Source organism: Halichoeres trimaculatus, unplaced genomic scaffold, assembly GCF_033239565.1.
Source record: "Halichoeres trimaculatus isolate MK-OKI-2021-1 unplaced genomic scaffold, fHalTri1.1 fHalTri1_scaffold_2, whole genome shotgun sequence".
Taxonomy (NCBI): domain Eukaryota; kingdom Metazoa; phylum Chordata; class Actinopteri; order Labriformes; family Labridae; genus Halichoeres; species Halichoeres trimaculatus.
This window is the reverse complement of record NW_027437180.1, coordinates 25,489,131-25,732,095: the sequence shown is the minus strand read 5'-3', so window position 1 is coordinate 25,732,095 and position 242,965 is coordinate 25,489,131. Positions and strand designations below refer to the sequence as shown.

At 39.4% G+C, this 242,965-nt stretch overlaps 2 protein-coding genes and 1 long non-coding RNA gene across 5 annotated transcripts; 2 read left to right on the top strand and 1 right to left on the bottom strand.

Annotated features, from left to right (window-relative positions):
- The first annotated feature begins 12,075 nt into the window (after positions 1–12,075).
- Positions 12,076–14,584, top strand: lsm6 (LSM6 homolog, U6 small nuclear RNA and mRNA degradation associated). Of its 2 annotated transcripts, none has more exons than XM_074684384.1 (4): positions 12,076–12,158; positions 12,586–12,691; positions 12,785–12,898; positions 14,394–14,584. In XM_074684384.1, exons 2-4 carry the CDS (start codon positions 12,598–12,600, stop codon positions 14,426–14,428), a joined length of 243 nt encoding a protein of 80 aa, XP_074540485.1. In that variant the 5' UTR covers positions 12,076–12,158; positions 12,586–12,597; the 3' UTR covers positions 14,429–14,584. The 2 variants fall into 2 exon arrangements, with proteins under 2 accessions (XP_074540485.1, XP_074540477.1); XM_074684376.1 differs by lacking the exon at positions 12,076–12,158 and adding an exon at positions 12,189–12,261.
- A 10,847-nt stretch (positions 14,585–25,431) lies between these two features.
- On the bottom strand, positions 25,432–236,024 carry LOC141811346 (uncharacterized). Of its 2 annotated transcripts, none has more exons than XR_012600168.1 (4): positions 235,857–236,024; positions 234,938–235,024; positions 106,075–106,185; positions 25,432–25,882 (listed from the first exon to the last, which is right to left on the bottom strand). It is a non-coding gene; the product is annotated as an uncharacterized LOC141811346 (long non-coding RNA). The 2 variants fall into 2 exon arrangements; XR_012600170.1 differs by lacking the exon at positions 25,432–25,882 and adding an exon at positions 103,066–103,398.
- On the top strand, positions 171,057–174,543 carry pou4f2 (POU class 4 homeobox 2). Its single transcript, XM_074692934.1, has 2 exons — positions 171,057–171,867; positions 172,178–174,543. The coding sequence occupies exons 1-2, from the start codon at positions 171,652–171,654 to the stop codon at positions 173,105–173,107; spliced, it is 1,146 nt and encodes a 381-aa protein (XP_074549035.1). The 5' UTR covers positions 171,057–171,651; the 3' UTR covers positions 173,108–174,543.
- Positions 236,025–242,965: the final 6,941 nt, after the last annotated feature.

The window sequence follows — 242,965 nt, the reverse complement described above, 5'->3', positions numbered from 1 at the left end:
TCATCAAAGTTGAGAGAGCAGAACTGGCCAGAGCTGAATCCTCCTCCCTCTCAGCTGGGTGTTGGGGCTTTTTCACAGCGCAGGCTGTCCCCCACTCCCTGCTGTTGGACTCCTCCAGGCTGCGTTCTGTTGGCCTGCCGCGTTCTTTCACACCTCAGCCGCGTGTGAGGAGAGCTGTGTCTTCATCCCTCCATCCTTCCATCCTCTAGTCCTCCTCCTGCCATGCCTTCCACCCACCCCCAGCGGAGGCGCAGGAGGCTCGTTACCGTGGCAATTAGTGAAAAGCCCAAATTAGCCCTCTTGGCTGTCCACAGGTGACAAAGACATTTTGCATTTCTGCTAATTAGGAAACAGAACAACATGATTAAATGGGGCCTATCAGGAGGAGAGTGGACAAACATGCTCCACAAATAGAAAAGAATTTTATGTTATTGCATCTCCTGCATGAAATGATTAAGACATCCCATTAAGATTTTTAATTTGAGGTGAGAATCATGCTGGGCTGTGATACTAAATATTACAATATTTTTTATTACAGTTTTAATAGACTTGTGTGTGTGTGTATTTGCACCTGCACATGCAGATGGCCAGTTTATTGACATGTGTGTTGATTTGCTGCTGAAAGGAAAAGATGAAATTCTTCTTTTCTATTGTCTCATGCATTTCTACACTTTGTGTATATTTTAGTGGACAGCACTGCATATGCATATGCCGAGACCTTTTTGCATGATGTTTCAAACTACCTCAGGGGAAAGTACTTCATTCAAGTATCCAGATAACTGCAAAAGCTCTACTAGGAGAAGATTCAACTTAGTCGGATAGTTAAGTTTTAAGTTTTGTATGCATATGAAAAAAGTACATTCAAAAGCATTCTGAGACACTGTCTGGTTCAGATCTGGTACTATGTCTATAAAAGGCTGCACGGAACCAGCAATGATCAACATGTATCACAGATAGATGTTTCTTTTTCTGGGGTTTCTAGATATCTAAATAATTCTAACTTGTATTAGAATACACTTTTCTCATTCAGTGTTGGATCTTTCTCTGTGTTACCGCTCTTTGCATATAACTCTACATTAGTGCTTATTAATAATAGGAAACTCCCTGTTATCTCAAACTTAATTTCACAGGCCAACTTATTGCAGTCATAAATCAGTGTAAAAAGTGCAAACTTCTGCCTCCAGTGCCATCACTAAACATTTCCATTCATAGAAAATGAGCTTAACCAGGTTAATAATGTTTATCCTGGTGCTGTTTTTCTTCCCAGTCGAGTGGTTGGTCACCACAGGGAGGTCACAGCCTGTTCTCTGACCCTGAATGCCACGCAACTGAGGTAATGCTGCACGCAGGATAGTCTGCTGATAGTATCCATGGCAACACTGACATGACCTCACTCTGGGTTGAACCTAAAGGTCACTCCTCATTGCTCTGGCTATATTACCAGCGATTGCTCTCAGATTTCACACACCATACACTGTACACACACACTAATGTGAAAAGATTCCCACTGAATAGCCTGTAAATACCACCACAATAAGAGCTGTGCATTTGTGACTGCTGCGAAGCAAAGATGTGGAGGTCAATTAGAATTGTTCTGTGTCTCTTCACAATAACTGTAGCGGGTTCCCTGCTTTGAAAACAGCTCATATTGTCAGTCGACATTATTACTACTTATTAAAACGGTTCCCCGTAGTGGCACAACAGTTAGAGGGGGCTAAATGAGTTTCAGGTGCTGCAGAGGAGCAGACTGCAGAGAAACAAGCTAACTTGCTTATGTGCCTTAGGGGCAAAAAGCGAACATCCTCCACTTTCTTCTCCCTTTTCAGTCTCCTTTTCTCTGCTATCCTCTCAGGTGTTGTCCTGTGCGGGCAAAGCTGGTTGGGCTAACGTTAGGCTCGGCCAGTCAGATGTTGCCCTGGGGTAAACAGAAACATCTGTCCCCTGCCCAGCCGTGACTGTCGCTGAGTGATAAATCCTGGGGTGGCTTGTGCCAGCGCTGTCCGGCGCGCCACCTGTCCCCCCCCACCCCCCACTCCCTCCCTCCCTCCCCCCCACACAATATCCCCAACCCAACCCAACCCAACCCACACACACTCACACACACTTACACTTACACACACACACACACACACACACACACACACACACACACACACACACACACACACACACACACACACACACACACACACACACACACACACACACACACATACACGCACACTTCACCCTATTTGCACCCATCCGCCTTCATCCTGACAGTGTGACAGAAGCAGGTGGTTCACTCCCTCTCTGCCCTCTGGCCTTCTATGCTCTCGTCCTCGGTTGGCACATTTATGCAGGGAACGAGAAGAGTTGTCGCCTCCAGCAAATACCAATGGAGAGATCCATGTTTTCTAGGTATTCAGCTGTAGTCTTGGAAAACTCAAAAGCCGAGATTGTTCGTTTCAGTTATACGCTATGTTGATACAATGAGTTGCCAAGAGGTCACCTAAGTGCTTGGTGAAAGAAAACAGAAGTCAGGCAGTATTGGAAATGTTGGAAGACTAACTTGAATAAGTGATTCTTTAAGGTTTGTGATGCAATGGCCACCTTAACCTTCCTGTAAATTCAACAGTTGCAGAGGAACATGCACTTACACTTTATTCACACTGTCTTCTGTCCTGCTACCACTTCCTCTTTCTGATCTACTGCTTTTAATAGTGTGACAGAGGCAGGTGGCCAACTTCCTGCCCTTTGACCTTAAACAGTTTCCCTTCAGTAAGGAGACAGTGCAAACACACACGCACACATACACACACACATAGAGGAGGAGCTTAGGTTGCCCTGGGTGAACTAGGGCAGAGGTCTTGCAGAAAGGCCCTGGAGGGAAGTGAAGGTCCTTCGACTCAGGGACAAGAGTTATTTTAGCGGTATCACAAGCGACAGGCTGGATGATCAAAACAGCAGCGCCAACAATACACATCAGAAAGAAAGAGAGATTAGTGCACTACATCACAAAGCCTTGTAAAACTGAAATATGGCTGAAAAAGTAGGAAGGATAAGTGAGCTGATTTGTGACACACCTCTGGCAGCCATACTCCTGAAAACAATGTACTTTTTAATCTTTTCAAGCTGTTTTCATACAGCACATTTCATTTTTCACATTAAAAGTCATAAAGTAAAAAGACAGTAACAATGTCTGCCACCTGCCTCTAAATCACCTTTTTATTCCACAGACGGTGAGCAAAAATAATTACAAAAAGTGCTACGAACAGCCATTCATTTGTCCACCTCTCTGCCCTTGGCTACTTGGCTATCTTTTTCATGTACAATATGTCTGAATTTATCTCACAAAAGGCCAGCGATAACTCCCTTTCACCATTTAAAATAATATCAGATGAAAGAGCACTTCAAAATTCAAACGTGTGTCCTTTTTGTGAGCCCTACTTTAGGCTCGTGCACGCCAGTGTGAGTGATTTGCATGTTTGTTTTATGCCTCTATGTGTGTGTAAGAGGACCCCTGCTGATTAATGTCACTTCATATTGTAATGCAGCGTGCTGAACATGTTCTGATATCTGTAATGTGTCACCAGTCTCAGCTTGATTTTATTGCCATGCTCTAATAGGATATTGCCACGATCACAATTTGGATTAACTCCCATATCGCTGCTGTTAAACCAAGTGAGGTTTTGTATGTGTGTGTGTATGATTTGGTAGAGAAGAAGGGATGTCTATCAGGGCGGGATGCTCTGGTCTATTAATTTCACATTCAGCACCTCCTTCATAATGTTTGTCACCACCGTAGTTTTCATTATGAGTACTCACAGCTGCTGTTTTTCCTTTTATTGATGCTGTGTTTTGGGAGGAAACATCTTTGACCCAGTGTAAAACAAAAAAAGGCTGAATTTGCTACAACAGAAAGCCAGCAAGTGCCTTCTTTCATGATTGGCTTGCCTCTTAAGCACACACACACACACATACACACAAAGAACACTCACACACCCAGGTATTAAAAACCTGAGTAAAGGGGTCTGGCACGCTTTAATACGAACATTTTGTTGTCAGCAGGGAGCAGGGAACTCTATGCAGAGAAGGCTGCCCTTGCTCTGTGAGTCCTTTGTCTCCCTTCATCCCCAAGCTCCACCTCTCCCTCTGCAAGCTGTCCAATGGGAGCGCCTTCAGGTATTGACCTTATCGGGTGGAGGTCAAAGCCAGGTCAGGGATCTGTTGCTAGGCTACCATCAGATAAGTGGAGGGTGTGCAGCAGTGGGTAGCTCTGTCATTCAGGGCTTGTCATGTAATCTTGTTCATTTGCAGACAATTGTCTGGACGTCAGAAAGGCTATCTGGCCCATACTGTTGTAATGAAACACATTAAAATATTAAAACCGGCCATGCTGAGCACTGGCAGCTCCTCTTGGCACAGGCCTTTTTTTTACAGTCATGCCAACTGTCATGCAGTAACATGAGCCCCTTAAATACGCTTGTGTGGTTGACATCATCGTAATTTCAGAGCTGTAGAGGATGTACTAATTTGGGCTTTATACATTTTTGGGGGTTTTACTTATTTTTTTATGTTCTATTAAATAAATTGTGTTTTATATGAACACACTACAATGATTTGATTCTACAATTTGAGCGATTACTGTGATATACCCGCAGAATAATAATATCATTATCATATTTAATGAGACAAGAACTCTTTCTTGTGAAAGGAAATGCCGCAATGAGCCCTAATATACATTAAGATCTATAATAAAAGGAGTAAAATCTTGCGGAAAAAAAAGTTAGAATAGATTTTTTATGTGTGAGTTAAAACTTGACCTTGTCAAATGGAAAAACGACTCTTTTTCCATAACCATTAATTTATATTTGAATTTATTTATTCCTTTTCACAAAAAATAATAGACAAAAAGTGTATCAATAACTTGTCTTTACATCCAAAATTTTTCTTTAATTTAAGTCTTTAATAAAATCTGTGACAACTTGATTTCTGTGAGAAATATTACCCTGGACTGAAAACTTGGTATCTTCAAAAAGAAAAACAATTCTGCTCTTACATCCATCTGTCTGAGGACATAAATGTATGACTGCACAGATATTGTGCTTATTAAAATAACTGAATTCATTTTATACTCATGACTCATTTCGGGGTACAGTTGGGGCAGCATCTTGTTGTTTTCTGACCTACAACTTATAAACAGAGTATACTAAGTGCTACAGTGATCTACTTGAATGGGAGAAGGAGGGGGTAGAGAAAGAGGAAGGGAGGGGGGAGAAAAAGAAAAAGAGAGAGATAGTTGTTGCATCTTCACACAAACATGGTCTGTTCTCCCACTCTGCCATTCCACCACCTGGACTGAGCTGTGCGGGAGACTGCGCCACACAGTGATGAACGACACCAAACAGGACAATTTCTGTTCACACTGCGGGTCATGTGGAGCAAGATGGCTTGACACAGCATCTGTGTCATATCACAGGTTCCTCTTCCTCGACACCTGCATTTTGTCAATGTCACCCACTCAGCCAGTCAGGTTAAGCACCGCGACTGGAAGGAAGTTGGCCTTCAGAGGCCGAGCGAGGGGCAAGACCTCAGACAGTTAGACATAAAGAGACCTAGATAAGGCACGTGGCAATTTGTCCATGCCAGTCCTTGTACTGTACTGTAACTCCAACATGGGATCTCGTCTGTTAGATTGGCGCATTGTGAAAAGAGGTTCTCAGTGTCTGGGCACTTGCCAGCTGACATTCCACGGAGACAAATTGAGAGAGAGGCTCCGGCAGATTTATCGGGCCATTGGCTCGCCTCAGGAATTCTCTTGTAACATGGCACTCCTGTGAAAGGGATAAAGAAATTAGTGTAAAACAGCCCCCTCCTCTCCCCCAACACCCCCTTCTCCCACAGCACCCGTTTCGATATCACACACACACTTTCTTATTTTATATAAATGTGGAAGAACACAAGATGGATGGATCTGAGCTTCTCATTTCTATGAATATTCACGAGGGTGGGCAAGAGAGCGGTGCTGTATTCTGGCTGTTGAGTCACAGGTCCTCAGTGGCAGGAAGCACTGCTGGTCAAATGACACAGAGAGAGAGAAAGATAGAAAGAGGGAGAGACATAGTGGAGGGAGAGGGAGAGAGAGATGCGTGTGTGTGTGGGATTTGAAAGGAACTGCTCCTGGCTGTCTTGGATATTTATGCCTTTCTAAAGCAATGAGGTGTTTGGAGAAAGGAGCCAGATATGTTCTTAATGCTACAGTTAGAACAGGAAACATCCTTTAGCACCAGCATGTCTGTGTGTGAGACCACGTCTGCACCTCTGACCTGTTGACCAATAAAGAAGTTTGATCGACTTGACTTGTCTAGTCTTCAAATGTCAAAGAACAAGATCACACAAATGCTCTGTATAGCCATCTTTTAAAATATTTATACAACCATACATTATAGGCTTCATAAAATAATAAGGATTAATTATTAATTACTGGTATAAGCTGTTGGAAAATGCTCTTCCTGGTTTTGCATGCAATAGTGGCCTAATGCCATCCCCCATATCATCTGTCAGCATCTAGAGGTTATCTGCCAAGCTGATGAACAGAGAGATTGGCTATGAAACACAAGGTGTGACAGTATGGCAATATGTTATAGTATGCAGGCAGAGCTCATCAGGAAAGAGAGGACGAGCGGCTTTGTTCCAAATGTCACGATGCATATTTATGGGCGCACTGGAGTGGCTCCTTGTATAAGCACCATTCACCATCTATCAAGCCAAACCACTACAGTGTCTCTCTGACAACTTGCTAGGATAGTGTTGTGTGACAAAGTGATCAAACTGGGCGATCTGCTCATGGCTCCAGCCAAATTTTTCTTGTGAAATTGACTGTCATTTCGACAGTCAAGACAATAAGCCATGCTGAGTTTAACAAAGTGTAATTATTAGTAAGTGTGGGCACAGCTCTTTTTTATGACAGGATGCTTCCAGGCAAAGTTAATCACACAAGCTTGTCATATTGTTGAAAAAAAGTGTATTCTAATGTTCTAAAATGCTCTTTTTTTCCTCCTTTTATATGACGAAAGGGGAGTGGATGTGGGGATTTAAAATGTGTCCTCTCGTTGCTTTCAATTGAGATATTGAGGGAAAGTGAGTGAGGATAAGGTGACATGGGAGGGCGTCAGACAGAAAGACAGATAGACAGACAGATACAAGCAGAGCCCTCAGCATAAGCTCCACTGAGCTCCCTTTCCCCCTAAGGAGGATCTCAGGAGAGTTGTGAACTGTGCCTGGGCCATATAGCACAGGATGGGCAGTCTGACTGTCTGTCTGCTGTGTCTCTCCTTTGGGAAAGAACATGGCTCCAGGGCTGCAGCTGATTCGAGACGAACCGAAGACTATACCCTGGGGGACGCCAACCAGGGAGAATTGGTTCTCTGAACTCTCTTTTTAGGCTTTTGCGAGCGGTGGAGCTTGCTGGCTAGCAAGTAGAGAGAAACGGAACAAGGGGAAGGCTTTCATCTTGACTGTGAGCAGCTCAGTGGATTTCCTCCAAATTACAGGGAGTGATTACATCCCACCTTGAATGCCTCACGTCACCCCCTTCCCTCAGCATGGGGCCCCCAGGCAGCCAACCGCTGTCAACTGTCAGTGCTCACAGCTGAGTCATTAAGTTGAAGCTGAGCGATGTGTCATTGCCACGGAAATAATAAGAGGCAAAACCCAAAGCACAGGGACACTCTTTGCATATTGTGGGTAATTTACCACTTGGTACACGTTTTCATTTTTTGTAGTGACAGACTAAAAGGAGGGACTCAGAACTCTTCAAGGGGCTCTATAATGGATAGTTTGAAGGTCCAACCACCTGTTTTTGGGAGCTCTCCTGCAGGAATAGGAGGGTCACGTCAGATTTCAAACAGGTAAGCCATTTAAAACAGCCCTCAGTGTTAAAGGCAACAGATCCAAGCACAAAGCCATGAAGCTAAGCTTTCCAGGCCCTTTTTGATGGAAGAAAGACTTTCCATCTTTTCCAAGCTATTACTTCCACACAGTCAGGGATTACATAGAAGCAAGACGAGGGACACTCTGTCTACCAATCTGTTTTTTATTTGAAAACTCCCCCAAGCTTTTCCATTATCTTCTCCATATCAAGCTTGACCTACAGAAAAAACCTGGTCTCTCAAGGGTCAATGCAGTCTAGACTTTTTCCTTGTCCTGCACAGCCAACCCCCACCTCTGCCCTCTATCCTGCATATTGCTTTAGGACACAAGAGAGACAAGTGCACCCCTCCTCATTCCCACTCACCTCAAGCAACTTCCTGCACTGGTCCAGTCCCCCTATTTCCCACTTACAATAGCATCTCCCGTCACCGTAATCTTTCTATTTCACTGTCCCGCCCCTTGGGGTTAAAGGGTCTGGAGATGGAGAGGGGTTTTGTCTCTCAATCGACAGCACTGCTGTTGTGCTTTCTGGCTGACCACTCTTACACTGAACGGTCAAGGGATTTTGAAGCAATGTCACACATTTATGTCAGACATTGATGTTTTAGATGTTTCTGAGGTTTAAGAAATTTGGCCTTGATTGCTATAAACTAAACTAAAGCTAATATCAATACTATTACAACTGCTGTTATGATTATCACAGCTCAATCTACAGAGCTGATAATAACCATCTTGGTTATCATGATATGTATGTGTTCATAAAGAGAGGCTTCCTTTTTTGTCGCCTCATATGTAAGGCTTCAACAAGCTGCAAGCATAACAGACTGACAAAAACGGTCAACTTTGTAACTATTACGTTAGAGCCATAAACCTACAAATATGAGTAAAACATATAAGTTTCTTGTAGCTCTGCTTTTGGTACCCACCAGCTCTCAGTGAAAATTCCCCTGGCTATTTGACTTAGTTTGAATTGGGAATTACAACCAAAGAAAAAACAGGAAAACCAAAAGTGAAATTTTAATGACTTGCATGGAAATTATCTTCACTGTAGATATGTGGAATAATAACATTTTAAGACAGATTTATTGCCTCAAGCAACTAAACAACAAAAAGAATAATACAGCACAAAATAAAGGTTAATATGACTGGATGCGAGAAGCTTTTAGTCTTGAAGATGTAGACTGGTTTTATCAGGAAATATTTTTGTAGACGAGAAAATCAGTCCAATGACTAGTGCCCCTTAGATAATTTAATTTAATTTATTAACTGTTCTTAACACAATTATGAGAGCTAAAATAAAAACAAAGGACAATTCTGACATATTTGCTATAACAGTGAAATGGTGTGAAAGTGTTGGCATTTCAAACGTGTACCCCTACAGACCTTAATTCTAAGTAATGTAAAGGCTGCGGGTAATGTGCCCACCATTAGCATGTAATGCGTGGTGGAGACAGAATGTGGCGTTTATTTGAGACCCATTAACCCCCATTTTATCTGTATTATTAGCCATCACAGGTGAGTTTTCAACAGGTTAGGAGCAAAGCACAGTTAACTCAGGGACCCTGGATTCTGTGATGTGATCAAGATTTCTCAGTTTAAACTCTCCTTGACCGTGCTGCAAAAAAAACAAAAAAAACATCTGCATTAAATGAAGTTGTCGCCTTGGCTATAACTTATTTTATTGTTCTTATTGTTTAAAAAAAACCTTCCACAACTCAGGAAAAACAGACACTCTCTTTTTGCAGTATTGCATCTTTAATATGAAGCAATTAAATTAGAGGTAGTCACTTTTGGTGCATTCAGGGACAGATCTGCATAATTAGGGTGCCACATTTTAAATAGCAAAAAGCTACTTTCTATTAAGACTAAGGCCATGCATTATGATAACAAAGGACAAGTACTAAGTGTAAGTATGCAGAGGTCACATTTGAAGGCAACAGAAATAAACTGTGGGTTTTTTTCTTTCCAAAATTTCCTTCAAAGGAAGCAACAATGAAGGGAACAGGGTACCGGGGAAAAAAAATATCTTCATTGAATATTCATTAACCGGTGCCTAGGTGTATACATGGCTCTTAACCACTCTTGTTTATGACTTAAGGACTTGTAGTACTGACCTTAGTTTAACACAGCAGCAGATACCAAATTAACCTCTAGCCTCCACAGGGCTAGCCATGCCCTGCTAACAAGCAACCTGTCTAGACACACAAGAAGTACTTTATGATTCCACCTCTCACAATAGCCCACCCTCTCTCTCTCTCTGCGTGTCTACCTCTCTCTTTCTCCCTCTCAACCCCTCTGTCTCTGTTAACACGTACTGGCACATCCTCCCTCCCTCTATCCTCTTCTATCTCTCACCTCTCCATTTCATCCCTATTTCCCTCCTACACCATTTTTCATGTACCTCCCAAGCTGTGCGGTGTTTGGGTCATGCACCCAGCAACCAGAGTTTTATCAGATGGAAGACTTTCTCTTATTCTTCACAACCTTGCCTGGCCATAGCAAAAAAACATAAATAAAATGAAATGAAATAAAATAAAATATGATTAAAAAGGTCTGAAACCTCTTGGAACTTAATTTCAATAATGCTCTGAGTTTTTTTAAGTAATGGTAATGGTTTTCACAAAGATCATGTGTAATTTTTTTTGTAGATTTTCATAATCTCTAATCATATGATGAGAATTCCTATTTTTGAAGGAATCTAAATGAGTAAAGGACCCAAAAGTGTTGAATGGTATTCCTCTATGAGTTAAAGTAGAAAATTTAAGCGAAATAAATGAAAGTAAAGAAACAGAAGCATTTAGTGACATCTATAATGCAACATAGCCCACCCTTCCTGTTGGTTAATCAAAAGTGGCATTTGAGGACAAGAAGCTTTTAAGCTTTTAACATCAAAAAAGTTTATCAACACAAATGGTTTCGTGCACAGTTTGTCCCGTTAGTGCCACATTCTGGATTAATAAAAATAAAACATTTTATTTCAAGTGATAGACTCATTTAGTACTTGCTGATATTATATTTCATGTCTTTAAGATTTGCTCTGCCTATTTGCAAGTACTACCCACTTTACACTGAAATGAATACACTTGATATTGCAAGGAGTTTGCCCCCCCAAAAAACAAACAAACAAACAAACAAACAACAACAAAAAACATTAGGTATACCAAACAGTCTGTATTTCCTGTTCCCTGATTTTGAAGAGAAAAAAATGTAGGTTGAATTATAACATCTGTGAATATTAAATCATTTCAATCTATCAATCACTTCAAATTCATTAAACCCAAAAGAAAAAATTTAATAGCTTGCAAAAATGTGTTATATGGTATTACAGTGATGTAACATATCATACAGGACCATCAATTTGCTTTTCAAAGGGCCAAAAATCGATATCATTGGCAAGGTAAATTAATTTATAATACAATATTCATATAAAGAGCAACTTATCAGGCTTCACTGAGTGAAAAACTTAATAGTGACATCAATAACATATAGAATATAAACATACATAGAAATATGTCATGAAAGAAACAAGCATTAAAACAGTGAATATAAAATAATAATAAGAATAAGACCAGGGTAAAAAAAAAAAAAAAAATTAACCCCCCCTTTAGAAAAAAATAAAATAAAAATAAATCCCAATTTTTATTATTAAAATGAGCTCAAATGTGATAAAACCACAGTCTAAACAGTATTTGGCATCCACCGGAGTTATGTTTTAGTCCGGACTTAAGGGTGATGAAAGCTGGGGCTTGTCTGACACTTTTTTGGGAGCTTATTCCATGTCTGTGCCGCACAATAACATAAAGCTGCTACTCCATGCTTTTTGCTGACTTCTGGAGCAGTCAGTAGGCCAGCCCCAGTTCTAAGGGTCCTAGGTGTTCCTATGTCACTCGCATGTCAGACATGTGTTTTGGTGCTGAGCTACATAAAGATTTAAAAATTGTTTTCCTTTGACAGGTATAAGGATTTTAAACTAGAGTAATGTAGTCATACTTCTAAGTACAGCCTAGTCCGACCTAAATATTTCTCTAGTTTTGCATATCACGCTTATACAACATTTTTCATTGAGCACACGTAGGGGTCTCTGCCACCTTTTGTTTCATTCCTTTTAGTGGGTTTAAAGCACCCATACAGTATACCAATGTCAGCGCTATTCATATTTTTGTCCTCACTGAGATGCCGTACACGCCTCCCTTCTCATTGGTCGATGTACACCCCTGCTCAATCGTTTTGAAGACGTTTTCTGGGTAAGTAACAAGCTATCAAACGTGATACAAAAAAAAAATCTGTCTTTGAGGCAAAGACCTCTGCATGCGCGTCGTGGTTTGCTTCATAATCAGAATTATATCAGTATGTATTTACGAACAAAACACCGAACACCGAGTGCATCAACAAGCATTGAAGAGCTATCAGTTAGCCGGTTAGCTACACTGATGTGCTAACTCTTGTGCTAGTTACACATAGCATACAGTTAGCGCCATGAGCTTATTACTGTGTTGTTGTTTGGTGAAACGGTAATTGAACTAAGCTTCACTCACTATAATGAGAACCAGACCAGAAGACAGAACAAATATCAATCATATTATTGGTTTGAAAGAAAGTTGTTAGCATTTATGTCGCTTGCCCAAGTGATATGCGACCGAACCGCTGACTGTTTATCTCCACATCTGCCAGAAACAAAACAAGATGAGTCTAAGAAAGCAGACACCGAGTGACTTTCTGAAGCAGATAATCGGAAGGCCAGTGGTCGTCAAACTGAACTCAGGCGTCGATTACCGAGGTGAAGCATTCATCATTTCAACTTTTGAATTATTACCTACCTCTTTTGAACATAGATAAATCTCAAACGTACTGCGTGTGTGTCTGTCTTTAGGTGTCCTGGCCTGCCTGGATGGTTACATGAACATCGCCATAGAGCAGACTGAAGAGTATGTCAATGGCCAGCTGAAAAACAAGTACGGAGATGCGTTTCTTCGAGGAAACAATGGTAAGGTTTTACATACGACTACACCATAGTGCCTCAGTAAAGGTAGTAATGTGGAAACATAACCAAAAACATAACCCTGTTTTTTTTTGTTTCAGTATACCATATACCATATATTGTAGTATTGTTTTCCATCCGAGAGGTGATTAAATATACCAATAAGAGGCCATAGAATTAGATTACAGAACGCATGGAAAAGTATTATATTTCCCTTTGAAAAGATTGTTGTACACCACAAAACTAAAGTGGCTTGCTATAGTAAGAGTTGGCCGCTGTTCTGTTTGGTCTGCAAAATGTCAGAGTAGGTATGAAATTAAGTAATAGAAGCTTTTTCATCTGACGTACACACACAAACAAGACTATCTCTTTGGATTATATCAATCAATCACCAATCTCAATTTTCTAGCTGATCACTGATCTCTAAAAAGCCTGACCTGCTGATACCAATTTGGGCCAATACCAATTTTTTTTTTTTCATAACTGACAGCATATACCTTCAATGTTCCAATCTTATTTTATTGAAAACATTGAACAATACCTGTGAAACAATAAAATCTTTATGTTTTAACTTAAACAACCAATAAAGTGTCCTGAGTTCTAGGTCTCAGACCAAAAGCAACAATGGCTGGTTGTCAGACCTGCCCAGAGGTGTATAAGATCAGTTTCATATGTAAGGATGGGCCGGAAAGGAAATGGGCACCAATCAGCCGATGGATCGATCAGTGCATGTCTTAACCTAGCAGTCTTCATAATGTATGTAGGAACACAACTTCAGCTATTTGTCTTGATTTTCCTCATGTCAGTCATGCTTTATATTTACTGTGTGAGTCATGGTGGGTACTGGAGTTGTCAGACAAAAAAAGGCCAACAGGCAAAGATGGGATTATTTTAGGCAGAAGAATCAAAATAATAAAAGTAGATTTAAATAAAAATAAAACCTGATCTGGTTTACTGCTTGTTCTGCACAGCCCGTAGCTTTCTGTCTCTACTCTGAGTGATCTGTGTTGAGTAGTTCTAGGATGAGATATGGCACTGTTCTTTTTATGTCTGTTGTTTTTCTTATTTTTGGGATTTCAAGGGTAGCTAACGGCAAACATCAAAATTCCACTTGAAAGCAACCTCTACTCATAAGCCAATTATTAGTATCATGTGAATGCACCATAGCTGAAGTCTTTCACTTATTTGTTAGATACTTGGACAATGCTTTGTGCTGTCTGAGTTATGAAGGATAATCTGTTTTATATTCCCATTCCTTCTCTGTCTTATTTGTATGCTTTTTCATACCAAATTCCTAAAATGTTTTATGGCTTGCTTGTTATGTCTTCTTGATAATCTTCTTCTTCTCGATAATTTATTTAAACTCAAAGGATCATGATCAAAACACAAGAAAATGGGGAATAAGTTGTGCCAAAATTATAAATAAATATCATAGGTGTCGTGTTGCCAAGTTAAATCACAAAGTTTGATTGGTCTTTCTTTTTTCCCCCTCTGTCCACAGTTCTGTACATCAGCACCCAGAAGAGGAAAGTGTGATGAATATTTGATGTTGTCTTTTCCTTTCTTTTACAACACTTGGTGTGTCATTAGACAGCTGCCTCTTTATTTGATATTGTATGGCCTCAGCTTCAGAGGAACATTTGTTTTTTTTGTAAAAATGGATCACATTAATAAATTCTGAGTTTTGATTTATTGAGATTTTGTCAATGTATTTACACACTTTGGAGCATATATTTATCATAAGAGACACTGTTCTTGGTGGCTATACTGAGGTAAAGATGTTTTTGTAGAAACAGTGGGAATTCAGCAGGCCTAATTGTCATTCTTATGAGGATGTGTGTAGCTAATATTTTACTATCTCATGATTTAATTCTTAAATTAAACAGGCTTCTCCACTGCCAGTAGGATCGTGGATATGGAGAGATGGGCATTTTTTCAGATAAATCATTCACTTAAAGTTTATCCCTGGAGCAAACAAAAAGCACGCAAATCTACCACTGCTTTACCACAAGGCTTTAAAAGGATTAGAACACATTCTGTAATTTTTCAGCACTAATATGCTAATTTTGTAATTGATCTTGATACAACTTGCCTGCAGACACCTATTACCAAATGGCCGGTGTACAAGGTACTCATCATCCTGCATTTACTTTATAGTACAAATAATATGATGAACGGCTGCTTGTGAACTCTTAACAAAATTGCTCATATAATGGTTCACATTGAAAAATGAAACAGAGGTTTCTTTGTATAGCTTGACTTTTCAGCTTGTTTAATTTTAATCTGGACACGAAAAATGTATGTATTTGTATTCCTGCAGCTCCATACGATGACAAACTTTGATAACTTTCTACTGATTGGAGTGTTTGCTTCAATCCATTAAGGTACCCACATCAGGACTCTGCCATCATCCAATGTAGTTAATCATTGAATATATTTTATGTGTGCATGATGGAGTACCCATGCATACAAAACTAACTTTTCCCTTGTTTTAATTCTGTATTATGCTTCAATCCAATATGTCTCAGTGCAAGAAAATCCTTCACTTACTGGCCATTTAAATATCCATTACTGAATGAGACAAAAAGAGAGTGGCTGCAGGACTAATCTATAAATGGTGCCACCTGCAGGCTACGTCAGGCTGCATTAACATGTAAACAGATCTGTCACATTGACTCCCACTGCCCTCTGCAGCAGACTTCCATGTTTTGTGCTTTTAAATGTCTCAGACTGTGCTGCTCTGCGTCTTTCATCTGTGACTGCTCATGGACGCTCTTTGTTCATAATTCAGGTTTGGATTGGTTGATTTCTGTTTTTTTTTCTATTGGTCTGTGCAGTTCGAAATGAATGCAGCAGCAGCATATGCAGAGATTTGTAAGTTTATTCCATTTCAGTGTGTCCTGTGGTGATTTAGCAAATGAGTTCAAAAGTGGCATCACCTCATTACGCTAAGATAAGAGCGCTATAAATATATGATTCATTAGGCTCTTAATGAGAATGCTGTGTGTGGACGCAGTGAGGGGAATTCTTTTTTCCTTGCAAGGGTGGATTTTGTGAGAGCCTTGTTTTCCAACCTGTACATGCGCACTCTGGCCCCTGGAAGGAGACAAAAGGCTGCCAAGGTCAGGCCCGACTTGAGAGTGAAGGACGCATTATTGATCAAACTCTGCCGAGCTGCAGCTGTGTAGAGGGAATGTTGGGGGGGATTGAGCTGCAACACAGACACATACACACACATAGGCAGACATAGGCTGTGAGTGATGTGTACACAGAAACACATTGTACACAGTGGAACACACAAAGAATCATTATAGCACCTAGTGAGGGTTAGTGCGGGCAAATATTTACCTACTGGAATCATAACTGAGCTGCTGACTGTGTGGCCTCGCAGGGATCCCAATTAATACCTTTCACACAAATGACCCAGTGGCAGATATCATGCTATTGAGCCATACCCTATTATCAGATTCACAGTAAGGAGAGCCAGTCATTTTGAACTTTGCATGACCATGTCATCATTGATTTCAGCCTCCAAACTCCTCCCTAACCTTTGTTTTTTATTTTGTAACACTGAATTTGTGTGCACTGAAGAATGAAAAAATATCTGTTTCATATTCTCACAGTTTGTTTAATGGCGCCCAGTTTGTTTAAGGCACTGGTCTTTCCTCCTCCCCCATTATCAAAGCAGATTGGCTTGAGGGGCTGGTGGAGGATGCTGCAGTGGCTCAGCGTTGACGTACGGACCTGAGTGATGGAGGGGAGAGGACAAAGGAGGATAGAATAGGTGACAGCCTTGTTATGTTGGAGGAAAAAAGCAACACAGGAGACTCAAGTCTTACAGCACCACCAGCTGCCAGAGCTACCAAACTACAGTGGAGTTACAGAAGGGAAGGAGAAGGAAGGAGGGAGGGAGTAAGGGAGGGAAAGTGGAGTATGACTTTGACCCTGACTGATCACTGCAGCATGACTGTCTAGCCTTTTCACAAGGGATCAAAGGATGACAAGGACAACCTGAAAATCTGTGTTTTTTCCCCCCTATGTTTGGCTGTACCATATTCTCATTTGGACAAGGACAAATTTCTGTCTTCTTCTATGCAAATCTATTCACTGTGAATCTTTTTTTTTTCTTTTTGCATGTGAAAGGTTTTGCCAGGGTTGACGGAGTCTGCTGCACACTGGAAAATTTATGTATTTTTTCCTCCTCTTTCTCCTCTTGTTAGACAAATTCTTTAGCATCAAGGTTAATCTCCACATTATAAATAAGTACATTGTGAGTGCATGGGCAAGATAGCATGTGGTAAGTTTAAAGAGGAAAAAGAAATATCAGTATGGTCTTCAGTGCAACAAAAAACTGCCTTAAATTTTGGTCTAGAATCACCTTTGTATTCTTTTTCTTAACCTTCACCTCTTAAAGGGATCTGAAAAGTAATTCATAGATCACATTTCATGAGTTCACATTGGCCTTTAATTTTCCTCTTCATGATGGATCATTCATTAGTGCCAAGGTTACATACCATGTGATAAACATGTGTCTCTTGCACACCAGGTTTTCTGCTCTGAATTTAGCAAAACTGCCAGAAAGGTCCATATTCAACATTTAACTATTGCTCATATCCACACCTCTTTAACTCTGGTAAAAAAAAATAAAAATAAAAAAAGCACTAATGGCAAAACAAAGTTTCTTGAGGTAACATTCATGATATTTGCTATTCCTCTTGTTGAAATGAATTCAGCAGCATCAAGGTTATTCCCCACATTATAAAAAGTGTGTACATGGGAGATGAAGAAAGCTGGTGGATGCACAGAGGGAAGAAATATCAGTCTTAACTGCAACATTGAATTACCTTAAAACCAACCAAAAGTTTCAACATTTATCTCAAAAGTCATGTTGAAGAAACACAGAAAGTAAAACATATTTTGCTTCACAAGTCTGCATCACATAAGTTACATTCACGTACAGTTACAGTCTTACTGTTGGTCAGATTCAGGAGAAAAAAATCTGGATGTTGCAAAACAAATTTCCTATTAACCAAACAATAAAGTATTATCTTATCGCTCTTATAATATGAGTCTGAAGTGACAATTCCGAAAAGGACTTAAACAGAGCAGCTCATTTTTTGTGTTAACTTACAGCTTAAAACATCATCACTGTATCGCCCTGATATCCTGCTCTGGTTTGCTACTTTGTTGAGAAACCAGGCAAAGGGAAAGTCATGAAGCTAAGCTGTGGCATGTCAGGTCAACTTTATAGGTGGTTTAGTTTATTCTGAGAAAGTCTGTGGAAATACACATGCAAGCAAAATAGCTCATGTTTCACATCTGTGAAAAGTACAAATTAAATAAAGGCTTTCAGGTGGCAAAAGAAAGATGAAAATTTCTTGATTTTGTGTTCACCGACAACAGAATTGTTGTTATGGTTGTACTCTCTTAAAATTAGAGCCCTGCCATCAGATATTGATTGACTAGCTCCTTTGTTGGCTTGTTTTGGTTTAACAACAAAGTGGCAGAGTTGACTGGTACCCCTCGCGGATAATGTCCTTACAACTGTCAAGTTCTTCATACAGCTCCACCTCAAAAAATGCCCTCAAACTTTCTCTTTCACTGAAACTTAATAACACAAGAAGGTTGTGAGCATTTTTTGGTTTTGTTCATTTCTGTTTTCTTTCTTGCAAAACTCCTGTAAATGTACAAATGTTTTGTGTAAACATGGACAAAATTATGTGACGTATGCACAGAGGAGAAATGGTCAGAAAAGGCCCAAAATGCAACACAAACCACCACAATGAGCAGCCTCTAAACTTATCATTCGGCTTCATTCTTAACTCTGACCTGATTTACAAAAAGCTGAACAAAGACATGAATCTCATATAACATCACACTGCCTGTTTGTATTTCTTTGAGTCCTCCCTCCTCACTGTGTATTGAGATCTGTGCTGTCCTGTGTGAACTTGACCAGCCTTAACCCCTGCCTGATAGGCTGTCATGTGTTTAGGATGTAAATGATGGTAGTGACCTCCCACACTGTCTCAGCTCTCACATTCCTCCAGCTGGGTCAGAGGTTTTGTTAAGTTCGTGCAGCATAAACAAACACCTTAGAAACAGCATAACAATGGCAGACTAATGCTGAAAACAGCTGCTACTGATTAATAAACCAAACACTGTCCCTTTGTCTGTTAACCTGCAACAAGTTGAAGATATTTCTCTCAAAATACTCCAGCATGAAGGATCTGTTTCTTGTTTTTGATAGAGACTGTTCCCTGCTCCACTTCCACATCTCTCAGTAACCCAAATCCAAGTTCAAGTTTGATGTTTCTTTTGATCCTAATTGAGTGTGAGGGCCTGTGCTGGCCTGTGCTGCTCTGCAACCCCTAGGCTCTTTTTTTAGCCCCGAGGACAGTCAACCTTGGCCAAAAATGTGACCCCTGACCTTCTTATCTGGAAGAAGCTATTCCCAGTGTGGACAGGGGCTTCTGTGATTTATCCTTGGCTCCAAATAGCAGCACGATGCAGATGGTGAGGTTAAGGGGAGCATAACTAGGTACCCTTTAGGAAGCCAGAGAGCAACACTGTTGAGTTTCTGTGTTGCACGCTGCAGACTTTCAGGCAAGAGAAGTCTCACAGTGACACGCTCCAATGTAAGTCCTTGAACACTGAACCCCAAAAGGCTGTCAAACTGTCCCCCTGTAAGCAGGATCTATTTTGGAAACACTCGCTTGAAATCCCTAACTAGACGGTAATCGTGATGTATTATTATAGACCATGACCTGACCCTCTAATATGAGCTCATGGGATGTGAATATTAAACATACTACCACTGTATTCCTCCGCCGAGAAAAGATGTTTCTGTCAGTTCATACCTGTTACAGCAATACATCAAAAAGATATGTAAATAGTATTTATACCTTATATCTCATATCAGTTTTCCAGAAGATCATTCATGTAAAGCCACACTGTTTGCAGAGTTCTCTGTCAAAGGATACTACTGGAAAGTTGACAGGCAAGATAGACTGTTGTAGAAAAAAAACAAATCATGCCTGGATCAGAAGTGTCACAAGGACCACGGCCTCTGTACTCGAGCTGGGATGCCCTCAAATGTCAGTCAACTATTGGTTCTGTGATTTCACAACTTCTTGCAAGGCCAAACTTTAAAATCAATATGGGTAAAACTTTATCCAAATGTTAAGAACAAAACAAAACGAGGCAAGACAAAACAACAACTCCAGAACAATAGGAAAGAGGTGCCAGTAGGATGTGGTCCCTGTGAAACTTCACTCTATGAAGATTTCAATACTTGACAAACACACTGAGGGGATTACATCATGTTTTAACTCTATAAAAGAAAAAATCACACTGAAGACAGCTTTGGAGCTTAATGCTAAAATACTTTTATATGGTTGGTGTAAGATATAAAACCTTCTTTGTTAAAGAAAAAAGTCTTCAGCATGGAGAGAGCTGCTTTCATCTTGAAAAGATGAAGTACCCCAATTTCATGAAACCACCGTCAGTATCCTGACAATTATCAACATCTACAGATCTTTATATTTCTATCTATACAAGTTCAAGGTAACTCTTCAGCAGCCTAAAATTTAACATCATAGAACCCTATTTTAATGGCACTCATGGGACTTAATCCCACAAAATGTGTATTTAAGAATGAGGTCATCAGTGCTTGTGAGCGATAATTAGTGCATATGAGGTAAACAGCCCATGTCAAAGAGCCATTTTCAATCCCCTTCTTGCTTCAGAATGGCTATTACTTGTCCTGTTTGTCAGCCAAGTCTCACTACTATGCACATGAGATTTGCATGAAATACAAACTAACCCTGCACTCAGGCAATTAGCCTCCATTACACTGCCGTTCCAATTGGCAATTTGTCTGCCATGCAAGGTAATCCGGAGTGTTTCTGGCAGGCACCCAAAATGGTAATAATTGTATTGCAAAAGTCCTTTGTTGTTGTTTCCTCTCAGACTAACGGCCACAGGCGGCTGGTGTCTCGCTGGATGAAATGTGGAGGAAGTGGAAATGTTTGCATGGCAGTCAGGAGTCAAGACATCAACCTTTGGCCTCAAGTACGACAGTTTAGAAGCTTTAAGGCTGCAGTTTGAAAAGATGTGGATTACATTACCAAAGCAGAGTAAATAGTTTAAGTTGGAGCACTTATCTGGTCCTGATTGCCCTGTAGAAATGACAGAGGCAAAAACATGAAATGCTCAAATTTTGAAATAACTGTATCTTGACAGTGGATATAAAAATCAGACTTCAGATCAAATCACGTGATTATGTGAATGTCTAATACAGAGCCTTGGCCACTCAAATGTCCCATTTCATGCAAAAATCACTTTATCTAGTCTTTTAGTGAAATTTGTGGGTCTTTGGCTTTCCTCCCAGTCCACAAAATCTGATATTTCATGACAAAACCTGTAATTAGTAGTGCTTGTGAACGTAAAATCATGACCTAAAACGAGCTGAATTTGGGGATTTCTTGACGTCAGTGATTCCCTTTTTTGAGCAATCAGGAGCAAGTCTGACCTGATTGGTCCACCACAGCAGATACCCACGAACCCCCTCCCTGCCCACCCCTCTTCCCGCTGCTGGAGAGATTTCTCTCCAGCAGCGGGGAGGAATATGCCAAAGTTGAAGAGCCATCACTGCTTTGTTTTTGGCTGTAAACAGCCACATAGTTCCATGCACAAGCTTCCCATCTTGGAGGAAGACAAGATTAAGTGGCTAGAGTTCATTTATCAGGGATATGTGCCAGCTACACTCAGCAAAACTGTGTATGTGTGTGCTTGTCACTTCACGGCCGGCTGCTTTTCCAACTTTGGACAGTACAACAGAGGGCTAGAGAATAGACTGGTCCTGAATCCAGGCGCATTACCAACCATCCACCAACAAACCTTGGACCCTGGAAATGTGAGTATTTTAAATGCTGTGTGCTGTGGAGCAGAGCTTTTCCTCAGTGTCCCCCCTGTCTCTGTGTTAGCTTCAGGATGCTAACTTTAGCTGCAGTTAGCCTGTGTTACAGTAAACAAGCTTTGCTGTTTTCTAAATATTGTGCACTCGGGGCGTGTGGCGCCACTCTCAGTGACGTGGAAGAGAGTGGCGGTATTAGCGGTAGCTCATTTACATATGAAGGTCACGCCCACTAAATCAGACTGTTCTGAACAGAGGAGCTATGAGAGCCTGGAAACAATGCTGCTGTGCTTGATTTATTGGTCTTTTGGACCAAAACATGTTAGTACCATTTCATGACGACATCAATGATCCATATTAAACTGCAGAAAAGGAGCATAAAATGGGACCTTTAGAACTCTTGATAATTTTTGTAAACTTTTACCCTCTCTTGCTGCTCAGATCCACACGCTACAGCAGTCACCTTTCATATATATAAATATATATATATATAAGTCTACATTGTTAGCAGCTAACTGATGAACCCAATAAATCAGCTATATATATATATATATATATATATATATATATATATATATATATATATATATATATATATATATATATATATTTAAGTCTACATTGTTAGCAGCTAACTGATGAACCCAATAAATCAGCTAAAAAAGTCATTTCAAGTAGCTGATTAAAATCAAATTTGTCTAAAAGGAAGCTGAATTTGGCTAGAAATAAAGGTCCACATTACTGCCAGCGAATGCCAAAACAGCCAATCCTAAAGCCGTGTGTTAGCTGCGGTTACTCTTATAGCATGTTTGAGAATTTTGGAGGTTTGGAGAGTGTGTTTTTCAAAAGTGTACAACAATATTCAACATGACAACACCTTTGCTATATGTTCTACTGAATTCTGTGTTAAGTTTTTTACACCTTTTTTTAATACCAAGAAAAAGATCCAATACTTGTGAAGGTTAGGGTGTGGTATTGTTTTGATTAAGAACACCATTTCATATTTCTTGTAGTATTTGTTCTGTGAAGCTTTGAAGGTTGTTAGGAGGTTTGACACGTGGTATACCTGTGTGTGTATGTGTGTGTGTGTGTGTGTGTGTGTGTGTGTGTGTGTGTGTGTGTGTGTGTGTGTGTGTGTGTGTGTGTATGTGAGTGTGTGTGTTTGTTTTCACTTTTTCGTGTCCACAGTTACAGAGAGAAGTTCAGCAGTTTGACTCGCTGCACTCTGAGTGCTCGTGATATTGCTCAAGGGTAAAGCCAGGCAGAAGAGTTATGACTTCAGCCCATCTCCGGCCATCAGGGAGGTCAGAAGGAGGCTACAGTCACACAGAATATCACACACACACACACGCGCGCGCGTGCGCGCACACACACACACACACACACACACACACACACACACACACACACACACACACACACACACACACACACACACACACACACACACACACACACACACACACACACACACACACACACATCTAGAAACCCACTCTAAGCTGCCTAATCTATCACAAACACACACATGCACCAACACACACACTTTGATTCTGGACTGGGGCCAGTTTCAGAGTCAGGTCACTGTCATAAACACAATTACAGCCTTTTAGTCTTGGTTCTGAGCTAGGTCTCTCTTCTGCGTGTGTGTGTGTGTGTGTGTGTGTGTGTGTGTGTGTGTGTGTGTGTGTGTGTGTGTGTGTGTGTGTGTGTGTGTGTGTGTGAGACAGAGACAGAGGACGTATGCGAACACTTGCGTCACAACATATTATGAGGCAGACGAGGGAGAGCACCTTTCACATCACGATATGATTTCCAGTACGGCATGGCACGGGGAACAAGAGGCCATTAAATTCAATGTGACACTCCCCAGGTTAGCCACTGATGCTTTTTACGTGGGTGTGTCACTTTGAGAGTTTTTAACGACCTGCATGGAGAGTGGAGAGGAGATACTCACCAGCTCTCTCTGTCTACTTCTGGCAGGGGGTGCTGGATAGACTGAGAGAGCAGGTTTTAAATGGAAATCACATAAGATGGTCAAATCTGGAAGATGTGGTGGATTATAAGGGGCACTGCTCTTAGCTGTGCACACCACATGCAGCTTTATATGTTATTACTTTTTTTGACCCAACTTATTTAGATTAAAGCACCCATGTTCATATAAACAGGCAGACAAAAGTGCTGCAAAAAGTACATACAAATGTGAAAAAAAGAGACAGTCATGAATTAAAATTAGTGGGAAACTGATGAAAAAAAAGTCACACAAGACACAGCTATGCTACTCATGATCCTTTCAGAAAAGCATGTGTAAAGATAAATATGTCGGTGATGGGCTTATATTTGGGTGTTCCATGATGTGATTTCTACATTTTGAGACATATCTTAGTGCACTGTGCCCTCTTGTGGCCATTTTTGGGAATGACCCCTCTCCACGGCCAGCCACTCAGCCCTTCTTGTTCCTTATTTTAATTGACCTGGATTTGTTCCTTTGCTTTGCTGTAATGAAAAAGCACGAGGTGCCTCGAGACTGAAAATCCTGTCAGCTTCGCCCTGCAGCAATTCCCACACCCCGAAACTGGGTCCCTTTTACAAGATGTACTGTTTGAAGCCGAGCAGAAATAAAAAATTTAAAAGACCTGGGTGCTTCAATGCCTCATGATGAATAATTAAGAAATATGCAATTCTAGATAATGGAGAGGGGAATTTTAATCCGTTTGGATGTAAATTCACAGAAGAAACGCTTTGGCTTATATTTGTGTGGGGATTGTACATGACTTTGCCTAGTATCCTTATTTCTCTGTGTAAAGAGATGTTAAATATTCATCCAGTGTTTCACTCTCAGTTTCTCTTTATGATAAACACAGAAGATGAGCGGCAGCTCCCTTTTAAAAAATAGAAACCCATACAAATGGGACATGTGCTCATTTGGGTCCTGCACTAAAATAAAATGAAGAGAGACACTGCTCCCAGTCAGATGCATTTATATATTAATGCTGTCTACTATGGTTTCTCTTATTATCAGTACAAGAAATCAATACCCAGCACCATGAACAAGGCAACTGAATTAAAATATGATGGATTAAACATTAAAAAAAGATTAAATTTGTTTCTAAAAGAGATAAAAATCAAACCTGGTAATTAATAGATGGGGAAAGGATTAAACTGAACCAGAGTCCTTCAACAAATTCATAAAATACACTATAAATATACAAAGCACTGCATTAATGTGTGATTACACTACCGTCTCTGCAGCAAAAAGATATGGAAGCTTCCTTTTTAGACAACTAAAGTCTTACAATCCACTTAGATAAAGCTTTTATTTTTGTTAACCTTACTACAAAAGTGAAAGATCCTAACAGAATAACCAGTCACACCTCCGTCTGATTGTGTTAAACCAGAAGACATAAAACCATATGAGGCCATGAATTCTCCCTCACTTTTTTCCTTTGTTGTCATTACAGAGACTATGTTACAACTCACTCCCTGAACAGCTATGAATCATGGGGCATGGGCCTATTTGATTTCACTCCTGATGACTCATCACAGGTTTAACTCTCCACATTAAAGCAAAGTGACAACTTTACAGCCGCCATATTGGAAGAAAAGCACCTACAACAGAGAGCTCTCTGTCTTCATAACTCATCTCCTGTGATGGCAGAGAGCTTGACTGAATCATCTCTGTGCCACGCCTGGCAAGACTCAAGTTGTGTGAGTGTGTGTGTGTTGTATTTATTGTGTGCCTTGAATAAATGTGCGTCCTAATTAAGCATCAGCAGCTTCTTGGACCGGGGGGCTTCACAGCCATTAAATCAGGACAATGCTTTTTGTGTCACCAATCCTTGTGTAGGTTGGCCCTCCTTCTCTCCTTCAGCGTCTCTCTCCTTCTTTCTTTTCTTATCTCCGAGCCCTCCTCCTTACCCTCCTCTCTGGCAGTCTCACAACTGCCATCCAGTCCAAGACTCCAAAGATAAATGATGGCTTCCCAAATGTACGGTCAAGGCCAGGCTGGTTGGCAGGACCTGGAGTTGCAGTGGTGACTTCTTGTCTGTGTGCTCTCTGCTGGTGAAAAGTCTGAACTACAACGACACAAACAGAGAAGGAGCAGATTGTTGAACATAATGCAGAGCAGTGAAACACACACAGTGTTGAGAGGTTGAGTTTTCTATTACATTAGTTAGAGTTGGAAGCATAATGAATTCAATTTTTCCATGAAAAAGGTAGAAGTGCAACATAATCATTTTTTTCACATCTTTCCTACATCAAGTTCCTGTAAAAATTTGGGGGTTTGCCTTTATTTTGGCACTTTCTTTGGTCAACGTGATAACTCTTACATCTCATCTAAACTTTCCCACAAATGTGTAAGCCGTCTTTCCTGACAAAATTCTCATTCTGCTTTCTTTTAAAAGTCTGATGTGACACTATTTCAACAACTTTCTGTGGGAAAAGTATTAAAATGTTTTCTCATCAGAGTGGTATTAATGTGATTCCTTCTGGAGGTTGAAAAAGTAAAAATTCTCAAACGTTTTGGGATATTCTTGTTTGTTCTTTAGTTCATATCAACGAGACAGCCTTGTGTTTTTTCCACTCTGTGTTCTAGCCAGAAAAAATTGACCACAGGAGCTTTAAACTAGAAATGAGTATTTAACCCTCTGATGCATGTCTGTAACTTCAGAAAAATAAATAAATAAATAAATAAATAAATAAATGAATAAATAAATAATAATAACTATTATATTTATATGGGAAAATATCTTTTTTTTTTAACTCTAAGAAGAAAAAAAAATGACACAGGCTGATATGCAGTTTCATCACAGAAACTGCATTTTGGACGAAATGCTAAATTAAGTCCATAGCTTTTAACTGCAATGATCAGTATGTGCAACAGGGTTAAAATGACATTACTTGGTTGCCATACATACCTGTTTTTTATATTTATCCTTTCCAACTTACTAACTAACTACTTACTTACTAACTAACATCTGCTTGACCGTTCGCAGATGGCCAAGCATATGTCACCTTTTTGACTTTTGTGATTGCATTTCTTGGAAAACAAGATTTTATGCAATCATTAAGTTTGCATGAGTTGTTGGAAGTGTTTTACCCTTAAAACATCAGCATCAGAAAATACTCTGAGTTTCTGAGCAGAAATTTCAACTTTGAGGGGCATCTGAGAATTTCTGATATCTAGGATTAAAGTAAACATCAGAAACATCATAAACCTTGAAGGTAAGGAGACAGAGCTGTATGGCAACATTTTTACAAAATGTGTGACCCAGGGTCATTACATATTCTTTGATCATAATTTCAATGTAAAACATGTTAAACAAATTATTTTTTGAAAATAAACATACAACTTTGGGTGTGATAGTAAAGGCTTTTGAAATTCCAAGTCTTACTGCTTGTGGTGCTTTTAAAGATCATGAAAAATACCTCTACACCAAAGTTATAATAGTTTTGGATTTGTCATTATAGTTTAGTTTTGACATTTTTTTTCCCATTACAGTTTAGTTTTAATTAGTTTTAGAGCGGGCATTCTAGTTGTTATTTTGTTTTGATTTTTGCAACAAGGCTTAGTTTTAGTTTAGTTTGACTTTTTTCATACCTTATTTGCCAGGTGCAGGATTGAAAAAGGTCAGAGTAAATATTTTGAAATACTGTTTATTTTCCAGTCCAACATAGTGCTCACTGCTCAGTCAAAGCTGATATTGAACTGTTGGCTGCTGCCTTAAACACAAGAAAATAATATAAACTTAATATAAAAAATACAAACGTAAATTATGTAAAAAATGTTAACATTAATTACATAAAAATAATATAAACATAAATTATATAAAACATTATAATATGAGTTTTAACAATTAGAAACTTGGACTCTGTAACAATAAAGGCAGACCTGAAATACAATTAAAGGCAGACTCACATGCAATTAAACAATTACAGATGCTCTGATTCATTGCTCCACTATATTTCGTCACAGCACAGAGCACAGCCAGTCAGTGCAGTAAACAAGAACGTCCCAGTACGTCGCTATGATGGTGCCGTACGGCGCTGACAACTGCCGAAAACTGTCGTAAAATTGGTTGGGAAAATGTGTCGGATTAATTTAAATCCTAAAGGCTTTTAATAATGTCAAAAACTGAGGACATTTTGTCTATAATTTTGGTTAGTTTCAGTTAGTTTTGTGAACACAAGATACAGTTTTGGTTTACTTATTGTTTTTGTTTTCTTGTCTAGTTTTTATTAGTTTGAGTTAACTGCAATGTATTTTAAATTTTGGTTTTCGTTTTTAGTTTCGTTTTAGTTAACTATTATAACCTTGCTCTACACTATAACAAACTCCTTACACTCAATACAAATGTAACTTATTCGTTATGATTTTGTTGCATTTTGTATGTGATGAACTGCCACCTCCATTTTTACTTCAAATAATATTCAATAATGATAACAATAACAATAATTAATTTTTGGGCTATTGTGTCCACTTTGGTTTGCAGCTTAAACAGATTATCGACTTGTCGTTGACATGGAGATACATTGTGTTTGATATATTTATATTTTTTTTTTTATCCCTTGTGTGCACTTTGTGTCTACATGCTGCACACTGTATGATCCCAGCAATTCAAAAAGAGAACACTGTCCTCATATGAACCTTGTCTGTTGGACCTGAGAAGCTGCTGTTCCTCCAGCGCAGCTTCAATTAATACCTCCATGAAAGCAAACCTGTCTCCTCTCTTCATCCAGAGCGTGACTGGTTGAAAGGAAGGTGGAGGTGAGGGCAGGGAGAAGCCAAAGTGGGTCAGTGTGAAGTATTCCTCATACAGACATGACCTCAGGCTCAGTCACTCCAGGGAAGAAGTGAGGTCAGCAGAGAGAGGGGGGGGTGAACTATTTATCCACACACACACACACACACACACACACACACACACACACACTGACCAAAGACAGGAGCTCAAGGTTCAACTCCAGTCATTGATTTGCTCACTGACAGAAAACGCATCATTTTTGTAATATTTCTTTGTTCCATTTGTTCAGACTCTCTGTGAAATATTAAACACACGTTTTATCATTTAATGTGTTATAGCATGGTCAGAATAAAGCAAAGTTTCTCCTGTGATATTTTGGCAAATCATAATGAAAATCTACACACAACTTGTATAATCCAGATTGACACAGAGTGCAACCCAAGTACATATGTCAATCACAAGTGAATTTTACTGTGGTTAAAAGGAAGGACATTAAAACAAAGGAAAAGAGTAAGAGGTTACACAGTTGAGGAGCTTTTTGTAGTTTTTCATAGCTTGACATCACTGATGGAGCAAGATATCCCGTCAGTATCCCGTTTTAGTATTTGCTGCGACTTCTTGAATGAACATAAAACAGAGTTATGGTGGATAAACTTTGAAGATAAACATATCTAAAGATTAGAAGTTCAAAATTCATGTCTTATGTGTCCTAGTTTTGCAAAAATAAATTCAAATTCTAAAATATTTTCTTCTGACATGTTTATTAAAATGAAGAATTAAAGGTGTTGTGCGTACATGTAGAAATTTTAGGTGAAATCCAATGGACAGATTCTGGATTAAAACCCTCCGTTGCTCGCCCCTTCAGCCAGTGAATGGATGGTTACCAAGAAACTCAAATGATAAGTATGATCCTCCATTTGTCAAGTTTTTATCATTAGTACAAATTGTGTAACACAAGACAACCTCCATTCTTTGTCTTACAACTTACACTGCCTCTCTTTTGTATGTAAGATGTATATTAGTATTTTTTTTTCTTTTTTCCTTTGTTTTTTAATAATTCATTTTTAATGTTTTTTTTTTTTTACAGAACTAAGAAAGATTAACAAAAACTATCAAAAAGAGAACACAGACAGAAAAATACATATGTATATATACACTGAACCCAAATAAATCTCACATTTTAAAATAAAGTCTCATACAAAAAAGAAGAAAAATAAATGAATACAGTACAAAGAGAAAAAAAGTAAAATAAACGTACTCACTGCATGTTTGATCATCACATCACATCAGTAGTTTTTCTGTACTGTACTATTGTTGAAACAAGGCAAAATAGCCACCTCTGTGGAAGGTGACCAGTTTCTTTTGTAGGAATAAAAAAACGTATTCTTAGATTGCAAAAATCAAATCTAAGTTTAGAATCAGGTGGAGATAGATCATTTAAACACACTCACATGAGTTATTTTTCGTTTCTCCAAGTCTGTTCTGCTAAATGCCACACACTGTACTTTGAATACAAGAATATACTAATATACAGTTTCAGTAAATTTATCAGTCTTTACATTCCTTAAAAGATGTAACATAAGGTGAGCTGTGAATGGATTTTAAAGAATAATTGATTAATAATTTCAATTTAATCAAGGTTTATTGAAGCATACGCAGTGTGTGAAAGATCTGTTTTTTGTTTTCTAAACTGATGGAATTGAATTTTTTTGTATAAAGAAAAAGCAAACAAGCAAATGAAATGACATTACGACACAAGGATGGGTCTAGTTATTTATTTTTGACATTCTTAATTAAACAGCTCATTATTAAACTGAGGAAGTTGCCATCAGAGTGTGGCTGGTTTGACCCTGTTTAAAGAGTCTACAGTCCTTTAGGCTCAAGTTTGATTCCAGCCTGCGGCTCTTTTTTAGCACACTAACTTCACCTTCAAGACTATCTCCTCACTCATTGTCAAAAAAAAAAAGACTTTAAATTGTTTGTTAGTTGAAGCTTTAAGTCATGAAATCACTGTTAAATATCCAAACCTAACCAGCTCTGTTTCTTTAAGACAGAAAAACAAGCTCAATTTACAGAGACATAAAAAGAGATGTACTGAATTACAGGGACACTTTACAATATAATAAAACTCATGTAGATAGCATGTGGATGAAACTAAAATGAAATTCAAAGAATTTTAACAGACAATTAACTTTCTTATCTTTAAGTATAGGCATACTTAAATACACATGTGTAGGCACACAGACTTTCACCTCACAGCCCTTTTGTATAGTATATGAGCAGATGAAGTCCCTCAGAGGCAAGTCCGCTGGTCCGCTATTAATTTTACATCCTCTGAGGAGCCCATATATATCTTTTATCCATTTAATTAGTTCTGCTGTCTCTAAGTTGGTCAGATCTATTTTACCCACGACGATAAAGGCCAGTCCAGTCAGTCACTGAATTCATCAAATATATGCATTACATCTCAGAGGACTGCTCAGCCTGTAATACATATTCAATGTGTGAGTAATTGTTGTCAAAGGCAGAGGCACTGACTACAGTTCAGAGAACAGAGAGACATTTAACTCACTGTACAGGCCCTTATTGACTTTGGCATCAAACATTATGAATAATGTCTCAGTCTACTTAAATACAAATAAATGTTCACAGACACAGACCAGTGCTAACAGCCAGAGGCGTGTTTTTTTTTTTTTTTACTCCGATACTTTCTGCAAAAACAATTCAGGACATGTGTTGCCTGTGAAATGCAATCAAACATCGCAATGGATGATTTATTCATTTAAACAAAATTTATACAAGTTTTATAGCTGTTTCCCTTGTACTGTTTTTGTGTGATGCCCCTGATAATGAGAGAATTGTGCCGAGTACATGGATAGCCACTAGGGGTCAGGCTGACACTGAACATTCAGCGCCTGCTGTGTGCGCAGGCATGCTGAAGTCTTTGGTCAGGGTGAAATTTGGACAGGTTGTACTAATTTTCAGTTAGCACAAACAAAAAAAGCGTTCAGAAAATGTATGAATGTATGAAATAAATGTAACCACTTCAAAAACCTATTCATGTGCACATTCTATAATCTGTTGAAACTAACGTTTAAAACAAAAAGTTGAAACAATTCAGAAACAATTTGTAAGAATAAATTTGAAACTGCAAAATGTGAAAAAAGGTCAATAATGTTACGATAAGAAATGTTTGAGCTTAATATTTATATTTATGTTCAATATTTAAACTTTTTAGCTCTTTTTATTTTTTAATTAAATCCTTGGGGTCAGTTAAAGTTCGGCTGTTGCACAAATATTTGAAACACCAGGTTGATCATTACCTACCAACAGATCTTATCCTACATACAATCTGCTTTCACTTAAAGTGTTGTCATTAACTTCAAGTATTTACAGTCATCTATATGAGAAGCTGCTCAAAGTTCTAACGTATGCATCCTATATCACACCCTCTCCCAGTTTTAACTAAAAAGATCAAATGTTAAGCAAATATTTGAAAAAAAAAAAAACATCCTATAATGCCACTCATACAAATAAAGATGTTTGATTTATATTTTTTGATGGATGAAACTTGCAGGAAATTACACTGGATTTTTAAAAACTTCATAATAACAGAGGTTATGAACTTAACCACCAGAACAGAACATAGAATTAATTTCTTTACTATAAACTCTTGATATTTAATTCCAGTTGAAATCTCAACACAATCCCCACAGAAAAATGGTCACCTTGATTTTTTTTCTTATATTTTTTAAACAATTATTGTTATTTTCTAAGATTCACACATGCTTTTCCTCTATTTTTTATTATTTTGGTTGAGTTTGCTAAAGTATCATCTCTAGGTCCAGCGCAGAGTTGTAGCACTACAAAAATTCCTCTCATGTTAAACTACAGAAATTGAATGCGTATGCATTTCTTTAAAAAAAAGAAGAAAAAGAAGCACACTTCCAGCATTGACAACCTGAGTTTGCTCAGTGCAGATATCTCAGAAAGCTGAAAAACTTTCAGCAGAATCTTGTATTTATAACTCTAATTCATTTATTCATCATTTCTCATCTTGTGATCAGTATGTTAAGTTGAAAGTGGGAAGGTCACAGTCATTAAGGATTTATGCCTTTATCTTAAATCTTTCATTATTTGCACTATATGTTTTATTAATTGATCAACTAATTAAGAAAAGCACCTTTAGAATGTAGTCCCAACTCCTGTTATTAAAACAACCTTACAGCAACTGGTTATTTTCTATATATTAACACATACCGTATATTCAGTGTAATGATAGGTGAAATGTAAAACATGAGGTGTAGTTTTCACGGAGAAAACAAACTATTGAAGAAGAAGACATTAAAGTTTGTTCCACACGGTTAGGGACAGCCAAATTTCAGCCACTTCAAATATGGCTTCAAGGCACAATTTAAAAAAACACAGCTGACAAAGTGTTGGACAGTTGAAAATATGTAAAACCATAAAACAACACAATAAAATATGGAGCCCAAAATATGAGACAAATGGACAACAGCTCTTCAAAGCAGACTACAAAAACAAACAAATACTGGGATTGAAAACACAGCATGAATTTCTTCATTGTTCGTCTTCTTTCTTCACACTCCATCATGTTCACAAACATCATCTGTAGCTGTATCAGTGTTTCCTGTCTGTGGGTTGAAATGTGTGTTGTGTATCACAGTTTGCTACAAAACAACAGAGTGGGAGCAGCTCCAACATGGTGGACTCTTTAACAAGCTGTCAGGGGCCATAACATTGTTCTCCTGCAACACTTAACACAGCACAGCCGGCCTGAACAGGAAGTGACACCCTCAGAGCACGGCCTGCAACACACACACACACACACACACACACACACACACACACACACACACACACACACACACACACACACACACACACACACACACACACACACAAGTGTCTGTGCAGACTTCTCACTCCTGGCCCCCACAAAAGCTAATAGGCGTCGGTGTTGTTGCTTAATGGAAGCTCAGAGAGAGTTCTGCTGCAGAGGTAGATCGGACCCTCTGGGCAAAAACACATTAACCTATTTGGAGGGCGTGAATTCTAGATGGTGTTATTAGCACACAGTCTGAGCACCTTGAGTTGCAGCCACTCTAATACTCAGTGTGAGTTCGTGTTCGTGAGGAGGGAGAGGAGGAGAGAAAAAGTCTTGTTTCAGTCGACCGTCTTTGAGGGAGGTGAAGGTTTCTGCACTCATCAATCTCTGCGGCGTGAATCGGCAGGTTAGAGGGAGAAAAGCTGGTTTGTAAGAGTGTTTGGCTACAGCACAACAAGTCAGGGTGTGGAAAAGTGAGAAAGAAAAACACAGGCGTAAAGAAAGTTAGCTAAGTTTCCAAGTGACCTTGAAAACAAGTAACTTGTGTTGTAAACCACTAAAAACAACAATTTACCTATAAGTATAAGTGAAATTTCCATCACACTTTTTACATGGGAAAGACAATTAAAACACTTGAAAAATGTTGTTGCTTTTTTTTTCAGAGTGAATTTTAAGACAGGAATCACTGTAATGTGCTTTCAGAACATTTGTCTTATTTTGAAAGGGTACAGTTTTTAATTGTTGTTAAAAACAGAATTCATTTTAGAGCTCTTGTAAGTTGTTGACAGTACAATCACTTATATTTATGTGTTATTTATTTATTTATTATTATTATTATTATTATTATTATTATTATTGTTATTATTGTTATTATTATATTTTTAAAAAGGAGTTGTTTGGACAATGACAACGTTTTTTTCTCCCTTGTTTTGGAGGGAGCTTAAATATTGAAAATGTTTCCATTTGCTTTTTAAAACTGATTTTGTAGAAATATCAACAAGATTGATTGTCCTGTACATTTTGAAAGCACCAACAACTGTTATTTCACAAATCATATTTGAGTTCTTTAAAAATTAACAAAGGGGGGGGCCGATTCAGATGACCCCCCTCAAGTTGTCTTGACCATAGGTCAAGATTTTTATGCACTTTAAAACAATTTAAAAAAGCTTTACTATCACTGGTATAGCTACATCCTTTATTTAGCACTAAGGGCTTTGAATAAAATAGACCAATTACGCTTAAACCATCCACCAATTCCATCCAATTAGCCAATTAGGGCTAATTACAGTTTTAGCTTTGGCACAAGGGTTTTCATAATTAACCATTCATCAAATCTCCACCCTCTTTCTCTCTCCATGAGACACCCAGGCAGCAGCTTCACTAGACTCTTGAGTCCACCTTCCCCCAGGGGAGTGATGCAGTAACTAAGCTTTAGTTTACATCTGATTCCCCTGATTACCTTGTTAGTGTAAATAGATTTTTATCTGACCTCTCAAGGCCAAATATTTTATTTAAATATCACAAAAGAACTATTTTACCTTCATCAGGAGCAGAATGTACGAAAGAATCTGGCCATCTTCTTCTGCACAATGTGATTCCTTCAGGTGACCTCAGGGGCAGCAGGCCTTCTAACCTGTCCTGTTACTCACCAACACACACACAATCTCACCTCTATTGTACCACTGCATTATCCACTTTTAGTCCGATTCTCCAGTTTGACAGTGTAAGTGAATTTCGTAAGTTGTGCATTATTAAAGGGGCAGAAATTATTTATCTAATATTCATTATTTATATTTATACAAGGAGCCTGTCCGCAGGGAGCAGGTCTCATTTTCAGCCTCATATTTTGTAAACAGGCAGTCACAGAAGCGACAGTTCCTCTGATTTAAAGAGACAGGCCTGCTTATAGAGAATGATGGCTTCCTTGAATTCAAATGGAAAGGTGATCAATTTTTAATACTTTTTTTTCTACATGCCGCATTTGCATTTTGTCGTTTTCAGGTTCTTGCTGCTGCTCTGACTTTCAAATGGACAATGAGGGCAGACAGGTGAGCCTAAAGTGGAAAAAAAAGGAAGGGAAAAGAAAAAAAGAGAGAAAAGCCATCTGTGGAGCAGCTGCTCTCAAGCTGGACAACAGCAGCTAAGGCAGGAAAAGGATTTATGCATATTTATTTTAGGGAATGAATAGAGAGATCCCCCTTTTACCTTCAGGGAAAAGTGACCGAATTCAGGTTTTTGTTATTTGGGAATTAAATAGAAATATTTCTAGAAGGGAAGCATTATTATGCACAGTGAATGATTTAAAAGTCATTAAAGCCAGCATGAAGATACTACATTCATTATTCAGGGGTCATAGTGTCTTGACTTTTACTTTAAAAATAAAGTCTTTGTTAAGCTACAGGCCACTTTCAGATGCTCTCAAAGTGTCCGCAAACATTGGAAAAAAAAACAAACTACAAAGCATACAAGTAAAGTTCTCAACTTGCTGGAGGCCAGTGCATTTAAAAAAAGCAGCGCTCACTTGGCTAGATTGTATCATTCAGTATGCATCTCTCCATGTTAACACCATAGAGAAGACAGACAGACAGAAGGGATGGCGAGGCTAGACAACCCAGTGCGTGTTTGTTAGCCCGAGTGTGCGTTAGCCGCACCTCCACGTCTGAGCGGCTTTAAGTATGAACAAAATCGCTTTTCAAAGGGAATAATGTAGAACAACATCATGTCAACTTTAAGATATATTTATATATTTCTTAAGGCTGGCATTAATTTTAAAGCAGTGATTTAAAAGTTGAGAGGAAAAAAAGACGGGATGCTGCATGCGCTCGAACTGAGACGAAACAAGAGACACAGGGAGCAGTTATGCAAATGAGCGAAATAAATGTCAAAATGGCGGTGAAGAATTGATGAGGACAGAGAGCGCTTGTCTTGGGTTGCGAGGGAAGTGCATGACTGAGAGGACAAGTGACGTTCATTTTCAAAGGAAAGTTTCACGCCGCTATCATGGCAGCCATTGTGACTTGCAGATAAATTTTAATGCCCCACTTTGACGACTCTGTGTCACTCTCCCTCTTTCCTTTCCCTTCCTTCGTTTTATTTTATTTTTTTTGAGTACCCATTGCTTTCTCCACTCCCCGTCTTGCTGCAATGACATCCGAGCAGACACATGTGGACCCAGAAAAGCCTGGTGCACATGGAAAAGAAAGATGGGGGGAAAAGTCTCCATAAAAGATTCATCACAAATGTCTCTAATCCACTACTGCATTGTCAAGGAGATGTTATAAAGCACACATTGTAAATGGATTCTTCCCTCACTGACTTAAGTCATTTCTGCAGAGGGATAGGGGGGAGTGGAGCTGGGGCGACAGGGGGCATCCTTATGTGGCACCAGACAAGTACATAGTGTGAGCAGATGAGCAGCACTCTCTGGGACTGCATTACTACCTATCCCCAGTGCTGTGCTGCCTGCCTGCCTGCGAGCACGGGCTCTAATGTACAAGCCGGCCACATTCCCCTTGTCAAGGCCTTGACGTGTACGTCAAAAATTACCCAACCCAAAGTGACAGCCCCCTTTTCTTCCCATCTCTGCAGCCCAGCCTGCTCTCCAACCTGCTGGATGAGTGCTTTGAAAGCTGCCAATGACACTTTATTTATTCCTCACCGCAGGCAACGTGAGGTAAAACAATATGGATGGCAGTGTGGAAGCTCATAATATTAGCTTTAGCTGTGGGCACTCGGCCATAAATACGGCCCTGCCTGCGTCACAGAGAAGATGATTGGAGCCACAAGAAGAATGAAGATTTTGAGAAAAGGTCCGGTAAAAAAAGGGGGGGGGGGTGTCACTACCTTTTATTTCATCTCTTATCAAATCACCCTTCAGCTGCTCTGTCCTCGCAGTGCAAAGTGACATGAGTCTCGCATGCTTTTAGTGGCACTTTGAAAAATAAGACCTCAGTGAAGCAAAAATAATCACTCTTTTCAACACTTCACTTCATCGGGCACTGTCTTCACTCCTGCATTTCAGAGCCCCTTCAATCACATATGATGATACGAAGTATTACTTATTTATCTTCAGTGGGAGAGTTGAAGAGGTTAGAAAAAAGGAGGTGGTAGTACAAGCAATTGGGGAGAGCGGTCTCACCAAAAACACACGTGCACACACACACACACACAAAAAAAGAAAATCAAAATTTTACTGGTTTTTTACCCCCTAGATTTTATCTCTCCTACTATTTGAATTTTATATTTGTAAAAACCTCTGTGACCTTATCTGGATGATATCCATTAATGTGTGGACACCCCAACACACAAATAGCACCACATTTATACACACATCACACAAGAGGAAGACAAAGAGAGAGTTAACATATTTCTTTTGTGACAGATCCTTTTTTGATTTGTAATATGGTTTAAAAGCAGAACCTGAGAGACTTGTGGACGTATGTTTCAAACACTAACATGCACGCTATGACACACACACTCAGATTACATGCCCTCTTCCTCCTCCCTTAAGCCATGTTCATTAGAAAAGAACAGCGTAGATCAAGGACAGAGGTATGGATACCTCAACCAGATCTGGAGAAAAAACTACACTCCGCCGTTTCGTCGATCAATAACCTTTGAAGCTGGTTTATGTTTTGCTCTCCTCGTCCCCAGACTAACATGCCAGTCCTATATCTCTATTACACAAGTAGAGAGAGCGTGAGAGAGGTAAAACAACACAACAAACACTGAACTAATATGTGCTTTGAAAGAGTAAACAAGGCAAAAATTACTAGAAGTTATTGCTTTTAGGATTGTCAGCTCTTAAGCTTGTCTATGATACATTTAGCCTTATAGATAAAATTTCTTTCAAAAAAAAGTATAAAAATGCAAATATTGGGAAGTAACGTGAAAGCAGTCTAAACACTGAAAAGCCTTTGTGCTTTATTTTTTTTATTTTTCAGTATCGTTAAGTAGTAAAAACCTATTTACGGCCTGGTTCAAAAAACGCCTTTGGTCTGAAAACTCGAATTTACTGGCCGAACATACTTTAAGGGGGTGGTTTATTTATCTATCTATATTTTTTTTAACCATGGTTTAGAAGCTATCAGAATCACAAGTTTGTCCAATCAGAGGTGCAGATCAAATCACATGACTTATGGGTACCCTATAGGTGTTAGAAAAGAAATTCAAAGCCTGTGTCATATCCAATACGGCCCCTGCCAACAATTGGCTTCAGAGCTGCATCAGGAACAGACTGATGACACAGCAGTGGGGATGGGTACCGAATTAGGTACTTTTATAGGTACCGACCAAATTCTGTCAAAAGTACCGGGTATCGATTCATGTAAAACCAATAGGTACCATGTTTAGGTACCTAAATGCATCCTTGTGACTGTGAGGGAGTGGAAGAGTAGGCGGTTTTCCATGCTGGACAAGAACACAGCATTGGAAGGTTATATATTGAAGAATAAATTTGTTAAATTGATTTTATTTATATTCCATTATTAAACAAATTAATATTTTTTACCACATAAGCACAAAAAAGTACCAAAATTTGGTACCGTTGAGTACCAGTACCGATTGCCAGGTACCGGGCATCGGTACCGTATCGTTTCAAATGTGAAAGGTACCCATCCCTACACAGCAGAGACTACATCCATATTTTGTTCAGTCTAAATATGTAACACAACGTGATGTGTAACTTAATGTAGCATAACTTTAAGCAGTGTAACTAGAATTGTGTATTTAATCTAAGCGTAACTTAGCGTAACTTAGCAAAACTCAATGTAATGTAAGCTGAGTTAACTAAACTTAACAAAACTTCAAGTAACATTACTTAATGTAACTTAACGTAATGTTATTTACAGCAGTGTTATTTAAAGTAGCATAATTTAAAGTGATGTAATCACAGTGTGTTGCATCACATTTGATCTTGTTGTGGGTGTATCGCATCATATTATTCAAAATATATAGTATTATACTTAACAATATTGTTTCCTACTGGTTTGTGTTATGTACTGTACCCTTTCCTATAGTATAGTATAGTATAGTATAGTATGGTATAGTATAGTATAGTATAGTATAGTATAGTATAGTATAGTATAGTATAGTATAGTATAGTATAGTATAGTATGTCAGATCTTATTACAAAGTGTTGTGTGTTGTTGCAGTGTATGTGTTTCAGCTGATCTACATGTATATGTTGAATGTCCATGTCCAAGGTCATTTTAATTCACAACAACGTTCTAAATATGGAGAACTATTTATTAAGCACAAACTTGAGACACTAATGAAACTGAACAGCATCTTAAGTTCATCCTAAATATCTTAATCTGTAACTACTTTTAATCAATCTGCATACTAATGGCCATATTTTCACTCAAGTTTGTTTTGTGGGAACTTTCATAAAGTTTGTAAAATGTACCATATTCATAAGCAGTGGTACTCTGAGTTGAATTTAAAGTCAAAGCAAAGCAAAGAATGAGTATCATCCCTCTCCCTCTTTCAGCTCTCTTGAATCCACTTCAGCACACAGACAACACTCACATCTGAGCCAGGTCACTTAGGACCTCTGCTTCATCACTTTAACTAAGTTACACAATCCTCCGCTCCGCCGTCTTTTCCAACCCTCCTCTCATCTCGGCCTCCTGCACTCACATCTGTGTGCATCTGTGTCCCCACCTGCTGTGCAATTAAAGAGAGATGAGCAGTGCTGTTAGTTTATAAAAAAAAGGAGTGAGAAAACATAATGTAGTTTGTGTGTCACCATCAATTTACTGCATGCTGAAAGTTTAAAAGAGACAATGAATAATTCGAGAGGAGTGCAAAGGGGAAGAAGAAGGGCGGCAGTGTTAAAAGAAATAGACTGAACAACAGGAGAAAAAAAGGGGGGGGAGTGGGGGGAAGGTAGAGAAAATGACATTGTTATTCATCTGACTCTTTGTCACAAGTTGAGAGTGAAAGATGCAGAACTTCAAGTGCACAGGCTCCTGTGGGTGAGATAGTGCAGTTCAAACAAAGTAAACAACTGTTTTACTCTGATGCACACTTTAGTCTTGCTGGAGGCTAAGTTGCCTTCCTGCTGCAGATGCTATTGTGGCACACTTTGCCGGCAGGGGAGAACGAGAAAAAATTGTTGCAAAGATCTCACAGTATTCTCACCAAGCGTGGCACACAGAGGAGACGCCTTGTTGTTATTTACATAAAACAAGCAGGTTGTTCTTTCATGTTGCAGGGCGCTGCTAGAGAAGATAAAGATTGTGAACACAGCATGACAAAGTGGAGATGCTGTGTGCTCATAAAGAGTGAACTTTTACTGTTTAATGATGTGCATTCATGAAGAAAAGAGGTTTCTGGCAAAAGTTTAGCCCTTTTCCCTCAACTTTTAGATGGTTAATAGGGTAAGTGGTCACTGATATCTCAAAGGAAATAGTTTCTAATTGATTTTAAAGTTAAGTTTATATTATTTAAAATGATCAAAGAGCACTGATCTTCTTAAATATTTGTAGTGCTCTGAATAGATTGTTGAAACTATTTTTTTCATCCACAATTAAAAATTGCAGATAACTCTTTTCTCTGTTTTCATTTGTACTTTTGAATTTAAAAGGATTTATTACACTTTGTGAACTCAAGACATAAATTTGCTGTAACACAAAAAAGTACAAATATTGAGCCCCAATGGATGGAATAAAATAAAATAAAATAAAACATTTCTAAGGTGATCAACTTCTTTGAAAAATACAAGCTACACCTCAACAGGGGTTCAGCCTGTGTCTGATACCCTCTCAGAAAAATAAAGAAAAACAGAATTGTCAAAAAAGCACACAAATATAAAAGATAATGAATAAAAATAAGGGCTGAAAAAAGCCCAAAATGCCCCAGGTGAGCTGCTGCTGTTAAGTGAAACGATGAGGCTTTAATGTTTTACCTGGTCCAGGGGAAAAATCCCCCTCATGAACAGGAATCAAAGCTCCTGTTACAACCAGAAGATTACGCAGAAAACATGTGAGAGTCTGTGCAGCATGCTGCTTGTTTATCTGAATCAAATCATCAAGTCTAAAGTCTGGAGGCGTAACCATTTATCCCTCGCTCAAATGTGGGATTTGAGCTTTACTTAAAGAAGAAAAATAGAAAACATGCCTTCAGCCTTTTTTACTGTAGCAGTTTAGGAAAAGAGAGGCTGGATGTGTGGTACATGAAGATTGCAAAGAACTGTGATAGTGGCTGAGAGAAAGAGAGTAAACATGTCAATGGCTGCTTGTCAACATCAAGCTAACAGGACCAAATCACAGATGTCCAAACACCTGTGAAAGTTTTGTGATTTCATTTTGATTTTGGCGCCCCCTGTGGACAAAGAGGCCCCTCTTAATCCTTACTGATCTTGTCTTGCGCATGTGCAAGAGGAGTGCTCAATGGGAAAATTTCCCCTTTTAACACTCAAATGTATCATTTAGAGAGAATCTTTGGGGCAAAACATTTCCATAAAGTCAGTTTTTGGAGTATGTTGCTACTTACTCTGTGTGATGCCTAGCCTGTGCAGCAGTTTTAGATCACAGAATGGAAAAATCAGTCTGTTCAGTTATGGTCTGGGTTGCTTTTCAGAGTCATATAGAGGAGCCGTGTTTTAGTTTAGTTCATATCGCCAAGCTTCTAAAAACTCCTGCAGGAGCTTGAAATAAAAAAAAAAAGGATACAGTGCCACGTCTTTGTGTCCACGTGATTCTGTATCACAACTTTTTATTAATTGCTAAAACATCTCCTGGATTGTCAAAAAGATCATTATGCATTGACAAAAGAAATCAAAAGGACAGTCATATAGAATTAAGCAGGAAGTTGCACACTATTTGTTTTCAATAAAGTAGCCACACACTGTTCTTTGTACAGCAAACAAGAATGTTTCTTTGTCCAGAAAAAATGTTTTTAAAAGACAAATTTGTTAATGAATCCAGGAGAGATGTTTGATAGAACAGGCTGCATATTGTATGTGTATAAGGTAGTAATGAATCACACAGAAAAATAAATATATTTGTATTTTACAGCTGTTTTCAGTACCTGATTTTGATTGTTGATTACAAAGAGCAGTGTTTCTTAAACCAAGGACCACTTATTCCCCCAGAAAACTCTTGTGGACCACCATGAGCTAAATATCCCCAGAACAACAACCCAGAGAACAAACTCATATGCTATTAACTCGAATCATACATGTTACAACTTGCAAGGTGCAACAAATGATTATTTTGAAAAGGGATTGTATGCCAAGTATTTTTATGATTAAACTTATATTGTTTTATATTCATTTCTTTAATTCCCTTTATTCAGAACAAGTTTTTTTTTCAAAATGAAAGAGACTAGAGTAAAAAAGTGCACTCATTTCCTCATAGTTTGGTGTTTTGTTGGTTGTTTTCTTTTAGAATGAGGGAGAAATCTGAGTATAACTACATTACTGATACATTATTCCAAAATACTTAGAATTTCTAGTATTTAAATACTTACGTTCTTATATTAAATTCAATTACTCAATGCTTTTATGAACCCATTTGTGTAGATTTTATCAATTTGGGTGGTAGCCGAACAACTAGCACCACCACCCCCCTATTTTTCAATCTGCCATGACATCCTGGCTCTCATAAATTACATGGATTTTTGTTGGGTAAGAAAAAAACAACAATGCAGGTTATTAATTTAATTCAGTATCCTCATAATATCTGTCTTCAAACAAGTTTATAAAGTATGCATATAAAATAAATGTCAATCACTGTAAACATTATTTTTTGGATAATGTATAAAACCCATGGAGCTCTAGCTTTTTTTCTCTATTCTGCAACAACTGCGCCACACCTGATCGAATGATCCCTCTTACTAACAGACAAATGTTGCTACACACCAAACCTGTTCAATGCTTTCTGCTCAAATGCACACTCTAAATAAGAAATGGGGAAAAATGAACCCATTTCCCCTTTTGTTACTTTTAAATGCAAATTGTCTCCTTCATTAAAATGTGTGGTTAAGTTTCATTAGCAGCAGATATTGATTCTCAGGCAGCGCCGGTCTGATAGGCCCTATAGGCAAGTGAAGGTACAAAGGTTTGTCTAAATGCTCGCTGGTTCTTTGTGGCTCGGGGTGTGTTGCAGTTCTGGCTCTGAGAGCTATAGAACATCTGGAGAGGTAACATTTACATAAGCTTCTCTTTGTACATGGGAACCTTCATTAACATCACGCTGCTTTGAACTCAGGATGAGATGGTAACGCAGACGAAAGAGGAGTTAAGGAGAGGGGTGTTGGGTTGGATTGTTGCTGCTATATGATGTTTTCTCTGGTGGTGTTTCCTGTTTTTGCAAAATATTTCAAGAGCTGGAGCTTCTGGGTAATCCCACAAGAACATAAACACAAGAAGACAGCCAAAGATTTCTAGAAATTCAGTCTCAACATCAGGTTTTAAAGACTCAAAAAATACATCTTTAATGTTCAAATATGCCAGAAAAAAAGGCTTTAATGTGAATGAAGATCTGTTTTTACTGATTGACTGGCTGAACTAGTGGCTACAAGTGATGACTTACTGAGAAACTTTGCTTTATGATAATAAGTGAGGTTTGAAAAGGTTTAAAGGAAATAAATATTGATGGAATAGTTTTGATAGTATTCAAAGTAACTTTGTACCTCAAAAGTCAAGCTGCACTACACTTTGTAAACTGTCTGAACTATGTCTCAAATATGCAGACATAAGTTAAACTTAGTGAATTTCATCAAATTCAATACTTGCCAACTCTTAACTGACCAAACTGAGAGACATTTAGAGCTTGTGATCAACAGTTTTATGACTCAAAATAAAATTTGATGGTAAGTTCTACTTATTAAACATTGAAAGATCAAATTTAAATAAAAAAACAACTTCCTTTTTCTTTTTTTGCCCTGTTTTGATCTCCACCAATTTGGCTATAAAGTTCTAAAGTACGGTTAAGATGATGTTAAGGTAATGCTTAGCAGTAGTGTTGAACAAAAAAACTCATATGGTTTGATGGAGGGGTCACACAAAACAACATTCAGTGCTCACAGCCTTCACTCTTGCCCTCCTCCCTCCACTTCCTTCCCTCTCTTTCAATTCTCCACCTCCTCTCCTCCTTGTGATACCCAGGTTTCCACCATAGACTCTCTGTTAATTCAATCTTATTATTTCTCCAAACATGGTCACACTGTGAGGCTCCCCCCAATCGCTTGCTGGCCTAACCCCCTGATCTCGGGCAAATGGGGGCCCGGCTGTGTGCCGCTCCTCTCAGTATACGGAGCACACAAAGGGCCATGACCCAAATTGCAGGGGGATTTAGGCCCTAATCTGTCTTTACTCTGCAGAAAAATGGATGGCTTGGGAAGAGACCGGACAAAAAGAAGAGGAAGGAGAAGCGGAGGGTGAGGGGAGGGGGTTTATGCGAGGGTAGGTATAGAAGCATTAGGAGCATACCCCCAGTTGAGAAAACATCTGCTTTTTATCATCTGGGGGATCGCATTGTCCAGAGCCATGGTTTTGTGTATGTGTGTGTGTAAGTTGTGGTCTGTACTCAGGGACTAACATGTCCTGCTTTACATTTTTAAAAAGTAACACACAAGGGCGTCTCCTACAATCACACAGAGTGTAAATTATTGAAATTATCCCTGATGTTGGTGGTCCAACATGATACACACAGACATGATGTAGGTCTACCTACCCACCCCCTCAACACTCATGTAAACAACTGTAATTCTCTGCAAAGCAAGACCAAGTACATGTAATTTATTTATTGTTTATTTTTTCTGTTCCCAACAGGCAGCTGGAGGTGAAAGATGGTGTTGTGTTTACCCCTTTGTGAGCATACACACTCAGGCCCTGAGTGTTCACACACACTCATACACTCAAGCACTATTGTCAGAGTTATGACTGCTCTCTGTTACAGTTTGTACTAACTCCTTCATAAAGTGAGAATGTAGCTGTTGAATAAGAACATTTAACAGTGGTTTTAGTTTCCCCAAGCTTACAAAGTAGTTTTTTAAAGGGTAATTCTGGTGTTTAAAACTACTTTTATTTTGAAGTATAAGACTCCACAAAGTCCCGATTTTGCATTGGGGATTTTAATAAATATCATTGAGAAGCTTTTTGCACCTGGATCCATGAGTTGAAAGGAAAAGCGCCAATCTTTGAAAATGTGAGAACAATTGGTCCTTCAGCATCTGTGTGTGATGCACTGGTCTTTACCACCATGTAAACTCATAGTTGGTCATATAACAGTGCTTGTGGTGTCACGGTACAGAGGCAGAAAAGAGCACAGCACCTTCTCACAAGGGTTGGTTTCTCAGGAGGAACCAGATGAAATCATTATTGGTGTCCCTCATGTTTTACTGAAATTGAACAAGTACTGTGGGGAAAACAAGTATTGAACGTGTCAGTTTTTTTCTCATCAAATTTATTTCCAGAGATGCAATTCAAACAAAATTTCTACCAGACATTGATATTAACTCAAATAATCCACACATGAAAAGAAATCACAACGTTCAGGTCCACAAATAATGATCATGTGGAATTAAGTACGATAACACAGGAAAAAAGTATTGAAAACGCTAAATGAGATTCATCTAATTCTTAGTGGAGAAGCCCCAAGTCTTGCGGGCTGAGCATCCATAGAGGCCATGGTGGTTGAGTGCATCGCAGATTGTTTTCTCTGTAACAATTGTACCTGCTACCTCCAAGTCTTTCTGGAGCACTTTCAGGGTGGTCCTTGGCTCGTTGAGTACTCTTCTGACTATCTTTTTGACTCCCTGGTCAGAAATCTTGCAAGGAGCTCCTGTGCGTGGCCTGTTGGTGGTAAGGTGGCGCTTCTAGCCCTTAATGGTCCCAACGGTGCTGACTCGAATATTCAGGTGCTTTGATACAAGTATGTAACCAGTTCCATTCTGATGCAGAGCAACAATCAGGTTGCAAATGTCTTCAGAGAGCTATTTGCCTTTACCCATCATGGTGTGTTGTATTTAACTGCTTGTTGAAAAAAATGACCTTTTTTTATTGGACCATCAATTTGCTCTAGCCCAGCTGATGTTGATTTGCACTAATTGGAAGTTTAAGTAATAATTACTGACAGATTTCAGGTGGTATGGTGCATGTCCTTGCCAAGTCTACAGCCTTTCCGTGGTGTGTTTGATACTTTTTTCCTTTGTTTTTGCACTTAATTCCACATAATCATTAAGTCATGATTTTTTTTCATGAGTGGATTATTTGAGTTAAAACCAATGTCTGGTAGAAATTCTGTTTGAATTGCAGCTTTCGAAATAAATGTAATGAGAGAAAAGTTGATGCATTCAATGCTTATTTTTCCCATTGTATTTCTGCCTGTTTATCTGTCTAGGAAGCTAAATGGAAGTCAGTGGCCCAGCTTTACAAGATCAAATGTTGAATTTGAATCAAAATATTTCTGTAGGTCTGTGTCACTCTATCACGCTCTTCCAGTGTTTCTGGCGAGGGGGTGGCTGGATAGTGTGTGCATGAGGAAAATGAACAGTCATCTTTCAGTGTTGACTGTCCTGGTTTATACCTCTACAACATGCATGAAAACCTAATACAAAGAGAACCCTCAGTCAGATTGAATAATGTCCGTTCACACATGTAGCCCAAACATAAAATTCCACGAGTATATGTGACAGGGAAGGGAAAGCAGAAGGTGAATTAGACTTTTAAATTGTTTTTGCACTTATTTTATGCACAAAATAAGAGCATTTCTATGCATTTTATAGTGAACGAGGCCCAATGTAAATTAGTGTATTTTTTGGAACTTTGGTCACTGAGTCTTTTTTCTCCCCAGCTGTTCCTGTTCACTGTTTAGGCTTCCTTGGCCTCTGTTGTGCTTTCAAGAAGAAATAATTCTGTGATCTCACTTTTCTGTTCAGCTGCTTAACAGTAGTGGTTTTGTTTCTTGTTCTTGGAGCTTTGTTTTGTTTAGTAAGTCAACTTGACTCTGTTAAATATTATTTTCTTATCCCTATCCCCTTGTTAATCATACATTACATTAGTGGTTATTCTTTTGGGATACCTTTGAGACCCCCAGGTCTGCAATTGTGTCCCATTTCCCGCCCTCTTGATGCAAATGTATGAGCCTTTGAAAAAAGCTACAGGAAACAAATTAATCTGCTCTATAGATGAAGGTGAAAGTAAGATACATGAGTGTGTTTGTTCTGTAAATACTCAACATTAGACGCTACACTGTCCCACCCACACAGAGGAGTTGTCCTTAACCAGCCCCGGAGTCCAGGATTATGAAGAACAACCATCTGATTTCTTCCTCCTCCTCTTCCTGATCCGACCCCCTGCCTCTCTCCAAAAGCCTCCCATCTCATCTCAGCCCCTCACTTTCCACCAGCCTCCTCTCGCTCGTATGATTAAGGGTCAAGCGTGCCACCTCGTCTCCAGGCCATCATTAAAAGGGCGACAGAGAAGAGAAAGAAGGAGAGAAAGACACCCTGGCACACAGGGCTAATGAAAGCCATGAATCACAGTGTGGTCTTTAAAGAACATATTAGTGGCATCATTAACTCTGCACAAAGGCCAGAGCTGGGGTGAACAGACAGGTCGCTCCACCCGCCCCGACCGCCCTGCCTTTCATATCCCCTAGAGCCGCCTCTCATTAGGGAGGCACCCATACGGTCACATACGGTACGACTCTCAGTCCTTAACCATAACAGATTTAAGAGAGATCTAAGGTGCAACATTAAATAACTGGCAGGATTATGTAGTGACAACTGCCTCAGTGTATTTCCAAAGACCCATAGGCCTAAATATTCAGCATGCCAACCGTGAGAACACCTATTTGTTTGTCAACTACATCTTTGAAGACTTGTGTTGTTGCATTCCAGCTGCTGTCATGAAAGAGCCAGAGGTGACTTATTTGAACAAGCAGATATAGTAACACAAGGTTAACTAAGGTTGGCTAACACTACATCTTGGCCACTGAGTTTCACTCAGAATAAAACTAAGTTTGTGGGGGATAAGCCTGAGGGTTTTCCTTTTTTTTTTTCAAGTTACATTTCATGTCAAAATCTTTTGCTGGTGGCAGAAGCTGTTTTATGAGGTGCCTTTCAGTATTAACGAACACCATTCATATACATTCACATGCCACTGGCTGTACCATCAGAAGCAGGTACAGGTTCAGTGGCTTGTCTAAGAACATTCACACATGGGATTGAAGCCACTGCTGCCTGTAAGATCCCTAAAAACCACAACGACACAGACACAGCCAAAAGAGAAGAGGCAATGGCTGGAATTAGCCAAATTGGCACCTAGCTAAAAGAGTAAATCTGGACGAAAAACAACTGTACACCTTTTTATGCATAACTTAAAGGCTTAATTTAAACACTTTTGTCATACGCAAATGAACCCCAGTGCAATTGATTTTCTTAAAAGCGTTAAGATTTTCCTAGTGTTATTTTTCTCTGCAGCTTTAATACAGAGCCAAATGGATAATGATTCGTTTTCAAGCCAGCCACAAGTGGCCATTCAAGGAACTGCACAATAAGATAGTTTTGTGCCCTCTGTTTATTTCTTGGCCTCTCAGTTTTCCACTCTGTATGTTTAATCCACTATTAGTCAAACCTTGAACAAAGGGGGTTTTCACTCATGAATCAGTGGCAAACTGTAATCCCAGAGTGCACTGCAACAAACTCCAAAAACAAAAGCTCCCACTTCAGTGCGAGCAAACAGCAGACATGTTTTTGATGGACACGCTCCTCTTAACCTGCCACTTCCTGTTTGAACAAAAACAACTCTCCCTGCAGACACCCTGCAGCAGGGGCCTGTGGGTACTCCTCACGGGCAGTGACCTTTTCACACAGCCTCGGGACAAAGTGGGTCTCCAAGCTCACCCTGGAGCAACTCTCACTACCACCACCACCTCCTCCTACACCTCCACTTTCCCTCCTCATGCCCCCATTCAGATACCCCGGACCTGATGGTGTTGTTGGAAGAATATGGAGCCCCTCCATCTAGTACCCCTCCATCAGAGGTGTGTCTGCAGCCTCCGTGCTCAGGGAGTCGGCCCAGGCCTCATTAGGAGCTCCATGATGAAATGAGCTGAAAGGCCCCAGACTGAAGCAGCAGCAGGCAGCAATCACAGCAGCCCGAACAGGCTAGGCTCATCTCACAGCCCCACAGGCGTTAAATCATGGATAACCTTCTTGTTTCTCTCGCTATCTAACTATCCACACCCTGAACTTGCTCTCTGTCTCACTCAAAACTATGTACTCCTTGCCTTTTCTCTCTGTTACTTCTACAATGCTCCCTATCCCCCCTCCACCACCAACCTCCCTATCTCTTACCCCTCCATCTGTCTGCCCGGATAGGACTTCACTCTATTTCTGCTGCTCACAGTCAACACTGTACTTTACTGCACTCAAAAGGGATATTAAAGTTTAAAAAATAAAATCATTATACTGTCAGTCACCTCTCATCTCCAACTTTTTCTATCTCAGATTGTTTTTCCAGCCTTTTCATCATACGCAGTAATTTTAAGTCTCTTTTTTTTTCTTGACTTCACTATATTGCCTCTTTGACTCTTTTCACACTTCCTGTTGAAGACAGTTCTTCTGATAAAAATTGCATTATTTGAAAAAAAGCTCTATATTATTAAAGATGCAGACCTTGAATGAGTGCACTGGTGCTGGTTTGTTCTTGCCATGATATTGGCACCGTCCCAGGCATAAACACTTGTTTACTCCTTTAGGACCAACAGCTGAGAGGCCCTGTCAGTTAAGCTCCATGCTTGGTCTTTTTCTTGGGTACAGAAGTCTTCAACACCCTGTTCTGGAAAAAAGAGAAAAAAATGGAAGTGACACATAACTCTGGCCCTTATCCACTGGGATGCTGTTACAGCATTGTAATGAAGCTTCGCCGTCACTCTGTCTTTGTGCTTATACACTGAACTCTGAAACAGTGTCGCTTGAAGTCCCAGTGTGTGATTTTTACATTGCATTACAGAGTAGTAGGAGCACAAGAGGTTCTGTACGTAAAAAAAAACCATACACAAGCTTCACACAACCAATTAATTCATCCAACCACCATCCAATCAATCAACAAACCTACCAACCAACCAACCAAAAATTCAATTTACCATAAAAATTATTGATTAACGATGATCAATCAAACCTCCAACCAACCAATCAATTAATTTATCATAAACCAACCAACCAACCAACAGTTACCCAAACCACCAACCAACTACCCAACTATCACAAAACTGCCAAGCATTCATTTTTACTAACCAATGGATTCATCAAACCACTAACCAACCAAACAAAAACCAAATATCTAACCAAGCAATTTTCATCAATGCAACAATAAATCAAAACAAATGTTACCTTTACAAAAGTAGTATTTCTGGATGGCATTCTGGTGATCATTGAGGTAAAATTCCAACTTTGGCTCACTAAACATGACAAGCCTGTGAAAACCTCGTCCTTCACAAGGTGTTTCGATTTTCAAAGTTAGGAAATGATGTGATAAGACACTGCTTTGTTTCTGCCTCTGGTGTGTTTTTTATTTGGAAACAGATATGTGTGTGCTTTTTTTCTTATCGAGTCAATATCAGTGAAACAGGCTGAAAAACTTTGAATGTTATGGACAGCAGCAGAGTCTTACTATTTTGCTGTTCCTGTTCAGGTATAAATGGATAAAGAAGTTTTGCTTTGTAAATCCTGACTTTGATCATTGAATAGAGTCTCGTTCATGCCAATGAGAGACTTTTTGCCTCCATTTTGGTGCACCCTGACAAAGTTGTACCACTCTTCTCTTTGCTGATATCGTCCTTGTTTAAGATAAAACAACAACATCAAAGTTAAGTGTATCATACACTTTAGGTTCGGTACACAACTATATGCTGTGCTACTTTTAAAAACCTAAACCCGCTTTGAAACTGTGACCCTGACACCCTCTTCAACTTTGCACAAGTGACTAATACCTGTAGGTGAAGCATGGTCTGCTCTGCATGCAACACTGAAAAAAAAAACAAAGCACTCACTCTGGGAACCTGACTGTATGAGCTACTATCAGAGAGCAGAGGAACATTTAAAAGAACTAAGGAGGGCAGTGAGGACAGCAGCAACATTGTCCACAGAGCTGATGGTAAAATCGTAAAATTTCACCAGGCTCATTCTTAGCAGAAAGCAACGAGGCAGAGGAGTGGAAAGTACGGGGCAGGTGATACAGAGCATTATGCTGCCATTCTTGAATATATGTTTGAATAATTGAAAGCCACTTAGTCCCATTTGAATGGCTGAGTGTTGTGGATCAACTACACCTATGGAGGGACGGGGTCACCATGGCTAGCAGGGACAGGCATTTATGCTACGCCTTCTAATATATTCATGAAATGTGAGCGTATGAGTTTCTCTGAAGGCCTCACGTATGTCACAACACACACACAGCCATGGATAATTAAGGATTGTCGCAATGTGTTATTTCTGCAGGCTAAACATCCCCCTCCCCTGCCCTTATCCCCACACCTTGTATTAAAAGCATAATCCTATGATAAAGCTAGTTTAGGGAAACCTAATGTTATATTAAAGCAGAGTTAATCAATGCAGGGGGAGCCTTCTTATCATATATTATTATGCACTACAGAAGGCTTTAATGTGCAAAAAAGACCCTTTTTGTTGGCCAAGAGTAGACATTATATTACTACAGGTTAATAAAACTTTTGGTTTCTTAATTTTTCATACCGGTTAGTGCAAAGGTAAATATTTAATGAGGTCTTTATGCTCCAGATATTCCAACAAAAAGGTTAATAAGCTCTAAGATGGAGGATAGGGTATATTATCGCTGGCCTGTCCTACAGAGAGACGAGGAGTGGTGAAGCAGTAATAAAAGAGCCAAAGACGGAAGAGGGAGCAGAGAAGAACGACACTTGAACTGTGTCATGAAGTGAGTCATTTTTATTGGAATAACTATTAGTCTTAACGTCTCGTCTGGGGGTATACATTTTGATAATTCTAAATGTCAGGCTGCAAAATTTGGAGATTTTTTTTTCCAGTAGAAATAAATAGATAAAACAAAATTTACTTGAAAAAAAAACACAGTTTCACCCTTCAGAATCCAGCGTGACATGATCTACCTTCATTTTGTCTCTGAACAGCAGATGGAGACCAGTAAAAGATGGGAAAACAGACCCTCTCTGTACAAATTAGATGTCTTCATCATTACTTTGTGGAGAAATTACAAAAAAGATATCGAAGAAACAGGGTAGCTGTGGATAGAGATGGGTACCGAATAAGTACCGACCAAATTCTGTCAAAAGTACCGGTTCACATAAAATCAAAAGGGACCATGGTAGGTACCTAAATGCATCCATGTGACTGTGAGGGAGTGGAAGAGTAGGTGATTTTCCATGCTCGACATAAACACAGCATTGCAAGGCTATATATTGAGGAATAGATATGTTAAATTGAAAAGAATTTCATTTTATTATTAAACAAATTGATATTTTTTACCACATCAACACACAAAAGTACCAAAAATTGGTACCGTTGAGTACCAATACCGATAGCCAGGTACCGGTAATCTGTACCATATGGTCTCAAATGTGAAAGGTACCCATCCCTAGCTGTGGAACAACCCATGTATAACGGCAAAAAAACAAGCTCCCTGCAGGGTGTAGCCCTCAGCAGACCATTAAAAACGTGAGTATTTGTCAATATATTCAGAAGTTTTCTTTGAAAAGCAGCTAAGGTACCTCTTACTTATGCTTGAAAAGTGCCTTGATGATGTACGAATTAAACATCATCCTTCAGTCTTTCAGTTGATTTTAGCCTGTAAATATGATTTGGCTTTAGTGAAATGAAAACCTTTCTGCTTTGCCCATTCTAAGTGTTACATACATATGATTATACGCTGGTTTGTCTTGCAAATGTTATACTCCATTTCCACCAAGCTAGTTCTGCTATATACCACTAAATTCCACACAGTGTCTTCGAAACTCAAATATGATGTATGTAAGTAAAACATGGCAGCACCAAAAAGGGATGACGTGAAAAAGCAGCTGTCAACGGCCGCTGTCGTGAGTTGTAAGTTCTGCATTTAGTCTCTACTTCACTAACACACAGGCAACTTATAAGATAAGATCTTCATATGGATATCAGCCTAGAGCTGGGAAACCCAAATGTCACTTTGATTAAACTCATCCTCCACCATTCTGGCGCGTTGAGAGCCCTGTCCCATCCAGAGCATATAGCTCTTTCCTTAATTAACACATACACTGCGGTGTGTTGCAATATCAAATGAATATTTCAGTGCCTTCTTCGTTTTATGGCCGCTACCATTTGAATAGGCCTTAATAGAGTGACAAGACATTCCCAGCGACCACTGTCCCATGAAAAATGCACAAGCCACTTAAAACCAATGGCCAGTCACAAGGAGACACTTGGCCCCTCAAGACAAACCATGACTTCTCTGCTGATGAGGGGAACGCAGGCATATTTTCAGCGCCTGCTGTGGAAACTAATGTCCTCCCATGCACACACATCTGTTCAGAAGATTGGATGAAATGGTTAGATAGTGAAACATTAGCTTCTTTTAAATCTCATGCCTGGTGAGCATTCTTCAAATGTAACGCAGGAGTTAATTATTAAAGTCCCCTATCCGCCTTCGTATTAATTGTCGAGGCCATTTGATAGTCTTCAAGCCCCCAAAAAAAGAAAGAAAGAAAAAGCCTTCGACTCTATGTTGCTTGAACAGATTTGGACAGAAAATATAGCTGATAATGTTTTCCTGAAGCCAAGAAGGACTGCAGTTACAGACATGTTATCATGCTGGTCATGTTCTTTACACTAGCTGAGCTGTAATTATACTGACACAACACTGATCCATACTTTTGTTTTCTTTGTGTGAACCTTTACTTCAAAGGTCAGACGAAGTTTGATCTCAAAATGACAAGTTCATTCAAATTCATCAACGGATTGTAATTTTATTTTATTTACAGCTGCTCTGGTTCGACTCATGTCATTAGAGTTGTATGTTTCTTTTGCTGAACCTGTGATCTTAAGACTTAACATAATTTCAAAAAGGCAGTAAAAGTGATTCAGTAGTTATTCCAAGTTTGGGCAATTTTAGTTTCTATATGATTAGAGAGTGCATTCAGAATTTTAAAATCAAAACTTTCCCCTCTCTTTGACCTGTTCTACGTCTGTACCTAATTACTATATCAGACGTGTGCATCTGAAGACAGTATCTCCTTTTGCTTTCCTCCTTCATCTCTGTGTCTTTGGTTAGCCAGCATTAGCCAGAAGTGATTTGGAGATGTCAGTAAACACAACTATGTTTACAGAGGTGTAATGTCATCAAGGGGTGCAGTGAATCCAGTCATCCCAGCTGTGCAAACTGCTGAAATATTAAAGCAAGCCAACGTCTAACAATATCTGGAGATGTCTGCAGAGAAAAATATCTGGACAGATCAAGTATTAATTCGGATTTTGTCATATTTGTTTTCCCTTTTGTCCCTTGCAACAAAATTTTTAAGCTGAAACCTGTTATAAGTGAAATACTTTCACTAATCAAAACGGTACCTTAAGGTAAAGTAAAGGCCTTTTTAGGATCAAATATAGTATAAATAAGAGCAAAAAAAAAAACCCTTCCATGAATGAATGGTGGCTTGAATGAAGATCATAACTAAGTGAAAAATCTGATGCTCACAGCTTGACTTGAGTTGATTCACTGGTAGATCTGCACTGCTGCATCTCTCTGAGAGAGCCGAGGCGAAACATTTCCTGCACCATTAACCTCAACTTTCTGAGGAAGTGCATCAAAGAGAAACTTCTGGAAGCATAAACAGAAAGGCATCATTAGAGCAGCAAATAAATTTTCTGAATTCAAGGGTAGAAATCTGACAGCCACATTAGGAAAGGAATTTAGTCAAATGACAAATGTGCAAAAACTAAAAACATCAGTTTTCCTATTTGACTTTTTTTTTTTAGCAGATAATTATTATTATTATCATCATAAATTGTTACCATAGTTTACATCAACAGGAAAACTGAATCAGGCTATGAATGGGTCCATTGTGAATGGCACAGAAAGTCTAAAAAGATGGATGGCATTACCATTCCCTAATAGTGAGGCCAGAACTGTTCCTGGAGCTCCCCTTACAGACTGGCTGCAGTTCTGGTCATAAAGCCTGCCCCAATTCATGTGACCAGGTGGGACCATAGACTGTTTCTAGAGTAGACAGCGTGGCTCCGCCATTTATCATTGTAGGTTTTTAAGCCAAAATACCCCCGTCACAGGCGCAGTCATTGGCAGCAGTTGCAGCCAGAGTTTGCGCAGACTGTGAGGGATTGTGGGAGAATCTGAGTGGAGCTGGGTGACAAAAATAATTACTATTTTTTTTTCTTTCGGGAGTCTAATCACTTCTTGACTCTACCTCTCGACATATTTTATAATCCCCCCCAAAAAATACACAAGAACGGTAGCTGTCAATCATTGTTAAACGTTATGTAAAGCCTCGTTTTTAACCTCTTATAACTACTGAAAACAAAACTTTTCTGAAAAAAGAGGACTTGAATACAAGACAACCAAATGTTATTTTCAAATCACCACAACAATCGTGAGAAACACCTCTACGGGCTGTATCAATTTTTTAAAGTTTGACCACAGCCCACCTGGAATAGCTGGAAAGTAGTATTTCTTAAACTATACTGCAGCCAGCCACCAGGGGGAGCAGTTTTTGTGGAGACCTCACTTCGAGTTTTTTTTTTTTTTTAGTCTATGGGTGGGACATGCGCCAGACCTTAAAGTTAAACATTTAGGTTACTCAGCCCCTTTCTCAAACTTGTACTCGTTATATGGAATCATTTCTTTTTTTATTTGTTGTCTGATTCTGTAAAAAATAAGTTATTATGAGTTTTTGATTTTATTTGTCCTAACCTGAGTTTCTGCACTGTACTCTTTGACACCTTGTCTTATTTTTCTGTTGCCAAAAACATATTAATATTAATATTAATATTAATATTAGTAATATATTGGATTTATTAATTTGAATAATATATCAAATTTATTAAGACTACATTTGTACAAATATCAATTGATGAACATTGTTCTTTTCAAATAAATAAAATTAAAAAATGTTATTTTGTCTTATCTGCTTCAAATGGACACACAAGGCTGTTGCACTGTGCTCATTTAAGGGATCCTTACTCTTTTATCAGTAAAGACATGTGGCTTTTGGTCAGTGGGATAACAACTCTCATCTACAAAAAGCTGATCTCTACTGAGGCCCAGGCACCAAATGGGCTACATGTCATGTGGGCTTGATGGCTTCATTGTTGTAAAGGAGTTAAAAGAGTTGGAGATCATCATCTATCTTAATCTAAGTCAGTGGAATATGCACTGAAAGAGTTAAAAGCAGAAAAGAATGGTGAAAAAAATGTAACTCATCCTTTAAATTGTGTTCAGGTGTGAAAATATTCAAAAATTACTATGAAAAAAAATTGTACAAAGTAAGCAAATGCTATGTGAGCAGTGTCATGGATATTTAATATGACAACATGCTTTATTTCATGGTTGTGTGAGTCAGTGCTAAAAGAATTGTTCAGAAAACCTCTGACAAAGAGATTTAAAGCACAAAACATTTCTCGGAGAATATCTGATGATCCTGATTGAGGGATTTTGGGAGGAACAGAGGCAGAGATGAAAAGAATTATGAATGACAGCACGAGACAGGCGAAGAACAGGACCCCACACGATGGGGGGCCTGAGAGGCCGTCTGCAGCGCTGCCTGATTGACACACAATCGCAGCGCTACTGCCAGGGCCCCTCCTAGAGTTAGGAAAAATAGAGCACTGCATACACCCACTGTGAGCAGACAAATACACCTGTTCAGACACACAAAATGACAGGTAAGAATACACAGGAAGACAGAAACACACACAGGCAAACAGGGAGGAAGAAAAGTAAGGTTTGTGAGAGCTTTTTCTGAATGAGAGACAGGTGAGGTTTTTATGTTTTGCAGCAGGAACGAGGGGTGAGAGGTAACAGATAGCTTAAATGCATGAAAGGAAAAATAACCATTCACAGCAGAAGATTAAAGTACACGCTGGTTTATAATTAGCTAGTTAGCCCAAAGCGTGGAATCACTAGTACATCTTTGCCACTGGTGATAGAGTGTGTGTGTCACAGGGTCGACTGGGGGAACAATTGAGCAACCTGTCACCCATAATTCACACATAAACTACATAGTGAGGCTATGCAGAGACTGCACATGCTCACAGCAGCTGCAACAAGAAGTGATAAAGAAACATCATTTGTGGACCCAAAACTGAATCAAGTCTATTCCTCTGGGCCTCACTTATACTTTTTTTTGTTGTCTTAAGAAGAAAACACAAAAAAATTAAAAGAAACTCTACTTTAAGTATGTTGAGTCTCACCTGCCTAATTCTTGTTATAAGAGAAAATTTAGCTCCAAAAACAATTCACAGTTATCATTAAATTGTATTTTAACAGTAGTGCATGTACATCATATCCCTGTCTAAAATGCCCCTGATGTTGTTAATGTTTATATTTATGTGGACCCATGTTTTCTTTTTTTATTGTACATCATCTATTCAACTAATAAAACTCGTTTCTTGCTCTGATTGGCTCATCATGTTACAACCAGGTTAAATACGAGAGTTGACATCCATTAAGCCAGTCGCTTGACTGAGTGTGACACGGAGACATTAAACCGTTGCAAGTCTTGGGCTTGTAGTAAAACAGCATTTTCAAACATAAATTAATAAGCGATGCAGTATATCCTGTTTAAATGATGTACTCATTTTATAGATTTATATGAAAAAAAAAAGATTTTGTCCATTTTTTCTTGATGATTGTACTAGAGTAAATCACACAACTCATCCTGCAGTTTGTAACAGTCAAGGCTGTTTTAAGTGAGACTGCAGGCTTCATGTTTGTTTGCATTTAAAGAACTTTTGAAAAGAAAATGGAGAAACTAATTTACAGACACTGATAACTGAAAATTGTGGCCCTGAAAAACCCTGTCTGATTAGTTCCTAATCCATTTTTATTTATTTTTTTGACAAAGCTGATATCTGCTCCTTTAGAAGTGTGACTGGTGAGAAAAAGGTGACATTGATGAGGGTGGAGGTATTTTCTAAGGCTGAGCCTTTCAAACTGAGAGCAGAGTGATTACAGCTATGAAAAATAGCTGTCAACAAGGGTGCTTTTCTCAAGACACAAAGTGCTGAAAGAAGTCCATAACTGCACTGGTTTCCTGATTATTCACAGGCAGTGCCAGCACTAAAGAAAAGCACTAGAGGACAAAGTCCTGAATGTTTACTGGTAAACATGAATCTTTATAGATTGGTTAAGTATGGTGCTGCTTTTGTACTCTAAAATAACTAAAACACCATCTGAAGTCAACAGGTTGCATCATTTTCAGTCAGGAAATAAAAACAGTTGGACAACAGGCCTCAACATGGTGACAGGAGCCCTCCCTCCCACATCTTGTTTTACCACTGTCAGGGGAGCATCCTAATGTAATCATCCTATCCAGAGCTGATGATGAGCACAGCCTCTGTCTTTTCATTTAGATCAGGTCAGCTGTTCACACACTCACACACACCGACGCCCATTAAGGCTCCCAAAGGTCCACAACGCCTCCCTCTAATGGAGGAGTCGACAAACAATCTGTGAGCACGCTGGGCTCAGAAAACACTAACGGAAATACAAGAAAGCGATGGGAGTGAGAAGAGGGAGAGAAGGGGGGAGAGAGGGGAGATAGAAAGACAACAACTGACATCTCAGGGAATTTCACAGGGATGGCTAATCCAATGTGATCAGCGGAAGATTTTAATATTTAAATAGCCAGCAACGCACCAGAAGTTTCTAATTAAATTATAACTCATGCTTGAAAAGCAAAAGTGCATGTGTTGTGGGAGCTTAAATTATTCAGCCCGCCCTATATCTCATCTTTCTGTTAACCCGGAGACAAATGGCACTTGCTAGGGCTTTTAGACGGGGGGCTGGCACTGTCAGAAACATGAACAACATCAGCTTGTAAAGGGCCTCACCCATCGGGGCCCAAATCCAAACCGACTGGCCTCACTACTGAACAACGTCTCTAACCTAGGAATTAATTTGGTTAATTAATTCATTATTAATTAGCTTAAAGGCCACACAACATAGGCACGTTGTAAAAAGATGACAAGAAAAAGCCTCCTCCTAATGAACTGCGGATGTTAATGAGGCACCAGACAACTCTGTTCTGGCTGCTCTCACTACATCATCCTACCTGCGTGCTCTTATTTCAAGTTTCCTGCACAAAAAAGTATCAGAAAAGAGTTTATTAATTAATACACTCTTGAAGGATATATGAGACGCTCACAATATCCATGAGAAGCGTAAAATATTTAGGGTGCTAACATTCATATTAATGGAAAAATTACACATACATCTCAGAAATTAAATTAGAATTCGACCCAACATTGATGGCCGAGTCATGTCAAGCATATAAATGTACTTATGGCTCGAGGTTAGAATATCTTTTTTCATTCTTTTTTTTTTTTTTTCATCCACCAGGTATCTTCGCTTTTGGCTACTCAGCCCTCGCGGCATAATTTGGAAGAAAAGAATTACATTTTTGATGGGAACTAATTAGACCCAGCCTTTTTACCTGAAATTCTTCCAGACTGTTGCGTGTTCCTGAGTTGGGGTGGTGATGATGATGATGGTGATGATGATGATGATGATAGTGGTGGTGGTGAGGGTATAACTTATTGAGGGGCACCAACTGTTCTAACTTCTGCTCAGGAACAGAGGGAGCACACAGGGCTGTTTTCAGCAGAGCTTGTACTTTGTAAAGAAGAACACAAGAGACTCTTAGAAACAAACTCTAAAGAGGCAGAAAAGTCAATCCTTCCACAAAGGCCTACCTCTTCTTTTGACAAAAACTAAACCCTGGTGTCATAGTCTTCTGCTCTGCCCTGCGAGGAAGAGTCAGTGTTCACTTACACACACATGAGACAACCAGAGAATCTCAACACACATTTTTCAGAGAATAACAGCCCCTGCTGAGCTTCCTGCATTTGATGGCGAGTACACCTCAGACATTTTGCTGAGTACTCTCTTTTTTCTGCTTTACCTGCCCCTTTTTTTTTTTTTTCCCTTTATTGCCATGTCAGTGCACACAAACAGATGCAAAAAGGGTGTTCAAGTGGTGAAGATAGGATTGTGGGTGATGCAGGCACCATCATGATCTGAGATGATGAACTATATTAAAAAAAAAAAAAAGTCTGGCTGCTCCTATCTTTTTTCCTGTTGCTGGCAGTGGTACAGAAGGCGCAGAGGATCTCAGGTAAGAGCCAGATGGAAACATGAGAAACATGTCGGCTTCCATACAGTGTGACACAACAGAGACCGAACAAACTACCACCACAAATTTGTGTCTTGTCCTCAATGAGAGCAGAAATGGAGGGTTGATTTTCAGATATAACATAGTTTGTTTTTACACATAAATGACTTTTTCTAACGTTAAAGATATGACTACATCACTCTCTGGAGCAGTGAATTAGTAAGGATGCATCCAACAGTGCTCCAACTCAGACATTATGTTATGGGGACTTCAGGGGAAGAAGGGGAAACATTTCCATCAAATTAGATCACATTTCATCTGCAATTTAATATAAGACTTTTCTCTAATTCAGAATGAAGTCAAACAACAAGTGTTAAAAGCAGAATGAGCAGCAATATTAACTGATGCATCAGTGTTGTGGTGGAATTTTCATATTGCTTTGTGTCGCTCCTTAGTTAAAGGTCCCATATTATGCTCCTTTTCTGCAGATTAATATGGATCATTGATGTCTTCATGAAATGGTAGTAACATGTTTTGGTCCAAAAAGCCAATAAATCAAGCACAGCAGCATTGTTTCCAGGCTCTCATAGCCCCTCTGTTCAGAACGGTCTGATTTAGTGGGTGTGGCCTTCATATGTAAATGAGCCACCGCTGATACCGCCCTGCTCTTCTGCGTCATTGAGAGTGGCGCCACGAGCTCGGAGTGCACAATATTTAGAAAACAGCAAAGCTCATTTACCATAACATTGCAGGCTAAAACAACAGGCTAACCGCAGCTAAAGTTAGCATCCTGAAGCTAACACAGAGCCAGGGGGGGACACTGAGGAAAAGCTCTTACATCTGCTCCACAGCACACAGCATTTGAAATACTCACATTTCCAGGGTCCGAGGTTTGTTGGTGGATGGTTGGTAATGCGCCTGAATTCAGGACCAGTCTATTCGCTAGCCCTCTGTCCAAAGTTGGAAAAGCAGTCGACCATGAAGTAACCAGCACACACATGCACAGTTTTACTGAGTGTAGCTGGCACATTTCCTTGATAGATAAACTCTAGACACTTAGTCTTGTCTTCTTCCGAGATGAGAAGCTTGTGCATGGAACCATATGGCCGTTTACTGCCAAAAACCAGCCACATTCTTCTCTCCAGCAGTGGGGAGAGGAGTGGACAGGGAGTGGGTTTGGGGTATCTGCTCCGGTGGACCAATCAGGTCAGACTTGCTCCTGATTGGTCAAAAAAAGGGAATCACTGTCGTCGGCAAATCCCCAAAATCCAAACAGCTCGTTTTAGGTCAGGATTTTACATTCACAAGAACTACTAAGAACAGGTTTTGTCATTAAATATCACATTTTGTGGGCTGGGAGAAAAGCCAAAGACACACAAATTTCACTATAAGACTTAATAAAGTGATTTTTGCATAATATGGGACCTTTGATTCTGTAAATTGCCTCCATATGGTGTCAAAAAGTCACACACCTGTTTTTGGCCTCAAAGTTATCTGTTCATAGAGACAGTGTGTCTCTAGTCTGAGATGGATCCGATTCACTTGTTTCTGTCTCTTTGAACAGTGTATCACATATTGAGATCCTAAGCTAAGCTGAAAACAACAGCTCATAGATAGACACAACAATCCCAACCTCAGGACTGATTAATGCTGAGCACACAGTCTGGTCCGTAAGAATTGACTCTGCATTACACTGAGCACCCATTGTGTACTGTCTGTCACTTCTCCTCGATCAAGCTAAATAAACTATTTCAACTTAAGCCATCTGAGTCTCCTGAGTCTTCTTCATTAAGTGGTCAGAATTCCTAAAATTTCCTCAACATGCATCTTGTGCAACCATTTGTATAAGTCACAATCCTATGAAAAGGTAAAAAAGGTCTTGTTGCTTTGTCAACACAACACATCACTTTGCTCTCATACATTATATTTATTCTACCTCCTTTCACTGTTAAACTGGCTTCAGTTTGTGCTGCTTGAAGGGATTAAATATTTTGTTTCAACTGTTTGCAGGCCTTTGAAAAACCCTGTGACGTCAGATGCAGACTGGCTGTTGAAAGGAGGAGGGTTGGGGTTTGGGGTCGAGAGCTTAACTTGGGGATGCTTATTCTACAACTTGGCAAGATCTTGAGAATGCGGAAAAAAGGCGCCTCTGTTCTTTTCGTGCAAGCAGTTCACACAGCCTTTGGCCTCACCCTATTCTCCAGTCCCAATTCCTGACTGATGTGAGCCAGTTGAGACGTATAACTCAGATACAAACGGCAAGAAAGTTTGCCCTGGGGCACTTGTTTGGTCTCTGACACACACGCACACACACTCAGACACACACGCTTTATGTATTTGTATGCATGACTTTATGAACAGCCCCTTTGTGATTGCTGCTAAGTTTGTAATTGTTCTGATCATAAAGAAATACCTTTCAAGAAGCTTCTGTTTCAGACCCCGAAAGCCTGATTAAAGAATGCATGATACTTCAGTGACAAGACTGTATTATTAATTCATTGCAAACAGTGGAATTTGGGTGTGTTACTTTGAAAAATGTTCAAAACTGGCGGCCTGTAATAAAAGCACTGAGAGAAATTCCAACTCATTAAGATTTAATCGCCAAATTCTCTTTCATATGAAATACCCAATATAGGCTGTCAGAATCAATCAGGTGTCCAGAAAAAGGGAGATGACATGCCAAAAGGATGGGGAATATGTCGATTGTGGCACTCACTGTTTCTTCTGGCTGTCACAGTGCCAGAGCTGCCTGAGAGCCGACTCTGTGAGGAAACTGTGGCTCCGCGGTGCAGCTCTCAAACACTCAGGGAGATGTGGAAGAAGAAGAAGGAGAAGAAGAAAAAGGCTTCTGTTGCAGAACCTTTGCCTGACAGGAGCCAGCACTGGAGGTTGTGTCATCTTTAGTGTGGGAGAGGTGTTCAAAGCCAAGGCTGCTGGGTAATGGGGTTCTTTTGGGGGATCTAGAGGAACTCTTCACTCATAATTTTATAATTGGCCTGCTGTCCTGGGGATCGGCGCCAGTGCTCTTACTCCTACACCTTCAACTTAACTCTTTGAAGGCCTGAGGTCGGCTCTGGTGTAAAGACTGGCTGTAGGGATGAAGAACGAGCACCAGGGATGAGGATGAGCCAGGTTTTGTATGATGCTTTTTGAGGCAGATAAGTAAGATGCAAGCGAGAGAACAAAGCATAGCTCAGAGAACAAAGTTTAAAGTTTACAATGAAGTTTGACTATCACCTTGATAAAATGTTAATGAAAAGAACATCAATTAGAGGATGGAGAGACTTTGCACTTAAGAGCAATTTGGCCCATCCAACAAGAGATTATAAAACCCAGGAGGGTGTCTGCTTTGAAGTGATGCTCCGGGATGGAACAAGTTGGGTCCTATCACAAGGTTTAGGGCAGAAATTACCCCTACAGCAGTGTTTTTGTGCAGCAGAAGCGCAGGGCCCACACACCAAACACCCCTCCCTGCTTGTCTGCCGCTTTACTTTGCACTCAGACAGGTCCATGTTTTACTTGACCAAAAACACAAATAAACGGACTCCCACCGAAAAAATCTGATATCGGTCTGCATTCAGGCTTTATTTAGAGAATTTTCAGTGTGTTACTTTCACACAAAAACACAGCTAAATAAGGATCTAGTTCTCATCGTGTCTCTTCGTCCTGGCAGACTACCTGCATTTGTTTATATCTGGCACGCCATGCACGCAGACTGATACACTTAGCGGCAAGTACCTCGTAGCCAGCTGTGGCTCTGCAGCGGAGGTAGTGCCAACACGATGAGAACTAGAGCCTTATTTAGCAAAGTACCAAAAATTGGTACCGATGAATACCGATACGGACTGCCAGGTACCAGACATTGGTACCAAATCGTTTTAAATGTGAAAGGTACCCAACCTTAATGAGAATACTGAACCTCAACAACATTAGAACATAAAAACTTTTTCAGACGTACCAAAGGGTAAAAAAAGTGCCTCATAAGCCTGTTCACTGTATATTTGGATAGGGTAGTGTAGTAACTTTTTCTGGTGCTTCGGGCCTCATGCAGGGCTCGTCGGGATGGGCCCCTAATTTCTTTGCCTAAACACTTCATCACTAAATTTTCTAACACCTTGATATTAGACTATTGAGCAAGAAGTCGATGAGTCCAATCAGCCAAGAAGTTCAGTCAGCTTGAATCCAAAAAACTTTATTCAAAAAAAGCCATCTTGAATAAGGTGAGGTCCCTAAGTCTGCAGTGAATCAACCAACTCCATCCTCCTAGGCCTCTACCAGCCTAAAAGCCCTACCCTCAAAGACCTCAGAAAAATCTGCAGTAAAACCTCTACAGACCCTGAGAAAAAATCTTAAGGAAAAAAAACTCCTGAGGACCTCTAACAGACTCTAAGAAAAAAAACTTTCAAGACCTCTTGAGAGACTGGAGCAGCTTCTTTTATATTCTGGTGTTGGGCTTTCCAGATGATCTGGAAGACATTCCTTTCCTCAGTACAACATAGTGATTGGCTGTTCTTTTCTGAGCTAAAAAAGCTGTCCTTCTTGGGTCCACATTTGGAAGATGTGTAGAAGGTTGTCAGTTTGGAGTCCATCATAGAGACTCCTGTTGCATCCTGAATTGGAGTAGGCTCAGGTTCAGTGTCCTCAGATGTTTCCATGTTATTTCGGTTATAGCTGGCCTTGGACCTGCATATCAGCCGACACTATAGGAAGGAGACTGGTGGGACATAATGATGTCTTCATTTGTCAGTCAGAAAGAAGAAATCTTTAAATGTGAAAATGTTATACAGAATCCAGAGATCTTTTAAGGTCTTACTGATATAAATAGGAACATTACAATGTTCATCAAGCTCATCCATTGGGCAGTGTCCAGATTCATCCCCGCACTCTTGAAGACAATGAAAGCAATATATGTCACCTAACATTTCATTGTTTATGTTTCTGTTTATTCAAACCCTAAAGCTGAGGGGGCAGGAGGGACAACTGCCAGCTAAGTTTAAACTGCCACTCATTCCTCAGTATAAGTAAGATGCTGTACATTTCTTGAGTTTTTTGGATTGTCCCTTAAAAAATGATACAACAGCAGTTGATGGCAAACGCTTGCAAAACATGATGTATATATTTTTTTAATATACACAGTATTTATCTATACATAAATGCAAGAAATAAAAGGGGAAGCAGGGAAGCATGAGTAATCTGTGTGATGCCTTCAGCAAATGTGATGATTGAATTCAAGCTACTTTCTGTATCTGTCCCTACAGTGTTGTCACCTCCTATGATTTCATGTTTTGACTTCATTGCCTTCATGTCACTCTGACGGACACGTCAGCATCTCTGGAGGACTCAGTAAGTACTGAGTCTGTGATGCTATCAAAATGGAAAACTGAGATACAAGTTGGAGGGTCCAGAGGGACAAAGGAAGAAATCTTGCCTCACTAGCGTGGTGCCAATTTCTGTCCCCCTGTCCAACTGCAGCTGTGTTTCTGCTTAACGATACAATTCTGTGTCAATCTAGACAGATTGTTTCCCATGTTGAGCATAACTGAAAGTCTAAACCAAATAGCAAAACAGCTCTACATACAAGATGTAAATATCAAAATGACAAAGTTCTGGAAGTCAATTACCTTTAACTAGTTCTTCTGATTCATGATGGTTCGTGATGTACAGAAGAGGTCTATGAACAAAACCCATGACCCTAACCTTAACCCTAGCAGTAACCTTAACCCCAGCTATAACCCTTATCCTTAACCCTATCTGTCACCCTTCCAGTCAAATCCACCAAAAGCCAACTCACACCCCAGACACACCCTCGCCACAACACATATTTTGGACACCCAGAGTGCAATGGCAATCCAAAAACTGGAACAAGCTAACTCAGTCTGGACAAAGATTAGTCCAACACAACAGTAACAGAGTCTATGTCATTACTCAAGACAATACACAATATCACCAGCAGACTCACACAACACCTCTGCAGTGTTGAACTGAGAAAACAAACAACCACATTGTTCATGCTCTTCCAAACCCGCCCAGCAACCCATCTCACTTTTTCCTGCTTGGAGGCCATTGGTTGCTGGTCACTTGGACAACAAACCCAAACTCCACCATCCTGAACTCAATCCCAACACAAACCTAAACCCCTAAACCTAACCTTAACATCAACCTTACTATGACTCAACTCCACTCAACTTTATTTATAGAGTACTTTAAAACAACCACAGCTGAAACAGAGTGTTGTACATAAAAAGTACTGCAGGAATAAATAAGTAAATAAAACAAATAAATCAATAAAACAAAGGTGCAAGTAGTAAGATAATTGTTATAAAAACAATTTTAAAAAAAATCAGACAATTGATAAAAACTAAAACAAACCATAAAACACTAAAACATGAGCAGAGTCTCAAGCCGGGCTTAAAGCCAAATAATAAAAAACTTACTCAGACGTAACCCCCCCAACCAAGACCCTCATACCAAAGGAGCCCTAACCACCCCCATCCTGACCTAGACTTGACCAAAGACTTGATATACTGAATTTTAATTATCCAAATAATATATAACACATTTTTAATGTTCTATATACACCTCAAACAGTCAGTGGAGTCCTGTGAAAAAGCACTGATGATATGAAAAGCTTTAACCTCTGCTGTGACAGTCACCTCTAAGCATTAAAATCCATGCTTCTCAGTTCAATCCGTTCACTTCAGTTAGTTCATTATTTCAGAAATCACACATCTGAGAAATATCAAGACTGTTCTATGAATAATAATAATAATGTTTTGCTGAATTCATAGACAACTCACTGTGTGCTGGTTAAGACCAGAAAACAGTGGAATAAACAGCACCACAGTGCAACATTTTGAGCCGTTTGTTTCAGTGTTGATTCTGGCATCATTGTTGGCATTACAACTTCATAAAGTACTGCCAAACACGTTTCAATCCTTGCTGCCCCGTCTTCAACTAATCTCTTTTTTTTCCAGTTTAATCAAGGAAAATTAAAAGAAAGATTTGTACAGATGTTTTCACTGTTTATTCAGCTGTGGCATAAAAAGCTTATGTACCCTAGAGCAGACAATAAAGCCAGTGTGATAGGTGCTTTGTAAACTCACTTTGTGAACAAACAATTCTCCCTCAGGAATCAATAAAGCATCACATTATCATTATTATTTAACTGGAGCTTAGACAGATTGGAAACATGGTTGTTACACAGACTGTACTCTTGTTGCTCTGCCTCAGTACTTACCTGCTTGACCTGAGTGAGAACTTCAGCAGCCGGATCATACAGTACAGAGGCTATAGGTTAGCAGACCCTAGAGCTATGTAAGGGTGCTATTACACTGTATGGGCTGTTGATCTCTAATGGCTGTGTGCTGGCTGTAATAGTGCTTGCAGAGAAAGGGAAAGAGAAAATAAGAGGAGGTAATCTCAGAAAATGCTGACCTCTGAGCCACAAAAAGTAGGAAAGAAGTGTTAACGGCTCTTTGGCACTACTCCATGCTTTTCTCTATGACCTTTGACCCTTTCTCTCTGTAGACTGCAGAGAGCAAACCTCCTCTAATCCACCTCCTGTAGTTACTGCAGCCTTTTCACTTTCCTTATTTCAGGGTCAAATGAAACCAAAGAAAATTCTCTCTCAGACACGCTCTCTGTTTTGCTCTGACCAGAGGCGTAATTTCTGGCTCTGTAATTTTGTGTGCACATGTGCATGAGTCTCTGCTTGACACACAGCCTGGAGAAAGTGCTGAAACGTTAGAGGAGAGACAAAAAAGATGAGTTTAATTTCAAATTTTGTCAAGCTAGAGGGAAATATAGGTACCTTTAAGCAAGATAATGAGGTGCCACAGTTTTTTAACATTAAATCTGATTATGATATCCAGACATTGAAATTGTGGTCCAAAATGATCAAATCTGTACTTTTCTTTTTTCCCTTTCACAACATTACAGAACTTTAATCCAACAAAATGAAAAACATAATGGTTTGATTAAAAGCAGAAAATATAACAAGTATCACAATCATTTTACAAAAAAACAACTATTTGAAGAATTATGTTCCCTTCCAAAGTTAAAGTCACCAGTATTAGCAGGGACACCTTTTTCTTAGAGTAGAGCAAAATTCGGTGTATGTGATCACTGCAATTCAAGAGCTGAGCTGCATCCTGTTGACCCACACAACAAATACACCAGTATCAATTTGAGTGAAGATGTTTCACCAAGGAGATGATGCTCAAAAAGTTAGCAGTCTACAGGTCCCACTTCAAACATGTTTTCTTTAAAGGTTTTCACAGGATTGATACTCTGTTGGACTCACAGATGGTTCAGTTTAAACGTTGAAAGTAATGTGTAATTTGTGCATACAGGTGCAGTCAACAAGACTGGCCTCAGCGAGCAAATGCATCATAAAAGACTAGGAAGCTTTTTCTGGAGTGTGCAAATTATCAAAGACCCGTAGATAAATATGTGGCAAATCACTGCAGGAAATATAGATCCATGCGCATGGGACCTATATGAAACAGGGAAAACAACCAAACTTGAAGTTCCGGGGAATTAAAAAGTTGTCACTTTATACAAGCAGGGAGTCGCTGGGCAGCAGAGAGTAATCAAGACCACCTCAGAATAACACCACATAGTATTGATGCTAATTGGAATTATTATTACATGCACTCTGTACTATTAATACGAGCGGTATTACACAAAATGAATAAATAAATGAATAAATAACATCAGATTTTACAGCATAAACACTCCGAAACTGACTCCTACTCATAAGTTGTGGTTTAGGGACACAGTGTACAGTACAGTGTTGCATTTATTTGAATAATGAATCTAAAAGCCACGATCAAAAATCATTCATTTCATTGCATTCATTTGATTCAAAAATTAAGATGTAAGATGTGCTTATTATTGCTAATATGGACTTCAAGTAATGACATTTTAAATGGGATTTCTAACATGTAACGTTACGTAAAATGTAATCAATCACAATAAACTTCTGAAACCTTTCAATTAATTCATTTGAAAGCCCATTAATTCCCCATGAGGTCAAAGAACTTTGTGGCATGTTGGTTTGATTGAAAAGACTCTCACAATGAAAACAATGTCAACATCTGTTCAGTAGTGAGCAGGACTGTAAACTTCATATAGTGAAATAAGATGGTGCCAGAAAGAGCTACACAGTTACACTGAAACTGCACTTTTGAAAACTTTTTTGGGAAGTTGTTCCACAAAATGGCAGCTTAGCCCTTTTCCCTTTTGGGAGACACCCATAACAGAGCGCGCCTTTCATACCATTGACATTATATTCAATATTTCATTGTTTACATTCTTATACTGTAAGTGCATAATGTTGCATAAACTACTATTTCTGATGAGTTTTCAGCTACAACTGTCCAGTGCAGTGCTGTAAAATATCTATATCTATATGTATAATATCTATATATGAACAAATAAATAATAGTACACCATTGGGACATTACATATTTTCTTGGTGACAGCCTCCAGTTGAGAAATTCCAACAGAGCAGGCCTACTTTGTAGTAATTTAAAGAAATACATCTCAGTTTAAAATAGAAAAAAAAAAGAAGAAAAAAAAATCAGAAAGAAATGTAAGTCATGGCAAACTGATAATGTAATAATAAATAAATAAATAAATAAAGTGGGTGTAAATTCTTTGGTAGTTGTATGAAATAACCTTTTTTCAGCTAAAAGTATCAAGAGGCTAGATGTCTTAAGAGGACAAATGACAGATGTCAGCTCAAAAGTTGGTGTTAGCTTGTCACCAATATGTCACGACCCTCCCCCTCCCTCCTCCGCCTCCATCACACCCCTCCAGCCATTAACACAGTCGGGGCCTGGACAGGGGAATAAACCTGCATTAGTACAGACAAGTCGGCTGGTGTTATATTGATGGTTGTCACTACCATTGGATGTTTGGACCATGACAGGACAGTCACACAGGAGCATTTTCAGAGCCATGGAATCACCTGATACACTGCTGCTGCTACTATTCTGTTTCAGACTTTTCTTTTAATTCATCCAAACCACATTATTAAGAAAAAACAAAGCAATCTTTGTACATCACAAAAAATGAATCCGGACCACGCACAAACCCATTGACACACATACATGCACTCCAGTGCCCTCACTGATCTCCTGATTAAGACTGACTCAATGCTTGCACACCTCATCAACCCTCAGCGACAACTCCCCAGAGAAAACAGGCCTCATTATGCCAGAGAAAAAAAAACAATGACACCCAGTCTTAGCCGTGACTCTTTTGCTAATGGACGTGCTGCGCGGAGTGGAAGGAGGCATCTGTGGGTAAAGGCTTGTAGCAGCGAGCATGAAACCTGATGTGAGAGCGTGCCTCGTGGGCAAGTATTATTCCAACTGTATATCATTAGCAGGGTGCGTTTTCTAATTAGCAATAGGGCAGAATAATGAATACAGCTCCATTAATCAAAAGGTAATATATGTAAAAGTACTGTTTTATGGCCTTAGGGGAAGAGTGTGAAAAGGTAGGAGAGAAAACACAAAAATGAGATGGAATGTGAAAACAGCGATCACTGCCCTGCTGAAGAGAACATTGCTTTTCATATTCATTTACACACATCCTTTTATTCAATTTATGCTGCTTGCTCTTTGGAAGCCCAAACAGAGAGGATTGGAAGTGGGGAGAGTCAAATGAAGAAGGAAATTTGAGTCAGCACAAGTCCCTCTGCTCTGTTCAAATTATAGCACATATTTTAAATAAAATTATAATTCAGGAGGTGGAGTGTAGGTAGTATGGGTTGGCTGGTTGTTTTGGCCTGTTCAGAAGTTGTCAAGCCATCTTGAGAAAGAAAAAAGATTCAGACTGAACTGGAAGGCAATCTGCTATCAGTGTTATCAGCTTGTGACATGAAATGTGTAAAATATTTGGTCTTTGCAAGTCAAATACATCAAGAAAAGTCAGGCCTTAAGCTTACCAATAAACTGTTTTCAAACAGTTTCGTTAGAGTAACCCCATTCAGAGTGATTAAAAAAAAATCACTGAACTAACATTGACAATACTTCTGAGCTGCAATGAAGAAAAAGACAGACAGGACATGTATTTAACGGTAAAGTTGTCTGTTTTCTTTCCTCAGAAAGTTAAATTTACTCTTGTTTCGTTGGAGTACTAATTCACATTGGATGTGTATGTCTAAATAAGGAAGAATTAGATAAAAGTTACTGGCTTAGGATACACAGATAATATTTGTTGAGCTTTTTTTTGTTGTTGTTTTGGTCATTTCATAGTGTTTAACCAAAAAAAGGGACCTTTGTAATTTCAGTTCAAGGAAAAATATGGCATCAAAATCTGTTTATTAGTCTAATGTGCTTGTGTGAGATTAAAAGAGAGTGTAAATAATAGAAATAAATAAATTTTAGACTCTTACAGTAAAAAACTGCACACTGATTTTATTCGTGCAAAGGAGCACAAAGAAGAGATTGTGAAGGAGCTCTGTAGATGAGTGTGATAAATTTAGGGATGAAGAGAGACACACACATAGAGAAATTGGGGGACAGGGATAAAAGAGGGGAAAAAAGACACAGAGAGAAAAAATAGAGGGGTAAGAGATAATCTTGGTGCCTCCTCCAGAAATGTTTGAGAGAGCATTTAAGCAAGCTGATATTTTTGCTGCCACAACACTCCCGGGCTACTTTGCGCTGAATCTCCATCTCAAGCCTTTTTTCATACATTTTCACCTCACAATCCAAAGTGAGCAAAGCCATCTCCCTGTGACAGCAGCCGGGGCTTTTAAATGCGTCCTAAGATATAAATAAACTTTGCTGAGCGGAAGCTGCAAATGCATTTATCCACGCGCCACAAAAAATAAAGATGAATCCTGAAGTCTCTCAGAGAGGAGAAAATAGAAATGTCATTAAATTCCTCTGAAATATAGATCATTTTTTCACAGGAAGATACACTTGGCACGCTGGCAGTCAACTTTATTCATCTCAGCTGTGGCGTGAAATAAATTTGGTGAATTTCATGCATGGATGAAGATTTAGACACTAAGATTTAAGCACGTAGATTTTCATCAAATATAAAATAAACAGTAATCTGCTGAATTTTTTTGACACATTTCAAATAAAACCACTTGTGACTTTAAAATGAAAGATTAAATGTGTGTTTAAGTTTTTCCTCATGGCTAGTGTAAATGGAAAGGATCTAAAAGTAAATAAATCAAATCTATCTTGCCCAAAGTTAATGTTACTGGGGAAAAAATGGACTAAAAGTAAAATAATTTTTACAAAGAAAAAACTCAAATAGAGATATTAGAATTTGTTGAAGAAATAAAATGCTGCAAATATTTGAACTTTTCCCATGTTTGGAGGCATGATTGAATAAAGGAGTTTCCAATTTAAGAAAGCACAGAAAAAGAGCAAGAAAGAATAAAAGGAGTTTGTTTCTGACGTGCAGAAGACTCTGTATGATTTGACATGTTGTCTCAACCATGATTTGTTGCCCCTCCCCAGAGAGCAGAGTTAAAAGACTCGGAGTGACTCGAGGAAGACGTACACTTTAATCACGTTAGCGAAGTTTCATGAAAATTTCAGCTCAAGATGCCAACAACTGCTTTCCATTATTAATCACTGTTGTCACCACAGAGAGGATCCCGGCAACATGATACACTCGACTTCTGAAGTTACTTACTTTTGACTAACACAGGTATTACTGTCACGCACACACATGGGCTACACATTTCCTTGCACACAAACAGAGAAAGGCACAGAACACACATGCACAAATACACAATCAATTAAAGGAAAGAAATGGGAAAATGTTTTAAAAAGGTTGGAATTATGGCGGTAAATTGGTCTGGTGAGAAAGTGATGAAGACAGAATAAAAGAGATCATCTGAGACTTCACTTCTACATCATGCTTCTCCCTGCACTTAAAAGCCCTGCATGTCTATTTTCCCATTCTATCTTATCACTTAGCTCCTAACGAGGCTAATCATGTGAGCAATATCAAAGTAGCACTTTTGTCATGTTGCATTAGAGGCCCTCCCCCTCTACCTGCTTACACACCTCTGATCAGTGATTGTTTGCTCAGATACCAAGTGAAAGACAACTATTTATGTATAAAAGAGAGCGCAGCCTGTCGTCTACTTGGCAGTCGATCATTCTTAACCACCTGCATCTCTTCTTTTCTTCTTTCTTTTTTCTTTTAACTTGGCTCAGGCTGTCGTTCACTCCTCTCTTCATGTGGACTGGGTTATCCGATCAGACTGTGAAACACGCCAGCCAAGAGATGTCTGACAGTGCCAATTAGAGAGGACAGAACTGTGAGGCCCACTCTACATGCATTACAGCAAATAAGTCCTTTGTGTACATGGAATTGTGGGGAAAAAAATAGGTGGACGAGCTTAGGTGGCTATTTTGACAACAAATGAGCATAGGCACTGGGAATGCTAAACACAAACAGATTTTATTTTCCACTTTGCATGGAGAGTTTCCCTTTGGACACCTAAAAGAAATAAGACAAAACGTAAAACGAAAAGAAAAAACCTCTTCATGACCGACAATTCCCCTTTAAAAGAGTAATCTGTAGGTCAAACGCGGTAACACATTTCGCTCACAAAGCTCTTGTACAAGTGTTTTCAGAAAAAGTAAGAAAAAAAAATGTTGTTTGACTCTGCAAGTCTCTCAAGTTTAAAGAGTTTTCAATCAGAGTGAAGTTTTCTTCTAAGTCTCTGCAGTAATGTTTTAACCTCATGATGAAGGTTCATCAGTACACAAATAGACCCTCATTTAGGAACAAAGCACCACGCTTCATCACCACCAGATGGCGCTTTAGCCCTTTAGATCTCATGTACTTCTCATGCAAAACACACACACACACAAACACACAAACACACACACACACACACACACACACACACACACACACACACACACACACACACACACACACACACACACACACACACACACACACACACACACACACGGCCTGTATGAATGAGTAGTTAGGCCCCATGTAAACAGGCTGCCTCCAGAATAACATTAGATTTATAGATGAGACGCTCTGGCATGATGCTACTGGACCTCCCATTCATTTATTTATTAGGATGTCTGTAGTCTCTAATGAATGCGTATTACAATTATTAGTATTCTGTCAAATATTTAGCACTATAGTTTATTTATTGGGCTTGGTGCAGACTTTGCTGCATAATTATGTTTGGTGTGGAATTATGTACACTTCTGCTTTAATGCCGTCTGTGCAGACACATTAACAAATTATATTCTTAGTCCAAATCAAAATTTAAACGTCTTCCTTGATGATGAATATTACAGTGCAGCTAATTTTTTTATTATTTGGAGAGGGTGAAATTAATGAGTTGTCTAAAAGTGGTTGTGGAACTGGAAAAGATCCTTTTTTGTTCACATAATTTCCTTAAAAATAAAACAGGACATCATCTAACTCACCTTTCTCTCCGACAGCACGTTAGACTACAGTGAACTGAGCACAAAGTATGCAGAAGCAAGCCAGGTTCAAGGGAACAATATAAGATCGATATGCACGCGCTTCTCTGCCTCTCCGAGGTGTGCGGGGCCTGCATGCCCAGCGGTGCTGCTCTTCTAACACACGAGGCTTCATTACCACACCGCAACAGTGGGGTCTCTTATCAGATACAATAAGACAGAGAGGGAATGAAATGAGACAACAAGGAGAAACACAGGGGAAGGCCACGATCACACATAGAATACAGCGTTTCATCTTGATCAGAATAATGTCTGAACAGCTGGCCTCACATGGAGACAGACAAAAAGAAATTAAAAAACAACACACATGCGAGTAAGACATGCAGACAAAGAAAAGGCTGTGGAAATTGTTGAAGAAAGTGGCTTGAAAAAGAGATAAGATGGGTGGAATTGTTGTGTAAGAGCCTGTCTGATTACACTTTGTGCTTCAGCATTGCAACACTGACTGACTCACTGAAGGACTGATGGTCTGTGGGAAAGACCTGCTTCAGCCCTTCACGCTCCCCTGCTCATCGCTCAGCCACCCAGGGAGCCGTGTCCTTCATGGGACCTCCACCTCACACTGCCCTGATCGCGCCTTGCTACCTTTTCTGCCTCTCCACTCCTCCACCTCTGCGTCTGCGCCGGGTAAAACGGGACAGGCCTTGCTAATTGGTGATCAGGGGATGGGTGGCGCACTGGGGCAGGCTCTTGGTGATTGCAAGAGGGACAGCAAAGATTGGGCTGAATGTGAGGGGAGCTGAATTTGAATGATAAATCAGAAAGAAAGAGTGGAACACAACACACTCATGCATGATTCCAGCAGCAGACTTAAAATTATATTAATTCAAATGTTAAGAGGATGTTTCTACAAGCTGGGTTTTGACATTGATTGATGTACGCAAGCTAATACTGCTGCGGTCTTTCAGAATACCTGATCAAAAGTATGAACACTCTATCTGAACCCCCCTGAATCTCCTCAGGCGTTTAGTTTGCTCTCGCCCATTCTGCAGGTAGAATAAACATTTGAATAGCGTCGGACAGCAGAGAAATGAAAACCCTCCTGTGTCCATGCTTCAAATGAACAAACAGCTGTGTTGCTGCTGGAGCTGAACAGAGGCATCGAGCCGTGTGGCCGGCCCCCCTGCCCTTTCCCTGTTGCCTCGGCTGGCTGTAAACAGACTGAGAGGCAGGGAGGTCGAGGCACGCTGCCTGGGAGCCCAGGCTCCACCGAGGCACGCTAATTACAACAATAATGGAGGCTGATCGCAGGTCCTCGCAGGCCATGTCTCCCTGTAAACCACCTCTATGTGGACTTACTACCAATGTTGCTTTTTCCTGTTGTTTGAGATTAGCACGTAGCTGCTCTCCGTACCCCACTGGAGGGGGGATGCCTGGGCTGGTAAGTGCATGTTAAAAAGGGCCCCCAGCTTCAGCTTAGGCAGTAGGCTGTGGCCTAGCATAGTTAGGCATAATGAGCAGGCGTTAGCGTAAACACGCATTAATGCTGTGGGGAAACAGGCAGGGTCAGGTCAGGGAAGTGATGTTAGCAGTAGGGTGGCTAGCACACCAGACCTGGGATCCTGATTAGTGCTCATAAATGATGCAGCCAGTGAGGCTGGATGGACGACGGGATTGGCTGCAGTGGGGTGAAGCTGCATAACGATGACAGAAAAGCTGTGTGAGGTCGCAGTAAGTCAGCCTCTGCTGGTAAAGATTATGATTGAACTCAGACCATAACAGCGCTTGATCATTTTCTGTCTTTTTCTGGTGGTATCAACCGAACGCACACACCTCTTCACTCAGATGTCATATGCTGCCACAGAGACATCATTAACCCTTTATTGACAGGGATGTGCAGAGTAATATGACGGACACTGCTGCAGGCTACAACCAGCAGGGCTTCATGCTCAGCTATGTGTCAGTTTGAGAGGCAGAGTTCAGAGGTCAAATCCATTACAGAGGATTGAGAGGGAGTTTCTGTTTGAGGGATGTGTCATATGTTGCCATGGGAACGTGGGGTACGAACTCTGACCTCTGTGAACTAAAGCTGAGACCAATGGAAAGAGAGTGAGACCTGGGGTAACACGCAAGTCCATTAAACTGCAGAATCAATCAGGATGCAAGGAGAAGAGGCGAGCTTGTGCTGATGGAGCAGGGGTGGCTTTTTACTGAACAGGAATTAAGTGAGTAATTAAATAAAATACACAATCACACAAAATAAAGTCATTTTAATTATTTCTAAGAAGCCATGAGTCCCTATCATCTGGTTTTCTCACTCCGGTTGTTTTGTCCCCATATGACCACTTTCTTACCAATGCAGTCACAACAGACAGTGCAGGTTCTGGTTCTGGTTCTGGTTCTGCTGGCAGTTCAAGCTCTTTTTTATTGATAGTGATGCCAGATGTGTCATCTGATGTAACTTTTTCTATGATTTGAGTTACAAAAAGAAATAAAAACCATTCATAATGAAACCTAATCTCCTCCAAGCTCAGTTTTAAGTTCTGGCACAGAGTTCATATTTGTGTAAGAAGAATTCAGGTTGTAAGCTACATAGAAATGTTTTGACTCTTTAAAATCCAGCTGTTTTATAAAACATATGATTTTTCAAAAATGGTTCACTTCTCATTTTTACATCTGTAATCAGTAATTTCTTTAATACTATATCTGAATTCTTCATCCTATGTTGTAAAAGTAAAAGGCTTAATGAACCTGAAAAGGCCAATTTTAGGTTTTTCTTCTTTTCTTTTTTTCACTTCAGAGGTGATCAGAGGTGTGTATGCAGGGTGAGGATCAACTGTTTATTTGCTGTTATGCACACATGAAGATAAAATATCCTTAAAAAACTCTAATCTTGCTAAAAACTGCAGGGGCCTGTTTTCTGCCTCATAAAACATCTCAAACCTGATAATTCCAAACACTAATAATTTTGCATGATTTCAAATCAACATTTTTTTTTTTTTTTTTTTTTTTAAAGGGAAAAAAAAGATATGATACATTTTTCAATAAATAATGAATGCATTACAAGGTTAAATAGGGACTGGTCAGGATTAAAAACTATATGAATAAGGTAGGTCTCATTTTATTTAAAAAAAAATCCAAAGAGCATTCTATCCCAAAATCCAGAGGATGTAAGCTCCACAGTTCTGGGGATCAGAAAACTCTTTTGTGGGACACATGAGGAACATTTAAGAAAGGTCAGCAATCGGAACCTTGAGCTACATTGGTCTTGTATCGACAATCAGAACTCTGCATGAGCTGCTGTTCTTGAGTCACTTTCTTTTTTTCTCAACACAGTAGCACCCAGCTCATTAAAAACAGCCTCTCTACCTTTATGATAGTTGATCTATTTCACTGGCTACTGAATTCAAACACAGGCACACCTCATTCAACTTCTGGAGGGTTATTGCCTGACAAGTTACTGAAAATACAGTTAAAGTTGAGCTGCTTTGGTTTTACATCCAGGCATATGGGCAACATGGGATCATCTCTATGACTCCACATTTCCATTTCATGGACATTTTCAAAATTAAGTCTTGTTTTCCTACGTTTCCAACTCAGTTTAAGCCTTATCCTTCCACAAGATTTTTCGAGTGACCTTTATAGTGAATAAATGGATGAATGGATGAATCATTCTATTTCAATCAGCAGCAGAAATCATCAAAATCACAAGTGTTAGAAGCAAGGTTATAATAGTTAACTAAAACAAAACTAAAAACAAAAACTAAAATTTAAAATAAATTGCAGTTAACTCAAACTAATAAAAACTAGACAAGAAAACAAAAACAATAAGTAAACTAAAGCTGTATCTTGTGTTCACAAAACTAACTAAAACTTACTAAAATTAAAATCAAAATGTCCTTTGTAATGGTTTCTGACAATATTAATTAACTTTAGGATTTAGATTAATTCATTTTCCCAACCAATTTTATGACAGTTTTAGGCAGTTGTCAGTGCCGTACAGCACCATCACAGCGACGTACTGGGACGTGCTTGTTTACTGCACTGACTGGCTGTGCGCTGTGCTGCGACAAAACGTAGTGGAGCAATAAATCAGAGCATCTGTAATAGTTTAATTGCTTGTGAGTCTGACTTTAACTGTATTTCAGGTCTGCCTTTATTGTTACAGAGTCCAAGTTTCTAATTGTTAAAGCTCATATTGTATTGTTTCATATCATTTAAGTTTGTATTATTTTTATGTAATTTATGCTAACATTATTTTGATATAATTTATGTTTATATTTTTTTATATAAAGTTAATATTAGTTTCTTGTGTTTAAGGCAGCAGCCAACAGTTCAGTATCAGCTTTGACTGAGCAGTGAGCACTATGTTGGACTTGAAAATAAACAGTATTACAAAATATTTACGTTGACCTCTTTGAATCTTACACCTGACAAATAAGGTATGAAAAAACTAAAACTAAAATGAAACTAAACTAAAACTAAGCCTTGTTGCAAAAATCAAAACAAAAAAAACAACTAGAATGCCCGCTCTAAAACTAATCAAAACTAAACTATAATGAGAAAAAAAAATGTCAAAACTAACTAAAACTAAATTATAATGACACATCCAAAACTATTATAGCTGTGGTTAGAAGACAAAAATAAAACAGGGTGATCGAAAAGGGTAGCAGAGCTTATAGATGCCAAATCCTTGACTTTATTTCCATAAATCGACAAACAGAAGCAGATTTAGAAAAATTTCATCAATGTGTGAACATATATCCAGCACAACAACCAACAGAAATGAAAGGCTGATGAAGACAAAACACTTGGCAGCTGGATCTGAAAATTGGGCTAACTGAATCAGGGTTATCAATTATTGATTTCTATTTTTTTTCTAAATTAAAATGTTTTATATTTCATTGTATTTTTTAAAAGTGACAATGGACAAGATCACAGTCTAAAAATATGGATGTTTCACCTAAATAAAAAAAATGTATGTGGAAGTTGCAAGAACTGTTGTAAAGAATAAACAATGTTCACTTCATTTAGAGAAATGAAGAGGAAATGACAGGAAAATTTGTAGTCATATCGTCATCTTTCTTGGGGCTGTAGTATCAGCGTCTCTGCACTCTTACAGGTAATGGATTGCATCATGCACAAAACCAAACAGAGCAGGGGTCTGGAAAAACAAGGTGTGCTCAAATGAACCTTCACTAAAACAGGAAAAAGGCAGTAAGGTGAGACCAAACAAAAGCCCCAGGACTTAGTTATCTGATCAATGAGTCCCCAGGAATCAACGAAACTAATAGCTAGCCCACTGTGTGTCTATGTATGGTCAAGGTTCTCATGTGTGCAGGAAGTGTATAAAAGTGAATCGATGTAATGCTTGAAAAAAAAGCATAAAACTAAAACCAAATCAAGGATTAGCAGTCAAAAGCATACGTCGAAGCTCAGCTGGGAAACACAAGGTCGGTGTACTTTTAGGGTTGCAACAACCATATAACACACACACACACACACACACACACACACACACACACACACACACACACACACACACACACACACACACACACACACACACACATACACATGCACAAGTTACACATGCAGACACACACTCACACCTGCACATACACCCTTCCCTCTCCACACACAATGATGGCTCAGAGTCAAGTCCAGACGAGGGCATGCATCTGAAACCAGGAGTGAATCCATATTACATGTGTAGTGTGCTGTCTGTCTGGGTCCGGGTCATCAATTATGAATAGAAATATACAGCCTCCACAAGCAGGGCCCCAGTGTCTCAGCACTTGTAAAGGATTTCTTAAAAGGGGGACAGACACACAGGTTTGTCATTCAGATGCATGCCCGGGACTTAAGAGACAGACACACTGAAGGTTTCCTGTTCTCTTACACTTCCTGCCTGGGGAACTTTTGCTGCTTTCATTTAAGCCAGTCCCTGTTGCGCTGATCTTAAGTGAGGCATCAGATAGCTTGAACTGTAAAACATGAACAGCAACAGTACTGAGAGTTAAGCCTGCCATACATAATAATGTCATGAAAAAGCGCTGCATGGTTAGACCTCAATCCTGACTGGTTGCAGTGTTTTGTTTTGTTTTCGCACTGTGACAAGAATAACCAAGACCATTTACTACTGACAGACTGAACTTGCAGCTTCTGGGCTGAAATTGGCTTCTTAACTATCCCAATCTGGCTCTTTGGTAGCTTAGCACTGGCATACTGTTTGATTTCCTATCTACACTTAAGAGGTTTAACTAATAGGATTCAAGAAGGCAGTCAGAAAATAAAGAACGTGATTACTGAGTTGATTTAAACCATTTAAAAACCACTTGTTGCTGTGAAAAGGTCAGAGGGCTTTCTTAGTGAGCTTACAAAATGTTTCCCTCTAGATATGCCTGATTGTGTCCACAATTTAGAATTGGATTATCAGCACCAATATGGGTTATTTCTACAATGCTATATCTTAGCTTCTCTCTCCGGTGGGACAGGACTGTATTGATTTACAGCACATCAAAGTCTCTATGACAACACCACGCCAGCTGACAAAGTTTAGTAGTGAGAAGAGAGATTTGTATTTTTCTCTGCTGAAAACAACAAAAAACCTGTAGCTGGTAGTAAAAGGACAAAAGAGCTGAAGGCAAGGCAAGGCAAGTTTATTTCTATAGTACATTTCAGCAATGCAATTCAAAGTGCTTTACAGGCAGAACAAATTATAGAAAACAATCAAAATTCAATTAAAAATGAGATTAATTAAAAAGATACAGTAAAACAAACAACAACAAAAAAACAAAAGATTAAAATAGATTTCAAAACAGATTTGAAAAACAGATTTTAAGATAAAAAGAAAGAAGAGAGCTAAAGGGAAGAGTGAAAGGGCACAAGGTAATTGCTAAAACACAAGCTAAGGGCTAAGACCCAGATTAAGCTGTTTGTGACAATGTTCATTTCCAACCCACATGCAGCAGTTATTCTGCAGTGGTCTGTTCAAACTTGAGTGTCTTTCAATAAAATGAAAAGTGAGATTGTGTTAGCTCTGCTTGGTAGATGAGTTCTGATGGTGCATAATGAGCATTCACTGACATTACACATTACAGAAACACCTCAGAGCAGGGCTGTCAGTGCGGCCAAATATATAGCAGGCTACCAAAATACGGTACAAACGTACGTTTACTTATTGTCACGTTTCAAACCATAGCACTACGTAACTGTTAAATATATTACCTTGTCATGTGATATCTGATAAAAAGGTGTCTTGAACAGAGAAAAGTTGTGTTAAATAGAGGATCTGATCTCCATTTATTTTTCAAAACAAACACACACCTTGTTCAGAGTTACTTCATCACACCAGTCTGCATGCGACTCCAGACCAAAGGTGTCGCTCTGATCCACTTGTAACAGTCCTCACAGTCCCTGTAAGTACATCCTGTTCCTCATTGTTTTCTTTATTTCTTTTTTTTCTTTTGAGGAGTGGGAGTTGGGTGACTAGTTTGATTAGCTGTGATTATGAGTGCCCCACAGTACTGTAAAACCACATGATGCCAGTATCTGCTTAAAGGTCCCATATTATGCAAAAATCACTTAATGAAGTCTTTTAGTGAAATTTGTGGGTCTTTGGCTTTCCTCCCAGCCCACAAAATGTCATATTTAATGACAAAACCTGTACTTAGTTGTTCTTATGAATGTAAAATCCTGACCTAAAACGAGCTGTTTGGATTTTGGGGATTTGCCGTCGTCAGCGATTCCCTTTTTTGACCAATCAGGAGCAAGTCTGACCTGATTGGTCCACCACAGCAGATACCCCCGAACCCCCTCCCCGCTCACCCCTCTTCCCGCCGCTGGAGAGATTTCTCTCCAGCAGCGGGGAGGAATATGCCAAAGTTGAAGAGCCATCACTGCTTTGTTTTTGGCTGTAAACAGCCACATTGTTCCATGCACAAGCTTCCCATCTCAGAAGAAGACAAGTCTAAGTGGCTAGAGTTCATTTGTCAAGGAAATGTGCCAGCTACACTCAGTAAAACTGTGCATGTGTGTGCTGGTCACTTCACGGCCGACTGCTTTTCCAACTTTTGACAGTACAACAGAGGGCTAGCAAATAGACTGGTCCTGAATCCAGGCGCGTTACCAACCATCCACCAACAAACCTCTGACCCTGGAAATGAGAGTATTTTAAATGCTGTGTGCTGTGGAGCAGATGAAAGAGCTTTTCCTCAGTGTCCCCCCTGTCTCTGTGTTAGCTTCAGGATGCTAACTTTAGCCGTGGATAGCCTGTTGTTTTAGCCTGTAATGTCACGGTAAACAAGCTTTGCTGTTTTCTAAACATTGTGCACTCAGAGCTCTTGCCGCCGCTCTCAGTGACGGGGAAGAGCGGGGCAGTATCAGCGGTGGCTCATTTACATATGAAGGTCACGCCCACTAAATCAGACCGTTCTGAACAGACGGGCTATGAGAGCCTGGAAACAATGCTGCTGTACTTGATTTATTGGCTTTTTGGATCAAAACATGTTACTACCATTTCATGAAGACATCAATGATCCATATTAAAATGCAGAAAAGGAGCATAATATGGGACCTGTAAAGACTGGGGGACAACTGCTCCAGACTTGGCCTTAAATATGCTGATTTGTTGAAAAATCTCATCTTGCTTTCTTTATGGTTAAATGAATCACTCAGTGTAAATTAGGGATCTTTCGGATTGACAAAGCTCCTAAGTGAAAAACATCTGAACAGCATTTTGAAATGCTAAAGAAAATATCAAGTTTTTCGTGTTTGACCTTGTAGTGGTTTTAGAGCCGACTAGTGAGGGTGAATGCACATCCGTGATGTAAATGTTTCGCTGAGAAAAATCTGTGAAAGGCTGTCTCTCAGGAATTTTGGTTTGACATCTACCCCAACTGGAGTGGTTACAGGCATCAAAAGTTGAACATTATACAACATCAATACTGATACTGATGGTTTTGTTTGCTGTTGTTGGTCACAGAGAAGCATTAAGTCCATTTCACGATCACATTAAAGCTCCTCAAAAGACCTCTAATAAAGCTTGAAACAATGAATATCATTGGTCAACCCTAAAACTGAGAAATGGGAAACCATGTTTAGAAAAATAATGAATAAATAAATAAATAAATAAATAAATAAATAAACAAAAGTGAATCATTCTTTGGTGCACCAGTCAATCCTGAGACCATCGATCCTTAAGCAAAACCAAACACAGTGGAAGGGCCCTGCATAGTTTTCTTCTACTTTGTTGTATGTAGACTCTATACAACACCAAAGTATTAACTTTTAATCACAGAACTAGTTTTTAGTGACTGGAAAGCTGCATACTCATACTTTTGGATTTTTATCTTCACAGGTTATTTGTTGGAAACCAAATATCAAGAGAATGTCTCCTGTACTCTATTAGAAATTTGCCCCCAATTCAAAAGTAATCAAATAAACCTGATCTAATACGGATGCTGTCCTATGATAAAACCCTGTTTCATTTGCTCGTGCTGCTTTCATTCTACTCAGATATACAACAAATACAGATAACAACAAAAACAACACAAATCTGCGTCCTATCTGATGTCTGCATCTTGTTTCTCCAGAGAAGAAGTCATTAATCACAACTAAACAACCCCAAATCTTCTAAGAATTAAACAAAACATCCCACCTTTGTGTGTGTTTATGTATAAACATAACAGACTTGGCTCTAACGCTCAGAGATGGAATTACAGAGCACATGTAGCTGGCAAAACAAATTTGCAATTCTCCTTGTCTATTCCCAAACCCCCTGTGTACTGCACATGCCCTCTAGAGACAGAACAAACAGCGGTTAAGATGTTTAAAAGGCTTTGCTTTCTTAGATACCTGTGCAGCTGAATACCAATAGACTGTTCTTACATTGAGGGGGTGTGGTGACAAGCTGCTACATTCAGAGCTAGCAGGGAAGCACTAACTCCTCTGCTTTCCTCAAGGGCAAAAATGTGCTTAATGCCTGCTCGTGATCGTATGTGAAGGTGTGTGTTTTTTGCATGTGTTCAGTTTTGTGTCAGCCTGTTTGGTCTGCTAGCTGATGGTAAACACAGAGGCCCCACAAGTGTGTGTGTGTGCTGTAGTCCCCTTCCACTGGTGGTACATATCCCACTGATTTCTAAAAGGTCACTGTCATTATTGTTGCTTAGCAACCTAGTATGAAGGAGCCATAGGTGCACACTGTACAGTAATTGTGGATGTGTGGTGAGATGAAGGAGATCATGGGAAACAGATGAACATATGATGAGCTAGATGGATGGCATGGCATTGATATATCATGTTAAACGCAGCCTTAGAAGTGTCGTACCATGTTTTTATTGGTTAAGAGAGGATTTCTCATTTTGACACGAGAGTACTAGTAGCTTCAATATTACACATCTTTATGCCAGTTACAAAGAAAATATAATGAAAAGGGAGTGGAAAATGCTTTTAGTCGATGGATGAGATCTTAGAGTTAAGTCATTAACATAACACACCCATCACACGAGCTGGGAGACGGCATTAAAATGTCTTAGGTGGAGGCTTTCTGAAGAAAATATAACATCTGGAAATTCAGGTGTCACTACTTTTATGATAAAGGACTTCTAGTGAGACCTGCTTTTCCAATGATCACTTTTATTTATAGTTAATACCATTGTATATGATTTGTCTGCTAAACAATTAAACTGTGTCACCCTCGACAGTTGTCACAAGAACTTTTTGTCAGTTGAACTGATAAAATTTGTTTTTTCATTATAGGTAGCCAAAAATGCCTGTCAAAAACAGAACACGAAAAAACAAGGCAACTTGTGTATGGTCAGTTATTTCTATGTTGTACCATTGCTTCTTGGCAACAAATCTTGATGACGATCAATGATCCTGATGTTGTTTGACAGTATTTTAATCTAGAAAACTGAGATGAAGGCCCCCTTTACATGGTAACATGGTAGATCGCGGTAATCGTAATAAAGGTAGTGTTGTACTGCTGTCCTGCTGTATCCGCTTGCGCAAAGCGGAGTGTGACGTCGGCATTTCCACTGAAAACACAGGCTTACTGTTTACATGGCAACAGTGTCAGCAGCATTTCAGAAAATTTCCACTTAGGAGGCCGTTTTCAAAAATTTGAGTTTTCGGTCGGCTAAAATGCTGTTTTCATGTAAACGCAAGGCCGAAATGCGTGAATAGGCCTACTTGTGCATTTCACTCTAAAACCATTGTTGTATTAACAACCCCGAAGTTGTATGTAGGCTGTAGCTTATTAACATGACCATTCGGCTGGAGCAATCCATAACCAGCCAGGACAGGTAGTCATGAAGCTGCTAGGATGACTAAAGAATGGTTCTGCTAGCTCTGCTAACGTTAGCCACCATCAGCTGATGAATTAGGCAGTTTTTGCCTGCAGATTGAGATTCTGTATAACCGTGTTTGAGTCTGCTCATTTTGACTGTCTTCTGAGGGATGTCTTCTGAGGGACTTTGTGCTTAGTGTGTTAAAACATTTCAGGTATTTGTCACCTTAGAACAACCCTGATAGTCAAAGGAGCAACTTGGCAAATGTACAGATAAATGCTAATGTATCATTATGGTATATTTGGACGACAGATAGACACAAGAACAATTTTGTCATCAAAATCTGGCCTTGTGCTTCTTACAACAAGGATATTCAATCACACTGACAAGAGCCTTGAATACATTAAAAAGAGCTCACAGCTGACAGATTTTATGGACGGAACTTGCAGAGAACAAAAAAAGATATTATCTGCAAAATTGTGTTCTTATTTTACTTGTAGTCTGGTTATCAGTACTGAATTTGATTGAGAAGACAAAGCTTTGCACACATTTCCTGTGCAGGAATACAATACACATGTAGACATGTGTACTCTGGGAGTTCTGGGATCCCATGTAAAATAATACTAGGTGTCTTCTTCCTCTTTCTTGAGGAATGTGATAAAATCAAATCCTTAGAAACTAACCGTTGTGACGACCGAAATATTTCCATGGACCTTTGCAGCATCTTCCTTTTCATCATTTCTCGCCACCTTTAAGGAACTTAAGTGCTCAGTATTATGAGAAACTACTCATCAGGTGTTATCGTATGTGCACTGTCCTGGAAGCCTTGAGTATATTGCGCTGAGGATGTGAGTTCTCACTGGGTCGTTTTGCATCTTATACGATTCTGTCCACATGTCAGTTGTTTAGAGTTACTCTCCAATGACAAAGCCAGTGTAAGGTATATACAGAGCCCAGCACAGAGGCACAGTGATCTCTGAGTCATGTCCCATTTGTGGAGCTTGATGGATTTCCCTCTTGCTCTGCTCCCTCAGCTCAGTGGGGAGAAGGCAGGGCTGATAAGGTGATTTATCTGCACCTTTCCACCTCCTGTAATGGATGGCACATCCACCTTTCCCTGAAACTTCATCATCTCACAGCTGCACCCCCTCGCTCACGTAGAGGTGTGAGAGAGAAATGAAACAGACATGCTGCACATGAAAAAAAAACAAAAAACATAAAAACAGACAAACTGCACAGTGACTTCTTTACTGCACATTCTCATTAAGGTTAGGAGAGTGCAGTCACATGACACTTAAAGCTCTGAAGACACTACATCAGACAACAATGCCAAACAAAAACAAAACACGCGATAGATCTCATTGCTACTGGAGCTTTGATTGATTCCTTAATTCTTTCATGTGGCCTCGGCCCTTTGGGGTCCTGCTCTGTGTTTTCCTGGCTACAAGGGCAGGAAAAATGACAGGAGCATGTAACAAATCATGGATATGAAGTACAGAGAAAGATTTCAGGGGTGGGCAATTCATTTTTATGAGGGAAACCTGAATTGTGTCAGAGAGCCGCACCAACAGTAGCGTGAACTTAGTTCTGCTCAATAGTCACTATTTTCCCATTATAAAATACATTTATTTATATACTTTGGCTAGCAGCTACTGGTAACCAGAAGAATAATGATATTTTGTAAAAATGTGAAATTGTGGAGTAGGTTATATAGCAAAATACTCTTCTAGAAGTTATACACTGTTAAAACAAAAAATCATTGCATCAGTGTTTCATTTTAATTTTAAATAATCATTCTCCACAAATGCCGAAGCACTTTATACAAAACAATAAGACTTTGAATGTCTTTAACTTCAATTGACTTCTTCAAGTGAGAAAAATCTTGTCTATCTTGGGCTCAAACAAGTGCAATGGAATCACTGAATTTCTGAGGTGGCTACGCCAAGGACAGCTGAGAGGTGATCATCAGCGACTGAGGAAATGTATTTGGATTTGTTGAATGTCATCACTTGCAGGGCTTGATTACTTTGTGTGGACCAGACAGGGATACCCCAAGGGCCAGATGTGGTCCAGGAGACGCAACTTGCCAAGGTCTGAGTCAGTTGCAGCCACTGAATTACCACTGGAAGTTTTGCCATTCTTTGAATCTTAACTACAGTTTATGCAGCCCATACAATGGCTGTCAAAATTATATTATCTAAGCCACAGAAATAAGATGGTTTTTCAGTTTGTTTCACAACTTACTCTGCTAAAACTACTTAATGGAGTGTTTTCTGATGTGCAACATGAGTTGAGTAAAATCTATATAACTTGTGGCCCGTGGACTTGAAAGCAAGGTTGCTCAAATGCCTCACCAACAGATCATAAGTTCTGCACTTCCAGCTGAGCTTTGAAGCAATGGCGAACCAAAACAGCACCACATTCATACATTATTGACCTCTGTTGTGAAGAAGGGGCTCCAAAACAGCTTTATGTTGTGAATGATAACAGGTGGGGAACCAAAAGGTGGTTTAAATCTGGTCTGATTGTTTATCTGACCACATTCATGGTTGAAAATTATAGTGGTTTACAGGCTAAAACAAAGGTTAAAAAATAGGGACCATTTTTTTAAATAGTTTTCTACAGTATTTAACCTACAACGTCTCTTTTTTCCTTTTTATTGATTTTTTTTTTTACAAAGCTTTGGAAAACACTGATGTGAGAAAAGCTGAGAGTTGGAAACACACTTAAGGAGACTTTATCACAGGCTGCGTTGAGAAGTTTTTATAAATTCAAGACTGCATCAAGTTATACATTTTCTTACAACTGTAGTGTAGTAATGTAAAGTTACAAACAACTTTAAAACATAGAGTTGGTGAACCCATTGGTTAAATTCTAATATGAATATTGTTTGAACAGCTGAAACTGCTTGATAAAGTTTACCAGAGGATGGTCATGATTCCAGAGGGAAGCCTGTTGAATTCTAGTTTCTCGCATCAAACTGATGTTTGCTGAGCATCACTTCATCCACTCTGAAGATTAAAGGATTTTCTTCTCCCAAAAAATATGAACATGTCTTAAGTGTTTGAACAAATTACCTATTCATTAAGGTTTGCCTATGAAGTCAGTCTCACTGCTTCACCAGTTGCAAAAACACATTTACCTTGTTTAATGTGGGCTGTCAGAGCTGTAAATGTTGAAAATTAAATCTGCCTTTCCTGAGGTTTTTCCTTGAACCACTTTGTCGTCAGTCTAGAGGAAGTGTGGTATCTCTACAGGGACAAAAACTAAGGATTCCCCGCTGATATCCAAACTTCAGAAGCCATTTGGAAGAATTAGAAAACTTTTTTAACTGTACAACAGCTTGGAGGATTTTTATTTTTTTTAATAATTGAAACATTATTGCAACAGTTATTAAACCATTATTATTGTTCACACTTTGCTTTTGAATAATTCTGAAGTTTATAAATGAACCCACACTTTGGAAAAGACACAAGGTGACTATATTTTGCTTTAGTTACTCTGTTTAAAGCATCATAAAAGTAATAACACAGACGTGTTTTAATAAAAGCACACATGTTGTCATACTTGATACCTTGATACACCAGCAAAGGTAAACTATTAATCTAATTTGATTTAGTTTTTCAGTAAACCCCCTTTTTTGCCTTGACCTATCCTTTGTATTTCTTTTTACCTGACAATCTGAAACTCTTTAATCTGTTACATCTTGTCACACTGCTCAGTCCAGCAAAAGTATAATTCTGCATCTTTGTTCTCTCTGAAAACAGCACCTCGGATCTCATTAAACATAATTACAATTTTTACAGCACCAAGAGGATACCAATTAACCTCTGTGGTCAGTGTTATAAACAAGGCAGCGCGCCACTGGTTTGAGCTTCACTGCCTCGGGCCGCTGGCTGACTCACCTGTGTTTAAACAGCAGCTAGAAAAGGATGCGTAGGGCTGAGGAGGAGGAGGGAGACAATCAATAGCAGATCAAAGTGTTTTAGTTTACCCTGGGCTGCCGAGAGAAAGAGAGAAAGAGGCGTTGTAATCAGCAAAGACACTGTTTACTCGCCGAGACTTCCCAAGGTTGGATGTAGGGTAGGTCTCCAGGCGCTGGGTTAGCTAGATTTGGTATTTTATTAACCAGAGATCCAAAATTAAAGAGGGAAATAGACCAGAATGACGTAAAACAACACACTGGTTTATGCTTTACGCTCATGAAAATTGGTTTTCACATGCAGTTTTTAAGTAAAAAGAAAAAAAAAAGAAAAAAAAAACAACAACCTGTCAATAATAAAACAAAACCACAAATCCATAGTTATGCTAGCAGCTTTGTCTTCTTGGGGTTAAGTATAGCAGAGCTTTGAGCTCAGTGCTGTCATCACTGTGTGACAGCTCACCATCACACTGTAAACATGTTGAAATGTTGGACACTTCCCTCTCAAACTCAGAAGTCAAGTCTTGAGGGGTTGCTATATGTAGCTTTAAGGCTGATGTCTGAATGGATGGGGATGGTAAGTAATGCTGACTAATGATTTAATGCTATTAATAAGTAGTAGGTGAAATTGCACTGTAGTTGTGTATGTGATGTACTGCACGTCAAAACAATCCAAGCAAAGGGAGAAAACAACCTGTTTCAGAGCGTCTCCTAACAATCCACCTTTGAGTATCCCTGACAAAACAACAAGCAACAGGTGTCAAAACACCCTGAGACTGGTGTCTCAGAAAACCAGGTTCAGTTTGGATGACCAACCTTAGTCTTAGCAGCGCATAAGCCTTTAGAGTCATAAATCTTGAGAAAGCTGAGCGCAGAATAGGATTTCTGAGTTTTTTTTTAAGTAATTGTTTTATTCAACTTAATTTACTTTCATTTCATTTTTAGAAATGAAATTTCACTTTGTTAAATTAAAAGTTTAGGGAAAAGACAACTGACCAGTGCTCAAGCTGAAATAATAATCATAATACAACAAATTCAACTATCCATTTATGTGTAGTTTTGTTTTACATCAGCAGCATGTGATTAGGTGATCTGGGTCGTTTGTCTTTGAAAATGGCAGAAGCAAAAGTTGGCCATCAGAACGTCTCCTTTCAGCGATTCACAACCGTTGAGTGGACGCCAGGCTGGGTGACATTGACCCATGACACCACCCTCCCTCCTCTGCCACATCCTTTCAAGCTGTAAAAAGCATGTCTGAAACAGGGGAGGGGGTGGGGGCAGCAGAGGAGTGAAATGGGAGGGAGGAAGATGAGGGAGGGAGGATGGGTGTTATGCTGAGAGTCCATGGGAGGGTCCACATTGCTAGGATTTGGGGATAAATAGATTTCTGATCCTGTGAGTTTAAAAATAAAAGAAGTGAAGCTATTAAGCCATCTTCAGTCTGCGTCTTTTATTTTTGGTTGTCCTCTGTCATTTTTAACTTCTGTCCTCTCTGGGTCAGTGGGGTTTCACCGGCCCCTCTTTTTCTCTGTACAGTGCAGAAGTGACCACACGTGTCACAGGCCTACCAGACAGGGGAAACCAGCAGTGATTTAGCAAACAAGCACTCAATCAATGGTGCAGTGAAGCGTGTAACACATGCCAGTCAAAACCTATTACGTTCAAACAGCCCTCTTCAACTTCCACTCCACTGGTCCGACCCTCAGGCTGCTAGCCAAAGACAGACTGGCCAGAGGACAGCTACTGTGTTAGGAAGTCAAATGCTTAAAAAGACACAGGAAGCCATTTTCCAAATAGTGGCTTATTAGTGACAATTCCTTATTAAATCAGATAAATCTGTGTAAGCTATAAGGCTGTTTACATTGATATAAAGGAGGAAATGGGGAAAACATAGTAAAATACAGGTTTGAAAAGATATTTAAACAGTCTTTCTATGTAACAACTTCATGAATGCACATCATTTTTTTTTTAATCTTTGGGATACTATTATTCATTTTAATGTCATTACCCAACTCCATGAAAAAAATAATCATTCAATCTAAAATCCTTAAAAAAGTGCTGAATAGTTCTCAACAACAAAGTCAGTGGCTGGATCCTTCATGTTAAATATCTTAAGCCATCTGTGAAAAGGAGCTCTGGCATATTTCACCTCTGCCTGCAAACAATGTGGCCAAAAAGTATCTTTAGCACAAACAATGAACAGTAGGAAAACATGTTCATGTTACCTTGATTTTATTTTAGGGGCACTATACTGCCTATTTCTCAGGGTCCAGCTCACCCTATTATTCTAATCAGCACAAACACCTGCTCACCATACATTATCCCTAACCTATTACTTGTTTTTCTTTATAGTACGACTCTTGTTTCAAATACTTGATCCTGATTGGTCAAACTACATTACAATGTCTATTAATGGTGTATGGCAGAAGCAAGACTGAGGACAACCTGATCGCACATATGATATCGTGTTTTGGCACAACTGATCTCTGCTTGATGACACAGAGGCAAAAACACTAGTGTCCATGAGCATTCTTAAAGCAAACAGCATATCTAAATGTAAGATCCTGTTATGTAATCCAGGCAACAGAAGCAGAGCTGGTGAGTGTACCTCTAAATTGCTCCTGATAGCAACACAGCAACTGGAAAGATCAGGGGTAGTGATACTAGGGTGTGTGTTGAAAGTTGTGACTTTTGCCTTAATCATCTGTTACGCCTGAAATACACTGGATACATCTGCAGTGCAACTCCGTTGCGCTGCGTCTTGACTGTGTTTGCCAACTCACACTGGCTGTATGTTCAGTCCAACAAGGTGCATGACTAACAGACAGCTGGAGTCACGAGACCAAGAAATTCCAGCGCTTCCCACTCCAAGAGACAGACCAGCCATGCAGACGTACTGCAACAGAACAGGTCCAGTGTAGATTGACAGATTGATTTGGATGAAACACAGATGCATCTGGTGTATTTAAGTCGTAAAGTTGTAGTAACTGAGATAAAGAAGAGCTAAATGAAGACAAAAGGCACACTCAAATCACCCTGAAGACATCTTGCTCACCTTGTCCAACTATAACTTTAATGGAAATATTAAGTGTATCTTAGAAATAAGCAGGGTAGTGTTTTACCATGATTTGACCATAAATTAAACAATTCAATGAAATCGGAAGAACTTTCTTGAGCCACACAGTAAATCTTTTTCAAACTTATAAAATCATCTTTGAATAAATATTATTTGCCAGCTTGTTTGTTAGTTTGGTTGGTTGGTTACTGGGTGAAAAAAAAACAAAAAACAAAAACAAGGTAATGTAGATGAAGCTGGTGGATATGCACATCCCGACAGGACCAAGACACAAAATTTTATCTCTAAATTTTATAACCTACCAAAGGCTGCAAATATCTTCCAACACACAAGTATGCAGACGGATAAACAGCAAAAGCTGGCACATCACTGGGGTTATCAAGTGACACCTGCCTTTATATGAGTCAGGCCCACAACACCTCAAGGAGGCTCAACAGGTAGCTTTGATGTCCCAGAGCCAACTCTCCCCATGTCAGCTTCCACCATCCATCATATCCACAAACAGAGCCCCACAACATAAACTGCCATGTTCAGTGGACCCAGGCTCCATGTATACAAGCTCCAGGAAGTGACATCACCATCACTATCTGCTCTACCACGTGGCATCCCCATACTGGGGAAACCTCTACTTACCTTCACTGTTTCTGCAGACAATTCAAAGCCTTTACCTTTCTGACTGAAACTAACTGAAAGACTGCACTCTTACATCCTACAGTTCATTGGTTGTCTTCTACTTCAAAGTCCTGCTGCAATGTCACTCAAAGCCTGATTATGTCCCCCTATGGAGGGATTATTTGTTTATCAACATCGGCGGAGTTAACCATCCAAAAACACATTTTTTAACCTAATGTCATCACTTTGACGGACGACAAAATGCTCCCAGGTTTATGGAATAGCAGTGAGTGGACAGAAGAGATCAACAAGTGAACAGATATTAGGTGGACAGACGTCTTTAGCAGAGAAACCCAGCTTGTACCCAGAGAGGAAACACAACTCTCACTCAATGCTCATGGCTGCATTATCTGTGGACACTTATCATACTGTGACATACCAGGATGTAAACATGGTTTTACTATGTGTACCTAATTTTACTTTGGTCATAAATCTGTTTCTGTTAATCATAATTTATGGGTTCACTAATTATTTACTGTCCATATTGAGTCCATGTTTGGTCCGAACCCCAGCCCGAAACCAACTTTTTCATTAAATAAGCAAAGTCAAATCTGTATTTTGAGTATGAGCAGTTATTAGTGCTTGTTTGCAGTCAAACCCGGTTAATTGAGGTTGGATAAAGAATACACATTTAATTACACACACGCAGACATCGCTGGTGTATCAGTGTAAAGTGCGACCCTGTTGAGTGGTGACTCTGCTGTGAATTACGGCTGCCGTCGGCTGAAAGTCACCAGTTAGCATGGTCAATATTAACGGCGAACCACCGGCTGCGCTGTAACGGTCGAAACTTGACAGAAGTTGCCTATGTTGTGTAGTATTGTTTATGACAGCTGTCCACAGAAAAAAGCGTACATTTTGATGCTTCTAACAGGTTAAATAAAGTGTTTAAAAAACGCTAACTCGTCTGAATGAATGGAGCTAAATGCTGCTTCTGCGGTCGAGATGCGTGCGCATCTTTATGATGACAAAGACTGATAATCCCTCTATATATCAGCCTTGCAAGTCTTCGCAATTTCAGTGTTCATATTAATGACTCTCAAAAAGACCACAAAGTTCTAAACATTGCACCTTATTTTGACTGTTGCTACAGATTGACCCTACAGGGTCGCCCTTGTGTTCCCTGTTAAAGTGTACAGGTTTTTAAAGTTAATTTAGAATACTGAAGTTTTAAGCTGTGACCCCTTTAAGAGAAATGCCACATATGTCACATATGTAAGTGACAACTCATCACTCTGTTGATCCTTGAGTCTGATACCAGTGCCCCACATTTATTAAGACACCAATGAGGAATTAATTTACAACATATCATAGTGAGTTCCAGCTGAAGTCTCTCAGTAATGGAGAGCTAGCACCATGCTAACAGCAGCAGAAAACTATAATGATGGTCTTTGCCCCCTGGTCTCTTTCTGTGCTCCGGTCACAGTGGCTTTTTGGCTGTCAGAGCACAGAGTGAGGATCCAGGCAGCACCTAGTGATTTACTCACATGCAAGACACACAGACAGACACAGAGTAGCACACACACACACAGGACCGGGTGCATACACGCACACACACGAGAGGCAGGCTGTGAGCGAGCTGGGTTTTTGTGTAGCAGCACATGCGAATGAGGCTAAAAGAAGTGAAATGAAGCCTTTGAGTCAAAGAGGAGCTCGGGGCGTGCTGCAGGCACAGAGCTCAGTCAGAGAGGGAGCTTGGCAGGCAAATGCGCCTTCTGTTGACAGCTTCCACTGAACATCTAATGGCGAGAGATGGGGGCCCACAACCGCTTTCTTCCATGCCATTGGTTTCTCATTTTATCGCGTTTAGTAGGGCGCCTCTCAGCGCATTTGCAAATATGTCAAGTCACCATTCATATTTTACAGTTATTAGCATTGTCTCTAGATTTTTTTTTGTTTTGTTTGAGCGATGTTGTTTTTCTTCTTTTTCTTTCTAAGGAAAGTTCTTTGTTTGAGCTCTTTTTCTGTGCAGACTTAGAGAACAGGGCTCAGCACTGATGCCTCGGAGACTGGGTAGTTTTTTTTTTTCTGGAGAGGGGGTTTATGTATTCTTTATGATGTGATATACAGCCCGGGAGAGGGAACATTGGGTAAGAACATACCAATGCCAGGCTACGTTCACAGCATGATATGAGGATGAAAATGATATGAGAATATCTGAGTGCTTGCTCTCTTTCTGTCAATACCTGAGGCTGCCATTGTAACTCATTGGACTAGCAAGGTTTAAAAGGTGGTATTGCAGTTTAATATTAGCCTCTTTAAACAAAAAACAAAAAAACACAGCTACTCAAACAAAGAAAAAAAAGATAGAATGTCCAGTGATCAGTATTGTTTTCAATAGCTTTTTCAAGGTGATAGCTGGATCCTCACTCTGTGCTCTGACAGCCACTCCTCCCATCTACTTATGACCAATACTGATCCCTGTGAGGGCCACAGATCTACATAAAGAAGATGACAGGTAATTAAGTTGCCAATTTCAAAAAATATTTAGCTGGTAATGACATATTTTTAAGAATATGTTAAAAGAGACTTAATGCTTTTTCAAGCTAAAAATAAATCTCCATTGATATCTCTACAAAAATCATAGTGAAATGGCCACACACCGTAGGTTTGACACCCATACTTTTTCAAATCTGTGGTCAACCAGACAGCATTCAAAATACTTCACCCACTGATTTTGGAATGTTGGAAGTTAAACTCTTCACCCATTGATATTAGGTCTGAACTTTATTTTTTTTCTATGAATAATATGTTCACTTTAAACAATCATATCTTTTATATAGTAATATATGTATCATACTCAGCTATTGTGAATCTGAAGACTTACAAAGAAGGCCCCTGGATCTCAGCTCTTGTCCTCTGTCTCACAACCTTTAGAGGAAAGGCCACATCTCCATTTATTTTCCAATTAATACCCCCTCTCTTTTCTGTACATACATACATCACCCTGATGTGGCCACTGCTTTGAATGCACTGAAGGGAACGAAGCAAGAAAGTACTTTTCTTAATGCTTGAAAATGATAAACATGTTGTTCCTGGGCTATCTAATTTGCTGTGATGGCATTAATCAGTGTTGCACGGCGGGCGATGGCAAAGCGGAAAGGACAAAATGAAGCAGGACATTAGTCAATGAGAAGAATGATGCATTAGCTGCTCACTCATAAAGTCATTGAGAGGAGAAATTAGTGAAAGGACTTATTGTTCAAATGAGTCCCTATGTAAGTATCCATCCATTCTAAATGAGGAGCAAAGACACAGGGTTTCACTGGTTGTGTTAACTTGTGACAAACTCCAGCTAAATAACAAGGGACAGAACAAAGTTGCCCTTTAACTTTTTGTCCATATTGAGTTGATTGTAATTATTTTTAATGCTCTGAATTGCAATATGTCCTTCATTCAGCTGTGAGTAGAAATCATCTTTATACTATAAAAGGTCTATGAGTCATCCATTAACCTGCAAAATCTTTTCTTATGCAGTCCAAACAATGGAAAGTAAATAAATAAATAAGAAAAGAAAAGAATAAGAGGCGTCATCTTTATAGAGCAATACAGTATTTTACTGTTGTCTATAGCTTCTCAGGACAGAGGACCAAGTTTCAATTGATTGATTTCAAGCAAAGATGGCTCACGAAACATTCACAAGAATGGCTCCTGCCTACCTGGGGTCCCTCATCCAGGTCTACACCCCTTCTTGCCCACTTTGCTCTGCTTGTGAAAGATGCTCTAAATCTCTAGCCAGAATCTTCTCCTCTGCTTTGCCCCAAATGGTGGAATGAACTATCTAAGTCTGTATGTTCCACAGAGTCCCTTTGTACTTCGAAGAGATTTCTGAAGACTCATCTGTTCAGGGAACACTTAAGCACCTAAGCTGACCCTTCTCCTCGTTGTCTTCAGGAGTTGAACGAGTTGCACGGTCTCAGACCCAGCTCTTCCTGAATATTTAGCACTGATCATTAAATGTTGTTAAAGTGATTAACTGTGGTTAGTGTTATGGACACATTATTCTACATGGGGAAAAAACAAACAAAATTTGCTTGCATTTAATGGCAGCACCTGCAGCAAAAGCACTTGTAGCACTTTGTTGCACCAACTAAGGTCTTTCCTTCCGTCTAAATTCTTGCTTGTGTTGTACATTGCTTTGGACAAAAGGGTCTACCAAATGAAACTGTAGAACTGTAGAAAGATGTTAAAAAAAAGTTAGACCTTTTTGTGCACACAGAAGCTTATCTTAGACTGATCAGCTTCAAGACAAAAAAGCCTGGACTTCAAGAGGCCTCCCCATGATGTCGTAGTCGCTGCCCTCATCCCAGTTCTTGCTCCCGTGTTAAGGCGATAAAACATTGTCTAAACATGGCACGTTTACAAACTTACGGTCTCAGCTCACAATTCATGATGAAATACAATTTTTTTACATATTGAAAAGTAAATGTGAGGAAATAATGAAACCAAAAATGAAAGCGTTGTAGTGGAGTTTGAAGTGAAGAATGAAGTTATTTTGCTTTGTTGGAGAAATAAATCTCAAAAAATCTTATCTAAAAGTAGTACGAAGTATTTTCAAAGCAAGATCGGTCTTTACTTTTAACCAATGAAACATAAGAGCCCCTTTTGTGAACTGTAGGAACTCACTGTGTAAGATGGCACACCCAGATTGAAAAGAGTATATTTCTGCATCTACAAGGTCTATTTGAATCATCCTGATGTCATGATAAAGGAAACACTTGTGAAATTTGTTCAGAGGTGACAGTATTGGTATTTATGTCCCTGGCTCAGTTATAACTCAGGTATTTTTGTTATGTATATTGTGGAGTGACCTCAAACAAATAACAACAAAGCTTAGTGTTTGTATCCAAAGTTTTTGACTAAGTTTCAAAGAAGAGAGGAGAAGACATTACCTGAAAAATTAGATGAAAGGAGAGTAGCAAGTGGGCCAGATTGCTGCAGCAAGCAGAAACATCTGCACTGAAAATATGAAGCTTATGTAGAAGTGCTAAAGACTGCAGTTCTCTGAGAGTCCACTTGAGGAAACACAAAAAAAATGATTTCTACAGCAAAATGAACATGTTTACAACTTAGTTCAGTGCATACTTTGGGTCTGAATAGCTTATTTCTCCATCAGCACACACTGTTCGAGGGATGAAGTTATGCCCATGTAAGGACATGGCATCCTGACTTAGCCAAAGTTAGTTCAGTATTTCCAATATGGCACCTGCTGATGGGCATCAAGACTCTGTTTGAGAGTTAAACTGATGACTGACATCACAGAGACTGCCACAACAAGAAACAGCAGTTATTCAAGGCCAACTTGCTAAAAACAAAATAGAGAAATTATTTCATCATTTTTAAAATTTAGGACACTGAGATCGTGTGATTTGCTTTAATGTTGTATTTAATTTCTTGAGTAAAGTTAAAGTTGTATTTAATTTCTCTTTTTAAAACTAGAAAAAACGTTAATTCATAGCTGGGGTATATACCTCACAATCTTTATTGTTGTATCTTATTGTAACTATAGTCTGTATGTATTTATTTCATTTTTTTTATTTTTGTATTTCTCTACTGACTTCATTAATTTCTGTTGTCAACACAAAAGTTTTCCAGTTTTGGATCAATAAAGTAATTCTATTCTACACCATTCTATTTTATAACTTAAGCCGCTGAATGTTTAACGTCCCAGTCAGGGGACAAGAGGAAAATAAGTATTCATGGATATTTTTGGAGTCAAAGCTTAAATACCTATAAAATCTAATACCTCATAAAACCATAATTAAGACTTTTAAGAATTTTTAAGGGCCTTAATTTTCCCCAAATTGATTTGTCAACTCTTAATTCCTTTTAAGACCCTGTGGACACCCTGTAATACTTTTGCAGGCATTACATGTCACTCATTTGTCTATTTTTACCATATGTAATATAGAACTAATGCAAAGTCAATTACTTACAGTGTTGGATAACCTAGAGGAGCCTGAGTAAAAAGAAGACGACGGTGGGGTCAGTCTGGCTCCTTGAAGGGCATAAAGAGAAGTGTAGTGTATGTAGACTGATGTAAAACTGGGCAGGAGCATGGTGATTCAGAGATTGTGTGAAGTAATTCTTTTTCCCTAAATGATGTATGCATGGAGAATCGATGTTATCGGCGTTATCTTCTGAGGTTTTTAAACTGAATGGAATAACTTTGATGAATACCAGATGTACAGTACCTTTACTTGCCGTCTGATGTTTACCTTAAAAATAAGGATGATAATTAACAGCAATTCCTGTATCCGAATACTCTTATTATCTAATGAACGAATGTTCAAATGCTGGCAGATTATTTCTTTTTTTTTTCCAACCGTAAATACCGTAAAAATAGGGTCCATTGGACACAGACCTCCGGGACTATATTTAAAGTCTTTACATACATCTTTTTCACTCTCGTAGATGTTGTTCTTCATGGCAGTGGCTTGTACTCCAGCTCCACAAACGCCATCAGCTTTCCGAAGCCTTCACCTTCCACAAAACTTGGTGGGAGCATAGCTCCAGTAACCATTTTGGTTATTAACAGGTTAATCTTATCTGCTACACTGGTTTTGTCACAATGTCATGCTAACAAGGCTAGCAATTGATGGTTCTGCATTTGTTATGCTTTTACCTTCGATGTAATAACATGTTCCTAGAGAGTTGCTGTAGCCACCATAAAACAGTTGTTATTGCTGAAATTTGACTCAGTGGCTGGAGGAGATATAAGTTTGTATCCTGTCAATAATTTTCCTACCTAGTATCTTCAGTGAGACAAAGACAATGTGGGTCACACGTGTAACGCAAAAGTGTCATGTGGCCAAAAGCAGTGCTTGCACAGGTGTGCGAATAACAAAATGTTACTGAAATTATGGAGTCAATGTATTCAAGTTCTCCATTACTGGTACCCATCTCTAGTTAACAATCTGATAAAGCAAGTACTGGCACTTTTCTTTTACTTTAACAGAGTTGTTTGGGGAAGAGAGTTATAGGAGGCATGCAAAGACACAGGAGGAAAAACAGCAGACATAAAGGAAGTAGTCAAGAGGTAAACAGAGGAAGTGACAGACTAGAGGACGGACAGAGCAGTTGGAGGGGGAGTGAGAAAGGTCCTGAAGCTGAAAGGGAGAGGAGTACGGGGGACGGAGCTAGACCTCTAACAAGTGATTATACCAAACCCCCCTCCTCCCTTCTCCCCTCTCTCTCTACCCCTCAGGGCATGGGGACAAGAGAGCAGCAGGCTGGCAGTGTCTGCATGTGTGTGTGCATGCATGTGTGTGTGCATATTTATATGTGTTTGTGTGTGTGTGCACCCTGCCTGTTTCAGCATATTGTGCCCTCAAACACAAAAAGATGATTAGTGGGATTTTCTGTGGGCTGAACAGCATGCCTTTAAGACTGCGACAGCTGGTAAAGGATGTTGGAGATGAAATGGTCCTGGGGTCTCCTTGCAGCCATTCCACTTGAAGAAAAGACGGAAAATAAAAACCGTTTCTGGCCAACAAACAGCGGCTCTGTTCAGTCTGTGTGTTACATATTCCAATGAAGTCAGCTCACCCAGGTAGCTGAGTGCATCGCTGTGATGGACAGGTTTGGAATAAATATAAACAGATCTCTGTTTCCTTTACTTCCCTCTTCAGAAACACACATATTACAGAACACACTACACACACATGCTGAGGTGTCCCTTTAGCCCAGAGGTTAAGTAAACATATTGATCTTAATCAAACTAAACACTTAAAAGTCGTGCTGATATTAAAACAAGGGGCGAATCTCTGCACTCCCTCAAAGCTCATATAAATCTAACCAACAATATCTATTTATTCCTTTATGCAATATGCCTTTAATAAACATAGTGTCAGAGGGAAACCAAATCATCTGCGCCTGAGAGCATGTAAGAAAATCAATTAAAATGAAGTCACAGAGCCGGCCGCCCAATTGTCTGTGGCAGTTATTTGATATAATATGGTTAATACTACTGGCTGGGTAAATTAACACAATTTTGCCGTAGTAGACCAGGAGTGTGTGTGAGGCCTCAGAGTGGGTGTGTGGGGGAGGTTTAAGGGAAGGCACTGAGCTCCCAGGGGACCTCTGGGAGTAAGAGTAACACTTGAAGTGAACAATAGCAGGGGCTGACCAGAGAGGACCTCAGATGCTCACTGATTCACCAGGATGTAATTACAGCTCAGGCTCTTTTTCTGTTGTTTAAGACGCTGGCAACAATTCTCACATGACTTCACCAAAATGGCAACACTTAAACTGTGAAAGGGGAGGTAGCTCCTGGCTATTTCTCTGGAAGCGACTGGTCAGACCCACAACCAATCAGAGTAATGGGGCTTAGTGCGGCCGTTATTGCTGTTGATGACGGTTTTCATAAAAATACATCATCCAGTTCATTTAAAATCACTGCAACAACAAATTAAATGGACTGTCCTGCAGCCAAAACTGCTCTCTGCCCTGGATGTTCACAGAGATGCTGAAGCAGCGCTCCTGTGTTATCTTTTAGAGCCCGCCCCATTTTAATATCAAGAGCTATGATTGGTCCAGTGCGCCTGAAGCTGGTGGGAAATTGTAAAGAAAGACAGCAGCTCCCAAAATGAATATGAGGTCAATTAAATGTTAATTGATTTGTTTGTTTGTTTGTTTTTAAATCAAGCTCAGTTGGAAATCTGACTTTTCTTAAATTAACTACTTTAAACAATTAACAACCAAATGTCTCAATTTATTTTATTCTACAGTTGTAAAAGCAATATAAGTTGCTGATTGTTATTGATAAACGAATAAAGTATACCAATGAAATATACAAATAAATCTGCGTTGATACAGAAATTCAAAACACTTCTGGCATTTAAAACAGAGTGTTAAGCAAAGTGTTCATTCCTAATATGTATAAAACTTTTCCTTTTACATCCTCCTTCTTAGTTGCTCTTTTTTTACTTTTCTTCTCTATTTCATTTTTTAAAATTTACTCACAATGACTCTCCATCTTTTTCTCACCCCCTCTGTCTGAGACCTGAACCACACCACTGGCCATTGTTGGTGGTGCACTGTACTGTGATGCATGGGTTTCAGTGGATCGTTTGTTCGGTGTCGCAGAGCGATTGATTCTGGTGGTGGTGGAGGGGTGAAGAGCGATGAGGGGGGTGGGCAGAGGGACGGTGGCCAGGCCCCCCACAGCCTGCTGGGAGAGGGAGCTGAAGTCAGGCGCTGAGCTGGAGGGCAGCACTGAGGGTCACAATACATTGTTCTCCCCTCTCAGCCCGTCTGTAACCTGTCACACTCTAGTAATGGATGGTGAAAGAAAGACCGTGGAGGGTAGAGGGGGAGAGGGTAAGGAAAAAAGAACAGGTTGACGTACTTTTGGATTCTTTTCTTTGACTGTGACAAATGAAGGATCAATCAGGCCTTGAGACATAGGAAACAAGATGCTAGCAGGGCATCTGGTTTCAGGAAATAAGAAACATAGAGCAGAATTAGATCTTCAATACTGTCTCTTTTTGTGGCGTTGGTATTGACTTTTTAGTCTTGTTGGTCACATTTTTGATAAAACTGTTCTAAATTCAGTTTGAAATAGTTTATTCCATTACAACCAATCCTGGGTACTTTTAGCTCCCAGTAAACGTTTCTGGAAGAAAGGTTTTATCCTGTATTTGTTCAAATCAACACCTAGAGACAAGAGAGTAGCTTGGGATGAACAATCTCACTGTATATAACGCTCTTTTGTTTAAGTCCTGACTACTAGACCAATCTTCCTAGAGACTTTAAGGTTATATTTTTCTTAAATAACGAGGGAAAAGGCTCCAATAATGAGGTGGTGCTCCAATTCAAACTCTGCCAACAACCTTATGGGTGCTGTTGCAAGTATTTTTTTAAACATCCCAACCAAGTGTACATGTATAAATGTTTCTTCCAACTCTATTCATGGTGAAATCACAATAAAATCCCAACTATTTTATTTTTGAATTGGTGCCTCTGAAATGTGTCAATTTTTAGAGCGTGTCACAAAGTCTGAGCTGGTTCAGAATGATAAAAAAAAAAAACAGATTAGAAAAAAATGGTTGAACTTCGGATTTGATTCTGAACGGCACATTTCACATAGCTCAGCTGACAAGCCAAAATGGAATTAAAGTATTACTAAAGCACTTTGTGTCTGAGCTGCCACCTATAAGCGAAGCAAACAGGTGCAGCTTCTTCAAATGATATCCATCAACAGACAACTTAGCCAACCTAGGTGGATGCTCAGGGCTCATGTTTCTGAATTGGACACACTTCATTGTTGCTACAGAGAATCATAGCATTTCACATTTTACACATTTTAAAAGACACTGGACAGAAATGCTTCTTGTGATGGATTTAAATAAATATTTTGAAACAAAATAATGGAATTGTGTGTGCGTGATATTTGTGTGATCGTTCCTAAATAAGTACTCAATAAAATATTGGCCTGTATTATAACAAAAATACCAGTCTATATGATAAAATACAATAAGGTATAAAATCTTATAATTTGCCAGTGTTGGGATCAGTACTGATCAATTCTTGGGTGATGAGATTGATACTTAAGTTTCAGTTTCTTTTCTCTACATGTGCTCCTCTCAATCGTTCATGTGCTCATAGATAGATAGAGAGATAGATAGATAGAGAGATAGATAGATAGATAAATAGATAGATAGATAGATAGATAGATAGATAGATAGATAGATAGATAGATAGATAGATAGATAGATAGATAGATAGATAGACCTTTGTCTCTTCTGCAGTAAAAACAGAAATTTGTCTTTGACACGGCTCCAAGTACAAATTTTAAACACACTTACAAACATGATAAATCTCACTTTGAAAATTGAAAAAAGGATTGATTTTCATTTTATGTAAATTGGTTTACATAAGACCACGTTTTTTTGTGGCTCTTTGTAGTACCACAGTAATTTTTGTGGCTATTGGTCCCTGACTTGTTGGCCATCCCTGAGCTAGGATTAAAGACATGAGGAGCCAGACAGCCTATATGATTTTACTGTGATACAGAGCTGACAAATCCTGACCATTAGAAATATCAACATTACCTTTTAAGGTATGACAAGTAAATAATGAATAGAAAAAAAGTGTTTTTATTGACTTTTCTAAGGGCACAGACCCACTGAAAGCAAAATTACATGCTAGAAACTTTGCCTCTTATGTTGTGCGCTAGAAATGCTTGATTCACAGCTCAAAGCATGTTGGGATATAAGAGGTTTCCCCCTTTGTTTTGTGGTAATTATCAGTACTGGAGAAATGTTCTTTACAAGTACGACTAAAATAACCCCAAGAAGAAAAGCCTCCTCAGTTTACACCAACAAGTGACCAGCAATGGTTGGAAGGGATGAGCTGAGCTGAATTAGTTTGGAGAATCAGGTTTGCAGTGAAAAATGGAAACTGCAAGGTGACTTAAGCTGACATCATTGGCAGACAAAAAGAAATTTACTTAAAAAGAGTGGACTGGACGAGTAAAAAGCGCAGGTTGTAAAACAACAGAAGTTCAGGTCTTTTTTTTCTGCAGATCAAAAGGTGATGAAGGCTGAACAACCACTGACAGATCTGTAACTCCTGAGAATTTCCCCGACACAACATGTCTCATCAGCCGCCCCAAAATGAAGACACTGAACAGGACACCAGATGACAGAAGCTCCCTGGGTATGCTTGTATGCATAAGTGTGTGACTTTGTGTACCTCACTGTGTGTTTGTGTGTGTAGGGTAACTTTGGCACTCTGGGCCTTGAAGCTGTGGCACATCGCCGAGCCAGTGTTTCACGTCAACATCAAGGAAAAAACGGTGTGTTGGACATGCTAATGATAGCAGATCAGTACGGCTATTGTGTGCCTGCATTCTCCTGTGAGCCGCTGAACAAAAAAAGCAAATCCCTACAGTGCAGACATTTCAGAGATAGACAATACCTGTCAGACTGTGTGACATGACTTACCAAGATTCATCACATGGCTTTGTGTGTAAATATTAAGTCCAGCTCCCTCTTCCCTGCCCCTCTCTCAGGATTTCCTCACATGGCATTGGAAGTATTCTGATTTCTGTCCATCTGAAAGGGGAGGCACAACACAAAGGCAATGAGGCTTAATTAAGACACTTTAGTGAGCGATCACAGTGGGCAGATGGCTTTCTGTAGTGGATCCAAGCTCAACCACAGGACACTGTGAAGTTGAAAAGAAGTGCCAAAGGGGGCACTGTAAGTGGGCTTTCCCTGCTTACCAGCCAAGCAGTCAAAGGGTTTAGGGGGGAGAAAATATACAGCTGAGAAGGGTGAAGGAGGAGACAATCTGCCTTCTCAAATATGTTCTTGAATTTTGGTTATAAGATGTTTTTAATCTATAAAATGCTACTCTATCTAGGATCAAAATGGAAACAGAAAAAAAACAGAGGAAATAGCTGAATAACTTTTAAAATACTGTATAACTTAAAACTAATTTCAAAGACTTGCCCAAATTATGACAAACTACTACCTTTGTTTCAAGCTTAAGGTAACAAAGGTATACTGTAAGATTTTAAATTCTGCTCTATGTTTGCCTCTTAAGTTAGTATTATGAGGCAGTTTGGGAACTATCAGTGTATCATTTGTTCATTTCTATATCCGTTTTAGAATCCAAAATTGGAAAACAACTAACAGCCTCTTTTTCGCTGTTTTGATTTTGTTTTGAAATTAAAAATAGAATTGGAGACAATGAAATTATCATGGGATTTTTGTTCTATTCGTTTTTGGTTTGTACCATTTTCAATGTGTTGTGACCCGATAGTTGTTGACTTTTTTTTTTCTCAGGAAGGTCAGTCAGTCTCTACTGGGCGATTCCATTGATGGGTGAATTGAGTGGCACGATAGCGAACGTGTTACAGTTGTTATTAGTTAACGTTTTTGTCTACGATGTCGGACGTGTATGTGCTTTTTAAAGAGGGAAAGCGTGTCACACTTTGGAGGCATCAGTAACATGACGTTGCCGCCTGAGGTTGTGTTGGATGCAGAAACGTCTGACAGTCATTGCAGAGCATCTCCAGACACCCATGTCCTGCAACGTCTCTGAAATGTCTGTGTGGGTCTTACCAGCTTCGAACAACTGCTTATTAACGTCAGCGTATTGTTCTAGTGCGGCCTTAGTGGTCTATTTATGTCACTCACTGTATATCCCCTTCTCTATCCCTGTGAACAGGTTTCAAGATCTATGGTTAAAGACTGGCCTCCCTGAGAAAAAAAGTCAACAACTTCCGGGTCACAACACATCAAATATGATACAAACCAAAATCAAATAGATCAAAAATCCCATGATAATTTCAGTCTCTCATACTCGATTTTTAATTTCAAAACAAAATCAAAACAGCGAAAAATAGGCCTTTATTTGTTTTCCGATTTTTAATTTGAAAATGGATATGGAATGAACGAATGATACGGAACAGATCCTTGATTTGACAAAATAAGACTTTCACAATAGAAAGTCAATGTTCAGACTGTCTGGGGTCAAGAGGGTCAAGGGAAAGTAAGTGCAAGAATGTTATTAGTAATAAAAGAGTTTGTCAATATTTAAAAAAGGAACACATGACCTATTTAATGCATTTTTGTCCTCATCTTGACACAGTGGGTTGTTCATTTAAAGCAGACATCCTTGTAGACAGGCTTAGCACTCACGATAGCTTGTCGTCACTGCTCTTTCTCTCTGCCCTGAAAGACACGGTGGCGTGTCTCAATTCTAGCCCAGCATGTTTGTCAATCCTCAGCTGGCCCGGCTCCAGCAGCACACAGATCAGAGGATTATGTAAGCTGGAGGGGCCTTGAGCTAAGTGTGCTGCTGAGAGCTACTCAGAGGTGTGATTTGACAATCTACGTGCCAAACCATCGCCCAGCCCTCTGTGCATGCAAGAGATGTTAGTGATCACATATCCAGAGGGGCAGAGCGAGCAGAGAGAAAGCAAACCTTGTTTTGTTCTGTTTACGCTCAGTGCTCTTCTTCTGTTTCTCCTCCTGTGTTGCTGTTTCATTTATGTGAGCTGAAGGGAGGAGGGATGAATGACAGGTGCATAGAAACAAGGTGTGATTTATCTTTCAGGAAACTGAGCTGAGACTGTTAAGGACAATTTTTAATGGCCTTGTGGTGGAGAAAACTGTTGAAAGAAGACCAAATAATAAGTGCAGGAATCAAATCAAAGAGAGGTTTGAGTTAGTTGAGTAAAAATGTTATACCATAGCTCTGTTTCACTACCATGTTTTTTACTTTACAAGAAGTCCAAACCATCACCACGAACCAGAATGATGAAACTGATCTATTTATTGAAGCGTGAATATAAGATACACAACACTATATGAACATGAACAGATGATGAAAGGTGCATAAAAACTCAAACTTTGTTCAAAAAAAAGGCCAAGGTGGATGCAGAATGTCAGGGACAAGGTTTTAGAATAAACTGAGTTTGTAATGTAAGTTAACATGGCCTCTTTACACTTACAGTGTGAAATTCAGCCGTCATTTGCTCCTAGTTATGACTTATTTTGTTTAGTCTTTGAACTGTCAGGTTTGGAGCTGTGTGCACTGACGTCAGGATCATGTTCTATGTGTAACTGGAGTGTGGTCAATAAAGTGAAGAGTTTTTTTTAAAGCAGATATTCTTGACTTGATTCTCTGAGTTTTGAACTTTTCGTGTCTTCAATTAAAGTTTAGAAAATTTTGATACCTGCTTCTCTTAATAATCCCCTAGCTGTGTGAAATACTGTAGTCTGTTGGTCAAAACCCAAAGTTGTAAATCCAAATGCTAGGGACAACCAGATTACACATCATACAAAAAATGGAGTAGTTTTGTTTGTTTGGTAAATTTCACCTTGTCTTGTTTGCATGGAGCGAATGAAATCACAAAATGAAGTAAAAATAACTGTGAGAAGTTATGACTTGTTCATCTATTTATGTTTACAGGTATCTCAATGGCAAAAATGAAATAATAGAGTTTAATAAGGACAGAAATGCCCACATACCAGTGGTGTGCGCTCAGGGGAGGCAGGGGAGGCAGTGACCCCCCTAGGCTAACAAGAAAAATATATACTTTTTAAAATGTTTTTTTTAATATTTTTTTTTCAGTTGTTCGTATACAATTTGTCATAATTAAAAAACAAAAAAAGGAAATAGCTGATTTGTCAATATGAGGGAGGCTAACAGAGGAGACGGACAACATTTCGCGCTGGCTTCATGCTTGTACTGTGCGTCGGAGGCAGAGACTCAGAGAAAGAGAGAGACCGTTTACTGGAAATCACAACGTTTTGCAGGTTCGGGCATGCGTACTAAGGTCTCACGCTGGATTAACGTGGGCATCGATGAGGCACAGCGCTTCTCTGCCTCCACCACACACACCATGCATGCACTCTTTTAAAGGAGAACCACAGAGTCAAAAGGGACAATGTTTTTTTTTAATCCTCTTTGGATCAATAATATTATCACCACATCTACATTTCTTTTCTGAACTTGTTTTCAGTTTCACCTTATGGCTGGGTAATGTGATAATATTTAGTTAGCAGGTGGTTATGTTGTCTCTTTAAGCTCAAGAAGCTGAAATGAGCATTTTTCTTCACAATATTTTAGATATGATATGACAGTCAAAACAACACATTTCACATAAAACTAATACTGTACATAACTGTTTCGCCCTATAGAAAAGCTAGGAAAAGCTTAAAAAAGGACAACACAGAAACAAAGTTTTTATCTGAAAAGTGATGACAGATTTTCTTGTGACAATGTCTAAATAAATACATTTCAAGATGAGAAAGTGTGACTCTATATCAGAAAGTTAAGCAGATCTTCATTTTCAGTTTCTATCACAGTTTTCACAAGACCTGTAGCTGTGTGACATTAGGTAAGATCATTCTGTTTTACACTAGTGTCAGTGGGTGAGGTCCTGAATGATGAATACTTCACATTATCCAGGACAAACCATACAGGTGGTATTAAACATCTGCATATATATGTATAAATATATATATATATATATATATATATATATATATATATATATATATATATATATATATATATATATATATAAATATATATATATATATATATACACACACACACACACTCACTCACACACACACACACACACAATGCTTAGGCATTGTTTGTTGAGAACGGTTGTTGTGGCTTAAACTCTCCCTTGAAGTTTGTTGTTGTTGTTGTTGTTGTTTTCGCCCCCTGAGCTGCGGATGAATGGATGAACACGGGGATCAGCAGCCCTGCCAGCATGGTGCCCGATCCTTTGAAACAGCCAAGGTAAACGTATGCAGCGTGCTATTTTCATCCCTGTGTGGCTGTCAACCTAAATATGCCTCTCGAACTGGTCATTTTTATCACTTGCCAAAACTGCCAACCAGTGATGAACTTTTAAGCTAGTTTTTAAATTTCATTTCCCTGGAGTCAAACCGTGCAGGAGTCAGCCAGAATTTGCAATGAATTGCCCAGGGGCAAATATGCTTTGTTTTTTACCCCCGCACCCACTTCCATGGAAAAGAAACAAATAAACTGGAAAAGAATGAGGGAAGAATCAGCCTACAGACATCAAAACACACACACACACACACACACACACACACACACACACACACACACACACACACACACACACACACACACACACACACACACACACACAGCATTATCGTCATTCTTCCCTGAAAAAACTCTTTGTGTCCATCTGTTGGTCTAAATATATTGTTATTAGTAAGCTTCATCAGATTATTCACACTGCATACCCAACGCTCCTCACATAGCGACATATGAAGCCAAATCTGCCTCGCTTGAAGCTGACGCTTTGTCTTGGTGGAGCCAAGTTGCACAAGAGAAGTGCAGTACACCAGGTAGATTTGCAACATTGATGTCACAGCTCAACTACTAACAAAAACATGCATTGGACCCACTGACAAAACATCTATGGGTGGGTACAGTTCACTGCTACAGGACAGATTCTTGTGTTAATTTGGAGTAGACATGAATGGCTTGAGAAAGTTCAAGAAGTTCTCTTCTCTTTCATGGTTTGTTACGATTCTACTTAGCACTCTGTTATCACTCTACTAATTCAGTAAAGAAGGTGACAAAAACCTATATCTGTTTACAGAGCTGTCAATCAATCATACGCACAAGATGAAATTATAAGACCAGTTGAAAAATTGCACAAATTTACGTTTTGTACCTTTAGATCCTTAAAAGGTTCTCAGTAGAGCTTTGATTCGCAAAAAGAAGACATGAGAGTGGGACAAAACAAGTAAGACAGCAATTTATTGAAAACAACAATTAAAGTGAAATAGGCAGTTCATCAGCAGATCAAAAGTTTAAGACCATAGCTCAAACCCCCAACCCAAAAATAGAAATAAAAGTTTCAAAAAAGGACTCAGTAATGAGTTGCACTACTGCTCTGGTTTATCACTTAATTTTTTTTATAGTATGCTTGATGTGAGTGTTTCTAGGAGGCTATAGGGAATGTTGCTTCAAGTGGTGAGGGGGGCTTCATGGAGGGCCTCCACTGTCTAGAACTGGTGTCCATTTTTGTAAACTTCCCTCTCCACCCATCCCCAAATGTTCTCAGTGTGATTTAGATCAGGGTAACACACAGGATGGCCCCAAAGAGTGAGGTTACTCCTCTGGAGGAAGTTCATTTTTTTCTTTTCAAGGTTCAATTCTGGGTCTACCACTTGACAGTTTTGTTCCATAAACCCCAGGGTCTTTTAAGAAATTAAAAATGGCTGTCAGAGATAGCATGCTGCGAGAGGCCTTATGCAGCTTATGCAGTTTAACAATTGACCACGTTCAAACAGAGAAAGCTTTTTTGCCTTTGCCATCAAGAGGTCATAACAGAAAATGAGACAAAATCCACTCTTCTCCACAGATTTTGTTGTTTTCATTAAATTGCTTACTCAATTTTATTTATTTAGTCAATTTTATTTTTTGTCTCACTCCAGTTTCTTCTTTTTTGCTTTTTTCAAACTCTATTTAAAACCTTCTTCACATCCAACAGTGCAAAATTCAAATTCTTGCAATTTTTTCAACTGGTCTTAAAGTTCTGATCAGGTTTATATTGGAAAAAAAATCATATTCTAACCAATAAAATTAAACCCTCAGAAAAATAAACCCTCTCTTAGCATGATCAGGTTTTTATATTTAATCTGTTGGTGTGACGAAGGCAAGGTTTGACCTGTCTATCTATCTATCTATCTATCTATCTATCTATCTATCTATCTATCTATCTATCTATCTATCTATCTATCTATCTATGAGGAAAGAAGAGTGTAGCAGCAGTAATGGCGAGGCAGCACTTGTTAGAGAGGTAATATCAGGGTATAAATAAATCCTCTGTATCACAGATGGGGGAAGAAAGAGAGTGAGCATAAAGAGAGCCATCCATCAGTCTCCCGGGGGAGCAGGACAAATTAAAGCCCATAAAAGGGCCTCATTACTGGGGGCAGCTCTCCTGTCTCAGCCTCCCTCATCCTTCCACATCACCTCTCAAGCTCTCCCATTCTCTCTCTTTCTCCTTCTATTTCTTTCTCTCTGTGCACACACACACACACACACACACACACACACACACACACACACACACACACACACACACACACACAAAACACCATAACTACCAGCACCATCACTATCAGGGGGAAATTATACACATAAAACACGAAGGAATCCAGTGCTGCTGCTAATATGTCCATATGACAATGTCCACGGGCACTCACTGATTCATTCCACGCCATTGTGGTGAGCACACATACACACACATTCTTTGTATATCGTATTTTAATTGATTGTTATAGCAGGTGATGAAATCACTTTACGACTGTTTTTGTGCTCTGGTTAAAGCACCTTTTGATCATTCGGACTTATGAGGCCTTAAACATTTGCATTTTAATTATTTTTACTTAGTGCTGTGGAAAGGTGCGAAACACAGAGCACTCAAACCCTTATGGCCACAGGAAGACTAAATGAAAGGCTAATTTTACCATATATTGCACTTGTAAAAAAAAAAGTCTTACTCTGGTCTAAGCCTGGTTGATGAGACCATAATGCTGCTGTAAGCAAGTAAAGAGCTTGTTACTTTCAGGTAATGGTCAAATAGAAGACCAGGGTTTTTTCTATCTGTTCAGGGGATTCCCACTTATCACAGATGCTAAAATAAAATTTGTAAAATTAAATAAATAAATATATATATATATATATATATATATATATATATATATATATATATATATATATATATATATATATATATATATATATATATATATATATATATATATATATATATATATCATTCATTCATTCATTTTCCATACCGCTTATCGTGTTCAGGGTCGCGGGTGGAAGATGCCTTTCCCAGCTGTCATTGGGCGAGAGGTACTCCCTGGACTGGTCGCCACTCAATTACAGGGCTGACACAGAGACAAACAACCATTCACACACACACACACACTCACACCTAGGGACAATTTAGAGTGACCAATTAACCTGATGAGCATGTTTTTGGACTGTGGGAGGAAGCCGGAGTACCGGGAGTGAACCCACACATGCACAGGGAGAACATACAAACTACACCCAGAAAGGCCCACCGGCTGAGGTGGGGGATTTGAACCGAAACCTCTGGCGCTGACATCAGGTTCAAGTAAATGTAAGGATATGATTTCTGTCCACATGTCGATGTTCGTCAACCCCTAGTTCTTTGATAGCTTTAACACATCAATGTCGAGTCCAACTGTCCATCATTTAATGTCATATTCCACATTTTAACCAGTCTCGTTGTGTTTACTGCTGCACTCCACAATGCTAAGTGGGGTTTGTTTTGCCACTCAGTCTGAATGAAGTGGGCGTGTCCCAGAGGGGAAGTGATGTAAAAGCATACCCTCTATTGAAAACCCACATTAGCTAGAATGAAAATCTTTTGTGGAAAAAAAAAATCTTTGAAGAGGAGAAAATAAAAATCTTGTATTTTTTGCAAGCCAAATCAATAATACTGTAGTGTTTATGTAGAAAATTACCTTATCTTTATGAAAACGGTACTTCAATACTTTTTGGTTGAAGTCATCATTAGTGTAGCTAAAGTGTGTTCAAACAACTGACACTGAATTCCTTTTCGGTACAAGTTGCTCGTGTTGTGCTGTCAGCTCAGTGTTTGAATTTTCCTCCACGACGCTGTTGTTTCGAGACCTCCCGAATCCAACCACAGTCCAATTGCAATCGCATTATCGAACATGTGTCGATCGAGCTAGGCTCAGTCTGATCTCATGCTGACTAAGCTCATAGTCCGATTTCTTAAGCTGCATGTAAACGTACCGGGTGTAGCGGACTGGGTGGGACAGTGTCATGTGGCCACTTCTTCTTCTGCTGGTTTTCTGGCAACCTTCAAGCTATGCCACACCTGGCTGCCTGTTGTGTAACTACACAACCACTAGTGTATTTTAAGGGGATGTTATTTTAGTCGAGAAAATAACAAGGGGAGACGACCGAAATAACCAACACAACATTTTTACATCAATCGGAAGCTCTGTTTCCACTGTCCTTTCCTCTCCATTCACTGGCATACTTGGGAAGTTTTTACCTAAAACCACTAACATTCTTTGACCAAAATAAGCTGCCACAATTTTTTAATACCATAAAACACCCTACCTGACAACCTTTAGTAAACGGACTTCTACACACACAAGGCCTTCTTCTACTCTGTCTGACAACCCAAAGCACTTTCACACAGCTAGTCACATTCTTCCATCCACACGCTGATTGAAAAAAGCTGCATTCACATTCACACACAATTTGAGGCTCAGTGTTTTGCCCAAGGACACTTCCATATATGACTGCAAGGCTGGAATCGAACAACCAACCTTTCGATTGCAAGAACGACTGCACCACTGAGCCACAGCCACCACAGACAACCTTTGACATAACTTTGAAGCCACTGACTGTTCCAACTGAACAGGTGAAAGGAAAATTAACATCTAAGTGTATGAATATGTAGCCTAAATCTTAACTCAGACTGAGAAATTCATATGTGTATTATCAGGATTTTGTTTCTGAGATAATTTTAGGTAATGAGTCAGTAGATTTTACCTTCACTGTGCAAGTTTGTAATCTTATCTCGTGCGGCTCTTGTCTGTATTCTTCAATTTCTTGGAGACCAAGCCACAGGAATATGGAAAAGCCAAGGCATGTATGATTTTTTCATTTGCATGGCTGAAAACCTTTCCACGGACTTTCGAACCCAAACAGCCCTCCTTCACACAGACACAAGAACGAGGATGAGGAAGAAAAGAGCAACCTGTAATGAAAGCCATAAGCAGGGAGGCTGAGGAAAGTAGCTCAGGGACCCTTAGTACAACCAAAGCCCCACCGGCTTTCCTCTACTCCCAAACACCACCACTACCACCCCCTTGTTTTCTCCCTGAGAAATTAGCCTACAGACTAAGTACAGAGTTATGTGGGGCTTCTTATTTCATTACAGGCTGCGTGTAAATAAAAGAAATTTGCCATCAATACGGGGGAAAGAGTGTGCTGAATCCCATGAAATCTCTGACATGAATTATTGACGGTGTGATGGGACTGGGGGAATGATGCGCGAGTTGAAGCCTGAGAGCAAGCATGGCAGGGATAGGCTTTAATATATCTGTTTTTTCTCTGTCTGTGTGACGTCTGACAACCCCATCAACACCTCCTCAAAAACTGGCAAGCTAATGCTGACCTCTGCAGCCACAACTGTACACACGTAGACACAGCTAAATCACCTCAGGTTGAGTAAACAGCTATCGGGTAACTTTTAGGGCCAATTTAAAACTAAGTAAAAAGCTCTGTGCTTGTTTACTCTGAGAAACCTTGTCACATTACACTTTGACATCTTGTATTACGGCAGTGTGAAATGAGAAGTGTTGATGGGATCTAAATCAGAGAGAGCTAGATGAGATGGTACAACTCTTGAGGGGATTCATTTCAGCATCCACCCGCGGAGACGCTAGAAAGAGGTCTGTGTAACATCTCACTTTATTTTCCTCAACGCAATGTGAGGCCCTACTTTCTACTTTTGTCTTTCAGCTCAAATTCACACACAAACTGCATACTCAATGATTATTTGCATTAAATTATTAATATGCCAATGGTAACTGTGCTGGGCTTTGGAGTCGGTACAACCAGCGCATATTCTTTCAAGATGAACATGGCAAGAAGAAACTTCAGAGCTGGTAGCCCTCATTTAAATCAAGTAAGAAAAGAAGACACTATTGATTCCACGCGCTCCCCTCGCACATTGGTTCGGCTTGCCTTCCAAAACATTATTTTTTTGCAAAGGGGGGGTCCCCAAAGAACTCAAAACAAAGAGGACCGAGTTGTTTGAGGGTAATACTCTTGTGCACAGCGTGAGGAATGCACTAACAAGAAGGAGCAGACTAGAAAAAAAAATGTTGCAAACTTCATCCGTAGTGTTGAAGCGTCTACCTATGTGGCCGCACAATCAGGGACCAAATAAAAACAATTCAAACAATGACAGGTTAGCCACATTTCAGAAACTAGCTAAGAATATGCAGACCACCAAAAATATAAGAGCAAACTTCAGGTAGAGTTTAAAAAAATCCACACATCTACATGGCAGTATTTGTGCTTAAAACCCTTTATATTCCAACACTTTTCAAAGACAATCCTTCTTTACCTTCACAGTAATGTAAAGCTTGAAGGTATCGCACCAGACAAAGCGGAGAGGAGAAGCTTGGCTCACCATCAATTGAGAGGGAAAAAGACACAAAGTGCAGAGTCTAATTGATGGTGCTGCTGTGACTGCTGCCCTTCACAGAACAAGAGCTTATTATTCACCCGCTGATGATTTGACGCAGTTTGATCTACACATACCCCATCGCAGGGCGCTTCTGCATCTGGGTTTGTTTACGGATTGATTGATCAAAGGGCCTTCGCATGTCTCTGTCTTTGTTTCATGCACACGTACAGAGGGACAGTTTGGCTTTTATTGAGCGCGCTGTGAAAGTTGTAATTTTTGAGTCCATTTGATAAACACACAGTAAATTTATAAAAAAACATGACCTCGACTTACAGCGCCCTTCAGTATCTAAAGAGGAGAACGAAAGCTTACACTGCGGACTGAGGAGTCCTGAAGGCTCCACATGATGCGTTCATCGATAAGAAAAAATCCTATTTAGAGGCCATGAGTGTGTGAGGCAACACACACAAAACTTCATGTACAGAAAAGGCCATCATGTTATGTCAGAAACAGTTTTTAACCATGGATCTATTGTACCATAAAGCTCCATCTTACAAACTTAGTAAATAGATTTGATCTGAATGAAAAGTCAGACGGCGGAAACACAAAAGATCAGAGGATCAGACAGGTTATAAACAAGCCAACAGCTCTGATTATCACTTCAAACAGGCAGTTTGGTAATTATTTTAACATTCATTCATTATCTCTCAGAAATAAGTCTGACTAACTTTGAAGTCTCCTTTTAACCTGTGTGATTATCAGACTGATCATGTTTTTGCCAAGCTGAATTTTCAGTTTTCTCCTCTTCTTTTTTTTTTTATCCCGTCAATTAACTTGGTAAGATCTGCGTTATCATAGAAAAGAAGAATGATGGCCAAGAATACAAAAGCAATAATGAAGATGCAATGAAAGGAAACTATCCTTTGAACAAACAGAACATACGTGAAAGGAAACCATTGCATAACTGCCATACACGTGTGAACTTATTCAAAAAACATTCTGAGTGAACGAGTTGAGTTGAACAGGTTTATTAGGGGTCAGCCCTTTGTTCCCAAAGCCTTGTGTTCCCACATTTCTAGGACATTTTCAAAGTTTGGTCTTGTGTTCCTGCATCTAAAGGGCTGGAAAGTGAGTCCAAACATCCCAGGAGCACCCCCAGTCTGTTCTAACCCTTTCCAGAGATGTTGATGCACTGGAAACTATGGGTTGCATCCAGTTGCTGTGCCCCATCCAACTGATCTGACCAGAAGCTGGATTGATGCCTCTGTGCTACTTGGTGTAATTTCTTTATTTAAAAGGACATTGTGCTCTTACATTAAATTTTTACCATAAACAAAGTGATAGGTGCACCAAAATCAGCTAAAAGCTATGTTCCACCTGAAGTCCATCACAACTAGATAATAGGTTGGATGTAACTGGCTGCTACATTGGGAGAAAGGGGACCAAAATCTGATACAAATGGATGAAAAAGGAAATGTGGGAAGAAAGGACTGAAGGAACATAGGGTTGTGGAAACATAGGGCCTGGCAATCAACAAGGGTACTCAATCGGTATCAATTATCGGTACTTTTGTGCACGTTAATGGGGTAATGAATATTAATTTGTTAACTAAAAAATCTCAGAATTTTTCAATTTAACATATTTTATTCTTCAACATATAACCTTGCAATGCTGTGTTCATTTTCAGGGTGGAATATTGCCTACTCTTCCACTCCTTCAAAGTCAAAAGGTACCCAAACATGGCACCTTTTGACTTCAGGTGAATTGGTACTTGGTACTACAAATGGCATTCAGTCAGTACCTATAAAAGTACCTAACTCAGTGCCCATCCCTAGGACTGTGGGAACATAGGCCATATCTGCCTCTACATTTTTATAACCCATGCATCAATGTTTTGAACAAGCCTTTAATTGGCTTTTTTCCCATCTTCAAAAAAGACCTTGAGACTTAGTTCAAGTTTGATGATAACAGTTTCTTGAACCACTCAGTACCGGTCACTGTTAGCCATAACCCTGCCAGAAAACAACTTTGCTCTTTATTTTACTCTCAGATAAGTGTGTCCCACAACTGTCACAGAAAATAACACAAGGACGTTGGCTGTTGTACCCATCATCATGGGTAATGCACACAATAACTCACCTTAACAGTAATACAATCCCCAGTATCTAACACGAACAACCTAACCAGTTCATTCCAGTATCAACCTGAAAAACTCAGAAAAAATTACAAATCGAGAAGTTAAGCGGGAGAAGAGGTAAAAAGGAATTTGGGAGTGTTGCCAGGTATGACATAAGCATGCTCCTGGTAGTTAGACACAGAGTCACTCATGAGGAAAAAGGTTTGAACTGTGGTTTACGCAGGCTTAGATGGAGTGCTATTTATTTCCTTTGTGTATAATCTGTAGAATGAATGCTCTGTTCCATCATTTTTGTAGTATGCTTCGCTTATTTTTTTTGTTTTGGAACACAAAAACAAAGCTGACTAAAAAAACTACTTCCATAGCATCAATTATGGTTGAAAAAGTTGTTTAAAGTAACTTAAATCATTTTTATGGTTATGAACAGTTACCTTTGAGATGTGTCTCACCCCTGTAACGACTGGGCAGATCTTATCTATCTGTTTACTGTGAATGTATCAGACCTTTAAACTTAGGCTTTGTAGTTTTGTAGTAGTATTCATAACTCATCACAGTAGATGGCAGTAATACATAGACTGTAAAAAAAATGGACGTCATCTTGCTCAGCCCGAAGTGAGGTCGCCACAAAAACTGCTCCCCCTTATGGCTGGTTGCAGTATAGGAAAAAAAAATCTGTCTCTCCTGCCATTCCAGATGGGCTGTGGTCAAACTTTAAAAATTTAATACACCTCACAGAAATGTTTCTCACGTCCGATTGTTGTGGTGGCTTGAAGATATCATTTGGCTGCCTTGTATTCAAGTCCTCTTTTTCCTAAAAAGTTTTGTTTTCAGTAGTTATACAAGGTTAAAAACAAGGCCTAATGTAAAATAACGATTGACAGCTGCCGTTCTCATCTATTTTTTTCATGGATTGTAAAATATGTCAGGAGGTAGAGTCAAGAATATATTAGACTCTCGAAAGAAAAAAAAATTATTACTTTTGTCACCCGGCTCCACTCAGATTCTCCCAGAATCCCTCACAGTCTCTACTGCGCAGACTCTGGCTGCACAACTGCTTCAATGGCAGCATCTGTGACGGGGGTATTTTGGCTTCAAAACTGTACAATGGTAAATGGCGGAGCCACACTGTCCACTCTATATGCAGTCTATGCAGTAATACAGTGCAACCTGCAATAAACAGAAAAAAAGAAAATATTAACGTCATGCATTGTTGGAAACACGAAAAGAGGTAGAGTTATCGGTTGTTGTACTGAGAATTTTTAGATAATCAGTAAGGCATCCAGGTATTTTTGGCATTGTGCAGGTTTTGTTTTTTTTCACATACTTCTAGTATAGTGAGCAGTTTCAAAAAACAGCTGAGGACTCACTAGCCACGACTTAATACTACTTAATCATTAAATCGTTATTCATGTAACCAATTCACAAGTCTTCAAGAACTATTTCACTTATAGCAAATTATGTCCTTTTTATGTGCTTTCAATATTTTCGGGCAATGATGGAGGCCCTTAGGAAATAACCTATTTCAGGGGGTGGCTTCACAAATAATGCTTATTTATAGAATCAGTACACTAGGAAATTGTCTTTGCAAAATTAGAAACATGTAGAATATAAACAGAAGAATACTGAAAAAACGCAACAAGTTTATCCTTCACCACATACAGAAAAAACACACAGAATCAAGCATGCATCAAGACTGTCAATCACAGCCACCCCTTAACACACACACACACACACACACACACACACACACACACACACACACACACACACACACACACACACACACACACACACACACACACACACACACACACACACACAGGATACATTTATAGTCTGGTACAGCATAAATACTGCATGTACAGTATGTTTAAAACACATATAGTTTACTGAAGATCACAACCTCTCAGCTGCTTCCTGCTGGCAGAGCTTTGGGGAACTGCAGTGGCATGATTTGTACAAGTGGCACTTCATAAAGCATTTACCAGTCAACATTTGTGTGAACTGTGTATTCACAGGGAGAAACGCTTGATAGACGGGAGAGGGTTAAGAAGATGATGAAGGAGCAGAGGGCAAAGGATCATGGCTTGGCTGCTGACAGCTGTGTGTTTGTGTGTGTCTGTAGTGCTTTTATTCATACATACAGCATGGATTTGGTGGGTTTTGGTTGCAGCTGTGTGAGTGTGCATCAGTGTGTGTGTAGTATGTGGTCCAGGTCATTAGAGGCAGCTTGCTGTGCCCTGATTTGTGCACTCACAGTATGTGAACGCAGCAAGGGATCGATTAGCACTTTGTGTGGCATTTCACACAGGTCTCATCTCTCTGCCTTCATTTCCTTCTGCCACTGGATCTAATCTACAATATATATGGTGTGTGAATGTGTGTGTGTTTGTGTGTCCTAGGAGAGAGGGAGAGAGAGGAAGGGAAGCAGTGACCTTTTTTGTGCAAGACTACAAACCAGTTAAGGTACAACAGAAAGGGTCTATGTGTATGTGTGAGTGGTTGGAGTGTCAATTATATGAAATATTTTTGTTGCAAACTGATCTCAAAATTGCACCTATTTTTTTCTTTTTTTTTTCTCGGATGGGGGGGGGGGGGGGGTATTAATTATGTACCATTTTTTAAACAAAAGAGTTTGATGATGTCAGGGAGCCCTCTGATGCACTCTCCCTCTAGGATATAAAAAATATCCACAGTATGGTCAGAAGTGTTGTTTTTGATTTTGTCAAAACCCAATAGTCCCAATCAAACTTGAGCCAATAATTTAAATTTTAAGTTCTAGCCAATACCAGATGTTTTACCAAATTTTAACCAAAACTTGGTGTGCCCAACAAAAAGTAGACAAAAATTCAATACACCTTTGTAAATTTGAGCCAATACCTACCTGCCCTACTTAAACTAAGCCTTTTTTATCTGAACCAACGCCTCATGCATCCAATCAAATTTAAGTCGGTAATTCAAAACTATACCTGTGGTGCACTAACAAATTTATATTAATGCCTGATATTCCCTCCAAGTTTAAATCAGAATTTGACATGCCCAACCAAGTATAAGCTAAACCTGACCAAAGCTTTTGTGATCAAATGTTTTCTTTATTTAATGCAAATCTTAGTCAGAAATTACAACCACTAGAAATAGTGACAGTTAGCCCGGGGAAACAAAACAAAAAACCCATCCCTTCCCACCCAACCAGGTCCAACAAAAACTAACAGACAGGTACAAAAATCAAAACCAGAGCAAAAATTGATACACTGTTAGAGCAGCGAAGAAGACACATTTCTGTATAGTCCTTAGCAGAAGCTGGAATACATCGTCCAACAGTAGCACTGATGGGGAGGGGATTACCCAACCAAAGCTAAGGTAACACCTGTTACATCCTACCAAATCTGAGCCAATAATTTAAGTCAGTACCTGCCACACTAAACCAAGTCTTATCTATGTTTGCCTTACCAAATCTAAATCAGCACCCGATGTCTCCACCAAATTGAGCCGATTACCCCACTTACCACCTAATGTAAGGATGTTTAGGAGACCCTGAAAAAGCAATATAGAGTTTTCCAGGGACCATTCTGACACTGGTTGTTAGTATTTCGTGAGGCAAATGGCTGATATGTGAAATCAACTTGGTTGTGTGGCTGTCTCAGAGCAGGAAGGTTTCTGGTTCAGTTTCCCTAGTTAGCAAGTGCTTTTCTGTGCAAAGTTTGCATGTTTCCCCCGTGCATGTGTGGGTAATCTCCAGATATTCCAGCTTCCTCTAATGGTCCAATTGCTGTGAGGGTGTGAGTGTGTAAATCAATGGTTGTCTATCTTGTGCCAGATAGGGTGATGGACTGGCGCTTCATCCAGGGTGTACGCTAGAATTTTGAACATTACAAGCTCCAACACAAGACTTTAATTAAATGCCTTTAGCAGATGTTGGATCAAACTAAATCACTACAACATTATATACAGGAGATAACAGTAAACCAGTACAGTTGCGTAACACATCTGTGTGATGTCTGGCAAATCAGGTAGTGTTGCTAGCTGGATATTAAGTAAGACAGAGAGTTGATTGAAAAAGACCCACCGACATAGGTCTGTTTTTCAGGACATTAACCTCGCCTTTAAAGTTCAGGTAATAAACTCTAAGGTTTTTTTTAGTTGTTGTTGTTTTTATCTCTAATGGAAATTTGGTTTAGTTTTTGTAAAAAGAACAGCTTCCAAATGCACACTTCACTCACTGCACTTATTATCCCCCCTATAAACGAGTGGAGAACAAGATTTCCGCCTCATTAGCTCCTTTTCAAATGACAAATAGAAAGCACAATGTCAGAGCAGTGTTTAACAGGGACAATAGCTTGTAGACACAAGCTATAAAGAGAACAGCACGGTGAAGTGGCTACTTCATGCGGAGAGAGGAAATCAAGAGCATCTGCCTCTCAACTCAAGGATTCAATGCTCTATTTACATACACACATCCAAAGTGAGTGGTCCTTAACACTGCAAGGTGCTGGAGAGGCTGCTGGAAGCACCAAGGGCTGGAAAGCTGAAATCAGCATCACACGCACAAAAAGAAAAATCTGGCTGAAACTACACAAGAAACAGAACATGTCTTTTAATGAAGCAACCGTGGTCCTCGGTCATAATTTTCAAAGAAGCAGCCAAGATTAAAGTCAAAGGAGCGTCCCAATGGCTTCAAGTCTGCACTGCTTTGAAAAATACCCCCAGTGTACAAAGCAGCCCCCCCACCCCTCCCTGCAACCTCTCTCTTTCCCACTCTTCTTGCTCTGTGTTTCTCTTTCTTTTCTCCTCTTTTCAAACAACTGGAGCTGCACTTTAGCCACCAATTCTCGCCCCTGATCCCATCATTAAAAAGGCTCAGGCAGAACAAGGGCTTTTTTCACGTGTGTGCGTGTGTGTATGTGTGTAAGGCAGAGAGAGACAGACAGAGACAGGCTGACAGACCTGGGCCTGCCGAGCGACGCGGCGCTCACTCTTTAAGTGCAACAGACACCTCCTCTCCGACTACAGAACTAACAGTGTGCCACGCGCACGCACAATAGGATGAATAATTGATCGGCCTGGGGCTTCACGTGTTAAGAACAGAGGAGGCGTGCCAGTAGCGTTTTCACTTCAAATTTGTATTGTCTTTAGTCTCCGCCAGCCATCTACATTTCTAACACCTGCCTCAGTCAGATGTGCGCCGGTGCACTAGCCCCGGAACTATCTTTCATCTCGCACACACAGTTACTGGAAGAAGAGGAAAAAACACACACTTTCAAGAGATCATTATCTAGTAGGGAAACCAGGACACAAGTTCGATAGCTTCCCCTCACTTCCTCCCGCCTCCACCGGCAGCAACCTTTGTTAGATCGTTTCAACACCTGCAACGTTTTTCAAAACAGAAAAGAGGCTTCTCGCTTGCAAAGGCTTTTGCACCTTTTCTGCAAAAAAAGTGGAAGGTTTATTTCAAGCCTAAACATCATATTAGACATGCAAGTAAAATAACCTCCTGCTCAAAATAAACACATCAGAAAAAGGTCCAAAATGCCTCAACTGTTAGCCCACGGTCAAGTCTAAACTTACTGGAAGTGACATGTTTTTTTTTTCCTTGAGAATGCGACTTTTTTGGCGCATTATGTACAACAAAAATAATACAATGATGATGAATCCTTCTGAGATCACAAGGGGCTAATCATGAACATGTCTGTGTAAATGAATGTTAATCTTCATATTTTCTGTTAGAAATGAGTTAAAAAAACATCAATGTTGTGTAGCCGCACAGGCGTCTCTTTGCTTGGTCGATGTAGAAGACGTTTTTTCTTACAGGAACATTTTTTGTGAGTCTTTGTGCACATAACAGATTCAGTATTTTTTATCTGGCTTTTATTATCAGAAAAAGATGATGTTACTTGGTGACACAGTTTGCTGGATGAAAGACTGGGGAGACCTTGGAAGAAAAGACTAGTTTGTCTAAAGTCTCCAGAGGTTAAGTCATACATAAAACAGATGTGAGGATTTGAAGCAAGATAATAATTAAAGGTACAAACATGCCGTATAAACATCTTTTACAAAGATCTACAACAAACGAGCATCCTGTGTAGCCTCTCAGCTCACTGTCTGCTGTTATTGTTAAGAACTTTAAAGTCTGAAAGAAAAGCAACAACACAAGCCTGTGCTTTATAATTCATGCTTCCACAACATTTTTATCTTGCTGAAAAAACGAATCCCTGGCTATGTAATGAGTCAATTATTTGGTCTATGGATACATATGGATATTTAAAAGTCTCAATTTACCACATCTAACTAACAACAAGCATTTTTTTCAAGTAGGAAATCTATTGTCCTCTCTAACTCTTTTCAAGAAATTGCCAGTCTGCAGTTTTCTTTTCTCATAGTTTCTTCCTCATGATGCCTATCAGTCTCTGCGAAATACATTTACATTTTCATTTTGATTTGTTTTAATGGTTCACGTAAATAAAAACACTTCTTTTTCATTAACTTAGATGTTAAACATCAGGATCAAGCTTCAATGTACTGTTGACTAAAATTCTAATATTAACAGTGCTATTGAAAAGTAAAGCTACAAGACACAAACCAACAAATTCTAATTCAAAAAACACAAAGCTACGAATCTATAATGACGGATAAAAGCATTGGGCCTCATTTACCATCATTTCTTTAGAGAAAGTTCTTTAAAACTTATTAACACAGCTTGTAAAGAAGTTCTGACATTCACCAAAGTTTTCTTATCCTGTATCATCTCTGTGTTTGTACATGGTATTTCAGTCCCTTGTCCTCATATGGGCAGTAAATGAAACATTAAATTCAAGCTTTACACTTTGACCTAAAATTCATCAGTTGAAACACAGTTGCAAACAATTCTACTCTACAGCTTCAGGAGCCTGACTTATCTATCAACTTTTCTAAAAATAAAACTAAGAAAAATCTGTAGATGGGGATGTCAGTAAATGGGACTCACTATCTCTAATTTTTACAAGATGATAAGATCAGAGTTTAGGAATCCCTTTTTCTCTTTGTCCTCAGGGGCAGAATGGATCAGAGGGTCTAAGACCCAGCTATTAGGGAACATTTAGCACTGATTATTGAAATTTAAAGGTTGAACTATATTGTTGCAGGGATTAATTGTGGTTATGGACATATTATTCTACATAGGAAAAACAAATCTTCTTGCACTTAATGGCAGCACTTTAAAAGGTAGCACTTTTTAAGGTAGCACTTTAAAAGGTAGCACTTTTTAAGGTAGCACTTTTAAAGGTAGCACTTTTAATGGCAGCACTTTAAAAGGTAGCACTTTGTTGCGTTTACTACGGTTTTACCATCTGTCAAAGTTCTTGCTTGTGCTGTACGTCATTTTGGACAAAAGCCTTTGCTCGATGAAACTGTAGAACCGTAGGAATCATACTACTTCTTTGCAAGAGTTAGATGAGACAACTTAGCTTATTTTAGCCTTCGGACTAAAACATCCTCTAAACAACTCCTTGACTGTCTTTAAATTTAATAATATCCACCTGACAGCACCTTATTTGTTTGATCTTCTTGAAGTTTTCTTTTTTTTTTTCTGGCTTTTCATGCGTTTATTTGGAGAGGACATGATAGCTGATGAATGCAGGAAACGGGGCGGTATTGGGGAGTAACGTGGGAAAGAAGACACAGGTTGGGGTGGCTCATGGGGTTCACAATGTAAACGTCTAGGCCATACCAACGACTAACCTGGAGGCTTCTTTGAAGCTCACATTTCAACACGTGATCATTTTATTGTTTAAGGCTACAAAGATACAAGGTATGAACACAAAAAGTTGTTCTTTATTAGCCGTAGGCAGTGACTTCCTGGAGGGATGAAAGATGTGTGAGTGATATCAAGTTTCTCATCTAAGTTTCAGTGAGAAAGTGAGTGGGGGTACTCTCAAAAGTCTAACTATTCCTTAACCTTAAGGTACACTGAAGAAGTTCTTTTAGAAAGTGTCTAACAAGTTCCATCACTGCCTTGACTCGCCTGCCAAGCTGTTCATAACTATGTAATGTCCTCATGCATTATAAAGACCTGGCCACGATTGAGCACGGCACAGTCAAAAACAACAAGTGATCAAAGATCCTGAAGTTGACTGAAGAGAAATCGAGATGGCTTGACCTTAAACATATTTGGGCTCCCTGTTGGACCTCAGAACTGGTAAACAGTCGTGTAATATTAAACACACAGGACGTCAAAGGGCTCTTATGTTTGCTCCTCTCTGCTGTGGATTGGGATGTTTTGCCCAGGGTCGGCGTCCCAACATTATGACATCACCCAGGACCCAAGCAGGAGACTATCAAAGGCACGGAAGCCGTGTATCATATTCATCAATGGAAAATATTCATATGCATATAGACCCTTGCCACCCTGGAAGAGAAGCATCGGCTTTTTAAAGTCAGCAATCCACTGGCAACACATGAAAAGTTACAAAACATCAAATAAGGCGCTGGGAAATGAAAATTAAAAATACAAAAACGCTGGGGTGAAGAGGAAGATGTGTTAAAAAGGAGAGGAAATAGTTTAAAAGAATAATGATTGAGCAGCGCCTGATTAATCAGCGATAGCGTTCTCGGGTAACTGTCCGACATTACTTTTGATTTAGCGTGCTGGGTGATCAATAGAAAGAGCTCGGGGGGGTGTTTCTAATTAAGGTAATTCTTGGTGCAGCTCATAAGGGTGAATTACAAATTGCCTTGCACATGTAGATACACATCATGTGCAACTCATCAATTAAGTTTAGCTTCAGGTTCTGTGCTTCCTGCGTCACAAACTAAAGTTGCGGGAGCTGCATCTGACAGTCTGTCCTTTTAACACTAAGTTTTGCTTCTTAAACTGTATTTGACATGGCATTATGTGATGTGTTGATATGTAATCATTCCACTGTTTTTGCTGGTCTATAGAACAGGTCTCTGCTGCCAAAGGTTTGGTTGGTAATGTTGGATCTCAATTTTAGAAAGAAGGGGGAAAAAAACCCTAATATAAATACATAAACTCTCTTGGTAAAGTTTCTTCGGCACTTTTGGTTATGACTTGTGTGATTAACATACTTAAGTATGTTTCATTGGCCTTTAGCTTTAAATTCCGTAAGGGTGTTTCTACAAAACTATTACATAATACATTTTACGGCAAGGCTGGTATGGAAAATGTACAGAGCAACTTGCACTGCAAAAAGGTGCATTTCAGGGGGATATTTTTTTCTTTTACTGTTGGCTGACCTTATTTCATGAAAGCCGGTCTTTTTTTACTCAGGTTAACTTGTTCACTGTGACTTCTTGAACTTCAGGTTAGCTCTGAATGACATAAAAATCCCAACGTAAGCACTTATCTAACAATTAGGCATCTTTTTCATGGCCATTTTGCATTGCAGCTAGGATAAACATTCTTGTAATATACAGAAGCTCTATCAGTCTCATAGACACACACTGACGGGCGGTGTGTTTGTGTATTAGTGTGTAAGGTGTCAAGAGTCCTGTACTTCAGGTGAGGGAGATTACTCGTGAAAAGTGAAAAGCCTGTTTTTTTTTATTGGCAGCTCTTCCAAAAACAAGAAGCAATGGAAACAGCAGATGTTGAACCTACAAAGGATCAAAGAGGATTGACAGCAGGAGGATAATTCTCCAACCAGGAAACAAAACCTTATGATTTCACCGGTGAAGAGAGGGCAATACCCATTTTCCCATCTTTCCCAGCCCCTCTACCAGTACCAGAAAATACATGTCTGGCTGTTCACTTCAAAGAAAACCAAACCTGTTTATCAAATTTCAATTTTATCTATTTATTTGTATTTACTTTATTTAATACTGGGCTCATCTTGGGCACATAAAATCCATTTTTCTTTGATTTCATGTTCAGGGTGAAAGCTCAAATGTTAGAAAGACGTAGGACTGCATTCAACAAGGGATGTGTCACTTCAGTATTAATTGCAACTAAATTTGAATTATTCATTGCTATTTTTAATTTTAGCTAAGAAGTGGCTAAATGCTAGCATTAGCAGACATAATATGTTGTTCACTTGTACAAATATAGTCAGTCAAAATAAAAAAGAAGCGATTAATTGTCAGGCTACACACAAGACAAATTAGTGGTGTAAATTGAGCAAATGGGGCAATCCAAACCCAAGAATGGCACAACACTACTCTACTTGTTTATTAGCTTATTTGCTGAAGTTGGACAATTTTACCTTCAGTAAATCTTTCATGCTGCATTGGCCTATTGGCGAAAAAAAAATGATTTTATCTGTGTGGCTTCCCCAAACTATGTGACACTATCTTCTTTATGGGAGCAGGAATGAAAAAAGAGCTAATCTCGAGGAAGTAAAGGTAAGAGGTTGGGTTATCTGATAGATACTGTAAACCTTTGTCTGTCACTGAGTCCAGTTGTCTGTTACTAAAATGTTAGCACTGACTCAGTTCGCATAATTAGCATCACCATGCTATGTTTTCAGGCTTAACATTGTCTGATGACAACACACTGGAGAGGAATCCCTCCCCTTTTACATGTCTTTGGGTACTTACAAATGTAGTAAGATATTCGTGCAACTTAAGTGAATAAATTATTTTACTTATGTCTAGTGTAAACATAACAGCCTACAGATCCTACATGGCCAGGTTATGTACAGTGTTGCTCATAAAGAACTTTTTTAACTTGTCCCATGAAGATATAAACTGCTAATCCATCTTACATACTCTTAACCAAAGTACTGAAAATGTTGCGCAATGTACTTTCTTTTATTGTAAAGGATGAGAATTCCCAGAAAGTCATGATGCAAGCATACGATTTCTAAATGTTGAGTAAAATAAAGAAGAAAAAGTCTGGAGCCATGATAAAAAATATATATCTGAATTCATGTGAGCAAGCAGGCTGGTTTGTTTGAAGCTTGCTTGGTATTGTTAGAGTGAGAAAAAAAGCTGCATTCAACATCTGCAGTAAACCTCCGTTCACCACAGCAGCAGCAGGGTTGCACTAATTCAAAGCAGTCCTGTTTGTCCACTGCCACTCCATAACAAAATCATGCAGATGAATAACTGCAAATCTTGCTGTTTGGTGCATAATCAAGGGGTGTCTTGTGTTACCAAAGGCCTCCAAGCCACTATTAAACCTGAAGACCTTTCTGTGATAGGGCTGAGATACAGAGCCAAGCATCAAAAAACAAGATTCTCAAACACAGAGGTAGGTTAAGTGGCAGGAAACAGCAGAGAGCGACAGTCACATCAGTGCCGTGCTGCTGTGCCGCATGCTTATGCCAGCAGAAACCGCTTAAATACACCCCCATGGATATGCAATTTCTCTATGAAGAGTCTGACAACAAAGGGGCCAGCACATCATTTTTGATGAGACTGGATCCTCTATGCCTGCATGTGTGTGTGTGTGTGTGTGTGTGTGTGTGTGTGTGTGTGTGTGTGTGTGTGTGTGTGTGTGTCTACCTATTTGTGTGAACAGATAGGCAGGTTTCTACCTCTATGTCCTACTTAGAGCTTTGGTTATGTTTAATCAAAGAGGTCAAGTAAAATGATTGTTAAATAGCTGCTTTAGTGTCATAAAAACTCACAAATTGCTCCTTTTTTTCTTTCTTTTTTTTACATATTTCAAAAAAAATGGAGGGAAAAAGAATCCCATGAGTTATAGCAGTTTTCAGCTGACACTAAAAATGGCTTTCTTCATGCTTTAACAACTAATTATTTCACCTCAAACCAAATCTGAGATTATTTAATGACACTTCTTTTAGAAAGCAGGTCTGCCTATAACAGATGGCAACTATGATTCGAATGAGGATCATTGATGAACAACTATCTTCCAAGGAAGTGAAATACACATAGTAGAACAGTCATTCCCAAAGTCTGGGTCCTGACCCATAGGTGGGTCGCCAGAGATTTATTTTTGGGTCGCCAGATTCATTTCCAGAATGTTTACATGAAATTCATGCTTTCCCTAACTAGAAGAAGTCTCCCCCTCAACGATTTGTTTACTGATGATTGGCTCCTCCCACTGTCATATCTGTATGTATTTTGCTTCTTATGTCTTTCACAACCACATAAAAATAGAATAGAATAGAATAGAATAGAATAGAATAGAAGTTTCTGTCTTGTCTGTCATGACTGACAGAAACTTGACTCTAACAGGCTCATTAAAACAAATACAAATTGGAGTTCTCACAAAATTGGCGACAAAATACAGAGACAGACTGGATGCTTAGCTCAATACGTGAGTTGTTCTCTCATCTCGTACACATGGCTGGGATTCAATTCTGAAAAGCAAGCAGGCTAACCCGTCACAATAAAAATGCATTTTCAGAGTGTAAACCTAACAAAGTTGTAATGCATTCCTCAAATTTGTCTCTTAGGCCTTTTAGCTGGTACCATAGAAGTATGATGAGGCAGAAACATGATTAAAGAACCTTTGTTTATTTTTGCACACTTATCCTGTCAGTGGATTTACTGATCGGACATATTTTGGATTTTTTGGATTGGGTCGCCGTGGCTTATTCCTCCAAAAAAGTGGGTCACCTGAACAAAAGTTTGGGAAACACTGTAGTAGAACATATAAATGTATGTAACCATCCCTGATCCTGGAAAGAGGAGCAGGATCCTGTTCTGTACTCCAGGCAATGACAGCACAGCTGGTAAGTGGACCAATTAAACTAATGTTGTAATGGATGTATAAGTAAGTGGTGTTTAAACCAGTAAAATGAAAAATGATCTTAAAAACAGTACTCTGCGTGAACTTGTTGATGTCTTTAGTTGGTGACAGGGGGTCCTGCTCACATGGTTCTAATTTGAATTATCACCTCCTATACACAATCTCTTACATGCAAGATACTTTGCGTACACTCCTGCTAAACACATTCACAAATCATCTGGCATGCACACTATGACTACTTTTAAGTTAACAAGTGCTAAACTGTTCAAGGTTTTAAGCTTTACTTGTTCCCAGTAAGAGCTAAACAGATAATATATAACCTTGGAAATCATAGTCTGACAACAAGAGGGGATGTATTCGTCTTGGAAGGAACACAAACACTTGGTCGATTACCACCCCCTAGAGTAGCACCTACTCATCTCCTTCGAGTGGGCCTGATGGTAAAGCCCCGCTTCCACCAAGTGGTTCAGTTCAGTTTTTCTCGGCACGGCATGCATTTTATGGTGTTTCCACTGACCAATCCCAGGACAGACCCTCAAATAACGGAGACGAGCCATCCCACTTTTTGGCACTCTTCCATAGTGGTGCCAGACTAAACCGATCCCATCTCAGAAGGTTGAGCTACAACACTGCAGACCATTGATTGGTCGAAAGAAATGTCACTCACCGTGCGACAGCAGCTGCACTTCTCCTGGTAGCACATAGTCTTCTCTGAAACAAAGCTTTATTGCTCTTTTTATCAAAGAGCCACATGCCAATTACAAAAAGGACGAATTTCTGGATGTCGTCCATCGTTGCTCTTTGTTTAGTGTGTCACATTTTTCTTCTTAGTTGGATTTATTGGCGGGTACACTGTGTCGCACTGCTGCCACGCTGTTACTGATACGGCTGTCGGCATCCAGCTTACACACCGCCTACCACGAGGAGGCACGGTTAGCTGTGGAAACGCAAAGAGGACCAAGCTTGACCGAGCCAACCCAAACCAAACCATACTGATCTAAACTGGACTGCTTGGTGGAAATGGGGCTTTAGACAGCAGCTTTGCTCTGGTTTACTACCAGCAGGAGACCAACCCCCCCTTCCACAAAAAGCATATTGACTGGTGAATTATTAAAAACTAACCTGCTTTAAGTTTGCTGAAATTATAACAGTATGATGGAGAATTTTTAACAGTCAAATTCAAACATTTTCAGGTGTGACTGATGTTACCTAAAGGCAACATGATGAAGGATGAGGATGACGACAGCCATGACAATTAAAAACAAAGTCATATTACAAAATCTCTTCATCAGTCAAATGGAAGCAAGAAGAAAAATGAATGAAATGAAATCAAGTATATCAGCGGACTGTTGTTACTTTCTTCAGAGAGATTAACTGAACTCTGTCAGGTCAACAGGTTCAGCAGGCAGGTTGCACCCACATTTCATAAAGTTAAGTGTTAATATCATTCTCCTTGCAGTTTTTCTCCCTTTTTTTTACATAAGACATTTTTTCCACACCATCAAACCCAAATGATTCCATAAAAATCTCTCTGTGCTTCTCTTCTCTGAACTTTATTTCCACATTTATGCTACACTTTCACTTTTTTCCACTTTAATTTTGCAGCTCACTCACCCTCCAAAGCCCTGGTAAAATAGCTCTCCTTATGACTTAAGCAGAATTGACAATTAGCCTGCTAGCTGGAGCAGAGGTCTCTGCAGAGGGTCCCTGATGGTACTGTACGCCAGATGAAGAGATTGAACCACCACCATCAATGGCTGCCTGTCGGAGATTGGCTGCTGTAATTGGTACCCGCTCTGTAACACTCACATTCCATCACACTTTATTAACGCCCGTCACCCAGTCAAAAGCTAATCTTTTATTCTGTTTTCCAATTATTGTAAAGTGGCGCGCTTTAAGTGAGGAGGAGGAGATAATGAAATTAACTTCCTAACTTAGAGCAATTCTCCATGGCACAATGATCAGATATTCTCTTGGTCTGGGAAATGTATGCTAATTTTATGCATCTATCATTAGTTATTACCATTGCAGCAACATAAAACAGAGTTTTCTCGAACAATTAGACTTAAAATGGTGCATTTTAATCAGTCAGGGGAGGCGTGTGTGCATATTAAAGCTGCTGTAATTGAAAAGTCTGAACTTTTGACACTTTGTGAAGCGAGTGTTTGACAGCAGTGACAGTTTGTTTACATCCTGCTGCGTCTGTACTCACTTTAAAAAATCTTTCGTAACACCTGAGAGCATCCTCAGGGAAAACTGCAGGGCTTTTTTTTTTTTTTTTTTTCTCTGCTTGTCTACTGTTGATATTTCAACATTATTCTGTTTTGTAATGGGAATGTTATTTGACACTTTAAGTGTTTTGTTTATTTGATTTCTTTCTTTTTGTTTCTGGGATCAGGAAAAGGACAATTAAGTTTTTTTTTTCTAAGCCAGCAACTAATGCTAGAGCCTTATATCTGTCAAAAAATTGATTATGTATACTGATAAAAACAGTCAATAACAATAAGAGATAACCTGATTAGAGCTAACCAAGCAGCATGATCAGACCAGTTAAATAGGCAGGGTTTTTACATGATGCATTTTAGGACTTAGTGCCAAAACAAATCTGTTTCCTTGTATTTTGGTTATTTATGTTGCCAAATTGCACGTTAATGGACAATATAAACTTGGTGCATGTTTTCCTCGTCTTGTACCAGAAATGTTAAATTCCCATAATTAAGCTGAGAGAGGATAACATGCTCAATTAGTTTCCTGACAGATGACTAACATGCTCTAAGTACTACAAAGCAAAAGATTATTCTTTTTTAGGTTTTACAAAATAGAAAACTGAGAGTTTTTTTGTCTGTTTCAGAGCAAATTAATTTGGCCTTTTCTTAGCTAATGAATCTAACACTCAATAAGCAACCCCCTCCCTTTTGCTTCTCTGCCCACAGCTCCAAAGCCCCCAGACGAGCTCCCATCCCCACCCGCCTCATCAGTCACCCTGGGCAGTCTCTCCCCAAACGGGACCCCCTGATGCCCAGTAATGGCTGTTTGATGACCCTCATAAAAGGAGTCAATGTATTGACAGAGCCCTTTGAGGACAGACCTAATTTGTATGGGGATCAATTCAGCCAATTCATAAGAAAAGAACCAGTGCAGAGAGATTGTGTGTGTGCTTGTGTGTATGTGTGTGTGTGACTATCTGTGCGTGTGTGTAAGGGGATCAAGACACAACGTTACACCTGTGACCTCACAGTGCAGACTGTGTGCTGGCGTTGACACACACAATTTGTTTTAATGATAGTCTGTCGTGTTGTTATTAAATAATTGAATCCCTCTCAGATCGGATTACCATGTAAAGGACTGAACATTACATTATGCGTGTGACTGCTGTCTGTCATGAGCTGGGCCTTGTGTCATCAATTTTTATGAGTGGGCTGCATGCATATATGGGTGATCTATTTGAGGATGTGATCATGCTCCAAAACAAAGGTAAAGCCTTTTTTTGTTATAAGCTGAATACATAAAAACAGACAACAGCTGCATTGGATTAAACTGGTGGAAAATATTTTGTGCTTTTGTCGTTATGAGGGAAAGAGGAAGGCCTCACCAGAATAGAGCAGCTTTAATTTAAAAAAAAAAAAAAAAAAAAAAGTTAAAATCTTGATCTTAATGCTGTTCTTTAAGTCAAATTTTTGTTATAACCCCACAACAGTCAATATTAATTCATTTTCTGGAGTCAAAGAGAGCTCTGAACTTTAAGAGTCAAGAGTGCTAATCAGGTGTATCTGCAAGGTGATCCTCCAGATATCGCTCTCAGAATAATCAGTGTCTGGGTGAAGCCCTGCTGCCCTGGCCTCTGCTTACCTAATGAGACCCCATGCCCGGGATTTCTCAGCGTGCGTCGACTCGCCAGACCACTCCCGCTCCACCCAGGAAAGGAAAGAAGAAGATGAGGGAGGGAGGAGGGGGAGGTCCCCCCGTCTCCTCCCTCCTTTCGCATATCATTTGTATGTGCAGAATCAGGAAGGATATCCACAGAGAGGTAGTCAGAAGGGAGGAAAGGGAACAAAAAGAAAAAAGGAAAGGAAGAAAGTAAGCTGGGAGGGGAGGTGTGTGCTCCCTGACCATGAGTACCTCCACAATCAGGTTGCCTTTTTCTCTCTTCATCTTCTTGAAAAGTGAAAGAAATGATAAATGCCACCGAAGAGTTCCTGTCTTCAGAGGAGCGATGAGGGTGGGGGTGGCAGGCAGGTGGCAGGTGAAGTAATAACAAGACTTACAAAAAAAAAAAAAAAGAGTAAAATAAAAAATATCCATGAGGAACGAAACGGGTGGAGGGATTGAGGGGAGATGGAGATTTTTTTTTTTTTTTGAACGTAATCCAACGGCAGGTCCTGATGGTGAGAGGAGTGGAGAGCCCCAGTGTCTGCAGCTCCAAAAGAGGATGTGATGAGACTGCATGCCTAATGAAGCAGCGCTCCTCTCTGACTCCACAGAGAGCCCAGCCTTTTCTTATTCCCATTCATCATTAATTCAGCAACGTTGATAATTTCATTAGTTTTTTTTTCCCGCGCATTTTCCAGGGCCTTTATCAATAAATGATGGGCAACGGACCAGGGGCTGCCCCTGCTTAGCTAAACACACTTTCTCTCTCTTTCTCTCTTCATTTCTGCTTTTTTTTCCTTTTCCTGTATAGTAGAAAGTATGAATTAGCACTGTTTAAAAAGCAACTAAAGTCAAAAAGCCTATGACAACAACTCTTGTCTTCAGTGAGAGGCTTGTCACTGGTGTCACAGCTTTTCTTTTTTGAATCTTAAAGCATTTTATGACAGCTGGCAAAGTTCTGGTGGCAACAATAACTCAATGCTGCTAAGTGACTCCTGTAATCCTGTGAAAGGAGGTGTTGGTACATTAGCTTCACTGATAGAAAAGTTGTGACGCCTATACTGATAGTAATACCAGTTTTTGGAGGGTTAGAAAATCAACTGTTATTGTCCAAGAGCTTTAAAAAACATTTAGTGGGAACAGGGTTTGAATTACACAGTGGCCTTTTACCACATGCACCACTACTTTTCAATTCACATGTATGCACATATTTTATTACTCATATGTGGCCAATAACAGGTTTACAGAGAAAAAATTCCACTATAACTACAGCAATTGCTTAATACTGTAGTAAAAATTTCATATAGGCACCATAGCAGCAATCCAAAAAGTGTCAGGGAATTTTCTGTTGAATCACGAGTTGCTAAAATTCACAGTAGTTTCGAATCACAGTGTGATGAATCCGATCCTTTAACAAGGCGCAGCATGAGCACAAGATCTCTGCAAAGTTTCTTCTGCAGATAGAAAAGTTGTTTTGTCTTAAGTACTGTAAGTTTTAAAGCAATAAAAATACAACAGGACATCCCTCTGCAACTTATTGAACTGTATCATGTCAACTGTTCAGATCTGGCTCCCAAATCTCTTATTTGCCCCTCATTTAAGTTTTTACAGAAATAAAGCAGGAGGAAAGACTTAAAAAGCTGGTCAAGTCCCCCACAAAAGTATGAGGTAAGTTAATTCACCAGTGCAAATGTAGCCTCCGCTCAGGTACAGCAGCGTACTGTAACGTCACACACAACAAACAGCGCTATCCGTGGTACTGAAACAAGCTCCGATATTAAGCGAGACTCATTAAAAATCAATTCCATCTCAGTTTGGAAACAGACACATTACAAATCAGAAAATTTTCAGAGCTCCTCCTGAATGTGTCAGGTGACGCTTTCAGCAGAGCTTCCCTTAGCTCCCCCATATTTTGAACCCTGGTTGGGAATTCTGACCAGGCAGGCTGAATCTGAACCTGACATTGGTTTTAAAGTTCATCTACATTAGAAGTGAGCTTGTCAGCTCTTTGGACCAAAATACGTCGAATATGACCAAGTAAAACAATACGTCTTAAACATGTACAAAAAAAAACACATTACATGCCATGAGATAATACCAGCATGGTTGAATTACCTTACAGAAGTGTACATGTTTGATCCCCTGTCATAAATGCTAAATGTGAAATGAAAAATATGGCATTTTGCAGTAGACAGGCAAGAAAAGGGTGGAGAGTGTACAGGCGAGAATGATGGTACTGTTTTTCGACCTTGTAAAAGTTACATCAGTTGATTTAGATTTGAATCGATCTGACTCAAACCCTGGATTTAAAACAACTCCAAAAAAATATACCAGAAACCAAACTTGATATTCACACTTTCTGTTTTTTTACACACCTTGCTCAAACTACTGACCTGTGGATGATAAAAAAATAAAAAGTAAGAAAATAAAAAAACATGTCTGCTGTACCCTTCGTTTTTGGGGTGTCCTTTCTGGTTATGTGCAGCATGTATTTACATTAACTCCTCTTCCATAGTATCTTAATCCTGTGATTTGATGTCTCATATGAAACAAAAAGGAACATAAAAAGGGAGACAGTGCGTTGAGGGACCAATCATCCAGGGATCTGACATATGGCATAAGCAGTGACACAGGGGGCATTTCAGGTAAATAAACCAGAATCTGGCACACTACAGTAGAGTCTGTCTTTGGCACCGTCAATGTGACACAGGGAGCTTGGCCAGGGTATTCATGTATGCACACACACTCAAAACACAGGCACACACACCGAGAGCTAGATTGGGAGCTCTGAGGGGGCTGGATCCAGGGATTACTCTAACCACATTTATTTATTAACTCTCAATTAAGTGTGGGTGTCCCAGGGCTTAGAGTGGCTTAGTGAGCAAGTGGGATCCCGAGCACATTTTGATGACAGTCAGGGCCCCTGGTCTCAGTTCACTCCATTTTGCTGATTAAATATAAGCTTTTCATCTGTGGATACAATGCTATTAATTAAATCATTAGATGAGTGATTCACTTATGAGCAAAGGGAGCAGTGAAAAGAGACACTTGCATAAGTTGCTCGCTGCAATAACTACTGAAATATTCATTAATATAAGAAAAAAAAAAGATTGCCTAAATTCATTGACAAGGATTACATGTGTAGAGACCCTCTCCCTTCCTTCATTGGGCCCACCCCCACACATTTACTTTCTGATCACTTTATAAAGGGATTAACACACACACACACACACACACACACACACACACACACACACACACACACACACACACACACACACACACACACACACACACACACACACACACATATATAAAAGGTGTGCATTGCCTCAGACACACACTGACACACAAGTTACAACAGGCCTATTAAGAGTGCTGCATTTTAAACAGTTCTTTAATGAAATATGACCACAGAGTTGTAAAAGCTCGCTCAAGGGGGAACTAAGATCACTGTAAATGAAGAGAGTGAAAACAGAGCTGTGTTTTGCATTTCCCTGATGAATTACAAAGCAAATACGACACAAAGTGTCCAAATTGTAGTGCACTCTCAGCTGATTACGAGTCCATTCAAGCACAAACACTTTGCAGAGGAGATTTTGATCCAGTGGAAGACTCTGACTCAAAATGCTCAAACATCACTACGATAAAGCTGCAGAGTGGGCAGTGACATGCAGTAAAGGGGACGCAGATTGGACTTGAACTGGGACTGCTGGAGGGCTACAGCCTCTCTCATGAGGGGTTAGCAACCTGACTGCTAAGCCACACCAACTTATCCTCCTTCTTCTTTCTCTTCCTCTACTTACAGGTGAATGTGGAGTTGTCTTAGGAGAACTACTGTAATCACAACACCTAAGTTTTAACTTCATTATTTTTAGAAGACAAAGACACTGAGTCTCATTGACTTTTTCTGAAATATTCATATAATATAAAGGATTTAGGTAAATGGTCTGTGTCATGTTTTGAAATGACATAGTAATCCAAGGTGCCTTTACTTTTACCTGCAGACAACACTGACCTCCTGTTAAAAATACAGTTTGGTTACATTTCAATTCCCAGTTCTTATGCATAAACTGACGTATGGGGACAGATCATTGTTGTAGCTGGAATAGAAAGTCAATTTTGATTTTTAAGTTCAACAAAATTGTAGTCTCTTTGATAAAAGTCCCATGCTACTTTCTTCCATCTCTGACCTCCTGTCCTAGACTTTGTTGCATTTTATGTGTCACATGTTTCTATTAGTATATTCACTAGGGTATTCACTGTGAATACACCCTAAGTTGCAGCCTTTGAGGACACCTGTAATTGAAAAACAATGGTAAAAAGTCACCCCTCCACAAAAGTGTTGAATTCATGTCTATAAATGCACAATTGATTTTTTGTTTGTTTTTTGACTCATTACCCCCACCAAGGGAGTAATGTTTTTGGGAGGAGTTTTCTGTTTATTTGTCTGTGAACAACATAACTCAAAAAGTAACAAACAGATCTTGATGAAATTTTCAGGAAATGTTCATAATGAGATAAGGTAGAAGGGATTACATTTTGGGGGTGATCTGGATCACCGTCTGGATCCAGGATTTTTTAAAGAATTCTTTATCATTGTGAGATAGGGCCGTTTTCACCACATGTGTTTATAACTCCATAATAAATGGTTGGATTGATTTGCAAGACAATACAAGACAAGGTCACCATAATTTCTGACTAATACAGAAGTATGATCCAGATCCTGGCAGTATTCTGGATCCTAAGATCCAGAATACGAAATATGTACTGGGTCATCATCATTTTCAACATTGTCAGGTAACAAATTATCGTACAAACCTGCCACTGACACCAAATTGTAGCAGACAGTCTGATGAAAGGGAGTATAACATTAAAGTAGGATTAAAGTGTTGAATGACAACCACAATATGCTTGGTGGATGTCTGCCCTCTCTGAGTGCTTTTCTAGTTTTAACTTCTTCCTGTGCGACTGGTTTTGTCATTGAAGAACAAAAGGGGTTTCCCATTCATCTTCCTGGGTTTAAAATATGTTTTAAAGATAGCTGAGACAAGTCATCTTGACAAAGTACACAACTTATTAAATGAGAGTATGGATGATCTGAGTAAATTTACTCTGAAACAAGTGAAAGCTGCTCATTAAAAATATTGACAGGTCTGCTGTCCTTTTATTTTGCTATCTTTCCTATTTAATCTCAAATCCCTTGAGTAACTTACCCAGGGTGAAACCAAAAAAATAACAGAAAGGTATTTGTGTGTGATAGGGAGAAGGTTTTGTGGGAGGCAGCTGTGGAGACTGATAGCCACAGACAGCTACAACACCCTGTGAGGTGTAATATGAAACAAAGCTGCAGGTTCTTCTTTAACTGTAAGACACCTCTTTCACCTCTCACTGACATAAGAGCACAGGAGTTGGGAGAGGAGTTGGCTTTGATAGATGGACAGGCAGAGTGAAAGAGATATGGAAAAATTGGGTGAAGGAAAGAGATAAAGAATTAAAGAGTGCGCAGGAGAAAAGCTTGTCTTTCAGGAGCTGATGTTCTGGGAGGCCTGTCGGGGAAGGTGAGGGCTGTCGAGCAGATTGAGGCAGACTGAATGAGCAGGTGGAGTGCAGAGAGGTAGAGTGGGTCAAATCTTCAATACTGCCACCCAGGAAGCTAAAGGCCAGACAACCAGCATGGCAGGGATAACAGCTGTGTGCAAGTGTGATGGCTGGACTGCTGTAAACATCCTGGTGATACTATGTGCCTCCAAAGGATGGCAAATAAAAGACTTTTAGGTTATCTCACACATGAAGAAAACCCAAACAAGACAAGATAGATGGAGATGGTATCTAGTCTAATTCTGAATTTATCTGAGCCTTGTAACAGATCTTTTTCATGAGGCTCTCGAACTCACAAGAATGATCATCCACCTTGCTGCATCACTAGTTGTTTCCAACAATATGTGCAACTTTTCATTTTTTCTTGTCTCAGGGTTTGAAGGCAAACTTGACTATTTTGTTTCTGCAGATGATTATTACATTCAATGCGTTTGAAGCAGGTAGTTTACATTCATACCAGCAGCACTCTTTAGCGGTTGACTGATTCATAGCCATAGGTTTAGCATTTTGGCCATGGCCATCTTTGGTCTCTGTTGTAATGACCTATAAGTGGCTAAATACATTAAAGGAAATCGATAGCGAAGCTCGTTTACCACAACATTACAGGCTATAACAACAGGCTAACTGCAGCTAAAGTTAGCATCCTGAAGCTAACACAGAGACAGGGGGGACACAGAGGAAAAGCTCTTACATCTGCTCCACAGCACTCAGCATTTAAAATACTGACATTTCCAGGGTCCGAGGTTTGTTGGTGGAGTAATGGGAAGCTTGTGCATGGAACTATGTGGCTGTTTACAGCCAAAAACAGAGCAGTGATGGCCCTTCAACTTCAGCATTCTCCAGAAGGGAGTGGGCAGGGAGGAGGTTCGGGGGTATCTTCTCTGGTGGACCAATCAGGTCAGACTTGCTCCTGATTGGTCAAAAAAGGGAATCGCTGACGTAGGCAAATCCCCAAAATCTAAACAGCTCGTTTTAGGTCAGGATTCTACATTCACAAGCGCTACTAAGTACAGGTTTTGTCATTGAATATCACATTTTGTGAGCTGGGAAGAAAACAAAGACCCACAAATTTTACTAAAAGACTTAATAAAGTGATTTTTGCACAATATGGGACCTTTAAATATGGTAAAGCACATTACCCATGGCTTAGCATGATTAAGATCATGATTTACTGAAAGTGACCATCATGTTGAATTGAATGAGACCTGCAAGTCACGACTGAGACCATGGACCCAGGTTTCTTCTTGGTTTTGATCTGGACAGTCCAGGTTTGACTTTCTGGACTTGACCTGTAGCTGCAGGGCAAACTCAAAGCAAGATCCAGTATCTGAAGCTCTATTTTTGCATTCACACTTTGCTACACTAATGAGTTTTTACACTGAACCCAGCAGTTTTGTAACAACATAGTTCAAGTGTGTTATTTCACATAGCTGCACAGTTTTGGGGAAGCACAAGAGGCACAATGCATGTGAATAAAACAGCATTAGCTTGCTGTATAAACACAGTCAGACACACACACTGTTCCATCCAGATGGCTCCTTTGTTCACAGAGACAATTTCACCTCTGTTCCTACCTCTGTTGCTGACTTAGAAGTGGAACTATTCCACTTTTATGCCTGTGTTTAACACTAACAATGACGCACAACTGTCCCGTTTTGAAAAGCCATGCAGTGCAAAAAGGGGCTTTAGGTGGGGAAAATATTCAACTGTAAAATATATCTCATCATATCATACAGGATATCAGTGTTCTCAGATTTATATATCTGTAGATACCTTTAGACATGCGGGAGCAAATACTTTTTTCTCTTGTTATTGGGTTAATAAAGGTTTCAAAAGGTCAAGCTTTTGAAGTACAACTCTGGAGACTAGAATAAATCAATCTTCTAACTGGACAAAACCAAAACAAATGGTGCGAATATCACAGCCAATGAATGCAGTGTAGACCAAGGAACAAATAGCACTTATTGATCACACCCTTTTTTGTGTGAGAATACAAATTTTGTAACAACATTACAGCTGGAACTAATGTCTGGTTTATAACTGTGAGGAAACCAATGGCTGGGGACAAAAGCAGATGAGAAGGATGCTCCTCCTGCATAGATAGAGTTGTGTGGTTTGAGCATCTGCCAGTTCACCACCCATAGGGGAGTGTCGGTGGGCTCTTCAAACACCCTGCGTGGGTCCTCCTCCTTTTGATGCACCTAGAGAGGGAGAGGACGGGGGGAACAGTAGACACTCCTCCACACACGCTGCTGAGCTCCACTGGAGCAGATGAGGGGCAAAAATGTGGGAAATAAAAAGGAAGAGGGGAAATGCTGTGGTTATAGAAATGTAAAGACTCAGCTGAGTGTATAGGGGCAAAAAAGAAAGAAAGAAAAGTGAAAGGGGGCATTAAAGCTTGTTATACCCCCTAAGAGGAAGAAAATACAGGTCAAATGAATCAAGAACTGTCATGGATCTTGAGTATTTGATCCCTTGATCCCTCTGGTCTTGAAAAGTGAGGTCAAGAGCTGGGCTGATTTGGCTGAAAGGTGGGGGCATTGTAGCTGTGTGCTAGGGGCTAAAGGCCTGTCATCTCCAAAATGGCAACCACCAGTTTAATGATACCTCCTCCAAAATGAATGGGTGGCATCACTGAGACAATGTCTACATTTTGTACAGTCTGTTCAGATTACTCAAGAACTCAACCCATGATTGGCTTTACATTTATGCAGCACTCATTTAGGCTTTTATCTTTCCACTTCTATGTTTCCATGATGACTTTTCTCTTAAACTTCCTGTATAGAGTTTACTCATGTAAAAAAGAACTGGCTCATTGAACATTTGCAGCCAAAATAACATTGAAGAGGTGAAGTGGGACACCTTTCCTAGTAGGAAGCTGTGGCATTTGGGTTGCAAGCCATGATCTCCCCATGGGAGAGGTTCAGGTTAACAGTTGTCCCCGATTGCTGTCGTAGAGCTGGGCTGAGCTCATTTATCTATTTTTACTGAACCATTTTTGTTATTGTTTTATATACAAAGTGTAGATACAAAGAAATGCAAAACAGAATATCATTCACAGCTGCTGTGCAGCTTTTAGTAATGACAAGTTGTAAGTAAGTCGACAAAGTTGTTGAAGTTGTGTGATTTTGAGATCACTTGGAAATTGGTTTCACTTTGGTTCAGTATTGGAACATACTTATATAAAGCATTGGGCTTTATATTATCATCTGCAAGGTCTAGCGCCCTTCTTACCCACTAAACTAAATAGCATCAAAATTCTACAATCTTTTGGTGCTTTATTCAAGCTATAAAAACTGCAACTAAGAGCAAGGGGCACACACATGGTCCGTCCCACAAATACACACAGACCTGATGCAGGATTGGAGGTAAAGCATCACAGGAAGGGAGCATTCAGGGGGGAGTGAGTACCTTTTATAACTCCGAATTTTTCTGGCTGCTGAGAACACACTCAGCAGTTTCAGATCTAGGAGGTGTCTTCTGGAAAGGTTTATGGAAAAACCTGCACTCCAACTGTGTGTGTGTTCATGTTTGGGATGGGTGTGTCAGAAAGGGTGGTGGCTGTTGGTCTCTTTTTGTAATTCAGCAGCTCCAAATAATGTCCCTACACACATTTTTTGGACGATTGGGAGATGAAAACAGACTCCTCAAATGGTAACTTTTTGGGTAATTAAAATGATGCTTGGAAAAAATAAAAATAAAAACAAAAAAAGACAGAAAATCATAAATAAATGAACACATGATGCTTTTGTGTGGTTTTGGGCGAGCATCTGGTATCAAGCACACCCACACCTTGCAGATAAAAGCCATGACAGAAAAATCATAGCAGCAATCAGTTAAACCCTGTAAAAGAGGAGAAGCTGTTCCTTGCTGTCTCCATTGGCTGCAGTTTGACTGACAGCTGTAGGTGAGAGGTACACTTTGGAGACCAGCAGTCAAATGGACAGTGGAAGTCTCCCCCGTGCTGATGAACAGATAAAAACATCTTACGCCGTGTGATCTTCAAAAACATGGGATTGAGGAGCAGTCATGTTGGAACGGTTCAAAAGTGGTTTTGAATTATTGAAGAGATCAGGTCCTACAATGACTTGAGGATCAACCATTTAGCTTCATTATCTGATTTAAAGAGATGTGACTTAAAAATGGCTGCTCATCTAAAAACAATGTCCAGTAAGAGTGATTCCTAGATGAAACAAGAGTGTTGTGAGAGTAAAAAAATAATAATATAATAATAAACCTGATACCACAGAAAATCTACCAGGATCATCTTTAGACCCATCAAAAATCAGGACTTTGCTGGGAGTCTGGCCTGAAATGATGTTGTACTCCTCTCTCACTAAGCCCAAACATTTTTATTGAGCAGAATTTATCTTGTGTTAACACTGAGGCTCCTGTAAGGAGTTTTTAAACTGTTATGGAACTGACTTAATTTCATACAGACCTGCATAAGCAAACGAGGCCATCAGCATAAAGATGGACTTGATGCCCTGTACATGGGGGTGTCATTGTCTTCAGGGAATGCCAAGTCAGCAACAAAAAAGATAGATGATAAAAAAATGAAGGCAGTTATTCACAGAAGCTTTAGACTCATTGAAAAAATGCCGGATGTGAAAATGTCATAAAGCATATCAACAAAACTCTCAAAAAAAGAGGACATACTAATGTACATGAATACTCGATTTTTAATAAACGTCTGTATCTTAATTCACAAATCACACCCACCAACACCCAATAATACCAGACTAATACACAGGCACAGAGCTGAAGCAGCCCAGCTAACTGGAGCTACACCAACATTAGAGCTGAGGGCATTATGAGGGATGGATACTGGGAGGCAGACATGAATCACATGTCTGGGAATTATGTCCACAACATTTAATATAGTACGAGTGTATTTCTGCTCACAGCCGTGTGGTCCCAGCAAGGCCTGGATGGGGGAAAACAAATCAGTAATGGACCCACAATTGAATCAGGTGTCTGGTCCTCTTAAGGAAATTAAGTTGTCGCCAGAGCGGGGCCACTTAATGAGAGGCAGGCCCGTGGACAGTGACGAATGGAGGGTGACACCGGCGAGAGTGTGAGGCCGCCACAATATCTGCATTTGGACTGGTGATGATTTTTCATCCATGAGCCCCCCACCATTCTGTTTCTTCCTCTCCATCTCTCTCTCAAACACACACACATACATGCATGCATACATACAGACACTCCTTCTGCCCTCCCATTTCTAGAGCTTCATTGGGGACACATTTGCTCCCTGTGTGATAGTACCCATTTATTTGCACATATATTCATGGAAATGATGACAGCTAATAAAGAGGCTTATCTTCTTCCATGTGTTTTTACTTCATGGTGTATCCTGATGGAGGCCATTATGTGATTTTGATAGATGTCTCTATATTCTCAGTCACTGGCAGCTAAATGTACACAGCATGCCCCCCAGTATGAATTTAGAGACATACAACACTATTAAGTTGCAGGGGAACCCCATTTTAATAGAGAAATACTGTAATGTTTATTTTTATTGCATGATTTGATTTGGTCCTTTGTTATACATGCCCCAATGAATGCACCAAGGATCCTATCTCCTCAACCTTTATGCATTAATTATGCATAGACAATTATGACTCAGTAATAATCGCACTTCTACTATGTGTTATATGAAACTGTCATAGTTAGTTATACCATCATTAAACTTCTCTGTAGTCTTAAGGTTTGGTCTTGGTCAAAGAGACTTTGTTTATCATGCTCTAAAATTAAAAGTGGGCTGAATCCAGTGAATGAAGAATTATTTAAATCTTTTCTATATGGCCCTTAAACAGTTCACTTCTACTTTAAAAACATACAATAACTTCTGTGTTGATTACTTGTTGATCTACACCTGCTTACCCTATCTCCAAAATAGTTTTTTTTTTTTTGAGAAAAGCAAAGGTTGATGTATGCAAACCAGTTGATTTTAAAACTACATTTCATCTAAAGTTAAATCACCCGTTAATTCCTAAAGTAGCTTTAGCAACAACAATATGGCCTGTCAGTGTTTGTTTTGTTTTTGGAGGCAGCCTCCAGTGGATACTCAAGGAACTACAGTTTCTTCCACCATGGTTTTACATTTCATCATTGGAGGTTTCCACTTGTTACAATGAAACTCAACAGTTAAGCTGCAGAGTCAGTTGTGCTCACATAGTCAAAGTCATAAGCCTCTGGTTTCAGTTTGAGATGAGCAAAAGGGCCACAGAGGTATCTGCAGTATTATTTTGTTTCTGATGTTACATAAAGTGTGTTGTTTGATCCTAAATGTAGGAAAGTTGAAGAACTTACTTTTGGACAGATATTTTGGAAAATATGCAGACAAGAGTAACGTTTTTTAAACTGCAAGATATAATTCAACAAATATTCCTTGGCTTCCCACTCCTACACAATAGAATCCAATAAATAGAAGCTCATAAGATTCAAAACTTGAGGGGGTTTACAGTCTGAGACACAGTTTTAACTGGTCACCACTGCCATTTTTCTTTTACTTTTAAAATAATAAATGCAAACCTTTGTGCAACATGTAAGTGAAAGGCTCAGCAGTCTGTCGCCTAAATGGATTACCCTGACATCGGAGATATTGCCACTAAACATGGAGACATGTAAATTTCTGCTGTGGCAAAATGGCCTTGAAAGGTGGTGTCATTCCTATTCCCATGGGTTGCTCCATCAATGTCTTCAAAGTGTTGTTAAATGGATGTGAAAAGGAGCATCTCCATATGTTTGATTCTTCTACACTCGAATGTCAATGATCAAGTGCTCATTTGTTTCTGACGTTATCAAGAAGTTGTCATTATGATCCTCTCTGATGATCTGCTTTGGGAGAGGGTTTTGAGTATCAAGATGCATTTTCTTTTGAGTTTGACCTCCCATATTAATCTCCAACAGGGACAACACCCATAGAAGCATCTACAATGCTAATTCAGTAACACCGCCCACGTGAAACACGTACTTGACACTGAGGCTCTCCATGTTGAGTAATTCTCTTTGATAACTGACCCGACATGTTCTGCTGTAAGCATAATGACGATACATGGAAACAGCTGTAGTGTGTCGACGATCAATGTTTGTCCTTTCAACCCAGTAATTGAGAGGCCAGAGAATGTCTGAGCAGTCAAGGATACTGCTGCAAGATGGCCACAGGAGTGAGTGGTCACTCTTGTATGCCTTTTAAAGTTACACTCCATCCATCCAGACTTGGACCTGGATTTAGCTGTGTGCACAGAGGCAGCGTTTCTACGAGCAAAAAAAAAAAAAAAAAATCATTGTGGACTGGTAAAATTCTAGGATTCGAAGAGGCTTCAAAACCCCTCCCCTCTCACCCCATCTCTCCCAGCTGACTGCGTATGAATAATTGACCCCGCAGTCTGGGCCCCAGCTCATTACTGGAAGGAAGTGTCGGCCTGGTTTGTGATGCTATGAGGGAAGGGTTCGAGCGCCCACCATCCACATTCCTAGCTTGGTTTTCCACTCTACCTCTGACCACACACGAGTCCTTCATCTTTAATGGCCTGTGCCGTGATCGGACATCCAGTCTCTCCAACCTTCCAGCCTTGCCCACTTCATCAAGCAGGTGAAGGGGGTTTGTAGTAACACATTTGCTGCCAGAGAAGAGATTTTCAAGAATTCTTGAGAATTCTCTTGTGAATTTAAGGAGTTTTGGGCAGAATTATCAAAGGGTACAGGGGTAGATGGGGGAGTGAACACTGACATCCAGGAAAGTTCTGTGAGAAAGTTTTCAGGTACACACTAAAACTAGAAGAAAACTATTCATGGGCTTAAGGTGAGTGCTCTACCTGCATGGAGTCCTGAATATTTTGAAATAGAAGTTGGTGAAGTCAACCAAAGAAAGTGCAGAGGGGCAAAGAAGTGCATTGGCAAAACTGAAAATGCTTAGAAAACTCAGCACACTACAAAAAATTTACTGGTTTCTATAAATACCTAATCCCATGTTGGACAAAGGAAAAACAAAGCCTGTGTTGAAGTGCCGTCCACTGGACAGAAAGGTTCTTGTGATAGGGGCTAATGTTGGTACCAGGTATCAGAGAGTTTGTCAGTTAATGCGTCTGTCCGATATAAAAACCAATCAGCTAAAACACACTGGTTACTTCTGATTTATCATTTAGTTTGTAACATTAGCTTCAGCTGGTTTAACAGCAACAATCTGTCTTATTTTACCTATATGAATGTATATAATATGTGATATACACACTGCTTGCAACTATTTAGGGATTTACTTAATTCTCAAGTGGCAAAGAATATGATTTGAATAGAAAACTATATCAGATGATCATTATCTCTGGGTGTGGAAATTCTAAAATTTCACCTTATTGTGCAGTGAATCTGACCCACTGGTATTCCAGAGACACCCAGATGAGGCCATAAGCCACTGAGTACTGGCGAGGGAAACAATAGCTGATGAGACGCCCCCCAAATACATCAATCAGACAAGTCGTCAGCTCAGGTCCCTGCAGAGAGATCCATGGGAAGCCAAAGTGGAGCCACACAAAACACAGAGCCTGCAAATGAGAAGCCACTGTATGGATCCCTGCTCGATGAGCAGAAAAACTAGACAGCAAGAAGGGATGGATGAGGAATATGTGGTGGTCGCTTCTGCAAGGACAGTTATGCAGAGTGTCGGCACTTGTGTCCCTTGAGCTATTACAATTCTGGAGAGTAAAAAACAAAAAACATCTTCACCAATTTAAAGTGGAGGACAATTATTTTTTTCATGGTATGACTTGTGACTGAACAGCAGTGTCAGACCTTTTTTTTAAGAGAGTAAAAGTTTAAAATCTATTCATTCTACTCCTAATTGCCATCAACTTTAAAAACATTTCAGACTTATAATATTTTTCTTGCAAGCAATTGAAATATGAAAAGGAGACAAGAAATGAGTAGGTTTGTTACCTGTATGTATCTGCAATGGTCAGTGCACTCCAAGTCCTGCCATCACAGGGGATTTTCAAATTTGCACAAACTACAGCTACTTTGAAAATAGAGTATATTTGGATGTAAGCTAAAAGTTACAATTCTAAAATTGTGTAATAATGAAATCAATTTCCATGTTACTTTGGGCCTCTGTCATGGACTCTTAGGCCCCATTTACACAACAATGTTTCATCTGAAAACGCTTAAACGCAGTGAAAACGCAATAAAAAAAAATCTGTGTTTACACGGAAACGCATAGAGACTGAAAACGCTGTAGTAAGCATGCCAGGCCTATGGTCGGCGCTATAACTGTCTTGTCCAGAAGCCGCTTTTGGGAGATCTCCACTCCACTCCACGAAGTAGAGTTGAGCTGGTCATCTGGTGTATTGGGGAATACTAAGTTCAAAAGTGGAGCAACAGATGCACATTTTGTTGAAAGACGGTCAGCAGATACAAACCCTTGGAATTACCCCAACTTTTATCCCCCTTTCAGTGCCCTTGGCTGACCCTACATTAGTGAAGCAAACAAACCATATCTGTTTTACTCCCAAGAAGGTGTCAAGAAAGCACAGAGAGTCCATGTAATGAAGCTGTGGAAATAACTTGTTTAAAGTGTAGCTGTAAAAGTGAAGCAAACGCAGCTACCATTAATCTTGTCTTTGGTTAGCACGAGACCTTGTTTTCTACTGGCTGGGAGTGCTTCTTTGGGTTGCTGCCAAAACAAGGGTGCAAAGCAAAGCAGTACACAGACACAGTCAAGGTGTGGGGGGATATGCAGAGAAAATGTGTGCAAAAAATTGTGTTAATACAACCAGAGTGAACCTGACCACAAGCAGAGAACTGCAGCATTTAGTCAGTTTTGCACTGATACTAAAGATCACACTGTTGATTATATAAACTGTAGACAAAACCTTGCATTTCCAGGAGGTTTCAGCACATCATTTTGCAAGTATCCGCTCCCCCTTATAGTGGTTACAATTATTAAACTGTCTTAATGACCACTTTCCCTTGTGGCTGAGGATTGGCAGATCCTGGAAATGACCAGTCCCAGAGGGATGAATACAATATTTTTCTATGTAGATGAAGGTGATAAATGGCTTTACATTAATCACCATTTCCTTCCATAGGTACAATTTAAACTGACCTAAGCTATAGCAATACAATGGCATTGACATAAAACAGGAATCAGACACAGAATCCAGAACAATATGACAAAACTCTGTAGCGAGGGCTCATGTTATTTAGACAGTTATATAGAGTTGAAGGTTTTAGGGTTTCCAATAAACTACGGTGTTATCTATCAGTTATCTATCTACATATGTTCACATTTAGCTTGTTTAATATTAAGTCAACAGCATGTCTCTAATACTGGGTGTGGACAAACTTACAACTATGCAAACAAACAACATCAACCCACAGCTTAAATATAACTGAATACATTTCCAGGCATCACACCCAAGACTCTGAGCACGCGCACTGCAAAATGTGTGAGTGGCACAAGTTTGAGTCCGCAGAAACAAAGGAGAAGAGAGAGGTGTCTTACCCACAACGTAGATAAAGGAGATTATCAGAGCTGTTCCTGGTTGTAGAATTCAGCGGGAGAATATAGCAGAGCTGTCATTGTGTTTTTCAGAGAGGAGGAAGAGAGATTGTTTGAACTGGGAGTAAACGCTGCGAAAATGGTGGAGCTGGCATATTTACACCCAGGGCCTGCACAGGGGGATTATACACAACGTTTTTATGTCACCCATTTGACAGCATCATCTCATGGCGGGTTTTTGAAGGCTCCCGCTCATTAGCCAGGCCGGGGCTGCATTTAACACAGCTTTGAGTTTATAAAGACAATGGCTGCCAAACCTCAGGGCCTTTAACAAACCACAAAGGAGAGGGTAACAATCAAAGTGCCCCTGCCCTGTCTTGCCAAACTTGACTGAGAAGTCACCAGATCCCAAAATGACATAACCATGACATCGGGAGAGCCCAGAGTGGATCTAAATGGATGTAAGTGAAAAGTGAAGTCAACTTAATTGTGCCTCAGAGGGTTTGTATCTGGAGTAAAGGCTGATACAGACTGAATGCTACTTAAAAAACTCATCTTTGGTTCCTCAGATGGTTTGTGGCATTCATTTATGCCCCCTGGTCAAGAAACTGTGTCACACTCAGACTACTGTGGGGATACTAAATGTAGAAAATAATAATGGCAGACCCAATTTAAACTAAAAGACATGAAAAGTCTGCACTTCTGTTTGGTAAAACCATGCCATGTAGAGATTTATTTAAATTCAAGCCCAAGTATTCCTGAGGATATCACAAAAAAAAAAAATCAAAATATGAAGTGCAGTGAAGATGAGACATTAAAAGTGTAAGTAAAGACAGACTATTAACTATGATTTTCTCAACTTATTGATTGGTAGGTGTGAAAAGGGGTGTAAAAGGCCTTCAACTTGTTTTGATCCCACTTACTTAGGGTCTAATACTGTAATCCGTGTAAATTATGGGCGTAGTGTGCATGGCGATATAGAGTTTTGAGGTGGGCCCTAAACCTCTTTCTGGGGTCTGCCTGTCAGTGAAGTCGGCCATGACCTTACACAGGCAAAACTGGTTAGTCAAACAACTTTAAAAATAACGTTTTCAGTTCACCCCTATGCAGTGTGTGCAGAGAAATGGCTATTAAAACCCAAACTGTTTTGACCCAGGTTGTAAACAAGTTTATTTGCCGTAAAAATCAACTTTGTTTTGCCTGATGTGTACTTCGTTTTTGTTGTTCCTGGAGCCAGCCTCAAGCAAATTCTTAGAGAACTGTAGTTTTGACACTTTGGAGGTAGTTTCTTGGGTTTAAATGATCTGTACACTATAAAAATCTGTTATCAACATTGTACACAGTATAACAAGTTTTTTGAGTGACAGTTGTGCAATTATACTATATTTACTTTTATATATGCTTTTAGGATGAAACATTTCAGGATATAATCTGATGATCAGTTGGTAATAGTACAGTATATAAACTTATAAAAAATGTTTTCAATGATTGGTTTCATGTTAAGTTCTTTCCTGGTGGATATGATTTATCTTCAAGTTGTATCGGTCAATGTACCTTTAAACCAGGGGTGGCCAACCTGCGGCTCACTAGCCACATGCGGCTCTTTGCCCTTCGGTGAGCGGCTCTTTGATCCATGTACAATAAATATATATTATATACATTGCTATGAGTAGTTGTGTGCCATCAATCTAAAATGTTGATATGATGATGCCAATGTTGTGATCAGTATTGATCAATACTTGGGTGATGGGATTGATACTTAAATTTCAGTTTCTTTTCTCTACATCGCTAATGTGCTCATAGCTATCTAGATAGATGGATGGAACTTTATGTCTTCTGCAGTAAAAACAGAAACTTGTCTTTGACACGGCTCCAAGAACACATTTAAACACATTTACAAACACAATTAAATGTCGCTTTAAAAATGTCCTTTCGTTTATGTGTGAAAGGAAGTGTGTGTGTGGTGTGGCTCTTTGTAGTACCACGGTAGTTTTTGTGGCTCTTGGTCTCCGACTTGTTGGCCACCCCAGCTTTAAACAGTCTTTTTTCAGAGGGTTAAATGTAAAATGGGTACTTTATTGCAAAAATGGTTAAAGTAAATTCTCATACACAGACCTTGATGTAAGAAAAGCCAAAAAATGAGTCAAGCTGCTCTTTTTGATAACCTGTAAGAAAATCAGGTACAAACACAGCTTTGAACGGCTTCTCCGTTTATTCTTTGTCTTCCTTTGCCTTCTCCTCAAAAGCAGCACAACAACCTGCTTGTGTTACAACCTCCCTTGCTCTGACGTTTAGTCACACAGCAAAGTATTTACCCACCAATTACCCACAGATACCCTTCCTCTCGTTACAGCGGGGGCCCCATAAAAGAGAAAAAACAATAACAACAGTGAAGGCTCCTCTATAGAGAGGAAACACATTACACTCAGGCAGACATGAGAAAGAGGGGTGTGGGAAAAAAGGTGGGTTGATGGAGAGGAAATTGAACTTGATTAAAAAGCATACAAAACAAACACAAACACTTGGCACACTTTGTGAATGGGCTCATCGCACAAAGCTAATACGAAGCTCTATACTCGAGCACTCCTGAGGAGGCGGGATGAAAAAGACAAGTGTTTAAAAGGAGAGATCTTCCTCTGTTTGGGCTGACATATTTACACAATTATGTGCAGGATCCAAAGCAGCGGAAGCAGCATTTCTGCTTCTGACAAGTCACAAGAAGTTTGGGTTTTTTTTTCTTTTCCTTCTAAACTCACTTTTTACCTTGGTGTCTAGTTGATTAAATGAGAGTGTGTGACACAGATCTGCAAGGTAATGTTATCTGGCAGAAGAGCGCGTCATTTTTCCTGATGGAGTTATAAAGACTTAACCAAGTGTTCATCAACAAAAAAATTAGACTGTTTCATTTTAAACGCCCACACCAAAACAGGGGTGACATTTCTGACATGCTTGAGTATGTCTGACTGGATGTTTTTACACAAAATTACAGCTCACATAATTGTTTTCAGTACAATGTGGGCAACAAGCATGGATTAAAAAAAATCTTAACTCACAGTCTCATATTGGTTACAACAGGATGATTAAAAACTCTCCATGGCTTCTTTAGATGAAGCTTTGATGTTTACAAGTGCATCTGACACCAGTTCTTAAGGATGAAATCCATTAAATAACAGTTGAGTTGTACCGCAGCATCAGCAAGTATGCCAGTATATGATAAATCTAAGTGACAGTTAAAGTTTTTGAACATGGAGTTTCAAAAATCGACTTGTTTTGATTAAATCAACAAAAAGCAAAGAGTTTGGTTCATTTAATGAGTTGATTGTTTATCAAAACTGGCAAAATGTTTTTTTTTCTTTTTTTTTTTTTTTGCTAACAATATAATGACTTTTGATTTTTACAGGGGTATCTCAGTCTGTTGACAAATGCACAGAAGTGACCTATTTAAATTGTTAAGAAAAGCTATCCTGCTGTAGACTGCTAAACTAAAGGATCTTTGTGAGGTCCTGACCAGCTTTATCCGTCCTAATCACAATCTTTTTGATTTTATAACATTAAGTATTTGTCAATACCGAGTCAAAATTCAATTCTTGCTTTACGGTGCAGAAACAGCTGACAATCCTGCAGTCCAGGAAACGTATTTTCCAGAATGCCAACTGTCACCGCTTCCCGCTCCAGTTAGCTACAGAGGCTTTTACAAAAGATCTTTATAGTTCTCTCATCTCTTGACAAATTATCACAAAAATAGTCCTCCTAACAGAACTGTTAACAAGTAAAACAATTTGTCGATTCAGTGAAACGAGTTATTTATTGATAACCATCGTAAACATATTTGTATAACGTAGAAAAGATATTCGAAGTCTAACTGAATTCATCACACCAACATTTCTCCAACAAGATGGTCAGCTTAAAATGCACTGATCAGTTAAAAAATGCCTGAACCGAAGAGATTCAGTTCAAGTCCTTCTAGCTTCATTCATGCGTGACATAAGTATCATTGCCTTTTCAGCCCATCCCTATTCTCCATGCTCTGACTCCAAAAATGTAATCAGCGTGACATGACAGTGCACACCACCGGGGTATTTTGGCATCACCTTTGTTCATAGAAGGAGTCTGATGCACATTGTCAATCTAAACAATTGTATCAATAATCGTCATCTAGAAGGAAAAATGGCATCAGAACACCTTTATATAAAGCATAATAATATACCTGAGTTGTAATGCTATGGGCAATTATATTCAAGGACCACACAGCCCTTATACATATTCACTCTCTTCACTGAAATCCATAGGAATTGCTAAGTCATCTCCCATGTCTCGAAGGCATTGGCATACAATGGCACTTTTATCATATGCTTATCAGTGTTGGCCCCCTCTCTCTTATAGAGCTCGATCTTTTGGCCCCTCAATCAGGGAGCATATTACTCCTCTGTCAGAGCAAAGCACTTCCTAACGACAGGGAAGGCCAGCTGGGACTGAGGAGAGGGCAGGAGGCACACGCATTAACATAATAATCCAACCACGCTCCCATAGGCCCCTAGGCCAGACAGCATATTAGGTAGCCCCCCTCTCATGAAGGTCCTCGCAGAGAAATAAAGCTGCTTTATGGTGAGTCTGTCAACCTGTGGGGAAGGTGAGGCTTTACCTGCACTAATTGTTGACTGAGAAAAAAAAAAATGGTATTCTCATAGCCCCTCATGGGTAAATAAGAGATCTTGTTACCAGCTCTGCATGTTGTATAATGTGAGGTATAACTTAACCTACTTCTGAATATCTCACTTGGATTAAAGAGAATAAGTAACACTGTTTCTTTCTCCGCTCCCTTTGTTGCCCTCTGCATCACATTGCAACACAGCATAACCCAGTAGCCTGACACATATTTCTGAGTGTAGGAAGCATCTCCTCGTCTCCTCATGTGTACTGAAGTGAAATTCAGGGAGACGCAGGCTTTGAGGACAAGAGAGAGACCAAGAGAGGGGGAGAGAAAAAGGGGTTGGCTGTTGGGTTCCGCACAGCCTTTCCCTGTGGCATTAGCTGGGGAGCGTTAGCAGCGTGCACTGAGGCCTGTGATCCTTTGGACTAGGGGTCCCATGGTACCTTGTGTGGCCTGCACATTTCTAACCACAGGAGACGCTCGCTATCATTGTGTCAAAGCCATCGTAATAAAGCCGAGCAGCTATAACATGCTGCTTACGCCTGGAGACACAACAGAAAAGCAATACCCAACCAACAAGAGAAACTATGTAATAAAAAGACTTAAGTTCAGCTGTTTGGAGAAACTTGCACTTTTACCAAAGCAAAACTCAGAGTCACATTAAGTCTGGGAAATATGAGGGAAATATGAAATATGGGATAGATTTGATGCATACAGCAAATGGGATATGTCATGTAGGAAAAATGATTAAAAAAACACATCAGCTGTACTTCCTGGTACACAACTGTGTTAAAAACTTAATTTTGATTGGTTAAGTCAGTCATTTCAAGGCCTGCAGTTTCACTTTGAGAGGCAACTGGTAAAAACAGACTGTCTGTAGGGATTCATCTGTGATCCCACACTCTGGAGAACTCTGATATCAATGTGCAGAAAGAGGTCTGGTCTGACCATCAACGGAGGGAAAAAAAGAAAAATTTAAAAACGAAGGAGAAGTATGAGAGAGTCTGAGGCAGGCGTTAAATTATAAACCAAATGTAATTCTTAGAAGGACGCTACAACGTTTGGAGACTGAAGATTGATCAAAACGTGATCAGACCCTGAAGGACAATCAAGATTCTGGGTTCACAAACATGAGCAAATTCTTGTGTGGGTTGGCTTCATTTGAAAGAGTTAATATCAAATATGATGACACTAAGTAATATAAAACAAGTGGGATCAAAATAACACATGGTATTTGTATCACATCTTTGTGTGAAATCATTGATGACTAGGTGATAGTAAATGACAGCAAACTGGTGCTACAATAATGTCAGTAAGTGGTCACTGTATCCTAAGCACCAGCTAATAGATCAGATGTTATGCATGATGGAAGTACACAGAACCTATTTTTAACATCTGCTTTGTGTGTGTTTTGATTATAAAGTGAAACCAATGAAATTATGGTGTAGTGCACGGCAGCTGACTGCTACAGATAGGTAAAGAAGTTCACATAGAGAAGAGAGCCAGCAAGTTTAGTTTTAAGAAGCCTGCAGCAAAGAGCTGTGCAGAGCCGTTTCATTGAGAGGCCTGTCTGTCAGAGCACCTCTTATGTGAATGTCCCTCTGACTGCTACTGTAGACCTGTCACTCGCTAGTTGGGGTCCTCTCACTCTGCAGTTCACAAACAGTAATACCGCTGTGGAGAGACACAGGAGTGAAGAGGAAAGGGATCCCCTCAAATCATTTTGATCAAGGTAGCAGTGAGGTAGACCTCCACTACCCCCCCCCCCCCCCCCCCCCCCCTCCCAGACGAGGAGACAGCTCTCTAATTGGTGGAAAGGGCAGCCTGTCCGTGGCCGTATGCACTCTCAGATCTCTCCTAGGACAGCCGCAGCAATGTGCCAATTACTGCCAATTGTTGGCCTGTGGTTGAGATGTGGACAGTGGTCCACGCGGAATAGGAGTGGAGGCCTGGCAAATGCGACCGCTGATGCTAATATCACATGACAGCAAGTTTAATAGTATGCTGTTTGTGCACAAACTTTCATGAACAAACAATCGCAATCTTTTAAAGAACTTTTTGTTTGATTTAGTCTTGGGATTAAAGCTAGCGAGAGGAGATAGTAGCAGGTAAAGGAAGTGACTGAAGTTATATCACACAAATAAGACATTCAAGAATAAAGCTGATGATTTTTTTGGTCTTCAAAGACCTTCAAAGGTGCAACCCAGACAAGGACAAAGCAATTTACACCATACAAACCAGAAATGCATTTGTTTACATTTTTCGCATAAAAGGTCAACAACAAGCAGTATGCTGGGGTGACGAGTTCAGGACAATCAAGACTGCCAAAAAAAGACTAAGAGGGGGCACCAACATTGGCTCATAACAAAATGACCTCACAGTAGCGTCAAACAAAACAAAAAAATGCATTTACATAAAATGTCAACACATGCAGTAACGTTCAGTTTAGTCTGATTTTACCATCACCTGACTTAGCCTGTACATTATGTGGACCAAATATAGCTCATGTTTGGACAGACCAGAGGGCTATTATGGGGGTCCTTTTGGCGGAAGTTGAACATATATTTCATCATCCATTATCCATTAGCTGCTCATCATGGTATAGGTCAGACCTAGAGCACAACCTCTCCGAGCAGTCACACAGAAGCGGAGAATAAAAGGTCTTTAAAACTCTGCTCACCCACAGCTCATAACAAGGGAGCCGGAAAGCGCAGCGGAGAGGAGGGAAAACAGTCATAATTCTTGTTCAACTAAAAATCACTATAATGCTCTTTAATTGTGTAGGCAAAAATCTTTTCAAAAGAGCATGGTAATTTTACCCTGTTAAATTATTCAGCGCACATTAATAACAGTCGGGGCAGCACTGGTTGAGAGTGGCTGATTTAGGAGTGATGAGCTGCCGGAGCTGGAAGACAGGAATCTCAGCAAGGCGGTTTTGAGGCTCGTTTTAAAGTTGCAATTTTAAGTAAACTGCATAAAATACCCTAACCTGGAGAAACCCTGAAAGGGAGTCCAACTGGATGCTGGTACAATAATTTCTCAGAGTCCTGATATGGAAAGTAAGATTTACGTGGACTGATTTAATAATTGTTGCTCTTCTTTCTTTTTTTTTCCTTTTTATGGTTTATCTGTTGGCATATTTAGGCATATTCAATCTGCCAGATTAAGGTTTAGCACAACATATCACCAAGGAAAGGCTCACAGGTAGGTGTTTTTTCTGAAACCTTAGATATTGATCAGGAAGAAACAAAGCATTTTAAAAAGAGACTGTCAAGAATCACACACCTCAATTAAAAAATAAATCAATTTTTAAAAAAAAAGTGTCCCAATAAGGCTCAACAGGAAATGATGTTTTGTTCGTGTTCATCTGAGCACTTCAGCTATGAGAGGCGCAGTAGAATAACAGATTAAAGGAGAAAAGGTCACATGGAGATGTTATGAAGGGCAGTGTTCTCTATGGGCTTTAAGGGATTCCAGCCAGCAGATAGCACATTCAAGAGAAAGATGCTAATGAGAATTTGCATGAGCCATGCACCAGCAAAGGTAATATACATAATTGGGGGAAGGGGTGGTGGGATATGAGGGGGGGATTCTCCATCAAATGCGGACATGAAGCAACACTTTCTGCACTAAATAATTAATACAACACAGTGCACACACACACTGCATGGGATGCATTTCATCCATCTACTGAACAATGACTTTTAAGTGCACTAGAACACAGTGAGCCTGGCAAAATATGCACAAATGTGTGCAAGATGAAATACACTCCTTACCCCTGCAAAGATGTTAAAAAAAAGGCAACAAACGCCTTCCCTAGGCAGAGAGAGCTTAACTATTCTTCTCAGTTCAAAGTCAGGGGTCTACTCTAAATATTTGTGTATTAAACATAACACACAAGATGGAATAAATGGAGGACTCGAAAAAGAGAGTGCAGGGCCTGCAGGAGAAAACAACATGGAACTGCAATGCTTCTTAATGTCAGCCTGACTAACACAAACAACCACAGTGAAAAACAAGCCAGAGCTTCAAATCTTGTAGAAAGTATAAATCAGTGTGAGTCAGATACTTTCTGGCTATAGCTCTTCAAGCGGCTGGGAATGCAGCTGGTTTGGACTGAAAAGTATCACCACTTTGATTTAAAGACACACTGTACAAAAAGATGAACAAAGAGTTGAAAGACGGACGACAATCACACCTAAGTTGATGCATTTCAGTTACAGCTTTCGAGGTATGCATCAAGGGCCAGTCCAAGGCCCCATGCAGCATGATTAAATCTGAATCCGCTGACTCTTACACTGTTTGTTTGTTTATTGAGGCAAGTCAGGGGGTGTTCTAAGCCTCAGAACTGCTTTAAAAGCTGATCTGGCTCCCTTAGACAGTGCTGCATCCGACTTCCTGTTGTCGACTCGCAGTTGCCGCGGAAAAATTGCTGCTGCAGCCTTAGACAACCTACAGCACTTTGTATGCCGAAAGAAAAGAGTTAATTAGAAATACAAATTCTCCCAGATTGTTATTAATGGGAACTGTAGAGTAAGCAACACATATTTTGTGCCCATAAGTAATTCTCAGGTATCTTTGATCTGTGGCCCACAGCGGATGCTGCTGCGTGCCGCTGTCTGGCTTCTGGGACTCTGCCAGCGCCAGACATCTGGCTACTTTGTTATCATTGGCTGATCTGCTCCCAGGAGGCCACTCTTGTGACACCAGGCAGAGAGTGTCCTGGCAAGGAAAATTATCAGCACATTTTGAGTGGATTAGAGTTCCAAAGTGGTCTTCAAATCTCTACAGGGGTCTGGTGAGCTGCGCTCCACTGGGGGTTCCTCAGGGCTCTGTTTTGACAACACTGTTGATTTGAAAGGCAGCAAGGGTACGACTCCCACTGTTGCATCACAGGTTTCAGGCAGCATCTTAGGAAGTGGAAAAAAAGACCCCCAATTATGATCTGTCAGATGTAGACAGGGGGAAAATGCACCAAAGGCTTCCTCTGATTAGTGTGGGGAAGCTGGAGTAGCAGCAAATGTTTCTACTTGAGTGCTGTGAGTCATCTGTACTCCAGTGTCATATCTGGCAAAAATGTACTAAGTCTGCATTTGATTTTTACTGACTAATGCAGTTTTGCTGCTCCCCAAATTCTGCAGCTATGAAATTTTCAGTCACGTATATAACACCTTTGCCTTGAGCTCTTTTCTCTTTTTACTCAAATATGGCTCCGTCTCAAAGGTTGTGTCTGACAATCCGTTGCACAAAACACTTGTTTAGAGGTCAAAGAAAAGAATGCTGCATAAGCACAGACTTAGAGGAGTTAAAAAAAAGCCATGATGTGACAATCTGAACCTTATTCACAGGATTGATTGAGGTATCGTGTCTTCTCCTTTTTTTCTCTTGGCGTTTCCATTTGTGAATACAAAGCTGCGGTGACCCATAAATATTACATGGTGTGGAGATGCAAAGCAGGAATTAATGACTGGGGTGTGTGTGAGAGTGTGTGTCTGTGTGAGGGAGCGTGTGTATGGCAGGTCCCTGTGGGATTCTGCTTAGACAGGCGGGTATGGTGAGGGTGTGGTCTCTCTCTCTAACCCTCTATACTCTCTGTGTCTCTCTGACACACACACACACACACACACACACACACAAAGTATAGAATCCTCATCTACTGGGCTGCGAGAATTTGGCCTGTGTGCTAACTTGCCTGTCAGTAGCTTTGTACTAAGCGGTGTGGCATCAATTGCACTTAAGTCACTCATTAGGACACTTGCAGTTGTCCTGCTCAGAAAAATGTTCCCACGAGTAACTAGTTACTGACATATCCTCTCTGTTCCTGAATGAACAGTTAGCATAAAAATCATATAAACTTAATACTGATCATGGTAAATAATCTTAAAATGTAACTCTTGTAACTGTTAGAGTTATATCTGAATTGTTATCTATTTTGTATCTCCTCCAGTTTAGAGCTAGATTAGCCAACTAGCCAATAACTTGTGTAGCAAATAGACAAAAAATGTTTAAAAAAAAAAAACAGTTAAAAAAACGTTAAAGAATCTTCAGCTTTATCAGGACAGTCAGCATTAACCTGATCATCATCAATCAGGATGCGATTGAGGTCAGAAATAAATACACGCTATGTTGGTCCCTTTCAACTCTGCAGAATATTCTTGCTGCAGCTGTGAGGCAAAATAAAAACACCTCTGCTCTTTTGAACGGCATAACTCAATTCCTAGAAAGCTTAGTTGTAAAGTAAACACGACATGCATTTTGTATCAAAGACAATCAAAATATCACCAAAAAGATTTCAAGTTTAAGTAGTGACCTACGAGCTAAGCATACAGGTGCAGTAAATCAACAGCTAACCACAGCACAAAAGCATTACAGAACATTATCTTTGAGAGCATGAACTGCCACAGACTTGTGGACGAAACTAAATACATAGAGGTTGACAGAACTAGTTAAATGGGTGGGAACCATAGACTGTAAAAAAAAACTTGACGACCGCTTGCTCGGCTCGAAGTGAGGTCTCCACAAAAAAACTGCTCCCCCTGGTGGTTGGTTGCAGTATAGGTTAAAAAAATCTGGCTTTCCAGTCATTCCAGATGGGCTGTGGTCAATCTTTAAAAAATGAATACTCCTCGAAGAAATGTTTCTCATGTCCAAATGTTGAGGTGATTTGAAGATATCATTCTTGTATTCAAGTCTTATATTTTTCTGAAAAGTTTTGTTTTCATTAGTTAGTTATACAATCATTAGTTATACAAGGTTAAAAACGAGGCTTTACGTACTGTTTAATGATGATTGACAGCTGCTGTTCTTGTGTATTTTTTTCGGGGATCATAAAATATGTAGGGAAGTAGAGTCAGGAAGTGATTAGACTCTCGAAAGGAAAAAATATATATATATTATTTTTGTCACCGAGCTCCACTAAGATTCTCCCAGAATCCCTCATCCTCTCTACTGCGCAGACTTGGGCTGCAATTGCAACCAATGGCTGGGCCTGTGATGGGGGTATTTTGGCTTCAAAACCGTACAAAGATAAATAGTGGAGCCACACTGTCCACTCTATATACAGTCTATGGTGGGGACCAACTGCAGGTAAGTCAGCACTGAGAGACTGAAAAGACGTTGCTTTTAAAAAACAGAAATAGACACTGTACAAGACAAAAAACGCACTATTAAACTGTCTCCTGCCACAATGCTGTAGCAATGCAGCTTTTATTAATCAACAAATCTACTCAGGATCAGTGGGTACACTTCATATACAAATTTTAGTAAGGCAACATTGTCTTCATGGTCAGTAACATTGTTGATGTAGTTAAAAACTATTGGGTAATGCCAAACGACTGAATCATAAACATTAAAAACAAAATTATGCAATTATGATTGGGGGAAAATGAATAAAAGGCTTTTTAAAAGTGCTAAATTTTAACATTTACTATGCAACCAAGAAATGTGGTTTCAGTTTGCTAGTTGTGAAGATTAGCTTTTTTGTGCCGATGTGTTTTTGTCTCTTTATGTCACACAAAAACAAGTTTTTTATTTTTTTTACTGATTTATGGGTGAAGTAAGGAATCATCTTTTTGAAAACTTGATGTATAGTTTCATTTAAGAATAAACTGGGACAATCTTAGTTGTAGTTCAGCTTTTTTTTCTGCAATGCCCAACTGTTTCAACAATATCCATTCATCAAAAGGGCCATGGAGGGTCTGCTATTCAACACAAAGCTGTTACCCAAGTTATGACTGCTTACTGTATTTCACACAGCGTCATAAAGCACAGGTAACATGTGACAGGGCACTCTGAGGTAATGACAAAGTAGCTATTTGAGCAAACAAGAAAGAGATAGAGGAGAAGAAAAGGCACGGAGAAAGAGAAAGGGAAGAAGGAGTGAGGCAGAGAGGCTGAGATCAGCTTTTCCTCTCTGCTTAGCATGATGAATCAGTTGAGGAGGGGCCACTTGACACCTGTCACCTAACCAGCCAGGCACAATTACCTCCATGGGGAGGACGGGGGACTTGCTGGGGAGTTGTGCATAGCTCCCAGTGAAATAGACGAGCGTTTGAAGATCATTAGTGTTACAGGCCCTGTCTTCGTGGCCCTGTCCAACCTCCTGAATGGCTTGCTTTGATCACCAAGCTGCGTTTTTGTCAATAGTATGGGTACACCGCATAAATTATAAAGTTATACACACAAAGTCAGCAGGTAAAACGCCACAGTCAATTTCTGTTTCGGACACAGATGGGGCAGCTGATTGTAGGTAATGAGCGTCATTGCTCTGTAGCCAATGAGAGCTGCGACAGAGACTTGTGTTGCTATCATGTTCAGTCCAATGGCAGAGTAGAATGCCCATGCATTTAAAAAAAAAAAAAAAAAAAAAAAACTCCAATGTGAAACTCCAAAGAGGAACTTTGCTTTTGTGTACATTTTTGATTCTATCATGATTTTGAATTTAATATTTTTATAATATAAGACTTGTTTGTGTTGACTTCATGTTTATGGTTTGATGGTTTAAGAATAGAATAGAATAGAATAGAATAGAATAGAATAGAATAGAATTCCCGGGGGGGGGGGGGGGTATTTTGTCACAGCAGCTCACAGAAAAGTGCAATAAATGCAAATTTGAAGGAAAATAGAAAAGTAGAAAATATAGAAAGTATTTCTATTTACATATTTACATTAAGAAAAAAGCAGGTGAATATGACAAACTTTAACAATCATAGGCAGTCTATGAGATGAGCACACTGGCTATGCTTTTACTATCTACAGTGAAATTAGGTGACACTTTTTAAAAGCATATGTGAACTTAAAATGTACTTGGCTAAACTAGAAATAAAAATTTTGAAAAACATTACATAACTGAACAAGCAAAAAAGTCTTTGCAGGAAAACTTCTCAAACCATTGGTGAAGGACAGTTCAAGTGTAACTGTATGGAAGATTTCAGATACGTCACACGCATACTGTAAAGGCAGAGTGCCCTGCTCAGTATTGTGTTTGTCAGCGCACTGCTGTGCTTTGAGAGAAGAAAAATGATCATTATAGCTGATGAGGCGAGGGCTCCGAACGATGACAGTGTGACAGCAGCGAGCTTTTTAATTTGTCGGATCAGATTGTGACATGCTCCATCACAGGATGGAGGAAATCTTTTCATTTGTGCAGTAGAGAGAGGGGGAAAGGAGGTCAATTAGCATCAACCATTAGACAACCCAGTGACAAGCAATATATTACTGCGTGGGACAGTCAAACTAATGAGAGAGGCAGAAGAAGTGTTCACTCAGGTTGGACAGAATTCTGCAATCATCCTGCTTACATTAATCACTTGTATAGCATATGACATACATACATCCTTTAAAGTCATATTCAGTGAGGTGCAGCTTCTCGTATTCATCGTATTCTCGTATTCACCATCCTGTTTCTTGCCAAAGGTGCGTGTGTCATGTCAAACATACTGTATAGAGCCATGTGCATCAGTGGTTCACCAACTGTATATTTTGCTCTAATTCATGCTTCAATTCAAACTGTTTTTATTTATTTAATTGTCATTCAAGCTTAACCTGAAGGTGCTCAATGTGATAGTAAATGGCCACAATGATTTTAAGATCAAAAAGGCTTCCACCAATAAGATCCTAGCCAAAAGCAGCATGAGAGGAAGGATCTCATTTTATCAGAAGAGACAATCTCAGACTGAGTTTTTTTTCCCTTTTTCTTTTTCTGGGCAGCCTTTATTTGACTGGCTGTCAGGTATAACGTGCCGCTCTAGATATTGATCTGAAGTACCTTAAGGTATGTGACATCATTATAAGGCTTGACCTTATCATTTGCTGCCCTGCGGCCAATAGGCAGGACTGGGCCAGAATCCAAACCTCCTCCCCCAAAGGTGAGTACCTGGTGGGTTGTAGGGAAATTGGTGGAGGTGTTATTTGTTTTTCTGACCTCATGGCACACCTCACTCGCAGGGTCTCTGATCAGCCATGGCCTGAGGTTGGTCTCACAACTGGACCAGGTTAGCTGGCTGCTCTAGTTAGCAAGGACAAATTGACACAACCTATACTGTCATATTAATTCTGATACACTATTGTACAGGAGGTTGAAGCACATTCAAATCTAACATTGTAAATTTCTAACTTTTTTTTTTTTGTTAATTCAAGACAGGTGCAACTTGTTTTCATTTATATTTTCATTTATTTATTCTATGATGGTGTGGTCAAAGTTATGTAAAGTTGCGTGTTAGCCCTCCAGAGCTGTTACTGTTAAAACTGCAGCATAGCTCTTTGTGTGCTACAGAATTGTGTGGCATGCAATTGCGTTTGCCTTTTTATTTTGACATATTATTTGCAGAACATTTATTTGAATTTTGTGTAACTTTTTGTTGCATCAGCGTTGTTTTCTACCCTGTTTAGCTAAAAGTTGGCTTAAATAGAAAGATATTTTGTCTTCTTTTACAAAAGCAGGAACTTTACTGTTTTGGTTCCAGATATCCTGACATCCAAAGAAGAAGCAGATGTTTTTTAAGAAATTACCTCAGTTAAACCGTTAAAAGATGAATCCAACAAGTTACCATAAGGACAGTAGTGTACTTAGCCCCAGAGTAACTTAGATGCAATTCTCAAGTTGGTGGAGAACAAATCAGAGCTCAGTAACTACTCCATTGTTCAGTTGGTGGAGTCAGAAATCAGAAACCGTTGCTTTAACTGCCAATGTAAAAACACGCTACTGCAAGCCACATTGCGATAATACTTAATCCAATCACTTCTTTGTTTACATCTTTGTACGCTACCCCCTAGTGGCCAAAAGAACATTAATACAGATCATCATTATGGTTTTTACCCCGCTCATATTTGAACGGCATTAACAATTCAATATTATGGAAGGTATTAAGATGCATCATTCATCCATCTACAGCCCTGGCCTTCATATCAGTTCTTCTTCTTCTCTCTTTTATTCTTTATTTTCAAGGCTGTGCAGAGAAGTCGGTATATATTATGGAATTTTAAACAGTCACCATATTTCTGAGCATTTATGGCATTTTAGAGGTGATAATATCAAACTTTTGGTTTAGTTTAAGAATTATGTGTTTGTTGATAATCCAGTTTCCCAAAGCCCTTTATTCTCATTGTTAAGTACTTTGATTCCTATCAGAAAAGAGGCCTTGTCTATGGCAGATCCACATCAGCACATATGACTAAATAAGAATATTTTGAAAAATGCTGATGCTATTTTTTGGCCACAAGTCGAAATGAGAACAAAAATGTTTTCACAGCTTGTACACCAGTTGAGTTCCATTTCAAGTGCAGTTTTTGAAACCTCTTTCATTATCTCAAGTTGTGATGCACTTGTTCCCTGTGAGAGCTCCAGTACAGTGTGTGACATTTAGTAAATCCTGAAGGCTTCTACCTTTTGTTGTATGCATTTAAACAACACATTAAAGCCAGAATGTTCCTCCTGGAACCTGTCACATTTCCCAGGTAAAGCAGATGAATAAATAAAGCAGCGCTGTTAGTGGCTGAACCCCCTCCCACCCCCCCTTCCCTTCTTTGTGTGATTTGCTGTTGCCTTGAGATAGATCCTGATCTCTTTGTAGACCCTCTCCCAACAAGCATTGACCTTCTGCTCTGACATGTAAAGAGCTCCACGAGATCAGAAAGGGGAGGGGGAAGCTGTGAATGAAGGCATCAGCACTGCGAGCAGCTAAGAGACTTCATCCACTTCACTTCCACACTCCTCTCCCTCTCCTCTGCCTCTCAGTGCAGCTTTCTCTCTCTGTGTTCAGTGGAAAGCGAGGATACCTTGTTGGCGGCACAAAGGAGCGGTTCTGTAATAAAAACAGCTGTCTCTGGTGGTCTCGGTGTAATTGGGATTGTTAACGTGGAGAGCTCCTGAGGGAGACTGAGAGGAGTATGTCTTTGTGTAAAGCACACAGGCACCTCTGCAGCACGCCTTGATTCGGATGGAAGTAAGAGAGTGAGGAGGAAAAAAGCAAACAAGTCACCTGAGTTATATCAAGCCCTGCTGCATGTGCGCTCTCTATTTTACCTGGGCTTTACTTTTGTTTTTAGGCAGTGCCGGTTTATTTATATGTAGTGCACCTCCTTGAAGCAAGGCGAGCCTTTTCTTTTCACAATACTACTGAGGGTTTGTGTTTTTAAAGGTAAGGCACCTTCCAGCGTTACGACAAGCCTTTGTGTGATATCAACATTCTCTTAAATTACTGTACCAGTGTGATGACACAAATTGAAGCCAGAAATGTGCAGAGCTGTGGGGGGAATGTGGCAAGGTAAAAGAAAAAATATTTAAGAATGTGAGATCAAATAGTGTAAGATATGGAGATAAATCCCTCTCATTTAAAGTCCTTTATAAATGTAAATTATCTGTTTAGAACGTACCAAAATGTCTTTTTTGCCATCTGTGTATTTGATTCCCCCCTAAAAAAACTTTTCACAAATTATTATTTTTTTGTTATAAATCAAGAAAAAAAATCATTTAATTTGAATTTAAGGTACAATCAAAACACTTCCAATCAGATACAATCACTGCATTTTATCAGCAGTCTCTAAAAGATATAAAAGTGCACGATTCTCTCCAAAAACTCCTGGATTGCCACTTGATCCTGATTCTATCTGCCATGTCAGGCCCTTCAAAGGTAATTCTGTTAATCACTCTGACTTACTGTCCTCCCCCAAACTTTGAGTGAGCTGTTGGCATGAAGCCTCAGGTATGTGAACACACACAGGAAAAGTGCTGAAAATGTACTTCAAAGTCAATTGCTTAGGAGCAGCTCCAGCTGATTTATTTGACTTAAGATATACTTTTTTTGTGTGTTTCATTGTGGATGAAAATTTCATACACCAATTTAGAGGTGGTGAAATATAAATGATTTCTTTAAAGTTTCATCATAAATCAGTCTGTCGGTATATGTGAGCAGACACTGATTGCTCCTTGATGTCTCCTGAGCCTGATCCCTTGTCTCCTGGTGTCTGCAGGAGGTGGCTGCAGCAGCGCCTGTTTTTCCCGCTGGGGAGGAAACCTTTTTTTCTGCAGCTACATGGCTGAAATGCAATGTAAAAATTAAAAAAAAAAGAAACACCAAAAGGCATGGGGACATAAAAACGGCAATTTGCATCAACAGTTTGAAAGATAAGGTTTTTCAAAATGGATCTAACACCGCTCACCAAGACACGGAGTGCGCATTGGAGCGCGTGAGCCGCGACGTTGACGCTGCAGCATCGGAAGGCTCGATTTCAGAGCTCTCAGACTTTTATTGCAGCGTTGCACACTTACAGGCTGTGGCCACATACAGAGACATGTATCATGTAATTATGTGAAGCCCATAATTAGGAAGAGATCACATACAATAATCTCTAGTGAAACGTGCAATTTAATGCGATGTATATTATTAACTCATTAGAGGTGATCAAGGGGTCAGCGGTGCGCCAGAAGTGCTACAAGATGTCACACCTTCTCGCCCGCGCGCGCACTTACGCGTGTGTGTGTGTGTGTGTGTGTGTGTGTGTGTATGTGTGTGTGTGTGTGTGTGTGTGTGTGTTAAAAGTGGGGGTGGATTCAAAATATTACAGACATAGATAAAAAGAACAAGTGTTATTGTTTTCCATATGGGCTAACCTCCATGAGACTTGCATAATAACAATGATCTTCCCCTATAGACGTGACCGTATTAAATGATCAAATTAGACACCACTTGTTAATTTCAAGACGATTAAATGTTTTAATCACGTTAAAGAATATGTGGCTTAATAAGAAAAGAGATAAAACAATAGCCTGTTATGACAAGTATAAGTACAATAAAACGGTTGTGATTTGGATAAATAATTTTATCTGTTTCTTTTCGTCACTTATTATGTAACTGTAGCGGCTCTGTAAATTGTAAAACAACAGTCATGAAATAATGCAAAATTATGCAAAATAGACGGAAATTATCTCCATGAGTTAAGTCATTTGTTGTTGGTATTTTTGAAAGAAACATTTTTTTTTTTTACAAAATAAAAATAAACACTTACTCTAGTATAAAACACATTTTATTATTCTTATATAATGACCACACATAAGAATAAGGGCAGTTGTCAATTAAAGGTTTTATTCCGTTTATTTCATTTAATTGTATTATACGTAATGTGTTTTGTTTTGGTTCTAAAGCTTTAAAAAACTGTTACTGGATTCACGGTTACAATCTGTTTGAATTTTGACCTAAAACGTAGAAGGGAGCTGTCCATGGTATTTACAATTAACGAAATTTAGATTGCGAAAGAAACTAAAACGTGACAACAATTGGGTATTTTTTTAGGTGCAATAAATAGAAATTCTGTAAAGTCGCTGAAGTCAATAAGACACACTGGTTGTAACGAGGTGTTGGAGGTAAGCAGCAGAGTGATTTGAAATGAATGCTTTGTCGCACACTGCCCATGCGCAGAGTCCCCAGCGGCAGCAGCGGCGGCGGTGAGGGTGGTGGTGTTGGTGGGGCTAATGAAGAATAATAAATCATGAAAGGGTTTTTCAGGTACAGCTGGAATGTGTGTGTGTGTGTGTGTGTGTGTGTGTGTGTGTGTGTGTGTGTGTGTGTGTGTGTGTGTGTGTGTGTGTGTGTGTGTGTGAGTGAGAGAGAAAGAGAGAGATGTAGAAGAGAGACAAGAGAGAAGGTGTGTGTGTGTGTGTGTGTGTGTGTGTGTGTGTGTGTGTGTGTGTGTGTGTGTGTGTGTGTGTGTGTGTGTGTGTGTGTGTGTGTGTGTGAAGAGAGAGAGAGAGGGAGAGAGGGAGAGAAAGAGAGGCGGAGAGAGACTCAGTCTGCCCTTCGCCTCAGAGCAGAGGCAGTTCGGGTCCCCGCAGCATTCAACGTAGTCGAGGAGGTACAGTACAGAGACTGTCACCGCCATTACTGCTCACTTAAGCTCTTTTCGAGACGGAAACTTTTTCAATAAAACCCAAACAGGTCAACGAAAGCGGCAACAGTTTGTAAACTTGAAGTCTTTTGGAAATCCTGAGAGACAAGAAGAAACTTTTTTATATTTTTCTGGCGTCGTTTTTTGAGGAGTTTTGAAAAAAAATATCCAAGGCAGAAAACAATATTGATAAAAACAAGGTGGAGACGGTTGAAGAAGAAAAAAAGAAAGTTTTTTTTTAATCGCGCCACAAGTCCAACAAGGAAAAAAATACCTGCTGCGTTCAGTTGCATGGCTACTCTCATTTGCCAAAAAAGCTCGTCTAGTTATAATAAATAGATGTGGTAACTTCAGTGTTGGACCGTCTTCAGCCCTCCACTTTTACTCGGCAGTGACTTGAGATTCCTGCGAAGCAATTGGGCTTCAACTCCGTACCGAGGAGGCGGAGTCTTAACTTATTAAAAGGAACTTGCCGAGGCTCGGACGCCCGCAAATATGATGATGATGTCTCTGAACAGCAAGCAGCCTTTCGCCATGGCTCACACCAGCTTGCCCGAACCCAAGTACTCGTTGCACTCGTCCTCGTCCTCCACCTTGACTTCCAATGCACCCTCGTCCTCTTGCTCGTCCTCCCGACACAGCAGCACCATCATCAGCAGCAGCGGCAGCAGCTCGGAGGCGATGCGCAGAGCCTGTCTCCCAACCCCACCGGTACGTATTCTGCATAATCACTGCTTAAAGGCACATTTTGACAGCCCACTTTTTTTGCTTGATGTTTTTTTCATGTCTGCACAGCAAATCACCCAACACCTCCATATTTTTTTCCTCTGCTCAACTTATGTATTCAGCCGGCTTTGCCTCTTGTATTAATTTTTATGACCTGGGATGTTGCATGTGTCTTGTTTTGTGTGCTCCCCTTTTTAGGATTTCTTTTTTTCACATTCTGGAAATGTTTTAAACCGAGGAGTGGAGGGAGAATTCCCTGCTGACAGTTATGTGTGCATTCTATTTGCAATTGCAGAGCAATATATTCGGAGGCTTGGATGAGAGTCTGTTGGCCCGGGCTGAAGCTCTCGCGGCGGTGGATATAGTCTCGCAGACCAAGAGCCACCACCACCCTCCACATCACAGCCCCTTCAAGCCGGACGCCACCTACCACACCATGAACACTCTACCTTGCACCTCGTCTTCCTCCTCTTCCTCGGTGCCTATTTCTCATCCCTCCGCCCTGGCTGGTCACCACCATCACCACCACCACCACCATCACCACCAGCCCCACCAGGCGCTGGAAGGAGACCTGCTGGACCACATCACTCCGGGACTGGCGCTGGGAGCCATGGCGGGGCCGGATGGCTCGGTGGTTTCCACGCCTGCGCACCCTGCCCACATGGCGGGCATGAACCACATGCACCAGGCGGCCATCAACATGGCTCATGCCCACGGGCTACCAACGCACATGGGCATGAGCGACGTGGACGCCGATCCAAGGGACTTGGAAGCGTTCGCGGAACGGTTTAAGCAGAGACGGATCAAACTCGGGGTTACCCAGGCGGATGTAGGGTCAGCTTTAGCCAGCCTGAAGATTCCTGGGGTGGGCTCCCTCAGCCAGAGCACCATCTGCCGATTCGAGTCCCTCACGCTCTCCCACAACAACATGATCGCTTTGAAGCCCATCCTGCAAGCGTGGCTGGAGGAAGCGGAGAAATCACACAGGGAGAAACTTAACAAACCCGAGTTGTTCAACGGCGCGGAGAAGAAACGGAAGCGCACATCGATAGCCGCGCCGGAGAAGAGATCACTGGAGGCCTATTTCGCCATCCAGCCGCGTCCCTCCTCGGAGAAAATCGCAGCGATCGCAGAGAAGCTGGACCTGAAAAAGAACGTGGTGCGGGTCTGGTTTTGCAACCAGCGACAGAAACAGAAACGGATGAAATACTCAGCATGCGTCTAAGAATCGCCTTAAACCCCCCACCCACTACAAAAGACTTGGGAACTGTTTAGGGACGATTTGTATCATATTTCCTATCCTACACCTTTTTTTCAATCATCGATGACTGTGTGCTTTCGAAAAATTCCTAAAATTGAACTAATGACTGACGACTAAAAGAGCCCACAGTCGCGTCTTTTACTTGCTGAGAGGGGGAGAAGTGGAGGAAAGTTGAAGCATCGTTTGAAGAGCAAGTAAGAACATTGTTTCCACACTTCCTATGCTTCTGCTTTTAATGACTTACAGGACTCTTCTGCTTTAATTTTTACTTCAGATTAATTTCCAATGAGGACTACTTTAGTTTGCGTAGGCAGAAACACCCCCAATGAAAGAGTCGTTTCCACACAGCACAGCGGGGCTTAGTTGAACTCAAAGCACTTGGTTTGGTGACTCTTGTTGTTGATATTTCTGGCTTATAGGATAAGCCACCGTTTTCCCTCCAAGCTGGTGACGATGCAGTCTGACATTTATTCAGGGTCCATGAGGGGGATTAAAGGGACAACACACAAGCTAATTATTAGATTACTGCCAAATAGCCCTGTGTAAATGAATTATCTACTTGTCACACACTTCATTTTGTGTTTAAATGTGTAATTAATTCCACTTATTTTGTTACCATGTGTAAACAAAGTCAGGGATCTATTTTTAAGATACCCAGGATTTGGGGCTAAGGTAAAGGGTTTCTTTGTTTTTATGATTATTATAATAATAATAATGATGATGGTGGTGAATTTTAGGCCTCAGTATGTGGAGATAAAGAAATAGTGCGTTATTTGTAAGACTTAACAGATTTTCGCCATTGAAAAATATGATTTCTCGCCGGCTGCAATAAGTTGACACTCCAGCGTGGGCCGGTATCTTATGAACTATTTATTGAGTGAGGTCATGTTTACTTCATTACATATTTATCGGGATTCCCCCTCCCTCCTCGTTTTGCCTGAGAAAATCAAATTCTGACAGCAAGTAAAGCGTGTTGTTCAGCTTTTAAAGGGAAACGACTGTGAAATTTTACGGTCACAAATTTTCATTTTTAACATTTGAGATGGTACAATCGAGATATATATGAGATAGTATTCTCTTTTTTAAAATTATTTTCTGTATGTTTTCTGCTATTTATTTGTATAAATATACGCGCATCATTATGACGTCGTTGCTTGTTAAAAAATCACCTTGTTTAAGTAAAATGATTTTTTCTTGAAGAGAAAACAAAACAGCTTCATGGAAGTATACGTGTACAATGTAAATATTTCATTGAACCAGTCGATGCACATAAATATATTCGTACAGGTTTTTGCTGTATTGCTGTTTTAGCTGAGGTAACTTATTTCTGTAATGTATGTTTGCTTTTGGGTTTCCCTGGTTAAATTATTCTATTAATTTATGACATCCATGTAATTTTAATTTATTTAATTATTGAACTGCAATATGTGTTTCATTAAAGAAAAAACTTTAACATTTAATCGGAGCTTTTTTCCATGACTACACTGTGTAATGTGCCTCATCCAGACTTATTAATATTCTTTTATTTATTCATCTGTTTATTTATTGATGAGGAGGATGGGAACGCTTTAGCTGTGGGCTGCACAGCTTTTAACAGATGTGTTGTGGATACTGAAAGCTTATTTGACTACCAATTCTGCCAATATTCTTTAACAGACACGACTTTGTGGCTACCTAAAGGTGTCAGGTTTAATATTTGGGCCCTGACATAGAGCCTATGAGCAAAACACCAACCCTAAATCCAATTTAAACACTACGCCGTTTCACCCTCTTTCTGGTTAATCTAAGAGATAGATAATCAAAATGATCAAATGTAATTAGAGTATCTTTTTTTGTCTTCTTCCTTCAGGCCTCCCTATAAAGCAGGCCACACAGGAGAAGTCTTTCTTTCTTTTATTCCATCAATGTTAAAGACACACGTGCTCCTCTACCGCCTTGCTGCCAGCTTATGCAGCTCACTGTTGCCTTACCTGAGAGCAAATGCTAATATTCTATTAGAGTCTAATCAGAGGGTCTATGGAGAGCTGGATGGGTCCCTGGAGCGCAGACTTGCCAGATGTCAGCCCGCCAGAAAAACAGCTCGCCTGCCAACGTGCCCGTCTCTATTTAAATACACACTCTAACGTGCTGAGCTTGTGCGTGCATGCGGGCACACAAGCTCGAGCTTTGATGCAAAACCTTTGGTAAGGAGTTAGATATGAGGAGAGGAGGGTAGGGGAAAAATAGAGGAGTATTTTGAGTGTCATGTCCAGAGCAGAGTTGTTGTTTTGAGGGCTTCAGGGCTGACTGGCTGGCTGGCTGAGCGCTGAGTTAGCGTTTCAGCACCATGGACAGATACCTGAGAGGCTGCAGGAGCCCAGCATTTGCATTTCTGAAAGCTGTCCTCCACCTTTACACTGATTATTTACAGCACCTGGAATACATTTGCATGGGATTATTTTAAGATAAATGAAAGAATGAATAAGGCAGAGGAAAAGAAAAATACAATTATATATCTTTTTTAAGTAGTTTAAGAGTACATTTTAAGCTATGCAAAACAGCGTGTTACCTTAAAAATTATAACATGTACATGCATGCCGACTATGCATAACTTGCCCTACGACGGGTAAAATGCTTTTAAAAAATTCACATTTGTGTTTATTAATTTTGAAGGTGTTGATTACAATTTAAAATTCAAAAAAATTTCAATTTTTAATTAATATATTGAAATAAGTTCTAATAAATTGTTTCCAAACTAAAACTCAAACCCTCAATGACACTGATCCACAAACCAAACAGCGCTGTCCTCCTCGTGACAAATTAAGAGTATCAAAACGAGCGTTATTAATGAGACAGCAATGATGGTTCATCAATTAAAAGATGCTCCTGGTGAGTGCTTCTAATTTCCCCTAAATGAGCCATTCACTTAATACGTTAATAAGAGCGAATTATTAAATTACACATCGAATTATGAAAAGCAGATAATTATGAAGAGCGAGTTAAGCAGTCATTAGCTATCCCTGTTAATTACCGCTGGTCAGGGAGGGCTGCGCGTGAGGGTCTCATCGGGAATTGAAATTAACTTTATGCAGCGAGCCTCGCTGCTGCTCGACAAGCGCGCGAGCCCTGCACAGACAGACTTTATAGAAAGACAGGTCATCTACTCATCTGCTGCTGCTTTATTTCACATATTTGGCCAAAATCGATCTGATTCTGGGATAGCGAATCAATGAGGCCCTTGCACCATAAAAACAGCACACATACACACAGAGAGATACACACATGGAGCATAAGGCCTCAGCAGCACAATATAAAAATCGAAGGTCCCTTTTCATATAATAAATACGTGAAGCAAACACTTTACCTTAAAGCCAAAGACACACGGGCTCACATTATGCTCCATACATTGAAGCATCCATATGACGACACGGGAGATATTTTACAAAACGAAAAGGGCAGCACTGTTTCCTTTTGTTATAATTACGCCCTCTGTTTTATTTTTCTCTCTCCCCTGAACATTTCCCCCTCTTTCACAGGGATGCCGATGAAATTTTAATGAGGCCAGGGACTGTCGGAGCTCCCCCTGGGGACCTGAGAGTAGAATATTTTAACTGTACATTTACGCCAAGTGTCTGCCTTCAAAGACGCGACTGCTCTCGAATTAGACGAGCCATAAAGTGAGCGCGCGACACACACCATATAAGCCTTTATTTATCATCTGTTGGGCTCTCTCTGCACCGTCAAAACACTGTGCAACACCCTGTCAGATCACATGGCTGCTACTTGGATGTTAAGCGGCAATCGCCATTTGATATTGTCGCCAATCAGTTGTTGTTGATGCAATATTAATCAGCCATCAATAGTCGTTAGTTTGTTAAGTGTTTTCCAGAAACTAATCGATGGGGCAGCAGTGGATGGCGAGGAGGATTTTGGTGGGATACTTTTTGATGCAGGATGGCATGCAAAGAAGGGAGAGCCATACTATATCTGCCAGTGAAATAGCTTTCTCTCTCTCTCCCTCTCTTCGCGCGCTCTAACATAATCGCACGCGCACACACGTACCAGCCACGCGCATACTCATAAAACGCACGAGCTGACGCCAATACAGCCAATACAGCACTTTCCGACAACGAAATATAATCCAAATGTTCGCTTTGTGCGGTTATTATGAACTACATCATATCAATTACAATTCATGGTCACTTCTCAGCAGTTTAACACTAAACAGATAAAAGAAAAAAAAACATGGTGTAGGTTCAACTAAAACCACATTATGTTTTTAGAAACAGGCCTTCAATTTGAAATGTAAATGCGCAAACCTGAGGTACGTTCCAGTCATGCGTAGAAAGAACTCAGCTGTATCAAAAATTTATAAGACGGATGTATTAAGACCTATTGCTTTGATTTTGGAAGTTTGTGCGTTTTCTTTTCAATACAAGAAATAAAAATACATTTTTCTTTGGCAATTTTATGTAGGTTAGACATGAAAAAGGGAAGTAAGAGAATGGAGAAATGGTAAATAAAAATTTTGCCATTTCAAAACAAAACAAAAATAAAAATCCCCCAGATAAAAACTAAATAAATACTAGTTCTTTTATTTACAGATATTAGGACCTATAAAAGCCTTCATCACTCAAATAGCTCAGGGGCGTGTTTTAAGGGTGGGTGCTGAGGGGCCACACTCACCCATGGCATGTGGCCAAAACCTAAGTAATGATTTTGGATGTATAACCAAAATTCGGTCTTATCCCCTTGTGATTTCTTCACCATCCTTTCCTTTTTAAAATCATTTTTTAATGTAATCATATATTTACTTTCTATAAGATCTTTCATTAATTCTGGGTTTTGTGGACATTTCACTTTTGTCTGTGCAGTTGGCGTCATTACGAGAATTTGTGGATTTTATTTTTCAACATGAATCTATATGAATATTCAAATGCTTTTGCTGGAGGGGAAAACCGTCTGCACTCCACTAGACTCTTGCAGTACTTCCAACATGCAGAGCATCACAAAAAGAGAGCCTGCTTTCAGTTTATTTGATGATTTCATATCCTGTATCAAAATCTACAAGTAAAAAAATTCAAAATTAAGTCCAGAACCAAGTGAGCTGCCACCAAATTCTGAATACTTTGCAATACATTTTTTGGAAGCAAAGGGTGTAAGACCAAAATAGAACCTGTGTTAACTGGCTACACTAGTGTCTGTATGGACAAAAGAAAGAAATGTCTTTCAAGGAAGAAATAACTGCCCTGTGAATATAAAAACTGAAGTAAGACGAGGTCTCTACCTTCTCACATGAATGGACGAGAAGGTCAGATGAGTTCATGATAACATCTTTCCATAATTAATTTTCCGCCTTTTCCCAAACTTTTTGCTTCTTCTAAGGTTAATTATGTAGAAAAGCTACACAAGGGTGGTTATAAATGGACTACATTTGGAGAACTGAATTCTTACTGTCATAAAAGGGCATACAGTCACTTTACAAGTTATACGTTTGTGATCAGTCAACAATTAAGCTTTTTTTTAAATTCCACATCACAAATCACTTGAATACAGGAAATAAAATGGATTTAGATGGTATGGAGTTATTTGGACCCATTTTCACAAGTGTAAACTCCCAAACACAATAGTGTAGCAAAAAAGCTTTAGTATATTTTGATATTTGTGTTAACGTGTTAACATATTGTGCGTCAGTACTTAAAAAAAAAAAAAAAGAAAAAAGAAAGAAAAAACAAAATGGGTTGAGCTTGAAATCCCAGTGTCCCTTTGACGGGACTCACATTTTATCAGTAAGATTTAATATCAGGTCTAAAGAAAACAGGGTGTTGATTTGCATCAGGTCCATGCATCAGCGCTGATTTATAATCACCAGGAACCTTTGACATCAGATTGGCAGATCTTAATCTGTGGATTCCTCTTAACGTGTGAATACACAAGCTATTAACTTAATGTGTTCATCATTTAATGCAGTACTCTCAATTCTATATTATGTCTTCATGTGTAAATTGATGGCATCAAAGTGCCTTCAGCCATCAAATATTTAACAACAGGGGGTGGAGGTACACTTTTATGAACAGCTAGGTCTCCCTTTTCACCTGATCCTCTTTTTTAAGCAAACGTTGAGCTTTAAACTCACTCATCTTGGAGGCTGTTTTGGTGTTCCGAATGAGTAAGCTGTAGACCAGCTAGAGATTGGACCTTAATGAGAAGGTGGTAGAGCTGTCTGCTGGATGTGTGTTCATTGGGCTTTGACAGCCAGGCTCTGTTGCAGATCTATTAATCATACCCACAAGGAGTGCTAGTCTCTCACTCCCTCTCTCACTCACTCTCTCAGTTTTCAGTTTATACAGAACAGAATCATTTACATAAAGTCCTTAAGGCAAATAACTGTTGGGGGCTCTAATTTATATCTGATCGAAAATTAGCCGTCATTATGCGCGCCATTAGCTGCGTCTTTAATGTGCTTCTAAGCACCATTTGTCAAGCAGCTTGTTAATATCCTTCAAGTCTTTAAAGTTGAGAGCTCATTAAAGACTGCTGGGCCTGCTCTTGATGCCATTTCATAAAATTCTGAGGGAGGGGACAGGGCATTTTAAAGTTTTTGTATGTTAACATAGTCCAAAATATTAAGAGATATTGTACTGTGTGTGCACCATTCTTGCTTTTGTAGAACCTGGAGGATCAAGGCACAATTTTGTTGTGGAAAATAGATTCTGTTCCAATCAAAATGCTACACACATGGGGAAAAAAATCCAATATCAAAAGTCTGATTCTACATTTGCTTATAATCATGCCGACAACATCCATGTAACTGATTATCTTCAGAATGTATTTTGTTTATGAAAGACCTGTACGGAAAAAGCATTTGTTCTGAAATGAATGCGTCTCATAGGCAAAAAATTGACCCCTTCTTGTACGCCCTGTATACTGAAAAGCCCATATAGTTGCTTTACCCACAGCCCATAACAGGAGACCCTCACAGGCCCAATCTTTTCCTATGGGTAATGGGAGTTATGCTCCTTTATTATTGGTTAAAACTCCAGTGTCCTTAGTCTTTTTTCCCCTCCTGCGGTATAACAGATTCCTTCGGGCTAAAGCAATAAAGAGAGTAATTAGAATGCTAAAGACAGATGTAAATAAAGGGAATGAGACAGTGGTGAGGGATGAGGCGTCGAGGTCACACACTCTCATCAAAAACCCAGTTGGTAGCAAATGACACAACGTTCAGTGCCAGAGGCCCGGGGCTACGACTGCAAACCAGAGGACATAATGGACTAAATTATGGCTTCAATGTCTATGCATTGGAAAGCACCAATAAGGGCACACACACACTTACACACATATGCCCAGTTTCAAACACCAAACGCAGATCTGCTGTACGTTGGATTTTATCTATGCAAAGCATTATGTAATGTACATTCACTGAACAGCAAATAATATCAAAATATGCGCCTGATTGCCTTAAAAATAACAATAATCTTTGGTAATCCCATGTGGGAATGGATTTGTATAATTTTGCACAGCACAAGTTTTAAGAATACAAGTGTTGTTGTTTTTATTAAAGACCTAATTTAATTCTGGCATGGTCTGTTGCTTTCAAAAATTTAAAGCTACTGTGAGTCTTTTCCAGAGTACCAGCATTGGTTATACTGTGTTTCATAATCAGCTTCTCATAGGAGCTTTAATATTTTCATTTATAAATATTCTAATAAAATTATCTCAATAAAAATGTGCAAAATGTAGTTTTCATTATTGTTAGACTATGTAGAGGTGTTTCAGAGTGTGTGGGGGCGGCACCCAGCAAACATGCAACTCTAAAAGCTATACACTGGAGATTACATGCATGAAGATGGGGTTGGGCTAATTAAAATATTTGCATTATTAAAAATACATCAAGTACTTGATGGCCATGATATTTAACAACTGAAGACATCTAAGTCAATTTTAGCATTGAAATGTTTGTACAAGGCTACATGAGGATTCCTACAATTACAGGTTTAAGCGCCAGGTCAGCAATGATAAAAATGGTTAATTATTAATCATGTCATCTGTTGATTTTTAGAATCCACCACCAGAATAAAATTTTATTGTGTACAGAGATGTGAAAAATGAAAATTGCATCCTCAAAAAAAATTTTGGAAAGATGATTACAAAAGAGAAAAAAGGAGATAAAAGTGTTAACGTTATCACAGTAAATCTACCAAAAGAAAGTTTTAGTGATTGGTGTGAGCTCAGAGAGTTTATAAGAACAGAGGCTGAGCCTATAGAGGACAAAACTCACAGCCACTCCTGTTAAAATGTTTTACACACTTTAGATGGAGCCTTGTTAATGAGCCTCTCTATAAGTTTTCCTGGCTTAACACACATGCATACACACACACAGACACGGTGCTTTATGCTCTTTCATATCTCTTTTATGTCCCTCAGTTTGTGAGAGCCACAAATCACTACACAACTGCACATTATGCAAAGAAGCATACTGTACATGGGAGTAAGGTGGTGTAGAATATCAATGTCACAGATTTATAGTGGATGGTTGGAATTGGTAAAAACCTTTCTACCTTGTTTATAGTTTTAGTTGTGTTTGAGGAGTCAATTAACACTCATAGGCTGATATATTGTTGTTCAAAACTGCACGTTTTTAGCAGCAGATGGTCGAGTGGATATTAAAAATCGGAAGAAGATGCTCATCAGTATATCAGTATATTGGTACATAATAACTACATGGTTCTTCTCAGCTATAACAGGATTACTGTGCTAAATTTATGAAGAATTTAAATGAGTAAAAGTTACTCTAATAAGGCTATAAGAGTTCTTCTCAATGACATGACATGACCCGAGATATGAATGAATTTCTCCTACAGTTTGGCTGAAAGGGTCTTGGATAGTGATAATCTATGAAACTATGATCAACTGGAGAAACAGCTCATTTTAAAGTGACTATTTTCATTCAGGCACAAAAAACAAGGATAAGAATCTTTACAACACACATGTGAAAAATGCTTTTTAGATTAAACAGAAAGTCTTCTACCAAATATAATTGTAACAAATACTCCCAATGAAGAGCAGTAACACAGTCTAAATGACTGGTTACTATGTATAACACTGTCTACTGAAATCACATAGTATTTCATTCACTGAGGTCTGACTGAAAACCCACAATCTCTGTAGGTGTCACATTTATGACTTTGCACTATCATTTGTGTGTACTAAAACTGTAATTGCAGGATTTCTGACAGCACTTGAAGGCAGCTTTTAATGGCCTTTCTGCTGAAACTGATTGTAAGCTGTCAATCATGCTGGAAATGAGCCATCACACACATTTCAGACAGACATGGGAATGTAGGGATAGCTGCAAAACACAGGCACAGACTGTGTTCAGAAATGATTGTTGCACAAATGGAGAGATTCATTAGCAGAATTAAAATTTAACAAAAAAAGTAAAAAAAAAAATATTTATTTGAAATACATTAAAATATCTTCAAGATTGGCCATCATGTTTGCAGGTATTATGTCATCTGGAGATTTCTGGCATTTATATTACTAATGACAAAAGTTACACGATCTTGCCACGAAAAAAACTTTATTGGAAGTAATGTCTCTGCATAGCAAGTTGGTGCCATCCATTATATTAGATTACACTGTGCTGTTGAAATGTGTGCGGCTAAGGTGCCTTTGCGAAAGGTTGATTACGTTGGATATATTTCACCTGCCGCTCTGGGCTATTATTGCTTGAGATACCGACTATAGTAAGAACCCTGATGGAGCGATCCTAAATGGTCAACGTCCCTGGTAAAACCATATAAAGTGATTCAATGCGAGCATAAAGAAATGTTAATGATCGTCAAAGACCTTTGTGTTGGATGGCTTTCCTTCCAGTTACTCTCTCCTCCACGCTCTCCGCTGTCCTTTTTATTTCTTTCTCACTTTCTGTGAGCAATGAAAAAGAGGGCATGTGCAGATTATGATTTTTTTCAAGAACCATTTGAGGAAAATAATATCTTGATATTGACTAAAAGAACAAAATTCCAAGCTAAACTGCAGCCCTGTTGCTGAAACCCCCTGAAATACATTGTGTACTACACCCATACTGCTAATGTTGACAGTGCGCTGTGCCGTGGAGATGCCTGTGTATCTCAGTGGCTGTGCTGTGAAATGTGGCACTCAGACATAGTTTCTGACCTCTATATAGCAGTGTGAAAGGACCTCAACAGCTGTAAACAACACTGCAATCAGCGTCCCATCTGCTCCCATGTCCCACTTGTGTGGATGCCTTTTTGCCATTTCTTTCACCCTCTGCCAAGTGGCTGCCTCAGGACATCTAACCCAGAGAAAAGAGCTCATTTACCCAAGAAGGAAAGAAGCAGAGTAGATTTCCGAGTGGGTTTGCTGACAGGAAAACTTGGGTGTGGAAAAATTTCCCAAATAAAATATGCTAAATAAGCAGTATTACAAAAAATAAAAATAAAAATAACATCATTTTTGTGACAGACTCATAAAAAGAAAACCTGTGAGTGAACAGTAAGGTCTGTTATTTTCTGTTCAAGCAGCTAGAAGCTTTGAAAGAAGCATTTGGTGTTGATTAACCTCTATTCACCCCTGTTCAGGATAATGATGCTTACACTGGGGGTTTACATGAAGAGGTGCTTGAGATTCATCCACTCCAAAGGTAAGGGGTGTGACACCCATTTTTGTATAAAGACCACTCAGTGGATCTGTGTGTGCACCGTGACACTCATCATTTTCTGGACTGCACATATTGACTGCAATTAGGAATGCAACTGTGTTTTAGAGAATATTAATTCAGTTTAAAAGGACTGTCTGACTTCAAGTTTATTTTGATTTAGAGATTTTTCTTAAAAAAAAAAAAAAAAAAAAATCATCAACTTTTGTTTCACAGCCGGGGGGGGGGGGGGGGGGGGGTGTTCAGCCCAGATAGTAAAACTATTTAAAAAAAAAAATTGTTTCAAATTTATATAACATTATGCAAAAAGATGTTTTCATGTTGTTTTTTCCCAAGAGTCAGCAGATTGATTTAGAAAACACACAAACATGTACACAAAGCAAAGGCAGTCTAATTTTCCACCATTTAGCTAAAAATGGTTACACTGTAGTTAGGTTGTAGTTTTATCTAGAAAGTGGAGAAAAAAGTTGCATAAAGGCTGTGACTAGTTAAACTAAGAGCCACAGTAAAGCGACCAGTAGGCATGTTGCCTTGAACTACAAGGAGGACCAAAGACTGGTGGTGCTAGCTGTGCTAATGTTAGCCACACTCAGCAAATCAATTTGACATTGTTTACATGTAAACTTTGTAATCTATGTTGAATAAAGTCATTTCAACTTTGACTGATTTGTGTGTGTTTTCTTACCCATTACTATAGCCACTGAGTCTGAATTTCAGTCCCCGCCCTAACGACCAGGGTATTAATCACTTGGGGCATATCCTTTGAGTTAAGCATTGGGTGGACTTAACCAAGTAACCAAGAAAATGACACTCAGGTTAAAATAAATGATGGACAGCCCATTCCTGATTAGGAATCTAAGGTAGTGCAGCCACACCACACCGTGTGGGTTGTGCACCTATAATTTATAATTATCAGGATAATCACTGCCCTTTTCAGCACGATGTAGAGATGTCATTGTGCCTCAATCAGCCCACGTTTTCTCTGTTCCTCGAATAATTGCTTAGTTTTACTATAATGAAAGTGTAACATCTTTACAAGCTCTCTTTTTCAGGGGCGGGCTGAGGCAAACTTTGTATTCTGTATGCATAATCCATGTATAAATATGCTTCACACCAGAGCCCTGTGTTATGTGATCCGAGTTGGGGTCAGAGCCACTTGTATTCCTGTGGGTGGGATTGTGGAATTGCAGGAGATTTGATTGGAGCATTATCCCTACATGAGGGCCCTCCAGAACTCCTATCTGTTGTTCCCCCTACTCATTTACTTTATCAGTGCACTGCTGTAATATACATAATTCAAACAACCGGGGAATGTCTTTGGGCTCCGAACCACCTGCTGGCTTTTATTAGCTAATTAATGGTGATTTATCAGAGCTGCTAATTTGAGTGGGGCCTCTTGCCTTCAGGAGTCTCAGAGCACCGCATGAATTCTGATGGTAATTATGCTTATTTGATGGGCAGTTTGCTAAAACAAAAAGTTCTGTCTTTTCTGCCCCACAGGGATGGAATTTCTGTTCTTACGAAAGACGACCTTGTGTGATTTTTCTCCCCTGTCTCATTAAGGTCTCACACACAGTTCATTTTAATACTTAAATCCAAAACAGCTTTTTTACCTTTTTACCTGTAGATGTGTCCTTGGGAAGGTCTTTTATGATGTCCTCATGTTTCAAGTATATTTACTGTTCAAGGACTAGATATTTACCTAAGGTTTGAGACTGGTATTTGGAGAGCCTTTGAGGAGAATACTAATATCAATATATCAAATTTACTCTTGCTTATGGGCTTAAACAACACAAATACATCAATGATTCAACTCAAATCTGTACATTTACATTCTTGTCCCATTTTTTTATTAAGAATCTCCCAAGATTTAAGCTACCACTGTCTTAAAGTTTAAAGATAAATGAATAAAAGGGGGCTTCAATTATTAAAATGTGTGAAATGATGTGGACTTGGAGGGATTTTCTGAAAAAAGACACTTTTATTTCTTCATGTAGCTGACAGGTGATTGACAGTAAGCAAAGAATAACTGTACAGGCAATAAAATTCAAAAAAAAAAAAAAAAAAAAGGTTTTAGCAGTGAGCTGCCAAGATGGTAATTGTCAGATTTGTTGTTCATGACAAGCAAATACCAAAAACTGGTCTCTCTAAAATCTCCTTGTAGCACTGGGATAACCCTTCTCGAAGCTCAAATTTACCTCAGCCCACATATATTGGTGGTTATCAACATTTCAACTAAAATGTTCTTTTGAGTTGTCAGGTCCAGAAGCACAACCTTCATAAAGACAGAAATGTTTAAAGAAAGATGTTGAGCTTCAGAAATATTTTGATGAGATCACTTTTGAAAGAGGAGTTGAGTTCCCTTTCACTGATGGTTTGCAGGCCCCCAGAGAAGAATCTGATTGGAGCTGAGGATGTACAAAATGCTACAGCAATGGAGAGTGAAAGCCCAAGAGGCCTACCCACCAAGCAAAATACTCTTTGATTACTTTACAAGTGTTCGGTGCAGCCAATAAGATAAGGGCATGTCACATTGTTAATATTAAGAGCCAAGTTATGGTTTCCTAATAGCGACATATATCTTTCAGGGTTAAGCCTCATGCTGCTCAGCGAGAACTTGCCACAAAAACTGACCCCACCTGGTGACTCGCTGCAGTGCAGGTCAAAAACTTTGTCTCCCCCATTCATTCTAATGGAACTGTGGTCAAACTTCTCAAAAAAATAAATTCACCTCAAAGAAATGTCTTTCACATCTGTATGCTGTGGTGATACAAAGCCGTTATTGGGCTGCACTGTGTTAAAGTCCCTTTTTTTCTGAAAACTCCACAAAGATTCTCTACTGTGCAGACTCTGCTGGCCCCCCAGACAGGGGTATTTTGGCTTCAAAACCATGCAATGGTAAAAGGTGGAGCCACACTGTCTGTTGTGTAGTGTATGCTCAGAACCTGCTGCATTGGCATAATTTTGCATCACAGGTGATGCTGTGAATTTAAGGGGATGCTCAGGACTCAAAGGAGTCTCCTGTCCATACAAAAGCACCCACCACAGCTATACTGATGTCTTGTTACAACTGTTTACAAAACACAGCTGAGCCCTTATTTGTGTTTATATAGAGGTAAACCATCATGTTTAAAAATGTTAAAAATCTATTTTTTCTTCTATTAGAGTTCAGAGAGCGTCCATCCTACCCTAGTTCCTGCAGGAGTCCCAGGTCAGGCTAATGGGTAGGCCAGTCAACTGTGGTAGTATAATGGTAAGTGTACCATTACGTAGCCGTTTTGGCAGCGTAGGCTGGTGTAAAGTCTGGTAAAGGGAATCAGCATGGTCACAAAGCTCTTGATAGAAGGCTGCACTGAGTCTTGACTTCAGAAAATATGGTGGACCAGCAGATAATATGGCACACCAAATCATCTGACTGTGGAAAGTTTACACTGGACTTTAGGTAACTTTGATTCTCCCTACACTCCTGAGAACAAGAGACTCTAAAAGGGCATTGAGCTCCAAATGAAGTACGCAATTTGCTGTGAATTTACTTCTGTGAAGATTCTTCTGTCCTCCCTGGCTCAGGTTTGTCTTGATATCAGCTGTAGTGCATTTGCTAAAGATATGCGTGATGGTTCTTGATGCACTGATACCAGTTTCAGCCTTATCCTTATGAAGTCTACTATTGAGTTCTTGATTTGACTTGACAGTCCTATCAAGGCTGTGTGGTCTTTGTGCACCTTTTTCTACCACACTTTCCCATTCATATCCTTTGATACACAGCACTCAGCAAACAGCCAGGTGTCAACGATCATCTCCTCGATAACTGTTAAGTAAGAAGTCAGTCTCATCCACGATTGTGGTTCTGTGTATTGAGGAAGACTTCGAGGTGTATAGTTTGTATACTATTTGAAATGTTTACTCAAGCTCAAAATAAAATAATGCAATATTTGCAATGTTTTCTTGAAAACCTGACGGGACTAGGGTAGGCTTAATTTTTCTCATGCTCATTTTAAAAACATCCTTATACATCGATCACATTCTTGTCTCTTACATACTTTTTTTTCTTTTTTACTTAAAAGAATGCATCATTTCACCTTCCTCTGTTCAAAACATTTGACAGGAGCTGTCATATCAACAAAGATCCAGTATGGTATCAGATGGCTGATTGATGTTTTCTGCCCTCTGCATGCATATCCTTGGGGAAATGCTGTAGACTCGCTCTCTTCCAAAGCAGGTTAAATCCCAAAAGGCACATAGAAATATACAAGTATGAAATAGTACGTCAAGTCATTTGGCATGTCAGAAATTAGAATGTAAAAGAAGGGGGAAAAAACTAGGGTTGAGATATGTGGTAGAAAAAAAAAAACATTTTCCTGATCTTTTTATCCCAATTCAAATAAATTCAAAACAGCAGGTAAATGGTAATATCACACAAGCAAGCAATGCTGCCTCCAGCAACATTCACCATTAAAAGAGTGTGCCATGCAAGGTGCTGCAGCTCCCTGCAAAAAACCAGAAGGTGTTTGCTCAGTGGGATTTGAACAAGAATTCTAAAAACACACTTTAATGTTGAACTCATACAACAACCTCTGAGCAGGTGTTTTCAGAACAGAGCATGCTAAAGGAACCCTTTTATGTGTCTGTCATGGAATCAAGGGTATCATTTGTACATGTGTTGGTTTTATTACATCAAAGCATAATTACAAACTGACAGCCAAATTGAAAAATGAACAGTGGTGGATGTTGAGCGTAAAGACCAGATAACTCCCCGTTGATCAAATTCATCCGACAGAGCTTGGAGAATCAATGAAGATGCCAGTCAAGATCTCTACATCAAAGCTGAAATGTGTCTGTGTAATTCCAGCAGTGACCCAGAGAGGTCACAGTGTGCGTGTTTGTGTGCAGTTTCTGTTTGTGTGCATACAATGGACCTCTGGTAGAGACAGGCCACCTCACTCCCTCTGGGGACAGAACCTTCAGTATAAAAATACACTATTCACAGGGACCTCAGCAATTGTACCAGGAGAAAAGGACCAATCCTTTCCCCTCTATAACAACACACACAGCCATACACACACTCAAAACTCAGTCTTGGTTTGATGGGGGGAGAATGGAAATAAGCGCCCATGAATGCTATCATTTCATTTCTCTACTCCAAATGCTCCAGGGATCTCTGGGAAGGAGTAGGAGCAATAAGTTCACTTTGCTGAATTAATGTTGTAATTCTTTATCAGGAGAGCCTTGGCATTACCTTGAACTGGGCTGGTTTTATGCAAAATGGTTTCAAGCCTCGTTTTTTTTAAATGATGGTCCTAATTTGTTGGCTCACTCTAAATTATTAATCTCTTTTATATTCAAGTAGTTATTGCGTGTCATAAGTATGTATCTATGGGGTAAGATTTAATAGCATCTGCTGGACCTTAGGAAAGGAGCCAGTGCAGAAATGCTATTAAATATTGATAATTAGCCAAATATTTGCCTTGGCACCTGCTTTGAGCCACTGTGCTAATTGGCATGGGAACATCAGTGGTCACAATGAGATGTTCAGTCGATCACTGGCAGAGATGAACAAATCAATTAGACAAGAAAGCTGTAACTGTGATGTCTGAAAAGTTATACTGATGGCAGCTTCTATATTAATAGTGTTTCAAAAAGAAACCAAGTCAAAAAGAAAGACATGTTTAAGGTAAAGTTCTCTTTTTAGAAGTGTATAAAATTAACCAGGCTAAGCCTGGGTGTTTTTTACTTCACCAAGTATTATATTTGTAAGGCGTAATATAAAGTAAGCAGGGGATCATGGGAAAAAGAATGTCGACTTGTCGAGAAAAGACCGCAACTGGATGCCGTAGGATTCTGTATTATCACCCACTACACATTATCCTGCCACAAACTGACTATCAAACAGAAGTACAAATGAGATGAAACTGTTGATTTAAAAATGATTTTATTGATTTAAGAGTGATTTTCCAGATTCAACAGATTCAGCAACAGTATTCTTACCAGCTAACCCTAACCCTATATCAACATATTTTCAAATGATTAAAAAGGTAAAAGAATATCTTTGGTATGGACCCAGTTATGTTGTGTTTACTGTTGTGCATTTCTTCACTGTAATTGCCAGTTTGCCTAAATCTCTCGTCACCATCTGCCCCTCTTCATCCGTCCCTCTTCATCCGTCCCTCTAAGCAAAACCACAAACTTGAAAACCTGCCCCTACCCCTGCTCACTTACAGCAGGGAGTCCTGTATGACAACAGAAAATAGTCGGATAAAAACACTTCAAAAAGTGCTGTTCGATTTAAAAAAAAAAGCAGGCTTGATTATTTGAAGATGGTTCAGGAGATGTAATACCAAGAGTGTGTAAAACCCAGAACACAAAGCCAACAGACTTTTGCATTAAACATTCCATGTTGCAAGTTTCTTTAACACGTGCTGTCTTGTGAAAAAGCAAAAGTAGAGTTAAAAAAAAGTGGCTAACCACATTGCTAAAGATACGTTTCCAGTGACTAAGGCACCAGAAACTTTGTTGTGAGTATCATGCAAGAGGAGAATTACAGTACTAGAAAACCTGCAGTTCTATGAGTATTCATATTGATATGCATCTACACCAAACCTAATGTACCACCAAGGTTGAGACTAAGTATACTTCTACACCAATTTCCAACGTCATAATATTCTGTCTTGCATGGATAGCTTGTCTACTCCAAGAATGCTAAGAAACGTAAAAGTCAAGCATACGTCAAGGATTTTGTGACTGGTTCATGTAAGATGCAGGTCAAGTTGGCAGAGCAAAATAAACTACTAGACATACCCACTACTTTTTGAAGCTTTCCAATTTGTTTATTGTCTATGTTTGCATTGTTAGTTCATGTTTAAGCAATAAGTGTCATCATCTTCATTGATGTTATCTCAACACTTATTATTGTGGCAAAAACCAGGGGTATGCCTAAGGAGACAAGGTATGTAAGTTAACATCTTACAAAGAGACATCTACGCAACAGAAGAACGTCAGAGTCAGCACTAACATCCATCAGTCAGTCAATCAGACATACCACTGAACCATCTGCCAGCCTCCCCCATCCCAGGCTGGACCCCCATAGCCACCAGCCAGGAGGAGGCTCTCTCCCGGGGCCTGATGTGCTAATGTGAGCCTTTGTGGTACGAAGCTAAGTGGATAGCTATCACAAAGAGAAATTGAGAAAATAAACTGTTCATCTTCTAAAAGTGTACTCCAGATTATCTGTTTATTAGATATTTTGAAATATTGTTTGGATGTTTCTTTGTTTTTTTAAATACAATAAACAAAACTGAACCCTGAAACAGTGCTCTGCATGGTCCTCTTCAAAATTCAATTAGACATAATGTTGCACTGCAATCTATTCATTTGAGGCACCAAGTAGGGCAGCCAGTGGGAGTGTATTGATTGGAGTGTGTCATGTGTGGAAGCGGGAGAGGGGTGGCCACGCTTTTTTGCTTAATGGACTGAAATAAAAGAGGCGGGAATGGGCTTTAATTAGAGAACAGTGGCAGGGGCATCAAGCTTCCCCTCCCAGTGGTTACCCTGCTCCCCCCCTGCTCAACAACACTCATCCATCCATGCATTTCAACATGTAGCAAACACACCACCTATGCATTCACACATACAGCAACAAATATATTGTCTCTCAGCCATGCACACACACATGGGCCGAGACACACACAGTAGGAGGGCAGAGGAGAATGGAGGGGGTGATAGAGCAGAGGATAAAAAAGAGAAGGAGTGCTGGGCTCCCGGGGTCTCAGCTGCTGCTAGGGTGCTGCCTGTTCCTCGCAATGAGTTGCAACTGTCAGTTTATTTTATCTCAGGCTTTTCATCATCGCACAGAGCCCGGTTGGAGGAAGCCACCTGAGAGTCTTAGGAATTTGTTGGCTACAAGTCATTAGCAAAGACTGCTGAGACGCACCAGGGCCAGAGATGTGAGCGGGGTACTGCTACAGACAAGTGTGTCCCTTTAACCCATGATGGGCTGATTGGCACGGCAGCTCGGCTTTGATGGCGGGATAATTACATGCAGCCTTGATGACGCCGGGCAGGTCATGGATGCTTAGTGGTGCAGGTAAAGAAACAAAGAAGTAATGTGAATTGAGGCATGTGGAGAACATTAAAAAGTGAGAGAAGGCCTCATCTTTATGCCTCAATTTAAATCCATTAGAGGTTAAAGAACTGATGCAGAGTGTAGATACATTTCTGACAGAAGGTGGATCAGCTTCACTTGGAAGCACAGCCACAGTGAGATGAACATGGTTACAACAGATAAGTAGGTAAGTAGTTTATTAGCACTTTTGCAAAGGTTAATCTTAAAATATAGCAGGTTATAGATGAAAAATATTTTCACCAGAGAAGGATCTTGGAGAATGTTTGAATCTTTGGGAAATTGATGACTTTTCTAGCATTAAAAGTGACCTTATATCATGTGCCAACATCTTCCTGAGTCTTGCTGGTCACAGACTTAGCAGAGTCATACGAACTATGGTCACGTGTGGTCATATTCTTGGTAGACAAGAAGCAAACCAAATCAAAACATGTGCAAACAATGCAAAAATGAAATCATAGTTTGCCAAGTAAATAAATCATGTTCAGATGTAGAGACAGCTCTTTTAAGACTGCTATCAACTTGTCAACTTAAATTTTACTTATGAGTTATATTTATGTAACATGCAAACCTGTGCAAGAAAAATACACTAAAACATAAGTTGAATGTTTTATGCCCAAAATAAACTTTTTCATCAAAAGGATTTATACGTAGCCTGTTCTTGAGTACCCAAATTTTCATGGATAAGTGGTATTTATAATTCTATCCCAAGTAGCACCCTCTGGCTGCCAGAAATGGAGGCAACGCAGAAGTGCTTAAAATCTGCAGTTTGTCCAGTGTACACTTAATGCTGGCTCTGCAAGAACCGTAAACCACAACCGCACCAAGCAAGGAAAAAAGCCATTTTCACAGAAGAAATAAACTTGTGTACAGCCTGGTGCCAAAAAAAAAGACTTTAGTTTGAATAGCTCTTGTCTCTAACAGCACACACTGTGCAGCGGGTTCATTTAACATTGAGAGGTTGCTTTAATATTAACATGCTGAGTTTGCCCAATCAAAGGCACACTCACCTGACTGACAGACAGACACCTTGTAGCTGTTAGTGAGGCGGCTCAAAGCCAATTTCATTTCCAAAGTGGCTCCCACTGACAATTGGCTTCAAAACTCTGTACCAGAAACAAATGGGTGACATCACAGATACTGCATCCAGTTAAAACACTTAAATATAATATTAAATATAAAATATTTACATGTATCTCTGAACTGAATAAGCCAGTGGTGTCGCGTGCAACTGTCTATTTTCTATCATTGGATTTAGGTAGGAGGATAATTGGTGAGATAGTGCCTCCAGCAATGATTAAAACTTCAAGAATTTGGCCAAATTTACCAACTTTATGTCAGCTGAGCACAAAGAAAGGTATAAACAAACTCCATAGGCAAATTTCATTGTGTTTAACCCTGGAGTCCTGTATCTTGACTTATTTCAGTGATTCATACCACGTTCAAGCATGCAACACTTCCTTTGCCCAGGCACGGTTTGGAGAGGTGCAATGTGGACTTGGTGTATAATCCAAGGAACTAGTCTTCCAGACAATCCTTTTAAAAATGGTGGCAAAGAGGTCCCATTAGGGCTGGACAATTAATTGGATTTTAATTGTGATTTCAATTTTGCCATCTGACAATCATAAAAACAATATAATTGGAGAAAAACAATTAATATGCCACACAGTGTAGATGTATGCAAGTTCCTGTGCTTCATAGCTCTTCTGTGTTCCATGTGCAGCCACAGCAAGTGTGTGTGACTTATGTGTATCAATAATACTGTATGTGCCACTTGCTGGTTCTTTAAAGTTGTGTTTAAATCAGTACTGAAGTTTTTGAATAAATAAATAATTGTGTATATTAGTTGTGATTTCAATATCACTTAAAATAATCGGGATTCTTGTTTTTACCATAATCGCCCAGCCCTGGGTCCCATTGGTGTGATGCAGAGGTTGGGCTCGAGTCTGGAGCAATTTGAGCGCAGGCCATCAGGGGAGTAGGGAGGGGGGACACTTATGCTACGTCACTGTACAGGGTAACTGGGATGCTGTTGGGTGCACCCTAAGCGAGTCAATGTGTGCTTTTGACTTTCGTTAGAGTGCGCAATCTTTAGCTCACTCTAACCACATCTCAACGCTTTTGATGTATGCTTTTTATGTTTTTTTTAATCAACAGACTCCTTTTTAATGATCCCACTGTGGCCCCAGATTAACATAATGAGTCATCTTAAGCAACCTGACACAATATCCAAACCACAAAACTATAAAACACAAGTTGTGATACAATAAAAGTGTCCTTAAACTGTGACTAGCAGAGGCAGCAATGGATGGGCAGTATAGAGCAGCACTAATGTGTTCTGTGACCGCTGACTTCAAGGAAGAGCTGGATCACTGAACATGTCATTTCCACTTCGCGTACAGGCCGGCTGGCTGCAGGTACAGTGCAATGTTTGGAAACTTCTGTATGTGTGACCACTGAGGACTAAGCTATCAACACCCTATTGTTCTCTGTACAATCCAAAGGATTCCACCATGGATTTACATTCACTTACAAAGGCTACCAGCTCATCTCTGATGCAACAATACCTTGGTCAAAGGGAGCAAAGTCTCTGTAGCTGCTTTTATGCTGACATGAAAGAGTACAAGTCCAAGTGGGATCATGGTATTAAATATGGATTCTGTTTGGGTCCCACTTCAGTTGCCTCTCTCGTTACCTCCAAACTCCCAACCAGTGTCTGTGTCTCCATGTATGAATCAATGTAAGTGGATGTTTTTGTAATGTGAAGGCTCCAGAGTGGAGAGAGGCTACCTTGAAATGAAAAAAAAAAAGAAAGAGGCTGTGTGATTACCCAACAAACACAAACAGTGGTTGTAACCTTGACCACACAGAATCATTCTTTCAGATGGATGAAGGGTGAGGAGGAGTAAAAATTCCAGTGGGTGTCTCTGTGTGTATCTAACCTTGTGAAAACACAGAGACGTGAGTTTGATAGAGTTATTACACATCCGTGCTTCCACCATTTGTGCGGCTGAATCTATTATCATGACAGAGACACGGCTAAGCTGGGATTCTGTCGGGACATTTCATCACCTCGGAGTCACGGGTCAGGCAATTTCAGCAGCCTCTGTTTGCTTTTCATTACTAAAATACAAACTTTAAGGATGTCTTTTTGCTTTTCTTAACAGAACCGTGTTGACTCAAGCAATGATTAGAGAGTTATTATTTCTTCTGTGCTTCTGAAAATGTAATTTTAGAAGCTGCGAGACAGTATTTTGGCTCAGTGAGGCAGCTTTTGTTCCAACAATGTGCAGCCAGTTTATTGTGGTAATAAGCATTCAGGAAAATAATTAGCCAAGCACATGTTGTGTACATTAAGTACAAGGCGTCTTTGCTCGCTCTCTGGAGTCTTCTTTTCTCTTAACATACAGTAGGTCAAAAGAAGAAAGGCTGCTCTTTATGCTGTATGTTAGAGATGTATCATTACGCCTGCATCAGTCAAAAACTGGTGGATTTCATCATCAAACAAGTAAACATATTGTCGTCATTGTGAGCTCTGTGTGTTTTTCTTTAACAATCAAGCTAACGCATTTTGCTTTCCCCACATGGAGCATGTGATCAGCTTCAAGGTGTGTCATATATCCATCAGAGGGGAGAAATAAGGCGCTGGTTATCACTGCAAGATCTCCCCTGACAACTCTCCAATTATGTATATCACACTCCTCCTACTGTTTGCACTAGAAGTAATCAATAGAGGATGTGGCTGAGTGAGCATACATTTTGGTGGAACCAAATGCATGAAAACGTAATCATTCGCTCAGACTGGCAAGGAATCAAATATTGGAAGGGAACAAGTAGGCAGTGGTTCTTCACAAGGGGAGGGACTGATTAGTGACTGTGGCTTCAAGTTTGATGGGGTGTGGTGGCGGATCAGTGGGGGTTCTCTCCTGACGCGGCAAATGGAATGGGTGACAGGTGGAAACGGGGATGAAAAAAAGGGGGTCCTCCGTTTCATGAATAAATGTAAACACTGCTCCATGCAATTACAGCGGCTGGTCATCTCCTTTCAGGTTAGGGTGGGGTAAACGTGCGACTCCATCCCTGCAGGTCCAATCTAATGAAAACGCGCAGGTTACTGGGGCGTTTAATTGTATATACGGTAAAGCTAAGAGTGAAGACTGTAGGGGTTTGTTGCGGATGAAAGCCCAACCCTACAAGTGGAAAATTTGATTCAGTTTAAACATTGCGTTTCGTTTATTGATCTGCCGTGGAAGGTGAGATCATCACAGGAACACAACCTGAGCAGATGGTTTCATCTGAACATGTCATGAGAACACATGGGTCTTGTTGCTCCGGAGAATAACTTGTTACACGGGAACCACAGCCCAAATGAAATTTTTAATGCTGATGATCAGAAAAATTCAGATGCTTCACACTTTTATGGGAAGTTCACAATCTGTGATTCAGTATTTTGTGGCATCAGATATATGCAATGTGATGATTTATTCAGAATAATAAAAAATATAATAAAGTTGTATAATATCTCAAATAGTCTGTATTGACTTGAGATTTAAATATGTTTCTAGCCAAATGTATCTTTATCACAATAAGAAAAGAAAAGTTGTTAAATAATTTGTATGTATTCTCCCCATTCCCACAGACAAGTGTTAATCATTTATCCTATTTTGAATAAATCTTATGTAATCATTTGCATGTATATGCATATCTCTGTGATATTAACACTTATCCACCACAGAAGAGGCGGGTCAAAGCGTACCACAGTTATATCTTTTCTATTACCAAGGTTAATCAATAATTCATGGGTCACAATAGCAGGCGGTGCGAGCAAGGAGGAGGAGGGGGACACCCAAAGATCCTCTCCCTGAGTGGGATCCCTTCAAAACAGGAAGAGGAATTCAGAGCCCGAAACTACTCTGTGCAGAAAAAAAGCAGCACGATGATTCCCTCACACCTGCCTGCCGATTTGGAGAAAAGCAGACCATCTTCACTATCATCACCACTGACACCACCACACCTTACAGGCATTCCTCTGTGAGGCGATAACCTTTTCTCTCTCCTCTCTCCTCATGCTGGTCTCTGAGTAGTACTCACACCATCACTTAGAGCATTAATCAGAAAGCATGTGCCTAATGGCTCCTGACAGGCAGCGCCCATAATGGGCTGCAGTCCAAGCCTGCATCCTCCTCACGCATCTGGTAACACTAACAGCAGCAGCCCGAGTACAGCTGCCTGCCCGGTCACCTCGAGATTGTTAATGACAGTGGGTGATACAGTCTCACTCACCATAAAACACTTAGGACCTGGAGATGTTACCACATCATGCATGAAGAAAGCTTTTTGATAGTATGCTAATCTCAGCCATTACTGTGGGATGATTTACAATCACTTAAACAGCACATGAGGCGGCTGCACAGACACAGGCTGGCTGGCTGGGATAATAAAGACGCTGGCGCATGTTGATCATTAGAGAGCTCTCAGTGCCTCTCTCTTTCTCTCCATTGTGTGTGTGTGTGTGTGTGTGTGTGTGTGTGTGTGTGTGTGTGTGTGTGTGTGTGTGTGTGTGTGTGTGTGTGTGAGTGTGGAAGCATGCACTCTGGATGCAGTGGCATTTGGCTTAATTAGTAAGCGATTTTTAACATGAAAGAGACAAAAGACAAAAGGGAGAATGCGGCTTGTGTTTTATGGCAGTGCAGTGTTGTTTACTACCTGAGCGTGTGATAATGGAGGAGCATTAACAAAGAACTGTATGAGGTGCAGCTTCTTTGTTTTTAATTATTAAAATGATTTTTTTTTTGTTTGACTTTAGGGTCAGCCACTTGTTCCTAACATTTCAAAAAACCTACAACTTCCCTTTTTTTAAATAATATGGTTGTAAAATCTGAACCCTGAAGAATCTCATGAAAGGAAACCAAATTAAAACAACAAAAAATGCCTTTGAAAATAAACAGAAGAGAATGATACTGGCAAGAATTTAACTCAAAACAGTGACAGAGGGTGTTGATTCATAAAATAATTCGATATGTACAGATACTGCCAGTAATTCAGAAAGGCAGAATCTGATCAAATGACACCCTGTCCTTGAATAACCAGGAATACACCCACCTGACCTGCAGCTAACAGTCAAATACGTGTTATATCAGTGTTTCACCAGTGCTTTGCTGTGTTTGACAATTTATGTTACCAGCAGACATGCCATTCAGCAAGCCACTGCCAGTGTCACACCTACTTTTTCGAATGCTTTTTCCACATGTAAAGCTAGGAAATTGCATCAATATTTCATAGGAGGCAGCATTTTGTTGTGCACAGATTCAATGGGCAAGGAGATAAACAGTGGGGTATTAATAATGCAGTGCGGTGACACTGACCTTATTTTGTGCCTTTCAACCTGCGCTGATATTTTGATGCACAGTGCCCCGCGACTCTCGAGCACACAGGAGGTTTTCACGCTCTTTGTTCAAAGCCTGGAAAAAAAACACTTCCTGTTTGACAGGGGTTACATCACTGCCTAAACCACCTAAAGACATTAACCAAATGCAGGGCAATGTGCTTTTTTTTGGATACTCTGTGGAAATACATATCTTCATTTTTACAGAAACAATGCGAATGCTAAGTGGCGGTTTGACAACTGGTGTTGACAGCTGAGCAGATGCCTTGAAGGTGAACTGTGAGAGGCTTTGACAGGGGACTAAAAAGGCAGCGCAGCAACCTCATCTTCACTGCACTGTGGGGGAAGATGGCAAGCAGACGAGAAAAAGCCTGTTAGCTCAAGTTCAGGTCAGCTTTACAAATAAAAAAGTTGATGGCTAAATTCTTTTTTTTTTTTTTTTTTGAGGAAAGATTTTAGCTGTAGTGTTTGAGGAATTTCATGCTTTGTTCAATGTATCCCATTTGTACAACACATCTGTTACATAAAAATGTACTGTAGCTTTGAATGGTTAGTAAAAAAAAGGGGGGGGTAAAGCATTTTTGACTTTATTTATTTTATATTGTAAATTTCTTTTCAACACATTTCTAAAAAAAAAAAAAAAACAAGTTAATGTTCATCTTCAGTGGAATTGAACTGTAATAATATCACCTGTTTTAATTTTATAGAAGAGTATTCAAGAAACAACCAGATTATTATAAAATATAAAATTAATATAAAACTAGAAACTGAAACTTGGTGAATAATTCTCATTAATTATCAATAACCATTTCCCTCATGGTCCCTCACTTTACATTTGCAATCCTACACATGCACAGAATCCAACCCTACAACAAAGTAACAAGACCCTTCATATTTTTTTTTAAGTTTTGTACTGACATAATCCTGCATAAAATTACTCTGTTGTCATTTTACTACTCCTACATTGTGTACATTGGGAATATAGGTATATATGAGAATTCTCAACTTTAATGTGATATTAATTCTAAATAACCTGTTGAAAACAGATCACAAAGGCTCAAAAATAAGAGTGTAAAAAAATGACGGTTCCGATGAAATTTATCCTTGACAGAAATTTTGTTTAACAACTTCATCCACAGGCCTCACATCACACTAATCCTTATTTAGCACCACTGCTGCCCAGTTCCCTTGCTAGCATCTATTACTTAAATACGACGCCAGTGTTACATATTTAGCCAGAAGATATCCATTTTAAATCTATAATTCATGTGTTAAACATTTTATTTGGCATGTTTTAAAAATAAATAACCTAAATGTGTTTTTAAATATCTCCCTGACCCTTGAGATTTTGTGTGTGTGTGTGTGTGTGTGTGTGTGTGTGTGTGTGTGTGTGTGTGTGTGTGTGTGTGTGTGTGGGTGTGTGTGTGTGTGGGTGTGTGTGTGGGTGTGCACGCGTGTTCATGCTTGTTGAGCATGTTCTCTCTCAATCATTAGCAGTTCAGCAGTCATAGAGCTTTTTCTCTATGCAGAATGAAAAAGCTTGTTCCAATAGAAAGATGCTTTAGATACAAATGTGTGTATGTGTGTGTGAGAGAGTCCGTGTGTATTTGTGTGTGTGTATTTGGCCTCTGGTTTACACATTTACAAAAGGTGACAAACAATGACTAAGCTCCATCTGCCAGGAGCTTTTACCATGAGTGTTATAACAACCAGTAATAAGTGTAAATAATAAATGGCCCATATCTTACCATGGGGGGGCCTCGGCAGCACTGCTAAACTATTCAAGGTGCCTTGTTGATGGGAGTTATTTTTTGCTGTGGGGTTGTAGAAATTCTCCGGCTTCCCAGTAGAGTTTTGGCCTGACAATAAACAACAGTTTAATACTTTATCTAATCCCTGCCAGGAGGTGAGTCCAACAGCAAGCTCTTGCAGATGTTCACATCCAATAATCTATCCATAATTGATGAAACAGGGAGGTCAGATGTAATGGCTGCTGCCATTCCAGCAACAAATAAATGGTTATTGACAAAACAAGCCAGTGTGGCACTGAGTGGGCTGTGAGATGACAGGCATGGAGCAGAGCAGAGAGGAGACGATGCAGGAGGCTGAACTTTGTGCCGCTGCCCCTCAGACGGCCCAGAGAGCTGAGGGATGATCCCCTTGTGGAAAGTGGTGGACACGCCCCCGGGAGGAGCCGTATCCAGGAGGAGAACTGGAGTGATAAAGAGGAGGGAGGAACGAGGTGAGGGGGGTGCAGGCGGAACGGCGAGGTGAGTGAAACTGCATGGAGTGAGCTGAGTGCAGTGGGCCAGCTGTCCGCTCTCCTTTCATCTCTGAGCTTTATGTCAAATACAATCTACCTGGCTGTCAAACCCCTGCAACCATCTCACAGCCCTCTCTCCCTCTTCCTCCCTCACTGACTCTATAACTACACCCCTCTCCCTCCCTCTCCGTCTCTCTCTTCATGTCTCTGGTGGCTGTACCAAGGCGTCCACCTCTGTGTCCTCTGATTCTTCTGGATAAATCTCTGAATGGTCTGCAGCATGCTTTATTCTCTGACATCAAAGTGTCTGTCTTTTACAAACATAAAGTAAGAGCTTTTTAGAAGAAAAAAACATAGAACAGAAAATTCTGCTGAAAATATGACAATGATTAAATGTGAAACTCATTCCCTTTTGTTTGAGCTTTGCATCGCCTCATAGACCTAAACAAATATTACATCTTCACTTTTTTGTGATATTGCATTACATGTCCAGAAAAGGAAACAAAAACTGCCGGCTGAGAAGTTTTAAAAGTTACATTTAAAGACCGTTTGCATTTATGCTGAAATAAGAGATCCCTGAGAAACAGAAAGAAATAAATTAATTATGTTCACAAATCAATATAAATTATATCAATATAAATAAGACAGAAGGGTCAATAGCTTAAATTAAAAATGTCTCCACATTTTGTAAACCCCCAACTGTGGTATGATCGGATCAAAGTTATACCTGATTAAAGTTTCAGCCCAGAGTTATGAAATGAGTCAAAATATTCTTATCTAAAACTCAGCTTCATGTGTTTCCCAGCAGGTTGCTGCCACTTCTCATAAGTCTAGAACCACTGTGAAGTAAAATATTCCAAAAGGTTTTTTTTTTAAACCAGATCTGCAAGTTCCAGTGTTTCTGTGTAAAATCATATAAAAAGAAAAAGCAATGACAAATGTGGTTAAAAAAAAAAAAAAAAAAGAAGAAGAAAGAAAAACAGTTGTGATGTCATACTGCTGCTTGCATTTAACAAGATTGAACTCGCCAAATAGACACTCCACTGCTTTTAAGCCTCATTTACTCCTATATTGTAAGTGGTTATGTGTTTCACAAGTGAACACGCAATGAGGAAAATGTTTCTAAGAATTAGTGAGAAAGCAGAGGACAACACGCTTTTTAGTGCTCTGGAAAAAAAAAAGCCCATTTCTAACTCGAGCGGAGGGGTAGTGACTCTCCCTTCTCCACCGCTTAATTACTGTGTGGGATCATGAATATTTCAGGCATATGCTTTCCCACTTTGTCACTGGAGTTCAGAACTAAAAGAAACAAGTTCATATGCATATTAATAGGGGGTTTGTGGGTGGAGGGGGACAGGAGGACTAAGGGTTGCCAGTGTGCTGGTGACAGCAGGAGGAAATGGCACTCATTCCCCAGCAGCTGCTCTTTTTAGATCCCCCTCAGAGGGAACTGCCCGAGGAGGGCCTCCGCCACAAAGGGGATAAAGGAGATGAGGGCTCTTGATGGAAAACAGGCAAACAACCACTGGGACCCCTACCCCCCCCCCTGCCTTGAAACGCTAATGTGCGCTCGCACTCGCACACGCACACACAGAAACCCTTGGCCCACACTTAGCCGACCCCCAGGAGTTGTCAGGGCCTCTTTAGCATTTTCCGTGGTGGCTGCTAAACTGTGCATTAGCACCAAGCTAACGGGAGAGCTCTAATGACAGACTGAGAGGCGATTTTTTTCCTAGCTATGTATAATGACAAATGGGATGCAGTCCTGAGGGAGGGGGGGGAATGAGCCGGGGCCCTGAAAGCATCTGAGGCCCCTATCGGTTGCAGGGGGTCGTACTATTAAAATGACAATATAAATGTTAATCCTAAGTAATAATTCTTAAAAACGGCTGACGCGACCCTCCCCTGGATCACGTGCGTCAGTGCACTAACATGGTCTAGGGGCAACATTAAACATTGTCTAATTGAATTTATAGCCCTTTAAATACCACTTAGCACGCAGTAGAGCATAATGATATGCTTTATTTAACATATCTAAACAAAGACGATTACAGCATTGTGCAGGTTTAATGGTGCACAAACGTTCTCCTGCCACTTGATAAAGAGGCCTGTTTAGACAAGTGAAAGCCTGGTTACCAAACTCTGTGTAACCGAAAGCCTCAAAGCAGAGGTGTGGATTTTTTTCTGCATGTAGAACAACTCGTTGACTAATTTGAACCCTGTCAAGTGTGTATGGAGACATCAAAAACTTCCAAAGGCAAGTTCAAAGAGAGCGCTAATTAGTTTGACCTTTCCTGTCATAATTAGCATTCCCATTCAACCGCCCACATTTTACCAGCAAGAACAAAAGAGCAAACACTCAAGCTGTGTTTCTGGATGGCAAACACTCTCCAAATGGATGCTTTCAAACAATACAGGAACATTTTTTGGTTTGTTTGTTTGACATGCACCCTCATTTGCACAATTCCTTTGACGGACACCGATCTATAATACACATGAAAAAGTTCTCAACTTGCTCAAGTGTCTCAAAATTTAAGACAGGAGCACAAAGACGATGTATGCAGTGTAAGGCAATTAGATCACTGAAAGCTATATCACTTGTTCTTACATGTCAGAGGTACTGAATGTGATTTATGGTGGGAGTTTCCTGCTGGGCTCCTAAAGGGGAAAGAAACACTAGGCAGTCTAGGAGATTGTATTGGAGCAGGCTTAATATTGCTTTTCTCTTAATTTTTTAACAATAAATAAATAAATAAACCATGTCTCCAGACAAGGCACAGCTTACAGAGGCATTGATAATACAGCCATGACTACTACGTTCTGCTTAGGCACAAATGGTTGTTGACCTCCTATAAAATCACTATGCTTAGGGTACTCAATGTATTATGGGTCATTTATCTGCAGCCAGGTTGAGCAAATAACATCCAAAAACAGGATTAAAGTACATGTCTAATGCTTTTATCTGTAAACACATCAGGATGACAGCTAAAGCTACAACAAACCCTTGTGATCTGTTTCAGATCTTGTTCCACTTCCCATCAGTCATCATCACAGCCACTATAATTCCCTTTCTTGGCACAAAGATTTTGGTCTTTTCTGCTCTTTAGATAAAAAGCACAAAGAGAAGAGGACAGACAGGGGTGGCTTTTGTTTTTGTAACTCTGTGTCTTCCCCCACACTTTCTCTTTCTCTTCCAGTCCCTCTGTGGGGCTCTGGTGTGATTATTACACTTTCAGTGGAGGATTTAACCACGGGCCAGTTGGGCCATCGCCTCGGGGAGGCCCCGATTTCAATGCGTGTGTGCTACTTTTTCCCCCAGTTTATTGCCTTGCCTTTTATTCTGCCAGACAGTCCCACTGACATCAGGGGGCTCTTAGAATAACTCGCCTGAGGCGATCAGATCCCTGAACCTTAAATCAGCCACCGTATACTCGTATAGGTTCCAGATCCGAAAATGAGCAAGTGCTAATAGATACAGATAACTCATGTGATGTTGGATGAAACCATTTTTTATTGTTTTAATACTGAAGTCATGTGACAACTAAGGACGAGGTCATGAGCTCAACATTACCGAAGGAGCTAAAATATTTGATGATAAAAAAAAATGACTGTGACACTTTTAGAGTTGATGATACAGTGACGATTATGCTGTCAATTTTTTCAGGACTCTTCAGTCACATACTTGAAGTAGCAACTTATATCAATAATCAGGGTAATTTTACTATAAGCTGCAAATCAGCAATCCCACTATTGACACCAAATCCTCCAGTAAGACATTTTTTAATTTACGACATTTTAAGCAAGTTAATTCAGCATGATACACAAAAATAATTTTACTAAATGAGGAGGTATTTGTAACTTTCATTTTAGGTTTTAAACTGTCTGATAACCCCATAGCAGCTTCTCTTAATTTACAGCTTAAAAATCCCTATTTTTCTCATGCCTGTGTTGTATAAAACTCTCATTTTAGTCTCTCATTTTCAACTCTCATCTGAAACAGGTTTTTCAGCTGCTGTCGCTTTTAAGACCCCCCCCCCCCACTCCACAAACCCTTTCCTCTGATTGGCCAGCCCTCTGGAAGCCTGTCAAGAGCAGAGCGATGGGCAGACTTTTGTGTTTGAGACCCGCCCCACCTATGTGTTACAATCCAGTAAGAGAGATCCCTGTGCTAGGATCTTGTTTAGATTTCCTGCTTTTTTAAGAATATTTCGAGCAACTTAAAGACAGATTCAGGGATTTCTACAACATATAAATATGAAGTGGTTTAAAAGTTTGCACACATTTAGAATGGACATGCAGGGCTGTCACTTCAACCCATTCAGACCAGATGCCACATATGTGCGTCTATCCCATTGAGACCCGAATTGAAGCATAGGTCGTTTCAGACGATGTCATCTATCTCAGCTGTGTTCAAAATTTCTACTCCCTCCACGATTATTACAACAAATAAATCCCAGGGCATTTTACTAGTAGGGTGTCTTGCAAAAAAAAAAAAAAAAGGACGCCACCCCCTACACCTCATATCTATTTCTATCATTGGTCACATGTCTTGAAAATGATTACACATGACCTTGGGGGTCTTTGGGTCCATATTATCTAAGAATGTTGGTTGATATTGTTGAAATGTTTCGTTATTAATCTCAGAAAACATTTAACAAGTCTGGTGTTAATGTCCAATAAATTCTAGTTTCAAAGCTGTTTTCAACCCTCCCTACAAATCTCAACCTGGTTTTCTTTTGTAGGGGCAGAACAGAGAGAGGAAACAAGAAAAACTCATCATGATTTGGATCAGATGGGTGTATGGCAGCTTAAAATTGATCTGTGACAGTTTTTTGAGCCTGTTAATTGGTCTATATGAGGGTTCAGGCATAATTAGCTGCTGTTTAACTCAACAGGGACCCTCTTTTGTATTGATGGTTTCGGCCTCTCTCTCTCCCCTGGTCGCTACAGACTGTGTGTTGATCAATGCCACAAGTCAAGTACAGGTCAAGCTTATGCCAAAGATTCAGGCAAGCTATGATGACATGAAGGAAGATCAATATTCCTTTGTGCTGCCAAAATGAGCAGCCCCAGTATCCAACAGTTTCAAGCTAATTAGAAGTGGATGATAATAACAATGCATCACATGCATTCGACTACAGAGTTCTGAATAATGCAAGCAGAGCTCAGCTGATGGATCTGTTGGATAGTAATATCACAAAAGATGGGCCTCTCACAGATACCTGTGTTCACATTTTTAGATACGTGTCATATGTAAACTTTATTGAGACGCACAATGCAAAGGTGTTGAAGCCGTGTTGCAAATTCTGAGTTCTAGGTTTCACTGTCGGCAGCAAAGAGACAAAGCTGTGCAGAAGGTGGTCTAATAACTGACAATGAACTTTTTCAGTTCAATCTTGTTCTTCTTCAAAACGAAAGAAAGAAAGAAAGAAAGAAAGAAAGAAAGAAAGAAAGAAAGAAAGAAAGAAAGAAAGAAAGAAAGAAAGAAAGAAAGAAAGAAGCTTCCTCTTCTAACTTGAATGGCACATGAGAGGAAAAATTAGCACTGATCTGAGACTTGGCCACGAGTTTCACTGATTGTAGCGATGATTAAATTTGTGTCCATCTAAAGTTTGTGATCTTTGCTTTCCTGAAGTTACTTTAGATACCAGCATTAAAATTAATTGTATTTCTTGTAAATTCAAATGAGCAGACATTGGTTTTGCACTCCAGTCTTCATAGAAAACACCATTTTTTAGTCAGGTTATAAAGGCAACCACTGGTGGTCTCGTTGCCTCAGTTTCCCAGTTTACTCTGTGTTAAACAAAATCAATGCAGGTAACCCTCAAAAATACTATTCCCTGGCTTAAGATCAAAGTCACATCATTTAAAATTAATGACCCAAAATTAAAGTAAGTGTAAAAGAGACTGTAGCAAAAAGTGAAATCCGATTTGCATGTTTCAGCCCCTTTTTGATTAAATTAAAAGAATGAATATATAAAGTTGTACCAATCATAAAATTCCTTATCACAAGCTGCAAGTGCTGCTAAGCTGTGATTGGTTAATTGGTAACTAGTTAGAGCAGGCATGGGCCCGGGGGCCACATGCGGCCCGTTAAACGTTTTAATCCGGCCCACCGAACTTGAAAAAATTAAATGAATAAACCTTGTTAATGTTTTATTTTCCCTGCGATTCTGATGATTTCCCACTAGATGGCGCACTGTAGAGACATTGGCTTTGTTGAGGGGAAGCGTAGGCCTATTACTCCACATTTGCACTTTACCCTCTGACCCATCAGCCCTTCTGTAGGTGAACGGACCTAAGAAAAGGAAAGTGGACAAAACAAATCTCATTGAAACACATGGAAGTGCGCATATGCGGATAAGATAGAGTGGATCGTCAGCGATCTGTTACTTATAAAAAAAAAAGCTCAGGAACGTGTCTGTATATACCTTCAATGTGAGTTATTTGTCTAATTTTTATATAGAGACGTTCACATTTAATATCAAAATATCACACAAACAATTTTGATACAATCTTTTATTATTTTTTGTTTTTTCATTTTTAAAACCAGGACAGAAAAAACGTGTTTTTCTGTTTTTCTGTAATTCCGTTTTTTACGTTTTGGTTTTAAAACAGAAAAACAAAAAAACAAGTCCATTTTTTCGTTTTTTTTTTTTTTTTTAATTATTATTTTGTTTTGAAACTTACCGAAAGAACGAACCATACACGGTTTAAAAATCCCATTATAATTCCATTCTCTCATTCTAATTTTAATTTCAAAACAAAATCAAAACAGCGAAAAATAGACCGTTATTTGTTTTCTGATTTTTTATTTGAAAACGAAAAATTGAATAACAAGTCTTTATCCGTTTTCCGATGTTGGATTCTAAAACGGATATGGAATGAATGAATGATACCTTGATAGTTACCAAAGCACTTCATCCATCCGCTCCTGGTCCGGCCCCTTTGTCAAATGTTAGAGCCCATTGTGGCCCACGAATCAAAAAGTTTGCCCACCCCTGAGTTAGAGTATACTAAGAGGGTAAGATAAGAACCAGTTTTTCTCTGATTCCTCTCATGGTCCACATTTCTAAGTTGAAATACAGAGCAACATTTCTGTGTCCAAAAAGAGTGACAAGCCAATGTGACCCTACTGTCATCCTCCAGCATTTTAATAGACTCCATGTGAAATAGACAACTATGGCGAGGTATTATCAGAGTTCACCCCCAATTAATCACATTTGTTTTCTACAGTTAAAAAACACACAGTGTGTATGAAAAAGTGGACCCATAATCAATCAAGTAATAAAAAAAAAAATTCACACCTTACTGAGAATGCAAACCCACACATGATTAATTCATACTTCTCAGTAAACACTAAATAATTTTTTAATGTACAACTGTCAAAGGACCTGATTTGTTGCAGGCTGGTGTACATAATTAAGACATTCTGTAAATTCTGTCCCGTGTGTGTGCACATTTGTGTGTGTACATTTGTGTGTGTGTGTGTATTTGCCTCAGTGTATGACTGACAGCTCCAGAGCCCATGTAGCTGGGTAAATGTTGCAGAAGGCCAGAGTCTTGGGAGTGAGCTCTGTAGATCTATGATCTCTGATCTACGCGGGAACTCAGCGGGACACTACCACTGACTCCACTATCATATCAGCCATAGACATAAACTCACATCTGGGGAGGGGGGGTGGTCTCCTGTCTGCTGCTGCTAGAGGTTTGGCGTGTCTAAAATTGATGGCACGGCCCTGCAGTAGAGGTGTATCAGGAGTCAAAGCGCTAACAAGAAGTAATTGTGCCTTTGCTTTTCCTTGGCACCCTACGACGGATGCAGGTCAGCTGAGCAGCTGGAGCTTCGAGAATGTGAAAAGCAAATAGTTTTTTTTCTCCGTAAATTTGCTTCAATATAAAAAGAGAATTGTTAGTTTCAGGGCTTCAAGAGGGGTCCAAAAAGAAAAAAGTTACAGCTTGATTTGTCAAAATGATGCTTGAACTAAGCAGCCAAAGATATGGGAATAAAAAGGAATGCATATTGATATCTCAAAAACAAGAAAAGTGCTTTAAACTAAAAAAGCAAACATTGAATCATTGTTAAAACAATGTTAAGTTAAAATCATTAATATTGAAACGTCATCTTTGTTGAGACGGCTTAAAGTCAGATCGTATCAGCCTTTAAGATCTGAGTTTAAGATTTTATATGCAGTTTATGCAAGCAAAATGGGCCACCGCCACATCGAGCTCTCGCCTCACGCTTTATTGAAAGCTTTCTTAAAAACGACTGATAAAAGCCAAGGGCATCTTTAAGAATTGACACACTCTTTAAAACACACATCTCATGAAAAAGACTTAAAGAGGGCCAGTTGCAAATTTAATATAACTTGGGGGATGCAGCAGTGAAATACCATCAGTGTGCGAGCTGCGGCTGTTCACAAAGTAACTGCTGGGGTCTGAGAGAATACTCGGCTCACATCACATCTAAAAGCCAAACACACTGGCAGACAGAGGCGAGGCAGGCGAGGCTGATGAAGAGTGAGGAGAAAAGGCAGGCTCAATTGAGCTGGAGAGCTATACCCCGATTTCACCTTTTTGCATCACTTGCTTTTGTACCATATGTCCATTCAGAGCCTTTTATGGCATGAAAGTAAGGGTTTGATGAGTTCATCTGAGTAAATAAGCAAAAAAGAGAAAGGGGGGAAAAAAAAGTTTCGTGACATGTCTCATTCTTCCAAAACCTTCGGCAACCCCGAGCAAACAAAGAAACCTGGACAAAGAAGTCTGAGTATTCAGAACAATGCATGTTGAGAGCTTAGAGCACATGAGAAACTTCAGTGTAATTCTGTTCACTGTTTTTGATGCACTTTTTTTGTTTTTAACCCATAAATATTTGATGAAGTAGGTGCAAACAAAAGCTACAGAGCTGATACTCACACCTATGAGCCACTGACACTGAGGGCACGAGTGAGAGCATATAAATGAACCTGATTTCAACCATCACGGAAAAAATTGCTCCCCTAACAGAGAATCTTGTCATTCTGTAGCTCCTCTTATAATAAAGCCAATAGACGGCACCACTTGAAGGACAGAAGAAAGAGAAAGAGGCGGGTAAACCTTGGCAAATGCTCCTTTTTTACTCCCCATGTATTTTCAAAATGATGTGTTGATTTGATCTCTGTGGGAAGTTAATTAGGTTCATAGATTGCTCCAGGTATTCTTCAGGTAATTCACAGTGTCATGATACCTTTAGACCTTGCTCTGCAAACACACTGCTGCATTATATGGAGTAGCTAATTATTTTTACTGTGTCAGGGGTGTGCATTTCTGCCCAGTAGTAACACAGTGAAAAGGAATAATAATTGGAAAATGTAATGAGATGAGGCCAGCAGACACAAAGAACCTAGCCTACATTGTAAAAAGTTAATGCAATTTACAGAAGTGACTATGATTCAACCTCCCAGGATCCTTCTCTCTTTCTTTAGGTCATAATTATTAGCTGCCATCTGCCTGTGAGGGTTTTCCTCCTTTCGAGTGCCCTCTCCATCTTAGCATTCACAATGTCAATCAAGCAAAAAAAGGCATCATACTGGGACAAACAACATCACTGACATTGCATTTCAATTAATGAAAGATTGCAAAAACCCAAGCCTTAATTTCTGCGGCAGCTCTGCCCTCAGAAAACGGAGGTAGTAGCTTCAGGATGAGCCTTAGGCGTCTCCCAGCTGTCAAAGTTGGGAGGGTATACAATGAGGCCACTCACTTCCGCTGAACAAGTTGTTGAGCTCAGAGCAGGTACATGACCTGCAGGGTGGTTTGCATATTGGCACTGCGTGAAGGTTGAGAGCAGTACAACCTCTCATTAATCCTTTAAATAACATCAGTTCCACTATCAACACTTCACACCGGCAAGCTCCTCTCCATCTCTTCTGCAGCTTCTGCCTCTATGGAGCGTCTGTCTGAAGAAGAGGAGAATCTAACCTAAATATGAATAAATAAATTTCCCATCCAATTACTCGCTTGAAAAGATTCATTCACACCCCCGCCTTTTTAGACATGTTTTATTTAAACAAAGGACATCAATCCTTGAATTGTAAATAAAGGGGCCGCTCCACGCCAATTGTTTTAAAATGTTAAGCTATAACTAAACCTCATAATGAAGCTGATCCGCAGAGACCAAGGTCAAAAGTAAAAATCATTTTGGTAATCCGATGTACAACAGTTCCCTCACAAGGTGGCATAATTAACTTGAATATATTAATTCTTCAGTGCATTGCTTATTGAATTATACATCCTCAATTTGCCTTCCCCAGTACACTATATTGAGCAATGATGGTGAATAAGGAGTAGACAAGACCTGTTGGCAAATCTTAAGCCCCTGAGCATGAATTATTATCTTAGTCTCACTGAAGGACACTTGGTCGGGTTCATGGAAATTATCAACCCCTCCTGAAGAGGCCTGTTCGTCTGAGTAAGCTGTAATTGCTTTCTCAGGACATGCAAAAGAGTTTCATTAATTCAAGTGATGTTGGTAAACTGGAGGCTGAGGCTACAGGAGGACTTCCTAAGAGAAAACTCTCCATCTGACCAGCCCTATTCAGCCAGAGTTTAAAGCTCAAGGCAAAATGAAGCAGTTCTCATTGTTAACACGCTCTGGTCATGCAACTTTTTGTAATAACAGTTTAAGGAGACTTTGAATTGGTTATTTGAAAGAAAATATAATAAGGTCTATGGAACTCTATTGACAATATAATTATATGTCAAGAACAACAGTGAATCAAAGCCATCATGGATCCATGATGATATGAAATGATTGGTCCTCTGGGCAAAAAGTTCAGCTTTGTCTCAGCCTCCGTCGAGCCGAGTAGAGGAATGTGGAAACTACTGATCATCATTTCACCCGTACCGATCACGTTTTGCTCACAGCTTCAGATCTAGTATAGTAAAAATGTCATGCCTTAAAACTTGGTTACAAAAAAATAAAATAAATTTTCATCCGTTAAACACAAAAGTTGGTTGGATTAGTCCTAGGTTTGAGAGTCTTGGTCCAAAAGTTTGTGCCAGGGAAATGGTACCAGAAGTTCAAGAATAAAAAGAAAAAGAAAGATGGGATGAGATGTGTTCATTTCCAAAGAAAGGAATAGTTCCTGTCACTACTTTTCGACCCTCTGAAAATATTTTTCTTACTATTTTCACCAGTATTTAAAACTAGCAAACAGTGACTGTAGCCCCACTGAAAGCTGTCTCCTACCGTCAATTATAAACACAAGACAAAGAGAAAAATAATGCCAGGTAGCAATAAAACTGGTGAAGGTCTGTACAATTCAGAAACAGAGAAAAATTGAGATTGTCAGTTGTCAAATGTTTCCATTAACATAATGAGCCAAATAACGGTCTACAAAATTTGTTAGCATGAAACTAGCATAACATAAATATATAACACCTGAGGGGGGAGTGACTATTCAACTAATCCTCAAATAATTCTTAGTGACTATTGAATAGTCGTAAGTCTTGAAGTGCCCATTCCTAAAATGAAGACTTGATAGATAAATGCCATTAATCGTTCTAAGTCCATTCATAGTGATAGAGAGCCTCTCTGCTTACTTAAGGCTCTGTGTAACTTTCGCCTTTGCGTCTCTGCCAAGCTAATAGGTGTTCAACTTAACATTGACAATGATGGGAATTTAAACTTTGACTTCGACATGTTTACTAACCTGAACCATTCATAGTCAACTTGCACTATTAAAGGGAAGTGAGGCTGTAACCACGTCTATTATAATCTAATGGCTTGGCTAAATACTTTTCCTTGCATTTCCTCTGATCTTTTTTGGGGTAACAATTTGCCAAGTGGTTTTATATATTACTCTTATACCATGCCACATTCTGTTAGTGTCTAAGTCTGTTGCCTTTTCTTCTTTCTATTTTTTTTACGTGGGGAAATACATGGAAACGGTTCAACACAGATTCAAAAGCAGCTGGAATATACACAAACTTATCATCGTTGATAAAATGATTATTGATGAGGCACAAATAGAGCACAAAGGATGATCTGTAGATCAGACTTCCCTGTGTTCCATCGTTGAAATAAAGCTTCACATTTGTGTACAGTAAACCCATGCTTTCATGCTGTCACAGGTCTATGACAGTGTTAGGGTACTTTCGTTTTCACATTACACAGAAATTGATGATACCTTAAAATCTGTTAATGCCATTAAATACATTACCTCCTCACTCAAAGAAAAAGCAGTATTAAAAAGACAAAGCTCTTATTAGCAAGAGTCATATATTAACAACAGCAAATAAAGGCTTTATTCCAAGAAATGCAAATGATTTTGTCCAAAGTACCAGAATCAACCCACCATGAAAACTTCCTACAGAAGTCTGGTCATTTTGTAGAAGAAACTCAGGTTGACTGACCATACTTTGGATCAGAAATACAACAAACAGCATCTTTCAGCAATGACTACAAAATCCTTTTGCTGGATTGTTGAAAGTGTGACTCCCCACTGTGCAAATCAGCAGATTTCCTTCCAGTAACACCAGCCACATGGTTTAATGTAGCTGCTGGTGGTCTGAACATTATAGTTAGAGGGCTGTTTTGTACAACCTCACACTGTAAACATCTGGTATGTGGAGTCTGTAAGTGTCTATGCTTTTGCTTTTCAGCGTACACAAGATGTGAATATTTTTTCACTTTCCATCAAGTGCCTGGCATTTAACCCATAATCCTTTCTGCTCCAGTGCTTGTTAAATACCAGTCCGACTAGGCAGCGACACTGTAAAACTTTCCCATTGTCTTGTCAGTCATGCCTGGAGAACTCACATTCCCATCTCTTATTCTCAGTTTTTGATCCACAAAAATGGCAAAGATTCTTTTATATTCAAATGAGAACATTAACATTAGACATCCGCCATCACAAAGTCCCTCTCTGTTAGCATCTCATTTGAATATCTCATATCTTCAAGACACAGCTCAGTTAGAGTCATCTGGGCTTTTGTCCCCTTCACGGGAGACCACAGGCAAGTCAGAGAGGTGTCACACATCCAGCCTGGTAATTTGTCATGAAAGCCCCCTTTCCTGGGATGAAGGTAACGAGTTGTCAAGGTTATAATGGCTAGCATAAACATAGCTAATTAATTAGAAACCAGGTGGGGCAGGGTAAGGCCACATCGCTGAGAGAATCCATAATCAGCTAATATGCTACGTTTTCTCCTCAGAATATACTGTTAAGAGGGGAAAACAACTTCACTGGTGTGAATATCAACAAGGAGAGACTGAAACATAGTCTCTCAGTGGCACCTGTAACAACCTCAAAGAGAGCATGCATTATAAATACAAAAGGCAAGCCATTGTCTATTAGAAATGAAGACCAAAAGGCACTCAGACAATAACATGTCAGCATGTCTTTAAGAGCACACCCACTCCCAGATGTCTCAAAAATGCCAAACAAAATGAAAATGGCACGCTCTGGCTCAGACACTTGGCAATGACTGAAAACTTTCAACAATGCTTTTCTCAGAGGACCCAGTCGTCTCATTTCAGACTTTGATAATAAAAGGCAGCTTATCCATCTATACCATTCACTGGGAGGTGTGAAGGCCTTTACTGTGCCAGGTGTGTAATATGATTGTGATACTTTAATTAGTTAAAGAAAACAGAGATCAAACACTGCCGTAGTGATTTAGCAGAAGCTGATCAAACGCTGGGTGGTGAACACTGAAAACTATAAAATAAAGCAGATCAGAAGCTACTTAAAGATGGGTAGCCAGTAAAAGTGTAATAAGAACAGCGTTTGCAGATCTGTATCAGCGTAATTACCTCTAATTCATTAATTTGGGAGAAAGCTGACGACACGCAGCATACCAATCCCTTTGCCCCAGGCTAGCTTTCTAAAATTTGCTCTGTTTGGTTAATAATGAGAAAGTCTCTAAATCTCTTCGTATAGGAATGAACCCATACAACGAACATGGCAATGATGGCAACATTTACTTTAAAGCCTCAATTTTATCTATAGAACATGTTGTTTTTTCATTAATTTATTTTTTGGAGTTGTGACCAAGATCAACGATAATTCAACCAAGAATTGAGTCGTACAACAGTTAAAGGTTGGGAAATGCCAAACTGACAAGGCTGTACAGTCTCTGCCCAAGGACAATACATTTCATGTTAATATGCTACTGAAAGTTATAGATCTTTAACAATGAGTGCTGGGTGAAAGAATAGACAGACCCACCCAAATTACAGTTTTCCCTCCACTGTTGTTCGCTAGTCTCGGAAGAGAAAGCTAACAATTATTCTGACTCCCAAACAATGGCCACATCCACAAATAATAACATTTGAATGTGGTTTCTGTGATGTCATCTGTTTGTTTCTGACTTAGAGTTTCAAAGCCTATCGTCAACAGAGGCCATATTGGAAATACTCAACGAGTTATGAAAAAGAAAAAAAAATCACAGCCACAAAGTGTGAAATAAGGGGAAAGATAGTATTCAGACCCAAACAGTTTTTTAACAAGACTAAAAATGTTTTATTGTTTTATCTTCTTTTGGTTTTGTTTTGGTTGTTTTTAATGCTCCTGCAGCCAGCCTCAAGCAAACTTAAAGAGCTGCAGTTTTTAGCTTTGTCACAAGGGCATCATATTTTTATATGATAAATGTTATAAATATTGACTAAATTTATTTTGGAAATTATATAAGTTTTTTTTTTTACTTTTTCATATTTTCATTTTAAAACTGAGATCAGATACCCAAAGTCAAACCAACTTCTCAAGAAGAGTTTTCAACATCGCTCCTGGGCTAAATTAGTCAAAATGTCTAGTTCTGTTATAAAGCTAAGATATGTAAACATGTGGGTGCTGATGGGACTGACTCACTTTTGGAGCCGGCTTTATAACTGCCAGACCTCCTGTTTTATTAATTGGCAAGATTTTTTCAGTTCTTGGCTTAAGGACCAGTCCAAATTTATTTTGTCTATCAAAAATGAATGGTGATTGAATGTAAATAGTAACGTTTTTTAGTCGTTGTGTTCTGTTGTATGATTAGTTACATCTGGCCCTTTAGGTAGCCATTCAATTAAAAGTGATATCAGTTATGAGTGGCAATTTGTTTGAAATTACTGCTTGTTTTTGAGGCCAGATCCAGGCTTAAAGGCTAAACAAATGTTTGGTGGGACCCTGGCAAATGCAAAAACATCCCAACAAGTTTTTATAAAGTAACATTATTCCCACAGAGCTGTAATGATGCAATGCGGGCAGCCATACCACTGTGATCTAACACACAAATGGGATAGATGCTTTAAATGTGTACTGGGGTGCATCTTAGCTGACATTGCTGGTTGAAATTCAGTTTTATACAAGTGCATGTGAGCAGCAAAATGAGAAAGGCCTTGCAGTCAGGAATGTTGAAGGGAAAGCACATTTTGAGGAAGATCTGGCCACTCAGCATTATATTTCGAGCCATAGGAATACCACAATGTAAAAATGTTGCATCCTATAGATTACTGTTCGTAGAAACTGGATTATAAATAGTTTATATAGAAACTATGGAGATGATTATGGAGATGATTTAGATCAAAAATCATATTTATAAATGTATTTAAAAAAGAATGTTCAGTGCTGAAAATAAAGATAGGGGCTATCTCTTCTCTAATTCCTATACGCTTGAGGAAATACTAGATACTGCTGTGATAGGCTAGTAACCTGTCCAGTGTTTACCTTGCCTCTTGCTAAGACAGCTGAGATAGGCTCTGTGAATGAATGGATGGATGCATAGATGGATGAGAGCATTGATGAAACTTTTAATGCGTAAGTGGTTGAAATGTGAGTCCATTTTATGAACATTCTATAAATACATTCAAACCCAATGCTACAGCAAATTAAGTTTAAGCTTTACATCTAAGAATAATGTTACTCTAAATATTTGATAATTGCGATGTCATAATGGTGAACCTTAGATAAAAATAATTACAGCGGTAGCATTCAACAAGTTGTCACTGGAGTATGTTATCAGAGAGGCTCAGCAGATTTAGGAGAAGTTTCAGCGGCCCTGACTTAAATTTCCCTTAGCATTGCAGATGCCATGGATGAAACCATTTCCATTTCTCTGCCCTCAGGCTCCAAATGGTGCTGCTGTGGTTCCTGCTGCGACGGGATAGCTGCCACCAACCCCCCCTCCATATACCTGCTTAGTGGTGCAGCCTGAGCCTCGGTCAGGAAGTGCTGAAGCTGATCCAGCTAATCGGGCTGGCTCCTCCAGGGGCTTCTGCCACCATATGGCTGACCCAGGCCCTGCAGCCTCCCCAGGGGTGACTTGCGCCTGGATCAGAGTAACGATAGTATACAGATCTCCACGTTACCCCTCTACCCCCAGCATGACTACACAGATGTTGTTTCAGCAGATTCCTGAAAATTCAGACGAGAGTGGGGCGATGAAATGGAAGAGCAGACGGCGGAAACATGCAAAGAGGTTGATGTGGAACTCCAAATTTGCCATATTTCTCAGCCTGTTTTGCCAGACTTTATCTAACAGTTGGATGATAAAATACAAAATAAAACAATTTCACAGTTTGGCTGGTGGACAGAATGCTCTACATGTGGCTGTATTAACCACAATAGCAGGACCATGTGGGAGGAGCACTTTCAAGCTGTTTCACTTTTCAGGAAGTGCCCTGACCTTTTCGATCCACTCTCACCAGAGATTTCAATGGTGCTGCACCAATATTTGCATGCCTGTTATCCCCGGAGGTGATAGGGAGGCGATAAAGAAGGAAAAAAGTCAACAGTTTCTACACTAGCCAAAGCTGTATCTAAATGTGTCTTACATCTCTGCACCCTGCTAGGCCCCCCTGCCCTTCGCATTCTCCGTTCCTCTTGCCTCCTGGGCAGCGGTATGATTGAGGGCCACTACCCCATCCTTTCATCCTGCAAGCAAAGGTCTGCCTCTGCTTAGTCAAAAACATCAACCGCAGAGGTGTGGTTAAGAAGAGGAAAGCAGAGGGGAGGGACGTTTAGTGGCACATACTCCCCTAAAGCATAATGAGCTGTGCACAGGTTAGATGCAAGGATATGGTCAGTCATTATTTGCAGGCCTAAAGGGATGGAGTTGTTTCACAGGCCAGATGGTATATCAACACCAGACAAAAAAGGACAGTCCTCTGTAGTGTACTGCTTCACTATCAAAGACTTACAAAGGCCATGTTGTGGCTACCTTGTTATCTAATTTGTGTGTTTATTTATGCGCCATGTGCATTGGTTTCCCATGAGGCTGTGAAGACGTCATTAACATGTTTGAGTACACAAGGGCTGCTTAGAAACTGGAGGGATTGTGTGTTTTAAAATGTGAACAAATGGTGATACATGAAGAAATATTTTTCAACTGTAAATAAAAATGACATGTATTTGGTTTCAACTATATGGCCTAGAAATTAGCAGCACCACCAAATCTGGGTGTTAAACAATTTTTTGTGCTGTTATGTGATTAGTAAGTTGGTCAAAATGAAAAGGAAGTAACAAGCAAAAACATTCGAAAAAGCCCACTGTTTCAATTTGAGATGAGCAGAAGTGACTGAGTGTTAGCTCAACACAAGTGAACCTGCAAAACAACAATACACTAAACTGTATCATCCAATATGAAGAGGGGCAAATCATAAGGGTACAACAAGCCACTCCACAGTGAGAATATCAGACAATCAGACGTCATAAACACAATTACAGCCCAAATGTATGGCTGCAAAGACAAAAACAGACTTGAAAGCTAACAAAGAGCAGAGGAGACAGCACAGTGAGGACCATCAGGTTTCAGTTATTGCTGGCTTTGCAGGCAAAAAGCAATTATCAGCGAGCACATCAGTAAAAGCATGGAGCTGCTGACATAAGAACGTCCACTTCGGTATTGCTGTGCAGCTCGTTGCAGTCGGTGGGAACAGTAAATTGTAATGAGGAGAGCCTGATGGAGGCGTTAGCTCTGGGGACTGTTAACTGACAGCCAAATCAGGTGTTATAACTGACAGATGAGATTTGTAGCATGCTTAGGTTTGTAATCTAATCCCTGCTGTCATCAAATGACACAATTGGTAGTCGTTTTGTTGTCAATGTATGGTAATATCACTTTGAATCCTCAAAATAAAGTTGCTTGATCGTTTATACTGCGTGCTTTATGTTTGGAGTGTGTGAGCCTGGACATACTGACCATCAATCTCATACCTGAAATGAGTAGTGGAACCACACTGGATATAAAGAGGGCCTTTTGTTTCATATTTCTGCACAGTATTCCCACTCACCTTAATTTTCCATACTCCATAATATCCACTCATGGCTCTCCCAAATATTGTTGCATGTTCCATTTTATATTTAATCTTTACAGACATCCAAAGGTTACACAGCCAGAGTATTAAAGATACATATCAATAGTTGTTAGACTTCGGCTAAAAAAGCTGAGCAGAAACCCTAGCTGTTTAGTTGGTCTTATTCCCTTTAAGATATAAAAGACAAAGTCAAACAATGCATGTGAGAAGTAATATTACTATCAAATTACCAGTATTTTTGTCACTGTGGCCTCTGGTTCTGTTTTAGTGAAAGAGATGGTGATGATTGTTATGTTTGCAGTTACAACATTGCCACGCTGCAGGCTGGAGCGGCACCATGCAGTGTTTACATGGTTTGCAGGGACACCTATTGGCTAAATGTGAACACTACACTTTCTGAATGCTCAAGATGAGAATGTCCCACTAATCCAGGGTGAATTGCTTTTAATTTGAGTACTTTATCAACGCAGGAAAAACAAACAGAACTTGTGCTGCATAATGGATAACAATTAAAAGTCCAACAGATACTCTCCTTTCAGAAAAAAACAGAGAAAAAGAAGGAAGAGTTTTCCAATTTTTAACACAGTCACACATTTAGAGCCTGAGCAGTCAAGTCAGCCTGTTAGGAATTAAGAAAAAAAAAAAAACGCTGCTTCCTTAGGACATACTAATGAATCATGTATAAAAGATAATCACTATTGGTTTATAAACTCCAGCGTCTCACAAGCCACAAGCACGCTGCTCAGTCCCAGGATATGCAACAACTAGAAATATTGTAATTAAAATGAGAAACATGGCTGAAATTCAGACTTCAGACAAGAAGAATTCACAACAACAGCTCTCAAAGACATGAAAGCACCAAGTGTGGAAAACCTCTGCACATGGTCTGTTACAAAAGGTCAAGAAAAACGGACAGATTTATCCTAATAAATGGGAACTAGAGCTGCTTTTATTTCAAATATTAAAGAGACACTTCTCTGTTTGTAGGATTAAAAATCAGTGTTTTATCATAAAAAAAATGTTTTTTAATAAAATGAGTGGTGTTGGAGTCACTCCTATATCCTGTTGAATTTTTGAGTGACACATTGTGTATTGTTTGTGTCATATCTTGAGAAATGAGTTGAGAAATAATTGACTGAGAACCTGTGTGTAAAACAAAAGAAGAGCTGACAAATATTAAGACTCCAACTCTTCTCTTGTTGCTCATTTAGCTCCTGTTCATTCCTGCAGTGCTCAACAGGTGTCGTTTGCCACAGTAAGTCCTACTTAACGGCAGAAAAGACTTTCCTCTTGATTCAGCTTCACCTTTCATGGACCAGCTACCTTTGAAAGAGTGAGTGTATACAATAAATAGAATTATTCATGATTTTGTCATTAAAAATGAAAACTTTCTTTTCCTCATACTTGGGATGTGTTTTGAAATTATACATAATGGACCATAGATGTTCAGAAGTTTTTCCAAACCTCCTCTAGCTACGTAGGGAGATGTACACGAGTCCCCCCTTGCGTTTCACAGGAGAGGGGTACCGGGGCTTTAATTATGTGCAGAGCTCGGATCATTAGCATGGATGGGGGGTGCAGTATGGAGCGTCCTCGTCTCCAGTCGAGGCAGTGTGCTCTCAGTCGACCACCCCCTCCTTTCTCCTCTCATGTAACAAACGAGCCGTGGCCTTGTTACCGAGGCGCAGGTTAACAAGCAGTCACAGCGAGTTCATGCTGATGAGCTGTAAATACATGCAGGAGAAAATCAGCTAATAAAGGTTACAGACAGTTTAGGAAGATCATCACTGAAACTGAAGAAATTGAAAACACTTTGCACAGGGTTCGATTTGCTTCAGGTTAATCCATAAGTTCCTTTTTCTATAAAGTTACAATATTAAAAGCTAGAATGCAAAGAAGATTTTGCATTTCTGTAGAAGAAGAATCTCAAACTGTGTTGTTGTAACCCTATAAGAACAATCAGCTCAATCCCACTAAAGAAACTCAGCTCCCTACGCCTGAGCTGCTTGAAACAATCTAAGTATTACCGTGACACAGATACACGTAACGCTCGCGCACATTTATCCCAACCCAGTTCTAAACTTTCTCAATTATTCATTAATGTGAAATTGTGTTTGTCTCAAGTGGAACAGTGCGATTTCCTCCTGCGACACACAGGCATTGTTTGGCCTCTCTCCAGGGCCACTGTCACTCCTCTGCCAATTTCTCCGTTGACACATATTGTTCAGGAATCCATTTCCCTCCTGATAGTTTGGAGAGCCCTGATTTGTCCTAATCCTGAGACCATTTGTAATACAGAAGACTGGGATAAATAATAAATTGTGTATGACAGAGTCAAAGGAACAAAAAAATGGAGCTGGCGAACAAATGGTTTGCTTTATGGTTTGGAAGAAAAAAATCTTTCTTTATGGTCGCATTATCAAAACATGATATGTATATTCGCTGTTGAAATGAATAATAATAAGTGTGAATGTGGGAGAAATATGTAGAACAAAAATAACTGGTGTGGGGCAGCAATGACGGCTTTATAATTGTGCCACTGTGAGGCTGCTCGGTGCGAATGTTGGATTTTGTATCTTGCCAAAAGTCTTGCGGCACGTGGGTACGGGTGGGTCTCAATTATGGTTTGTGGACAATATCTGCAATTTTAATATGTTAGATACTAATGTTAAAGATGTTTAAGGAAATGGAAATATCGAACAAAATGTCAATGTGGATGATGAGCAATATTAAGACAACTAAAGAATGGTATTTTGTTAAAAGCAACTAAATAAAGTAAAAAAAGAGACAGAAAGCCACATGTGCAATGCTTTTCATAAGCAGAGTAAAGTTTTCCTACATGTTTTCTTAATTTGATTTGATTAAAAAAACAGAGTGATTGTAGTGGTTGCATTATCATTTCACAACTGAGATACTTTTTCATTCTACAAGGCCTAAAATAAACATTTTTTAACAGCAACACTCCTAAGCAGGATGTGAAGTTGCACCCCAAGTAAGAAATATAATCTGGGGATTATTTAAAATGAATATTTAAAAACATTATCAAACAGAGCTATTTAGATATTGATCAAGACCTTCAGCCATGACACAAATTGTTCATAGTGCTTTTAATCTGGAAGTAAAATAATCAATTATAATCATGTAGCTAATTTAATGAGATGTCATTCTTGCACATGTAAAAAGTGGGAGCCTAAAGAAACATAAAGTGACCTCTTGCAGATTTTCCCACTGGCCCTTTTTCTTCCATGAATGCTGCATGCTGAGTGTGAATTCATACATAATTTGGGAAGACTCTGTCGTGTGATCTTCTGTAAGCAGTGTTCATTCAAATCCTGCAGAAGGCTACTGAATAACTTTAATAAAAGATCAGTGATGCTAAAGACTCATAAAACAACACTCATCCATTTTAATGCTCGGAAATTACCATTTCAGTTTCCTCTGGAACAGAGATTCATTTTGCAGAAGCTAAATTAGTTTGAATAGTATAATTTGTAAATATATGTTAATTAACCCTTTTTTCTTCATCTCGTTTGTTAAGACCGAGCAGAGCCAAATGAAATTCAAACTTACCTGTAAGGCACGCTCAGGACCTGTCTATGAATTAAGGCAAATAAAAACACTCCTGCACAGTTTACTTTTTTGCCTACTCAGTTGTTTTTAGTTAGGCGACGGTCTTAATTGCATTGTCGTTAGTGCGTCTAATAATCGCCACGGGACATTTGGGTTTATGAACCTACGCGGGTTTCTAGTGTGTGTAAAACCTGCAGTAGGAAAACCACAGGAAAAGGATGCCCACCACTGCTCCTTAATTTAAGGAGAGATTAATAAAGTAGTTGCTAGACTTGCAGTTTGTTCTCCCTAAGGGTTGTATTAATAATCTTAGAGATACAGGGTTCATCTGTGGAGAGCTGCCCTTGTAAAAGACCGACAAAACTTAAAAGCCTTGTCTTAAAAGATCACTGATGAGCTGCTGTTACTTGTCGTCTATAATTTACTGTTAGTTTCATGCACATTAAAAGTTGAAAGAGAGTCCGTCTTTACAGTATGAATACTTACAGTCTGTCTGCTGGACTAAACTGCTAACAACATCGCCTACAGATCTGAGACCAGAAAGGAAGAAGTTTTACAGCAGTATAGTTATATACCAGGAGGTGTAGCAGGGAATGAAGAAGGATGAGAAAAAGAAAAGCAGGAGATGCTGCCACACTGTTCACAGTTTTTATTTCACCCTTTCTGAAATCAGGTGGAATACTTGGAAGGCTTGGAGAAATTTGCTTACTTTAGCATCTGAAAATGATGAAAGGTATACCCACATACAACACGGTATTTGAGATTAAAACTAGAAGTGATGCTCTTGCAGAGTCAGAAAAAAAAACGACTTAATGGGGACTGGTGGAAGAAGGATGCACTGTTCACTAATAAAAACAAAACCACATCCTCACTTGACCCTAAGCGCTCTTGTGATCCTTTATTGCAACTCTCTACAGGCCTTTAATTTCCAATTGAATTTGAGCATTCAGGTAAATAGATACTAATTGGAGAGAAATCTTTTGCTTGACAGGCCCAGAAATGAACCTTAACGTCAAAGAATTACCCCAAAACAATATATGTTTTTTTTTCAAAGTGGCATGACTAAAAAAAATAAAAAAAAGTTAGGCCTTAAACTTCTGTCTGGATTTTCAAATTATTAAATCTAATTTTCTACATAACACAAACGTGGAACATTTCAGACTAAGTTTATGCTACTGTTGATGGCTCAGTTTGCTGATTAGTAACAAAAAAATTGGAAGTCCTATTCACATCTTTTTTTTTTCTTTATTCCAGTCGAAGGTTTTGGTTTTAGTGCCAAAGTTTTGGTGATTTTTTTTAAGAGAAAACTTTCAAGGGAATATTTTATCTGACTTCTGGTCAAACATAGTTTTAACTTTTGGGCTTTCAAGAAAATATCTTAAATGCAAAATAAAATGCCTCTTGCCTATAACTCAGGAAGCAGAGCGCTAAATAGCTTCAGCTTTTGATCACCAGCCATACCATGTATCTCGTAATCACAGCTAATGTCAGAAAATGTCATCACTGAAAGTAGCTTAATTTACCAAACACTGATTGATGGACTGAAACAGAAGGAATTAACCTGTTTTTGTTGCACCAATGAATGGTTTTGTGCAGGACTTGGGGAACACTGATGATAATTGTGCAGATCCAAAATAGAGGACGCTTATTCAAGACCTTTACAGACCCTTTCAAATTAAAAAAAAAAAAATCTTTTGAAAGTAACTGAATGTGAGAGATCACACCTGCCTCGTTGATGCACTTTTTAGCTTCTTTTGGTTTTTGAGGCAGTAAAGGTAGAGCACTGTTGTATACTGCAGGGAGCATGGACTCTAAACAACAGTGGGAATGGAATTTAACTGATCCAGTAAAAAAATCATGAACAACTAGTTAAGACTTTGATTGAGCCACCCATTGTGCTGGGATTAGCCTCTTTATTGTTTCAGTGTTCTTGACTGGATGACTTTTAATGAAAAAAAGAAGCAAACAAAAGTGTATAACTTGGAAACTGTACTTTCAGTGAGTGTGAAAACTCTGCTTGAGGCAAAGATTCACTCACTTGGTCAGTTTTGATTTTAAGATGTTTTGAGATGGATACTTTTGTAACTATGACAAGGTGTCCTAGTATAATTCCAACAGCAAATACGTTTTTTTTATTTAATCTGGGGACAATGTAGTTTTTGAGTTCTGGCTATTCTTTTCAATTAGGAGAAATTACAAATTCTCTAAGGTCAATCCATTATTTATGAGAATGAACCCATAGCCTTGCATTGCACTCTTGACCACCTGTTGAGACCAAGTGTTAAATATTTTACAGCCTCTCTCCTTTTTCACTTCTTCCTCTATGGCCTTTTGATGTTTTTGTTTCACATTCGTTGCTCCTTTTTCATCCTCCCTGGAAAAGCTGTGGAATAATCCTACAGTTTTCACCTTTCATGAACGAAACTTTGCATTGCATTTTAGCATTTGTCTGGAGAGCGTCCGTTTCCTTCTGTGTGAAGGATCATCTCTAATAAAAGTGGGGGGCTGTAAATGTGTTCTAGCCACACAGCTCTGAGGTCTCTTGGAGACTGATTAGCATGTGGGAGACGGTGCATGGCATCTTGATAATAAGAGGAGCTGGTCGGCTGCCCTGTGACTCGGCTCGGCCTTGATGCCATTTCCCAGGTTGGCCAGGAAATACTACAGCTACATTTTCCAGGCCAACGTGGCGGGCAGCCAATCAGAAAACGTTGAACTTGAAAGGTTTGTTAATTTCGAACAATCTCATCACAGAGTAAAGATGCATCTCTCTTCAGATTGGAAGGATGCTCCTGTGTGGCTACATCTCTGAGAAGCAAGCCATCACATTCCAGTTTCATAAATCAAGATGAAAATCTTTGTATCTTCATCTTTACGTGGGGACTGAGCCCATGTCCCAAAAATGACAGCAATTTTTTTTTTTACAAAAGTACAAAAAACCCAACAGCAAAGACGTACACCTCCGTCACCAGCCAAGAATGACACTGCAACCAGCTCATCTGAGAGTCTGCAGAGGACAACAACTTTTGCGACAGCAACACAGAAATATCTGACCACGTAGAGGAAGACAATACACTCACATAGGGAAAAGCATTGAGCAATAGTGTTGTACTATTATCAACTCTTTTCTCCCCAAAATTAACTGTTGTAACTACATTGATTCATGCTGTGGACTGTGAGCACTGCCAAAAGACCCAGAGGTCCACAGAGGTGATTTCTAAATAATCTAACACAGCAGCAGATTAAACCTCACAATTAAACACAGAACAGTCTGCAAGAGTCTGCAATTAGCAGGCATAAATGATTAGCAGAGGAGTAACTGAAGTTGTATCTTTGCACTTCACTCTGCCAAAAGTTTGGATTTCAGTCAAATCTGGGTTTTCTTTAGTTTATTTGTAAAATTTCTTTTAAAACAGTATCCAGCATGTGTGAATGATTTAACCTCAAAGTTTGTGAATAAAAATCAGCACAAATGTGCTCCCAGTCTTCCCCATCATCTGTTATTATCCAATCACCGCCTTATGAGAAAATTTACTTGTCATAAATGTAGCTTTAAAAAATCAGTGTTGTCTTCAAATAGGTTTGTCTTCTGTTAAAATGAGATGAACAGATTTTTCAGATGGCATGGTGGGCCTTAAAGTTTTAATTTAAGTCAACTGCTATTCTTTTTTTGACAACACCTTCCATCTTTTAATAGACATAAATAACTTTTATGGTACTACTTATAAAATGTTTTATATTATTTTATTTTCATTCGTTTTTGCATTTTGATGTTTTTAAATCAAAATCATATTATATTTATTTGATGTCACTGTTTTATCAATGACAGTTTGTAATTTTGATGATGCTTTTCTTTTTTAATCTTTGTTTTTTCACTTATTGTATTTTTTTCAGATTTAACTTTCTGCCAAACTGTTTTGATGTGAAGGGGTAGGTTTGGGTGAGGGCTGATAGGGTGTGGTTTGCATAGTATTTGCATATTGTTGGCGAATAACGCAGCACTCACGGAACCCCGCCAACCTACGAGATCCTCGAGTGTGAGACATCTACAGTTCACCTGGAGCTCCAAAACCACAAGTCAGTCTGTTATTCTGCTGTTATTCATCAAGAAACAGAATGGATTGAAGTTTTAAAATGATGTAACAACAGGTTTGCAGAGGTCCACTGAAACAACCTAGCCAGTGTTAGCTAATAGGCGTTATCTGGCTAACCTGTGGCTAATAGTGATCAAGAAAGAATCTATCTCTGCGATTTATTTTATTTCTCCTGGAGTTTGTGGCCGATTTCATTGCTGACAAGGCCTCTAAATGTATTAACCCAAAATTAAGGGTGCACCAATCCCAATTTTGCGGCTGATCACCGATCACCGATCTTTAAAATGCCTGACCTGCCGATACCGATTTGGGCCGATACAGATTTTTATTTTTCATAACTGACAGCATATACCTTCAATGTTCCAATCTTATTTTATCTAAAATCATTGTACAATACCTGTAACACAATAAAATCTTTATGCTTTCACTTAACAACCAATAAAGTGTCCTGAGTTTTAGGTCTCAGAGCAAAAAGCATCAGTGGCTGGCTGTCAGACCTTCCCGGAGGTATATAAGATCAGTTTCATATGTAAGGAAGGGCCAATCACCGAACCCCCAAAATTAAGGAAATTGGCACCAATCAACTGGTCGACCGACTGATTGGAGAATGTCTACCCAAAATATTCGGCAGCATCTATCTTCAGCACAGTTGCAGCAGCAGCAGCAGAAAACAGAAACTCCAAAACAAAACGAACAGGAGAAGGATTATTACATCATCTTAAAATGATGTAATGGGTAGTCTCGTGAGGGGGGGTCCAGCAGACTGTAAAACACATAGCCACAAGAGTGACAGAAAGTTGACACTGATAAAAACGGTAAGCAAAAAACCAAAATGACTGAAAAAGAAAACCATCATTGAAATTATTAACCGTCATTGATAAAACAGTGAAATCAAATGAATATACTATCATTTTACTCAGAAACATTAGAATCTAAAAATTTATAAAGATTGAATATGTAAAATTTGATGTTTGTGTTTTAAACTAGGGATGCACGACATTATCGGCACAATATCGGTATTGGCTGATAAAAGCTTGAAAACACGTTTATTGGTATCGGCAGATATGAAAATTTCTGCCGATAGTCACAGCCGATAAGGTGCTATTCAGTTAGGATTATTATTATTTTCCATCTGAAAAATAAGCTCCTTAAATGAAATGTAGCACTTCATTTATTTGCACTGCAGAGCTCTGTGTCTGTCACCAGGTTGTTACAGTAGCTCTAAAATAATCAAATGCAACTTGGTTATGTTTATAAATGCATTGTACATTAAAATTTCATGTGGTCTAAAGAAATTATTTTTCTGTATTTCAATACTGAATGTCTTGAGTTTTATTTATGGTAAAATCAAATGTTTTTTGTCTTTTTTATGTGTGTTTCTTAAACAAAAAGACCGTCACAATTAGAGTAACATATAAATTCCAGTACAGGATAGACTAAGCTGTCCTTACAGTGAAAAAAAAACAAACAAACTTGTGATTATCGCTATCGGTATCAGCCAAAAGGGGTTTTGATATATAGGCATATTGGATATCGGCAAAAATCCAATATCGTGCATCCCTATTTTAAACTTCAGCAAAACATTTAAATGCCATTGCCTGTTTGTGTGCCATTATAGTTACTTGTAATACATGTTTTTCAAAGCCAATGTTTTTTGTTGTTGTTGTTTTTTTGTTTCACAGTGTGTTTTTAATACCAAACTTAATTTTTCGCACCAAACATTTAAGTCATCGTTTTGGCTCCATATTATTTAATCCTTTACGACAGAGCTTCAAAGTGGTTGCCAAATGGGTTTTTCAATAGCTGATACTGATCTAATTTATAAAAGACAACTGTTTAACAAACAACCCAATCATCCAAATACAGAACACTCACACATATTTATCTTAGCCCACAACATGTCTTAGACAGATCTTTGATTATATCATGTAATAGAATAGTACATTGAGTTTTACTATTGATTTCAAAACATGACTGATATTTATCATTCTACACATTACACAGATTGTATAACAAAAACTAGCCAGTGACTGTTTTAGACTTGATATGCTTTGCTGTCATTTAGGATGGAAAAATGTGCCATTTAGAAAAGACTCAGGATGTGTAATACAGAAGGGGGAAGTGGATATGAGGGGAAGCACGAACAATGCTCGACAGCAGCCACACTGACGAGGCTGTCTGCAGTGTCTGTAGACGTTAAGTGTGTTTAATCGGTCTTGTGAGTGCAGACATCGGCTGGTGCAGATTATTTTAAAGACCATTAATCAGCCTGGTTAATCAGTCTATAAAACCCTGATATAAAGACAATGTAGGACTACTTTTCTTATGATGACAGTGATTGTGATGCAGTGGAGCACACTCTTAATGAAATTCCTAACTCCTCTGCCCTAGTGTCAGGTTTGACTCAATGATGTGGAATATCCACGATCTCTCTTTTTTGTCTATTCCCTGGACAAAAAAGGGAAAGATCTAAACCTTTTCTTTTCGACTGAATTTACATCTTCTGCTCATTTCTGCTGCTTTCTTACCAAGAGAATTCTAATGAAGGGCAGAGTCGGATATCTACTGGGATACAAGAGGACCTGGAGACAGGAGAGAATGCAGCCACTGATGGCAAGGAATTTCCATAAAAGTACAATCAGGTTGGAATTTTAAAAGTGAATGTTTAAGTAGTCTAAGAGATGGGCTTTGATTCACACTCTGATCAAACCCAAGACATCTCATTCAGAGAATAATGATTTTTCCCCCTTAATTTCGCTCTGTATCTGTCTCATCTGTGAGCTTACAGGTAGAGCAAAGCCCAGTGGTATTGTTTTCCCTCCAGTAGTGGAGTACAAGAGCCTTTCTTCTGCCGGATTAGACATGGCCAAAAAGAATGGCAAATGTAGATTTGCCACAGTATTGCAAGGTTGATGGTACAGTCAAGATCCAGGCCCAGCGCGCAGAAAGTATTTCATGTTCCTTTAACACTGAATGGCAAAAACAGTTTTATATCTCATATTATCACTTAGAACACTGAAGAAAACAGTTTTCTGTCTGTGCATGTCCTGATGCAAATCAGGAGGGGACTGAATATCCAATATCTATTGTTGTTGTTCACTGACATCATGGGCTGTTTAGTTGTGTAAAGGTAGAGAAGTGTCCAAGTGAGATTCATCAAATTCTTGAAAAACTCTCAGTCATTTCTTCAGTTGCTTGTGACTTTCAGACAAAGCTTTCGCACCGTGCCTCCAAAAAGGAAAAGTTCAGGAAGCATCACATGACTATTCACTCAAAGAGAAAGCAAGCATTTAAAGAAACAGCAGAGAAAATGCGACAATATGGAAAACTGGAGGCTTTTAAATATAATCTAAAATGAAATACTTCATTCTAAGTAGAGAACACTCATTTTTTAAGTTTTGAATAAATGGAGATTGTTTTATTGGTGAGTTTTTAAAGAGTGGCTCAAGTCTTCATTGCAAAATCAGTCACACCGAATTGTTATCCTAGATTTTCTAGTAAGAAGCAGAACTGAAAAGCTCACTACTTTCAGCAGCACTAACCCTACATTTCTCTTTCTCTAGTGTGAAGAAAGTAAAGGAAACTTTACCAGAACTGGGCACAGAGGTTGTAGTGCACACAGAGCTCGTCTATAGATTTTCAGTTCAAAAATATGATCTGTCAGACATGCGTGTTTTTGCTGCAAGCTATTACTCTTTCATGGCCCCTTTTTGGGGAGAAGGTTCCTCACCAATTATTTTCAGACAGATGCAGGGATGCAGAATGACTAGAAGCATCAGTTTTTTTTCCAGGTGATGCCTAAGGTAAGGAGAGAATGGCCAGAGGCTATGGCAGCCCTCATGGGACACAGGGGGCCTATAAACTGTGAAACTGACATCTCTCATCTATTACTTTTGCTAAGTAAACCTTTAAAAACCTTGACAGTCCTCTACATGCTTTCCCCAACCTGTATATATTTAGCATGTTATGAATTTGAAGTCATTTTTGAAGTATCGACTTTGTATAATCTGGTGAATAATCACTGATCCAAGGGTGAATAAAAATGCTCCATCTCAGATTGCCTCCTCATCTGCAACCATTCATATTTCTTTTAACACACCTTATGTTACTTTTATGTGCTACAACTTTCTAAAATCAATACAGGCTACACTTTCAGGATGAAATATGTTTTATCGCATCAAATACACTTCCTTCACTGGCAAGTTTTTACCCACGTCTATCAAAACCAGGCCAGAAGGAGCTGGTTAAGGAGTTCAAGTGAATTTTTTCATAAGGTGCCGTTGGCAGCACGTAAAATATAAAACATAACAAAGCCACTCTTATTGTCGCTGTGCAGGCCCCCTTGATGATAAGCCCTCACAAACTGAAAAGCCTTGCAGGGTGCCTCCAGAAATGTTCCTTCAGTCACAGGAAAGTCCCTCAAAGGTCCCCTCGACAAGGCCACCATTTTTGAATTCTGTCACCTTCACTTAGAGACAGACAAAAACAGACTTTTCCCTGTAGCTTCCCCCCTCACAAAAACTGGATATATGCTCATTTTCAGCAAAGTGAGGATACAAATGGATGACTCACGACTTCTGCCTTTGCCTACACAAAACTTAGTAATTATTTTTGACTATGGCTGTCTAATTTCACATCTTTGCATTTCTGCAACATTTAAACACAGATGCTTAAATTGACTTTACTGTATGGCTACTCAGTAAAGCATATGTCAGACTGTTAGCAGTGATGTAAATTAGGGCTGAACGATTTTGGAAAATAATCTAATTGTGATTTTTTTTGGACCAATTTTCCGATTGCGATTTAGCATGCGATTTTTTGGGGGGGAGCATTTATGTTCTGCATTGTTTGCTTAACACAAGCTTTAAGTCATTCCATAGTATGAGTAACCCGACAAAGGACACTGTTAACATTTAAACAAGTCTTTTTTGCACTTCTTCATTGAAAAGAAAAAGGAACACAGTAAAATTTCACTGACCTCCAGTTGTCGGTAAGAGTAATAAACCATACAGAGTAAAGCTTACAAGGGGTATGGCTCTGCCATAGTAGTCATTCTACTGGATGGATCTCTGTAGCTCGCATGGTTTTTGCCAGAAAAAACAGCATTTTGACTTTTTCTAGTTTTGAGAAAGAACATGCACAAGTTACTATATTCCCTCCAGGTCTGTGTACATGAAACGTCTTTAAATTGCAGCATTTGCAATTTGAAAATTGCATTCTGTTACATTGCGATGTCAGGTTTCAAATCAATTAATTGTTCAGCCCTAATGTAAATAGCTTTGTAAGGTAGTGTAAAGAGTGGGTCGAGAGAATTCAAGTGAAAATGATTTTTTTGTTTTGAGGAAACTGCAGTGTAAAGTTAAAGGCTAATAAAAAATATCAAAGTGCCATATGATTGGCAATATTGCCTTTAACTGTTCACTCAACAATCTGCTGGTAATAGAATTAAGTATTGTAGCCACCACATTACACCACTATGTTTGTTCAGTCTCCAAAACCAACACATTTAGCTTTCTTGAAACTAGCCTTGTTGAATTTAAAAGGCAAGGCCATCTACAAAATTATTACAAAACCAAAAATCAAAGACATCCCTCACATCTCTTTTTTAACTGTAAGAAGATTTAGTTCCCACAGGGTGGAACAGGAAGGTATGCCGTCTTCGTCTTTTTTGCTTGATTTTTACAACACTGACACTGTACTGGAGAATTGAGCTTGTTGTTCAATTTGCCTGATGCCACAACATTTTTTTTACAGGTTTCTGTCGATAACTAAACAATTCATTATCAGCGGTTGAACTATGGGGTAAAAAAAACAAAATGCTAAACTACAGAGTTCATTTGTTTAAAAGAAAACCCTTTTTTACATTAAACATCATCATTTTTTAAATTAAATATATACATATGTTATAAGTACAACTAACTGAAGTCAATACAATAGCTATAACTGTGATATTGTGTCACCAGTTTGGATTTTAATTTCTGACACTGGCTCTTGATCATTCTCCAGGAGTCAAATGTAAATGGATTTTATAGTTCAAAGTGATATGAAACATCAAAAAAGGATCAATGTTTTTAAGGTCGTTCTTATATCTAGGACTACAGTTGTCATTAGGGCACCATTAATTATTCAGCACACTCCAGGGTATATACAGAATGTCTTGGGCAGAACTGAAGCACAAAAAACAGGACAATATCATTCCCAAGAAGCCATAATGAAGGACTTCATATCACTGCCAGCTGATCTAGTTTGGACAACCATTAATTACTGTTCAGAATCCAGTTGTCCTGTTTGTCTATGTAAATCTGCTGTTCTGTTTGTTTTGGTTGTACTTTCAGGTCCAAGTGATGGTAATCCAGATGGAGGTAAATATAAATCATCAAGTCAAATTGACCTCCGGTGCTCAAGAGACTATGTCTGATCAATATCACCGCTCAGGGTGCCTCTAGAAACACCTCGAGGGTCTACTAGACATCATCTATGATAAAACTGCAGCTCGCTGAGGAAGGACGCGCGTTAGGAGAAGACTATTCACAAAGTTTATCTGGCCTCTGTGGCTGCAGCGCAAGAAGCATTCCAGTTACACCGGGAACTGAGCTGCATCAAATCCATTTTTTCCGCATTTACATCTACATCCCCTCATTCAAGCTCAAGGTTATAGAGATTTTATAGATATTCAGATGTAGCAGATATCAGACTCTTGTATTGATTATAAACTGCAAAAAAGGTAAAAGGTAATGTGCCAAAACAGTATAATCGCAAACTAGGATGACTATTGTTTATTGGCAGTGTCTAAGCTCTGGATGAGTCCACTAGTATGCTGTTCAATAAAGTGTATGAAAAGTGTACAACGTTGAAAAGCACCAGATAAAATAAATGATGTCTGTCTTACCACATAGAGAATAGTGATAAAACAAGGGAAAATAAAGGAATAGGTCAATGCACAGTTGTACATCACCATGATTTCACTTACAGTTGAACGTGAGACAGCTGCGGGCCTGACAAAATATTTCCAGAACATTATTTCAACAAACTAGGACACAATATATATGGTTCATAGTCCCACAGCCTTCGACTCCTCTTGGAGAGTGCAAAAATAAGACTTACTTTCAATGTGAAACAGCTTTTTAACTGGTTTTAAATTCCTACACCAATTTGTATTTGAATGTAATCATTAAACTTTGTAAGTGCACTTTGCATAGCAGCAGATGTAAAACTTCAGCCAGAGAAGACTGTGTTTAAATAATGTTATTCAACCTGGCTAGGCTAGGGAAAAAAAACAAAAACACAACACTAGAAGCACCACTACCCTGGAAACTGTTCATTAAGGGGTTAAGTGATTTGGGCAGATAATTACATCACAAGTCATTTAATCTGTGGATCTAGTAATAACAGGATTAAATTATGACACCACAAGAGTCTAGGGAAAGCCACAGAGGGGACACTCCAGAGGTGGTGGGTCTAAGCACACAGGGGATGTTGGTATTAATCCCTGGTGTGAAGCTCTGTAGATTTAGAATAATATTCTTGATTAAGGAGAAAAAAAGTCAGAGCTTGAACTAATTAGCTCATGCAAAAATGCCTACAGATACAGAAATTCACAGCAAGATGAAAAGACTCCTCCTGACTCAGCATAATACCTAAAAAGTATGATTTTGATGCATTGACTTAGCAGAGTCTGCCTTAAACAAAATCATGTGTGTACAAGTGGTGTCTAAATGTTGACAATTTTTTTGCAAGTCACTAGCAACTCCTCCAATTGCACCAAGTTTGTTTAACTCCATCAATATTTAGCTTCTCCACCACCTTACGTCTTTGGCAGATAAAAGAAAGTGGAGGCTAGTGTACAAGGAGACACCACCTCTCCCAGTGATGCTAATTATCCCTGTTTGCTATCTCTGTAGCTTGCAGGCTTTCTGATTGGATTTACTTCACCAGATAAATAAATGATTTTTATAAAAATGTAATGCCACCTCTCTGACCTTTTTTTTTTTACACACACAAGCTATGTTAGTGAAGGTATAGTGAAGCAAAAAGTAAATAAATTCCACTCATTTGTTCTAAATTGTGTACTCCAACTCTTGAACCATCCCTGATTTCACAGTTGCTGCTTGGACTGACGTGATATTAAGAATATATGTGAGGAAAAAACAAAGAGCCTTTAGAATTTAAAAAATAAGCTGTAAAAATAACCTGATTTCATTTTTCATCATTACCCCAACAGTGTGGATCTTATGGCATATGACCCATCCTTTTTTGGTATACATTTTATATACGTTTTGGCCTTGTGAATCCAAGGCAAAAAAATAAAATATACATTTATAGAAAGCCAACATGCCAAATGATTTTCCTAATATGACATGTTAAACTGTATTTCTTCATGTCTGTAAACAAAGTTTAACTTGGAAAGTGTTGGTACTCACATGTAGGAGCAGAAACACAGGTAGCTGAGATGTTGCAGAAAACATCTGTCCTTCTTAAGGTCCAAGAAGAGCTCTTACAACCTTTATCTGTGAAACACAAACATCCGTTTCCTGAGTCACATTAACATGTCTTTTTTTTTTTTTTTTTTTTTGGCAGATTATGCCTTGAAACAATGTTTGAGTGACCCCATGTTACTTTGCTAAATTCTGGCTTCAAATGAATGAGGCAAACTTAAATAAAAGTATGTATCATTGAACTGTCCATAAAAGAAAGAGCAGTGAAAGGCAGTAACTGAGTTTGGTCAGCACACTCATTTTATAGTAACCTTGCCATGGTTTTAAAAATCATTTTGTCCAATTGCTAAATGTTTTTTTTTAGATTAGATTAGATTAAATTAGATTATTAGATGATCAAAATGGTATCATAAATAAAACAATCAATCCAAAGCTTTGTTACTTTTTGGCTTCCAATATGCTTCCAACTTGTTAAAACTTGGGCAAAAAATAATCTTAACAATCTCCATTCATAGTAGCGATATAGTTCAATCATTAACTAATACAATTGAGGAAAAAATATGATGTGTGACACTGCCAGCTGCCTAAATTCACACATAAGGACCAAAACTCAACCCTACTTAATGACCCAAATCGATACATTTCAGGCAGGTAAACCGCAAAATAAATGCCTAAAATGACCCACTTTGTGTTGGTAACCTTGTATGCCTCTTAACAAGCACCAAACAAATTAAATATAAGCTGACAACATAAACAACACACTACTAGAAGAACTGAATTAGTAATTGTTAACAATATTACTGCGCACACTTGGTTTAATGCGTGCCAGGACTGGGAAATGAATGAAAGTGGGCCTAGTCAGTTACCTTGTTTAAGACTTAAGTAACTTCAAACGTGTATTTACCTCTTCTACGCGGTTTAAGTGAGTCCTGACTGGGTGTCATTGAATATTCCGTGTTCCTGGTTGCTTGCAGCAAAGTGACAAAATGTTCCCCAATGAGGTTTATGTTTTACTGTATGGAAATCAATTTCCTACCATGAGATTAGCTGTAGTGACCGCCATTTTTTAGTCCACGTTATTTTGGGGAATATCCGGGAATTTTTTCAAATCAACTTTATTGCAACCAATCAGTGACGTTTTCTTCTCCTCCGCCTCCTCCTCTTTCTTCTTCTTCGTTTTTTAATTTAACGGCGGAAATCATTAGGAGAAGGTAAATTTATAAACAATCACTGTCCTATATGCCTTAGGTTAAAGAGAAATAAACTGCAAAGTAAGTAAGAAATAAGCTTAGTTTCAATTTGTGGAACCTGCTATTTGTCCAATGTAAGCTGGGCTGCGTTACACCTGCGCAATTTTGGTTGCTCTACATTGGCTTGCAACTTGTGGATTGGTCATTGGGTGATTCCGTCATGTCGAGTCTGTATGAAGAGTGTAAAAGTAAAAGAGTGTAAAACTTCTCAACTGTCGGCTGATGGGTGACCCAAGACGTGGTCTCCAAACAGATTTTCTACAGCCAGTGCTCACTGGACGACACCGAATGGGAGTCAGAATACTCCAGAAACCCAGCTCCAGTCCCAGCTAATCATAAAGGGGCTTAATCTGTTTGAAAGAGAAGATGAAAGGTAATAGTCTTCTTCTTTGATTGTGACAACCGTTTCTGTCTTCTTGTTTTCATCTACCTCTAATGAAAAAGCGTTCAAGTTTGTAAGTATGGTTTTTATGTATGAAGGTGGGAAAAGAACTTATCACAGTATGTCGTTTTATGGATGTTCAGAGTAACTTTTTGACATTTTTCAAGGCTTTTAAGACTCCGATTGGGCCTGTGTTGATGCAAATTCTTTTTCCCAGCCAACTGATTTCAATAAAACCAGCCTCAGATATTAATGGTACCAATAAAAACATTACAGAAATATTAAACAGAAACAGCCAAACATTTGTTGAAATAATGTTTTAATTTCCACTCACCTTATTAATACGCTAATAAAACACAAAACAATACCGGAATAATTGCCTCGGCTCTAACATTCCTTTGCTCGTGAGGATAATTAACTGAAAAGTGTAAAACCAATTAAAACGATTACTGTGACAGTATTAAAACCATATTCAAGTGAAAAAAATGCACATAAATAAAATATCATTAAACATCAAACTCCAGTAGTATTAAAATACTTAAGCTGAATTTATTTTTTCATGATAAGCAAATTGAAATATACTTCTACTTAATTCAGTGCTTTTGCTTTTCTTCCTTCAAGACATTTGTCTGGACTAAATATCATACAACAGTTTTTTTGTTTTTTTTTTACAAATAAATAATGGTTTTATTACAACCAGTAGCATCTTAACAGTTCTGTTGCTTTGCTGTAAGACAGCAGGTGTTTTGAAATAGGGTTTAGTCAAAAGAGTGTGACCTAACGCGCTGTCAGACGGGATGGTCAATCAGCACTAGGTTTTGGCAAAGATGGGAGGACTTGCCTGGGTTTGTGCTGCCTGACTTGTCCACAGGACAGCCCCCAGAAGCCAGCTTTTTTCTGCTTTGCCTGTCTGTCTGTCACTCTCTTTCTCTCCAGCTCAGAGGCTCACTTTATTGTCTCTGTCAGTTGTTAGCCGGTGGTTTGCCTCCACTCACTGTCACCCCTCTGTCAGGCCCTGACCGATAAAGCTAGCACCAGCGCCAGTCTCCCTTCTTCTCCTCCGTTGGCTGTTCCTGGACTCCATTCCACCACTAATTAGCTCTTCAGAGATTTCTCTTCATGGAAGCAGGGGGTTGTGGAGTGGGGTTGGTGGGGGTGTTAGGGGGGCTTGAAGGGCGGGGTGGGGTAAGGAGAGGGGAGGCAGGAGGACATATGTGAAGAAGTGGGCGATATTAGATAGATAGATAGATAGATAGATAGATAGATAGATAGATAGATAGATAGATAGATAGATAGATAGATAGATAGATAGATGGTGGACGGACTGAAAAATGTCTTCAGGCTTTGGTCAAATAGCCAGTGAGGTGCGGCTCTGTCTGACTAATGTCCCGCCTCCACCTCGGCCAACATGACCACTGCAGGTCTTCAGGTGATTAACATGTTGGCAGGGGCTCCGACATGAAAAGACCCCTGTTTCTTTGTCTTCTGGTGTGTAAATATTGTGCTAGCAGAATATGAAAGTAGTGCAACTATAAGGTACAAAAACATAGGGAAAAAAGATCAAGAGTGGGTCTCACATCAAGGAGGACCCCGAGGATGTCTTTGTTGTCAACTTCAGAAGGGGGAAGAGAGGAGCAGAGGAGGAAACTGGCAGAAGGGGGAAAGATGCCAGAGAGAGCTCAAAGGATTCGGTCTGGGCAAGGTGATCGGTATTCCTCGGCAGTCTGCCTTCTGGCTCAGATCAGTGGGAGTAAGCTGGCAGCCAAGCCAGAGGGCATAACAGCACAAACACACCTTCAGCACTACACTGCTAGAGGCTTGGCTTCACAATCTGGAGGGGCGGGAGTTGGAGGGAGACACAGAGGGAAGAGCAGGGAGAAAATAAATACACTGTAATTACCTTCAAATCATCAACCTCTGACATCCATTGTAAATATGTGGATGTGAGTGTGTGGGGGAAAAAGCCATAACCCCTCACTGACTGTGTGCCAGAATAACATTTCATCAGATGATAATCAGCCCTGGGTTTTGTGTGTCGAAGGTACTGAGAGGGCCAGTCAGGCCGACTCATCCTGAGACCAGCGGTGTCGTTTTTACTCTCACTCTTCCTCTTCTCTCTTGGACAGAATCCATAATCCCACAACCTGTGATGAGCAGAGAGAGCGCCCTCCTCTTCCTCTTCAAGGACTTCCCACTGCCATGCTGGGACCTGAGCCTGACACACACCTCGCATTCGACACCTACATGGCCCTCGCTGATGTTCTGTTACAGCTCCGACTAAAGGTCTAACCAGGTACCTGATGGGTGGGCAGATCCTGGCAGGGAACTCCAAATGGAGAGCTCACACACACACACAAAGTGTTGTGACAGGTAGCAGATGTCCTGGCAAAGGCCAACTGTCTCCCTGGACAACCATGGATGACATGCATGCACACACGAGCTCGCGCATGCACGCACACATACGCAGCGTTTTGCTGAGATGTGACTTCTGTGCTGTAAGTGTTCAAAACACCTGTAGTCTGACACACAGAAAGTGAAATGTCCATTTGCTATCACGCTAATGCTTTGCTACCCACATTTAGCATATAATAAAGTAAAATAAATATTTTATTGAAAGTTTGAGCTTTCTGTAGAATTTTGAAACAATATTTTACACAAAGTCGGTTCTGATTTTTTGTTTCTTGACATCTTCAACAATTTCAGGACAAAGACAAGATAACAGGACTTTGTCTTAGCAATTCAAAGATTATGCAATCATCTTGACATAGAAGTCAGATTAATAAAATTATTCTTAAACTGCAGCAGTAATACTTTTATAAGTTTTATAAGTTTTAAAAGTATAACGTATATGCTTTAACTCTCAATCTCTAAGTTTCTTCACAAATGCCGTCTTTCCTGCTATTTCAGGTTAATGCATAGCTGTAAGATATGTAATCCAACATAGCCTAAAATATAGCTTTTTTCACTTGTGCTACAATTTTTTTTTCACAAATTAAAAAAAAACTTGGCTCAAGTCAATGTTTAATTTACAACTTCTTCCAAATGTCTTTCACATTTTATTCTGAATATGTTTTCATATCCATAAAAAGTTAGACCTTGAGCTGATGTGCAGGGAAACTAACTTGAAACACAAATTCATTTTTGATGTGTTAAATCCAATACATCCCTAATGATAAATCATCTTCATTATTATTCTACATCCCAGATAATGTAGTGTAGTAATTGATCAATATGATGCTTTATTGAACTTTGAGTCATGTCTGTGGAGATTTTCAAGAACATCACTTCTCAAGGCTGCAGTGGAGTAAAAAGTATATCTAATGTTGTTTCAAATAGCAATTCTGCTCAAGTTCTTCTTCCTCATGAACGGATCATAACCGTGTACTCTCCGTCAGATGGAAAAGAAAAAAGTCCTCGCTGTATTAAGCTTTAAAGTGGAATCCTAATGTGTGTTTTTCCTCTCCAGAACAAGCGTTATATTTCCTACTGCACAAGGTCAACACGCTCACACGGCCAGAGATAGAATTAAATAAATAACTGCAAGAAACAATTAGCAATGCATCAATAGTCAGATCAATAGTGATGTTGGTAATTATCACTTTTGGGATAGGGGAGATGCTCTTTCCTTATTGATGCTCTCTAATTCACGGGGATAACCTCAGGGCCTGAAGAATAAATCAAAACACATCAAGGTAAACCACATTCCCAGCTCCTTTATGACAGATGTGAATAAATATTACCCCCATAATTTTAAATATTAAAACACCAAACCTAGTCTGCTCCAACACAGTTTTGTGGTCATCTGGCTAGATCTTTATATTTCAAAAGAGGAGTGCTGATTTTGACCCATTAAAGGTAGAAAGAGCATTTCAAAATGCATATTGTTTATTAAACAATCTTTTTCAACCCTCTGACACATGCATTATGACAGTCTACGTCAATTTTTTCCCTAAGTGTTTTTCTACTTCTTATATGTAATTATATTTACTCATATTTGACCAAAAAAAATCAAAAATAATGAAATAATACTATTACGTAGATGGTACTCTATATCATTATACTTTTATTTACCTTTAGGGTTCTTAGATATAGATAGAAGGATTGATAGATTGATCATCTTGTCTTTAGAGAAAATTTACTTGCAGTTACAAGAACTGACCACTGAGTGAACCTCAAAGGAGTGGAGCAGTAGAGAGCACTCTAGAGGGTGGTACGCATTTTTACTGTAGAAACCACTGCATTTAGGAGAAAATTACTTTCAAATACCTGTCCACTGCAGTGACCACTATGCATCAGAGGGTTAAAATAATGCATTCTGGATGCATGGTGCAGATATGTTGTAGTTTTTATTATATTTAGTAATAAATATTCTGACAACTGACTACCTTGCCATACAAAAAATTCTTTTCTTTTATGACTTCTTTTGTTTTGCAAGAATCTTTATTTTCAAATATCAAATGTCATATCTCTTTTTAGGCATACGTTTGTATGCATTTTAATTAGGGATGCTCAATATTATCGGCATGTTATCGAAGATACTGGCTTAAAATAACATGGAATATCAGCCAGTACACCAAATTCTGCCGATATAATTCACCAACAACATAATGGGCTGAAGCTGCAGATATTTTTGCACTTTTTGTGACTTTTGTTTGCACAGTGCAAATTGAGAAGTCCTGTATTTGGTTCCTGTTAATGATAAACTTGAATTTATCAGCAGTCTGCAAGGTACATGTAGCTGACTGCTTTAAGCACATTTATCATTTACCAAAGTAAACCATTTTATTCAATTTGGGTCTAATTGTTGTAAGGTTGCACTTCTCATATGTTCCTGTAAACACAAGTTATGTTTACTGACTGTCAATTTTGAAATTTGCCCTGGTTGTGAGTAATGTTTCTCAGGAAAAGCATAATTTAGCTGTCAAGTATGATTTGTCTGTTGGATTTTTTTGTTTGAAAGCAATTGTCATAAGTAAATATACAGTTTCAAGTATATATTACTCTTATTTTGCAAAAAAAATGAACATTATATTTAAAAAAATGATGAGAATGCTCGATGATACAATTTTGGTTATTGGCAAAATATTCAATAGTTTGCATCCCTAATTTTAATCCATGTTTAGTTGGTGATTTTGTTATATTTTCTTTCTTCTGCTCAGATATCACTCATAATGACATTTGGCACTTGATTTAATTTCTGGCAGCTTATTAGAGGCCTAAGAAGCCAGTGAATGCTACATCTGCTGTGACAAGGTCAGTTTATTTGAGTCAATTAGAGTCCATCACATTTACCCCTATTATCACCTAAAAACAACCCCTCTTTCTATTTTTCTTGAGCGTTAAGTACTATGACCCAATATGCATTCTGCATGTAACTTGCGCAGCTTATTTCTGATGTGTTTCATAGAGTAGAGCTGCAATAAATTTAATAAAAGCTGGAGGCCCCCATAAAGGACTGAGAAATCTGGATATTTTTAAACTGTCCATTAGAAAGGGGTCAAATATCAAAAGAGAAATTTTATTACATTATTTTTACAGGATTATTTCAGAACATGACACCATTTTTTCTCCACTGGTGGATTACAAAACAGATGAAAAATGTGGCATCTGTTTGGTACAGTGATATATATTAAAATGATTTATTATCTGCTTGGTTGAGAAAATGACCAACAAAATTCACAATATTCAACTGGCCTCTCCTTGTATCAGCAAACACAAAGAAAAGCAGCTGATTCTACTTTGAGAAGCAGAAACCTGAAGATACTTTGCACTCTTTACTTTTGTCATTTCTTAAAGTATTTGCCAAGTAATGTCCAGTCACTATATACACCAAGGTGAAAAATTATCGACTCATTTGAGCCTTTTTAATAGTTTCTACATTATTGTTTCATCATAGAATACCATCCAGTTTTATAAATACTTATTCAGTACGCATATTAAGTAAACCACCCCCTTAAAAAAAATTAACTATCAAAAAGTTTTTAAAGGAATGGATATTGGTTTGGCCGCCTGAGAATCTGATTCCTCTTCACTCCACACTGTCTCTGTTGATGTGCGTTGTTCTCCATAGAGCACACTCTCCCTCTCTTCATGTCTCCCGTGTTTCTCCAAAACACTCAGCTACAATCCCTGACCGCCAGCTCTCCCACGAGAAACCTTGCTACCATTTATTTCCAGTTTAACCAGAATGACTCGGCTCAGGTTTTCAGCTTTAGGCCTAATTCTAGTTTTGTCCTAGCTTACCTCTGAGCTCTCAGAAGAACCAGACTCTCTCCAGACTCACAGGAGAACTCTGTGAGCGTGTGCACCATCTGAGCCTGGGCCCCTCAGGCCCCTGCTGTATCAATAATGCAGACATGACCACACTGATTGGAGGAGACA

Bases quoted from the DNA above. Each gene is read 5' to 3' on its own strand.
- lsm6 (XM_074684376.1), top strand. From the start codon at position 12,223: ATGCGCGTCGTGGTTTGCTTCATAATCAGAATTATATCA. The intron at 12,692-12,784 runs GTGAAGCATTCA...GTCTGTCTTTAG, and splicing joins CTCAGGCGTCGATTACCGAG to GTGTCCTGGCCTGCCTGGAT. The intron at 12,899-14,393 runs GTAAGGTTTTAC...CTCTGTCCACAG, and splicing joins GTTTCTTCGAGGAAACAATG to TTCTGTACATCAGCACCCAG.
- pou4f2 (XM_074692934.1), top strand. From the start codon at position 171,652: ATGATGATGATGTCTCTGAACAGCAAGCAGCCTTTCGCCATGGCTCAC. The intron at 171,868-172,177 runs GTACGTATTCTG...TTGCAATTGCAG, and splicing joins CCTGTCTCCCAACCCCACCG to AGCAATATATTCGGAGGCTT.